The sequence below is a fragment of the Narcine bancroftii genome, chromosome 13 (assembly GCF_036971445.1).
Source record: "Narcine bancroftii isolate sNarBan1 chromosome 13, sNarBan1.hap1, whole genome shotgun sequence".
NCBI lineage: Eukaryota > Metazoa > Chordata > Chondrichthyes > Torpediniformes > Narcinidae > Narcine > Narcine bancroftii.
In genome coordinates, this window is record NC_091481.1 from 18,357,140 (window position 1) to 18,645,497 (window position 288,358).

The window sequence follows — 288,358 nt, forward strand, 5'->3', positions numbered from 1 at the left end:
ACTAACTTTGGAGTTCTTTGAAGCAGTAACAGGAGTGGAATTAGTGGATCAGAGCTGCTGTAACAGTAGCGCTGGTGCAGACCTGGGGGGAGAGTAGATCAACTCTGCTTCGTAGGGTCCAACCACCCAGTCTTAATGCTGATGGCCCTATGCAGGCTTCAAATGGCCTGATAAAGGAGCCTGTGCTGGGCAGTGTACTGTGAGGGGTTGCAGACTTCGGGGGAGCAGCAAATTGGCACAGGGCACCAAAATTAGGAGAGAGCACCTTTGCTGAGAATGAGAAGCTTGTTTACCAGGATGGTAAACACAGCAGCAGAGCCCCCCTCGGGCACACAGGCTGCAGGAGACTGGCTCATGGGAACAATGTATAGAGAGGGTGCTGAAGAATTGAAAAGCCTTGGACTTATTGATTGTATTGGAGGTTTAGATTGCCAATGGGTTGAACTGGAGAGTGAAGCTGCAAATTCAGACGCTCAGTAACTGTGTGGCACTCTTCAGTTTCTCTTTCTCCAATTGTTAGGGGGGCCGCGAATGTTCACAGTGATTGACTCTGCCTTATGGCCTTATGTATATTACATTTTTAACAGCGCTACTGTTACATTTTTACCAGCCCAGAGGACCCCAAAACCCAGCAGCAATAGAAATTTCACCAAGACAAATGGTTACTTAAACAAAAGTTGCTTTTAATTTTCTTTAAACATAAAAACAGGATCAAACTTTAACTTATTACTATTAACTTAACCCCCCCACCCCCTTCTAATTCTAAGCGCATGTGTATGTGATGTGTATTGTTCAGGAAAGTTCTTTGCTTTAATAGTCCAATCATTCACTTCTCGAAGTTCACCAGTATCAGGTAATTCTTATACTGTGTACAGAATTTAACATGTATGAATCTTCATCAGCTCTGGTGCTTAAAGGTAAATGGTTACCGCTCAGGAAAGTTCTTGTTGGTTTCAGAGAGATATTTGTTGCTCGTTGGACGCAGACAAACAGTCACCAGTGTCTTGCCAAAGAAACTTGCCCCATCATGGGTTTTCCAAATGATAACCTCTTTTTTCCAGGTCACCACAGAATTCCTCTTGCTTCCCTTATTTAAGGAGAAAAACTAGCTAGCCATCTCCTCTTGCAAGGACAACAAAGGTTTTCAACAGGCTGAACTCAGAACCCGTCTTTAAAATGGGGTTTTCAACAAGCCTGCCATGTTGCAGCCTCAAAAGCTACTGTGGGACTTTTCTCTCTCCTTGTATAAACCAAACCTCCTCCTAAGGCTCTAAACCCATGCCTCTGGGTGTGGACATTATCATTTGCACCTGCTTTTGAAATTTTTTCCATTGCTTTTAATGTCTGGCTACAGCAAAGTTCTTGCATTGTAAATAATGTTTTGTTACTCTGTGAAGTGACCTACACTGAACCCCTGCATTCTCTTTTAAATACATATTTATATAAAAAAATCTGTAACACCTGACAATAAAAGGGACCACAAAAAGTATGGAAAATCTCCAAGGGAGAAGGCTGGGTGGTGTGAGGAAACTGCATGAGGCCTAACTTTGTCACTAAATTTGTTCCAATGCCAGAAGACAGGAATGATGTTATGAACATGTAGGATTCTGTGAAGGACTACAAGTTAAACGAATGGCCAAAGATTTGGCAAATGAAGTATGTGAGAAAATGTGAACTCTATTTTGGCAAGGGGAAAAGTTTTATCTAAATGTTGAGAAGGATGCAAAGGAATTTGAGTGATACTGCACAATTTTCACAAAGTTAGTATGGAGGGACAGTACTGTGTAAATACATACAATGAGGCTGTGTTTTAGTTAGAAGGAGCAATTAAATGCTGTATTGGTCTTGTATAAATACTTTGGAAACTGTTCAGAGATTTAATAGAATATATGGAATGGTGGGTTGATTTAAAAAAAAGTACTGTAGAAATTTAATATCCTAACTGCTTTAGACCTCCATCCAGAAAACCTGGGTGGCACGATTGGTGTAATGCCTTTACAGTGCCAGTGATCGGGACTGGACTGAAGAACAAATCCCACAGAGTAAGGAGTTTGTACATTCTCCCCACATATGCATGGGTTTTCTCCAAGGGCTCTGGTTTCCTCCCACTGTTCGGAACTTATCGGAAGTGTAGGTTAATGGGTGGGATGTATTCGGGGGGCCAAAATGGTCAGTTATTGTGATGAATGTCTAAATTAAAAACTCCCAACACCAGATAATTGGGTAAAATTCCTGTCAATACTCCCATTTAACTATTATACAGTGGGGGGGGGGGGGGGAATGTTTCCAGTAAACTGTTTAAAGGGAGTTTGAGAAATCATGGAATGTAGGAAACAACCAGGTGAGCTTTAAAGGAATGCAAGAACAGGGGTCCCAGTGAACAAAACGTGGGAATTATGACTGAGAATGAGATGCACAAATAGTTGGTGGTGGATTAGTTTTACTGTACAGGATTGGGTGAGCAGCAACTTGTTAACATAAATTTAAAGAGAATCAAGAGTTATTAATGTGTAAATTTCAAACTGGTATTACTGGATTAGTCTGTTAAAGGATTGTGTCCTAATATCAAGAGAATTCTAAGCTTTACAAAATGTATCCCAAATCCAAAAGCTCATCTGTACAACAATTCTAAAACAAGTCCTTTAATTAACTTTGCATTTTAAAATGTGTAGGTTAAAACTCTTCTAGCTGAAAGGTTATTTGAATATTGTAATATGAATCGATGGTTTTCGTTGTTACTCAAGAACTAAGCGTACCAGCTGTCCACCTGAGGTCTGTGTGAGAAAGGGGAGTGCTACTTTCAATGCATTTTCCACCACAGTAATCCTAGTTCATCCAGAAGGCATATTTTAGTGACAAGTCTTGCTGTATGTCTATTTACTTGAATTCAAGATACAAGTCACATTTTTATCTGTAAGATGTTTTAATGTCGTTTGTTCAACAAGGGGTTTTGAAGCTGAAGCCCACATTTTTTTTTAAAAGGGCACCCTGCACTCTATTTGATAATTTAAAATTCAGTTCTTCAAAAGGTTTAATTTTTTGCCTTGTGTCAGCGCTCCCTCTGGTGGCCTGATTCAGACTGAAGAATCTGCAATTCCAATTGTTTTCATTTGCAAATGTTTTTAAAAAAAAATGAATTGGAGAAATATTAAAGCTCTCTTTTTCCTCTTTAAATGGATGCAATAGTTAGAATGTACAACAGTTACAGAGTGGTACTATGAAACATACATAATCTTAACTATTTCATCTTATTTTATACATCCCAATGGCAAAACAAGTCTCAAGAAATAAAGGATAACCTCTAAAGGTACAATTGAAAACCAAAATCAGCAAGATTTTGATGGAGTCTTCTTGTTGGTAACGCTGTAGATTTTTAAAAGCGGGTCCTTTTGACAACAGTGCACGAATCACACCTGAAGATGAGAAAAAAAGTGATACAAGTGCTTCTGAGGCAAGTGAATTTTATAGATGGGGTCTTTCATGGATTTGCTTATGGGAAGAGGGACCAAAGAACTAATGTATGATTGCATTTAGAATATCTTGAAATAAACACTACATAAACCAATCAAATTGAAGTCACAAAAGGTCCAGACTTAAAACATTGACCATTCCTCTCCATGGATTCTCTGATCTGCTGAGTTCATCCAGCAACTCTTTGCTTGTTTAACATTTCAGAAGCTACAGGTATTGTTTCTCTCCATTACATGATCTGCTCAGCCTAGCTTTAGTAGGACTGCATATACCCAGCATTGATAAATAACACTGGTGATCATGAAAATCACCTTAAAAGTTTCCTATTATGTATTTTTTTGGAAAAAAAGATAAAATATTGACAGGAAATTACAAAATAGACCATCTACTGGGATATTGGCCACAAAGCAAGCTGTTTTGGTCAGTCAATACATGCCTGGGCATGCACTCAGTGCAGGTGATAATGCAGATGTGGCCTTCCACCACAGGATTAAAAATAAAAGAAGCTCGCATATACAGAAACTATGCTCTTAATGATAGCATTTATCATCTTCAGGAAGATTCAATACAGCAGAAATGTCTCGTCAATGCCACAACAGCTGTCACGTGAGTAGACGCTTAATGCTAAATTCAATAAAAGTTAGTTTCTTCAATTTCCTATGCAAAACTGATACTATCTTTGCATTCAGCTTGAAGCGGTCAATAATAAATTCCCCAATTATTTTTTTCAGGAAGCAAACATTTCAAAAGAAATTTGTCTAGTGAATCAGTGGCATTAATAGTCTTCTGAGACTTTCTCCATTTATTTCCATGCTGCTCTTTCCTCTATTTTTCAACAAATATTCATTTTGGAGTGAGAGGACAAAACCCAGAAGCTCAACAATGGGGGTTGGAGACTGGAGAAATTGAGCCATCTTCAATTGTGCGACTCAGAAATCAAAGAATGTCCCCAGTTAACACTATTGTGGCCAGTTAAATAGTTCTGAGTTTCTATCCAAGCATATCAATGGATTTTCTGTCTGCCTGTGTGTGTGCATTTACTTTGTTTACTCTTGTTATTTTCACTTTAATCTGTATTTGTTCTTTCACTAGGATGCTCACAGATGCAGCTTACTATTAGCAGGCCAGATAGCATCTGTGAGTAGAAATTGTCAAAGTTTTAGCTCAGGATCCTTTAATCGTGGTGAGAGAAATGGACTGGATGTCAATCCATCGGACCATAAGAGTGGCAGAGAGGATCACTGGAGTCTTTCTTCACTCCCTCCCCCAATCAATATGATCTTCCAGGATCATTGTCTGAAGAGGATGCACAAAATCATTGAGGAACCCTTCCACCCTACACAGCATCCTTCAGTTGCTCCTGTCGGGAAAGAGATCCAGGAGCATCAGCCACCACCACCAGGCTGAGGAACACACATACATATTTATCCTGCATATGTATTGCTTGTTTGAGAACACTGTTTTATTGGATTGTACTTGACTTCAGGTGTTGGGTGGGGAGAATTAGTTTAAAAAAAAGTAGGTGAAGAGATGGAAATAATGCAAAGCAAGGATTAACTGAGATTAGGAAAAAAAATCAATCAAGTGTCGTGGGAGTGTGGAACGAGCTGCCAGCTGAGATGATGAATGTGGGCTCAATTTTAATGAATTTGGAGAGGTATGGAGGGCTATGGACTTGGAGCAGGACAGTGGGACTAGGAAAAAATGGTTCAGCACAGAAGGGCTGAAGGGGCCTGTTTCTATGGTTCTAACAGCAATGGCTGTTGAGGATAGACATTTGTGTGGGAATGGTAAAGGGAACTGAAATTGTTTGCTATTCTGAGTTCAAGTTTAGAACCACCAAGCACAGATGTCTGGTCTCATCAAAGTAAAAAGCCAACACCCAATACACAAGGTTGAATGATGTCCATGTAAAGCTGTGCCTCACCTGGAAAGTCTGTTTGTCTCCCTGCACAGAGATGACAGGGTAGATGTTGGGACAAGTTTTGTAGTTGTAATTTCAGCAGATATCCTTAAATGGGTGAATGGTGAGAGAATCCATAAAGTGGATAGGTAGGGAAAGGTGTAGTTTATAGTACTGAAATCAGTGGGAGACCCGGAGGAAAGTGGGGACCAGAAGGATGTGGTTTATTCATGGCAGAAGAGGGGATCCATGTTTATTAAAGGGGACATCCTGGAAAAAGGGAGATAAATTTAGAGAAGGGTTTATTTCCTTTCAAGAGACAGTAAGAGGTATAATCCAGGAAGTTGTGGGAATCAAGTTTGTATTGGATATCTATGGATAGTTTGTTTCCTGAAAAGGTTTAGCTGAATTGTTAGCTCAATTTAAATGGCAATATAGGAACAAACTTACTGTCAGAGATAGAAGTTCACTTGGGAGATTGCAACCAGTATATGCATCATTTGAAATGCAATATTCCAGAAGTGCAGCCCAGCATGGATCCTGTAATGATTTACATATTTTTAAAACAGCTTTAATCTTTATGATTGCCATAATAGCATCAAGGGAGTACTAGTTAATTTAAATGATATTTACTCTTTCATTAATGTCAGTTTAAAAAATGCCTAGGTCAATTTTCATTCAACTATTTTAGGATCAATGACATGCATGTAACATTAATACTACTATTACACCATGTTGTGCAGATGTGCATTAAAACAAAATCAAAATTCATTCTACCCACCTTGAGGAGAACATGAGGATTCCCAACCAAGATCAGTAATGCTTTAGCTCTGGTGATTGCCACATTAAATCTTTTTGGGTTGGAAAGAAATCCTAAAACATTACGCACATCTTCATACAGATTTTCTTCATTGGATCGTACCTTGGCAACAAGTAAATTTTTTGCAAAATTTATCAAAAAGGCAATCCAATAGAAAAAAAACCATAAATGCAATATACTTATTTGATCTGATCTACTTTCAATATCCTCTCCAAGAACAAAGTGAAATAGGTTACTGTGTAAAAAGTAATCCTGCAAAGCAATGAAATATGGGAGGTTGATCCACCTCTACTGAGCATGTATAAACCATTACCTATATCTCCATACAACCAGAACTCATCTGCCCACCTCACCCCAAATAAATCCAGCATTTATTTTGATCTATAAGAGTAGACATAAGGACCGCAATTTCAATATTGCTTCAATGTTCAGTACTTCAAGAACATTATCTTGTTATTCAAACTTATAAAGATGCAGATTTATCTGTGACCTGCAAATTCGGTTATATAATTTGAATATGATTGAACAAGAGATAGCAGAGGAACTAAATGAGTATTTTTCATTAGTCTTCACTGAGGAAGACAATAGCCACATACCTGATAGTCACAGAGAATAGAATTAAGTACAGTCAAGTTTACTAATGAGATGGTGATAGTAAGCTAAATAGACTAAAGATAGATGTCTCCTGCACTGGATGAGGTGCACCCATGGGTTCAGAAGGAGGCAGCTTTGGAGATCGTGGAGGGATTGGAAATTATTTTCCAAAAAATCAATAGACTCTGGCATGGTTCCAGAGGACTGGAAGGACGCAAATGTAGATCTAGTGTTTAAGAAAGGAGGGAGGCAGAAATAAGGTAATTATAGGCCTTATGGTCTGACGTCAGTAGTTGGAAAGTTATTGGAGTCGATCCTCAAGGATGATGTTATGAAATACCTCGAGGAGCATGACATGATCAGTCCAAGCCATGGGGCTTCACGAAGGGAAGATCCTGCCTGACCAACCTATTGGAATTTTTTGAGGTAATTTCAAGAAGGATGGATAAGGGAGAGGCTGTGAATGTTGTGTATTTGGATTTTCAAAAGGCCTTCAATAAGGTGCCGCATAATAGGCTGCTTAATAAGATGAGAGCACGTGGAATTACAGGAAAAGGACTAGATTGGGTGGAACATTGGCTGATAGGCAGAAAGCAAAAGATGGGAATAAAGGGATCCTGTTCTGGTTGGTTGCCAGTTATTAGTGGTGTTCCACAGGGGTCTGTGTTGAATATTGATGGTTTAGATTATGGATTGAATGGTTTTGTGGCCAAGATAGGTAGTGGAGTACAAAGTGATGAAGAAACCAAAAGAGATTTGGTCAGCTTAGGAGAGTGGGCAAAGAAATGGCAGATGAGCTATAATGCTGAGAAATGTACATTTTGGAAGAGGAAATAAACAGGCAGATTATTATTTGGATGGGGAGAAAATTCAAAACTTGGAAGTAAAAAGGGACTTAGGGGTCCTTATGCAGGATAACCTAAAGGTTAACCACCAGGTTGGATCAGCAGTAAAAAAAGTGAATGCTATATTGACATTCATTTCAAGAGGAAGAGTGTATAAGAGTAAAGAGGTGTTGATGAGGCTCTATGGGGCACTGGTGAGACCTCATTTGGAGTACTGCGTGCAGTTTCAGGCCCTTTACCTTAATGGGATGTAATGATGTTGGACAGAGTACAGAGAAGATTTACCAGGATGATTCCTGGAATGCAAGGAGTAATATTTGAGGTACATTTAGTGGCTCTTGGACTGTATTCACTGGAGTATAGAAGAATGAGAGGGGATCTCAGAATCATATCGAATGCTGAAAGGATTGGACAGAGTAGATGTGAAGAAGATATTTCCCTTGGTGGGCAAATCCAGGACAAGACGACACAGTCTTAGAATTAGAATAGAGAAGAGGAGAAATTTCTTTAGCCACTGGGTTGTGGAATTCATTGCCACATAGAGCTGTGAAGGAGCAATAACTGGTGGGGGGAGGGGGGTAAGTTTGAAAAGGAAATTCGTAGGTATTCAGTTAGTCAGGGTATCAAGGGATTATCGGGGGAAGACCAGAATTTGGAACCAATTGGAAGAATGGTTTAGACTCACTGGGCCGAATGGCCTACCTCTGTTCCTTTATCTTGCAAACAGTAATGTACCATATTGAAACATTGCACCACTATTACACTAATCACAATGCAAAATCTGAAAGTACAGGTTATACAGTTTAATTTTAGTAGAGTTGCAAAAGAGAGACTGTTTCCAGATTAAGATTGAATGTTATTGAATCGTCAACACGGATTAAAGATGCTTCAATGGCAATATCTTAAATCAGTGGAACTTACTGTTGACACAATTATAACCATTTTCTCCTGGCCTTGAAATTCTTCAACAGATCCAACCTTTATGTCCTCAAGGTTAACACTTCGGAGGAGAACTCTGATTTTTTGTACCTGTGTCCATAAAATAAAGTTATACAGGGGCTTCATTCCCTGTATTCCCCAGGACTGGGGAATTTAAGATTTTCATTCTGTGTTGTGCATCTTGCTCACAATCAGCATTAGGTCTGGTTATTTGCCCTTGTAAGCTTTCCTATGTATTTTTGTAAGAAATTACCACCTGTTTGTTTTCAACCTTTATCTTAACAAAACTTTAATAGTAAAACATTATTAACAGGTAAAACAAACATCAAAGGTTAATTGCAATGTAGATCCTTTCATGTGGGTGTAAGCAAAAGATGAATTAATGAAGTCACACTAGTGCAGAAAAGATATCAATTTTTAGGATGTACCTGCTTTTGGTAGGGTGTAATGATCCCAATGTCACAAGGTTGTACTGGGCTCGTGCAAAGTTTTGCTAGCAGACAGCAATAACGCACAACCTGAACTGCTTCTTTAGGGTTGAACCATGATGGATTATTAGCTTCCCTCATTTCGTCTCCCTGAAATGTAAGCATTCAATTATAATTAGCAATAAAAAAAGTGGAATCTGATACTTGAATGTAATGAAATGTCATACATCCTTTCCTGAAACAGTTGTACAGTATGGAAGAGCATTGCAAGGAAATGCAATAGATTTTTGATATCCCTAAGAGTATTTCTTGTATAATTCCATGCAGCTTTGTGTATTTCACAACACAAATACAGTGACAAGGTAGTGAGTAAAATCAACTTCTCACAAGTTACTTTCTTGACACCATTACTGAGAAAGATTTGGGTGGTTAGAAATTCATTATTCCATTTACGTATGGAGTTTTCACCATAATTACAAAGTGAAATTGGCAACAACTTCTGGTACCCATGCATGTACTCTTTCACACTGAATTCTAAAAATTCACTGTTGATGATATCAAGCTGCTTCAGAGCATGTGGTGTTGTCATTTTTCTTGAGGCCAAACAGCACAATCTGATGCAAGGTTTAAGACAATTTATTTAAAATGTTCAAACCCATAGTAAGAACAAAATACACTGCCTTGTTTCATGCATTAAAACTCTTATGCCTTCATAATTTTAAAATATGTGGGATGTAACACTTTTCATTCAGTCTAAAATTTTCTCTGCCTTTTGGGCAATTTCAATGCCTCATGAATGAGGCCAGGATGACAGAGGAGGAGTATTTTGAAAAGTGCAGAGCCAATAAAACACAAAAGTACTGGAGAAACTGAGCAGGTCCCGCCACTTCCATAGGTGGTGATGTTATATAACCAACGTTTCAGGCCCGAGCCCTTTGTTAAAGCAGGCAGGCACCTGAATAAGAGGGGAAGAAGAGGTGGCAAGGGAGGAGCATAGGCCTTAGGTGGACAGGAGAGGAAGCCTGAGAATTGATCAGGAATGCTCTGTGAATGCAGAGCTGGAGACGACAGAGAAGGGAGGGAGAGACGGAGGGTCTAACAGAAACCAAAGTCAAGGTTAAAAGCTCCATAACCATTGCCTTGAAGAACATTTTAAAGACTCTCGGCAATTGGAGAGTAAACAGTTCCTCTCTACTCCATCCAAACTATGATAGATTGTACAATGCCCCTGAATAAACTCATTATATTGTTTTGCTTTTAAAAAAATATCTTTATTAATTTTGATATAGCATGTACATAGAAAACAATTATGATGTGCAAAATATGAATGATATGACAAATTAGGTAACAGAAAAACTATATAACAATCATAAACCAAACTTGCATCTTTTTCCACGTACAGCGTGATTCTAAACCCTATGCCCTAACCAAAGGTGTATGACTGAAGAAAATATGTACTTCATTCATGAAGTAAAATGGAAAATATTAAGATTTGAAAATAATATTATGTCTATAGGTTATGAATGGTCCCCACAGCATTCGAAACCTTGTATTTGAATCACATCTTTTCTAAATTTAAGCAGGACATAATGTCCTTCAACCATTGAGCATGAATGGATCGGGCAGCATCTTTCCATCTAAACAATAGTACTCATGTAGCCAGGAGAGATGCAAAAGATAAAGTACAACATTTAATTGGAGTTAAGAGGATTATCTTCTCCAGTTGCACCAAAATGAACAACCAGAGGATTAGGTTCCAAATTTACATTTAAAATGAAAGAGAGTTTTAAATACTGACAGCAAAGAAATGTATAGCAGTAACATGGAAAACTGAGAATTTGGTAAAAATAGATGGAATATTGAAATGCAAAATTGTATATCTTTAGAAAAAATTACATAGTTTAAGGAATTGAATTGGAAACTTTTTATGAATAGAAGTCCATCCACGTCCTCCACTTTGCCCATCCCTCTCAGTTCGTAATTAGAAAAAAATCAATGAATATTATATATGTTAATAAAATTATACATGTAGAAGTAGGTGTTCTTTCTTTTCCTTTTTTTCACTCTTTTGCGGGAGAGGGGGTTGGGGAGAAAAATTAAAAATTTATTGTATCATTTTCTGGTTTATTATTGAATTTATACTTTGTATTGATACAAATGATAAATAAAATTTTCAAAAAAAGTTTTAAATACCTCCCTCCAGTATTTTTCAAGACTAGGGCATGTCCAAAATGTATGAATTAAAGAAGCCTCTTCTCTCTTACATTTATCACAGCAAGGATTTACGAATGAATAGATAATTTAACTTTAGACGTATGAACCCAATGAACAACTTTAAATTGTAATAAACAATGTCAGGGTCATAATGATGCATTATTAACTATCTTAAAAATTAGATCCCAACCTTCTTCTGTCAATGTAAATTTAAATCTTGTTCCCAGGCATTTTTAACGAGAAGGGTATGTCTCAGACCCACCAACCTATCATAAATAATAAGATATTAAACCTGTGCAAAAATATTGTAGCCTAAATAAAACAACAATATTTGCTTCAGGTGGCCAAGTAAAATTCTGAGATTTAAGAAAATGTCTGATTTGCAGATATCTGAAAAAAATGAGTAGAATATTTGGTAAATTGAACTTTCCAGAAAGCTGTTCAAATGACGGAAAATTGTTATCAATGAAAAGATCCATAAAATAAAATCTGATCCAAAATTGAATTTTTCTAAAATGACGTATATTAAAGTAAGAATAATGATTTTAAATAAAACCTGTTTAAATAAAACCTGTTTGTTCTTCAGATGGTAAAATATTCTCCAATCATCTGGCCAAAATTTTAGCCAGAATTTTTACATCTACATTTAATAAAAAAATTGGCCTGAAAGAGGAGCATTCAGTTGGATCTTAAATGGAAAATTGCAATAAGAGAAGTACAAGTTTCCATTAAATGTTGGCTGGAGATTTCCTTGTCTGAACGAGTTCGATAACACCAAACTTAAATGAGGTGAAAGTAGATGAGAAAAAAATTTGGAAAAACTCCACAAGGAACCCATCGGGTCCTGGGGCTCTTCCCAAGTGTAGTGAAGAAATAGCAGCAACTGTTTCCTCATCTGATATAGGCACATCTAGTCTCATTTGTTCATCCAGAGAAAGCCTGGGAATATTTAGACAATCCAGAAAATTTTCCATCGAATCATTAATGTTTGTAAATTCAGAGTTGTACAGCTGAGAAAAGAATTTTCTGAATGTGTCATTTATCTCAGAATGATCTGTAGTAATCTTTATAATTTGCCACTTGGCTGGAAAACCTTTCAGATTGTTAGCCAAGAGCTTGCCTGATATATCACTATGCATGTAGAACTGATTCCTACTCCTTAACAATTGGTTTTCAATTGGATACATTGAAATAAGATCAAATTTAGCTTGAAGTTCAACACGCTTTTTATATAACTCAAGATTTTTGGTTTCAGCATATTGTTGGTCAATTTGTTCAATTTGATTAATTAATTCTAATCTCTTTAGTGGCCATTCTTTTTAAATTCACAATTTAAGAAATCATTTTCCCCCTCAGATAAGCTTTCGTAGTATCCCAAGCAATCAGACTCAAAGTTTCTGATGAATTGTTTGTGTCAAAGGAAAAGGTTACCTGCTTCTCCATTAAAATGTCAATGTCTTTTTGTATGAGGAAAAATTGTAAAAGCTATAACACAACAGGGGCATGATCTGATATTAGTATAGTTTGATTAACTACAGGATTGGTTGATTATCAATAAGAAAGTAAACTATTCACAAATATGTTGGATGAACGTGTGAAAAGAAGGAATACTCACTACAGTTTGTTTAAAGAAAATGCCATGTCAGAAATGCCATAATCTGATAGAAAAGAATTAATGAATAAAGTGTATTTATTCATTATAGCAGGTTTAAGAATGATCAAAAGCAGGGTCTAACCAACTATTTAAGTATTAGAGAGTATAAATTCAGATCCGATATTAAAAAAAAGTTCACAAAAATCTCATCATCTGCATTATGGACATAAATATTAGCTAAAACTACTATTTTATTATTTAATTTCTCTGAGATAATAATATATCGACCATTTATATCTGATATGACTTTGTGATGGACAAAAGGAATACTTTGATCAATAAGAATCGAACCCTACCTGTCCCCCTGGCTTTAGCCTGGAAGGAGAAGTGAAAGTGTTGCCCCTTCCACTTTATCATAAGGAGGGAATTATCAGAACTATCAATGTGTTTCTTGTAAAAATATAATAGTTGCATTAAGCTGTTTCAATATGTGAAAATACCTTATTTCTTTTAATCAGATGATTCATACCTTTTATCCAGCCATCAGATGGCAGCCTTACAGTAAAAATGAGAAATGGGTGATCTGATGTAAAAATTCATTATACTAACTGTGGGGTACACCACCGGCCTACTGCAGGGGGCAACCTTTGTACCTCCAGGAGTGTAAGGGAACAGGACAACACCTGGTCGGCTGTCAATCAGTCAGCCTGAATGAATCAAGCCCCACCTGGTCGGGTGTCAATCACCCTCCGGGTTATAAGCATGCGCCGGCCTCCCGAGGCCTCACTCAGAGTCGCTGCAGCCACAGCCAGCCTGGCTCTGTGGAAGTCTTTGTGGATTAAAGCCTGTTGTACAGTGTTTACCTGATGTATGTCTGATTCTGTCTAACAGCACACCTCACTAACAAAGTACAAACATAACAACCTTGAAAAAAAAATTTGCCCTTCCTTCCTGAACCAGAAAGCTGCAAAAGAAATTGCAACAAACTTAACCAACCATAACATTTCATTCCCAATTAATTCTTCCTGCTGGATTGTTGACATAAACTTCATTGCTGCAAATGTAAATGTGAGCTACCCTTCCAGACAATGATTAATTCTATTATGGGTACCAATGAAACAATAACTAGTTGAAAATTTCTCATGAATTTTTCCCCATAAAGATTAATAATTCAATATCTTTAATAAAAGAAAGACACCAAGGTAATATTGAACTAATATCACTAAAAGAGAAAAAAATATGTATGCCCAAGTATTCTTCTCATATTAATTCAGAGTTAATAATAGAAAGAAAAAGCCTGTTATAAGGAGCCAATGGTGTTTGTAAGTAAAATCCTGCAATTGCAGGGTCTGTGCCCAACATTGCAGTGCCTGTGCTCAGCAATGGTCATGAGTCAGAACTCTGGGGAGCAGCGGACTGGTGCAGGGCACCAAAAACAGGGTGAACATCCCCAATTGAGAAGGAGAAAAAGAGATGGCTCTATAGGATAGTAACCACAGCAGCAGACCAGCAAGGGGTTGAAGGACACACATAACCTGTCAGGAGTCCTGCACAGGTTCTGGGCTACTGGAGACTGGCTCATAGGAATCAGGTATCAGAACCGGGATTCGAGAGGATACTGTGGGCAAGAAGGGGTCTCGAAGGGCCTCAGTTACTGAAAGCTTCCTGATCATGTCAGAGGTTTAGATCTGGAGTTCCCAATGAATTGAACAGGAATCTGTGCAACTGCAAAGGGCACAGTGGTGCTGAAGGCGAATCCATGGACTCAGTGACTCTGAAGGGACTCTCTTTTGCTACTCTTTCTCCTGTTGTCAGGGGTGCCAATTTCATGGTGACTCTTTGTTTCCTTTATACCAGACAAAAGTTGAAGTATATCATGTATGTTACTTTTTAAAAATGTATTATTACGTGACAATAAAAGGAACCTTGATCCTCCATTAAGGGAACTAATTTTGCACACGATACTGCAGACGTGGTCTCCCTGATGACCGAGATAAATGAAACATTATATTCTTACTTTTGTAGGATGCAAGATTAATACTGAACCTATGAAAAATATTTTCATTAAATCTATTAAAATAAAAGTGGCAACTAAAATATTTCAATTATAAAAGGTTTAAAATCTTTGGAAATGTATCATGCTCAACCACATACCCGGAGTGCATGAAAAATGATTGGAAATCCTTTCTTGGGTAATTTTTCCCAGTTACAAAATGTATTGGCCACAGACTGATCCATAGACATCTTTAGTTCATTATGATAGAACAGTTTAGATGGCAGATGAAGCAATGATGAATGTGACCGATAGTTGTTGACCAGTTTTGTCACCTAAAAATAAACATTACATTTCAATCACAAGTTTGAATACATGTACAGTTTTCTGTACACTTCATCTGTCTTAGTCCACCTTACCAAGGTATTTCCAAATCATACTAAACTAAATTAAAACCAGTCTATGAATTGTTTTTTCACTCCCAAGTAGTACTAATCAAAACAATTTTCTCTTACTCATTGCAATTAATGGGCATTCAAAATTATTGGTAGAATTATGTGCTGATAATGAAAGGCAAATTACTTCACTGACATTCAGATGTGCTTTGAACTTGAAAGGTACTGGGGTAGATTTTATATTAATCTAAAGACCTGGTGGGTGGGTCTACAGGTCAACATCTCCAAGGATCTGTCCTTGAGCCTCACTTTGATACAGTCAGAAAGAAGGCTTGCCAGCAGCTATACTTTGTGAGGTATCTGAGGAGATTCAGTAGGTCACCGAGAGCATTCTAGCTGGATGCATCACTGCCTGGTATTGAGGCGCCAACTCTCAGGACGAGAATAAACTCCAGAGGGTTGTTGACTTGGCCTGCGACATCACAGGCACCAGACTTCACTCCATCGAGGACATCTACACAAGGCTGTCTTTAAGAAAAAAAAGCAGCCTCTATCCTCAAAGACCCCCACCGCCCAGGCCATGCCATCTTCACTTTGTATCCAACCATCGGGAAGAAGGTACAGGAGCCTCAAGACGAGCACTCAATGGCTCAAGGACAGCTTGTAAGATCTTTATAAAATGAATGTTTGCACTATGATCCTGTCACAAAACACTGAATTTCATGACTTGTTCGTGACAATAAGTTCTGATTCCAACTTTTGCACTGGTGCTGGTTTCTGCCCTCCTGAAAGCTCTGAAGAAGGCAAAGGAACTTAAAGGAATGGGGGATAAGTAAAAAGACAATTATTGATGTGTGACATGACTGGAAATGAACAGGACTCTTGACTTTATGGTCAAAAGAGGTTTCAACATAATTTCACCAGAAATCTGTTGCATGTACTACAGCTGCCAAGTAGAAATAATGTCAGAGTATATACAGAGATCTTGGTAAAGCTTGGATTCTCTAGTTCCTCAACCAAGAGGATTTTGCTTTTATAAATAGCTTCAAGTTACTGCTCTACAATCTAATATTGTTTTACATGAAATAAATACATTTTAAATTTCTGATTCCTTTTGTACCTTTCTTTTCACCCCTCGGGTTCTGTCTGCAATTAGCTGTGAAAACTGATAGTCAAAACAAATTAATTACTGTCCAAACCTGCTCAAAACAAAACAGAAGATAAAGCCCATAGACACGAGCCAATTACAACAACGAAGGTCTAATTTCTCCCCATTCAAAGAATACAAAATTATAAATGTGCCTCCATTTGCATGTCAAGAAACTAAATAGAGTCCTGCAACCAAATGACCAACAGAAAAATAGCACTAATCTGGTCCACAATGCAGATAAGTGATAGGGTAAAGTCTTTGGTTTGTGGCCCTGAATGCATTTGGGATTGGTAACCGGACCCATGGCTACACTGCCACTGTAGCCTGTGTAAAACAGACTTAAAGAATGGGTTACTGAATTAGAGGTATAGTTAGTTCCTTAATAGTTTAAGCTATTAACTTCACTATTTGAAACTGTAATGGCCTCACTGAATGATCCCTCCGGGATATCCTCTCCAAATATGGCCATCAAGTTCTCCAGCGTGACTTCCCTGTTCTTCTGCATTCCCTTCTGCCACATCTATTCAACCCTGAAACAAAGCTATCAATCCTTGCTTTCCCTCAGTCATATTTTCATGACTGCAACAACACAATTCTAACCTCAGTAAAACTCTTGGTTCTGGTACCGCTGGGTATTGGTAGATGCCAGATAAGTGAATTTGCCGGTTGCTTGAGATTGCATGTTGCGTGGATTGGCAAATGGTGAACTTAAATCGAAACATTCGTATTTTTACCCATTTCTTTTCTGTGATTTTTTTTGCCCGATGCTTGAGGCTGCCAGTCGCTTAAATTTTTGAGGCTGCCAGACGGTTGAATTCTGGACCACAGGGGTTTTATTGTACTGTACAAAATGGCAAATGCAAACCTATTGCCAGTAAATCAACATCTAAACTCACCAAAAGTGGATTGTAGGATCCAAATGCACAGAAGGCATCATCTCTGGAATACAAAGACTGGGTCATTAGTCTCTCCAAAAATGAAATAGACAGACCATAGGTTGTTGCAATTCTAGACTTTATAATCGGTCCCAGCTGCATTGGATCTCCAGCAAGCACAATCTGTTGGTTTAATAAATAATTACACAGTTAATTATTGTTCCAATTTAGAGAAGTTGTTCTTCATTTATCTCTTATTCCTGTACACTGAAGACATTAACAATCACAGAATATAAATACTACCTTCTTTTGAAGTCTCACATTCTCTCTAATGAAATTGAAAGTTCAGAATGAGTCCATGGAAAATATTTAATGGACAATCCTGTTAACCATCTTTATTGCCAACTCTCAAAAGATCTCCTACCGGACAAAATATTCCATGAAATGTGAAGAGCAAAGCTACCAAGTTTGTAGGTTTATCAAAAAAAATCTCAAATTTAAATACTGCAGTAAATCAATTTTGAATATTAATTCAAATTACAAATCTTATGCTCAGTCCTACTCCATTTACTGCAGCACTAGCTTTTACAATAATTTTGGCTATACCCAGTGGATTTTTCAATTCACTGATAGGTGAACAAACTGAACTGTTATAGATTTTGCTTAAGAAAGCAGGGTATACGAGAAAATGAAAAAATGTCCCTGATAATGATTCTACAGTAAAGCCCTCAGTATCCAGCACCTATGGGGATTGGTGGATGCCGAATAAGTGATTTTTCTGCTTGCTTAAGATTGAGTGTTGCTTGATTGGCAAACTAATGGTAAGGTTCGCCAATTTAAAATTTCTATATTTTTCACCTATTCATTTTCTGTGATTTTTTTTTGCCAGTTGCTTAAATTCCGGATAATAGGGGTTTTATTGTATTGCAATCAGCACGATTTGTTCATTTTTTGAAATCAATCAAAACTGAGGAACTTGGAAAACTTTTCACCTGGTATTTTCATAGGACGTGGACTTCCGACAGAACTAAATATAAATTCTGCACAATACAAAAACACTACGGATGCTGGAACTCAAAAACAAGGAGAGCAAATACTCAGCAAATAATATTCAGCAAATAATCAGGAATCATTGGTAGAGAGAAAAACAACCTTTCAGCTTTTACAGAATGTATTTTTTTCTCAAGTTCACAATTTCAGTTAATCAGATGAAGATTTTCAGTGGGAGCAAGAGTCGAATTATACTCAAGAGATGTGTCAAGTGAGTGAAGAGCCTATGTTACCACCAAAGGAACAATAATGTTCTGTCCAAACCAAACCCAATCTAGCTTATTGGTTATCATGCCATACCTGTCCATCTTTCTCAGATACCAGCAACAATGGGATGAGACATTCAGGTTCACTAGCTTGACCAGCTTCATCCACAAAAACATGAGTAAAGTGTCCAGTCCTTCAAGGAATTGTGAAAGCAAAAGTATATAATCAGCCACTTTCGGAGGAAAATTTCATTTTTATAATCACGAATCATACAAAAAAAACCTCCACTAAAAACACAGAAGTGCTGAAGGTTTCACAGCATCCATAGGAGGCGAAGATATATTACCGACGTTTTGTGTCTGAGCCCTTCCTCAATGTACAAGTAAAAAGCAGGTAGGCGCCTATATTAAAAGGCAGGTGAAAAGGGAGGAGTACAGACCAACAGACAAGAGGTGATAATTAAGTATGATAAGAGGACAGGAGCAGAGAGGTGATAATTGATCAGAGGATAGGCTGTTTTTTGGCTCAGTGAAAGGAGACAGAGGGAAGAGGAGAGGGAGAGGCAGAGCTAAAGGAAAGGAGACATAGTGAAAGATGGGGGTGGATGCTAACAGAAACCAGAGAGGTTAGTGTACCCAGAAGGAATATGAAGTGTTCCTCCTCTAATTTGCAGGTTGTCTCAGTCTGACAGTGCACAAGACCATGGACAGAATGTTGGGAAGGGAACCGGGACATTCCCATTATTCTTCCCCCTCTCATTCTTTCTTTTCACCAGTCTGAGGAACAGCTTCAGCCTGAAAAGTCTCTTATGGAGACTATATGACCTGCTGAGCTCCTCCAGCATTTCTGTACTTTTATTATAATCAAGGTATCTGCGGACTTTCATGTTTCAATTAACCTGAACTGCTACATGTCACCAAGTGATGATTTTTAAACATTGAACATTCTTTTGTCCTTGATTATCTTTCTATTCTTTTACACTATATTAAAATAAACTAAGCTTCTTAAGTGAAATGAATTTTAACAAATATTTTAAGAAAAAAAATGAGAAATATAGCACAACTTTGATTATCTGAAAACAAATTTGGCAAAATCCTCATTTATCTGATTTAAAAAAAACATTTTGGATAAATGAGGATATCCGAAACAAATCAGAAATTCCCATTTGTCCAATTTTTTTTTCCCGGAGCCGAAATGACCGTACAGATTAAAAAAAAATTCACTCGACATGAAATTAGAACAAAGATCATCCTTGTTTCGGATAACTCCCTCCCTTCTCCCTTTCCACTCCTTTACCTTCCCCTATTGACTTTTCTCACCAACTCTCCCTCTCAAGCTGCATGCCACTGTCTCCCAGCTGCAAGTGGTCAGAAAATCCCTTGACCCAGCATCATCAAGGAAAGCAGGTTCCTAGACAGGAGCGCAGACATCGGGGTCCCAGTCAGGAGTGGGGCCTCGGTGGGGAGCTGTCAGTGAACGGCAATTTTTTGGTGAGAATTAAACATTATTTTAATGCTTAAAAAGCATTCCCTTGTTGTTTGTTCTTGTTTACAAGTAATTTCTGTTGCTACTGGACTGTTTTTAAAAAAAAAACTGACCAGTTATCTGAAAGAACCATTAACGTAGGCCTGGTCCAGAACATTTGGGATAATCGGAATTGTACTGTACTAAGCACAAGCCTAAACTCAATCTCTTCAAATAATTATCACACTTTTGGATGTTTCCCCTAAGCGCACTTGGTAAAATTTTCAAGGCCTAGTCAATATGGGGGGGGGGAGAAACAAGAAAAAGTGGATGATAGTTTAGAGGACAAATTACAGTGAATTTTTTAAGCCCACAAACCAGGCTGACCAATTACACCCAAATGACTGTATCCCCAGTACTTTTTGAACAGTGGCACCCAGAGGAAACCCAGGCAGACACAGGAAGAATGTACAAACTCCTTGGACTGTGTTGGATTCGAACCCCTGTTGCTCGCACTGTGCTTGCCATGTCACTCAAATATCACAAAATATTTCATTGTACCTCAATCCAATTTGAAAGAACAACCCAGCTGTGCTACAGGTGCTTATAATTATCCTGCAGCGTGAGGCATCCCAGAGATCTTCTCCATCTTTACTGTAGAGCTGCACAATTTCAGGAATATACTGGAAAGCAAATAAATGGGTTAGATTACAAAATTATCATTTCTGTTCTTATCACAGGTTATTTATGGCTAGAAATGGGATGTAATCAAACAGCGTTAAAGCCAAACATACTAAAAGTTTTTTCTGTACTTTTTATGCTACAGAAAATATTAAAATCTTTATTTTCTATGCAAATATGTCTTCACTGAGGATTACCCTAATCATACTATTTTAAGAGGATGTGAATGCATAATCCAAGAAAGAAAATGATGAATTAATATTAGAATGAGTAAACAGATTGATTTTGAAAACAAAATATTCCAACAGAATCTTGAAAAACGCAAAAAGCAAAACAGGAGGTGTGGGAATGAAAAAACCATATCAAAACAATACCATGAAAAGTTTTTTTTTAACCAAATAATGAAACAAATCAGACAGCCGCACCCTTATCCAAACACTTACCATCAAATGGGCAATTTGTTCACTAACAAATACAGCTCAGTTAATCTTAACAATTCAGATCAATAATAAACGGGCTGAAATATACAAGTTTTCTTCACTAATTGGCACCTTCTCCAAAGATAGTCACATTCCTGACACACAACTCCCCTGAGATAGGAAAATGTCTGACTTTAGCTAAAAATGTTGCTCCAAGTTTTAAATACAGGAATACTGAACTTTTATAATTCCAGAAGAAAATCTATTTTGTTAGCTTTAAAAAAAAGCACACACACATACATTTACTAAATGTATGATCCTGGTACCAAAACAAGTTACAGTAAAACTATGGAAAGATAAAACTATATTCAGAAATGTCTTTTGAAGAAGAGAATTTCAAGCTCAAGAGACCAACAAATTTCGGAGGATGACCACAATTTCCAAGGCCACTCCCTTCCTTTCATACTGTGGAGTGGCAGCCCCATTAATTTCATCATTTATTTGTTCACACTGATTTCCTTCAGTTTCGTTCTCTCACTGGCCCTTGGGTTCCCTACCAATTCTGGAATGCTCTCTGTATACTGCTTTGTGAAGGCATAACAAAAATGTGTCAATTGTTCTGTTTTGCTTGCATTCTAATTATTTTCCATTTCTTATTGAAGAGGACGTACAGTGATCATCATTTAATATCTCCTGGTCGTTCCTGCTAGCCCCACAAGAGTGGAGGTTTGTGTCTATCAGGTCAGCTATTCAGCTCCTGCAATGATTCCATCCTTTAATAGTTAAGTTTCTGAAAAAAAAGAGACTCAAATATCCCTGCAGGCCAAATCCACAATCAACAGTTCCCTGTAGTATTTTAAGTCAAGATGGCAAATGAGTGATCCAGAACCAATGGCCCAACTCCTGCAGCCAAACAAAATGCAAGCATGGGAAAGCTCAATAAATCACTACTGCTCTGGCTTGGGTTCACTAATATTTGTACATTGTACATTGTTACTGTATGTGCACCATGGGCTGGATAGGCGCTGTTTTGACAGGTCTGTGTACTTATTCCGCTTCTGTTCACACTACTGACCAATGACTGCATCACCAGATCCCACTCCAACAGTGTCATCAAGTTTGCAGATGTCACGACAGCAGTTGGCTTCAACAGCAACAACGATGAGTTGCTCTACAGAGGTGGTAAGTCTTGTAAAATGTCTCAACATGGACAAGATGAAGGAGATGATTGTGGGCTTCAGGAGGACCAGGAACAACATCCTTACACTACACATCAATAACTCTGTAGTAGAGAGAATGGAGAACACCAAGTTCCATGGAGTTCACTTTAACTTGTGACCTATTCTGGTCACTCAACATCTCCTGTCTGGAAGATGTGACAATGACTCTACTACTCGAGAAGATGGAAGCAGGCAAGGCTACCGGTCACCATTATATCAACATTCTACAGCAGCTCTATTGAGAGCATTCTGGCCTGCCGCATCAGTTGCTGAAGAGAAATGGATTGGAGATCAATCCACAGGACCATACGAGCAGATCAATGGAGTCTCCCTCTCTCCTCTACATCCCACCTCCCCCCCCTCACTGACATGATCTACCTGGATCATTGTCTGAAGAGGGCTCTCAAAAATCACGAGGACCTTCCACCCTGAAAATAGTATCTTTCAGCTGCTCATGCAGGAAAGAGATCCAGGAGGATCAGAGCCAGCTCCACTAGTCTGAGGAACAGCTTCTTCCCACAAGCTGAACAACTAAAGGAACTGCTCACACTAACCATCCGAGACTCTCATATTCTTGAAGCACTATTTATTTATTTGTATAAATGAATTCTTGTCCTGCATATGTATTGTTTGTCTATATGTGTATTATGTCTGGTTGTATGTCTGTGTGTTTTGCACTGAGTACTGGAGAATGCTGTATTGTCAGCTTGTATAATCAGATGACAATAAACTTGACTACAATGGGACGATTATACTCTTGAACTTGAATGCAGAAAGGCAATGTTTTAATGAGATTCTGAAAGCTGTATCCCAGTAAAGTCTCATCACAAGCATGTGAACGACTTTGAGAGGAAGATGTTGAGAATACTGAATATCCAGATGTAATGTCATAGGAATAATCATTACACAGAACACAAAATTAGGATTCAAGTGTCACAGTAGACATGTGATCAAAAAGAGAAAAGGAAGGCCAAAGTGAGGATGTGAAAGGAACACCTGTATTTGCATTGTTTTTTCACACCGTCTCTTTCAGGATATCCACAAACACTTTACAGAAAATCTTAAAAGTCTAGCCATTCAGGTAATGTAGGAACTGTGGCAGCCAACTTCCACCAAGCATGCTCTCAAAACCAGCATGATAAACAAGTAGAGCATACAGGAAGATCTGAACACAGGGCTGTGCAAGCAACTGGAAAGGAGATCCCTTTGTTAACAAATCCCAAGGCTAGCTACATCTTGGTCTTTTTTGACTAGAATGCTTCTGACCATGGTGGTTTCCTTCTATCCTGGCAGCGCAACATTTTTCTCAGACTAACTGATCATACCTCTTCAGGTCTGCAGGTGGCATTAACTCTCACCATGTCTCCTTGCTTCAACAAACTGCTTTCGTGCAGCCGTAAACACAACAGGTCAGCAGCACTGTTGGACGGAGCAGTCGCCAAAATCCGACTGTCTGGCAAAGTGAAATAGATCTAAAAATAAAACCAATGCCAGGATTAAACACTGCTCAAGACAAAAAAAAAATGTCAAGTCATGAAAGGTAGCCTTCTGGCACAGGCTTGTGAAGCAAAATCCTGCAACTGCATGAAACCTGCCTGCCTTAGAGATGACCATTTGGAACTCTAGGCAGGTGGATGATTCCACCATTCAACAACCAGCCATGTCATGACAGTGCAACACAGTCGCTATTTCACCATATGGCCAGACATTGAGTGGCAGGGACATACTGACAGATGATAAACCACTTTCACCTGTAACATGTGTACAGGTCAAGATCTTTTCCATAGATGGAAAAAAAAATCACCCTGCACTGATGCAGGCAAAAACGAGACCACCACATTAAGCAAAGGGAAAAGTTCCATTCTCTGGAATGGTGTGATGATTAAGTTCAAATATAGACAACAACTCCCTTCACTGGATTCAAAAGGCTGTGATAAGAAAATGCAATCTTAAAATGCACTAACATACAAGATATCAAATACCTGCAAAATAGCTTCAAGGATGGTTACAGTTTTCCCAGTGCCAGGGGGGCCAAACACAATGTACGGCGTTGGTCTGCACTCTCCACGGACAATATGTATGACTGCAGACCTTTGATGCTCATTCAGCTGTAAATTGTAAAAGTTGCATTCTTTCTGGTTGGATGGTTCACCTTGAAGATCTTTTCTTGCTGTTTTATTGTGGAAATGATAAGGAAAGTAAGCTTTTTAACAGTCTAGCATATTTAAATGTTAAAATACTGCAGCATAATTCTAAAACATGATGCAGTAGAAATCATTAAAACAGAAATGACAAGATTCAAGACAAGCCTTGCAGGATGTTGGTTTGATCGAAACAATCCTGATGCTGATTGCCTGAGTTGATCTCAGAGAAACCTTATTATGTGACTAAAATGCGGATTATCCCAAGGATTTAGAAAGTGTCTCTGCAAACACTTGTGTCTGATGTGATTCAACAGTTGGGGCATGGAAAGGGAAAGACACAATTCTGCCAAAATACTTCAGGAAAAAGGAGGAAATTGCTTGTTGCAAGTTGCAATTTAGAAAAACTATCTCAGACATCACATTTCTAAATTGGGCTTAACCATGAATTGTAGCAACTGTAGCATAGCAAGTTACAAAGGTATGCATCCTATGGAGGTTGGATCTCTGACTCAGGACCCAAATGCAACTGAGTAAATCAACCCAAAAATATTTATACTGTATATATTTATTTGAATGACATCTTTATGTATATTTACAATTATTATTTGGTGTGTATTGTAGGTGTAGGCATGTGCATCATGGTCTGAAGAAAGCAGTTTCGTCTGGTTATCTGTATGGTCAGATGATAAACTCGAATTTGATTGTGTGCGAGTTTTGACACCATCAGGTCTACATTCTGATGAAACATGTGGGTTCTGGCTGGGTCAGGAGGATTTGTTTAACATTACTGCATATTAATAGTAAAATAATAATGTCAGACATGCAGTGAAAGTTGTGTATGGTTGAGGAAAAATTACGAGTTCAGATTGACTATAGTTGGGTCAATTTACTTTCCCATTCAAAGTGATCCATCTCGCCATAGAAAGCAAGGATTGAATTTTTAGAAAATTGGAATATGTGATGTGCACTCAGCTCAACCAATTTGTGCAGAAATAGCTGATCTGTTAGGCACAACCATTATGACAGTTGATCCTTCCTTACCATCTGTGTCTCCAGTATACTTCCTCGAGTTACCTTTACCAGTACAGGAATCAGTTAACTCTGCAATTGTATCCTTCCCCTGAAAGAGTATTGGAACAAAACGATAATATCTAGCAATTTGACATTTAATACAAATTAATTCTTGTATCATAAATGCTAAATCAACAATATGGTAACTTACGCTTGTTAAACTTCACTTCCAAAATGCCATCCCCTTGCAATCAAGCAGCCAAGTCTGACATGGACTACTCTAAATAGTAGTTTATTAGGCTACCAATGAATGGCCAGATGGCTTCCATTGTTTTAGAAGTCTGGAATTCTATCTGCCTTTATTCTCATATGAAAGGATAGAAGTAGTAAAAACACAAATGATGCAGGAACTCAGCAGGTCTTGCAGCATCCATAAAAGAAAAAGATTTTTAATAAACATTTTGGCCTGAGGCCTTCTTTAAGCTACGAGTAAAAAGCAGGCAGGCGTCCTAATTAAATGGCTGAGGAGAAGGAAAGAAAGGACAGCGGGCAAAGCACAGACCAACAGGCAAAAGGTTATGGATTGGAGGATAGGAGAGAAAAGTTGAATTGAAAGAGGGATGGGATGACTTTGTGAAATCAGAGCTGGAAGAAAGAAGACACAAGGAAAAGGAAAAAGAGAGAGCAAGAGGAAAGGAGAAATAGGGATTGATGGGGAAGGGGGCCTATGGAAGTCAAACAAGTTGATGTTGATGCCATCTCATTGGGAAGTGCCCAGATGGAATATGAGGTGTTGTTCCTCCAATTTGCAGGTGGTCCAGCAGACCCTGGACATACATGTTGACGAGGGAATGGGGTAGGGAATTGAAATGAGTTGCCAATGGGAGGTCCCAGCTACTGCAGCAGAAAGAGCAAAGGTGCTCAATGAAGTGATCTCCCAGTCTGCGTCCAGTTTCTCCAATGTGGAGGAGACCACAACAGGAGCATTGGATGGGACCTTAATTATTTATTTGAGATCTATAGCTTTAAAAATGGGATCACTGAAGTACATTTAATTGCACAGGGTAATTATATTACAGATTTTATAACTTGCAAATTGACTTGCCAAAGATCAATCTTATCAAATTAAATATCTTGGTATACAAGATTTTGGAAGGCATTCCCATGATGAATTGTAGAACATTCTTGGGACAACAATTGTCAGAGTCCAACTTTATTGCAATTCAAAAGTCCTGAAGTTGTCTCAAATTTAGACACATCTCTCTACAAATCTGTGGATAACCACAAGGTTGGGCCAGCTCACCAGAGCTACACACTGCTAGGAATACACATGTTAAAATAATTCACTATTTCCTCAAATATTATCTCTTTTCATTTTATATTTTAAAATCACTTATATAATCATTATCTGGTTTTTAGTCAGGTACAAATCCTCGTTGTGAAAAATGCAAAATCGGTGATGATTCTCTAATTCATATGCTCCAGTTGGAAAAATATTGGAGAGTTTTTCCAAACATTATCGGTGATTCTTGATTTAAAATTAAAACCAAATCCCTTAGTTGCTGTTTGTAACTGGAGGTTTTACTAACTCCAATTAAAGGCCACATTTCATCTTTTACTTCGTTGCTGGCCAGATGTGCTATTTTGATTAAGTGGGAAGATAATACCCCACCTATTCATGCACAATGGCATGAATTTGGAAAAAATTAGATAAGCAATTAATGATTCAAACATTAGAATGCAAATGTTATGGGGCCTGTTCATGGATTATTAACATAATCTCCAGGTTCAGTGTTAATACAGAATTTTGACACGGAGTTGTCCCATTTCAAAGTGAACTACTTTGTTTCAACCACTTTAACTTTCAACCTTGTTTGGGGTTAGGAGTTTAGAAAATTTAAATGTATTAAATTTATTTTGTCAATTCTTTATTATTATGGCTGAGCTTCAGGAAATCATACATAAGATTTTTCTTGCAGTGCTTTTCTTTGTCTTTTTTTTGTCGCACATTCCATAATTGTATTGTTCAAACTTATTACTAATGAAAATCTATAAAAGTATTTTAAAAAGATAATCATTTTCCATTTTACCTAAAAAAATTGTATCAACCAAAATAATTGAGCAACTAGTTACTTGAAACTGATAACAAGTTAGTCTGGGTTTCTCAATGAGCCAATTTAGTAGTAACTTTTTGTTTAAACAATTTCAACTCACATTTCCCCAAATAGCAAGGGAATTAAAATTTGAAATTTAAAAAGTAATTTTTTAAGATGTTCAACCCAAAGGTCAAACTCTAGGGCATCCTGCACAAGGAGTCCCAAGACCTTCTGAACTTTGAATTCTCTCTCCATCTAAATAACAGTCCACCGGTCTACCTCTTTCACCAAAGTGCATGACTGCACACCCTCCAACATTGCACCCCATTCACTACCTCCCTGTCTACTCTCCCCGCAACCTCTCCACGTCCCTAGCACTACTTACTCCACCATCCACCTTGGTATCATCTGCAATTTTAGCCACATTTAAAAAAAAAAGAAAAATTTGTGACCATGCCAGAGTTAAATTCAAATATTTCAGCATACCTCTCAACACACATTTTTCCTCATCTATACGTGTGATAAAAGTGTGATTTTATTTCTTACATTCTTGGCCTGGTTTGGCGACCTGAAGCACTTTTCCCCTTTTCTCATGACCTGATGTATGTCATTCCATGTAGTAACAGTCAGTGGAGATTTGGCCAAAACCTTGTCTGGAAACAAAACTGGGGTTGGGATGGATAAAAAGGAATGGCTGATTATTGACTGGATCAAAGAAATACAAAATAATTCAAAGCTATCTGATTCTGTTTGTTCATTACAAAGTTATATCAGTCTTCCATAGGAAAGTTTTTGGTGAACCTCATAAGATGCTATCATGAAGCTCAGTGGCACCCTAATTGAAAAGAACAACTCCATTACCAGGAGACTCAACACAAGAATTACTGTCTGAAATACCTGCTCACTCATCTTTAAGCCAAACATCATATCAATTTTCTTTTCTGCAAAAATTGTATTTTGTGAGAACTCAACTGCATTACTCAACCAGGTTGGAAAAAAAAATTCAACATACAAAAGACAGGTACAATAGTTCAGTCGAAACAAGTGTGTTATGTCTAAACAAGGGAAACTACAAGGGGATGAGGAAGGAATTAGCCAGGTAGACTGGGAACACAGGCTATATGGAGGGACGGTTGAGGAACTGTGGAAGACTTTCAAAGAGATTTAATCATGGTGCTCAACGAAAGTATATTCCAGTTAAAAGCAAGGACAGCAAGAGTAGGGGTAACTAGGGAGATAAAGGAAGGCATCAAACTAAAAGCTTGAGCATTCAAAGTAGCCAAGAGCAGTGGGAAACCAGAAGATTGGAAAACCTTTAAAAAGCAGCAAAGAACCACTAAGCAATAAAGAAAGGAAGATTGACTATGAGAAAATATTAGCACAAAATCTAAAAATGGACAGCAAAATTTTTTTTTATTATATAAAGTGCAAAAGGGTGGTTAAAGTGACCCTTTACAAGATGAGAAGGGAGAACTGATATTGGATAATGAGGAAGTGGTGAACTTTGAATGACTATTTTCAAACAGTCATTTGAATTATTTAAAAAAAAAATAGACCACACTTATTGACTTCATTTTGCTTTAAAACTGCTCATTTTGATAAATAAAGCATGCTGTATTTGCTAATGAATAAACTATCAAAATATTCCTACTCATCACTTTTTTGTTCCCCATAAATTTTAATTTAAAAAGTATTGCTCGAGAATCTGGACCAACCCAATCCCCATCCCCAAGCAGTCAGGATTTTTGGACTTCTACTGTAGATGATCAGACAATTGTCAACAACAATTGCATGGACTATATATACCTCTCTTTTTCATGCCTTTAACCTCTGAAGTCTCCCCATAACATTCAAAATGAATGTCTCAACATGATTGTTAAATTTTAATATAATGAGTGTTGCAAACCACAAAAATGTTAATATCTACAATATTTCATTTAAAAGATATTACTTCATGTGCTAATCAAACATTTTTCCTCAGTGCTAAGATTTGTTAGGCCAAAGTCCACCCACAAATAATGTTAATTTTTCTATTTCTGTGTCCATTCACAAATACATAATCATACATTTCCTATTTTAATGTATTATTTTACATAACAGACCACTTAAAACATCATACTCAGATCAATAAATGTATTAAATTTATTGTCATCTAAATGCACAAGTACAACCTGATGAAACAGCGTTCTCCGGTCCCTGTTGCAATTTAGATTACAATCTAATTACCATGCACTGGATATTCTACTTCCATTAAATAACCTGAGAAAACAGCATTCTCTTGTCCTCTGTGCAAAACATTCAGATACACAACCAGACATGTAGACATATGCAGGACAAAGTATTCTATCTATAAAAATAAATATTGTTTGTACAAATGAGAGTCTCAAATGGTTAGTGTGAACAGTTCCTTTGGTCATTCAGCAGTATCACTGCCCTTGGGAAGAAGCTGTTCCTCAGCCTGGTGGTGCTGGTTCTGATACTCCTGTATCTCTTCCCCGACAGGAGCATCTGAAAAATGCTGTGTGCAGGGTAGAAGGGGTCCTTCATTTTGCATGCCCTTTGCAGACGATCTCGGTAGATGGGCTGGAGGGAGACTCCAGTGATTCTTTCTGCCACTCTTCTGGTCCTGTGGCTTGACTTCAATCCATTTCTCTGCAGCAACCATACCACACTGTGATGCAGCTGGCCAGGACACTCTTGACAGAGCTCCTAAAAAAGGTTGACATAATGGTGGCTGGTAGCCTTGCCTTGTTTAATCTTCTCAGGAAGTGCAATCACGGTTGTCCCCTTCCTGACAAGTAAGGAGACATTGAATGTCCACGATAGGTCACTACTTAAGTGAACTCCAAGGAACTTGGTGCACTCCACTACAGAGTTGTTGATGTGTAGTGGAGGGTGGTCATTCCTGGTCCTCTTGAACTCCACGATCATCTCCTTTGTCTTGTCCATGATGAAACTCGGGATGCTATTCATTCAATTTCATGAGATTTTCCACTTCTGGGAATCAGAATGTGAAGGCAGAGATTAGGGTAGAAGGACAAAAGCATGATGCCAGTGCCCCATGATGTTAAGGAAGGACAGGCAGGGGGGAAAAATAAAAATAGCCAGTTCGAGGGTTTGAAATTATCTATTTCAACACGAGGAGTATTAGGAATAAAGTGGGGGGGGGGAATGAACTTAGAGCATGGATCAATACATGAATCTATCTTGTCGTGGCTGTTGCTGTAACTTGACTGGAGGAAGGGCAAGATTGGCTGATGCAAGTACATGGGTTTAGATGTTTTAAAAAAAATAGGATGGGAGGTAGAATGGGGAGTGGGGAGTGGGGGGAGTAGTATTACTGTTAAGGGATAGTATCATCGCTATAGAAAGGGAGGACACTGAAGAGGGAGTGTCCACTGAGTCAGTGTGGGTGGAAGTCTGAAATAGGAGGGGAGCTATCACTGTGCTGGGAGTAGTCTATAGGCTCTCAAATAGCCCTTGGGACCCCGAGGAGCAGATAAGCAGGTATATTTTTGGAATGGTGCAGGAAATACAGGGTTGGAATTAAGGGTGATTTCAATTTCCCTAATATTGACTGGCACCTACCAGCTGCAAATCGGATAGATGGGGCTGAATTTGTCGGGTGTATACAAGAAGAATTCCTGACACAGTAATGTGGACTAGAGGAGATGCCATATTGGATCAGGTTCTGATCATACTGGTCAGATGGCAGACTTCTCATTGGAGGAGCATTTTGGTGAGTGACCACAACTCTCTTAGCTCCAACATAGCTATGGAAAAGGATATCAACAGTCAAACTGGGAAAGTGCTTAACCGTGTAAGGGTTAATTATGAAGCGATGAGGCAGGAACTAGCGAGAATAAAATGGAAACAGATGCTGCCTTGTGAGAGTTTACCTTGGATAGGGTTCTCCTCACCTCGGACACAGTTACGCAGGGGACCCATTCATCAAGGACACAGAGCATTCTTTGGTGTCATGCTGTTCTTCCCATAAAACTGTGCGTAGCTGGTGTTCATTCTGTCCGGAAGGGAGGTGTCATTGTCCTTAATTCGCAAGGTTGATTTGTGATCCCTTAGGGTCTCAATTCCTTGCCACGTGCCTCATGTCACCTGTGTCGCACAGCTGTCTGTGGATCTTCTGTGCTTACCCATGCTTTGTCTTCAAGATTGCATGCACGAGTTCAGCCCTGGCTGATCTAAGTGCCATCCTACACACTGTCCTGAAGGCAGCAGCACGAGCTCTGAGAAGGGCTCGGATCTCTGCATCCAACCTTTATATAATTTTACAATAAATTGAAACTCAAATGTCATTATCACTCATTAATACTAGAGGCAGGAAAAACCAACATTACATTTTTTTGGCATTTGCTAGAAAACTTATCCAATCACTGGAGTTAGAAGTCATAATACCTGCTTCACCAAGACAAAGAGCTTGCTCCACAGCAAAGTGACATCTCCGGGCTGAAACTCTGAAATGAAAAATTAATGAAGATTATTGGTCAGACAGATTAATTCAGGGAAGTACTAAATATTTCAGTTTCTATCTACATTTACAGTAGATTTTGCAGAATGCACTTTGGCTTTACCTGTTATAGGTAAACTCCACATCCAAAGGTTCTCCTTCATAGATCTGTTGAAATTCTGAATTAACCTTCAGCATGACTTCATCGTCATACACCTATAACAAGAGATTTGGATGGGGGTGAGGAGCACAGACAGTTTTTATTATGAAGTACAAAAATACTTTATCGCTACATTGAACCCAGGGAAAACAATTTTATAGAATACTGGAGAACTAGGTGCGTGGAATTACAAGACCTCAAATCCAATTCTCAAGTTGAATTAACCTGCTTTGATTAAACACTGATGCAAGTTCAGTGTCCTCTCAGTTCAGGATAGCTATAATAGAGGGGCGACTGGCGAGATCATGTGCATCATTTCCAAGGTCTTGTCTTGGCCTATGGAACTGCAACAAGGCAATGTAGCAGTTTGGGAAGTCTATCCATGGCAGGACTTGTATCATGAAAGATAGGGCTCTGGGGTGCTGGTAGAATATGGGGACTTTGGGGTACAAGTAAATTTCTTCCTGAAAGCAATGAATTGTGAAGGAAGCATTTTGGCATGCTTGCCGTGACCATTTGGGGCACTGAGTAAAGTGGTTGAGACTTAAAGTTACAGCTGGAGAAGATATTGGCAAGGCCACATTTGGAATACAGTGCGCAGTTCTGGTTATCTAGCTATAAAGAAAGATGCCATTAAACTGGATAGAGTGCAAAAAAAAAAACACCACAAAGATGTTACAGGGAGTGAGATGAGGTGAGACTCAATAGGCTGTGTGATAGTACAGATTCTATCACCAATGTGTATATGTACAGATGGTAGTGTAGGATGACTGTGATTGGCTGAGAGCGTAGCCACACCTACTGGCAGGTCTTAAAGGATTGCTCCTAGCCAGACCAGGTCATTCTGGACTAGTCGACCTACTTGTGATATGGTCCAGTCTTTTAGTTAATAAAAGCCTTGGTTTGGATCAACAAGTCTTTAGTTCTTTCGACGCGCATTACAAACTGGGATTTATTTCCAATAGTAGAGGAGTCTAAAACTAGAGGGAGTAGATTTAGAGTGAGGCGAGAAAGATTTAAAATGGACCTGACAATATTAAATGAGCTACTGCTGAAAGCAATAGCGGTGGGGACAATCACATTTTAAATATACTTGGACAGGTACGTGGATAGGAATTAAGTGCAAGCAAGTGGCACAAGGGCAGCAGGGCAACTTGGTTCGCATGTAAATGTTGGGACGAAGAGCCATTTTCCATGCTGTATAGTTCAATGATTCAATATACATGTGGTACAAATGTTGCATGTGGTTTTGCAAACCCAAAAGGTCCCTTTCCACAGATGCTGCCTGTTTCACCAAGTTTAAAAAAAAATGTCTCACAGCTGCAGTTTAAAAAAAAAATTAATTTGCAGGTATCCTTGAGAGTCCATATCTGACTGGTATGCACCAAAACTGTGTTTCCACCTGCAAATTGGAGGGGCAGCACTTGATTTTCTGTCTGGGCACTCTCCAAATGGATGGCATTAACATCGACTTCTCCAGTTTCTGCTAAACTATTCTCCATTCTCCCTCCCTTCCCTTCTTTCCCTTAGCTCTCCACCCTCTTGCCTCTCTATTCACAGAGCCATCCCTTATACACCTCTTACCTCCTGCTCCTCCCCTCCCACCCAACCATTTGTTATATATCTTTATTATACAAAGTACACCATTTGACCTGCTGAGTTTCTCTAAGCATTGAGTTTTTACTGAATTACTACAAGGCTACTCAAAAATCATTGTCGTCAGTTAAGCGTGCAGTTCTGACGCCCATCGACCTTGGTTACAATACCGCAATACAGCACTTCAGTTTCTGCGCAATAACGATTCTTCAGTAATATTCGATCACCTATGTAGAACAAATACATTCTTAGAGTGCTTCAATATAACCAAATGGACAAATACTTTAAAATCTCTGACATCTGGCACCTATGGGGTTCTGATAGATGCCCAGTAAGTGTATTTTCTGGTTGCTTAACACTTACTCTTACAATACCTAATTAATACACCAGCGTTAAGAATAAACAGTTTGAAAGAGAAAAAATGGGCAGCACGACTAGCGCAATGCTGTTACAGCAGGCAGCGACCGGGATTTAAATCCTGCACCGTCAGTAAGGGGTTTGTAGGTTCTCCCCATGTCTGCGTGGGTTTCCTCTGGGTACCCTTCAAAATGTACCTGGGTTGTAGGTCAATTGGGCGTAATTGGGCAGCACAGACTTATGAGCTGTATGTCTAAATTTATACTATATTTACAGTGAATAAGCTTCATTTGCAGGAATATATAAACATTAAAGCATTTTACTTTATTTTCGGTCACATCCCTTGAAAACATTGAATGTCACTACATCTGTCGGTTCCTCCCCTCCACAGAGCCACCCGAACGACAAAGAATAATATTATGGATAATTAACTCCCCCCATTCCCCATGTTTACAGAGAAATCCTCTGCCCAGGTGACTCTTACTAAGCAGGGATAAGGAGACACTTCAACAGTCACCCCAATGGTGAACAACATCAAACATTTCTTCATTCTGGGCAACACCATTGTTGTTTCACACAACTTTATTCAAAAAGCTGTGATGAGCAAACCACGACTAGGCTCTCTACTGGTGGAATATTTGCTCCCAAAAGTTTGTGTAACTTCAGAGAACATTTACTTTCACAATTTTAATGTTATGTATTTTTTTACTTTTTATTTTATTCTTATTTATTTTTATTTTAAATATATATTTTGTTTGATTTTTTTTGCCAGTTACTTGAATTCCAGATACTAAGGGTTTTAATGTACTGCATTAAAAAAAATCTAATTATGACCCCCAGATAATTCACGTGAATAATAGGTGGAGTTTCTAAACAATGCTGGCATTTCCATCATTCAGGATGCTTGGGAGTCCTGCAAAACTGTGTGTAACCACAAACCTCAGTTTTCTCAGAGGTCTGAGTTACTCATGATCGTTCACCAGTGGCAAGAATATCAACTTTCTTCAGAGCCACAGCACCTGCCTGCTTGATCTTGCATTGTTTCAGCTACTCCATTTAGTTCAATGGAGAGGAACAGTTGTGATGGAAGAGCACATACTTGTGAATTATAATCTGCATGTTCAAAGTTCCAGCACTCAGTTTTACCGATTTCCAGGGCTGGTTTTATAGCCAAACACCAGCTGGTTTGTATTGTACTTTACCATGGACCCAGTCCAGAGTATATATTATGAAAGGTTAAAAATGGCTGGACTCAAAAAATTAATATTTTTAAATGTTAATGTCATTAACAGACTGAAATAGTATAAAAAAAGTTTTTCTGAATATTGGGGACACTTGAGAATGGTTTTGACATCACGCTGAGATTTAGCTTTGAAGGTCGTCAAATTGGAAGGGGTTGACATTGATGGTTTCAGTGATGCACAAGACTGAACCAATTAGTTTAGAAACTGCTTCTCCTGCCTGCTGGGTCATTGAGTGAGGACTTGACTTGGCTGATCTTTGGCTTCAATTTCTATATTACTGTCTAATAACCCTTCATCTTAGGGAAGAATGACCAACTTACCAATAAATAAAGATGGTCTTCTTTCAGCCAATCCTGCCATTTGCAGAATGAGGAAGTCATCATACTTTTTTAAAACTGCAGCTGTCATATCAAATTCTCTCATTTCCTGCTCAGCATTAATTTCTTCAAGCCACACAAGAGCTGAAAAATTATCCTTATAGTTCAACATGTTCAAAGGCTAAAAAGATTTGAATAACAAATTGTCACTTTAAACAAGGGATATTTATTTTTCTTTAAAATCCATAAAAATAAGCAAGTGTTAACTAACCTCAGCGAGACTTGGCTGTATTGCGAGGATATCAGCATCTTTATCAAAGCATTTCTTCAACTGCTCAGGTATGGGATATTGTGGAAGGAAGTTTGGTACGTGTCTCCTCAGAAGCCTAGGCAGAACAGGCACAATATTTTAAAAAAAAGGAAGGATTAAATTCTGATTCCTGACCATCATACTTCCCTGTGGTCAATTGCCTATCCCTTCGTGAAGAGCGATATGGTAGACAGGAGCTGTTCCTGTCATCTTAAAAAACACACACACATATATATATATATATATAAAAAAATATATATATATATATTTATATATACACACACATACACACACAGTAAAATCCCTGGCATCCAGAATTCAAGTAACTGGCAAAAACAAATATTGAGGAAATAAATAAATCAAAATAAATAATAATAATTAAACATTTAAATAAAAGTTTATAATTGTAAAAGTAAATGTTCTCCGAAGCAATGCACAATTCCTTGGTTAAGGTGGGTGCAAACATTTAGCCGGCAGAGGACTCAGGTCGTATCCCACCTGCAGTTGTGGTTTGAATAAAGTTGTTTGAATAAAATGGTGTCGCCCAGGACGAAGAGCTGGCCAATGCCACTGGCCATTGGGGTGACTTCCCTAAGTGTTTCCTGTCCCTGCCTAATAAGTCTTTATGAGTATATTATTAAGCATGTTAAAAAGTTTTATCTGTAAACTTGGGGGTTAATTATGACAGCGGCGCAGTTACTGCAACACTGTTACAATACCACCGACTGGGGTTTGAATTTAAATTTTGTTAGTTACAAGAATTACCTGATTAAAGTGAACTTTACATAATTAAGGGACTACAATACTTGACAGTTTGCAGTGTCTTTTGTCTTTTAAGTTATTTATTCTTAATGCAGGTGTATTAGTTAAGGATTTGAAGAGCATGTCTCAGGCAACTGGAAAATTCGCATATCCAGCATCCACAATCCCCGAGGGGGAAAGAGATCAAAGATTTTACTGTTATTCAACTGGCATTCTCCATTTAAAAATTGCTTGAAGACTCTCGCAAACTTCTGCTCTCACAACCAAGACAGTTAAAAAAATGAACGTTTTAACTCAGTCAAAATTAAAATCCCCACAAAAAAAAAATTCAAATTACATTTTCTAAATACTTGAATTAGCTTAAACTAATGCTGCACTGCAATTCTTGCAAACTTTACATCAAACTCTAGTTCCAGCAGATGACAACTTGCTGCTTGTTACATAGCCAGTTCTGTTCAGTCCTTCTCCAAATCAACTATTATTACCTTTCAGTGGTCAACATCTTCGTTACTGGTAGTCCTAGAATACCTTATCACTGTTGTTTCCTGGATAATTTCCCAGTGACACTTGCTCTACTGGTCAGGCTCAGAACAAAGTCCAGCATTTGGCAGAGACCATGATCAAGTTCTGAATAAATGAGAGATTCTTTGCCTTTACCATTGATAAAACTATTCCAGTCTATATAATTGTTACTAGGTCTTTGCATTTCTGTACAATTTTCCTGAAATTTTCTTCATTGCCCTTCCTACTAGTGGTGATCTTACCATAATCTCAATAGTGTAACTAAATCTCAATTATTTCCCAACTCGAAACAGATCGGCCTTGCATCATTCCAGGTCATTTCCTCCAAAGCTCTGATGCTTTCCTTTATCCAAACTGCTACTCTTATTTCTTTTCCGTTTCTTCCTGAACGAGGTGAGTCCCAATGATTTTTGGAACTGGTTTTAAATCTTTCACTCTGCAACATTAGTTCTCAAGTTTCTAGACAAGGGAATTAATATATGTCAAGTCTACTATTTTTTATTGCCTCCAATTCTACAAGCCCACTAAGTGCCAGAGGCTACAAGCCCTCCCTAACCAATCTCTCCAGAATCAACCTTAAAAGCTGACACAAGGTCAAACTTGGCAGATTATTCCATATATGGTAGATCATTTAAAAACATTTACGTCACCTTTTAGGATTTTGGACGTGTATTATTGTTGCTATTGTTTCTTTTTGATTCACTTGGGAGAATCTGTGTTTTATGGGATTATATTGTGACGCTGGGGCAAGGAGAGTTTCCTCATCATTGATCACGTCCACCACCAAGTAGCGACCAATCACAAACTTGTCAAAATAAAGTAGAAGAAGATCTCTGCAACGACCAGGATTCCTGTATTTTTTTTTAAAAAAACCACAAAATTAGAATCTGCTGGAAAAAAAGAGACTAATTTGTTTTAGGGGGAGGGGGGAAACACAATTTTCATGTTAAATTTTGAAAAACGAATGTTGTACCGAGTAGCTACAAAGGTAATTTTAACCTCATTGAAAGTTCATGCCTAGGAAATATGCACTTCCAATAAATACAAAAATCATTATTCATTTGGTGTGCAAAAAGCAACAAATTATATCCAGGATCAAAAATTGAGATTCATTTCATAGCACAGAAAAAAACACTGTGTGCCAATATTTTTGCTCGCATCCAATACAGTATTGTTTACGAATTAAAATTTGCATTTGCTATGTTTAAGGTTTAAGCTTTAAGGTTACAGGCACACATATCAAAACTCTTTTCAGCGATACATTATTTTCACTTACTTTGCTTCACATGTTAGGTTTATGCAGACTTTTTCACCAGCAGGAATTTGCTGTGGTCCTTCACCCATTTCTGTATCTGTATTAATATGCAGTCTTATCTTTTCAACAGCACTGCTAGATCCTGGACAACTTGCTCGGTTTCCCATACTTGGCGGCAGGTTCTTCAGCCGATTACCCCCAGCACTTTCTGAACTATGTGCAAGATCTTGATCTGAAGTTATCTCACAAGGTGTTGGTTCACGTGTGTAATCTTTCGTTACAAAGGGGGATTTTGAACCAGTCTGAACTGTTGTACTGGAAACAGGAGAACCAATGTCTTTAGACAATGACTGGAATCTAGTTATGTTACAGCTGGAAACCACTTCCACAAGGCTCTGTTGTTGCTGGATTACACTTTCGGAGGACGAAGTTGCTGGAACCATTCGGGGTGATTCAAAAGAGAACTGACTTGCTCTTTCCCATCCTGCCAATGAATAGCGCAGAAGGGTCTGAGTTTCATTTCCTTTGTTCCTAAAAATCAAAGCACAGATAAAGAAAGCTGAATAAATAAAATTAAATGTGTTTCACCATCAAGTTTAAATTTATTGTCCGAGTACATACACAACATCACATGCAACTCTAAGATTCTTTTAATTTTAATGTTAAAGAAACCATCAATGAGGAATCAATAGCTTTCAGATTCCAGAATCACAGTATTTTTTTTAAATAAAAAAACCCACCCAACTGTTAGTCATCCGGATGAGTCAGGTTCTTCCTTCTTGACCCTTGTCTTACTTCCCCTTAAACATTCTTAAATTTTCTTCCAACAGAAGACTCTATCCCTGGCTCCTGGGATAGAGTGGTAATGAAGTTAGCAGAGCTGCAGCGGCCGCTGTCTGTGTGCAATTTGCACATCTTCCACGACGATGCAGGTTTATATATTAAAATATCCTTTACTCTGAGATCAGAATCTCAGGATGGTTGATGAGAATGAAATGGGATTAATGTAAATGTGTGCTTGGTAGATGGAATGGTTGTGTTGGACTGAAGGGTCTGTTTCTTGCTTTCTCACTTTGGGACTCTGACCAAAGATAATTTAATATTAATGTAATTATCTACAAGCTATGTAGCATCATGACTCGAATGGATCAAAGATACAAACTTACTCAATCCACATCATCAAGACCTTCCTCTCTCCATATTTCATGGTACCAAAGTCAAAATTATTTGTTACTTCCAATCCTCCTTTGTTAGAGAATAATTCCAAATCAATTTGTTCAGGGTTTTTGTTGTTTATTGAGGGCACTGAAAAACTGAGAGAGACAACAGTACATTTTAAGAATTGGGATTTGCAATTTTCAATGGTATACTTTTGCAGTATCTGAACTACACTGAACTTGTTACTCTCATCAGATTCAGATGTATTGCCAGAGTTCATACATCACATCACATACAACCTTGAGATTCTTTTTTCCTGTAGGCCCGGCACAATTACCATTAATTGGTAGTACAAAAATTAAACTGAACACAGCATAAACATGTAAACAAACAGAACTGTAAAAAAAATGTAAACAAACTGACTGCAATACAGAGAGAACAAAAAGAAAAAAAAATCAATGAAGTGCACAAGTAAAGGTCCTTAAATGAGTCTCTGATTGCATTTGTCATTGAGGAGTTGGGTGGTGTAGGGGTAGCAGTTGTTCCTGAACCTGGGGGTGGGAGTCTTGTGGCACCTAGACCTCTTCCCTGATGGCAGTAGCAAGAACAGAACATGTGCTGGGTGGTGAGGGTCTTTTGATGACTGCTGCTGCTCTCCAATGGCAGCGTTCCCTGAAGATGTTCTCAACAGTGGGGAGGGTTTTGCCTGTGATATCCTGGATTGTGTCCACTACTTTCTGAAGGGCCTTACACTCAGAATATTGGTGTTCCTATACCAGACTGTGATGTAACCGGTCAGCATGTTTTACATCACCCCTCTGTATAAATTTGCCAGGGTTTCTGATGTCATACCAAACCTTCTGAGGAAGTAGCGGCACAGACGTGCTTTTTACATGGTGCCAATGGTGTGTTGGGTCCAGGAAAGATCCTCCAAATACTCAACTCAATTTAAAATAGAGATTAAACTTGCTTACTAAACATTAGAATAATTAAACAGAAACTAGATCCTTGGATTTACATGGGGGAATTAAACATATTGTTTTCTGTTTTTTTCCCGATTCAATGTGTTAATTACAGGTTAATTCTACATTTGATTCAGCTCACTACCAGGTACAGTTAAAAATGGGAGGTCTTTAAGTACTGCCAGTTCACCAAATCTTATGCTGCATGGTACATTTTCTTCTTTTGGTTATCCTCTTTCATGACTGTTGATTCTGAAATGTAGGGGGGGAAAAAAAGAAATCAAATACATATTTTAAAACATTTGAAGATTTAGGACTAAAGTTATAGCTCTCTAGAATTCTGTTTCAAGATCTGCTTTCATTCCAGTGTGTAGCTTATCCAAGCCTCTTGATCAGAGATATATTCAATTAATTTTTTTTCTTATGCACTTATTTTACCAGATAAAATAGGAAAAGAATGGTTAGATCTGAAATGTGTCTACTGGAGCCTTTTTCCTGCAGCTTTCCAGGCAAACGAAAGTGCACATCGAATGAGAGGTTGTTGTTAGCACACCATTCAGCCAAATTTTCAATACATCTTCTGTGTGCTGACTTATCACCTCTTTTTACACAGCCCACTTCTGTGTTATCGTAGCTAATTTGTAGATGGCATTGTTGCTGCACCAAGCCACACAGTCATAGGTGTGAAATGAGAAAAGCAGGGGTCTAAGTATGCAGCCCTGTGATTCTCCTGTATTTATGGAGTCTGCAGGTGCAGAAATCCAGAATCCAGTTACACTGTGGGGTATTGAGGTCCAGGTCTTGGAGTTTGCTGATCAGTTCTGAGGGTGATGATGGTGTTAAATGCTGAAATGTAGTCAATAATGGGCAATGAGTGGTCTCCGAATAAGGTATTTGTGAATTGATGATATCAAAGAGAAGATCCTTTGATCTGTGCTCAAGACTTCTGTCGTGCTGAGTGGCATTTATAATGTACAAAAAAATTCAGGACATGTGGCAAACAAACCACACAAGACATCACTACTGTCAACCTAATGTTCTTGTTTTATTGACAGATAAGTGTTATAGTTTAATTATTGACAGAAATTAGATTAAAAAATTACAATGGCTCTGTCACCACATTTTACAAACAGTTTAGGGAAATATCATTCACATTGGGGTTGATTACGATAGGAAGCACCAGTTTCAATTTCCCTATGGGTAAGAATCCAAAAGGGAAGAGCTCCAAAACATGCACAAATCTGACAATGCACACTCTATGCACATTTAAAAATGCCAACATTTCCTCCCCACCTCCCAATCAAATTTCTAGACAAAATAGGCTAGCTTTAGTTTTAAAAACAGCAAATCCTAACTCACAATGACTATATACTTTAAAAGGCACGATGGTAAAAGTCACTAAAAAAATGTCCCAACAAATAGATGAATGAAGTGGTACCCAAATGCACAATACCTTAAAATGGGCCATTAATGGACAGATAAGAGGGCTGAGAGGGCTACATACAAGTTGATCCAAAAAAAATCCATTAAATTTTAAATACTATCTACGTGCAAGTTATTCAGTCCAACTTAAAACTGGCATGAACATTATACTCACCTCTCTTTCTCTTCAGGTGCAATACATAAAGCTCTCCACTGGTATAAAGACTGACTACTCTCAACAATCACAAGATTGACCACATCATCCTTCCTTGGAATGTAATTGGGTGGTAACTGGAGAGACTCAAGAGTGAAGAATATGACGTCATCCACTACACCACTTCCATGAAGCATTCGAGTTATTGGCACCTTAACACAAATAGGAAAAAGGTTGAATGTTTAATAAATACAGGAAAGTTGCAAAATTAGGGAGAATTTATTTTTGGACCATACTCAATAATAAGCATTACAAGAGAACATTTTAAATCTGCACAAAATATAGTCATCCACATTCAAGTTGATCTGCAACTTTACTCAGACACAAATCCAACAGAAAATACTTCCAATTACGCATTTGGAGAACCACATACAGCTCTGACCACTAATTCATAAAGGATGCAGAGGCCTGAAAGGAGACCAAATAAGATTCGAAGCTAATGCCAGACATCAATTGCTTGCATGGGTGTTCACCACTGATCAGAGCACGAACCAGCATAATTTTACAAATTCTGCGACGACAGTATCAGTTCAACCACTGGATACCTTGCAGTATTCACTTCTAGACTTCGCCAAAAGTCAGAAACAGGATGGAATCTTGTCAGTTTGCTTGGATCAGTGCAGCTCCATCTACACTCAAAAAGCCTGACACCATCTCGATCAAAACAATCTGCCTGTCCAGCATTTCTTCCACCACGGCCACATCGTACCAACATTACACACTAATGACAAAATACTTTACAGCCATTTGTATCAGCCACCGTCAATGCTTCCACCATAAGAGGAGGAGGAGTAGGGTTTGGTGAAATCAAGGGAGAAAAGCACATGGGACCACCACTTGCGTTCCCATCCAAGTCATACATCATCAAGATATGGAAATTATTGGTGTTCTTTCTTTGCCAAAGGGTCGAAGCCCTTTAAATACCAACACTGATGGGAATACCTTCACTGGTACTTTAGGAAAGCGGCAATTGTAGGTTAACTGGTGTATTTGAAGGACACGTGGTCCGGATGGGCCCTATTACTCTGCCTTATGCCTACATTAAATTTTAATAATTCTTCTTTTTCAGTGCATATGATCTCTTTACACCAGCCTTATAGATGGTGCACACCAGAGTATAGAAATGTGTTACACAAAACATTTTCCCACTCTGACATTAGGGAGAAGGTACAAGGCAGGTGATGTTCCAACTGGAGATAAATTTTGTGAGTTATTTCTTTGCCAGGGAAAGGGTGCAAGTCGATCTGATAATTGAAAGGGTAAATTATGCAATTTAAAAAAGATGGGATAAAAGAAGAATATTTCTGATGTCTGTTGCCAGTAAGTTTATTATTATGGTAAAGAAGTTGTGGTATAGGAGCAGACTTTGGCATTTGCAAACAGAATCACCATAGATAAACAAAAAAGAACAACATTTGTATGCTTTAATTGCTTTAATGGGGAAGAAAGTCATTCAAGGATGTGAATGGCAAATATTCTTTGTTCAACTGTTATCAAATGAACTTAATTTTAAATTTAAAAAGTACAAACACTTTACTTTATCTACTCTTTTATATCGAAGTGGCTTCACACAGGAAGCTTGACTTTTCCAAGTTGTCTGTTCAATGAAATATTGTGCTTGAATCCAGTCTCCTACAAAGGGCTGGAAACCTGCAAAACAGTATCAGAATTTCTTCAGATTGCTACATACAAAAAAAGTCAGGAAGACGAGGATTTAGAGATGCAAAAATGATTTAATGAGCATTAATTGATGCTTCTAACATTTAGCAATTTCATCACCATTAAAAAACAAAAATGCTTACAGAACTGTGGAATCAGTAAAGACGCAGAAATGCTGGAGGAACTCAGCAAGTCTTCCAGCATCCATACATAATCGATATTTACCCATACCCTTCGAGGTATGGGTAAAAGCAGACAGGCACCCAAATTAAAAGGCTGGGGAGAAGGAAAGAAAGGGCAGTGGAAGTAGAAACCAATAGGCAAAAGTGTTAATTGGATGTGGATAGGACAAGAGAGATAAAAGGTGCTCCTGTTGTGGTCTCCTCTTCATTGGAGAGGCTGGATGCAAACTGGGAGATGGCCTCATTGAGCACCTTGGCTGTCTGCCACATAGCGGGGATCTCCCAATGGCTACCCATTTCAATTCCTTGCCGACATGTCTGGTCAAGATCTCATGCACTGCCAGACTGAGACCACCTGCAAATTGAAAGAAATCTCATGCAGAGATGTTGACCCTAACATAGTTGTAAACAGCTCATTTTTGTGCGGTGCTTGGACCTGGCTGGTTGAGTTCAGCAAGACAGATTGCTTGGAAGTTAAGTTGTAGCTGTGATTGGAGTCAAGGACACTAACAGTGGTTTATGATGAGTTTTTCTTACGATCGAAGGATTCAATAAAAAAAATTGTAGTCAAGGTCTAGATGCAGTTTGCAAACGTTTTGATTAATTGATGTAATCATAATTTTTGTAAAAGCTGGTTTGTCTCTCGGCATAAAAATTAGTGCTTCGAGAGGTAGATTTTAGTTCTGGTGGCAGTGAAGGTTGCTACAGACACTATATCATGTTAATAAACCCATGACAATCTCATATTCCAGCTGAGTACTTTTCAACAGATGGCATTAGAATCTACTCCAATTTCCATTAACCCCCCCCCATCATTCTTGCAGCCTTCTTTCCTCTAGCTTTGTCTCTCGCTCTTCTCTTTTCCCCAGCTCTACATTCACAGGAACTCCTGCCAATCAATTCTCACCTTTCGTCTCTCCTGTCCAATCCATATCCAATAAACACCTTTTGTCCCTCCCCTTGCTCCCTTTCCTTTGACCCAGCCTTTTAATTCTTGCACTTGTCTGCTTTTTGCTCATACCTTGAAGAAGGGCTTAGGCCTGAAACATTGGTTATACATCTTTAGCTCCTACATACACTGCAAGACTAGCTGAGCTCCTCCAGGATTTCTGTGTTTTTACTACACTTACAGCAGACATTCTTGTTTCACTAGAGAATCAGTCAACAGTCCAGAGAAGGCAAAACATTTCCCAGCTGTTCATATCTCGAGTTCCAAATCTTGAATCACAAGTCCAACTGCCAAAGTAGGACAAAGCTGTTACACAATGATCTGCCGGTGTTAAACCGGAAGGTCTGCAGAAGCTGTAATTGTCATGCAATACACTAAAGGGCTGGAGAAACTCAGCAGATCACATAGCATCGAAAGGACACAAAAGGGAATCAAGGTTTTGGGCTTAAGCCCTTCTTCAAGGTATGAGCGAAATAAAAATAAAAAGGTGGGTTGAGGTGGCTCTGGGTTAGCTTGTGTTTGATACTTTATTTCTAGCAAGTGTCACATTTGAAAAGGTATTACAGGATGAGTACCCCGTATCTGAAATGCTTAGGACCAGACATTTTTTTGGAACAATGGAACTAAGCAGTACAGTAGCATCAGCAGAATACCTTTATCATTGATTAAATAATAACAAACAACGGAAAGCTTTTTGAGAGCCGACATGATGCTACAAGGAAAAAGTTCACATGATGTTCAGTTCTTAACAAAAAACTTGAACTCTGCTTTCAAAAGATGACAAATGCAGCACTCAACAGTAGAAATTCTCAATGGATTTTTCAAATGTTTCCTCCAGTGTCGCTTGCCTCATTAACAATGGTTTTTGTCTTTTGCTGCCACCGGCCCCCGGCACCTCCCCAGCGTTGGTCCCTGCCTCTGCGCAGGAGCCTGAGGTGACTTTGGTGTGGATGGCACTGCACCCAATGTTGAGAATGGAGTTGCCGTCTCCGGCTACAGCTGAAGACTTGGATCCAGCTCTGTTTGGCATTTTCCTGGCTCGAAGCAAAGATTTTGTTTTGTACCACAGAACTCTGTTGTTACCAAACTGGCACCAACAGAGTGCCAGAACCCACATGGGCGAATTTTGTTTCAACTTGTGATGTCATGTTGGCGTTAAAAATGGTTTTTGGATCTTCGGATAAGGGGTACTCAACCTGTACCATTGTTGCAGATGTTTCTCAACCAAACAAAAATGTTAGCACAGCATTATTCCACATAAGTATTTTTCCAGCAAACATGGAGCATGTTTTGCTATGTTCCTTTGAAATCAAAGCTTACCAGAAAAATACCGGAGATTTTTTTTTACAACAGCAATCCATAAATATTGACAATCACCCATCAGTTACTGGATAAAATTTGGGCCTTCAGTACATTTGCCTTTTCACCAAGATATGCAGTGAACCTCAAATAATGCAGCTGTCTTAAGAGAATCTGCTACTCCGTGTGTGGTATTTTATTAAAATAACATATTGTACATTTACCTTCACAGACATTATCCATTGTAAAATGAGTGGTTTCATTAATATAGCCACCATCATTGTTACATGAGGTTATCATGCCTATCAGGCTGTGAGTCTTCATTTGGTCAGAAGAATCTGAATAGACTGTACAACTGCCACCTTCATCCCAATGATCAGTTTCTAGCTGCACCTGCAATTAAAAGTGTAACTGGAGACATATTCGATTTTGCAAAAAAAAAAGTTAATTGTTTTAGGAACAAACAATTAAGGTAACAGTTTCACAGAGCAATTCCAATCCTTGTTACGAACACTAATAATTTGCACAGGTGATGATACATTTTTAAAAGACCATGCAAGAATTTAGAACTCCATTTCATTTTTAGTCATTGCTTTTTGAATGTTATAACATTCATAGCAATTCTAGATTTTCATGTCAAACTGAAGTAAATTTCATAATAATCAATAAAAAAATAAGAATCCTGGAAATTATCTGGGGAAGACAGAAATAATTTGTATTTTAAACAAAAATGCCAGCTAATGCATTTCCTTTCTAGAACGAATGAAGGGAAAACTTTCATGCTTTGTAAAGCTACACTGAAGTACTGCAAAAGTTATAAGAATAGACTACAAGGCACCAGAAAAGTTGCATCCAGGATAACAATCTCCAAATTCTTCCTCACTCTGAACATGACCAAAGAATCATATCTTCATGGGAAGAGATTAGACTTTTCCATTACCAACCATGGGCACATCTTAATTGGAAGGACAGACTCACCAAAGCAATGATATAGTGCAAAGGAGTGGCCTTGGGAACTTTTAATATTGATTCCAGGCTCAATTAAGTCTCATAGCATCAGGCCTCGCTGACTGCCAAAAAGCACGACATCAGGTGATGAATCCTCCATGCTGAACACAACATTGGAGAAGCACCAGAGGTACTGACCATACACTAGATAGGGGATTTCAAAGTTTTCACCAAGCCATTTTACAAAACTGGCTGGCTCAGACCAAAAAGACCCCTCTGCCAGACTGAGCTCATAACTAAAGTTGAGAGAACCAACCAGATAAAACCTCACCCTCTCTGAACTAGGGGAATAGTCTCAAGATTCAGGGGCACAGATTCAAGATAAAAAAAATAAGGAGGAACTGCTTCTCCCTGGGAGTAGTGAACCTGTAAAATTCCCTGCCCAAGGAAGCAATGAATTTAAGACAGACACAAGGGTTATGGGGAACAAGCAGGTAAGTGGAGCGGAATCCACAGTCTTATTGAATGGTGGAGCAGGCTTGGTGGGCCAGATAGCCACCTCCAATTCGTTAATGTTTGTGCTAGAACTGCAGAGTCCTTGAGGAGACAGAATCCTATCTTTACACTGTTAACATGTGCAGCATTACTTTGCATTAAATAAGATCAAAACAGTACACCCATTTCCAACCAGACAGTATCAATATTGACCTCCAATTTCCATCAACTCCTCCCACATGACCCCCCACCTTTTATTTCAGGGGTCTGCCTGATTTTTGACATTCCTGAAGGGAATGAAGCTTGGGTCTGAAAGGTCGACTGCCTTTTACATCCCATGGATGTCACATGTGGTGCTGAATTTCTCCAGCACTTTGAATACTGTGCATCCATGTTAGCCACTGACATTCCCCGTTCCCTGTATTACCTCCAGACGGACAGTTAAATGCCCCATCACTAAAAACAAAACAGAAAATATTGCAAAGACTAAGTTGGGTAGCACCTCTGATGGCAGAAGCAGCCAAATGATTCAGATTGATGCCTCATATTGGAAACATGATAAACTTGGATATCAATTGAACGCATTAAAAGGAAAGCCTTTTTTATTAGAAGGAAATGGTGATCCTTCTATAAGAAAATATTTCCTAGAAAGTCTCTAAACTTCGCTGACATGACTTATTTCTACACATTCCATTAGTAATCCAGTAATTAAAAGCCAAACAGGGAAAGTAAATAACTTTAGAACTTCTAAACTCTGCACTTTAAGAATTCCATTTTATCATAACAGAATAACAGATCATCTAGATCACTTCCTACCTTAATTGCCTTCCAACCGCCACAAGGCTCATTCTTTTGGGCCAATACATTCACCTTCTGGCCGATTTGCAAAGGCACACCTCCCAGCACGTCATTCGATGTGAAATAGATGGAATCATCAATCAAACCATACTTCCCACAAGACCTGGTCACCGTACCTCCAAGTACATTTTTGTGTTCTGCACAATCTATAAGACAATCCTTCAGAAGTTACTTACTTTTCCAGCAACCATTTGATTAAAATGTAAAATATGATTTCTTTTGTATTGAATAGAAGAAAACTATAAAATAAAAATCCAATGTTCATGTCCAAACTTCAGTTATCGATCTGATCCAAGAGTGCTCAACTCTATCAGGTATGCATAAGACTGCTGTGTTACCCTCATTATTGAATAACACGCTCAAGACTAATGTATTTGGTGCGAAAGGCTGCAGACTGGGATTGCAGGCAGTGTCTAGGGAAGGTAAAGATATATTACCAACGTTTCGGGCCTGAGCTCTTCTAACAAGGTATGAGAAAGATCAGACAGGTACCTGAATAAAAGAAGTAGCAGAGGGAGGAGTAGAGACCAGCAGACAAAAGGTAATGTACCTTCAAAAAATTACATTTGTCTTCAAACTGAAATGTTAACCCTATTTATCTTTCCACAGATACTGCCTGACATTTCTGATTTTCCATTTTTATTTTGTAAAAGCATTGAATATGGCAGAAATTTAAAAGAAAATTCATATTTGAAGAATTCATAAAAACATATTCCAAATCTGACATATTTTGTGAATAGAGTAACAGATTTTAGGAGAATGGCATTACTCTGAACTTACACTATTATTTCAGCCCAATCCAGAGTAAAATGTCCCATTTCTTCTATCTGGTCTATGCACCATTATAATTCTACTCACTTATTTAAAAATAATAAAAATTGATGTTTTCCTCTCTAATTTTTGCACCAATAAAATTTGTATTTTTAAAAAAATCTAAAGAATTGACATTTTTCTTTCCAAGAACGCGTGCTGAAAACCAACAGAAAATAATGAGCTATTCTGCCTGTTGTCCATGACCCACACGGCATTTATGGAAATGTCCACAAGCAACAGTAAGTAGTTATATTTTTATGTTGCTACTATTATTAACACAACTCTTAGAAATTCAAAGGGAAGTTTTACCTACCTTATTGTTATCTTTAGTCCAACAACAACTAGATTCCAATAATAGTGATATCCTCACATACTTACCCAACTTCATTCAAGGCACGTTCCACCTTCAATCAAGGCAAATTCCACCTTCAATCACAAGGACATTGTTTAAAATCCAGTACCTGCTTCATATTTATCCTGCTCCAAGTCATCATCATCATCTTTTCTCCACAGGAAGGTGGCAGCTTTCAGAAGAAGCGAGAACATTGCAGTATTTCCTCGCTATGTCAACGTTTGTTAGAAAGCATGAATGCTGAGGGGGGATAAAAAGTCTGGTGGGATGAGCATTCATGGAAAAGGAAGACAGTCATAAAGTTCTACACATGCAGACAACCTCAGGTATCTGTACAAGAAAAGTTCAGATCATACATTCTCAACCCTTTTGTTTTGGCTATGGCTCCCTTAGGATACTGCTCAAAGTTTATGGGCCCCCTACCCTGTGAAGCAGTGTCAAGTTTAGTTGGTTTCTTCCATACTTCTCTCTTATCAACTGCATAAAAAGATTAAAAAAAAAATTTCAGTCCATGCACCCCCACCCTTAAATGTGCTGTGGCTCCCATGTGTGTGTGGGTGGGGTATGTTGACCCCCCATTGAGAATGGCTGCTTTACATCAAATGCTATCCATGTCCTTCTCAATTAATCAAGCAACAGGAATTAAGGACGTTAGTTCAGTCATTTTTAAGGACGTTAGTTTCCTTATTTTTGCTGTTTAATAAACACCGAGATTTACAACAGCAAGTGAAAAACAAAACCAATGAATATCAATATTTTAAAGAATATTTATCAACAACAAATTGACAGCCTCACCAAGCAATTTTGAATACTGCTGCTCAGTATTTAAAATCAGGAGGATGCGGTTTCTATGCCACTTTAGCTTTATTCCACATGAAGTTTTTGTTTTGCATTAAAGTTAAATTCCAGAGTAGGAAACTCATTTCTTTTGTTATTTATTATGTTGCACTTAGAAATCTCAGTGTCAAAGATGCAACTTCGAGTTTTGCTTTAACAAATTAATTAATTCTAAACTGGAAACACTTTTGACAAATAGGTCAAAAAGGATCAATAACACTTAATGGAAAATCAGAATATTAGACAGGGGATTACCCAAATCTTCAAGCCTCAAGTTACAACTACAAGTAGAAGAATTGGCAGAATGTGGAATTCCAATGACAAAGCTGTAGGGAGAGAGGCCACAGACCAAAACAGAGTTAACATCAAGGATGGATGTGAATTAATCACATGTCATGATTGTGAACTTGGAGAAACGAAAAACAGATTAGTGACCGGAACTACATGGATGCTGGCTCGAAGCAAGCTGTAAACACTAGTCCAGGCGTAACAGTTAAAGTAAACTCAAATTATAATCAGAATGATTACTTTGCAGGAAAAGACAAATTCTTACCCATGCATACAATAAAATGTTTTTTTAAAAACATTGATACAGAAAAAAATATGTTGTATTTAATACTCCAAAATGCCTGCAACTCGTGTAAGAGAATCCTGTTCTTTGTTCCAACCCCAAGATCATTCATCAGTTACACCTCCCAGAGGACAGGAAAATGGTGTTCCACAAGATTAATTACTAGGTTACCAACAGTTTAAAAATAGTTCAGGATCATGTAATCATGAAAATTATTGAGTAATTAATGTAATAAGAGTCAGAATGAGATACTCGCCACCTATGGCAGGGATTGCAGGCCATTACATCCTACAGGGCAAAGCCAAACATTATAAATAGCTGTAATGCATCACTACCTCCAGAGCGGTTTATGGTTGGTTTGAAAGGAGAATTCAACAGTACCAATGAGAATCCCTGAAGAAGGTGATAACCCTGCGAGGCCAATGTCTGAATATCCTTCAGGAAGGTGAGTTCTCGCAAGGCATCAGGCCCCTATGGTGTATCTGCCAGGACACTGAAAACCTGTGCCAACCAACTAGCTGAAGTGTTCAAGGAGATTTTCAATCTCTCATTGCTGAAGTCAAAGGTTCCTACCTGCTTTGAAAGGGTATCAATTATATCAGTGCCCAAGAGCAGAGCAAACTGGCTCAACAACGGTCATCCTGCAGCTCTAACATCTATTGTGATGAAATACTTTGAGAAGTTGGTCATGCTAAGAACTTGTACCCAAGTAAAGACCTCGACCCATTGCAATTCACCTAATGTCATAATCACTCCACAGCAGATTAATTCTCATTGGCTCTTCACTCAGCCCTGGATCACCTAGACATGTACACCAAATTACTTTTCAGTACTACAGCTCAGCTTTCAACATCATCTTACCATCAGTACTGGTCAACAAGCTTCAAAACCTGGGTCTTTTCACTTCCCTCTGCAACTGGATCCTTGACTTCCTCAATGGAAGACTGGAGTCAGTATCATGAACATAGGCACGCCTCAAGAATACGTGCTTATCCCACTGCTCTACACCCATGACTCGACACCACGGTCATCAGCAGAATCACAGATAGCAATGAGGAAGTGTACGGAAGTGAGATAGATCAGGTGGTTGAGTGCGTCATATCATCTTTGCACTCAACTTTAGCAAAACTAAGGAAATGATTATGGATTTCAGGAGGAGAACATAAGCCAGTCCTCACCGAGGGGTCAGCAGTGGAAAGAGTTAAGAACTTAATCCTTGGGTGTCAGCATCTCTGAAGATCTATCCTGGGGCCTCCAGGTGGATGTGATCACGAAGAAGGCTCGCCAGCAGCTACACTTCCTGGCGAGTTTGAGGAGGTTTGGCACCAAAGACTTCTGCGGATTTCTACAGGTGTGCTGTGGAGAGCATTCTGACTGGTATGGAGGTGCCAATGCACAGGGCATGAAAAGAGCACAGAGGGCCGTGAACTCAGCCAGCGCCATCGAGGACACCAGCCTTTCACTCCCAATCTGCGACACTGACAAGAGGCAGCGTCTCAAGAAAGCAACCCCTATGCTCAACAACCCTCACCCCCCCCCCCCCCAGGCTATGCCTTGCCATCGGGAAGGAGGTAGAGGAGCCTGAAGAACACTTCTTCCCCTCTGCCATCAAGTGTTCTGAATGGGCAATGAACTGCAGCACACCCAAGTTCTCCTTTAAAGAATAAATACATTAGTTCAAAGAGAAATGTAATTTCTTGCATTTATGATGTTGCCACCACAATGAATGTGACACATGCTCATGACAAGAAATTTTGATGCATCAGCAATGCTTTCAAATACTTTAAATAGCAACAATAGGATCAAAACGTATCCATTGAAGCACAATCTTCATCTGCTTTAATCCACCATTTATAACACTTAAAGGCAGGGATTACGTTTTGCAAACGTGCCCCAGGCCAAGTTTCGAGTTGAAGACGAGGAGACCACGAGCACGTCACCCACACACCTCACGGCAACGAGGGGGGAAGAGGGGCGACTCGTGCTGGCAACGGGGAGGGGTGGAAAGTGAACGCTCAACACGCCATACGTTTGATGCCGGAGAAGGACTGGCCGCTCCGCTCCTCCGGTGGCCACCCGCTTGCCCTCGTGCACGGCCCGTGACGTCACCCAGGGCGAGAGGCGGCGCGTCAGGGCCGGGAGGGCACGCTGAGCTGTCGGTGTTGTGGGTGCGAGGGAGGCGGTAAAGCGCAGGCGGGATATGGGTGGGAGAGCAGGGGAAGGGTGAGGCTCCTTTCACACTGCAACCAGGGAGACGGTGTGGTGCACTCGCCTTTCCTACTGCACCCTGATTTACCATCTGAGTGCAGTTTTCATCTGTCCAACAGTTTGTTAATTTGTCATTTTATACCCAATACAGTGAGAAGGGTTCTTCTTGAAGCAGTAGAACAGATGAACTCCAGCCATATAGAAAAGAAGAAGAGCACAATTACAGAAAGTCGAGTTATTGAAACAAAAAAGATCCATTTGTCCCAAGCATGGTTGATGGGTCCAAATCTAATTTGGATTTGCTTTAATCATTCTGGACTTCATCACGAACAAATGCCTTCCATTCTTCCAATTCACGGCATAAATTGGAAGAACCGCAAGGTGGGCAGGTTTAACTCATAATATTTTCCTCTGTTGACACGTTGAGCAATTTACCTCTGAGTGGTGGTAATAAAAAGAGCAAAGCACAAAAGTCTGCAGATGCCTTGATTGAAGTAAAATCACAATACAGAGAAACTCAACAGATCAAACCGCATACTTTAAGTAGCAAAGATAAAGATACATAGACCAATGTTTCGTGCTTGAGCCCTTCATCGAGGTATGACAAGGAAGGGCACAAGCCCAAAATGCCAGCTATGCCATATAAGAAATGCTGTTTGACCTGCTGAGTTTCTCCAGCATTGTGTGTTTTTATAACAAAAAGAGTAATGCACCAGGCAAAATTCATTGATTTCAATCAGAGGCCAATCCACAGGACCATAAGAGTGGCAGAGAGCATCACTGGAATCACCTCCCCCCCCCCCCCCCCCCCCACCTTGAATCCATGACACAAAAATCTAGTTTGCCCAGCTTTGAAAAGGCCAGATCGAAACCAGAAAATGACAAGAACCTGGGAGCAAATAATTTATTTGTGAATCCACAATCTCATTTTTCACATCAAGGAAGAGAAGGATAGACTGGGGGACCTAAAAGATGTCAGAATTAAGACAATGTTCAAGGGGACAAATCTGACTATGGTAAATGAATGGAAGGTCACAACTTGAATCCATCTCAACTGATTCCTCCCAAGGGCCAAAGATCTATTCCCTGAATTGTAGTGTTGATGCTGTCCATCCAGAGGGAGAGTGGACGTGATCTCAATTGCATGTTTATACAAACAACTAAACTCTAGTTTGTATTGCACCCAGACCACTCCAATTTGTGTGACATCCAGTTTTCTCCTAGAAAATGCCCTGGTCTTGAAATGTACCTATTGCTCCATTCATTTCTGCCTGCCAACCATTGACTCCAACATAATTTCCAGATCCCTTCCAGTTCATTGAAATTATCCCTCCTCAAATATTTTTATTCTAGGTTTCTCTTCATCCTTCTCATGTGTGCTAAACTGGCCAACATTGTGATTATCATTTCCCAATTGTCCTTCACCATGACATTTGCTACTTGACTAGGTTTAGGGCCCCTTGTGGTTGGATCTAATAACTGGTCTCCTTTTGTGCTGCAATATATATTTTATGATCCATTTCAAGTGTTCCTGTTGTAATCAAGGCGATTCCGAAGAAGTGCATTGAAAGGAAGCACCTTCATACTTGTTTTGTCTTGGTACAAATTCTCAAAACACTATTTGTTGTTCTGGAAGACTATTTAGCCCTGGATTGCTTTTCAAAAATACAAGTGCTTCTCTTGCAACATTCAAGAGAACATCGGGTAATAAAATTTACAAAATAGTTGAGCATTTCTGAAGTAATCCATGCTTTTGTCTTTCCCTGTGGTCATTAATCACCAAATGTCCAACAAAGATGTGCCTCACACGTTCATACATTTTGCAGTTAAAGCAACAGGATAGCTCAACTGTAGTAACATTTTTTTTCAGACATTTTGAGCATATATAAAATGTGAAGACACACATACACTTTAGCGATAAGACTTTAACCAATTGTCTGTTTTCATTCAATGTTAAATATATGTATGAATTAAGTTTTGAACAAGTAAATTAACTTCAGTGAAGATCCTGTTCTGGGCTTTCAACCTCATTTAAATTCAGGATGCACTCCTCTCTTCTGGCACTAATTCACTGTTTCTGAACTGCAGCTTTGTTAGTGACTTGAATAGATTATGGCCAGAGCCAAACTTGATGCGCAAACTTTTCAAAAGAAGCTCACTGCACTGTAAAATCTTCTGGAGCACTTCGCATGAGCACAACACATTGCTGCATAACACTGAAGTTGCTGTTACTTGCAGTTTTACTCATCAAAACGCTCGTGAGTTTACCTTTGAACAAATACTTATTTTCTTCTCAGGAGCCTTCCCCGTGCCTTTGACTAATGTCTTTTTGTTTTTGCGAAAAGGAAAATGAACAAGGAAAATAATAATAAAGAGGACTTTGGCTATGATAAAATGTCTACATTAGAACAAGGAAAACAGGACAATGGAAGTTACACCACGGATTTTCAATCCAGTGATCTTCAGCTGGACAGAACATGTCATACTTGTTTTCATCACAAAGGATGGATCTACAGTCTGATAAGTGGGGTAAATGTACCTATATAAATTTTTATGTGAAATAAAACTACTCTGAGGAAACAAATGTGTATGAACTGAAAGCAATGGCCATATGCAAATTTGATAGTTTATATATAAAATTTACCAAGAATGTTTTGGCATAGGAGGTGGAAATTATAAGTTGGGTTTTTTTTGTTTCAAATGTTAGAAAAAGATAATTAGATGAAGCAATAACATTCACAATCAGACAATTAACAATTACTACAGGAGAAAGAAAGTCAAAGCATGGAGAAAAAAGATCTTGCTCAAAGTATTTTATAATATAATTGTTTTATTGAGAATTTGGAAGCTATGTGTTCCAGGATGTTTCATATTGCTTCTCACTGGGCAGAGAATAGTTCAGAGGCTGTGAAATTATTGTTACTGTAAAGTTCTGCTGCATCAGGTAAACATTACATTTCCAATGATGTTACAGAGTTGCCTGCTGATAATTACTGGCTTCTCAGTTTATCTGGGAAACGTATTTCCTGATGAAATGGACTACTTGCGTTGTGCAGCAGGTTCCGTAAGCACCTTTTCACTGTGATCACTCTTATTAGAGTTTTAAATTAATTCTACATTGTTGAAAACATAATTTAGCTGAGAATGACATTGTAAAAATATTTGACTTTTTGTAAGCTATGTATAAACTTGAACTTGCTAGTCAGTCAAAATAACTATTTCTGAAATTATTTATTGATATTAATTGCAAAATAATGAATATTAATTCTGCGATATTAAAAACATGATCAGAATTTCTTCACTTGGTTTAATGTCAAAGTAAACCACAGAATAAATTCCAAGCAAAGTTTATCTTTTGCCTTTCCTGAACCTGTCTTATCTCCAATTTCACAAAAGCCAATCTCCATTAGAATTTTTACATTGCTTCCTCTTGCCTTTCTTATAAGTTTTCTGGGGGCGACTGCCAACTTTTGCCAATTCAAAAACGTTGACTCAGTGGATTTGGTTCAGGAGTGTTCCAGATTCATTTCAATTCAACCTTTTCAGATTGCAGAGCATGTGAGGGAGGGTGGGGGGGGGGGGGGGGGAGGGGGGGGGGGGAGGGGGGGGAAAGAGAGAGAGCACAAAGGGGTTTTTTTTTGCTCTATCCACTTTATCCTGAAACCCAGAGTTTGTATGAAATATATAGGTTAACAATTTGTATTCAAACTGATCCCAACGAACAGGAACCCAAATATTTTTCCATCTAAGTAGCTTTTTTTGGGAGAGGTATTTATTGCGCATACGATAATCGTTTGAGCACTTGTTTTCCTTCTTTTGAAACTATAATTTTAATTGTTATTTTCTTTCCCAGTGCATTCCTGCAGCAGTGGTCAGCTTTGCAACAGCCAAGAGAAGAGTTAATGCTGTAGGTACATTATTACAAGTTAAATTTTGATCTTTATAGTCATATTCGTTAAAGAATAAAATGACAACAATTAAATGAATTTTTTTCTTAGTTACCACACCTCCAGCTTCTCTTTATCTCTACGTTCACTATCACGACCACATGTGTGATTTGGTATGGGTGCAAGCTGCTCCTCCATCCAGCTTCATTAAATGTAAGTAACCTTGTAACTGCATTCACTCTTTATCATGTTTTATTTTTGTTTAAAATAACAATGAAGTGACTAACAAGAACATGCCAATATTATTTGATCAAGAGTTAAACCAACAAAGGTTCATACCCTTTCTTTTAGGGTCTAGTGGTCCCCTCCTGTGAATATAAAAATCTTTCTTTTATTGCCTTTGTTTTTCACTCTTAATTTGTAACATGCAGCCAACTAGGACAAAGCCAGTTTCTATTGACCTCTTTAATTTCAGTTGAAAAAAAAATAGAAAAATATCACCTTGACTTGTTGGAATCTGTCGAGTGAACATTGGGTAGGGAGTCCAGGATTTTTAAGTAGCAACAGTAAAGAAATGAGGATATATTTCCAACGTCATTACATAATAATCTGACAGGAAACTGGTATATAATTTCCCCACTTCCTTTTATGCCTTGCCTGTCTTCTTTCTTTTTCTTTGGCTTGGCTTCGCGGACGAAGATTTATGGAGGGGGGTAAAAGTCCACGTCAGCTGCAGGCTCGTTAGTGGCTGACAAGTCCGATGCGGGACAGGCAGACACGGTTGCAGCGGTTGCAGGGGAAAATTGGGTGTTGGGTTTTTCCTCCTTTGCCTTTTGTCAGTGAGGTGGGCTCTGCGGTCTTCTTCAAAGGAGGTTGCTGCCCGCCAAACTGTGAGGCGCCAAGATGCACGGTTTGAGGCGTGATCAGCCCACTGGCGGTGGTCAATGTGGCAGGCACCAAGAGATTTCTTTAGGCAGTCCTTGTACCTTTTCTTTGGTGCACCTCTGTCACGGTGGCCAGTGGAGAGCTCGCCATATGACACGATCTTGGGAAGGCGATGGTCCTCCATTCTGGAGACGTGACCCATCCAGCGCAGCTGGATCTTCAGCAGCGTGGACTCGATGCTGTCGACCTCTGCCATCTCGAGTACTTCGACGTTAGGGGTGTAAGCGCTCCAATGGATGTTGAGGATGGAGCGGAGACAACGCTGGTGGAAGCGTTCTAGGAGCCGTAGGTGGTGCCGGTAGAGGACCCATGATTCGGAGCCGAACAGGAGTGTGGGTATGACAACGGCTCTGTATACGCTTATCTTTGTGAGGTTTTTCAGTTGGTTGTTTTTCCAGACTCTTTTGTGTAGTCTTCCAAAGGTGCTATTTGCCTTGGCGAGTCTGTTGTCTATCTCATTGTCGATCCTTGCATCTGATGAAATGGTGCAGCCGAGATAGGTAAACTGGTTGACCGTTTTGAGTTTTGTGTGCCCGATGGAGATGTGGGGGGGCTGGTAATCATGGTGGGGAGCTGGCTGATGGAGGACCTCAGTTTTCTTCAGGCTGACTTCCAGGCCTGTCTAAGTGCCTCTTAAATGTAGTGAGTGTATCCGATCCCACTACCTCCTCTGGCAGTGAGTTCCAGACATCAACTACTCTCTGTAAAAAAAATAACGCCCTCAGAGACCCTTTCAAACTTCTTGTTCTCACCTTTAACCGTTCCCCTCTTATTTTTTGATATCCCTACCACAGGAATGAAAGAAAGTTAACTGGTGGTGGAAGGAGAGAATGGGTAGAGTGAAGGACTGATGCTAATCAACTGGTCTGCCTTGACCTAGATATTTAAAATTTTTTTTTAGACCTACAGCCCATGAGCCCGTGCCGCCGAATTACATGCAATTAACCTACAACCCCTGGTACACTTTGGAGGAAACTGGAGCCCCAGGGAAAACTCACGGAGACTTGAGGAGAATGTACAAACTCCTTACAGTCAGTGTGGGATTTGAACCCCAGTCCTGATCGCTGGCGCTGTAACACCATTGCAGTAACTGCTACGCTAATGATTAGCAGACCTTCGTAAGTTTTGATGGGGCTGCTCTTATTCAAGCTTTAGAGAAAAGTCATCAATCTCCTGATTTGTGTGTTATGGGTGGTGGTACATGAAGGATTCATTCTGCATTTGGTTAGATTTGTGCTTATAAGAGCAGTTTCTCAGATATATTTCAGATTTATTGTCAAAGTACATTCATGACATCACATACAACCCTGAGATTCTTTGTCCTGCAAGTGAGGCAGAATTTCCACTTATTGGTAGTGCACAAAAATTTACACAATGTACATGGAAACAAATAATGAAATGTAAACAAACTGTGCAGTCCAGAGAGGATAAAAAAGGTTAGGACTTTATTCCTTGAGGGGAGATTTGATAGAGATTTAGAAAATGAATAGGGATATAGACAGTGTAAATGGAAATAGGCTCTTTCTATTTAGATTAGGAGAGAGAAATATGAGAGGACGTGTCTTTAAGGTTAAAGGTGAAAGGTTTAGGGGGAACATTAGGAGGAATTTCTTCACTCAGGTAGTGGTGGGAGTGTGGAACGAGCTGCCATCTGACATGGTAAATGCGAGCTCAATCTTAAGTTTTAAGAATAAAATGGATAGATAGATGGGAGAAGTCTGGAAGGTTATGGATTGGGTGTAGGTCAATGGGACTAGCAAAATAATATTTCGGCACAGACTAGAAGGGCCAATTAGCCTGTTTTCTGTGCTGTAGTGTTCTATGGTTATATAACATAGAGCAACAATGTACCATCTTTTGAGAAATGCATTGAAATGTTTCAGAATGAAGTTAGTTCAAATGAATCCTTTTTGGAAAACCCATTGGTGAAGATAGGCTGTAACATTTCAACTTCGAACTAATAGATGAGGCCACCACACAGTTGTGACACACGGAGAATAGGCTATTCCACTAGGACAACGTCTATTTATTTATTTTTACCTCCTGCCTGTGGGACTGTCCTCCTGCCCTTCCACCTCACCATTTCATTCAGGTGCCTGCCCACATTTTGCTCATACTTTGATGAGAGGCTCAAGCCTGAAACATGTGTATGTTAATCTTTGCTATATAAAACAGACAGTTTGATCTGCTGAGTTTCTCCAGCATTGTGTTATCTTCAAAATGTGTGCACAGGGGAATGCATTGTTCTGGTCACTGCTATACCCTCTATTCCCCCTTAGCAGTGTCTTGTTGCATTTGGTGGATTGGTAAAGGAATTTCTAAAGACTCCAGGTTTGACTGATACTTATATAATGCATGAATTAGTCTTAAAATATCACAATTAATGTTTAATTAACATACACTGCTCTTGAGATGTTTCAGTCAAGTAATTGTATGCATTTATTTTTATTGTATGAGGTTCTTCAGTTCACACAATTAGCTTCTTGTGTTCACAAGTTTTTTTTTCAGTTTTAGGGACAGTAGCTTTCTGAGGCAGCTCCATCAAATTTGTATGTCCATGGTTGTTATTGCAGTAGGATATTCTACCATCTGAAAATGCAGACTTTGTTGAACCTCAATAAAACCCAGACCTTCAAATTCAAGGCACTTCTTGAAATTATAATTAAAAATATAAGAGCAAATTATTGATAATCCTCAAGATCTAAAAAGTGTATACTAAAATATCTGGTTCTTTTGTGTGAGTGAGATGCTTAATACAGAGAGTTGATACAGTTGCAAGACTTTGGAGGATGAGGGGTGCTCTCAGAGAGGTAAACAAAATCATAAGATTGGGTGAACTCCATGGTATTGTAAGGTTTAGTAAAAGTTTTAGAATTTAGACATACAGCACTGTAACAGGCCCTTCAGCCCATGAGCTTGTGCTGTCCAATTACACCCAATTGACCTACACCCCTGGTACTTGAATGGTGGGAGGAAACTGGAGCATCCAGAGGAAACCCATGCAGACACTGCGAGAACGTACAAACTCCTTACAGACAGCGTGGGATTCGAAACCCAATTCCGGTCGCTGCTAAGCTAACCATGCCGCCCTTTAATTTGAAATTCCTGGTCAACAAACTAAAGGATTTACACAGAGTTAAAATAATAACTGAAACAGGTTGTTACTTGAATTTGTTAATATTGTTTGCATAATTTACCATTTATTTTCTTTCACAGATAAACTTTAACTTGGTTTTGCTTGTACTTTTGGAAATTCTCATGGCAAGTAAAGTCATCTTGTCAGCAAGATCTGATACCAGGTGCTGTAAGAAACAAAAAGTAAGTATTTCAATATTTATATTTTTAAAGCACTGCACGTTTTTGTGGTAGCAGCAATTTTCAATTTAAGAATAATATTGAATTACAATTAGTGCACTATTTTTCGAGTTGATAAAGTGAATTAACACAAACTATTTCAGAAATTTCTTTTATTGTCAAATTAGATACTGTTATTATACTATTTTATGTCAAGTTTCTAAGATTTGATTTTCTTTTTAGTTGTTATTCTAATTTTATAATAGTTAATATCTTATAAAATATATCTGCAGGCGTTGTCATACAATGAAACCGCTTTCTTTTGCCACATAAAATTCCCATCTCGTGCTATGAAGTCCTATTCGGTAAGTGGATAATACTAAAAATCGAAAAAGCTCAAAAACAGCATTTTGCTAATTATAAATTTTGGAAAATCTAATCATCCGATTAATTGGGGTCATGTATCACCTGCTGGCTCTTCAAATAGTTTGTCACAAATGTACTTTTGTTCACCTTTGGCATGTTGATGATATTAACAGCAGTGAGTAAATGGTACTTGCTTGTAGGCTGAATTCTTAAAGTTGAGAAATAACCTTTCTAGTAACTCTGTTATAGGAAGGATGTCATGCAACACAGGAAAGAAGAGCTTGAGTTACAAACAGTGATTGGATAGGCTGGGACCTTTTACCCCTGGAGTACTATAAGAAGGTCAGGGCTGCCCTTATGTATGTTTCTAAAGCCATGAGGACCATGGATCAGGTCACAATCATTGCCCTAGAGCAAGACTGTCTGAATGTAGAGGGCATAGATTTAAGCTGAGAGGGAAAAGATTTTGAACAGGTATCTGAGGGCAACTTTTTCACACAGAGGCTGGTTGGTATCGAAACAAGCTGTTAGAGGATGTGGTAGAAATGGATATAATTGTGATGTTTTTAAAACGTATGGATGGGGAGGAATTAGAGGGATGAGGGCTAAATGCAGGGAACTTATCTGGCATGGACAAGTTAGATTGAAAGGCCAGTTTCCATGCTGTACATTTCTATGATTGTTTTAAACGGCTGGAATAAATAATGTTGTTCTTTGGCTTGGCTTCGCGGACGAAGATTGATGGAGGAGTATGTCCACGTCTGCTGCAGGCTCGTTGGTGACTGACAAGTCCGATGCGGGGCAGGCAGGCACGGTTGAATAAATAATGTATTGGCTATGTAAACTATATCAATATTTTTTTCTGCAGGCGGTTGAAGTAATTGTGGCAATTTCTGCAGTGTTTGCTGGAATTATTGCTCTAAACATGGGTGCCCTGGTTCCTGGACCTTATCTCTCTGTGACATTCTTTTGGATTTTGGCTGCAGTAAGTCAATTTGAAGTTTACTAGTGTTCTCAATTTTGTATGATTAACAATAAAACATTACCACAAAATCTGGAATGGTGGGGGGGGGGGGGGGGGGGGAATCGTTTTTGTACCTGTGGGTCCAAAACTTTCTTTCCTATCCTGTAAGCTACAAAAGTTCTTTCCAATTCAGATGCTTTTTTGGTGGGAATGAAATCATAAACATATCTGTTAACTAAACGATAGAAGGTTGATTATTCTGGAATATTTGTATGTTTGTCAAAATGGGGTTCAATCAGGAAAACCACCAAGTGTGTATGGAGCAGTCAACATTTGTGATGAGCCAAGAGCTTTCACTCAGGCAGTGTTGCAAGTTCTAGGAGACTCCAAGGTCTACATCTGAGTGGTGTTTTCAGGAAAATTCAATCAGGATCTGGTGTACTGTTCACAGTGTTCTTGATATCATTGCTTCTTCCAGTGTTTTCCCGGTGCTATTGCAAGCCATGTTACAGCAGAATACCCTTCCAAGTTCATGGTAAGTAGGTGACACACAATGCATTGTTTTGGATCAGTAGCTTCACATTCATCATGACATTTCTCTTAGAAATATGGTACTTCACCTGTATTAATGGGCTGTCCAGCATCATAAATGATCCTGTTAAACAAGTGGAACCCCAATGGCTGATGGGCTTCAAATTTAGGTGCAGTGCGCAGGTTTGAATAGTGAGCTCTGAAGTGCAGACCTTGCAAAAAGCAGCTTACTGGCAAACACTGGAAGCCAGGACTTTTTGAACACCTGTTGGAGTGACGAAAGAGAACAATCAGGGTGGGGTGACAGGGTGGGAAGGAGAATGGCCTCTGGACTTCTCTTGGAAATGGAAGCAAGACCACAGGTGGCTGGAATCCAGACCTCTCTTGGAGTTCTGCAGTGAATTGTTAACTCTGTCATCTGAGAAATCTCGCTGCCAACCACATTGAGCTTCTCCGTTCATTTCATTGGAGAGAAATAACTTCAAGCCCAGGTTTCAGCAATTTTAATTTCATGAATTTATTGCTTTATTTCTTGATAATTGTTGCAGACTTAAAACTGGGTGATTTAAAACTGGGTGGCTGCGCCAATGTGTTGGGTCTAGGCTCAGACAAAGTTGTAAAATGCAAGATGCAGGGAATAGAGAGTTTGGGCAGTTCAATCCTTCAGCGTCATTGTGTTTGGAAGTCAAATCACCAAAAAGAAATCTAATTAACATTAATAACTTTTGAGCACATTGAACTTTTGAACTTCATTGGTGGATTAGAAAAAGTCCTTTGGAGAATTAACTAGGCTCAGATTCCAGGTATAAATTTAGCATTGAAATTCACTGTCCTTCAGCATACTTTAAATGTGTCACGAGATCTGTATATATTAGTTTCCTTACTTCAATCAGACTTCTGAGCTCTTTGGAAGATTACCTTGAGTTCTCCGGTTTTGAAATTAAAAAAAATTCACAAAAGATGCAATTTGATTTTAAACAACTGGTAGTATATCTGGCTATATTATTTTATCTGATATTTTATAGAACCTGTTTCCAAATATGGTAAATGCCACAAACGTTGATATATGAAACTCCATTTTTTTTTCAACTTGGAGATTCTGTAGTTTCTGATCATCACTGGATATTTGAATGATAAATCACAATTTCACTGTAGTTCTCTACGCTGTAAATAGTCTATAATCCACATCAAGTTTGCTTATACTATTGAACTTGTTTCTTGATAATGAGTATATGCAAAAGAATATATTGTCTGTGCCCTCTAATTGTAATAGGTATTTGTTTTGTTTGTTTAGATAGAGGTCTTAATTGCTATAAGCAGTATCACCACTCCAATGTTATTTACTGCCTCTGGCTATCTATCCTTCAGTATTATGAAGTTCATTAACATCTTTCGTCAAAGTTCAACAAATTTGCTTGTAAGTATGCTAGAAGTTGGGAAAAATATTCTTATTATTGTTTTTCTTTCATTCATTTTATTTATTCCAGTCCACGTATCTAAGTGTTAAATTAGTAATTGTTATGTAGTTACATTCAATTTTGGATAATGTTCTCTAATTAGCATATTGAAAATACATAATTGAACTGAGGATAGTTAAGATATCTAGTAAGCTCCTGATACCTCCGTGGGACAATTCCCTTTCACATTTTTAAGAGGAGTTGATTTTCCAATTTGCTTTGGGGCCTAAATTGAGAGAGCTGTATCATCCATGTGTTTATTTTACAACTCTCCAGATTTATCACTTGCATTTGCTGATTTTACATTCCAATCTGAAAATAAATAATTGTTACTCTTTCTCCATCTTAAAATTCCCTCTAAGCTGATTTTCTCCAACTCTGTTCTTGCAGCAGTCATATGATATTCTGGTTTTTGTTGTGATACTTCTGTTGCTCGTTCAGTCCAGTCTTATGCTTGCCACATTTGTCCACTGCGTGAGCTACAAGATGCAGCTTAAATATTATGAGTCAACATGGAATATAGCAGACCTTGAGAAGGACAGCTGCAAGGCTGTTGAGGCAAGTATAAAAACATATGAATGAATTCAAAATAATGCAAAGACAAGAGGAGCAAGTTAATCATACTGCAGCTTATTTCCCCCAGATATTTGAAGATCGTTTGCTTCCGGCACTTCTTGTCTGAACTTCTGATTAGGAAATCTGTTAATATGATATGACTCATTATATTGAATAAAAGCTGAAATAAAAAAATATTTTTGCTTTTTAATAAAATTACTCGTAAATGAATCTTGTCAAACTATCAATCAATAAAACTGCAGTTGCTGGAAATCTGAAAAAGAGATAGAACTGATAGAAATAGCAGATCATGTGGAGTGTCTCTTCATCGTGAGAGGTCATCATCCTGAGCAATTATTTCCCCCTGCCTGAGCTTCTGAGTATTTCCAGCGTTTCTTTTTTTTTCAGGCAGATTATTGGTTTCTCAATGCTATTATTGTTTCATTTTTTTTGGTGTTGAAATAATTATATTTCTCATCTAGATACCCAAATCTGCCACAAAGGACTTTGACAAAGATAAGGCATGGAAAGCAGTCATGGTTCAGATGGTGCAGTAGCAACAAGATGTCCCTTCAAAGTGTAACGTTAGCAATCGACATGCAATTAAAAAAAAATCTATTGGTCATTTCTGAGTGTGACATCATCCAATGTGAAAGCTTTAGGTAAACTTTGTAAATAATATAATTATTTGCTCAATTAATATAGAATTTCTGTATTAGACTGACATTAATATGTGGATCTGCAGTGAAAAACTAGTTTTACTTGAGTAAACTGTAAATTAACATTTGCTATGATATTGTGCTAATTTGCTGTGACTGATTCTTATATAGATTCATTTTGTACTGGAATAACTGCAAAATACATACCAATGATGCACTCTATTTTTGTTTAATGGTGGAAGAAGAAGTACTGTAATTAAGACTTGACACATCAGTACAAATCAGCAAAACAATGTTCAGTATTAATTGACATCTGTCCAAAATGCTACCCATGTCCATCATAGTTTGCAAATTTGCAATCTGCTTCACTTAAAGAACATGTCAAGGTATTTAGTTAAGCATTAACAGTCCTAAAAATATAACATTCTGAAAAGTCAACTTTGGAGGATTTGTTTGAGTTCTCAAACAAGCTGAGAATCTCTACATCAGGTTCTGTAAAAATATTTTCATGAGCGCCAGCTTGTTCAAAACCTATTATAAGAAGACAAAAGTAGAAATGTTTGGGAGATTTCAATCTTGACATGGTTGGATGAGATATAAACAAAAAGCTTGTATTTCATGAACCACACATCTCTCTCAGCCTGTTCTCATCAATGGTATAGACATCAACTCTTTACACATTTCTTTGGGACAAAGAAGACAAATTCACCAATGTGTAACAGTTATTTGTCATTAAACAGCTCAACCATGTATCGAGGATCATGCGCTGACATGGAGTCCTTCACCTTCCTGGGGTTGAGTGTTCTCATCTTTTAGGTCTTTCCAGAATTAACCCAATTTCCTGTTACCTTTGATGTTGTAATAACAAATGATTTCTCTGCTGAGGCCCAAGATGTAATTGGAAATGTGTTGAAGTGGAGACCTGTTGTGTGAGGATCAAGTTCATCAGGTCCGAGAAGCAACAAGTCTCGACATAGATCGTAACAGAAGTCTTCATTTGCTGACGAGAGAAATTCGCCACCGGGAATCTCACACACACTCATCCACTCAGACAAGGTGCATGCAGTGCTGCCACATCAGACACAACAAACCACTCTAAATAGTGTAGAGAAAACATGTGGTAACAGTACCCACCACCCTTAAATCTACTGCAGGAACAGCACAAAGATTAAATGGAAAGAAGAAACACAGTAAAACAATGGTTTGCTAGTGTGCACCACAAGAGCCCAGCCTCCATTACTGGCACACATCTTGATATCAACTCTCCAGTTTGGTCTCTAGCTTGTGACTTGGAGTGGAGCTCGGGTTTGTTCCTCAGGGTAAAAAGACCCAGTTGCTCTATGTTTTATACCCCCTCTACTGGTTAGTAGGGTCTGCCCAGGCAGGCGATTAACAAAGCCAATGGCAACGTGTGTGTGTGTTTTTTCTTAAAGAGGCCAATTACAATGTTAGTGCACAGCATGGGTGGTCTTGACCTTGATTGACAGATGTGGCGCCTTCTGATCAAGTTTCTGCCAGGGAGGCCACATGATCCTCCACAGTGCAAACCTTTGGTCGATATCTCAATACAGACAGCTGGTCACTATCTCGCGGAGACTATGGGCCTTAGTGAAGCTAAGAGGATATTACTAAAGCTTGTTAATGACACCATTCAGTTTCTATCCACTGTGCGAGGTCCCTATCTCTAATGGTAAGAACACTGCCTCGTGATGGAGTGATGTCTGGTGTCCGTGATGTTGCAGGCCAGGTTAGCAATCCTCTGGTGTTTTTTCTTGTCCTGAGATTTGGCACCTCTGTACCAGATAGTGATGTAACCAACCAGAATGCTCTCTATGGTACACCTGCAGAAGTTTTCAAGTGTCTTTGGTGACATACCGAATCTCCTCAAACACATCACAAGGTATAGCCGCTGGCTAGCCTTCGTCATGATTGCTTCAACATGGAGGCTCCAGGACAGATTCTCAGAGATGTTGACATGCAGGTATCTTGACCCTCTCCACTACTGATGCCTCAGTGAGATCTTGATCATGTCCTCCTGACTTCTATCTGAATCATCGCTTTGGTTTTGCTGAAATTGAGTGGAAGGTTGTTTGTGCGACATCACTCAATAGCCTGATCTATCTCCCTCCTGTATGCTTCCTCATTGCCGTTTGTGATTTTGTCAACAACCGTGGTGTCATCAAGTAAATTTGTAGATAGCATTGGAATTGTGCCTGGCCACACAATCTTGGGTGTACAGTGAGTAGAGCAGTGGGCTAAGCATACGTCCTGTATTGATAGTTTGCATGGAGGAGGCATTGTTTCCAATTTGTACTGACTGTGGTCTTCCGATGACGAAGTCAATGATGCAGTTGCAGAGGGGGAGTGCAGAGGCCTAGGGTTTGGAGCTTCTTGACCATCACTGAGGGAATAATGGTGTTGAAGGCTGAAGTGTAGTTTATGAAGTGCAGCTATACGTATAAGTTGCTGTTTCTGAGATGATTCAGAGGTGAGTGGAGAGCCAGCAATATTGCATCTGCAGTGGAGCAGTTGTGATGACAGGCGAACTTTGCTTAGGCATGAGTTAATTCTGGCCATAACCAATATCTCCAAGCAATTCATCACAGGAGATGTTAGTGCTACTGGGCAATAGTTGTTGAAGCAGCTCACTCAGGTCTTCTTAGGCACTGGGATGATTGATGCCCTTTTGGATCAGGTGGGAAACTCTGACTGCAGCAATGAGAGGTTGAAAATGTCTGTGAACCCTCTGGCTAGATGGTTGGCACATATTTTCAGTACCCTGCCAGGTACACTGTCAGGGCTTGCGAGGGTTCACCCTCATGAATGATGTCCTGACGTCAGCCTCAGAGACAGATATCACAGGGACCTCGGCCTTTGCAGGGATTCTCGTAGCCACTATTAGGTTCTCCTTCTCAAAGTGGGCATACAAGGATTTCAGATCTTTGGGCAGTGAAGAAAAAACAAACAAAAACACTACTACCATCGATTGAGTCCAAAGTCAGACAGCCCAATTTGTAAAAAATACATATGGAAGAGAAGCAAGTGTTACAAGGCTCTTGGATTCATTAGTGGAGCTTAGACAGACGTGAAGCACATCGCCTGACCTGTTTTTACAAAATGCTAAACTGCCAGCTTGATGTAGATGACCAATTCTATATTGAACCCAAGCCTGCTAGGCGCAGACAGGGGCACGCAATCCAATTTGTAGTGCTATCTTCCAAGACAGATGTGTACAGTAATTCATTATTTCCCCGTACAATTAAAGCACTGGAAGAATCTTCACCCTACTGTACTCACACAACTAGATCCAATTAAATTTAAGACATCTCTTCTTCAAAAATCTCCTTAAGCACACCCTCCCCCATCTCCCGTTTAAATTCTGTATGGAATATTTCGAAGGATCAAAAACCAAGAACCAATCACAGCCATCTATAGTGTTCACCCTCACTTTGTAGGCTGTAATGGCCTCTACTCCCTGCCATTGCTGGCCTGTATTTGTTTCTGTCTCTAGCTTCTTCCAAAATTGCCACTTTGTTTCAGAAATGGCCTTCCGCAGATTGTACCTGGACAGCATTAAATGGCAGGGTGTGAATCTTCTGATTCATCCAAGGCTTCTGGTTGGGGAACACCTGGTACGTGCATGTGGGCACACATTCATCCACACAGGTCTTGATGAAGTTGGTGACACATGTTGCGTATTCATTCAAGTCTAAGGATGAGCTTGAATATGTTTCAGTCCACTGATTTAAAGCAGTCTTGCAGATGCTCTTCCATCTCCCTCCCTGTCCTCATGACTGGTGCAGTGCTCCTCAATCTCTGCTTGTAAGCCGGGAGTAAAAGTACAGCCAGGTGATCAGACTTGCCGAATTGCAGTCGCGGTATCGCTCAGTAGGCGTCTTTCATAGTGGTGTAGCAGTAGTCAAGTGTGTCGGCTCCTCTGGTCTCATAGGTGACGTATTGAATGGCAGGGCAAGACTGAATGGCCCGGTGACCTAATTTCCTGTGTTTTTTTGTGTTGGATTGAAAGGATTTTTAATCAGATCTGGAATTCACTACCTATAGTGGTGGAGGAAACCGTACAAATCAGAGTCTTCAATAGGGAGTTGGATAGGCAATTAAGAGAGAATAATTTGCAGAGTTACAGAGGAAGATCTGGACAGTGGGACTGTCAGGATTGCTCTATTAGGAAATGTCCAAGTGTTGATTGGTCAAATAACCTCCACTATGCTGAAACAGCTCCAAAACTCTATGTCATATATCTCCTCTGAAAGTCTTCTCCCTTCCAAGTGGTTGAATTTTTGGAGCAATGTTTGCATTCATCTGTTTAGTTTTGGGATGTTAAAATTAAGCCATATTATTCTACTGACGCAAAAGAGTAAGATCTTGCAATGCTTTCAGTACCCATAATAGTTGGCAGAAATGTAAGGTGATAGAGGGCAAGTTAAAAGTATGGGGCATGTCACTCATGAAATTAGGCCTTCATGTCAAGCACTAGCAAGGAAAATAACTTAAGTATTTTGGGGCAAGTTTCTTTCCTTTATTTTCATTATTCAGATCCACATGATTTAACAATGGAATATTTAAAATTAAGACCGGGAACTTCACTATGTCAAGGTTTGCAGTTGTGAACCCTCAACCGGCCACAGTGTGGCAATGCACAACTATGCACCTGAATTCAAATAAGAAAATTCAACGAATATTTATCCTTCATTAGAAATATTCAGAAGTGTATGTTGATCTGCTGTGAGTATCAAAAGATTAGCTTAATGGAATAATAGTTTACATTCTCAAAGTGTACCTGTGAATAAATTCGAAGTGAATTCTGCTATATTTGGCCTGATACATGATAAACTGTTCAAATCAATGATGTCAAGAACCTTTTGTACTAGAAGTTCATGGATCAGCATTTATGAACATCCCTCATGACTGCAAACACATGTTACAAGAAATATAACAACCCGAGCAAGTCAGACAAGATAAACTCCCATGATTCCTCTAATTCTGATGCCAGAATTTGCTCCCCATTTTTCAAACAAATTCTTTATTGTGCTACCATAACGCTGGATCCTGAAGAATGCATTTTCCACCACAGAGGTTACCTACATTTAACAGAATAACACCATCAATTTTTTTTTTACCAGCAGAAGTAGGTGCAGAAGCCCCAAGCAATCTGACTTTTCTGTATTTCAGAAAAGGTACAACTTTATGGGAGCATGATTTGGATTGTGATGCAAAGTTGTTACCTACCTGACTGGGAATCTTTAACAAAATAAAAGAATAAAATTGGTTTTTCATGTCATTTTTCTAATAAACGTAAATGAAATAAGGGTCAGCCAGTTGGATTGGATTGGAAATGGGGCACATTCTTATGCTGCTCATGGAATGGGTAGGGGGGAATAAAAAAATAACAAAGTGGACAATTAACCTCATAGTGAAATTATAGTTCTAGCTGCAGTGTGTGGTGACACGACCACCAGCCTACTGCAGGGGGAGATCTCTGTACCTAAACTAAGGGCTGACTCCACCTGGCCGGCTGTCAATCAGCTGATCTGAATATAGACCTGAGCTGGCCCCACCTGAGCCAGTCACGCGGGAGCCACCGAAGCATGAACCGATGTTCAGATTTATACCTGAATAAGCCTGTTGTACAGTCTTTCGAGTTTTGTGCTTGCTTGCTGTTACCTCAGTGCACCACACCGTGTCAGAAGCATCTTGCCACTTATAAAAGGTTGCGTCATTTGCTGAGTGTCGCCTGAGACTCGGTGAAGGAGCATGATCCAGATGAGTCAAGGTTCTTTAAGAGGGGAGCAGTTGCATCCAGCAAAGGAACTCAGCTCTATCAAGGAACTTCTTTCCCTTGTGCATTACAAAGCTAAAAGGGGCGAGAGAATTCCAAAAGACTGATAGCCCTATGAGAGAAGAAATTCCTCCTTATCTTAGCCTTACCACAGTTCAAAATTTTATCTCCCAGGAAAAGCATTGTCTCACGTTCCACACTGTAAGTTGCCTGATATACAGTATGTTCCAATTATATCAGATCTTCATATTCTTCTAAACTCCAGAGTAGGCACTCCATTTCCTCAATGGATAACCTTAATTAGGGTTATTCTCTTGTGTGGATCCTGCGACATTGATGAAATTGTTAGTGGGTATAATAATGGGTTCGTGTTTGTTGGGATCAGCTTCTATCCTCAATGTGGAATAATAGGTTCATGCAGGATCAAATAATAGCTAGAAATCCATTTGACTCTTCTCTATTGGGGAATGTAGGTCAATACATTCAGAAATCTATGCAGCTTTGTTTGCTTTGATCACCAATTATGTAAAAGGTCTAATGCACATTAGTCCTTTGAATGACATGGTGTTAATATCTTCATACTATTTCATTAGTCTGTGACCATGATAAACTTTCTTTTTCAGACTTCAAGGTCTGCCATTCTCAAGCTTTTTTGGCTATGGTCCCCTTCGAACTCTGCTCACATTTTATGGCCCTGTGAAGCAGTCGCTTAGTTGGTTTCTTCTGTACCAATTACATAAAAACCTTCCAGATCGATTTTGTATATTTTATTAGCAAGGAAAAGGATGGATGCTTTTACCCACATTTACACAATACAGACTGTACCATGTCAAACAGATGGGAAAATTTTATTTAAGAATTTTACAAAATATTACAAAAAAAGTACGATACAAATAGTTGGAGCTGATTAAAAGAAGAGTTGTCCTTTTTTTTAATGTTTTTTTTTAAAAAAAAGGGATATTAAATAATGAGGATGTTAGTTTAAGATGAAGTGAGAGTTGGGGGAGAGAACTGGATAGGCACTATTTCCTGAAAGTCATCTGCTACGTGTGAGTTATCTCACACCCATTTTTTTTTGGGAGTTACCGCATTGCGCAGTTTAGACGGGAGGGGGTATTTTTAACCTCCTACCCATTTTTTTTTTCGTTTTTTTTTGTATTGTTAGATTAAAGAGTGAAGGGTTTTTTTTTGTTTAAATATTAAAAAAAGCATAAGAAAGTATTTGATTGTTTAAAAAACTAAAAATTGATGTGGTTTTTTTTGTAAAGTTTATTCAGTGGATAAGGAATATCTGAAATTTAAATGTGAATGGGATGGATAAGTTTTTTTAAATATTTTTTCTTTAACTTTAAGGTGAAAGGAGTGGTAATTCTGGTGTATATTATTTTGCTATTTTAGTTATAGATCGAAGGGAATAATGGTGAAAGTTATAAATTGAATTGTACAATTCTTAATGAGGCTTGAATTTTGTTTGTGGTTTATGCTCCATTTGTTGAAGATATAGATTTCGTTGTAGATGTGTTTTTATTATTTGGATATCTGAATTTTAACGTAATGATTGGGGATATTTAAATGTGGTATTGGAGCTTTTATTGGATAACTTTCTTTCTTTGGCTTGGCTTCGCGGACGAAGATTTATGGAGGGGGTAAAAAGTCCACGTCAGCTGCAGGCTCGTTTGTGGCTGACAAGTCCGATGCGGGACAGGCAGACACGATTGCAGCGGTTGCAGGGGAAAATTGGTTGGTTGGGGTTGGGTGTTGGGTTTTTCCTCCTTTGCCTTTTGTCAGTGAGGTGGGCTCTGCGGTCTTCTTCAAAGGAGGTTGCTGCCCGCCAAACTGTGAGGCGCCAAGATGCACGGTTTGAGGCGTTATCAGCCACTGGCGGTGGTCAATGGGGCAGGCTCCAAGAGATTTCTTTAGGCAGTCCTTGTACCTTTTCTTTGGTGCACCTCTGTCACGGTGGCCAGTGGAGAGCTCGCCATATAACACGATCTTGGGAAGGCGATGGTCCTCCATTCTGGAGACATGACCCACCCAGCGCAGCTGGATCTTCAGCAGCATAGACTCGATGCTGTCGACCTCTGCCATCTCGAGTACCTCGACGTTAGGGGTGTGAGCGCTCCAATGGATGTTGAGGATGGAGCGGAGACAACGCTGGTGGAAGCGTTCTAGGAGCCGTAGGTGGTGCCAGTAGAGGACCCATGATTCGGAGCCGAACAGGAGTGTGGGTATGACAACGGCTCTGTATACGCTTATCTTTGTGAGGTTTTTATTGGATAACTATTCAAGAGTAAAAGGGAAAAATGGTGGAAGTGTACTAAAATTGAATTGTACAATGCTTAATGAGGTTTGAATTTTGTTTTAAGATGGTGGTTTATGTGACTAATATGATGATAGATGTGAAGTTAGTTGATATTTGGTGAAGGTTTATCTCTATAGAGAAAGTTTTTTTTTCATCTTTATTTTTTCATGCTACAATTTTTTTTAAGAATTGATTATTGTTTAAGAATTTTTGATAGATAATGTTACTAACTTTACTAATTTTTTATATTAAGTTTGAGTTAAATATATGTTTCATCTTAACTCCGTTTGTTAAATATATGCATTTAAGTTTGATTTAAATATGTTTTTTAAGTCTGATATCTTAGTATTAATTACTTTTTTTTGTTAGTATTTTAATCGGTTATGTTTTTTTTTGTAAGTGGGTTTTTTTCTCACATATATTATTAACTTTATTAATTCTTCACTCTTTATTTTGGGGGGAAAGGGGGGTTAGACTAATTTGAGTTGGGTTATTAATGTGTAATAATTATTGGGGAGGGTATAGTTTATTTAGATTACTGATATTGTATTGTAATTTTATTATTTTATTCTTAATTTTTAAAAATGTAATCCTATATGTTATTCATGTTATAAAATCTTAAATAAAGTTTAAGAAAAATTAAAAAAAGACATGCACACATATTTTCAAGCAACTTACAGTATATGCAGTACATATATAAAAATAAATAAATATTGTTAAATAATAGTAGTGTCTTGGAGGGATTGTAAGTGGAGTTCATCAGTCATTCAACAGTCCCTCTGATCAAGGGAGGAAGCTGTTTCTCAGCCTGGTGTTTCGGGCTCTGATACTTCTGTATCTCTTTCCCGATGGCAGTAGCTGGAAGATGCTGTGTGCGGGGTGGTAGGGGGTCCTTAATGATTTTGCGAGCCCTCTTCCGACAACGATCCTGGTAGAATACATCAATGGAGGGAGAGACCCCAGCGTTCCTCTCTCCCACTCTTATAGTCCTGTGGACTGAGCTCTGATCCACTGTCTACAGCAATCATATATAGCCAGCCAGATGCTCTCAATACACCTCCTCTTATTCTTCATCAGAGCTGGGGGAAGTCAGAGACCAGCTTGCCCGAAAGAAAGAGATGTATTGGCTTCATCTGTAACAAAAGCTACAGACCTACCCATTGGCATATCAATGTGTTTCATTGGTTTTCTTTGAAGGATTCAATTGGAAATGTTCCATTTCATGGGGACATTCAATTGTTTCCTGCTAAAATAACCAGGCTGTGATTCGTTTGATGTCATCTTTTCATGAAAGCTCTTATTGTAGTCTGCTTAGAAGGTGGAAAGAATGATGCTGTGTGTCCAGGTTATATGCTACATGCCCTTTAAAACATATTAGCAGTTTGAAAACAGCATTTGGTACACGGCTGCACCGCCTGAGGTCAATGGCAGGCATAATTAACAAATATTTTCACTAATCCCAATCAAAAAGCCAGAGGTCATACACAATGATAACATAAAAGACAACAAAATGACATGTCAGAGATAAGCTGGAATATGTACTGATAGGCATGATGATCAGAATCAGATTTTATTTACATGTCACGCAATTCGTTGATTTGCGGCAACATCACAATGCAAACGTTTATATAAACCACCTTAAAAAATAAATAAAAATAGTGCAAGATAAAGAAAAACTTAAAGTAAGCCAGTGTCTGTGGTTCATTGTTCATTCAGGAATCTGATGGCAGAGGGGAGGAAGTTGTCCTTGTGCCACTGGGTGCTTGTCTTCAGGCTCCTGCACCTCTTTCCTGATGGCAGCAGTGAGAAGAGAGCATGGCTTGGGAGGTGGTGGTCCTTGAGAATAGAGCCTGTTTTCTTGAACTACCGTCTCCTGTAGATGTCGTCAATGGAGTGGAGACTGATGTCTGTAATGGTGCTGGCTTAGTTCACAACTCTCTATAGATTTTTCTTGTCCTGTGCATTGGCACCTCTGTACAGGACAGCGATTCAATCAGACAAAATGCTCTCCATGGTACATTGGTGGAAATTTGCAAGAGACTTTGGTCAAATTTTCTCAAAAAAGTACAGCTGCTGGTGAGCCTTCTTCATGATTAGATTGATGTGAAGGCCCCGCAGAGATGTTGACACCCAGGAACTTGAAGTTCTTAACCCTTTCCACTCCTGTCCCATCGATGAGAACTGATTGGCGTTCTCCTGACTTGAAATCCACAATCATCTCCTTGGTTTTGCTAACGTTAAGTGCAAGGTTTTTGTTGAACTACCACTCAACGAGCTGATCCATCTCCTTCCTTCCTGTATGCTTCCTCATTGCTGTCTATGATTCTGCCAACAACTGTGGTGTCATCGGCGAACTTGGAATTGTGCGTAGCCACCCAGTCATGGGTGCAGAGTGAGTAGAGCAGTGGGCCAAGCACAGATCTAAGAAAGGATCCACTCAGATCCAGAGAAGGTTTTGCATGTGAAATGGCTGACCCAAAAAAAAGGTAATTCTTAACCCAAAGCAGTGTGGAACATTTACTATGTTGTTGGTATGGAAGAGGAACAGAGGGCTCTGAAGATCTGGGGCAGAAGAGAAGATGAGGAGGCAAATCTTTCATGATTTTGGTGTCAGAACTGATTTATGTGTTGTGTTAAAAAGTGACAAAATGATTTTTGGAAGAGGCTACTGTTTATTTCAGACTTGACAAAATCAAATGAGATAACTGTGGAAACATACGCCAGGTGATTTGCCTTCAGTGTGTTCATCACACCCCCGTGCCTTAACTTTGAATGACATTTGAAACTTTTTATTTCACATTTTTGAGTAGGTTCTTGAGAGGCAGACATTACAGTATTAGTTCTTGAGGGTAATGAGGATATAATGTAAAACCATATAACCTGAGTGAACTTCATTTGAGAGCATACAAATATTTTTGTCAATGTCCTTTTAAAATTTGCGTTAGCAAGGTAGAAAACAGGATGTGTTTTGAATAGTTCTTGGTATTGTTGACAAAATCAATTGCCTGCAGGAAAGGAACTTAACCAGGTGGCTCAGTATCTTGAATCATTGATACAGCAAGTTAACAGCAAGGAGAAGGCTCTGCTTGAGTTGTTGCAAAAAAAAAGGCATACATAATAAATCGACATAGGTGTGCAATGATTCATTTCCAGGAAAAACTATTGGAATGCGAACAAGCTGCTCACCTCAAGGCCAGGACACCAGATTAATCATGGCTAAAGATCAAAACTGAAGTACTTGATGTTTAAAAAGTAATAAAGTTGAAAGAACGGTGCAAGAACTTTGTGAAGCTTTGACCTTGTTATCCATATTTCCCAGGTTTCCTTCCTGAATATAGTCCTCTTTCAGTATTACAAGGGTGGATACTGGAGTTAGATGAGGAGAATCCATAAGAACTCATCTCTTTATAAAATGTACACAGGACCATTTCTCTAGCTACCCAGTTGGAGGTTTCTATGTGTAGAATCCTGGGTTCATTAATTTCCTCCAAAGGTTAGTCTCCCTGAAAATAAACCACTCAATACAAGTCTGACATACTTACTGAGATGAGGAGGAGGAGGATTGTTTGGTGTCAGCTGTCCAGATTGTTGATATTGCTACACTACAGAATGGGAGGCTTTGCTGCTGCCTTCCCCGCACCTCCTTCCTCACCACCATTTGGGGCCCCAACAGTCCTTCCAACCTTTTGTTTGTTGGTCTAGACTCCTGGCTAGCCCATTCTTCCCCCTTTCTCGCCTAGTCTTTATTCAGACGCCTGCCTGCTTTTTGCTTATACCTTGAAGAGGGGCTCAGACTTGAAACGTCAGTCATATATCTTTACCTTCTATGGACGCTGTGGCACCAGCTGTGTTCCTCCAGTATTTGCTGTGTGTTTTTTCTGTAGATGGTTTGTTTCTTGCTGTTGATTAAGTTATTGTTTGTGCAATACTATTTCATTCTTGTCCCTATTAGGCAAACATAGAATTTGAGATATAGTATATAATTATTTTAATACTGTACACATAATTAGTGGGGCATGATTGGGAGAAATCAGTGATGAGACTGATGTTTCTCCAATGTCATCACTACTGAGACTTTTACTGCTCCACATCTATTGCAACAAACTGATGGAACATGATTGGAATTATTAGACAAAATGATCATTAGTTTATCATGTGAACAAAATAACAGTAAATGGAAGTCTTTCTGGCTTTTATTGTCAGCAGTTCCTTCATTTCCTGCTACTTGCAGCTGATCTGAATCCCTAATTAATTGCACTGGGGTAAAGAAAAGCAACACCGTGGGGTATCCTGTTTCTGAACATAACAGGCTGTTCCCTTCCAATGGAAAGCCCAAGAATAAGGCAATCCAGGCATGAGGAAAAATGTCAAATGTTTACATTATCACAGATAATATAAAGGATGAAAAGAATATTTCTTGCAACAGACATGAATCTAAACGTCTTTATCTGTTATTTTTAATAGGATCATAAACATATTTACTTTGTCTTAAAATAGTGATGACAGATTATCAGTAAAACGTGTGAAACATTCATCCCATGTTGTTATAAACAGTAATTTGTAGCCTCAAGTGATATCATGCAATCTAACTGCTGGAAAAAAATAATTTCAATGGTTCAACACATGAATGTTCCTTTTTTGATCATAATGTACAGGGATGCAATGCCGCCAAAGCTCACTGGTGCGCCGCTTCCGGCACCTCATGGGGCCGCTCCCGGCATTTTTGGTAAATTGCTATCTTAAGTCTGTTCACTACTTTGTCAAATTACTTCCAGGATGAATTTACTAAACTGGATGTTCATTCTTGAGAAGTAGTGAGTGTGCATTTGCTTTACTGAACTTAAAAGCAACTTAAATCCAACTCCGTTGCCTTCGGATGATTTAAGACTTATTTGCGGTAAAATCAGTGATCTGCAATCCTGCAAGTGATCAGTCAAATCCAAACATTGGAGAACATCAGATAGAAAAGGTGGAAACTGGGGAAATAATTGAAGCCTGCCAGTGAGATAGGGTTCTATAAAACCCCAATCATCTGATGTTGGGAAATCCCTACAGTTCAGATTGGGTTCACTGGCTCCTGATCTTCCTTTCACTCCTGGGTACCTCATTTAAATTCACCATTTAAATTCAACTGGACCCAAGTTCCATGTTCCCTTTCAGGGAAAATCTGCAGGAGCTGTGATCGTAGTTTAATACACAAAAGCGCTGGTGAAACTCGGGAGGTCACTAAGAATGCTGCGTGGCTTGCTGCGTTTCTCCAGCACCTTTTGCGTATTAAATTAAAATCCCCTCTCATGCTATTTGGTTCTCTTGAATACTTTTTAAAAAATGAATAAAAAGTATATTGAAGTATCAATTGCAGTAACATTGAGTGGTGTGGAAAACCCACTGCTCTGCACCACAGAAGTTGCAATTGTGCTAGATCAACTTGTATGTGGTTTGATCACCTTTTCAGTAGATGCAATATAAAGATTGTAACGTTCCACTTGCAATTCTAGCTTCAAGTTAGATGTCAAATCAAAAATAACCAACAATTAACCATGCCACCTGAACCCTAATGTAAAATCAATTCTTGTCGAGCATTGAAATGAATGGCAGGACTATATTTGGAGAGTGAAATGACGAATAATAATGTTAAAAAAAAATCAGAGGATGGTGAACTTTGCCAGGGTATGCAGGCTTGATGAAAGAACCCTCAAATAAATGGAATAAAACAGGCTATCACCAGCTCGGTGGCTATCTGTCCTATTATTGCATTTCATATATAACTCAACTCCAATGTCTCTGCTCTCTGTTTCAAACTTTATATACTACATAGTGTTTGAATTAAAAAGTTGCATAAAAGAATCACAGTTTATATTGTTGGATTATCATTCTGGATAGATGCAAAGATATCTGATGACCTTTTATACAAATAACAAACTAGCTATGTCGGCTTTGAGCTAACCTTTGTGGTATGACTGTAACATGTTTTAATCTGAAGAGGAAGAGGAGAAAAAGCCAACAAGATCGTCAAGTATGCTGCAATCTCAGGGCTTCTGGCATACATAACCAGACACTTAATACCCACCTCTGACCCACTGCCACATGCCATTCTGTACCTCCTAACTCTGCTAATGTACTATACATAACCAGACACTTTATATCCAGCCCTGACACATTTACCACTGTCACCTTCCCCCAATAACATTACCTTCCTTTCCCATATATGTAATGCGCTGGGAGAGGGAACAATATCTCAGAAAAATACTGGGACAGTAAGGAAAATTTCCACAATAGCCCCAGCAAATTTAAACCAGTTCAGAAGTTCAGAAAGACCATGATGGTAAATGTTGGCAAAATTAACAAACTTGTTTAAGCCTGTTATGAATATAGAAACAATGAATCATAGTTGTTATGTTGGAGTCTTTACTAAAAGCCTTCACAGAATGACTTCCTTTTGTTTGGACATGTTCATAAAATATTCTCTACAATCAATTTGTGGGAAAGTAAAAGATTTTTTTCGAAAAACTGCAGATACAACTAATTCTGGAATATCAACGTATGAACCAAGAGATAAATTATTGGAGAATTTTTTGATATTTTCAGAGATAATGGAGTACTGCTTATGAATGCCAATGTAATGGAGAAAGGAGGCTGAGTGGGACTGAGTGTGGAAATGGACTCAACAGTCACTTCAAGTTATTTGTTCCCAATACTCTTGTCTATTTCTCAGTGAAGTCTAGACCTACTTGTTAAAAGATGCCTCTGACTGGACTTCATTGCACCCTTTGTTATTTGGAGGTAATCCCAAATTCTACTTGCCAAACCTGCACCAATTCTCAAACTGCTGGAGGAAGCCAACGGGTCAAGAAGCATATGTTGAACGATGATCGACCATTCCTTTTATCTCCGCAGATGCTGATCGACCTGCTGAGATCCACGACATTTGTTTTTGCTCCAGATTCCATCATCTGCACTCTCTTGGTGTCTTATTCACTCATCGCTCCTGAACTTGCTGGTCTACATTGGCTCCTAGTAAAGCTGTTCAGTAATTGAAAAATTCTTCCTCCTTGTTTCCAGATCTGTTAAAAGCCTTGAACCCTTATCCTCTGCGATTGCCTGCAAACCTCTTAAACTGCAGTTCGCGCAACCATGTTCCAGCGCCAGCGACCTGGGTCCGAATCCGGTCCTGCCAGTAAGGCGTTTGTACCTTCTACCCATGTCTGCGTGGGTGTCCTCTGAGAGCTCCTGGTTTCCTCCCATCCTTCAAAAATGTACGAGGTTGTAGATTATTTGGGGGTAATTGGGCAGCACGGGTTTGTTACCATGCTGTATGTCTAAAAAAAAATTGCCAAATATCTGTGGACCTCCAATTATTTACTAGGGGAGATTATGGCAGAAGCTGAAAATTCAAGACAAGAACCACGTAAAATGCCAGTAATATTCTGCAGATCAGGTAGGGTCAACAAGAGGAAGAATTAAAGCAGACAAGGGGGGTCATTAAACTGAATAACTGACCCTATTTCTCTCTCCAGGAATGTTGCTAAACCTTTTGAGTGTATTTTTTTTATTAAACTCTGTTGTTGGTTTCTTAATCATCTCTGAATGGTTATGCTTTCAGCCTGTCTAAACTCCAGAGTTCCTTTCTAATCCTCTCCACCACTCAAATTACTTCTCTTTCCTGTTTTAAAATTCTCCCAGTCTTTTGAATTTGATTTTGGAGCCATGTTATGTGGCATTCTGTCAAATGTTGTTTGATAATTTTCTGTACTGAGCCTTGGCATGTTTTGCTATTGTTAGATGTGTGTGGCATATGAATATGTTATTTTCGTGGCTGAAATAACCACCAATGAAGCAAATGCTTATGGTGGCTGTGAAAGGAAAAATAGAGATCAAGGAAATGTTGAGGTGTCGAGTTAGGGTGCGGAAAAAGAGGCTCTGAAACATGCAGAAGGCTTCTGGAAAATATGAATTCTCTTTTCCTCTTCTAAATAATATATTTCTGCCCTGCATTCAGACATCAAGCAGGATTTTTAGACTGCAGGCACATAACGGCACAATCAACGAAATTTGCCATTATACAGGCAGTCTAAAAAGGAAAATGGAGGAATTTTTAGTCGATTCCTGCACCGCGAGTTATCCTGCAGGACCTACTACTTTTTGGGGGAAGCCTCCAGTCTAAATCGCACCGCAAAACTCATGAATTCAACGTCCAGCTGATGACTCAGGCCACGTTGCTCCACGTAAAATCCCCGGGACTAACGCTCACAGGAACTTAAGGGGTGCAGTGTAAACGACCACAAGGTGAGTAATTACGCTAATTTATGTTAAAATTTTTCCAACATGCTGTCTAAAAAAACACTAAGGATGATGATACTAGATGGGGCAGTCTTTTCAAACTGGATGCCTCATTGTTTCTTCTCCCACATGCTGGAGAATAATTTTCAAGCTTGCAGCAGGATATCCAAGGACCATAAAGATTCTGCTGCAATAGAAACAATTCATCTGGAAGCGTCTTCCTCCTGGAGCATTTCAAAAGAGAATGTATCCTGCTGTAAGAGTTACATTCCTGATTTAAATCTCCATTTGATGAGCCTGTCCTAACCTTTTGATATTGCTCACTGAGGCACTCATCCGTGAACATGAAGTTGGGAAATCCTGGACCAAGCTCACTGCCCACCCATCCAAAATCTGAAGGCTGAACAAAAAAAAACCATCCATTGCATTGATAGATTTCCATTCCATTTTTGACCTGCACTCTTTTTATGGTTTGTGATGCACTGTCATGACAGTAGGCAGATACAAGATTCAAAGACTGAACAACAGGCTTTATTCAGTTTAAAGTCTCTGCTGTAGCTAGCTATGCTCTTCTCCTGAGTGATTGACCTCGAGAGGGGCCGGATGTGGCTTATATCCCATGTGGGGCCGGGCAGGTGTTGTCTGTCCTCCAGTGCTCTTCCTGCAGGTGCAGTTGTTGCCCCCTGCAGTAGGCTATGGTGTATCACCACAAGGTTAGGCATGGTTCCTTCCAATTAACACCATCCTGGTCTTTCTTAGTTGCACAACAAGTTTGAGCAGGCATCTTTTGTTTTAGGGTATGGACCGGCCCAATCACAGTTTTATTTATTTATTGGCTCCACTATTGTTGCACCCTGACATCCAGTGAAATCATACTTTTGAGAGTGGTGTGGAGGCTAGTGTAGTGAAGAAACGGAGGGTTTTAAGACCTTCCTGATGTGATATGGAGGTGAACAGAGACGGGACAATCCTTGTGAAGATGAGACAGAGGCACAGGGAATTGGAAGTTGGTAAAATTGTGCAAAGCATTTGAGGCATCCAGATGTAGATGTGAAGGACTGTCCAAGTAAATCTGAGATCAGGGTGGGACTTAATAGCAAATTTATAAAATTGACATTTTTTTCACGGGTGCAGGGAGCAGCCTCAATGCAGTCATCATTTGCAATGTGTGTCGAAAATCATATTTTTCCCTTTTATGGTTTAGAATGACGGTTTCTGAACTTTAATTCCTCTGCATGAATTTGGGAAGGACAGCTCAGTGGTCCAGCAAGGCAACATAGGAATGAATGTTTCCATCCTTCGAATTTTGATCCAGATCCTACTTGGATGGTTCTTGGATGCCAGTGATGTGAGGTTCTGCTATAACTCTAATAGACTGTATAAACTTGGTCCAGAGAGTAATCACTGGACAAGGTGTATCAGGGGTGCAGGAATCTGCTTGACTGTGAACACAAGTCAACTTTCCAGGAGAAGAGAGGTAGAAACAAAATATTTAGTTGAGATAATGTGAAACTAGTTCCCAAAGAGCTGCCAGCTCCTTTTTCGCCATGTACTGCTTTTTCAGATGGATATGACTTAAAATTGTTTTTTTTAGTCAAAATTAACACATTTAATTTTTGTCAATATTGAAAGAAATATACTGATTTTAAACTGCATGAATAGAAACATTGGTAATGAACTGATTTGGATCTAACATTGGTCAGCTTCACAGATTCAACAACTTGGGTTGATCCTGGCCTTGATTGTTGTCTGTGTGGTATGTGCACATCCTCCCTATGACTGTATGGGTTTTTTTTGTCGCATTCTTCGGTTTCCTCCCACATCTCATCGACACACCGGCAAGTTAATTGGTTACTGTAAATTACCTGCCGGTATTACGAAATGGCAAAGGAATCAAAGGATGGGCATGTGAAAGAGAATAAATTGGAGAGAGGGATGGGACCAATGGGATTGTTGCCCTGGGACCTGATGTGGGCCAAATAACTTCCTTCTGTACTGAAAATACAGCAAGCAAGTACGCCTTAAATCGAGTATTACCTTAACATTGCTTATGTGATGCTTGTCACTGAGTGAGTTCGTCATTTTGGAAGAGTTTGCTTTGGAATTTTATAGTTAAAATCAATCTTGGTCACAAATGCAAGAAAAAAATCACGGAGGTGAAAGCAGATGAATTTTGAATCACCAGGAATAACAATCCAATTGGGAAAATTGTGTTGCAGATAGCAGATTGGCTCGGTGTCCATCTGGAACACTGGGAGAACTACTTACATATTTCTCTTGCAAAATCGCTCATGTCGGCTAATTGTCCTTAAAATGCTTAGGACTCAAACTTCAGGATAGGGGAGCTTTAATCAGTTTTTGACCAGCAGGGGTATTCAAATGCAAAGGAAAGTTTCCACGCCAATCAAGTTGACCAATTTCAAGTTGACCAGGTGACATTCCCTTTGCCTGGTTTTCTCAAATCAAAGGCTAATTCAAGCTTTCTTCCCTATGTTACTATCATTGAACATCAAGGATAGGAATTTTGTGCTGAAGATGGTCCAATACTTGACATAGTTGAAGGATGGAGTAAAACACGAAAGTCTGCAGGTAAGCGAGATTAAAGTAAAAACACAATGCTGGAGAAACTCATCAGGTCAAACAGTGATAAAGGTATTTTGTTCATAGCTTGATAAAGGGCTCAAGCCCAAAATATTGTTTATGTATTTTTATCTTTACTAAAGGAAGTACACTGTTTGACCTGCTGAGTTACTGTTTTTTTTTTCACTTGAAGGTCACGTTTCTTGCCACCTTTTACCTAATGCCTGAATATTACATTTTTTTATGTATGACTATGTGATAATAAAAGGAATCTTGACCCTTGAAGGTAAGGAAGCCATACTTCTGAGCAGAGGACATTACTTGAGCAGAAGGCCTCATTTTGAGAACAGTTCTACTCTGCTGTGACTATCTCCTAGATTTCTTAGTTTCTTCCTGAGTGCCAATCAGTAGCAAATTTTATAAATTAAATTTTTATAACTTTTTATGAATTACATTTTTTATAAATTTAAATTAAATTTTATTAATTTAGAAAGTACAGGCCATGCGGCTCATGAGTCCATGCTGCCAAATTTACACCCAATTAACCTAAAAATCTTGTACTTTTTGAACGGTGGGAGGAAACCAGAGCCCTGAGGGAAAACCCATGCAGACATGGGGAGAATGTTCAAACTCCTTACAGATAACGTGGGATTTGAACCCCAGTCCCAATCACTGGTGTTGTAAAGGCATTGTGCTAAACACTATGCCCTTTGAGTTGAATTAATAACTTGCACAGCTAACTTTGATGGGGCAAGAGCTCACCCAAATAGTTGGCAAACACTAGAAAGCATTGTTCCCTTGCAATACTTGTTGGACTCAGCATCTCCTTCATTGCCCTGATCTGGTTTACGACCAATTGACCCATGTAGGAAGCTTCATCTATTTGATTGCTTCTTCAGCCTCAATTGCCTCTCTATGCATTAACTTACATGCTAACAACTGTCCTTGTTTCTTGGTGGGTTAGAGTGTGTTAGTAATGAATTCTCCGAGGTCTCATTTGAGGGCTCATGATCTGATCCAATTCTCCCCCTTTTTGACCAATGTGATAAAATAATAATAGTTTTACTTTTGTATGCTCTGGTTTGGGGTGGCACAGTTGGTGGTTAGCACAACACCCTTACAGCACCAGCCATTGGGACCGGGGTTCGAATCTCATGCTGTCTGTAAGGAGTTTGCATGCTCTCCCTTGTCTGCGTGGGCTTCAGTTTCCTACCACTGTTCTAAGTGTACTTGGGGTGTAAGTTAATTCGATCTAAATTGGGCGGCTCGGACTCGTGGGCTAAAATGGCTTGTTACCATGCTGTATGTCTAAATTTAAAAAAAATCTTTTTTAAAATCTGTCATAGTCAGCTCTAATATGAAATCTTTCTTCCATCCATTCTGTTCTTTAGGCAAGTTACTTATCTGGAGATCCAACCTTTTCGATGGCTTTATTTGCTTCATCAAGCACCCTCTTATTTGAATCACATTGCACTTTGTCCCTCTCTACCTTGCTCTGTCAATCTGCATTGGAAGAGGTCAAACCAAGTAATCAGCATTCCCATTAAAACACAATGTCTAAATTTTGTCATTTATTCAACCAGCTCCTCTGACAACCAGCTCCTCTGTATAAAGTTCTGAAAATAATTTGTAATTCAAACTATTAACAAGGATACATTGAAATACAGGATAAATTAATGGTATCAGGATAACATTAAATACTGTGGCTTTTTTCGTAGATCAAAATAATTTCTGGAACTTTGTGCAGATGGAAGTTGGTGACTTGCTACAACTCTCAATGTGGCACAGCCTTAAAACAGCTTCCACTAAGGTCTCAATCCCTTAAAACAGCTATCATAATTCTTAATCATAACATATGACACATATGTGACACATTTTGCATCAATATAAGATTTCAATGACCAACTAACCTGCTGGAAGTGGATTAGGGGCCACTTTCTCTCAAATTTTCATTGAAGTCGAAAGTAGGTAGGTTGGGGTTAAGTACAGAAATGTTTTAAAATTTCACATTTTAGCTGACAACCTTCTCATTTTTGTGGTTAAAATTTTCATAATTGCCTTTACCCACTGAAACTTCCTGCAGGTGACAGTGAAATTACCACACATTGCAGATTGCACTTCAAAGGATTAGGTGTTAGCTTATGGTAAAGAATTAATGTGGAAATGGAAGTAAAATCGTGTGGAAGTGCTCACTACAACCTACCTAAACATGGTTATTGCAAAGCCTAGACTTATCTCACAACTGTAAATCACTCCAACACTGCTGTTGAAGAGCCACGCTGCATTTGGTGGATAATCTGAGTAGAGTTTAGGGACTTCTCTAGGGCTGGTGGAAGCCTGTCCAATCAGAAAATGACTAGAATATTTTGGAAAAGCCAAACAAAATTTGCAATCTGAAAACATGCCATTTTAAAAATTTTTTGATGAATTTTAAATTCATTTTAGTGTTCAACAGAGGTTTGGGGGATTTATGTCTGAAGGAGATGCTAAGGACATTGTACATGTGCTTAATGGGCCTTTAGCTGTTTGCGAGCCCTCCACCAAACTGAAAGCCATTGGCCTGATATCAACTGTGATCATAAACATAGCATGCATGTTTTAGAGGTAATACTTTAATGGATTAATGCAGCCCCCATCATGAAGGTGAAGTTTTCAATAATGATTAGCAATATTGAGGAAAGAAGGTGTGAAAGAGCAATCGCTGCTCATTGCTAAGGGACTTCTAATGTCCCCCATTAGAAGTGGGTGGCATCAGGAAGATCTGGATTATTAAACCAGCTGTAAAGTCAAAGCTTGCATGGTCCCATCCATTGTTCTGTCTGAACCTGTGGGTAAAATGGAGGATACCTTGTCAACATTCTGGACAGTTTGAGTATTGTTGGCTTAACTAAACTTGGATTTCTGCATGAACTGAGGGTTGGATGGTAATGCATCTGCTCCATACCATTGCTGGACATGTTGTTGATTCCAGGAATGGAGAAGTACCATCCTCAGGGAAAGGTTTTTTAAATCTGGCCCTCACTTTTACACCAGAAGGGACTGGTATACATTACAATGGGGCGATTGATCATGTGGAAAAAAGCAAGCACAGCTTGAATTGGTTTATTTTACATAGCCAGAAGCATTAAATATTTAGGCACGGCATAAAGAGCTCGCAACAGCCTACAAGCTGTCAATAGGCTATTTCATGTCTGGCCTCCTCCTACTGGAGCAGATAGAAAACTAAGAATTTACCTTTCAGAGAGCAGCCCTAAAAGGCTGCTCCAGCGTCCCATTCATATCCAGAGGCACCTCATAATGCCCTCCGGAGCTGATGGAGGCAGGGCAACTAGTGCCATAGTGCCACGTCATAAATACGTGACAGAACAATGGCCGTCTTCCCTACCATAATCCCCCCACGCAGCTGGAACTGTTCTGGGAACCACAGAGTGGTTCCTGCTGCGTGAGGGATTATGGGTAGGGAAGATGGCCATTGCTCTGCCGTGTTTTGAGGCACAGAGAGTGGCCCCGCTGGCCTTCACTGCCCCGCCTGTCCCTGTTTCCCCGCCAGTCCCTGCTGTCCCACCGGTCCCTGCTGCCCCAACAGTCCCTGCTGCCCCTGATGGTCCATGCTGCCCCAACGGCTCCTACCCACCGCCCCTGCCTTGGAGGGAGAGTGGTGAGTGGGGAGATGGGTCATGTGCTGATGACATCATCAGCCCACAACTAACCAGCCACTTGTAGCAGGTGTGCATTCAGGTCAGGCAGCAGACCGCAGTGCTCCGCCGATTATCCTTCCTGGAGAAGGGCTGGAATCGGCACCTCGGAGCTAGGCACGTTGCATTCAGGAAGGTAGATCTTTAGCCGTAAGGGCGAAGAACCTTTGTCTTTACAAATGAGTGTTTGGTCTACATTGAAGTGCCTAATGACTGTTGGGGAGGTTTAGGGATTGAGACCTTAGTGGAAGCTGTTTGAGGCTGTCTTGCAGATCAGACCTGCTCGTGGACTGGAAGGGTCTGTTACCATGCTGTATGTCTAAATTTAAATAAAAAACCTCATTATCAATACCATTCCTTCATTTACTTTTCTTTTTTACCTATTTATTTTCCATGATTTTTTGGACAGTTGCTTGAATTCCGGATAACAGGGGTTTTTACTATAATTTGCAACATATTTTCTTTTGTCTCTGGCAGTGTCTCTTGGTCTAGAGTTTGTAGCAGCACTGATTTAACACAGCTGACAAACAAATAAAGAATAAGCTTACTAGTTCCTTTCCAGTTGATTTTCTTTTTATTATTCACTAAATACAACATTGAATTCTTCAACTCCCCAAACATCACCCAGCTAAACTCCTCTGACCTTCTCCATAGGCCCGCTGCCACAAGGGTGATCCTGACACTCTCATTCTCCTTCCGATGAGGTGCTGTCCCGTGACCGCGACAGTGCCTCTCCCCTCCAACCCCTCCCCGCCCCCAGCCTCAATCACAAAAGTCCTTGGGTGGCATCGTAAGACCCGAAAGGGACTATTGTAAATGGGCTGAAGTGGTTTGCGAACAGCATCCTGCCAGAGGAACACAAGAGTACAATGTTGTAAATTATTCAGGACATACACCGCAAGTGATTCACTCTCCTCCAGACGAAGGAAGTACAGTAATGACATGCATAGGAAATTAAATTTGACCGTGGGCACTTAAAGTGGACGCATATTATACACTTACCTTTATTTGTGTGTTCACTTAATGAGCCGTGATTGGAAGAGCCTGGAGGCATTCCCTCTTATTGTGCACTGTCCTGCGTCTCTTTGTCTAATAGTTTGTTCCATGCCACCAATCACCGTTTGAAAGCCTTTCCCTCACAGTGCCACCAATATCATCCACAGCTCTCTCAACTACCCTAATGTATTTATAATTGGTTCTTAATGTTCTAAGATGTTGGCCATTATTTACCAGGTTTGAGGAGATTTAAAGGGCACTTGGATTGGTACATGGATAAGAAAAGTTTAGAAAGATATGGGCTGAATGTAGCCAAGTGGGACTAGCTCAGGGAGACAATTTGGGCGGCATAGACATTACTCAAGGTCAGGTCTCTGCGAAGCAGCATCTCTCTGCTGCTGTCAAAGAAAGAATGTGGCATGGTGAGTGTAGGGGGCAGCATGGATAGCGTAGGGATGGCACGGTTAGAGTAGCAGTCAGCTGTTGTGCCACCAGTGACCTGGGTTCAGATCTGGCGCTGACTGTAATGAGTTTGTATGTTCTCCACGCATCTCCATGGGTTTCCTCCGGGTTCTCCAGTTTCCTTTCACTCTTCAAATTATATGGGGTTGTAGGTCATTTAATTGGGCAGCTATTGGGCATGGGTCATGGGCCGAAAGCGTCTGTTTCCATGCTGTGAGTCTAGCTTTTAAACATTTAAAATTTAATGTATTTTGACATGTAGTAGGTTTCTGACTTATCAATAGACATTCTGCAGATTGACTGGTCCTTGGAGGTAACTGTGCCAAAGATTGAGCACTTCCTACGGAATGATCTGTTTACCTGGATGACAGGAGGAGCCATATAATTATATGATCAATAAAAGATTAAGGATTTTTAAAAAATTTCCACAACTAAATACTTGCTGTTTCTCATCATTTTAAATCTGTGCATCAATTAAAATGCAGTAGTTGGTCTCATCAGCGGCATGATGAGTCACATGACCGAGAAGAGGTGGAAAGCCTTATGAAATGGTGCGAGAGTTACAACCACGAGGACCAGGAACAATCACCCTCCATTACACATCAACAACTCTGCAGCAGCGAGAGTGGAGAGCACCAAGTTCCTTGGAGTTAACAAGTTGTGATCTATTGTGGGTACACAACATCCCCTCAATTGTCAGGAAGATGCAACAGCTACTGCACTTCCTGAGTGAAGAGGGCAAGTCTACGCATCACCAATATGGTGACCTTCTAGAGGAGCTCTATCGAGAGCATCCTGGCCAGCTGCATCACAGTGCGGTACGGTTGTTGCAGAGAACTAGATCAGAGGTCAATCCACAGGACCATAAGTGTGGCAGAAAGGATCACTGGAGACTCCCTCTCCCCCAGTGGATGTGATCTACCTGGATCATTGACTGAAGAGGGTGCACAAAATCACTGAAGACCCCTTCCATCCTGCACACAGCTTCTTTCAGCTGCTCCTGTTGTGGAAGAGATATGGGAGTATTAGAGCCAGCACCACCAGGCTGAGGAACAGCTTCTTGGTAGGGGCAGTTAGACTGCTGAACAAACAAGGCAACTGCTCACACTAACCATACGAGACTCTCAACTGTACAAAGCATTATCTATTTATTTGTTTGTTTATTCTTATAGATATAATATTTGTCCTGCATATGTATTATTTGTCTGTATGTGTGTTACGTCAGGTTCTGTGTCTGCGTGTTTTTGCAATGAGGACCGGAGAACGCTTTTTTGTCGGGTTGTCCTTGTAAAATCAGATGACGATAAACTTGACTTGACTAGAGGCAGAAATGTTACTGAGAAAACAGCTAAAATTGGGCACAATCCAAGTCTTAATAATTCCATTAAAAAATGTCTCCAACTCTGTCATTGAAACATGCTTGTTTTAAAATTCAGATAAATTTGACTGCATAGTTAAAAATGCCAGCTGGTTCACACCACAAAGAGGTGTAAGGATGGACTTCACAAGCCTGATTTGTCTTATCACAAGATCATGGTGGAACTCATTGCAACCTCAACCTTGCATTCCCATGGTAACCTTTCAGTCTCTTTCTGTCTGTGCCGAGATTGTGCTTCCAATTCCCTTAGACAAAGAGATTCCTCGACCTTCTGCAAGAAAAATAGCAACTCAACTCTGTTTCAAACTTGTACGATTAAACAGTGACTCCTAGTTCATGATTATCCAACAAGAGAAACAACATGACCTATCACTTTTACCTTTGGTTAGGGGAGAAGTCTTAGTGCTTTTAAAATAATGATATGGTCCATCTGAGGAGACAGGGGAAGTTCTACTTACATATTAGCTTCATGGACCACCTAACGAGCTGCCAAACAAAACAAATGGCTCGCAAGAAACACTGCTGGAAGAATTAACGTCAGCCAATGACTTGATTAGGCTTTTGGATTTGGCCATTAGCTCATTAGAAATGTCTTTTGAACATCTTCAAAGGGTTGAAACACTACCAACTTGAGTAAAATTCACACCGAGGATCTGTCTTTACCCCAGCTTTAAATTTTAAATTTAAAAATTTTCAATTTAAAAACACAGCATGGTAACAGGCCATTTCGGCCCATGAGTCCGTGCTGCCCAATTTACACCGCATTAACCTCCACCCCCGGTACGTTTTAAACGGTGGGAGGAAACCGGATCCCCCGGAGAAAACCCACACAGACTCAGGGCGAACATACAGACAGCGCGAGGCTTGAACCCTGGACCAGATCCCTGGCGCTGTCACAGTGCTGCACAAGCGGCCATGCCAACCGTTCTCTAGACAGTTCCAACAAAGAAGTTACATAGACAATGTAACGTGTCTGTTTTTGGCAATCCAATCAAAAGTCCAGTGTAAAGCTGTATTTTTTGATGATTTAATTTTGACTCACTGTATTATTTCCAGGAATGGTGTCTAAATAGAACAACTCATTCTCTTCAAGCGAGCATCCTGCACAGAATTACATCATATCTCTGTCACATTCTTCATCTATAAAGCACATTCTGATTAGAATCCACATTAACTCTGTAGCAGCTTCAGCAGCTTAAATTCCACGTATCCTATGGTTATACTGTGCTATCAATGCGTATCTTTTGATTATCAATGAGTACGGCCTTTTCATACATAGTTTAATATTTTCTATATGATTTGGTCACAAAATGAATGTGTTTCATGTGTTTGTTTTTAGACAGGTTTGCGTGGCAGCTCATGATTTTGCTTTAGGCCGGATCACACTCACATGAAAAAGAATCACACGATCACTGTGGAGAATCTGCTGAGTTTGGTGCTTTTCAGAATATTTGCAGTTAAATTTTTGAACATTAGGATACAAAGAATATTTTCTACAACTTTATACAGTACCATTTGGTGCTCATTGTTCTTGTGCTTTGGTCTTTCTCGTACTCAGCTCATCAAGTTCACGCCAGCTCTCGGACCAATGTTGTCAATCACTTATTTCCCTCTAACCGATACTTTCTCCTATGCCCATCAACTCCAGCTGGAGGACAGAGTAGTTCAGGCCTTTCTTGTGGGGCTGGAATAGAATCAAATAATTTTGAGCTGAGAAAGGAAGGCAAAATGCGTTCAACTTTCTACTTCTTTGGTCTCGATCCTCAGCACGTCTCTGCTGGTCTGACAGGAATTACTTCCACTTCCTCCTCAGGAAGCCAGGTAAAAATTGCAGACGAGTCTCAGCCACGTCACAAAGACTCAGAGGCAAAGGTTGAAAGAAAATCAACCTGTGGTGATATGGCTGGCCCGCCCTTCAGGGTCTCCCTGCCTTAGTTCCTCCCTTGATCCTACCCATGTGACCCCAGGCCATAAAGGTCGAGTCCCCTCTCCTTCCCACTCATTTTCCTAGCCTTGACTTGGGCCAGCAGTCTCTTGCTCAATAAAGCATATCATTCCCCTCAGTCTTTGTCTGTGTCATTATTGGGGCTACCGATAGTGCCCAACCCAACCATTAGCTCTCGATGATTGTTTTTGGAGCAAGTCCACACCTAACACATCTTGAGCTATTTTAACTGTTTTCATACCTAGCCTGTGGTATCTAAGGCTGAAATTACCACAAGATGCTGTAATATTTCAAGATATTCGTTGGTAAATCACTGTATAATGTACCTTTTTATAACCTCTGCTTTTGTTGTTAAGGAGGATTGAAATATTTGTACATAGTAAGTAAAATGAAGTACTCGAGATGGCAGAGGTCGACAGCATCGAGTCCACGCTGCTGAAGATCCAGCTGCGCTGGGTGGGTCACGTCTCCAGAATGGAGGACCATCGCCTTCCCAAGATCGTGTTATATGGCGAGCTCTCCACTGGCCACCGTTTCAGAGGTGCACCAAAGAAGAGGTACAAGGACTGCACATTGACCACCGCCAGTGGGCTGATATCGCCTCAAACCGTGCATCTTGGCGCCTCACAGTTCGGCGGGCAGCAACCTCCTTTGAAGAAGACCGCAGAGCCCACCTCACTGACAAAAGGCAAAGGAGGAAAAACCCAACACCCAACCCCAATCAACCAATTTTCCCCTGCAACCGCTGCAACCGTGTCTGCCTGTCCCGCATCGGACTTGTCAGCCACCTATGAGCCTGCAGCTGACATGGACATTTACCCCCTCCAAAAATCTTCGTCCGCGAAGCCAAGCCAAAGAAGAAAGAAGTAAAATGACATATGCTGCAATGTTAATACCAGGCTTCCTTTTGTGTATAAAATTTAATATTTTATAATTTTCTTGTTAAGCTGTATAATGTTCCAAAAGTGATTATCTACTTGATTAGAAGTGAAAGGAAGGATTAATAACTTTTGTGGTTGATTTCATTGGGTTGAGTGCTTGTCAGAATCTTGTGCTGCAAGGTTTTCAAGATTCAATGTTCAAAATTCTTCTATTACAGATGTTCTTCTTATGTCATAAAATTGCATGTCGTCTACCATAAGGCAGACAAAGTTTCACCATCAGCAGAAATTGCCCGACACCCCTTACAGTCAGAGAAAGAGAAGTGAAGGAGAGTCCCTTCAGAGTCACTGGGTGTGTGAGTGGATTCGCCTCCAGCACTCCCACTGCCTCTGTGGCCGCACGGACTTCGGTTCAAGCCATCAGCAACCCAAGCTCCAGATCTAAACCTCGATAGTAGTGAATTGTTCATTGGTTATTATTACACAAAGAGGCACTCAAAGAGCCAAACCAGTCTTCAAATATTTGAGCCAAATGTCCAATGGATTGTTTATGAAATTTCTTTTGACACAGTAGTTGATTTGGAATTAATTACGTTTAGGGAGGAGGAAGCAAGATTAAATAGTGCCTTCAAAAAGAATTGGACAAACACTTGGAGCATTTTTAAGTCTATGGGGGAAGAGCAAAGGAATGTGATTGGATCTATAAGGAACAGGCACAAAATCAATGTCCTCCATTTGTACTGTAACTATTTTGTAATTTTAATCTGGATAAGTCGAAAAAATATTGAAACAATACCTTTGCAATCCTTTCATCTAGCTCATGTTTTATCCCCATTGCCCTTCTGAATTTGTATGAAGAATATTTACCAAAGCAAATCTGAGGTTTAGTGTGGAGTTTGCAAAGGCTGTGATTCTGCTTTATTGGTTCATTCAGCAGTGCTTTGCCATCATAATCTTGCTGTCACACAGAGATGTAGACCATTCATTTGGAAGAAGGCTTTCCTTTGACCTGTTCAGGCAGTACAGAAATCATCCAGGATAAAGCTACAACATGGCATTCATAAGTCTATATGGATGTTGGCCACTAATGGAGATCTTCAAATAAGGCAGTATTTCAGAAATAAGACTCAGATATAAGCCATAACAAATGCAGAATGCTACAAGATAAACCAATAAGTCCATGTGAAATTACAATGAAAGGTCAGCAAATGAACAAAATGCCAGCAATTGAAGTGAATACTGAAATAGCTGAAAAAAAACACAATGATGTTTTACAAGAGAAGATACATCATAAGTAACCTTTTGCAATCAAATTCCTGGTATTCTGTGGGAGGGTTATCATTAGCCCCTTTTCCACAGGCATCCAGTAATTGACTGTGCAGTGTCCCAGGACAGGAAGCCCTTTGTGCCATTTCCACTGGGCCATCCTTAACTGGGACACTAATTGAAACAGCTGACTTTCTGCTGTCCCTTTTCCACTGGTTATATCAGCACGCCGGCATCAACAAATGGCGGGGATATGAGTAGGGGTGGAGATGGTTAATTCCCGGCATGAAATGACGGCATTTGACGCTGGCATTCGGACATTGTTCCTTTTCCACTGGACCCTGTCCCAGTAAATTCCCAGTTAATTCCTGAGACAGGTTATTGTAACAGTTAAAGGGAATATTTCATCATCACCTTCTCGGAAACAACTCAGGATGAGCAATAAATTATGACTTTGTCTGTGGCACATTATACTCAAAACTCTCTCTTTTAAAGAGGCAAAACTTATAAGCAGAAATGTGAATCATAATGATGCATTGGTTACCTACAAATAATTAGGAAATTCCCTTTTCACTTCCTGACATAAGAATTCATTCTTTATTTGAAGGCATCATCTTTCTCATATCACAAACAGGTAACAAAAGTAGATCAAAAATCAAGATAGGTCTTTTTTTTGAAACAGCTCAATAATGAAGACGGTTTCTACAAATGTTTTATTGATCCAATTCAATGTGGTAGGTTTGTAACTGGTAACAAAATTGTTTAAGGACCAAATTAATTATCTGGTTCAGCAGTTAAGTTACTTCCACTGTGGTTCTTCGCACTTCCTGCTGATCTTCCAGTAAGCTTATCGCTTAAATTCAGGACTCTGGCCTTTGTTGTGGATTCTGTGTCACTAGATGTTGGGATGGCTCAGGTGTGGATGGCAGGAATTTGCTCAAAATCTCTTCAATTTCCTTATCTACAGAAGTTGGAAGTGCACTGGACGTCAGCATATCTGACTTTCTACATTGCCTCTGAACTCACCAGTGTGTTCAGTGGTGGCTTGGATCAGTCTGAGCTGAAGAACCAGGTGTACCCTTCATCCAGTCCCACTCACAATACACTAGCCATTACAGCTACTGGTGTGCATGCAAGAACTGACCACTGACATTTGAATAGAGTTACCAACATCACTAAAGAAAAAATAAGGCACAAAAAGTAGTGGACATCACAGTCAAAACCTTCCCCACCATTGAAAACATCTACAGGGAGAGCAGAAGCAATCATTCTATCGACACCACCCAGCACCTGCTCTGTGCTGCTACCATCAGGAAAGAGATATAGGTGCCACAAGGCTCACACCACCAGGTTCAGGAATACCTGCTACCCATCCAGCATCAGACTCTTCAACGACCAACTCAATCAGGGACTCATTTAAGGATTCTTATTTTTGCACATCATTGTTTTTTGTCTCTGTATTCTTTAAAAAACTTGGACACACAGCACTGTAACGGGCCCATTTACACCCCATTAACCTACACCCCCGGTACGTTTTTGAATAGAGCAGAAAGCTGGAGCTCTTGGAGAAAACCCGTGCAGAAATAGACAGAAAATGGTGGAAATTCTCAGTGGGTCACTTAGCATCATGAAGAGAGAAAGCAAATTAGTGTTTGGGGTGATGACGTTTCGTGAACTCTTTTTAATCTCGTTTTTCTCTTTGCCTTGCTGCCCACATGATCACTTTGATGGGGCATGGTCAATTTATCTCAACGTGCACCTTTCATTTCTCCTAATTGAGTTAACCTCTTTTGGTTATTTTTCTTTCATTTGCCCGCATTTCACAGAAATAACAATATGTCTCTTGACATTCACTAAGAGTAGATCAGATAACAGAAGAAATTGGAATGCGGGGCTCTGAATTCCCCAGCCCTTCTAAGAACTTTGTGAACTTGGCAACTCTCCTGGTGATTCAGAATTGGAATGCACGGAGGTGCTGTGGAATTGAGAAATTTAATTTTAGAGCAAGCGGAATTTTGATCCAAGCCTTCTAGGCGGAGAAAATTAAGTTTTCCAGATCATTCTGATGAACTTTATGTCTTTAGGTTTTAGTCATGGTTGAAAAGGAAAAAAGGGGTTTTGAATGGAGCTTGCTCAATATTTATTTCACTTTTTAAATTCAATCTTTTTCCTTTTGGACCTGAATTAGGTATTGAAATTACTATTTCCTCTTCACTTCTTAGTTCTTTTTCTGCACTATTCATGAAGAGGTTTTGATTTCCTTGTTTAAGAGATACTGCTTTTTTGGGTTCTCTTTTGATGATGCTGTGTTAAAGAGGATTTTTGACCAAGATATAAATCAAAATCTATTGAATGATTGTGATAATATGTGATAAAACATTCACTCCTTGCTTGTACTTTGTGAGTCTACTCACGACTGTTGATTTAACTGATCTTTGCTATCACATTTAGGTGCTTGGGAGTCACTATCTCAGAGGATCTTTCCTGGACCCACAACACAAATGGCATTGTGAAGAAAGCATGTCAAGCCAGGGAGTTGACAGTAGAGGGGAAGGATTGTCAAGTTGCTGGTAAAAGTTGGCGAGGGGGAGATTAAATAAATGCTTCGCTCAGAGAATTGATGGGATATTGTAGAATAACTTGTGAAAATGTATTTCTATAACTAATTTTCTATTGGTATTGGACAGGTAGAGAAAAATAAGGATGAAGGAGTAGCATTCAGTATTTAAACAGTAAGAACATGCCTGAATGACCTAGAGCAGTGGTTCCCAACCTTTTTTTAATGCCCCGCACCCCTAAAAAATGTTAATATGTTCTCACACCCCTTAAAGTAATAACTTATTTATGAATAAAGGTGAAGGTGACCAAAACAAATTTGTATAATCAATTTTTAATAATATATAAACAAAAAAGAAACATATGGAAAAGAAAAAATATGACAACAAATTAAAAGTTGGAAAAACCCTACAAAAAAGTTAAATTTTCATCCATGCATGAAATTTCTTTAAAAAAATTTAAAGAACTAATGTTCAAATGTTCATAAAGCCAATTTAAATTTAATGACTCTTTTGTTCCTGTTTATTGCTTAAGAGTTTTTCAAAACGTGGCACTTTGTTGCTGATAGCCGTCCGCGCGTTTGCCTGCGCACCCAAGTGATTTCTAGATTTTGTCTTGATTGACAAAAGGGCACTAAATCCAGACTCGCATCAGTACGTCGTCGCGAATGGGATGAGCACAGTTAGTGCTTGGAAACATGTCCATTGCCGAACACCAATATTGTTCCAAAGTTTTGCTTTCAAACTGCATTTCAAGAACACGATTTGTGCGCAGTTCAATAAGATCTTCCTTCAGTTCTTCATCATCTGACATATTATCCAAATTGAAGGAGTTTGGATTTATCTATCTATCTATTTATTTATTTATTTTAAAAAAATTTTAAAAAAATGGAACGCTTCACGAATTTGCGTGTCATCCTTGTGCAGGGGCCATGCTAATCTTCTCTGTATCATTCCAATTTTAGTATATGTGCTGCCGAAGCGAGCACGGAGTATGGATTTATAAAAAAAACTAAATGTTATCTCGCACCCCCTGGAATGCTATCTCGCACCCCTGGTTGGGAAACCCTGTCCTACAGTATATATGTTCTCACCTCAGCCTTCTCAACTCTAGGGAATAGAGACCTAGGCTATCTGACCCTCCCTAAAGTTCAACCCCTCAAGTCCAACCTGTACCTTGGTGAATATATTCTCCACCCCTTCCAGCTTATTGATATCCTTCCTATGGCTAGGTGACCAGAATTGCATACGGTACTCTTAAGTGTGGTCTCATTAACGCCTCGTGCAGTTGTATCATGCTCTCCCAATTATTGTATTCAATACCCTTCCCTGTGAAGCATTCAAAATACCAACCTATTCACTTCAGTCGCTTCTTTCACAGAACTATGCACCTGTGGCACTTGGCCTTTCTGTTTGATAACATTCTCCTCATCATTTACTGTGTTAGTCCTACCCTGGTATGACTTATTAAATTGCAACACCTTGCACATGGAAAGTAATCAAATATCACTCTGGAACATTCTTCCAGCTTCATGTCTATATTACTCATTGGACAATATTGTTCATCCCATTGCATGGAAAAACTGTTATATAGGCAGTCCCTGGGCTGAAGACGTCTGATTTGCGAATGACCCATAGTTACGAGCAGGAAAGCTGGCCGGAAGTAAAATGGCATCAACTACTGGTTTGAGCATGGTTGAGTCTAATTTAAATTAAATTATTTTTTCTTAAAACAGACACCAATCTGAGGCAGTGTTTGCAAAATCCCACTTCTTCAGAATTTGATTATTTTGTTTCAACTGAATATTAATCAAATTGCAAATACAAATGCAAAGCAGCTGGCGGGTGAGGGGGATGAGTGGCCCAGCAGAGTGCAGGGAGGGAGGGAGGGGGAAAGGGAGGAAGGGCGGAGCTAGCAAGCGAGCGAGGGAGGGAGGGGGTGGGTCTGAATGAGCAAGCGAGAGGGAGGGAGGGAAAGAGGGGGAAGAGAGTGGGAGGGAGGGAGGGAAAGAGGGGGAAGAGAGGGAGGGAGGGAGTAAGTGAGAGGGGAGGGTGAGTGAGCAACCAAGGGGGGCGTGAATGAGAGTGGGGGGAATGAGCAAATGAGGGGGGAGCGAGTGGGTGGGAGGGAAGGGGACTGAGCTAGAGGGGGAGGGGTAGTGATTGAGGGGGAGCAAGCAAGGGGGGAACAAGTGGGAGAAGGAGCAGGGGGGAGCGAGAGGGGAGAGAGTGAGTGAGAGGGAGGGAGGGAGGGAGAGGGAGGGGGAAACATAAAAACCACAGAGAGTCAGCATAAGCCTTTCCCACTTTCATTTTACCTACAATGCATAAAACGGGTTAGGCCAAACAAAGAAGGGAGTGATAGTTAATACTTCAGGACCTTATGACTGTATGTAGTTACCTTCATTATTTCATTCAGCACTGTATTACATTCATTATTTCATTCAGCACTGTTTAAGATGTTTTAGTGTATTGGGAAGTGTGTTATATGTATATAAAGGTAAAATATATATTATATATACTATGACAAACATTTGACTGACGCTATAATGTACCTGATCTAACTTGCATACAAATCCGAATTAATGACAGACTGAAGTAATGAACTAATTTTTAACCCGGGGACTCCCTGTATCCAATGCAGTTCTCATTTTCAGATTTTTCATTCAAATCTTTTTGAAGAAGTTCACAGTTCCATTTCCAACTTACCTTTGTGGTAACTTCCACAAGTGAAGGTCCAGTCAGTAAAACTAAAGAAGGAGTTAAATTTCGCTGACTTTTGTAAAACTAAAAGTGCTCTCCTGTTTGGCCCCATGCCTATTCTAATATAATCTGGGGCATTCCCTGTTGTCTTTTCCTCTTGACATTTATGGTTTGGCATCAATCCATGCGGTGGTAACATTTTTAATGTCTCATTTAAATAGAGGAACATTAGCCGTCTAATCACTATATATTTTCTCTTAAATGTCCAATGTGATATGAATTGGTTCAACAAATGGATTCCAACTAGACAAAAAGATTGTACCATATCAACATTAAAAAATGCAAATACAGGAAGTTTGAAATAAAATTATGAGGTGCTGGAAAATCTCAGCAGATAAGTGGTAAGGAACACAGTGAATCTTTCAGATCACAGACCCTTTGCCAGATTACAGTCCCTTTAAGCATGCAAACATAATCCACACAAGGGGCAATTATAAATGGCAATAATTTTCAATGACAAACGATAAGGAAATGTGGTTAACTATGATTTGGATAATTTAATGCATGGCCAGAAACGTGAATGCTCCCAGAACAATGTTTCACATCCATATCATGCATCATTTAAAGCTTATGTGTATAAATATTTAACAGCCAGCAACATTCAGTTAATTAAAAAATAACATGAAAAGGTTTTGGTTAAGATTGAACCAAAATAATCACCGAGGCAATAAACAGCACAAAACAGCCAAACTTCCATGTATTCAATCCCATCTGGAAAATAGTACTACAGTATAAAACAGAGGTGCTTTGGAATTTGTATTAACTATGGATCTTTCCTCATTCAGCTTCAATGACTCTGCAATAATTCTTGAACAATTGCAAATTATACATAGAGCTTGACGTGATTTCACTTTAGTCTCTGGCATAGACAATTTGGTCTCTGGTTCTTTGTCAAAAAACCAGGGGCAGTGCTTAATTTGTAAGAGATTTGACATATATAATCTAATTTACATAAAGGCATGCTAGAAGTGCACATAATTCATAAAGTAATTCCTGCGACGGAGCTTTTTCTTACAGACCCACGGGCATATAAGACCTACCAACCCCCTCCCCAATTTTAGCATGCTTACGGGTAAGCATTTAATGTTATTGAAATATGTAGCTACAATATAGTAGAAAAAAAACATGGTCAAAACAAGCAACTAGGACAACAGGAAAAATCTGTTTAATAATAATACTGCAGTAATTTACAAGAGAGAACAAAAGCAGCCGAGCTAGGGCAGAAAACCTCATAAAAACAAACCGCCGCTATCAGTCCCCGCGCTGGCCCCGCTGCCCTGCTCTCTCCCAGTGGTCCGCTGATGGTCCAGTGCTGGTCACACTGCCCCACTCAATTACAGTAACTTTGCGTTTATGAAAGATGGGGAGTACATTGAGATCCTTGGACTGATTTTGGATACATTTTCCTTGCAAATAGCTATTCAGCCTGAAGTATAAGAGGACAGCTGGAGACAGGTCTGAAGTCATGTGTGATGCTGAACGGTAGGCATGTATTAAAGATAAAAGTTCCACTATTGTCATGTAATGCTACATTTAGAATGTAACATACATGAAATCTTTAACTTTGTCTGCCGTAAGGGTTCCAACTTTGTCAAGTGCCCCTCAATAGTGCAATGTTGTTACAGCACCAGAGACCCAGGTTAGAATCCAGCACTGTCTCTAAGTAGTTTGTACCTTCTCCCCGTGTATGTGTGGGTTTCCTCTAGGTGCTCCGGTTTCCTCCCACCATTCAAAAATGTACCGGGTTTGTAGATTAATTGGGGGTAATTAGGCTGCACGGGCATGTAGGCTGAAAGGGTCCGTTACTGTGCTGTGTATCAAAGTTAAAAAAAGATACACACACGCATGCACACACACACACACACACACACACACACACACACACACACACACACACACACACACACACACACACACACACACACACAACTAATTGTCCCTGCACAGCTCAAAAATGGGTTTATTGGTAAATAATGTTTGGATGGTTCGTGTCTCGTGTGGTCTTCCTCTTGAGGTCCTATCGGTAGACTATTACCTAAATGGAGAAATATTGCAGGTGATTGAAGTGTCGTTGGAGCTACGTGTTCTTGTGTATGAATTGCAAAATGTTAGTAGACAGGTGCAGTAAGTGATTTAGAAGGAAATTCACACCTTAGCCTTTATTGCAAGTTTTGAAATGGGGAAGTATTGCCCCAATTCAACAATGGGTACAGGTGAGGCCGCACCTAGAAAATTGTGTCTAGTTTTGGCCCTATTATTTAAGGATGGACAGATTTGGTTTTGAAGTTTCCCACAGAGGTTCAGTTGGTTAAATCTCATCACGAGCAACAAAAGAAATTAGATTTTTTTTAACATTTACTTGAATTTTTATTTTAGCCGTAATAGGCCCTAACCCTAAGGGCCCATGCCGCCCAATTTACACCCATTTCACCTGCACCCCCGGTATGTGTTTGAAGGGTGGGAGAAAACCCACGCGGACACGGGGAAAACATACAAACTCCTTACAGACAGCGTGGGATTCCAACCCAGGTCCGGTCCCGATCGCTGGCGCTGTAAATGCTAACCGTGCTGCCCTTCCCTCCCTGTATTTTAGAAGAATGATGGGGCGATAGTATTGGAAGATGCAACAGGCTGAAGGCAGGACAGGTAGATCATGAGATGTTTCCATGGGTGGGAGAATCTCAAGCATGGGGTCTGGATACAATAGGAGGGGGCAGATGTGCAGGAACCTTTTCTTGATTCTCCGACCCAAACTGTTTTGTTAAATAGGGGTACTTAAAAGGAAGTACATAGATTTTTTTAACAATAGCCTGAGAGGGAGATACCTAAGAGGGAGAAAAAAACCCCACAAATCCTAAGACGTTGATAGTGTTTACGACTGAGAGAATGCTAGTCAGTAAAATCTAATGCACTCGTTGGGCGTGCAGTATATCATTTCTATGCAGTGTAAAGCAAGGCTGTCAATAAAACTACACATCAATGCATGAGAAGAATTGCGCGAGAACGCTCAAGCTCCCGACTTGTGGGCGCTGATAACATGGCAAAGACAGAGCTAATTTCTTCATACCCGCGTCAGGTGCCAATTTGAAACGATCATATAAATCTCACTGTTGCAACTTTTATTTTCCAAGAAATCATGCGTTTTATAAACTGCGGGGGGGTCGGTTTAAGGATACAGTCATTGATTGAACCAGGACATTCAGAGGGCGGAGCTGGGACTCGGGCTTGCAGCCTTATGTGGGGTGGAGCTGAGTCAGTCCTGGGACAGGGGCAAGTCGCACTGCTTTGAGGACTTGGGCTGCCACGCTCGGATACTACACCAAGATTTACAGAGGGGTGGGCTTCTTTTTTTTTTGTTGTGGCAGCACATAGGATTGGAAGTGTCAGACAAAATGAGCAGTTGGACAAGCACTCGTCTGAATTACCTCTTGACTTTGGGTTTGCTCATAGCTGGTTGTCAAGCCATTGAATACATCGCCAAATGTGGACTCAGGTGCTCGCAGGTAAAGTTGGTAATTTCATGATCTTACAAGTTGACAGGAACTTGTACGTTTTAAACTTTTAATGACTTTTACTGTTTGTAGATTTATTCTGCCATGCCCATCTCCATAAGTTTTTTCCTCTCTCTCCCTCCCTTGACAAAATCTGATAAACTGGGGTCAGTTCACTTGACGGGACGGATGCTGTTAAGGGAAACCTTTTCTACTATTTCCAAATTTGGATTGAAGCCGAATGCACGGTGGAGCCATCTGCACCTTAGGGCATTTAAAAAAAAATTCATTCATTCATTTTTCCTTTGTAGTGGAAGTTGTAAAACAGGGGTCAGGAATGTTTCTCACTCGATGCGAAGGTGGAGATGCCAGATCGTGGTTTTTGTCCGGGAGGTTGTGGAAAGCCGATGGACATGTTGCAATTAATGACGTTTTTACATGAGTGAGAAGGTTTGGAGGGCGTCTGGTTTATCCCTTGGGGATTCAGGACAGAGGGTTTCCCCTACAACTCAATAATTTTGCTCCAGCTGTATGTACAAAGATATGCAATTACAAGCATTGAATGGGTTATTTCAAATAGAGCACTGATCGGTGCTGAAACTGAGAATGGCAAAATACACCCATTAACACTGAGAGGCAAAATACACCCATCAACACTGAGAGGCAAAATACACCCATTAACACAGAGAGAGGCAAAATACACCCATCAACACTGAGAGAGGCAAAATAGACCTATCAACACTGAGAGGCAAAATAGACCCATCTACACTGAGAGGCAAAATACACCCATCAACACTGAGAATGGCAAAATACACCCATTAACTCTGAGAGAGGCAAAATACATCCATTAACACTGAGAGGCAAAATACACCCATTAACACTGAGAGAGGCAAAATACATCCATCAACACTGAGAGGCAAAATACATCCATCAACACTGAGAGAGGCAAAATAGACCCATCAACACTGAGAGGCAAAATAGACCCATCTACACTGAGAATGGCAAAATACACTCGCTAACACTGAGAAAGGCAAATTAGACCCATCAACACTGAGAGGCAAAATACACCCATCTACACTGAGAGGCAAAATACACCCATCAACACTGAGAGGCAAAATACACCCATCAACACTGAGAGGCAAAATACACCCATCTACACTGAGAATGGCAAAATACACCCACTAACACTGAGAGAGGCAAAATACACCCATCAACACTGAGAGGCAAAATACACCCATCAACACTGAGAGGCAAAATACATCACTCAACATGTCTCCCTGTGTGAACACAATGAACACGGGATAGGGGTCATTTTCATCCCGTGTATTACTTGCCGAGGTAGGTAGTATCAGAACCGATGTGTTTCAACCCGGCTTTTCTTGGTTCAGGGTGAATGATCCAACCTAGCTTTAAACATGGGTTATTCACACACCAATTAAGTGGGATCTCTGTGTAAAAAGGGCATTATAGACTGCACTCATGGTAGTCACAGGTAAGGTATGCAATAATTTAAGAAGTTTCTTTTCATTAATGTTTAGATGGTTTGAAGCAATAAAACAATCAGATAAATATGACAGGCTAAAAAAAAAATCCATTTTGATTCCTTCATCAAACAACGCCTCACTTTCCCTAATTTAATCTAGATTTGCGGAGTGTCTGCTGAGACAAAGAATACATTGGAAAACCTGAAAGGTGCTGCACATGAGGCCTTCTAACAAGATGGGAGCCCATGGAATTACATGAAAGATACTCACAAGGATAGAACATGGGCTGGAAACAGTGGGAATGAAGGGATCCTATTCTGGATGGCAACCAGTTACAAGTGTGTTATGTAGGAGTTGGTGTTGGGGCCATTTCTTTTCATGTTGTAGGTAACTGATTTGAATTGCAAAATGTGTTTTTGAGGCTACATTTGCAGATGATGTGAAGATAGGTGGAAGGGCAGGGAGTGATGAGGATTACAAGAGGCTGCAGAGAGACTTGGACAAGAAGAATAAAATACAATGTTGAAAATTGTATGCTCATGCCCATAAAATGGAAAATTATTATTTGGATGGGGAGAAAGTTCAAATTCAGAGGTGCAAAGGGACATGGAAATCCTAAAGTTAACCTCCAGGTTGAGTCGATGGTCTAGGAGGCGAATCTAATGTTCAAATTCATAACTACAGGAATAGGATACAAGAGCAGAGATGTGAAGATGGGGCGAGTGAGAATTCACTTGGAGCATAGGGTACTGTTTTGGGCACTTCATTTAAGAAAGGATGTGCTGGGATTGGAGATGGTCAGAGAGGATTCACAAGAATGATTCCGAGAATGAATGGATTGGCATATGAGGACCATTTAATGACCATACTCCTTGGTGTGCAGAAGAATGAGAGGGGACCTCATAGAAGCATTTTGAATCTTGATTGGGCAGAATAGATGTGGCAGTTATTTCCCATAGTAGGGGAGTCTAGGACAAGAGGGCACGACTTCAGGATTGAAAGGTGCCTTTTTAAAACAGAGATGTGGAGGAATTTCTTTAGTCAGAGTGTAGTGAACCTCTGGGATTTGCTAACGCGGGCGGCTGTGAAGGCCAAGTCATTAGGAGCATGTAAGGCAGAGATTGATAGGTATCTGAAGAGTCAGGGGTTATGGGGGAGGATAAGGGAGTAGGGTTGAGTGGGAGAATGAATCAGCTCATGATGGAATGGCAGAGTGGATGATATACCAAATGGTCTACGGCTCCCAATGAAGAGGCCAAGTGGCAAGTGAAAGGAAAACTACCTGTCCTTCGGAAGTGTTGTCTAGCAGCCTTCAAGTTGCCTTGACCATTTCAGTCGTGCCTTTCAATATATATCAACTAGGATTGAGGAGGTCTTCTCCATACTTCAGCTTGTGTGCTGCAAGGCTGGACACGCAACATAATCTCTTTGGACATTGGAGGAAGAAGACGAGGTGGCATAGTCCAACACTGTTAAAGTGCCGATAACTAACGTTTGAATCTGGCACTGCCTGTAAGGAGTTTGTATATTCTCCCCGTGCTCGGGTTGCAAAATGCATCTGGTGTAAGAGGACAACCAATTCAAGGCTCTTTGCTTGTGGTTCTCTTTTTACCTTGCTTTTTGTGGAATTAATTCAAGATGAAACTAGCACTTTAAGATGCTACTAAGGAATAGGATGTGTCAAAATAAAATACAGTAATCAATGGCAAACTTAGAAAGAATCCCTCCCAATCTATTTTTCTCGCTACTTGCATGTGTCCGAGTTCGACTTTGATCAGAACACTACATGAAACATTTCCATTTATCTTTTATTTCACTTTTACTCTTTTATCAAAATGCATGTCTGTGAATTTACAGACCCTTGAATTAATGCAGGGAAATACCCAAGGAAATGTTCACCTTGAAATACATAGATGGACCTATTGTGTTAAACACATAAACATTGCAGAAACTCTCTAATTTATAGTTTTTGTTCTTTCAGGGTCTCCAATGCAAAAGCAAAAACATTACTTTTAGTGAGTATCATTTTAAAAAACATCCATTAAAATTTCTTTCTCCTACCCCCACCACCCCCCAACCCCGGCTCTGCATTGAAATGGGCCGCTGCTTATTCCTGTGTAACAGTACTGTGCATGTTGTTATTTTGTAGGTAATCATTATAGCAGGTGTCGCAAGCAGCCATCATCCATGCCCTCAAAAATTTTGGAGGACCTCAACATATTCACAGTGTTGAAATGCATAAAAGAAAAGCAATGTTCCATGTTTCTGAATGTAAAGGGGACCTTAACACTTAATGGTATTTACTTGATTATTTTGGTTCAAATTATGCTGTTATTGGAATGAATGTGTGTGCACAGAAAAATCTGAAAGTATATGGGGAATATTTTCCATCTATGTATAATCTTTGCAAAAGCAAATCAGCATGTTTCTTGTCATGCATTTATCCCTACAGGTGTCTTCATATCAATGTAATTAGACAGTATATATTGGCATTATTTTAGTCTGTAGTACCCTTGTCAGCCTAGCCTGGTGATGTGTGTCAGTGGCTAATTTTATGCACATGATTCACTATATCTTTGAGAAAGTACTCTTTTTTTAGAAAAGATGCTGTAGTTTCCACTCTTTTCACTTTTATATAGATCCTGCTTTCTAAGTAAAATGACTTTCTTTGATGAACAAAATCTATTGATGGTGAGGAATGGGTCCTGCCCTGCTCATTTGCATGACCGTGTTGTAAGTAAATACCCTGAAATGCTGCATTTGCAAGTCATGGAGTCAGGCACCTTGGCAGCATTAAGGTGGACAAATCCCTAGGGCTCGACCAAGGGCATCATTGGTCCTGATGGGAAGTGGGAAGAATTTACAGATGCCCTTGCAGAGATATTTGCATTATCTTTGGCCACAGGTGGAGGGAGGGTAGCTAGTGTTGTACCATTTTTACAGAAGGGCAGCAAGGGGCAGCCAGGGAGGCTGGTGAGCTGACGTTAGTTGTGGAAAGGTTGCTGGAGGAGACTCTGAGGAAGAGAAGCGACCAGCATTTGGAAAGGCGACGACCAATTGGAGGTAGTCAGATTGGGATGTGGAAACAGTTCAGAAAAGGATTTGAACCCCTTTGTGATGAAGTAATGCATTTTACAAACTGTATTATATGATTTCTTGTGATTTATCTTCAATAAAATTCAAAGGTAATGTAATTAGAATATTTGTGTGAATACATTTTGACAATCCACAAACTCAAGTGGCTGAAATCAATGGGCCAAGTAATTTTTGATGCAGATTCATATCGTACTTTCCCAGCATTCTTCATAGGTGGAGTGGGTTATAGTAAGAGTTATACATTTACACCACATAAAAAAAGGAAACAAAATGCAGGGGGAGCTCATATGGCCCTGATCTTCACTTTGAATAGATCTACTTTCTGTCCCGTACTCCCACGTGAGCTTTGTGAAGATGAAACTTTTCACTTGCTGCTTAAGCAGAGATTTCTTGATGTTACAGTCTCATCTGTACAACACGCCTGGCCAATAAGAGGTGCTAGCGGAAGCCATAAGGAAAGGTATTTGGGGAATTGGGTAAAGAGGAAATGTTTCATTTTGTTCAACTTTGGACATGTCTTTGTGTCCTGAGGATTCTTGCATTTGGCTGTTGAAAAGAATAAAAGTTAAATGAAAACATTTCAGTGTTACCTGATTGTCTTGTGGAGCTTAATGAGGTTGTGGACTGGATAATCTGGAAAGGTAAATTCACCCTCATCAGAATGCAATGAATATATATGATATTTTAAATCTCATAAGTACATATGTTCATTATTATACAAAGCCAAAGCTAACTTTGAAGAGAATGCCACGTTCTCTTGATTTCCATGGCTGGTCTGTAATTTTCCTTTGTTCTTGTGTTCTAGAACATATCCGTGGTGTGGAGATATGCTCTGCTTCAGTGGACACTTTGCAATGTTTAACAGTGAAATTCAATAAGTATCAAAAGTTTATTACACAACCTGTAAGTTTGAATCTCTTTGTTAAATTCTTAAGTGAGATACAGTAGCATTCACATGGCAGATTCTGCTATAAAACTGCAAGCTCCATTAAATATTCCTGCAGTTTTACATATAGAGTTTCATTTGTTGCTAGATGAAAGAAGGAATAGATAACTGAAACGGGGCCACTGGGACATTGGAATAATGGGGCAAACAGTAGCCCAGATTTAACCGGTTTAAGTTAGAACTGGTGACACTTAGCTACTTTAATGCCTATAATATTGGGACCTACAAGTGTATGGTCAAATTGCAAAATCATAAATGCATTTGGCAGGAGAGGCTTCTGTGTCTGTCAAGACACTGTTGCTGGAGTTCATCTGGAGGCCATTGCAGAATCAGCTCTTGTGACCTGGCTTCTGTTAAGCATGTTATGGGATCTGTAACTTCATTGATGTGAATGAGGGTTGCAAAACTGCAGAGACAAAAGTTATGGGGAAATTAGGTTCCTTTCTTAAATGATTTTATTATCATTGCATTTATTTCTGTTATTGTTTGCTTTTATTTAAAAATATATTTTAATTTTTCAAATGATATTAGCTGACCCCTTTTGTAACAATCGTCAATGCATCTGATCCCTTCTGGCACCAGGTGTCCAGGATTTTATTACCCCAAAGTCAAGGGTATTAACTTATTCTGGGTCAAGGGTGCTTTGGGGGATATCCAGAAAATCAGGTAATTTTAAACCCCCCCCCCCCCCCCCAAGTTGTAGTCCCTTGTCTACTTTTCCATGGAGATTGTAGCCACTTTTGTCATTTGAGCAGTTGAGAAACAAATATGATCTGTTTAACAGAATATTCTTCTGCTATCTGCAAATAAGATCTTTCTGAAAAGAAAAATTGGGACAAGCTATGACACTATCTGAATGTAGCGACATGGAGATTCTAATTCAAAAGGGGAATGAGTGTAAATTTATCTTTAAGATGTATTACATATTCCAGAGTTAGGGCCAGGTCAAGGGAGAGATGGGAGTCAACAATCAATGAAAAGTGGTGGCCAGACCTGTGTCTGGACAGTGTGATGGGGGTCGTCAACGCCAGATACTTCAGCTGTACTTCATGCCACAAAAATTACACAAATCAAAGCCAGAAATTTCAGAGATGTGCTTTAGGTGTGATGTGGATATCGTAACTTTTGTCCATTACACCTGGCGAGACCCTTCTGAGAAGACCTGGGGGACATTACTGAAAAAAAATTACAAAAGTGGATTTTCCACAGGATCCAGAGTTGTACCTCCTGGGGGATATTGGAGATGTACAGTTTAGACTGACCAAGCGCCAAATTTCATTTGTAAACATCACCTTGGCGGTAGCCAGGAAGTGTATAATGGTTTCGTGGAAGTCTGACTCCCAACTAAATACCACATGATGGAATATGGAAATGCAGAGTTGCATTCCCCCGGAGAAAATCCCTTATAAATTAAGGAAGAAACATGACACATTTCTTGGAGTGTAGCAACCTTATTTGAACTATATTGGCACTCAGATGGATTAATCCACCCTTTCTAGAAATAAATACAATAATAATCAGTCTCCAGTTGGAAAGGGAATGTAACTAATGAAACAGGATATGGCACAGATGACCTGCCTTTTTCTTTTCAGTTCTTTTCTTTCTTTTTCTCTATTTAGGTTTTTGTAGAGGTTGATGGCCCCATTGAAGTCTGTATTAACATAAATTACTTGATAGTATATTAAATTTTATGTGGGAGGGTGGGGGGATGGAGGAGGGGATAAATACTAATTGTATATATCCAGGAATGTGGGAAAGATTGAATGGTTTGTTAAGTTTTGAGAGTCTATGAAAATCATAAATAAAATATTTAAAAAAATCAATTTTTAATAGTATTTGTAATGTCAGAGACATTTAGATGTTTTAACAGCTGCCACAGTTGGAGTAGAACTTGCTGTCAAATCTTTCAGAGGTGATTGGGTGGATGGGGTTTCTTTATAGCAATGTTGAAAGCCCTGCCAGTTCAGAGACTATACTGCTCTACTTGAAAAAGACACTCTCTGCAATCTTCTGAGAAGTTTATGTGAGGGTGTGTGCTGGCAACATCTGACAATGCACAGGTATTTATTGAACACAAACAGGAGAATCAATGTATAACAAGCTGGAGTAGGCAACTAGATCTGGGTTACAGGAAGGATGAATTAGGTTGGGCGAAAGCCAAAATTCAGATGAAAAATGGAAGACAAAAGGAGGAATTAAGTTATGAAAAAAAGCAAAATGTTTTAAAGAAAGCTCTAAGATCTTTTCAAAATTTGACACCTGAAGGAACGAGAGTCTATATTTATCATTCACTTTATTTTTTGGGTTGGCATAGGCCCTCAAATATTACTCTACCATGTCTAATCCGGCATTTACCATTACATATCTTTCAGAGCTCTGACTGCATATCAAATGCTCAATGGCTCTGCCAAACTCTCTTTGGAATTTTCTGCTGAAAATTATTTTTTCTTCCTTCTGGGAAACCTGGCTCCCACTGTTGTATTTGGTCTTGCATTTCTGTCTGCCCTCTCCGCAGACAGAAGAGGTAGAGTTCCACTGGCCCTTGCCTTTCACCCCACTCACCTCTGCATTCAGTGTGTCATCTTTTGCTACTTGCAACTTCTCGTACCCCCCCTCCCCACCTTTCTGCTCTCCAGAGGCGCTACTGTCTGTAACCTCTAACCCACTCGTCCCCTCCCACCAGAAATTCATATCCCCTAACATTTTCCCCTCTAGTCCAAACATTGCCTGGGACAGGCATAATGAGTATTTTTTGTGCGATAATAAATTGATCCAAATTTGCACTGTTTGGAACATCCTGAACATATTTAGATCCAGCTCTATACAAAAACATAATCAGCTGAATTACATAACCAAAGATGGAGCAGTACCAAAAAAAAACCATGGCTTTACGCCAAAAATCATAAGATGGGATCTGACTTCATTTGTTTACTAAAATTGCACTATCATTTTCCCTGTGGTAAAATTTAGAGATTCGTCTGGAGTTCTTGGTTTGATTTTGATACGAAGATCTAATTACCACATGTTTGGAAAATTAACATCCCAAAACATAGCATTGACATTGAGCTTTGGAAAGAGGGCTAATTATGAAGGTTTAAGCCTTCTGACAGATTTTGTGGTACACTTTTACAGATGAATGAATCATTGCACATTTCAACAACAACTTTAGATGTTGATAAATGCCATTGCTAAATGAGGCTTGGATTTTTGCATGTCAACAGTTCAAATTGCAGAATAACTTTTCTGCATTGAAATTCTTTACAGTATACTTTCATTAGTCATGTCATTGTTTATTATGAGGAAGCTCACCAAATGCCAATTTGGCACTGTTAAAAGTTGTTGGATTAAATTCCTGTGTTCTATTATTTGAAAGAAGGTAATCCCAAGTTATTTACAAGTTAAAAAAAATCCTGAAGAGAATTTGGTGACATTGCCTCAGTGAAAGATCTGCTATTTGAAGATTTCCCTGCTTCTTTTTATTCTTAATCATTTGTAGCCTTGCAGAATATTTTATGAGCAGACTCTGCAACAAAGAGGCATTCAGTGGAAGTTGTGCTGAGGGGTCTGTAGAGTAGACAGCAGACCCTTGGGTCATGGGGAGTGAGAGGACGTGGAATGTACAAGACAAAATGTGCAAAAATTGGAGAACTTTGCAAATGACAAAAATGGAAATAGAAATGGTGACATTTGAAAATATACATTGGAATTCTCGTCAGACGGGGAAAATAAAATAATGTTTGAATGCTATTGGCACATTCCCATCTACAACAAACCCTTCGATACAGGGTTGACAATCACTTGGTCTCCTGTTTAATGTTTGTTCATCATTCAGTGATCAGACAGCAGATGAGGATCAATGCAGACCACTCTTCCTGGGCTATTGAAAGAACTTACCAATTAGTTTTGTTGTATTTAAGAGCATGTAAAAGGTGCAATTTCATTTGACACCTAATAGGCAGAACCTTCCAGACCACGGCAACCTGTTTAGCTGCAGGCTTGAAATATTGGTTACCCTTTACTTCCTATAGATGTTGCGTGACCTGCTGAGTTTCTCCAGTACTTCTGTGTAATGCTTCCCTATCCTTTGTTATTTACTAGGCTTTGGTTTTGTGTTTCTAATTCAACCACCAGTTGAAATATTTTTCCCTCATTTAGACCACAAGACCATAAGATACAGGAGCAGAATTAGGCCATTCTGTCCATCGAATCTACTCCACCATTTCATCATAAGCTGATCTATTCTCCCACTCAGCCCCTTCTCCCTATAATCTTTGATACGCTGACTATTCAGATATCTATCAATCTCTGTCTTAAATACACCCAATGAGCTGGCCTCCATAGCACCTACAAGAGCAAATTCTGGAGGTTCTCCTCTCTCTGACTAAAGAAAATCCTTCGCATCTCTGTTTTAAACAGGCGTCCTTCAATCCTGAATTTGTGCCCTCTTGTCCTCAGCTCCCATATCATGGGAAGCAACTTTGCCATGTCTACTCTCTCCAGCCCTTTCAACATTCGAAATGCTTCCATGACGCCCTCCCTCATTCTTCTGAATTCCAAGGGGTAAGGTCTAATAGCCGTCAAACATTCAAAGTTTTGAATTAAATTTCCCTTTAATCTTTCTGAGTTTTTCTAGCGATTTGAAGACTCCCATCTATATTCTCATTTCATTGAGCTTTTATTTTTGCATTAATGATGCCCAACTTCAAGATTAACAGAGATTTATAGATGTTTCGAAAAGCTACCTTACTTTTTATCTATCCCCTCTAGTGTGGATTTTTAATTTACTTAAGAAATTGTCCTGCTGGCTTTAAACCAATTAGTTTGAGGGAAATTAAAGTAACAATGACAGAAGGCTCTCAGTATAATTGTGCCACATTCTTTTATTTTACAATCTATTTTAACATGAATGCTCTAAAATATAGTTCCAGCCTAATATTTATATTCTTACTGCCATCACAGGGGTAATTGATATATTTTTGGGGGAACCATGTATTATTAATAGAAAAAAATGTCTAACATGTGTTGAGGGAAATATTAGGGGCAATTTCTTCTCACAGAGAGGTAGGAATATGAACAAGTTGCCAACTGAAGTGGAGAATGCCAGCTCAATTTTAGCATTTAAGAAAAATCTGGACGGGAGGAGTAACATGGATGGGAAGAGTAAGGAGGGATATGGAATGGGTGGTTGTGAGTGGGAATAGGCACAATATTGGTTTGGTACGGTATAGTAAGGCTGAGGGGCCTGTTTTCGGAGCTGTAATATTTTATGGTTCTGTTTCTGTCTTGGAAATTTGACTTAAATCATGAACATTCAAACATGTCTTGTGTAACATTAAATCAGCGTTCATTTTGTTACATTTTTATTGGAATCGATAAATAATTGATAAATATGTTGCAGTTGGGCGGCATGGATGGCGAAGCAGTTAGCGCAACGCCATTACAGTGCCAGTGACCGGGACCGATGTTCGAATCCCGCACTGTCTGTGAGGAGTTTATATGTTCTCCTTGTGCCTGTGTGGGTTTTCCCTGGGGTCTTTAGTTTCCTCCCACCATTCAAAACATACTGGGGGTGTAGGTCATTTGGGTATAATTGGGCAGCATGGACTCGTGGGCTGAAAGGGCCTATTAGTGTGCTGTATGTCTAAATTAAAAAAAATAATTTGTTGTGTTCAAGTTCACAGCAATGTGGAAATAGTTGATGGAGAATAAAAAAGGTTGAATTATATTACATTGTGGAGATTATCTTTGACTTCCCTTAAAAGCAAAATATTAAAGAATAATTTATTTGGAGATATTGAAAGATTAAAGGATTTAATTGCCAAGATTTCCAGAAACTATCTATCTTAATGGAGAATTGAGACCAAGGAGACATAACCTTAAAATTTTATAGTTTGATCATTTAATATTAATATCAGAAAGTGATTTTTACAGAAGAGGAATCTGGATCCACCTCCCTGAAAGCTGCTTGACTTGGTCAATTGAAAAATTGTATTTTCTTACTAAACAAGGGTCTTGAGGGATGTGTTGGGAGGTAAGTAAAAGTAGTTAATTGTTGATTAAAGAGAGCCTTGATAAGTGGCTGACAACCATATGGTTGGGTGGCTACCCCCTTCTCTCTTTTCCCCTCCAACGATCTTCCAGTCATGACAATTGACTGATAATCTAGATCTGAGAATGTCTAATTTAATCTTGGCAAATAATCTGCTTCATAAAGTTTAAAAAAATTCCAGTCTAAGTTTTAAACCAACAAAAAGTTGTAATTTCCTTGCTCTCTCTCTCTCTCTCTCTCTCTCTCTCTCTCTCTCTCTCTCTCTTTCTCTCTCTCTGGTCTCCTTGGAACTTTTACTATACGCAGGTTAAAACAAACTCAGAATTGTGTTTTCATGAATGTTTGAACCCAGTGTTGTCTGTAAAGAGTTTATACATTTACCCTGTTTCTGCGTGGGTTTCCTCCCACCCTTCAAAAACTCAAGGAGGTTGTAGATAATTTGGGTAGCACAAGCATGTGGGCCAGAAGGGCCTGTTTCTGTGCTGTTTGTCTAAATTTAAAACATTTAAATTTAATTTAATTTTCATCATTACCTGTAACATTTGTAATTCTTTCACTGCAGGTGCTAATTGAATATAATTGCTTCAAAACCTCGATAGCTGAATATAATTCTGTGATGATTAAAACAATCCCTCACTATTGTGATGTCCTTCTAATGCAAGAGCACAGAGGGGAAGGTAAAAATACATGTGGTTCTCTGCACTCTTTAATGCTGCACTGAATTATTTCTGATGTGATTGTTTTTTTTACTGCATTAATGATGTGAAAATTGCAGAACATGTATGGTTTATGGCATTACTAGTTGAATTTTGTACAAATTAATATTTAAAGTGTCTTTAAAATTAAACTGTAAAAGCATCAACGGTGAATATTTCAAAAAGCATAATCCCAGGAGTTATTGATAACATAGTGTTAAAGAAATAAATTAATTTATATTTTAGATGTGTTATTTTCACTTCAGGAAACTATCTGGAATTTGAAGAAGCAGGGACAGAGTCCTGGAGTAGTACATCAGGGAGATTGGCCATTCAGCCCCACTCACCAAGGGGCCACTTCCCTCCAAACCATTGCCATCCAGGGATCTGTACAAATACAGTTTGAACCTTGTAATTGTATCCACCACCTGCTGCTTTCTCTAGTGGCTGGTTGTGATCGTACAGATTCTATCACCAAGGTGTATATGTACAGATGGTCGTGTAGGATGACTGTGATTGGCTGAGAGTGTCGCCACACCTACTGGCAGGTCTTCAAGGATTGCTCCTAGCCAGGCCAGGTCATTCTGGACTGGTCGACCTACTTGTGATACGCTCCAGTCTTTTAGTTAATAAAAGCCTTGATTTGGATCAACAAGTCTTTGGTTCTTTCGACGCACATTACACTGGTTCCACATACTGTTTGGAAAAACTTACCCATCAGGTCACTTTAAAATACCGCCCCTCTCATGCCTCACCAGTGCTTTCGAGTTTTGGGACAAAAAAATGATCACCTTTCACATTATCTATGTGAAGTTTGAAGGAAAACTACAAGTGTTCAGTTTTTAAAATTTCACACCAATTAAGAAGGCTCCACAGCTGATGGCAGTTTAATAACAGCCATCAAGATCTTCCCCTCAGAAATAAAACCGGTGTGGGAGACAGTGGATTGATGTGCCGTGGCGGGGTCTGTGGGAGGGCTAGATAGGAGGAGGTGTCCGAGAGCTGCCATCTGGCCAAACAGGTCTTGTTTTTTCACGGTCATCCCCTCAGCATGGATAATGTTCCTGAGCCTCCTATTATTCAACCTCCAAAATAAAAATAATAATTTCTTTAGACCAGCCTGTTTGGGGAGAAAAAATACTGGAAAATTATTTTGCTTTCAGTCTTTTAACAACAGGAGTTCAGATTCTCATCCTGCCGTTCAGCTCCTTCTAATTTAAGAGAAACTCCAGACCTCTTCAGTCCTGCGCTGTTCTCCTGCACCCCATCTCTCACCTAATCCCATCGCATCCATACGTCTCTCAACCATGGGATCTTAAAATGTTCCCGGTAACCAACCACTCCAGCACCTTGCTGCCTGCTCCCTTGATGGATAACCTCTGTCCACCTGGCATTCAAACCTTGCCCCACTAGTCAGTTATAAACATTGGAAATTAAATGAATCCCAGAAGTTGAGATGAGATGAGATGAGAGAGAGAGAGAGAGAGAGAGAGAGAGAGAGAGAGAGAGAGAGAGAGTGAAAGAGAGAGAGAGAGTGAATGAGAGAGAGAGAGAGAGAGAGAGAGAGAAAGAGAGAGAGAGAGAGAGAGAGAGAGAGAGAAAGAGAGAGAGAGAGCAAGGAAATTACAACTTTTTGTTGGTGCATTTAAAACTTTTTAAACTGCATTTTTGAGTGGAAAAAAAAGCATTGATTTAAATTTTATAGTTGTACCTAAATTCTTGTGATTAACTGATATTTTCTCTGATTTTAGATTGTACAGATAAAGATGTTGGACAAAATATCCCATCTTGCAGAGGTCTCGTAATGATCTACTACCTATTACTAGTCTAATACTATAATACCATTCTAAAATTTAAGTTGTGCTTGGATTTTTAATTACTTTATTTAATTTCTGATGTCGCTCTGTTATATTCATTTTCACAAAGAGTTGATGGGGAATACCGTGATTATAGACGTGTAATAGTCAAATTTTGTGGACCAATTATTAGGATAGAATTTAGGAGTTGACGATTACATGCATACTACTTTTGAATGTGGTAAGTACCTGCATTGTTCGGGGCATCGGCAGCTCAGATGGGCAGGCGGCCAGGACCGGGTGGTAAAAGTCTGCGTTTGGGATGTCGGGAGCTCGGATGAGAGGGCGGTCGGGCCTAGGTGAGAGTCCTTGTCCGGGGAATTGTGAGCTCCAGTGGCCGGGTGGCCGGGTCCTGGGTGAGAGTCCACGGTCAGGGTGTCGGGAGTTCAGATGGACGGGTGGCAAGAGTCCCTGGTCGGGGCTTTTAGAGTTCCTGTGGGTAGATGCTGGGTCCTGGGCGAGAGATGGAGGTCGGGGTGTCAGGAGCTTGGATGGGAAGGCAGCTGGGGGTAAAAATGGGGGGGGGGAAGAGGGGGGGGAGTCAACCTTTACGTGCAGTTTATGGAAAATAACCGATTTTGGGGCCAAAAATAGGGGGTTGACTTTTACACAGTATCGACTATTACAGCTTGTATACGCTATGTACTTTGGTCTCTGTTATCAAGCATATAGTTTTGGTGGGGATTTTGATTTTGTTTTCATCTGCTTCCCTGTGCAGAGAAATACATGGTTGTGGGTTGGTGCCTCATAATATTGGTATGCTTGGCATTTAAGTATGGGTCAAGGTACGCAGTTAAGGATAAAAATAAATATTGAACTGAGAGGTGGCAAAGAATGATAAAACACATAAATATGAAAACGTTAATCTCTCAAAAATCACTTTTCATAAGTATGAATTATATTTTTAAAGCTGTATATTGTTCATCGAAGATAATTTTCTGTTAACTTTAATTTTCTTCACAAGACTAGAAAGAGCTGTTGATACAGAAATGATTTGGCATTTCAGATATAAATAACAATTTAATTATCATTACCTTGTACTTTATTTCAGTTGGTAAATTGGACTATGATATAGACAAAAGCACGAAGAGATTATCAGTCCGCGTTTATGATTTCCTTGAAAATTATGCCTACCATGTGCGTTTATGCCTCAAATGGTTTGTGTGCGAAGATTTGGGAACCAGTTCATTGGTAATTGTTTGCTGTCTTACTTCAAAATAAATTCCATTTCTCATGAAAAGATGGGATACAAAGTGTCTAGGCAGACTGATTTGGAGGTTTATGCAGAGTGGGGGGATCTCCAACCCAGGGCTACCTGCTTTCATTCTGAGCATGAGGGATATTTGCAGTTTGTTTCCATGATTAGCTTGTAAGATGGATAATGTCGTCTGGTCCTTCTAGTTTTAGAATTAGCAGAGCCATGTTGTCAGTAGGTTAGGTAATTGAGAACCTCCAATATCAAAAATCCCAGTCAACTAATACCTGAAACAGAAAAAAGCATCGGGAGCAGGCATTGGCCAAAAGACCCCTTGAGCTCCCTGTTTGGTTCAATAAAATCATTACGGATTGGCTGATTCTATCTGAGTTACAGAATTATAAACTCTGAATAACCAGCTACAAATTCCAGTGAGGCCTTACTAATGTATTAAAGGGGGGGTGGGGGGGGATTTTTTTTTTCTTCTTCTGGGAAGCCCTCGAAATCTGCCTTAACCCTTTTGCTTGCATAGATGGAAGCAGCCAGAACCTCTGGCAGATAGATCATGGATGAATCTCAACACATCCAGGTTCATCACCAGGATTTCTCCAGGGTCACCAATTTCATGGGTATACTTTTCTTTCAGCTGTTGATAATTTATAATTATTGTGAAATTACTAAAAAAAACCCATATTTTCTTTTGCAGATTGCGATAGGTGACCCCAAAAATGTCACTTTGCCATACTCTCAGTTGTTGCCCTGCCTCTGCATTGAGGTAGGACTGCTGTTATGGTGTGCTTATCTGAAAACTGTTTTGTGTGAAGAATTGAAAGTGCTAAATAAACTGCTTACTGCATGAGATGGAATTTGAATCTTAAAAATGTCACCCCAAAACCAGGGGTCATTTTATATGCCAAGTCGAAAATCCAAACCTTAATATCCCGTGGTTTAGAGTGTCCACAATTGCAACGGAGAACAGCATAAAACACGTATAACTCCTACAGTCCTACCACTAAATATTTTTCTATTGAAACTTAAGCTTGGGAAGCTGTATTAATAGTAATGTTATATTAAAACAATAAAAATGTATTATAAACCTGACTGGCATACCTTAAAATAACAGTACAGCAAACAAAACTAACAGTCACCATTTGCAACAGCCTGACGAACAGTAAACAATTAGTCAGGGTCCCAGGGAGCTTTCTGCTCACACTGCCTGATCAAGTCAATCACAACCACCAGGCACCGGTACTTTTAAACTTTCAAAGACATGGTTTCTAGGAAAGCCTCAAGTTTCTAATATAATATAGATAAGTAAATCAGTCAATCAGTTTCAAATAAATGGTAAAATTATACTCTTTTACTCCTGTAAAAGAACCAATGCCTAAGTGACGTCACAAATGTTTATGTTACACCAGCTGATGCATATTATGGTAGGTAATTGGGAGTATTTTGACATTACTTGAAATGAATTGGCTAAATTTTAGATAACCGAGACTGTGTTGTTTAGTAGTGTGCTTAACAGCATTATTCCACTGGCCAGTGGGATGGTTGGTAAAGGATTATTGGGCAGTAAGCTCTCAGCAGAAGTGCCAGATGGGGTAGTCTTACACAGCAAGTGTAGCTCAAATCCTACATTTTAAATGGAAATTCTGGTGGTCGTCTTGTACACTGGCATATGTACAATAATGGCATAGAGTGCGCTGAAACTATAAACATAATCAAATATATTCACTATTCGAATTTGTTGAAAGGATTCAGAAAATTTATTTTCATTTTTCCCTTAATTTAATTTTGTGTTGAACAATTTTACCAGTTACTGGTAAAATAGTACTATCAAAATTTGTACGTTGTCTAAAATCCTCGTTTGTGGGAACTTCCAGGCACCAACAGGCACTTAACTTTGTGAAGGAGGAACAGAGGAGGTATAAGCTTTCCATTTCTAACCCCCATGCCTCAACTTACCATTCCCTCATTGTTGACCCATGCATAAATATCCTGATCTGAAAAAGTGAGACTCTGCATTGTGAGTTGTAATTTCACTTTATGGGTGAACCAAAAAAAAGGCTCTGTCCATACAATAGCTGAAAAATCTTTGACAGCTGGGCAAAGGCATGCCCACAATATTTACTGGCTATTAAACTAACAGAACCTTGGAATGCTTCTGAGATTCAAGAGTATTCAAAAATGTTTTAAAATTAAAATTATTATTAAAAAAACATGATCATTAAAATACTTTAAGCCGTTTTTTAAACATAGAAAACATTGAGACAAACTAACAATTAAAAAAAAATCATTCATGCCTTTCTCTATTATACATGTGTCTCTTCATTCAAAGAGTTTCTCACTGGTGTGTGTGTTCAGTTGAACGGTTCACCTTCCACCCCTAGAATCCATGACCACTCTCCTTAGGTTTCCTTCTATTGCAGCTTTGTTTTCCATTGTTAATTAGTCATAGGGTCATTCAGTATGGAGCAGGCCCTTCGACCCAACTTGTCAAGGCTGACCAAAATGGTCTACCCACACTTATTCTGCCTGTTTATAGCCCATATCCCTCTAAACCTATCCAATCTATGTTTCTCTTTAACCTTTTCCTTAAACTTTCCAATAGCCCAGTCCAGACACTCACCAGCATAACACAAATTATTTTGTGTTTTCTTTTCCTTTTGAGAACTTTGAATAGTGTTATAGTTACAATTCTGTTATATTTCTAGGGCTGGTCAGCACTTCCAGATGCTAGGAGAAGCCAACTTTGTCCATTTACAAACTGTAAGTCACAGGCACATATTAAAGTTATAGTTTCTTTGTGTTTTTTTTAATTCAAACAGTGCAGGGGCAAAATTGGACATGGGTGGTAATTAAGACCAACACCATCAATTAAATGGAAATGGTCCCATTGGAAATGAATGACTACCCATGTCTGATAGGCAAATTTTGCTCATTCATCAATTAGTTCTGACTTAGAGTCTTGACAAATATTAAGGTTCTTCAATATTTTCTTTGTATCTTAACAAAAGTTCTGGATGGAGAAAGCTTTCTGCTGGTGGCTTGTGCCCACATACCAATGCAACCTGATCAGACTTAACAGGGAGTTTAAAATAACAGGGAGTTTTAATATGGATGAGAAGAAGATGGAGGGTTATGGGCATTGTGCAGGGAGGTGGGACTAGAGAGGGGTGTTTGGTTCGGTGCGGACTAGAAGGGCCTAATGGCCTGTTTCCGTGCTGTAAATTGTTATGTTATGTTATGTTAGACAGGCCCATCCAAAACAACTTTCATCTATATTTTCTGTGATCTTTCATAATGGTTCACAATCCAATTTGTTAACATTAACCTTGCTCTACCTTTTAATCTTCCAAGATAAAAATTATTGCTATCGTTAGCTGGTGTGCAATGAATTTTTATCACATATTATATCAAAGCCAAAGATAAAGATTAGGAATGATTAAAATCATTGTGAATTAAATGATCTAGTTTCCTTTAAATTTTATGACAATATTTATTTCCTCTGTGATGGGAATGTAAAACTATCTCGGATATAGTGCCTTTCTGGGGAAAAAAAATGATGAGTGGGAGTAATGCACACACAAAATTTTGACAACTTTTTCTTCAACCCTATGTCCAATAACTCATCTCAGATACAGAGGAACTCTGGAATGGCTTGACGTACAATCACAATTTGCAGGAGTTGTCATGGAAGTCATCCTGTCCCATTGATGTTGATGTCAACCTCTGCTGGATGAGTGAAAGCAATGAGGATTGCACTGATCTTCAGGACTCCTTCCACAAAGGACAGCACAAGGTAAAGGCTTAAAATTAGAAAGTAAATACAATGCAATGAAAAGATAATGGCAAATCTCCCAATGATTTCCTCTTGCATCTATTTGGGATGGTCAAGCCCAAAATGTCGGTTCTGTATCTTTGCCTTTGCGTCTCCTAACTTCTCTAGCATTTTGTGTTTCTACTGTTTGGTAGGGTAGAAAAGAGGAACTTGAATGTATTGGTGGATCTGCTGGTAACTGGAGGACAGATATTTGAGAATAATTTCAAAGGGAAGAATTATTCAGCTTTAAAAAGAAAGATGATGAACGTAACACTGTCAGGAGAGAATCTGGACTGGTGAGGCAGTAGCATTATGTGCGATGCTGCCATACTGCCTTGGTCATCACTGTCCAGCTTTGTAGTTTTGAAGTAATGTGACTAAAATGAAATCATTGTTTTCAAAGTAGGAATCATCCCCTGAAATGATCCAAAAAGTGTATGTGGCATCAGACAAAATGTCTTCCCCATTTCAGAATTTCTTTTCAACGTGTTGCTTTCCTTGTGGCCCTTTGCAATAACCACCTCCTGAATTATAATCCATTTTCATCGTAGAGTCACAATTATAGCTTGTACAGCGCACCAATGGCCACTTAAGCCCACCAAGTCTGCACCTGACATCAAGCATTCATTTACACGGACCCAATTTTAATCTCCTCATGTTGCTGTCAACTCTTCCTACATTCTGCCATTCAGATACACACTGGGAGGCAATACAGTGTCCGATGGACTGACCAACCCTTTGGGATGTGGGGCTAAATAGAGGGCGCCGGAGGAAACCCATATAATTTTGGGGAGAACAGCAAACATCAGAAGGCAAAATTAAACCAGCTGGAGCACCATGCACCTGCGTTGGAGGGAAGGAGATAAAGTTGCAGTGATAGAGAGGAAGGGTTCAGTTTCCACTGTGATTATCTGTAGAATGGCAAATAACACTGCCTCTGTGGCGCACACAAGAATGGAACTTTTCACGTGATGAACAATTTGAGATCCTAAAAGCATTCATTGCTGCAAAAGTAGTTACTGGACCTAGACATTGAATGAGTAAAGGCCAATTTAAGATTCATGTTAGGAACTGTTCCTTCTATAAAAAAAGGAATTAATACGTGGAATTAACGATGGAGTAAAATTCTGATAAATCATTGCATACTCCAATTTTGGAAATTTATATTCATTCTGAAGGGATGAACAAAGATGAGTTGTATCAATTTCCTTATCGAGAGCTTATTTTTTTTTGTACTTTTTTTTGGAAACAATCAAAAGTTAATTCTTGTAAGTAACAATGGCTTCAATTTCTTTGTTGAATAGGTCACATATTCACGTATAGAACCACATCCAAAGCTATGCGTAAAGGTAAAGCGTTTTCCATACGTTCATCTTAGCTTCCAATCAAAATGCCAGCTGCTTTTCTTTTCTAACATGCCCAGCCAGAGAAGGCTTGCTTACATGTTGTTGTTCTTTCTGCCACTGGATTTTCAAGATCTGTCAACTAAGTGTAGGGGTTGGATTAAATTTGAGGTTTTATTGCATTTTTAAATGATTATGATCTGCTTTCTCAACATCTACAGAGATGAGAATAAACTAACAGATAGTTTAATTGCCTTTTAAAAGTGAAAGTAATCTTAACTCTTCTTGAATGCTGGTTTAAGCTCCCTTTGTCCCATTGGTGCAAATGTAAAAATATGTGTCCTGCAAATGTTTGCCATCTTTTTATTTAACATATGCATGTAATCCTAATCCATGTGTGTAATATTTTAAACATTTTCCAGTTTACCTCAGACAAAGGTTTTTGGGTCAGATGTCCTTTTGCTTCTGGATATTTACCAGGTAAATTTACATTTGAAGACAACTTTATTCAGATTTATTGTCAGAGTACATGCATGACATCACATATAACCCTGAGATTTTTTTTTCTGCAGTCGAGGCAGAATTGCCACTTATTGGTAATGCAAAAAAAAACTGTACACAGCGAATACAAGTAAACAAATAAAGAACTGTAAACAGATAATGAATGTAAACCAGTGGTTCTCTATCTTTTTCTTTCCACTCACATAACATTTTAAGTAATCCCTACGTCATCGGTGCTCTGTGATTAGTAAGGGATTGCTTAAGGTGGTATATGAGTGGGAAGGGAAGGTTGAGAACCACTGCTCTAGGCCCAATTGTTACTGAAATATTTTGCTTGAGAAAAATTGTCATTGGCCCATTTCCTTTGGATGTTGTGAAACCGTGCACATAACGTGTCAATCAGGTACGATTAAAACAGTGGTTTTTTTCTTTCCAACCACATACCATGTTGGAAAACTACCCATAATTAGTTGGTTCCTTAGACCTGAAACAAGGGAATGTGTATGTTGTGGACCATATTATGCAAAAGGAGACTGATGAATAAATGAAAAGGACCCATGATGTCCCAAGGCCGAATGTGCAGTCATTAATCAATTACTGTGGCTGATTCGAGTAAGAAAAAGATGGGATTGTTCAAATGGCATGACTGTCACATGACTTCTGTGACCATAATTTTGTAAAACGCTAATAGATCCAAAAACTTAAGGCGTGAGCTTGTTTATATGGAAGACTCTCATGTTATGAGAGCTTTCTTTTCATTGTTAATGATCACCATTAGGCGTCTTTCATTCTCCTTTTATTTGCTAGGTGGAACACCCTTTTAGCAAACTGGTGGTTGTAACTTCTTTTTTGGAACATGTTTAGTGTTGATGACCAGTGTAGAGTACACCTTTGTTCAAGAGCTGCAGTAAAATGAAGCAGCTTGCAAGGAAAGGAGGCATGGTATGTGAGTTGGGGGGGGGGGGGAAGGCTGAGAACCACTGGTTTACTGAAGCATTACCATGCAGAATGGTATCATTCAATCCATTGCATCCACACCGTGTCATGCATGAGAAAATCTGTTCCGTTTAAAGTGTATGCAAATGAGGCTTAACTCAGCCAGGCGTGAGAGCGTAATTGGGTGCCAATGAATTTTCAGCTTCTCCCCAGGTTTTTATTTACCTTGACTTCAATGAGAGCAATCTTTTGCCCTTGGCTTATTTATGCTATCCCACCTTCTCAATGTCCACCACAAAGTAGAGACTCAAGAGACTGTAGCCAGAAAAGAAGGATTACCTAGTTAACTAACAATGCATGATTTGTTTTGGTCACATATGAGGTGAAGTTTGGCTCAAATCCATGTATATAATTTTCATAATCACTCTCGCACAATCGTAACTCATTAATAACTGGTTATTTACAGCGTGGAACATGAGTACTGCTGGGCAACTGGACAACCTGCAGCTGACTTTTGTGACTCAAGGCAAGGCAGAATTCAAGACGGCTCTTTGCAATAGAACTGGACCCAACAAGTGTGAACCAATAAAGGAGCTGATCATTACTGCAAGAACAGTGAGTTGACGTTGACCTGTAATGTCTCTAAGTGTAGTAGATGGAATATCTTGAAAAACTTTAAATCGCATCTAATTGTAAACTTCAGAAAAAGTTAAGGTTTAAAGACCTTAAGGAGGCATAATTACAGATTAGATGCCGAAATGTTTGTACTAGTGAGAGACTCTCGAACAAAGGGACATGGTTACAAGGAAGGGTTAGTCATTTAAAGCAGGTACATAGGAGGTTCTTCTTGCAGAAGGCAATGAATCTCTGGAATTCTGTACCACAGAGGGGTTGTCAAGGCTAAACCTTTGGAGATATTTCAAGCATAAGATGGTTACTTTTTGGGGTCTTGATGAACTGGTACAAAGGAGGAAATAAGGACTGGGACAGATCAACCATGACAATGTTCGGTGGCAGGGCAGGCTTGTGAGTCAGACCAACTCCTATTAGTGGCAAATCTGTTCTTAATTTTTTTTTGTAGCATAAAAAGTGGACAAGCAAATTAGAAATGTTAGGAATCAGAGTTTGGATAATAGATTGGCACAATGTCTCCTCAGATGTGTGAATGATTTGACAGCATATCACATAGTCTATAGAGATGAGAAAGGAATTTGATAGATTAAGCAAAGGAACAGAATTTGACAAATGGAATTTAAGAAATTACGGTGGAGTTAAACGGTTTCTCTTGGTTGGGGAGTTTGGTATTAAAAACACCTCAGCACTGACATTAGAAATACTTTTCTACGGAGAGGCTGGTTGGAGTTTGTAGTCTTCTCGCCGCTCCTCATGCTTGGTCACAAGTTAATATTACAGTTGGGAATTTTGTTCTACAGAGGTACTCAAGAATTTGAAGTAAAACATGTGTCACAGATCAGACATGATGCCATTTGAATGGAGGATCACGCTTCAGTGACTGAATGACTTCTGCTCTGCCTGTGGGAGGATAGAAATGTAATCTACTAGTCAATAGAATTGTGTCACAGAATAGGAAGCTTATAACAATCTAAATGTATTTAATACTTTCAAGGAAAAGAAAGCTGCCTAAAAATCATATTCTACTTTATTTCAATACCTCGCAAATGATAACGGCTGACGCAAAATGACTTTTGCCAAGGACCATTTCTGCAGGGATTGCAGTGCTCATTTTTTTTTAGGTGCCAGAGGTCACCAAAAACAGCAAGAAGGAGGTGCCAGAGCTGCTCCCTGAGGTGCCAGAGCAGCAGTCCGGTGAGCTCTGGCAGCACTGCATCCCTGCTTTTTTGGTCAGCTTTATGTCCCTTTGGAAACATATCTATGTCCTCCCCAGCTTACCGAGTGCTGGTGCGGCTGACGTGATTTCAGCATCAGACTTGCAGCAAGTTGTGTCATTCATTTTTGCTGGAGCACTGCACTAGAAATTAGACCGCATTATCCTTGGATAGTTAGGCCTTCTCAGTGCAGTGGTGGATGAATATTCCATCGAAGTTAACTGCATAGTTCAACCTTTTTGGCACCTCATCACCACCTTCCATAACAATTCCTCCAACCCATTACAAACTGACCCTCTCACCCCATCCTGAGGCTTAGACTCTTGGCGCCTGACGAAGGCCTCGATTTACAATACCTCCCCCGCCCTCTTCCCTCAACCACCGAGTTGATCACCAGCCCCTTTGCCAAGCACCTAAACAGGTGCATTCTGCCAGCCCTCCACTCCCTGATTTCTCTCCTGGGCAGCACCTTTTAAAATGCCTGGGCCTCAGACATAATGGAGATCGATAGCAACAGCACCCCTGGGCTCATTAGAATCTCAAGGCCACTGCATATTGCTCTCTTGTTATTGGGTGTATATTGGCAAATAAGAAGAATTGAAATAGCTTAAGATGTACTCATTTATTTTATGTTTTAATTTTTGGATCAAATAGTAATACACCTTGTTTCATTCCAGATGGGTGTGTATTCTGCAGTTTTCAACTTTCCTTCTGAACAATGTGACAGTGACATTTGTGTGCAGGTACGTAAATTCTTTCTTGAGGCAAACCTGCATCAGTTTATTTTTCCTCTAATTCTTGGTCCAGTCAAGTACTGGAAATAATTGTGATTTTTTGATCCCTTAGTCATGCCTAAGATAAGTCAGGGGGTGTGGCAGATTAGTCTCACGTTTCTTCCTCTTTGTACAATATGACCTTTTCCACACAGGCATCGGGGAGGGGGGGATTGTGAGGTTGGAATCCAGAGCAGGAAAAACAAGTATTTTGTTTATTTTCGGGAGTATAGTGACCTCGGGTAAGGGTGAATTGAAAGTGACTGGGCAAGTTAATGTGGTTCTGGGTAAAAACATAAAAACGTTTGAGGAACACAGTAGGCTTTACAGCATCCAGCCGAGGTAAAGATATATTGCTAATGTTTCAGGCCCGAGCTCTTCAAGGTATGAGTTAAAAAGCATACAGGCATCTGAATAAAAGAAATGGCAATGGCAGGAATACAGACTGATGGACAAAAGATGTTAATTGGATATGGAGAAGAGGCCAGGAGAGAAGATTGATTGGGGGAAGGAGGAGAGTTTGGTTCTATGAATTCAGAGCTGGTGTAAAGGAGACAGAGAGAAAAGGGAAGAGAGAAAGACAGAGCTTCACATGCTCTCCTTCACTTTAACAACTTCCAGTTCCCTGAAGTCAATTGCCTCATCTTTACCGTAGACATCCCATCACTATATACCTGCATCCCCCGCACTGAAGGCCTCAAAGACCTTTGTTTCTTTCTCGACAATAGACCCAACTGGTACCTCTCCACCCTCAACGTCCTCCGGCTAGCAGAACATGTCCTCACCCTCAAAAACATATCCTTTGACTCATCTGACTTTTGCCAAGTCAAAGGGGTATCCCGTCGCCATGGGTACCCACATGGGCCCAGCTATGACTGCCTTTTTGTTGACTTTGTAGAGCAATTCATGCTACAAGCCAACACAGGTTACCCCCCTCAACTCTTCCTCCGCTTCATTGACGACTACTTTAGTGCTGCCTCATGCATGCCTGATGAGCTCGTCAACTTGCATGTCTGATGAGCTCGTCAACTTTATCCACTATGCCGCCAACTTCCACCCAGATCAGCAACTCTGTCCCCTTTCTTGATCTCTCTGTTTCCATCTCTGGAGACAAACTCTTGACAGGTATGTTCTACAAATACATCTACTCCCACAGGTATCTGGACTACCCCTTTTCACAACCTGTACCATGTAAGGATTCCATTCCTTCCTCTCAATTCTTCCATCTCTGTCGCATCTGCTCCCAGGACAAGGTCTTCCATGCCAGATCATCAGAGATGTTCTCCTTCTTCAAACAAAATAGCTTCCCCTCTTCCACCATCAACTCGGCCCTCACTCACATATCCTCCATTACTCTGGCCCCCTCTGCTCCAACGTGCAACAAGGACAGGATCCCCCTTGTTCTCTCCTACTACCCTACCAGTCTCCGCATCCAAAATATCAACCTCCACTGTTTCCTACCACATGACTCCACCACCAGACACATCTTACCGTTTCCTCCATGACTCCCCCATTCACTCCTTCTCACCAATCACCCCCATGGCAACTACCCCTGTGACCACAGGACATGCTCCACTTATGCCCACTCCTCCTCCCTCACCACCATTTAGGGCCCTAGTCCTTCCAGGTCAAGCAACACTTCACTTGTAAATCTAAAGGGGTCATCTACTGCATCCAGTGCTCTCATTGTGGTCTCCTGACTGGGCCCAGACTGGGAAATCGCTTCGTTGAGCACCTCAGCTCTGTCTGCTGCAAGAGCTGGGATCTCCCAGGGGCCCACCCACTTCAATTCCCCACTCCATTCATTTGCTGACATGTCTGGCCATGATCACATGAACTGCCAGAATGAGACCACCTGCAAATTGGTGGAACTATCCTTCATTTTCTGTCTGTACACCCTCCAACCAGATGGCATTAACATCGTCTTCTCCAGTTCCATTAGCCCCTGCCCTCCTCCCCCAACTATCCCTATGTCTCCTTTCCTGTATCTCTGTCTCTCTCTCTCTTCCCTGTTCACTCTGCATCCTTTGCATTCACAGAGCCTACCACCCCCTCCCCGCCCCATCCAACACCTCCTATCAATTCTCATCCTTCCTCTCTCCTAGGCTCTTCTCCATATCCAATTAACACTTTTGTCCATTGGTCTGTACTCTTTCCCCCTGCCCTTTCTTTTATACAGACACCTGCCTGCTTTTTACCTATAACTTAAAGAAGGGGTCATGCCCGAAACATTGGTAATATATCTTTAATTCCAATGGACGTTATTGAGTTCCTCCAGCATTTGTGTTTTTACTACAATCACTGCGTCTGAAGACTTTCATGTTTCACGACACAGTTCTAGGCTTTATCAATAGAGAATAGAGGTATGAAAGCTGGTGCATTTCAGCCAGAGTATTGCATACAATTCAAGCTGCCTCATGGACTTTGGGGGGAACTCAGGAGGGTGAAGAGATTGACAAGAATATTTCCTTGGATAAGAGATTACAGTTTTGAAGAGAGATTGGAGAGTCTGGGATGGTTTCCCTTGGAGGGGAGAGCTGATAAAATAATATAAAATGGGGTATGGATAGTGGGAGATTGTTGCTGCTGCTGGGATGACGAGGAAACAACTCGAGGCAGACTGTATGGTGGAGATGGGTTCCACTGTGGCCTTACTGAAGGAATTGGATGATCACCCAGTGAGAATGGAGTGTATCTCTACCAGATAAGCTCTTCTGTGTGTAAATGGTCTCCCTGTGTAACTGTTCTTCAACCAGAGCTGTGCGTAAATCAGGTTGCCCTAACTTTATTGAAAAGTAATAATGATTTAATCATTGATTATGCAAATCTGAATGATTTTTTTCATGGCAGGGATGGCGGACAGATATAGAATATTCAGTTCGGATACAGATCTGTGACATGATATGCAGTAAGTAGGCGGCTTTTTATTTCAAAAGAGCGAAATTGGTTACCAGTGAAGAAATATGATTGAAATAACTTGGAAACAATAATAACTCTTAATGATATTTATAACAATATTCATACTTCCTGTAATCTGAACCCTTATTAATAATAATCATAATAAATCTCTTTAGTGTTAGAATGGAATAATAACCAACATTAGGAATCTTCATCCTCACCTTATTAACTCTAGTGATGTGATACATTGACTAAATTTGCATTTCAGCCAATGGGGTGAAGTCAAATTTGGTGCTTCTGACCTCATCAAAACCATGGCAAGTCTTCTTGGATAAGGATCATTAGCTAATGAGTAGGTTGCCCTCCCACAGACATATTGAGGACACGGAACCAGGACTTCGCAAAACCAAAACTACAAAAGACTTTTAACTAGGCAAAAAATCTATGAAGAAGGCAGGCACGGCACCAATGTAGGTCATGGTAGAGAATAGATCAAAGTATGTTGCGGTATGTGACTGAACGCCTACTTCTGGTGGTTAATATGTGCAGTTTTGGTCTCTTTACTTGAGAAAGGATAGGCTGGCCTTGAAATGATTCAGAGGAGGTTCATCAGATTGATTATCCTTCAATCAGTAACGTGGGACTGTAGTCATTGGAGTTTAGAAGGATGTGGGGATCTTACAGAAACATATAAAATTACAAAAGGTATAGATGGGATTCTTTCGACTTGCACGTGAGACTAACAGGGGTGACCAAACGTGCTTAACAGAAGAGCCATGTACAATAAACTTTCGATGTTTGAGAGCCTCAAGACATGAAAAAAATATGACATATGGGTAATCCCCGACTTGCAACCTATGTCCATCCACGCATACGACCGAAAAGTTTAAAAAAATATAAAATTTACACAGATTATGTTGTATTTGATAAACGATAATGGATACAGGGCATCTAAGAGCCAAAATGTGCGTATTTACCTTGTTAGGCTGGGCTTAGCCATCTTGGTTTCTGTGCACATGCGAGAGTCTTCGGTTGGCGCATGCGCGGTGAGTTCGTGCATTGAGATTTGGTTGGCACATAAGCGAGAGTTAAGGGCTTAAATTCAATATTGTTGCATTTGTTTCAATTATCAAAAAGTGCACATGTTGTAAATACGTATAATAGTTGAATTTTGTGAACCAATTTTTAGGGTGAAATTTAGGGGGTTGACAATTGCATGTATACTTTTGACTTGTAAGTACAGTACAACTCCGATGATCCGAAATGGTCAGGATTGGGCCCATTTCGGATAAATGGTTTTTTTGGGAGATCTGGCCATTTTCAAAAACAGCAAATCACTTGTAAAACAACAACAAACAAGGGAAGGCTTTTTGTTTAAAATTGCCTTAAAAATGCTTAAAATGTTTAATTCTCACCAAAAAAAAAAATACTGGCCACCGCCAATCACCGACATTTCCCCATTGAAGCTCTGCTCGTGCCTGAGGGTCCTGTTACTGCCCAGGAGCATAAGGTCCCCGTTGGGAGCCCGAGGTCTGCTGCTGCCACCCCCAGGAACCCTATGTCGCTGGTCAGTTCGGCTCCAAAAAATTTTCTTAAAAATTAGAATTTCGGATTTGTTTCGGATATCCTTGTTCATCTAAAGTTTTAAAAAAATATTCGGATAACTGAGGATTTCAGAGAATCTGATTTTGGATAATCAGAATTATACTGTACCTGTCGTTCAGGGTGTCGGGAGCTTGGGAGAAGGTCGGTTTTTGGGACATTAGGAGCTCAGATGGGCAGGAGTCCGGGGCCAAAAATGGGGGATTGACTTTACCTTGTATTGACTTTTACATGTGTAGATAAGGTATATATCCCAAATATTTTCCTTTACAAGCCACGGCCGCTAACACTACTATTGTGAGCACCGGCTTGTACAATTCCTGTCTCAGCCAGCATATTTCTGAGAACTGCACATTATACGTTGAAGAGCCGCATGTGGTTCGTGAGCTGTGGTTTGCAATAGAACTAGGGGAGATTCAGGGGAGGAGATTTCATTCAGAGATAAGGAGGAACTCCCAGAAAATATTGTTATGTGTGGAATTCTCTGACTTTCGAAGCAGTAGAGACTGACTCAATGAGTGCTTTTAAGACACAGATGAGAGATTATTGAAGAATAAAGGAAATAAAGGCAATGGTGGTTAAGTGGAGCTGAAGTCTAATAAATTGATTATTGAAGGACAGAGAAGGCTCAATGGGCCATAAGGTTACTCCTCCTATTCTGCTCTTGTGAAATCTATGTAGATCATCTTAGATAACAAAACGTGTTAGGTTGCGGCAAAGAAGACTAATGTGGGCTGTGGCAGAAAGCAGCACGAGCATAGGTTGTGACAAGTAACGAGACTTATGTAGGTCATGGTAGAGATCCAAATATTTTTAAAAATTGAATGCACGAGGAGAGGAAAATTTTCATCGTCTCCTGCACAGGCCCCATTACCACCTTTGTCAAGGCTGGTCCTGGTAAGTGGGGAAAATGGAGGAAATTGCAATGGGATCCACCTGCCCCTACTCTATTGGTAACTCTGCACAGGATGTCACCAGGCTGTGACAGGGTTCCATTTCTGAGAACCGTTTATGTAGCAGATGTATATAACCAACACTCTGGGCTTGAGTCCTTCATCAAGGTATGAACAAAATGTCGGCAGGTGCCCAAACAGAATGGTGGGGGGGTGGGGAGAGGGGCAGGGGGCCGAGCATAGTGCCAAAGGTAGGAGGAAATAGATGGATAGGGAGGGAAGGCAGTCCAGAAATTGTCGGTCAGTTGGAAATGAACAAGATTGCAGAGAGAGCTGTGATTGCAGAGTGAGTGGGGAGAGCAGCCCCTGAGCTGGCTCCATTGACTTGGTGAGAGAGCAAATGAGTCTGCTCAGTGCTACCATGTGGTGGGGAAATGCAGAAATGCCCTGTTCCCGTCCACACCAAATGCCCTGTTCCTGTCCACACCAAATGCCTACATCCCTGCAGCAATCGACAAATCTATCCTTCTAGTGGCCCAAATGCTCATTCATATGCACAGGGTATTCACAAGTCAGGACAGTATTAGGGATGTACAAAAGGTAAATGGAGTTTGCCGCAATATGTCCTCCTGTATGTTTCATACATATTTGTACACGTGACCTAAAATTGAATTCTTTTCTATTATAGAAGAAAACTTCACCAGGGCTTCTCCACAATTTCTCTGGCCGATGGCAATCACTGCAATTTTGTTGATTATGGTGACCCTGGTGATCATAACTGGATACATACTATTCACAGGTGAAAAATGAATACAAGTGTCAATGCCTATAGCTGTAATACATACTTCATCTACAAACTGGCACATTTTGCATAGATCAAAGTATTTTGGAGATAAATAGCAGATATAATTTATCTCCGGTTTATTCTTCCTGAGGTCTCCAGTTTCCATGGCAATACATTTTTGTTTGTTTATCATTTTAAGGTTTCTATTGGAATTCACAGACAAGCCACTAAAATGGCGACACCATTCTTCCACACTTGAAACCCAAAGGTCCCTAATATCCTTGCTGTACAATTCAGTATTTGCCTCCCTCTCAGACATTTAAATTGAGCCTGGAGTCTACGATCATCTGGCAGTGTTTTTTGGAGTTTGGTTACTTGTTTCCTTCTGAACAGGTCCTCACAATAAGCAGGGACAGGCATCTTGCTTTTGGGTTGTGTTCAGAGTGCTAATTTTACCCTGTTTTCTGCAGAAGATTTTGACCTTTTATCAGCTTAGTTGCGGCATAGAAATCGAGGGGCTTGTGATGACCTGGTGGAGTAGAGGGAACAGCTGAGGTAAAATGCCAGTGGTAGCAGTACTGGGTTAATGATCGAGCAGGCCTAGTTGCCTTTAAAATCTACCAGAGACCCCATTGGTGACATAAGAGCCCATGGAGCTTTCAGGGCATCGGGCTGAAATGTGCAGCTGACAGTTTCCACCCAAGGCTGCAACATGTAGGGGCGAGTATGAATCTATGACCTTGACAAGAATAATTCCATTCATTTTGGTAAGGCAAGCCTTGGTGTTGCCTGATGGGGGATCATCCAAAGTTAGCAAATTGCCCGACTTCAGAATGTTTAACCTCTCCGGTAATAAGATCAGGCCCTCAATGGACTCGACCTTTTCTAGTTATACATTGGAATATATTTTGCTGATTGACATACCAAGAAACCAACTCTGCATCATTGACCTTTGGTATTACCCTACTTCAGAAGACACTTGTTCCCTTACTAACTTGTCAATTTATTTGATTGTTTGCATGCAATAAGGGTATTTTAGCACTTATCAATGACTGAAAATTGGCAATATGGAACTTTTGTCTTATTCTATTCATAAAGTCTTAGAATAATTTAATTGCCTTTCTGAGACCATTCACAGACCAAGAAAGAGCGATTGAGACTAATTTAGCTATTTAGGTCTCTTTAGATGACATTGTAGTTTTTGGTGCTCAAATAATGAAATTAGAGCAAAAGTCATTGGAACAATGCCATGAACCACCAGTCTAGTATCAACCTTTGGCACAAATTGAAGAGTCTATTCATAATAACTTTCAATGAGTTGGGGAAGGGTGGGGATCGAAGAAAGGAAGTACATATTCAATGAAAAGAAAATTAATAATAATTTGCATAGTTTGATAATGGTGCATTTCAGAACGGGTTCCTGGAAAACGACTAATATTTTCCTGATAAAACACTTGAAATGTAAAACCACTTTGTCACAGCACAGCTCTAGGTTTGCTTGAATAGAATGGAAAGTCTAATCAGTCTGGCCCCTATTAATCTTTGTAGGGTGAGATTTGGCAAATGCGAGGTTGAGGCTATGGGTAGGAAACCTTACTCCAAAGCAACGTAAACATAAAGTTAATAGATTCAACTGTTCAGAAGGGTTACAAGTTGAACATCAGCTTGCGTGATAAAAGCTGAATGGTCTTGCGTGCACATTTAAAAACAAATGTAAGTGTATTCATCACTCAAGTTCTTTGTTCATGTTGCTAAACCTTTGTACAGCACCTCAGAAGCCTTACCGGAAAGTGTTCCTGCATTCAAGCCAATTCTCCACAAGGTAGAAAATCTTTTATAATGAATAACTGAAGCATTAAAATAAAACTGTTCTTGTCATTCATTGATGCCTGAAGATGTTTGTGAAGTAGATGTGTGAGGGTGGCATTGTTCAAGTCTCACATTAGTTAGCATGCAAACTATTATCAAGGGTGTTTGACCAATAGGAATATTTGGAAATGCAACTTTTGCTGTGAACCTCAATTTTATTTTTTTTATGCAGACTAACTGGTCCAAGGAATCCTCATACACTCAAGGCATTATCATTTTTTGATTAATTTAAAGAAAACAAATGATTACATTTACAATGCTGCAACAGATAGTTGAACATTGTCGACACTGTGGTTAAGTGAAAAAACACACAAATGCCTGGTGAAACTCAGTAGGTCAAACAGTGCCTTTGTGTAGCAAAGGTGAAGATGTTTCGGGCTGGAGCCCTTCTTTGAACGTTGTCAGTAATTTGAAGGACAGAGACTTTCAATAGTTGGTTTGCTCACATTGGCACTGTTGTGGCTTGTTTTTTTATTTGTCCAGGTGGTTATTAAAACCCACAGGCAGGTGCAACTTCACCAAAATTGGGTCTGATTTTAAAAAAGTATTTTTACTCCCATATTTCCACTCAACCTTATTTTCATTTCGGCAAACACGAGATTTTCAATGAACCAACACAAATGCCACAATTTGATTTAATAAAAAATAAACTTCGATATAGTTGTACAATTTGATTAATGCACTTGTAAGTTGATTAGTTCCAGTATATTAGTAATTCCACGTTAAATTACTCAAAGCATATAAAGATGTTCCAATTTGCTGAGAATAAGAACAATACAGTATGTGCAAACCTTTCCCAAACTTTGCCAACTGAAATTGAACCCAACTCTAGCAGAATTTTTGGTACTCCTCAAAGATTTGTAAGTGATCAGAAATTTCCAGTGAAGATGAATGGATGAATTCACCCTGGGGACATGCCTTGTTTTTGAACTGATGCATGTTGGAATCTGTGCCAATACTGCACCTTAATTTTCATTTGAAATGGTGTTCTGATTTGTACTGCATTGGGCGGGTGGGGGGGGGGGGGAGGCGGGAAACAAGCAGCTCACTCTAGCTGAAACTCCAGATCACAATCTGTATTACGCTATTTACATTTTTGCTGAAGGTTTTTAAATTATTTTTTTCAGCATGGATGCGGAAGTGAAAGGGATTTCTCGCTTTTGAAAGATTTACCACCCACTTTGAGCTAAACAAAGAAGTTTATGATGTGAAATGAGCATGAAGGTTCAACTGTGTGGGGGGAAAAATGTTTTGGATTACCAGATGTCCTGATGTCTGTTTTACTGGAAGGTGACCATGAGTATAAATGTAGCAAGTGTCGGATGATGAAAGATTTCTGAAGGGAAACCAGTTTAGTTAAGAAAGGTGGAAGCATTAATTGGTTTCACTCCTCAAAATTATACTGTTACATTCTTGATTAAAAATAAATCATTTCAGCCATAATGTGTGTGAACAAAACTATATATAACTATTTAACTCAAATATTTTGTGTCAAATATATGTAGAATACAAACAAGGAAATAAAAGTTATTTTTGTACCATTGGTTAATATTTATTTTGGTGCCTGGCTGATGAATGAGTTTTTCTCTTTTAGCGCATTTACTTCCACCCCTATTGATCAGATCGTGACAGGTTTCCATACAGAATGATTGAGTTGCTCCAAATCTGTTTAATCCACGCAAGAGACGAGTTTCAGAAGTTCTAAAGAGAATGAATTACACTTTCCTCTCTGAGAACCTATATTTGGACATGCGACAAATTACAGAAACCAGTGATTCTGTTAGCTACCTAGGGTCATAGTAGGATGTTAATTCGATTACTGTTGTTTGTGCAGAAGACTTGATTTGGGATTTTACGAAATGACCAAAAAATCCTTATTCTGTGCAGTAATACCTTTAGTGTAATCCAAATGTAACTTTCGCTCAAGCCTCCCTTAGTGTGTATGTTTCAAAAAACTTTTAGTTCTCGCAAAGCATACAGAGGTATCACCTGCTTCTATTGTTGCGATATCTTTTCTTGTGGAAAGGGACCAAAATTGCATGCAATATTCCAATTGTGGCCTCAGCAACTTACTGTACAATGCCAACAACCTAGGGAAGGGATGCGAATATCAGATGGCTCACATTCTCAGCCAGAGTATGTGAACTTTGGCTGAGAATGGTCCATAATTATTATAAAATTTACAGTGTATATGAGCATGAATTATCATCTACAGATTAAATGAAAAGTGAACCAAAGAAAACCTTTAAAGTTGCATTGATGTCTTAGTCAGCTCTGCGTGGGATTTAAATAATTTCACACACATTTTTGCAAATCTGTTATATTAGCTATATTTAGGGATTTTCCCAGTAGAAAGGAAGTTAGCTTGCTACCAGGAAGTAATTTGTGGTTTTCTGTAACAACGATTGGAAATATCTGGTATTACCTTTCAATTTTCTTCGCACTCAGATAGAAAATGCTGTAATGTAAAAATAACTTTAATCACTGGCATCAAAATCATCTAGCCTTGCTGAGGTTTCTGCTTTCTTTGTGCTTATCCAGTTGAACAATTGGTTTAACAAAAGGTGATCAAAGACAACATGTGGTGGTGATAGTGTATGAGCGGAAGGGTAGGGAGTTGGTGGATCATGCATTTCCACTGAAATTGTGCAGGAGTAGCACAGGTACAAATTTCTCCCTTAGTTTTCCTCACCTCCACATTCAGGATAAAAAAAAAACTCCAGGGGGTTGTGTAGTGCGCGTCGAAAGAACCAAAGACGTTGATCCAAACCAAGGCTTTTACTAACTAAAAGACTGGAGCATATCACAAGTAGGTCGACCAGTCCAGAATGACCTGGCCTGGCTAGGAGCAATCCTTTAAGACTTGCCAGTAGGTGTGGCTACACTCTCAGCCAATCACAGTCATCCTACACTACCATCTGTACATATACACATTGGTGATAGAATCTGTACTATCACAGGTTGTTAACTTGCCCTGTGATATTGCGGACACCAGTCTGCACTCCTTCGAGGACACTTACGAGAGTCTGTGTCTTAAGAAAGTAGCCTCTCCCTGCAAAGTTCCCCTACCACCCAGGCCATGCCCTCTTCACTCTGCTACCACTCTGCCCGAAGACAAGCACTCAGCAGCACAAGGACAGATTCCTGCATGAACAATGAACCACAGACATTGCCTGACTTTGACATTTTTTTAACACTATTTTTAAAAATGCATTTTGTAAGGTGGTTTACATGAATGTTTGCTCCGTGACACTGCCGCAAAGCAACAAATTTCATGACATGTTCATGATAATAAATTCTAATTCTGATATATCTGGATCCCTGAAATTTTAGTGGAAGATTTTGGGGACGCTGATTTTTTCTTGATTTGTAATTTCAGATTAAAAATGTAAGATAGCATTGACTCTCAAAATAGGAGTGTAAATGCATTGCCTACATTCCAAAATATACTTTGTCCAGCATTGAATATATTGCCCACAGATCCTCAAAATTTTTTTCCTATAACCAGCCATTTTTTTTTTAGCTGTTCACTGGATGTAGGCATCTCTAGTAGGTTCAGCAATCAATCCTCATTCCCAGTTGCCCCATAAAATGTGTTCCCTTTGTTGCGCTATCAATTAGATCCGACAGACCAGAAGTCACGATTAACAGGCTTTAATCACTATAAACTTACAGTCATATCTTACTTGCTGTTGGCCTGATTCCACGGCAGTACTGAGGGAGGGGATTGGGCAATACCACCTTTTTATTAGGAATTCTGGAGGGGGGGAGAGGTTACAGTATCAGGGGTGGGCCAACCAGTATAATGACTGCAATACAGTGCTCACCATACCCTTTGTCTTGCGTTATGCCTTGAAGGTAAAACCACACTCTTGTCCATCACAGACTTTATGGATTCACACACACAGAACAGACTCGAGTGTGGACAGAGGGTGACCTGAAAGGTTCTGCTGACCTTTTGTTCTGATGGGCAGAAATGGAGATTTTTTTCTTAAGGTGCTATCAATAAACCTTTTGTGAGTTGTGCTGTTATTTTCCCCAAAAATATACATTATTCAGAATAAATTATTTACAAAAGGAAAACTGTTCAAAGTCGCTGCCCACTGTTACATTCATTTCTATTTACATTATTGCCATGATACGCTATCAATAACATTAAAAGACTGGAGTTACTAGATTACAGGCTTTTATTACCTTAAGACTTGATACATGCTCCTGTTGCTGGCCTGATTCCAGGATTTGTACTGAGGGAGGGACTCAGATGACTCAGATGTAATCGCCTATACTGGGGAATTCAAGGAGGAGGAGTTACAGGGAGGAGGTGGACCAGCCATACCCAGAGATTCAGTACCAATGGCATAACAGTATCACATCGGTATCACCGCATGCTACCATTGTAGCACCCTGTTTTTACTTCTCCCCCCCCCGTTACTTGAGGGGCTTCTCCTTGGTCTCAGCCCCTCAATGCTCAGTAAGAGAAGGAGTCTAGATTGTGGTCCTTCCCCACAATAACCTCCCATTGGTTGTGCCAAGCCTCAGTTAGTCCATCAGTATGTACTCCTGCAGCCTGGAATAAACCAGTTGAAAACATTCCCTCACTAATATTTCCATGCGCTGAAAGACCAACAGGTTTCGGGAAGATCAAAGGGCATCTTTCCCCGAGTTGATGGTCTTCCAGCAGTTCTGGATGTCTGACTATGTGTGTCCTTGGGAACAGCCTGTGGATCAGCGAGTCAAAGTCCCAGTGACATGGTTGCTTTTGAAAATGCATATTAGGTGTAAGCTTGTAGCTGGAATTTTGGAATCAAGTTTTGATGGAGCTAATGCACACTGCAGTAAGTCACAGTGAGAACAGGGATTACAGTGCCTTAATTGTTTTACCAGGTTATGAGGTGTATAACTGGTCTGCTTGCGAAAAAATACTCTATCATGCATCTTTGTCCATGAGGCAATATGCTTGATTATGAACTCAATGTTGCTTTGTCACCACTGAACAATCTAAGTTTCATCTGAAATTGTGCCAGTGGCACTAATGGAGTGAGTTTACTGAAGAGGTATGGTGGAGATTAATCACACCTAATGGTATCTGTTGTTGAGCAATATCCATTCTGATACTTCCTGACATAAATTGAAACTCCAATGTTCAGAAAAGGGCTGTCTCTTGGCAGTTGCAGGAGGAGAAGATATACAGCCTGCTGCATTGTCCTTTTAGCTGCCATTTAAGAAGCCAGAATAAAACACGAACGTCTCACATGAACCCCAAAGTAAAATTCTATGAACGGGCAAACATTTCCAGTGTTTTCGCTGGGCAGAACCAGTAGGCAGGGCTGCCCACTGTCCCCAGCGTTGTTTATACTAGCTATTGAACCGCAAGCAGAAGCGATTTGATGGGACCCAGATATAAAGGGTTGAAAGTGGATTAGGAGGAACATAAAATCAATTTATTCACTGATGATGTGTTAGTATTTTTGACTGACCCAGGTGCGGGGTGGGGGTTTGTTGGCCAAGCCTTGGACCACACTGGAGAATTATGGCAAGAATTCTGGGTTTAAGATAAATCTGGACAAGTGAAATTATGCCCTAGACAAAGGAAGATTACAGACAATACCAACAAGGGGGTCAATTTAAATGGCTGCAAGAGGGCGTTAAATATTTGGGGATAAACATGGATAAGGATCTATGCAATTATCTCCCTTTGCTCTGGAAAACTGAGGAGGATCGACATTGTTTAACGGGTTTAATGTATCATATAGATTGAACTTTGAATAAATGGGGAGGGGGGGTGAGGGAGGGAGGGAAGGGAGGGGGAAAAAGGGGAGAAAGTGACACTGTATATATTCAAGAGAAAAATGTCTGTATGTATTTTGGTCAGTATGGTTCATAGTGTGAAAAATAAAAAAATTTAAAAAAAAGAAAACTGAGGAGGATCTAAGTAGATGGGGTACCTTGTCCATAACTTTGGTGGGAAGGTTAAATTTATTAAAATGAAAGTGATGCCAAGATTACATTATCTGTTTCAGTCCTTGTGCACTCTATTGCCCCAGGGCTTCTTTAAGCAGATGTGTCAAAAAAGTTTTTGTGAAACGGTAAGGTGGCCAGAATCTCCATAGAAAAGTTGACTTGGGATTATAAATAGGGAGGTCTGAGATTGCCAGTTTAAAAAAAATACTATTGTGTTTTTGAAGGAGGTGGTACCATGATCTCAATCTCTTAGTGAAACCTTTCTCCATGTTCGCCACTGACTACACCAAGATCAGCAGGGAAGAGGCCCAAGTGGGAGTACATAAAATTATTTTTCCATGACATGTTGCACCTCACAAATTTTTTATGCTTGAAGTAGACTTAAAATATGACAGGAAATCACAAAAATAGGTTATATCTAAAAAAATGGTATGTGATAGGAAAATTTTATGGTGATTGTTCAGTGGCCTAAAATCCATAAAAATACACCAGAAGTGTTCAGAAAGCAAAATCGTGGCTGTCCATTGTAATGATGAATGTAGAGGAGAGGGAGAGACTTGGCAGATACATATTCATTTGGAATAAAAACATTGACATTTGAATAAAAAAGGATAATTAAAAATGTTCATACATTAGAATGTGGAAAAGGCCAGTCTTTCGTGCTTATTTCTGATTACACTTGAGAAGGTGAACTGCATACCTTCTGCTGAAGGTTCTCACTCTGTCTGATGGATAGAGTGCACCAGGACTTGAACGACGAATTATTGGCACTAACTTTTTCTGGCTAAAGGTTACCCGCGACGATGAGAGCAACATGCCATGTTGTCATTCCCTTGTGACCAAAGCCCTTATCTTGCTTGATGACAGAGGTCATGAGCTTCGGAGATGTTTTCAGTCTCCCTTGGTGAGTAACTTTGTTGAAGGTGTTTATTGCAGCCATTATTTGCCAGTGGTGAATGGAATCAATACTATTACAGGTTGTACCTCTTTAATCCAGTAACATTGCCATTGCTGGACCACAGAAAACAGAAATTGACCCCTAAGGGAACCCCCTATTTAAACTTAAAGGTAGGACAAAGCTTAAAACAGGAAATAATAATGTGGGGCAGCATGGTTAGTGGTTAGTGCAACGCATTTATAGCACCAGCGATCGGGACCAGGGTTCGAGTCCAGCACTGTCTATAGAAGGAGTTTGTACTAACGGCGGCAGATTCAAATGTGCCATGGAAGTTGCTGGACCACAGAGTGCCGTATAAGAGAGAAGCAACCTGTATCAGGGTGTGGATGAGGTGCCAATTAAGTGACTATTTTACCAGATAACGCTGAGCTTCTTGAAAGATTTGGAGTTGAACTCATTCAGAGAAGCGTTTAGGAAATAGAAGAAAGCTTGTGGGATGTCAGGAAGTCAGACATTTGCTGCAAGGCACACTGCCACAGTGTTTATGTGGTTGATTTAACTGAGTTCCTGGTCAACGGCAGCCTTCAAGCTGTCAGTGATTTAGGACAATAGTAATATTGGATCAGTGGTTAGATTCACTCCTGCTGGGGATGGTTTTTGTCTTGAACAATGGTATGCAGAGCAGTATATATGTTCACCAATCTTTCAAGATGTTAGGACACATTGAAAGGTGGTTCGTAAGTAAGACACTGGTTTCTTTTTCAACAGATGCGATTTGGTGGCTGAGAACTTGTAGTATTTTCTCCTTTTGTTTCAGATCCCAACATCTGGTTTATTTATCCTCCAGAATTGTTTTCTGCACCCTCAAGGCTTTATGAATGGAGGAACGATGTACAAAGTAAAAGCTAATGCTGAACCCGTTATAGAATATTGCTTAGGCATCAGCTTGAATTTGTGCATAGTTCTTGTATGTCAAAATCTTGCACTAAGAAGAAACTCATCAGAATGATGTTCGGGATTAAGGACTCAATTAACTTCAGAAATTCTTCTTTCCTGAATAAACAGCGTTAAGAAGTATTCTGACGAAATGTTAAAAACCACGAAGCTGCAGGATCAGTCAAAGGACACTATCTAGCGATACAAATACTGGTTCACCAAAGGACTCAGATCCAAGGGCTCTTCACAGGTGGCCGACCAGTCTGGAATGATCCGACCTGGCTAGGGACACAACCCTTTAAGGCCCAGACAGTAGGTGTGGCTAAGCTCTCAGCCAATCGCTGTAAGCACAGTCATTACACTCTAGATACTGTAACTATATACATTGGTAATAGGTCTGTACTATCACACAAGGGGATTGGGAAAAAAAAATATAAGCTGCATTATGAAAATAATTTACAATTCAGGCAGTCCCCAGGTTACGAAAGAAGTACGTCTTTAAGTCAAATTTAAGACAGAATGTTTCCATGGGGTTGTCAAGAAAATCAAGCAGTGTCAATTATCAACAAATGGCCTTTAGGTGGACAAAGCACGATTAATGAAAACATCTGGGGGTAAAAATGGTCTTAATATTTATTGCTTTAAATAATTCCTGCAAAATAATCTCTGGGAATAATCCTGGGATTACTGGGGTGATTTCCAGATTGACACGGTCCTTTTGTATGAATGAATGCCACCTGATTATACCTATTGTCAGTTAGCTTCAGCACATGATAAACCAGGCATTGATTTTGCCTCATAACTATACTTCTTTATTAATCATAATTTGTACAAACAGTTCAAAGATTAATAGTTTCAAACTGAACCCATTAACTTCAGCTACACAACTCATTTAGTTGTACAAGCTTTTAAGTTTAGTTTCATCACTCCCAAAACTCACTACCTATACTCAGATATTATACTTTCTGGATGAACTTGGCCAAGTAGCTAAGTCAGGGTCCTCTGCTGTAATGATCATTCCTGCCAATCATCATGTTAGTCAGTTTTTCGTCCATTGCTTTACCTATCTCCTGGCCATAGCTTTGTATGTCTTATAGCCATTACTTGTATGCACTTATTTCTTTTAATTCCTTCAAATGTCGGTGGCTTAGCTACCTGGTTTCCATTTATCAGTTAAAAATAATGTCTGCAGAGGCTGTGGTTGATTGTAATACATACACATGCTGGAGAAACTCAGCAGGTCATGCAGCCTCCATAGGAAGTAAAGGGTAACCAACGTTTCAGGCCTGACCTCTTTGTCAAGTTATATGGCTTGAGGAAGGGCCCAGGCCTAAAATGTTGGTTACCCTTTACTTTCTATGGATGCAGAGTTAACTACTGAGTTTCTCCAGCATGTTTGTCTCCTTCATTTATCAGAATGCATGTTAATGTTACAATTTACCTGGTGCAGAGGGTCTCAAGGTTAATGGGATTGTTCCTAGTCAAAAACAAAACTTCCTCAATATCTTTCCTACAACAACTTGGCCCAGACCACGCTGGATATGGTCTGCTGCCCAAACTCATCAACTGTGTGACCTGTCCACTCACCTGTTTGATGCTCAGAGGTCTGGTCGCGCTGACTTTCCACACCCGAGAGGCACCTGCAAAGAGAAACAGGCTCCTTAATTTTGAGATGATGTTCGGTCTTCAGACTCCACATCCACTACACCCAATGACCTTTGACAACTGCTGCTATCAAAGACTTTTGGAATTGTTTATAAATGCTTCTGTTTTAGGTACTTAACTGCTGCAAAATAAATTTTAAATTTAATTAAAAAAAATTTAGACATACCGTATGGTAACAGGCCATTTCAGCCCATGAGTCTGCACCGCCCAATTTACACCCAATTATCCGACACCCCTGGTATGCTTTGAAGGGTGGGAGGAAGCCGGAGCCCCCAGGGAAAACCCACAAAGACATAGGGAGAATGTACAAACTCCTTGCAGGCAACGCAGGATTCAAACCCAAGTTCTGATTGCTGGCGCTGTAAAGACAATGTGCTAACCGCTACGCCAAATGTGAGCTTTACGTATTTAAGCAAAATTTTCTTCAAAAACATATATTAGGTGCAATTAAAAGACTTTAAAATGTAGGCAAGTAATCAAAGACAATTTTCCTTCACTGATGATCTGACTCATGAAGCCAGCCCACCCTAATGGAAAACTGAGGTTCCAGATGGGAACTGCAACTGCTCCTTTGCTCAGCATGTCAGTGCTCTACTTGTGAACTATTGATGTCCAACCTCTAACCTTGAGCTTGTCTCTCTTCTTTACATTTGTCCCTGCGTGCAGAGATGTTCAACCTGCTCTGAGCCACAGACTGTGGATAGCTGGCTGAATTCACCAGATGAAGTAAGACTTATCAAAGCCAAGCCATCCCTCCAATGCTGGAAACACCTCAGCCAGATTGTCCTTTTCTTCTGTAACATCATATGAGAATCTACTGACATGAAACCATCATGTTCCTATTGCAGTAATTTTTTTGACACATTTACTGCATGTGGAGTGACATTTCTGTTTCCAATAAAATTGTGTATCTGGGATACACCCACATCTTTATTTTTAACTTGCTTTAAAACATGTGTAAGCTTTTGAATAAGTGAGCGGCAATGGTGTCATTTGGTTATTTCAGTTCACGTACATAAAGACAGGTTGAATGCCTGATCTCACCCGTCCAGTGGTAAGATCACATAGGTTTCTGCACATTTGTATCCCATGTTGTCCAATCTGGTCTTAGTTTCAGTGGGTTTAAGCTTCCTCAATAGAAGTATTGTCTCCTTATTTCAGTTCCCTTTTAATCCTTTTTATCTGTCTTTTTATGTGTTCATTTTGACTTTCGCTTCGTGAATTGTGGTTAAAAATAGTTTGATTAATTCCTGATATCACAGCTCATGGTCTGGCTTCCTACTATTTGAAAGAACGTGGTGGATATTTCATTTGCTGTTTTTCCATTACCACAGCTTGTTGAGGACTATAATTTTTGGCTGAAGATGATTAAGATACTTGTCTTATTAGCCTTAGCACAGAGTATAATGCAAAGGTCTTGCTAAACCTGTGTAAAGCATTAGTTAATGTGTATTTAAATAGAGTGTATTGTGCATTTCCAATCACCACACTTGGGAAAGGATGTGACAGAACCAGGGAGAATAAAAAGGTTTACAAGGAAGGTGCCAGGAATAAAATATTTTGTTGAGAGGACAGACTGTTTAAATGGGGTATTTCTTTGCTGCAAAGTAGCTACAAAATTATGATGGATTTAAGATGAGCAGGAAAGATCCATGTTGCTTAGCAGAGAGAGAAATAACTTGAATGGATATAATTACATTAATGAGTAAAAGATTAGAAGGGAGTTGAGGATATAATAAATTGTAGAAGGGGTGAAGTTATCACTGCCAGGAGTGGTGAAGGCAGAAAATTTTGTCACGTTTAAAAGATACCTGGATGAGCTGTGGACTGAGAGGAGGGGACTGGGACTCATGTGCAAGTGGGGGGTTTTATATTCTTGTGCATCTAATGGATTCTCTTCCTTTGGCTCATTTGTGCCAAACAGGTTTGTGGCCTGTTATTAATTTTGCAGTTGCTTGCGCCAGTGGGTGTGTTGGTTTGGGAGAAGAGGTTGGAAAGGTGGGGGTGAGTGAGGCCACTTTAACGGCTAACATAGGATCTTGGATACAAAGCAATTTATGGCAAGTCAGTCTAGCATTGGGCATTGCACAAGGATAGTTGAGGTAGCGGCTGTGTCACCAAGTATCTACAAACAAATGCCTGGCAGATGGATGGATGAAGAAATTCAGACTGCAGAACAATCACTAGAAGGCATTAACTGAAACAGGAAATAAAAATACATGTTGGCTACACTTCAATAATGAATTGGCATAAAATCCAGTAACCACACAATTTAAAAAGAAATCTTTGTGGATTAATAGCCCAAACCTGACATCCTCATCTAGGTTGTCAGGTGACATTTGTCCTGTGTGTCATTGTGTTAATAGATAGTGCAAAAGTTAGGAGTAATTTATCCATCAGGTTTTTACATGACCCATTGTTATGCTCTTTAGGCACTGGTCAGATTTTGTAATAACAACACTAAAGGGCTTTGCAATCATAAGGAATGTGGAGCCACCATTAGGGCAGTAACTTCGCTTCATTTGTATCCCTTGATACAACTATCCTTTTAAAAAACAAATAACAATCAGATTTCCTGCAACGCGGGAAATACTTGGCATTGAATGATCGAGAATTTATTCGTTTGCAATGATTTTTCCCGGTTTTCATCCTAAAAATGATACTGACTGAATATTTCCTTGCGATTAATCTCCAGCAAATTATACATTATGTGCATTAGTTTCATGGTTGCACCTGCACTTGATTGCATTCTGAAACTCGTAAAACCATCGAGTTAGCTAAGTACAGTAAAATTCCTGGTATCCAGCACCTACGGGGATTGCTAGATGCTGGATAAGTATATTTCCCAGTTGCTTGATACTTTTACAATGCCCAGCTAAATCACCTTTATTAAGACAAAAATACTTTACTGTACTTACACTGAACAAACTTCATTTTCATGAATATATGAACCTAAAGCATTTTTACCTTTATTTTCATTCAGATTCTTTGAAAACATTTAGCCATCGCTGCATCTGCAGGTTCCCCCTTCCCCCCACCCCCTCCATGGAACCACCCGAAAGATGAATTTAACATTATAGATAATTAACCCTCCTTCCCACAAGTTTACAGATTAAATCTTACTAATATACTTAATAAAATACCAACAAAAATAAAGACTCTTACTAAGCAGGGATCAACCAGCTCTTCATTCTGGGCGACGCCATTGCTGTTTCACACAACTTTATTCAAACAGCTGCTAAGAGCAAAGCACAACCAGGGGCCTTCGCTGGCTGAATATTTGCTCCCATCTTCACCAAAGGTTTATGTGTTATTTCAGAGAGCATTTACTTTTACAATTTTAAACAAATGTATTTTTACTTATTGTTTTATTTTAATTTTTAAAGTTTATTTTCTTTCTTTTGCCTGACTGCCAGTTCATTAAATTCCAGGAAATTTTTTTACATGATCCATTTTAAAAGGTTACTTGAATGAAAGGACTATTTTCTCTTGTATTTATATCATTATCATATATTCCTTGCAAGAACAATTGGTGAAGAGGGGAGAAAATGCTCTTCTTCACATGAATAACTATGGCTAAAAAAGATGTCTTTCAGATTTGACTCCATACACTTCCCTGAACAGATCTTCCTCCAAGAATAGATTCTCCAATTATATTTTTTCTAGCATCAGTTTAAATTAATGCTGCTTCATTCTGTTTCCATTTATTCTCAGGCTGTGGCTAATGTTTAGTACCATTCTTGGTGGTCCTGAGAGATGTGGGATGGGATCTTTTCTTGGCCGGAGAGGGAGCTCACATTATGGTAAAATAGAAAATACTTGTAGTTCACTATAACTGATGACACTCCCAATGGAAGTTAAGAATCAACCACATTGGTTACAGGTAGGAGTCACACAAGAAGCAGATTAAGGGCAAGCAATTTCCAATCCAAAAGGATGTTAGTGGGATTTTTATGATAATCCAACAATTTATTGATTATTTTTACAAACAACATTTTTTTTTACATATCACTATATTTTAAAAATGCCTTAAAATTCTCAAACAGTTATCGTGGGATTTGAACGTGTTCCTCAGGATTATTGCTTTGCATTTTGTGCAGAACGCTGGGTTTCACGAACAGATTTTTGCTGCCAGTGACCATTTCCTGGCGTGCTGACCTTAACAGTATTTCATATGACCAAGTATTCAATGTTGATTGATGCTGTGGATATTTTGCTCTGGAGCAGGAAATGGAGCTCAAATTTGACGTAGGTTTTGTACAGGAAACCAATCCTTCAATCCTTGTATAGTAAACTCCTCTTCCAATTGAGATTTTTACAAATCGAAATGTTGAACTGAACAACTAGTGATATCAATCCACATTTCAAACAGGTCAGTTTATGATACTCTTTGAATGCCCTTTGGCACTAGTTTTATTCCAGGGTTTCTTTGCATCGGGGAAAAATGCAGAGAAATTTTCATTGCATTTACTTGGAAGGGTGTAAGGGGGTCAAATTATAGGAAATAAATATAATTCACCCCAGCAAGAAAAGGTGCTGCATTGTTTACATGAAGATTCTAGTAAAAATTAATCTTTCATTTTAAAACTCCAGAGCAAGAAATATGTTTGAGTCATTAATGAAAGAATTGTCAACCCTTCATCTGTACATGACTCTTCCATAGAGGAAATCAACATGGTCTCCTGTGCGTTGAAGAGACCAATGCAGACAGGTGGGATCATTTTGTGGAGCACCAATGATCCAAGATGTAGGAGTAGAATTAGGCCATGCAGCCCACAGTGTCTGTCCTACCATACAAATCAAGGCTGATACATAAATTCAACATCCTATCCACCTTCTGATCTACTGGTCTGTGGCCTCTTGTGCTCTTGCCATTTTAATTGCTCATTCCACCTCACTCTGATTTATCAGTCTGCGACTTCCTGAGCTGTCACAGTGAGGCCCAATGCAAGCTTGTGGAGGAGCAACTATCTTCTATTGAGGTATGCTGTTGTTTTCTGGTCTCCTAAACAAGAAATTTAATTTTCCAGGGTCCCCATGTTCTGTGGGTGGATTGGTGAGTTGTGGCATGCAGAAGGAGCCAGACTATATTGTTGGAGCTGGAGCATCTCACTTGATTGCTCTTGTTTGTTTGCATATACAACATCCCTTGAAGCATGTCCATCACTGGAGATGGTGGAATCCAGACCCTGCGGAAGTTTGGAGCTAACTTGTTGCTCAACTTATTCATGATTCTTTAACATCGTTCATAGCCTTTCTGATTGCTTGTACAGTGCACAGGAATTTACTTAGTACAGAACAACCTTCTTTTGTTGGTTCTTGAGAGTCATGATCCAAAATGTTGACAGATCATTTCTCTCTATGGATGCTGATTGACCTGCCTGTGTTGTTCCTGTTTCTCATTGTTTGCTCAAGATTCCAGCGTCTGCAGTGCTTATGTTCCTCTCACCTTCTTTTGAATCCTGATTCATTAAGCAGCAGGATAGTTTGGGCCTACTCTCAGACGAGCTGGACTCATCCTGTCTCCTTATGGCCAGAGTCTAAGCAGATAAGAGCCCCTCCTCTGTCCTAACCTCCAAAATTTGTCAGCATTATTCTCTGAGCTGGTTGGATCCATAATAGCCTGTTCATCTTCACTGCCCGGAAAGGTTCCTTTCTTGGGTATGAAATGCTAAACAGAACAAGAATTGGGTTCTGGAGGAGGGAGAGAAAAATTATGTGCATATGTTGCTTCTACGTCAGAAGGTATTGAAGGACGAGGGAGATGGGCTGAAATAGGAGGATCAATTACCACAGAGGCTATGACGAAGAGCCCTGCCTGAACCTCCTGCTGAAGTTGTCCTCCTCCATTCCCTTCCCATCATTGGATAATTCACCATCTTCCCAGAGTGCATTGGTGAATATCTTGGAGTGACAGAGTTAGGATAATTGAATGACTGTGTGAATTGAGCTTTGATCTGTGTGTGAAGCTTGCCATGACACTACATTTTTGAAGATGTGATAAGTGAGTAGGAGATTCTGACCTATGGGCTGCCAATAGATGGGTGCTGGTGAACAGACAAACAGGCGATTGGATAATGTAAAATATGAAAGTCTGTAAACACCACGATTGAAGTCAAAACACAAAGCTGGGGAAACTGAACAGGTTAAACTGTAAATGGCAGAGATAAAGATACAGACTCATTTTGTCCACACCTTGATGAAGGGCTAAAGCTCATAATGTTGGTTTTGTATCTTTATCTTTGCTATACACTGTTTGACCCGCTGAGTTCCCCCAGCTTTGTGTTTTTACTTAAATGGATAAGGTTGGTAACAGACCTGGTATGATGGACCATTTGAAATTAAACTCACTTACTTTGATCGATTGTGTTTAATTATTATACTTCTTTCTCCACTCCAGATTTTGGGAATAAAAGCAAAAACAACTGTGGTTTCTTTATTTGACTGTCCTCAAACACAGCCCACCCTCCCACTTATAGATACAGTTCATTCTTTTCCATCAATGCCTTCAGTGCATTATCAGAAGTTATCATAGCTAACATCAGGAGCTGCCGACCATTCAGAAGTGAGAATGCTGAGCAACCAAAGGAACAGCTCACACTAACCATCTGAGGCTCCCATATTCATGAAATGATATTTATTTATTTGTATAAATGAATATTCTTCTCCGTGGATTGTCACCTTGTGGTGGTCCTGAGATCCCTCTTGGTAGGGCTACCCATGATGGTAAGGTCAAGGGTGACGTCTGTCTTGGGTAAACTTATACCTCTCATTTTGTTCATTTTAGATTGGTCACAGTGTTTGAGCTACCGAAAGAAAATAGACACACACACCGAGAGTAGTTCAGTTTATACAAATGTTTATTACTAATTCAAAAGCTGATTTCACACTACAATATGCAAGCCCTTCCCAACTATACTTATCAACGCTTGGACTGGTCCCAACTGCCGAAGCGAGGCAACGACTGCACACTTGTAGTAGGTTGTCAGGGCGCTGGTAGCAGCTTCTCTACCTCCCTCGACCGGGACGTTGCTTGGACTCTGGCTGTTCTTCCTTCTTGACAAGGGGTGTTCCCACCCCTTGGAGAGTCTAAACTTCAGCAGCAGGACCACAGGCTTATATACCCCAAAAACAATTAATCATGCGCCTACTCCTTCTAACATTTGTTAGTCAAAATCAAAGCTGAACATACTATTCTACAATTTAGAAGATTAATTATTATGGAACCAGGATGTTATGATTTCCTGGTTTATCTCGTAGATACAAAGACTTATTAAAACTTCTCGAGCAAGACAGGTTGTGACCAATTCGTCAATTTCAGAGTGTTGCATTTGACAACTGCTTTCCCTGGGCCTCACAGTGGAATTCCATTTCAAAGTGTATCTTCAGATAAATCCCCATGGCTGAGTTTAATTACATCTGCTAGTTCTGAAAGTAAGGTGACCTGCGTGTGGACCCAGTGTCGTCAGTTCCACATAAGCAAAAAGCATCTGGGCACATGGTTTTAATCCTCCATTACAAGGTCCCAGACCAAAAAAAAAACAATCCAACCAAGACCTCAACAATGGAACAGGCGGCCGAAGTTACTTCAAACTTAACGGCTGTGAAGGCAGCAACAAATCCATCAGCTCCAGTCGTTGTGGTTTTCATGCTATTGGAATGAGTTAGTTTATTTGTGAAGTATTGTGTGCTTCTTGGAGTGCCACATCAAGTACGTGTTGAACAAATACACGCACAGGTATCTTCACTTTGTGGAAAATGGAACAAAGTCCATTATTCTTGACCTCAAGGGATAGCCACATTGATGAAAATGAATGCGTCCTGCAAGGGAGTGAGTGTTGTCTGCATGTTTTGTACTGAGACCGGAGAACACTGTTTCGTTTTGTATAATCAGATGACAATAAACTTGACTTGACTTGATAGGGGAACCCCACAAATCCACACAGTCAACGAGTGCTGCCTATGTACAATAACCTTGTGGATCAGGAGGCAATGTGAATGTACAATGCAACAAATAGCACAAAATAATCAAGTGTCACTTACCCATTTCCTAATCAGTCAATTTAACCCTCATTTTCTTTCTCCGATTTGTATTTTGTCTCAAGGTCACTTTTCTTGCAAATGTGAAGAACCTTAAATTGGGCACAAATTTTTCCATGTCATTGCCAGAATTTACAGAACTCAAACTCACTTCCTGATGATATCTCAACACCAATTCTGGTAATGTTCCAAATTACATCTCCGTTTGTTCTGCTTTACTATTTAGCAGGAACAAAGATAACAATAGTTGTTCCAGGTGAAATTGGCATATTTATTGCAAAGCCAGGAGCATGAATCACACGTGATTTTATTTTCTTTAATATTTTCAGAGTTTAAAAAAAAAACCAATACAGTTATGCGTCCGCTCAGAAATCCCGATCGGCAAACGGGACGTCGTGGATGTATCTCCAGTAATTACACTTTCTCAATTCGCTCAGAGATCCTCTCAGTCGCAGCCACTGTTTGTCATTACTGCAAAATGCTTCTTTTTTTTTTGAATATTTTATTTTAAGTTTTAAGAAAACACAGAATACAGGACTCAATTAATACAACAATAATACACAAAATATAAAATCATATAAACTAAAATAAAAAGGAGAGTCCATCTTCTCCCAGAGCCCCCCTTCACTGATTCAAAAGAAAAGGGAACAGACGGCAGGGAATAGAGGGAGATAAAAAAGAAAGAGGAAATAAAAAGCAACAGGAGCAACATCTCAGAGTCACATCATTTTAAAAGTATTACATTTCTAATAAAGAGTATACTAATTGACAAATTTCAAAATAAATTATACAATTTGGGCATTTAAACCATCTAAATAAGGTTGCCAAATTTCTCAGACTTTAAGTAATCTTCTCAAAGGGACTTCAGCATTGCATCTCCACGTTCCAACGATCAATGTGAAGTAGGGAATCGGATTTCCATGTTACTGCAAAATGCTTCTTGTCACGTACACTGACAGAACTGCTGCCACAAGACTGAAGAACGCCAGGCATCTAGCAGAAATATTGCTGAAAATGAGCCCGGGTCCATTTCTCCAGGCACCATGTTCCAGTACAAAATTAATGATGCTCGAAGCTGTGGCCTAGCAGGTGTAAATGTGCTGCAACAATGCTTCTAATGCAGGAATACCAAATGCTGCTGTCATGGGATTAATTACCCTGGCACTCATGCCACTTCTAATCACCTGTCATTAGTATATTATATGGTGTTTTCACAACGACCAAATCACAAAGCGTCCTATTTCACAGAACGTATCATAGACAGAAATGGCACATGACTGTATACTGTAAGTCTGATTATATTTCAAGTTTGCATTGAATGGATTTGGATAATACAACAGCTTGCAGGCATTGGCAAGGTCCAAATTTTTATTGGAAGCTCCCATCACGGCTGTCCTTAATTGTCATTGAATTGTGTTGTCTTGAACGAGGTGGTTAACCACAATAATCCTCATCTATTGTTGATTTAACATTGGTCTTAGTGAATGTGGCCATGAATTTGCAGCCAATGCTGCAAATTAGGAACCATAGAAAGGAAACCAATGGGAAGTACTTGTCCCTTTAATGTAAAGGAATTTTATTGGTAAAGGTTAAAAAAAAGGTAAAGGTTCTGTTATTGTCATGTAATACTACACTTAGAATGTAACATACATGAAATTTTTTAACTTATGTCCTCCGTAAGGCAGACAGAGAGTCGCCACTTTGTCCAGCGCCCCTCACAGAAACCTACAGCACCTGGTGTTCCTAGGCAGTCTCCCTTCCAAGTACTAACCAGGTCTGAGCCTGCGCAGCTTCCGGACATTAAATTGGAAAGAGATCTGTTTGAAAGAAAAATTGTGCTGTTTAATTGCTTTGATTGGAAGTATTATAAGTAAATGCAGCTGAGATCCTAATGGTCGCAGCATGACTGGGAAGGTAAGCCAGGGTCTTGTTTATCTGCTCAAGGGTTTTCCAGAAACAACCCTCCCATCTTCCCTTTAGACCTTCTTGTATCTCCCTCCTGTAATGATATAGATGGGGCCCAATAGTCCACTGAGTCCATCCCACTTTGCAGGGTTGCAGTCCCCAGATATCCCATTCCCAGTCTTATTTTCGATCCTCTGCAATTTAGACTCTCTTACATATGATCATTAATTGTTTTTCCTTACACTATGGGATAGCTTTCAGTAGCTAAACAACCTACCATGGATGAAATTGGGGCACCTGGAGGAAACAATATAGTTATGGAGAGGACATGCAGTATTGATGCAGAGGTCAAGATCAAACCTGGGTCCTTAGAGCTTTGTGGCTGCAGGAACAATAGCTCTGGCACAATAATGGAGCAATACTGAATCTAGCAGCTAAACATTTTTAAAGAGGTGGTAACTGATGCCTATTAACTTGCTCTAGATTTCTTGTAACGTGACTGTGGTGAAGGAGGCAAATGCAAATTCATTACCTAAAGAGGCGGGATGTGATATTGAGAGGTACTCTAAGGCACAAGTGTGACCTCATTTGAGAAAGGATGTGCTGACATTGGAGGGGTTTCAAAGGAGGTTCACTGGGATGATTCCAATAATGAAAGGGTTATCATATGAGGAGCATTTGACAGCTCTTAGCCTGTATTTGTTGGAATGGGGGAGGGGGAGCTCAATGAAACATTATGAATGTTGAAAGGCATGGACAGAGTAGATGTAGAAAGGTTGTTTCCCATGGTGGGAAAGTTTAGGCCAAGAGGGCACAACCTCAGGATTGAAGGATGTCTTCTTAGTACAGAGATGCGTAGGAATTTCTTCAGCCAGAGGGTGGTAAATCTGTGGAAATTGGCAGAGATTGATCGGTTTAGCCAGGGTATCAAAGGTTATGGGGAGAAGGCCGGGCAGTGGGGCTGAGTGGTAAAATGGATCAGGTCAGGATTGAATGGCGGGGAAGAAATGACGACCTGAATAGCCTATTTCTGCTCTCATGTCTTATGGCCTTTTGGTCTCATGAAGGCTAATAGATTGTTTCAGGTGACACCTGTTCCAATTGACAGCACATTGCTATGCTTCCAATGTGAGGACCAATCTCCACCCAGGAAGAATGGAATTCATTACTCTTTCTTGGAGAAGTGAGTAGCAGGCTAAGTGGGAAATTAGGTTTGTTTAGATATCCCCACAGTTCAGGGAAATGCAGACTGCATGGCTTGATAGGGCTTGCTTTGGATTACCAGCCTGAGACTGGACAGGTAATAAAGCTGATGAGAGTCTCCTATAGAACATCTTCTTCTGGCGATCCATCCCATAGAATGATGATGTGTCCTTTCAGTCAGTTTGTAGGGTTTGGTATAAGGGTATCCCACTCCTCAGAAATGAATGGCATGTGTGTGAATCAATTTAGGTGAGTAGGGGGTTGTACAGGTTCAGACCCACCCTCTCAACATCCCCTCCCGGATCCAGCAGCTCGGTGAGGTCCAAGACGGCTGGGGGAAGCTCTGTTGCAGTGAGTGGCGAGACCAAGCTTCGATGCAAGGGTTGGGCTTTCCGCGCTTCACGGCACGTGCTTACTAGTGGCCGTTGACCCTACGAGAGGGTTCGTCCGCCCTTTGACAGGAATGTTTTTCATCCTGCAGGGTGTCGAGCTACCCTCTTCTTCACAACGCAAGCTTGGTGGGGGAGCTGGTTTAATCGCCGACCACACGACAGGTAGTACTGGGTTACATGGTACCAGTAACACTCAGATGAGTGAAATAGGATTATATAGAGGTGAGGAATTAAGAAATGGCAGAAAAGAAACAAATATTTTGTGTTTGAGTTCACAAAAGAGGGTACAGAAAACCCCTCTGAAATTATGGAGAAAATTGCAAACAAGAAACCAAATGAAATTGGAAATGATAAACAATTAGCACTGGAGAAACGCCGGAGTAACTTAGCCGGTCTTGCAGTGTCCATTGGAGGTAAAGGTGTATTACTGACATTTTGGGCCTAAGTGCTCTCCCATCCTTTCCCCATCCTTTAGTTCAGATGCCTCTGATTTTTCACTCGTACCATGAGGAAGGCCTGAAACGCTGGTAACATATCTTTACCTCCTATGAAAGCTGCGAGACTGGCAGAGTTCCCCCAGCACTACTGTGATTTGACTGCAATCACTGCATTTCAAATGATGGGAGGAAACCGGAGCCCCCACCCCCACTCCCCTGGAAGGAAACCAACTCAGGCACGGGGAGAACGCACAAATTCTTTACAGGCAACACGGGATTCAAACACCGGCCCCAGTCACTGGCGCTGTAACAAACCGCTATGCCAACCCTTCACCTTACCAAGCCCGTGCTACCCATCAACCTCCTATTTACATTAATCCTATATCATTCCCAGGTTTTCACTCTCCACTATTCTCATTAACTTTCCTTATTCTGGGGGCAATTTACAAACCTGCACATCTTTGGGGTGTGAGAGGAAACCTGAGCACCCAGAGGAAACCAAGCCATCACAGGGAGAATGTGCAAACTCCAGACAGAAAGGGTGCAGTCAGGACTGGATGTGAGGCAGCACCCTGGTACCTGAGCTACTCTACTGGATCAAGTTTCTGGCGCATTTGACACCGGCCAAGACATTTTCCAATATAGGTTCAAGTGGTGCTTTGTGAGGACCATGACAGATTTCAAAGTGGTCACAATCTTCCCATAATCTATGATGCTGAGCTACTGGAACCATGTAACCCAGTGTTACTTGCTGCATGGTCGGGTGGTCAGCGACTAAACTGGCTCTCCCACCAGGCTTGCCTGGGACAGACGGTGGCTAAAATCCCTGCAGGATGAAAAACAAGACCCTTCAAAGGGTGGGTGAACCCTCTCGTAGGGTCAATGGACATTTAGAAAACACAGGCTGTGAAGCGTGGAAACAGCATCCCTGGCATCGAAGCTCGGTCTGGCCATTCACTGCGACGGAGCTTCCCCCAGTCATCTTGGACCTCACTGTTCTGCTGGATCTGGGAGGGAATGTCGAGGGGATGGGTCTGGACCTGTGCAATCCCCTACTCACCTCAATCCATTCCCACACATGCCGTTTATTTCTGAGGAATGGGGTATCCTCGTACTAAACTACTGAAAGGACCCATCATCATCCTATGGGATGGACATCAGAAGAAGAAGAAACTGAATTCCAACCTTGCACACTTATTATTGTACACACCACATGCCAGATGCTCGCCACGATCTTCCCCCAGTGTAGTGTTTTGATTGAGAAAAGAAGTATCAAGATTAATAGGAGAGAAGACCACGATGGATAGATAAAGGAATTGAACCAGGCTGAGTAGAATTCTAAGAGATGAGTTTGGTGGGGGAGAGAAGACCAAGGAGATGAAAGATTGGTGGATATGGAGAAGCAGCAGGCGGTTAGTCCATCACAAGGAAGTCAAAGCAAATTTCAGGGCGAGGGCAGGAGGGGACAGTTGTGGGCTCACAGAGAAGGTGGAATTCACCAGGAATAAGTTCAAAGAGGGACCTGGAGTTGGGTATCCGGTGAAAAGCGGATTCAATATTTGAGGCTGAAATGGAGAACTGCAGTCAATCAACATCACATGATCTGTGAACAAACAGCCATGCTGACAAACTGGTTTTAGATAAATTTTACACATGCGGCCAGGAAATTGTACTACAGCAGTAGAAATTCTAGAACATTTTCATTTTAGTTCTCTGTGCAGAACCTGCAAACAATAAAACTAGGTCAGAGTAATTTAAAATAAATTCCGTGAGCAAGTTACATTGACAAGAAGTTCATGCATTTCTACACAATTGTTCATCAAACCTGCAACACTTCAATTAATGTGAACAATACATATTCCTAGTTTTAGTTCTCATTTTGCTTTCAAGATCATTGACACTTAAAATTAAAGGAGAAGCTGAGTTTTTAAAGGAAAGAGGTACAGGAGGATCCGAGCCTGCACCACCAGGCTGAGGAGCAGCTTCTTCCCATGGGCAGGGAGAATGCTGAACGACCAAAGGAACTGCTCACACTAACCATCCGAGACGCTCATATTCACGAAGCAATATTTAATTATTTATTTGTATATACAAATCCTGCATACGTATTGCTTGCCTGTATGTGTGTTTTGTCTGGTTGTGTGTCTCTGTGTTTTGCACTGAGGACCGGCTGCTTCGCCGGGTTGCACTTGTGTCATCAGATGACAATAGACTTGACTTGAAAAGTCTGTTCTACATGTTTGGGGTGTATGGAACTGTCGAAGAAGCATTGCCATTGAGTCAGCCGTGACTGCCGATATCTGGAGAGAGTTGGAGTTACAGGACCTCTGTGTATTTTTATGGGCAAACAGTGTCACTGCATTTTGCACAGTTTTGGCTTGGCAGCAGGAGTCATTTGTAGTGCACTTTGATCAGAAATGAGAAAGCCACACCTCAAGGTAGTAATCAGACAATGCTTAAGTCAATGCGACTACAATGACGGGTCCATTCAAAAATAAAACTTCCAATGTTCCCAACAACTGTCTGCAAACTTAAAAAAAATTGTTAGCGTCACGTTGAGAGGAACGCTGTTACAGGGTTACCTGTAAGGAGTTTGTACATTCTCCACACATCTGCGTGGGTTTCATCTGGGGGGCTCCGGTTTCCTCCCACCCTTCAAAATGTAAGGTGGGGTGTAGATTAATTGGGTGTAATTGGGCAGCATGGGCTTGTGGGCCGGAAGGGCCTGTTACCGTGCTGCATGTCTGAATTTAAAATTAAATTAAAAATTTAGTTAAGACTTTGAGTTGGCCTCTTTTCCAAGCAATTTACAGTTTCATCAGCTTTCAGGTTTTGGGAAGAGGAGTTTGTTTCTTTGATATTGCACAAATATAAGGAGCCAAAGAAGATATTATTGAACAAATTTGAGGGTACAGTACGAGAGGGTAATGGACCAATGACTGGTTAGCGGACAGCAAACTGCTGGGAGCCTTTGGCACTTCCTTCACCATTGGATAATAACTCTTTTATAGAGTTGTTAGATGGAAAATTAGGAGGGTTAATTGAGGTTTGGGCATTTGAAATGGGATTCTAGGAACTCCTATTTCTGGCACCGTGCTGCTGTGTGACTGATCCAATAAGATTTTCACAGCAGAAGGGGTTGGACCTCCAACCACAGGTGATGAGAGACATCTAAGATATTGATCCACTGGGCATGTTAGGAAACTCCAGGGAGGAGGGATGAAACCTAGGCAACTGGCTTAATCATCTCATGGTTGGTCTCCATCTGTGCGGCTCATGATCCCTTGTTATTTCTTTGGACAACTTTTCAGATAAAGTTGTTTTACTCCAATATTCTCTGTGGAAAATGATTATCATTAAGCTTAATACAATGCCACAGTGATAAGAATGATACACTCCAAAGGAGAGAATAGATGGATACACCGTTTTGGCAAAATGTAAATATCTGCCAATATCTTCCTTCCAAGTGAAGTAGCGATTGACTTGCATTTTCTTCCAATTTAGTTGATTGCATTTAATGCTCATGATGTGGTTCCCTCTGCATTAATGAAACAAAATAAAGATTGTTTGGTCTGTAAGGGCTTGAATTTCCAGCCCCCTGTCACTTTAATTCTTTGCCCTATTCCCACTTGGAACCCCCTGTCATTGACCTCCAAAGTAAGTACAATAAAACCCCTTGTATCTTGAATTCAAGAAATCGGCAGCCTCAAGCAACTGGCAAAAATAAAATTGAGGAAAATAATGTAAGTTTAAAATTGTAAATGTTCTCTGAAGCAACGCATAAACCTTCAGTGAAGATGGAAGCAAATATTTACCCTGCGGGGTGACTCGGTCATGCCTTGCTCATAGCAGCTTTTTGAATAAAGTTGTCTGAGGCAGCAATAATGTCGCCCAGATGAAGAGCTGGTTGATGCCGCTCACCTTACAGAGACTTACTTAAAGTGTCTCCTTATCCCTATTTAGTAAGACTCACCCTGGTCAGAGGCTTTATCTGTAAACTTGGGGGCGGAGGGATTATTTATCTATTGTGTTATTGTTTGTCTTTTGGGTGGCTCCGTGGAGGGGGAGGAACCTGCAGATGCAGCGACGGTTAAATGTTTTCAATGAATGTGACAATACATTTAAAATTTATACTGCATAATAACAGGTCCTTTCAGCCTGTACTGTCCAAATAGACCCAATTGATCTACAACCCCTGGTACATTTTTGAATGGTGGGAAGACCCACCATGGGAAAACCCATGCAGACACTGGGAGAACATACAAAATCCTTATAAAGTCCACACAGGATTCGAACCCATGTCCCAGTCACTGGCTCTGTAAGAGTGTTGTGCTAACCGCTAAGAAAAAGATTTATAAACCTTCCCTAATCACTACTTAAACAGTAGGCTCTTTCAGGTGGCCAGAATACCCCGATGTAAAGCCGCATATTCTACCCCGATGCAGCTGTCGGGAGGCCACCTGAAAGAGCAGGAGGCACCTCTGAGGTGCACTTTCTAACCCTCCTCTGGGAGGGATAATCGCCCGAGCTGGAGTCCCCCTAGGCACCTAAATGCAGCCGCCTAAAAATGGCTGCTAAGGGATGGGCTGATGACAATCAGCCGGTGACCCAACTCCCCGTGCCTGACAGCCTCCATCCCTGTGCCTGACAGCCCCATCCCACTGCCTGACAGTCCCCCTCCCCACTGTCTGACAGCTCCCCAGTGCGGGACATCAGAGCTGGGGCGGCCGGCGGAGGATGTCGGGGCAGGGGTGACCAATGAGGGATGTCCTATGCCAGCAGCCCCTGCCCCCAAGTCCCGCGCCTTCTGCCCCAGCCTTTATGTCCCACGCCGGCCGCCCCTGCCCTGACATTCTGCACACCGGCTGCCCCTGCCCTGTAGTCCTGCGCCGGCCGCCCCCGTCCCGACATCCCAAAGGGACAGGAGCTGGAGTGCGCTCCGAGGTGCCTCTCCTGCAGCTGAACCTTTCAGGTGGGACAATGCAGTGCTTTCAGGGCTGCCACCTAAATGACAGGTCTGCATCTGCTTCTGCAGGTGCTTTCTTGGCGGAGAATGCACCTGAAAGCGGCTATCGATAGGAAACCCCTTTGAAATCAATGGAGACATACAGGATGTGTCAGCTCTGGCCATCATTAAGGTGAATGGTCAGTTACAAAGTGCATCTGACTCCACAGCTCAGCAACTTAGAGATACGTGGAGTCAACAGTGCATCAACGGTGGAGAAGGCAGTCAGGCAGGCACTATTTCTATGTTCCAGGAAATACATTCCAGGCCCTATTGAGGATTTTGTGGAAAGTGATTATACAGAGCCATCAGCTGGACGAATAGTGTAATTACACATTAACAGGTTGAAAGAAGAGCTTTCACAGAGTTGTTCGAGGAAGGCAACGTGGTTGTAGAGTCGAGTCTGGGTCGTACAGCTTGAGAGCAGCATGGGTTACAGATGAGGGAGGAGGGCAATGAGAGAGAATCCCACAGAACTCACTTTAGAGAGCAAAGGCGAACTTCTTCAGGGTAGAATCAGAAGTTTTTTATTGTCATGAACAAGTCATGGAATTCAGTGTTTTGAGGCAAACATTCATATTATAACCATCTTACAACATTGCTATAAATAAAAAAAATTAAAAATACTAGTGCATGAAAAGTAAGGCAGTGTCTGGTTCATTGATTATTTGGGAATCTAATGACAGCGGGGAAGAAGCTGTCCTTGTGCCACTGAGTGCTCGTCTTTAGGCTCCTGTACCTTTTCTCTGATCGTAACAGAGTGAAGAGGGCATGGCCTGGGTGGTGGGGTATTTGAGGATAGAGGCTGCTTTTTTTAAAATCCTTGAGTAGACTGTTTTTCTCCGTGCTCAAGAATCCTTAAGAATCCTCTCCATTTGTTTGCACACCACTGACTTAAGACTCACCTGGCTATACTTCCCAGGATTCTCCCTATTACCATTTTTAAAAAAAGGAAACCACATTTGCCATTCTCCAATCCTCTGAAACCTATCCTGTTGCCAAGAAGGACTCAAAAACCATCTCTTCCCTCTCTTCCTACACCAAGCTTGGGTATATCGCGTCCGACCCTGGGGACTTATTAATCAATGTTTTTAAGAAGATCCAATACTTCCTCTTCCTTAATCTCAGTGTCGTCCAGCACACAAGCCTGTTCTATTCTGACCTCACCCTGATAAAGATCTTTCTCTCCTGTGGATATTGAAGTGAAGCGGTCATTTAGGACCTCCCCAACCACCAGGCACATTGCCTCCTCTATCCTTAAGTGGTCCTACCTTCATTCTAATCATCCTTCTGTTCACCACTTATGCATAGAACACCTTGGGGATTCTCCTTAATCCTACTTGCCAAGGCCTTCTCATGCCCCCTTCGAGCTCTCCTAAGTCCTTTCTTAAATTCCTTCCTGGCTACCATATTCTTCTCATGAGTCCTTCCTATTTCCTGCTTCCTATATCTAATGTCTGCTTTCTTCTTCCTCTTGGCCAGATACCTCACCTGTTTCATCAACCACGGTCCCCTTTTCCTACCATCTTTTCCCTATCCTATGGGACAAACTCATCCTGAACCCAGCACGTGGTCCCTAAATTTCCTCCACATTAATTCTGTGCTTTCATCCTTGAACATCGGTTTCCAATTTACTCTCACTGGTTCCAGCCAAACCCCATTGTAATTATCCCTTTCCCATTTTGGAAGTTTTAGGTCAGACACAAATATATCTGTCCACCATTTCACACCCCTGCATGCATCTTAGAGGGGTGAAGCAAATTATGCATTCAGATGGGATTCTCCCACACCCCAGACATGGTACCATGAGCAAAGCTTCCAGGACAAAATACAGATTGTTTTCTGAAAGTAAAAATTCAATCTGATGTGATAAGTACATACCATTGACCAAAACCAACAAGGTTTCACTTTCAATGGGAACAAAGTTTGGGCCATTGAGAGGTACTACGGGGAGCTCACACCTCAGGTACTACAGTATGGGGAGTTCGCACCTCAGGTACTACAGTATGGGGAGGTCATACCTCAGGTACAAGGTATGGGGAGCTCGCATCTTAGGTACTAGGTACGGGGAGCTCACACCTCAGGTACTAGGTATGGGGAGCTCACACCTCAGGTACTAGGTACAGGGAGCTCACACCTCAGGTACTACAGTATGGGGAGTTCACACCTCAGGTTCTACTGTTTGGGGAATTCGCACCTCAGGATCTTTCTTCAATCTGTCTTTGTATCAAGTGACATGAAAGATAATTTTGACTTTGTGTTTTAGTGCAAATAAGCAATCATGAATTTAATTAACTACTATCATGTGAGCACTTTTGCACAAAATGAAAACAACTGTGCATTGGAAGCAGACTCTTGCACTTTCAGTTGTTACTGTCGATTACTGATCATCGAGGAACTGTTGCTTTCTGAGATGAGTAGCTCTCCCTCTTTTTTGTAAAATTACTCTTCATCACCAATACCACTGGAGTAGAACACGAAAATCTGCAGACAGCATGGTGGAAGTAAAAACACAAAGCAAGGGCTCAAGCCTGAAACTTTGGTTATGTATTTTTACCTTGGCTATATAAAGGACACCTCTTGACCTGCTGAGTTTCTCCTGCTTTGTGTTTTAACCAATACCACCGGAGTTGTTTCCAAGGAGATTAAAATAAATGTTACCACTAGATGGCTCTAAAGAACCAAGGTTCCCTGAATTAATGGCCTCCCTCTCTTTGCCGATGCAAGCTTCTCACATTTAATTTAAAAAGTGTGACCTTGACATTCAATTTGACCGGCAGATGTTTGACCTTGTGCTGAGGAAAGAAGAAATATTTTATTTTACGAGCTGACAGTTTAATTAAAAAGAAGAATGTCTTTCTTTCAGTTCTTTCTGATAACTTTACATTTATCAAAGTCTCCCTTTCTCAGTGGATATCTTTTGTATAAAGATTTCTATAATTGCATTTTGGATTGGATTTTTATTCTTTCACATGTCAATGGGAATATAAACACTTGAAAAAAAACCAAGAGGATGATTTACTTCATAGTAAACGGATAATAGGTCTTTTATTCAGTTTCTCGTCTGGCTTTATGCTCATTTTTCTCTTTTGAGAGCAGGTACAGTAAAATAATTTTTTTTCACCAAAAATAGACTTTATTCAAAATAAATTATTTACCAAAGGTAAATCGTTCAAAGTCTGTTAAATTTAGACATAAGCATGATAACATGCCCTTTCAGCCCACAAGCCCTTGCTGGCCAATGCCGGGATGCTTTGAAGGGTGAGAGGAACTGGAACACCTGGAAGAAACCCTCGCAGACACGAGGAGAACATACAAACTTGTTATGGACAGTGTGGGTTTCGAACCCACGTCGCTGGCACTGTTAACAGCTTCATTCTAACTGCTACAATAACAGTGCAGCCTTACGTTCATATCTGTACGTTCCTGTCGCTGTGCATTGTAATATTAAATTCTATTTACACCATTTGTGGTACCTTGTTGCTTCTCCCCCACCCCCCACCATGGTTTGAGGGGCTCCCTCTCGGTCTCAGCCTCTCAGTGCCTGGTAATTGGAGGGCTCTAGACTGTGTTCTTTCTCCACAGTGCCCTCTTGTTGTAGGGCATTCAGGTTTGAAAGTAGAAATAAAAGCAGCCATGGACTTTGAGCTTACTCCACCATTTCCATCCCCATATCCTTTGATCTCTATAACATCTTGAATAACTGAGCCTCCTGAGGTCTCAGCAGAAGAGAATTCCAAACATTTGCAACTTTTTGAATGAAGACATTTCTCCTCAGTTCACTTCAAAATGGTCTGCTCTTTAGTTAGTGTCTGTGACCATTAGTTTTCAATTCCTGAGCCAAGTGAAACTTCCTACTTGCATCTAACCTGCTGAGCCCCTGAAAACTTTGTCACTTATCATTCTTGTAAACGATAAAGAATAGAATTCTGGTCTACTCAGTTTCCCCTGCCATCTCAGGAACCAATTATATGAAAATTCACTATCGCAATTAAATCTTTTTTTGTAGGTAAAGAAACTAAAATTGTAAACAATTCTCCTGTTCACACAACACCAAGACCCCATATACTTTTCAAATACAAATAGAAAATTCAGAAGTTATACAAAGTTTTCTGAAAAAGAAAGTAGAGATTATTCGCTTGGATTTCTCATCAGTGTTCATTGACAGCCTTCAACACTATTATTCTGTCAGACCACAGTCAATATGAATCGGAAACAATGTCTCCTCACAGCACAGGGGCACCTCAAAGATGCGTGCTTAGCCCACTGCTCCACTCACTGTACACCCAGGCACAATTCCAGTGCTTCCAGATGACACCACAGTTGTCAGCAGAATGACAGATGCCAATGAGGAAGCGTACAGGAGTTAGATAGATCAGCTAGGCGAGTGGTGTCACACCAACAACCTTGCACTCAACTAAAGCCAAGGAGATGATTGTGGACTTTAGGAGGAAGTTGGAGAACGTGACAATAGTGGAAAGGGTTAAGAACTTCAAATTTCTGGGTGTCAACATCTTTGAGGATCTGTCCTGGAGCCTGCATATCGATGCAATCATGAAGCAGACTCGCCAGCGGCTATACCTTGTGAGGAGTTTGAGGAGATTCGGTATGTCATTGAAGACTCTCAAAAACTTCTACAGGTGTGCTGTGAAGAGCATCTTGGCTGGTATGGAGGCACCAATGCTCAGGACAAGAAAATACTCCAGAGGGTTGTTAACTCGACCTGTGACATCACAGGCACCATACATCACTCTATCGAGGACATCTGCAAGAGGTGGTGTCTTAAAAAAGCAGCCTCTATCCTCAAGGACCTCCACCACCCAGGCCATGCTTTCTTCACTCTGCTACCATCAGGAAAAAGGTACAGGAGCCTGAAGATGATTACCCAGAGGCACAAGGACAGCTTCTTCACCACTGCTATCAGATTACTGAATAGTCAGTGAACCAAAGACACTGCCTTATTTTGACTTTTCATGCACTATTTAAAATTTATTTTTATAACATGGTTTACATGAATGTTTGCTACCATAAAACAACAAATTTCGTGACTTGTTCATGACTAAATTTTGATTCTGATTCTGAATAAAGCTTATCTCATTTGTTTCCCCCTTTTGTTTTTGATTCCATGGTAACTATAGTACAGCCTCTCCCCTACTTACGACCTTTGCAACTTACAACCATCCGTACATACAACCAAAAAATCTATATAAATAAAAAAAGAAGAAAATATATATGTAAATATAAAAATTATGCTTGGTCGTACGTCCACCAGTGCTAACGGTTGCGTACGTATGATAGTTACCATCAGATGATATCCTGGCATTGTGTACATCACAGCATCTCTCTCAGTTCTCACTCTTGGTTGCCATTTGGTAAGCGCACGTTATGTATGTAACATATGTCCGACTTGCAGTAAACATTGTGACGGACTCCACACACCCCTGAAGAAAACTGTTCTCCCTTCTGCCATCAGTAGGAGGTACCGTAGCACTCAGGCCCTTACGTCCAGATTCTCCCCCCCAAAGCTTTCTGGTTCCTGAATTCCCAAGAAATACGTGGATAGTGTACCATGGACTTTTAATGTATATGCCTTTATATTTAAACTTATACTTTTGTAAATCTGCTCTGTGGTCCTGGAGAAAAGCTATCTCGTCTTTACTGTGCGAGCATGGTATGAACGGCAAATAAAGGTGAATTGACTTGTGTCCATTTCATGATCTGACAAATCGGTCAGAACAGAACTCGGACATGTAATCGGGGAATTGCTGTATATACCACTTCGGTTTCTCTTCAGTGTTTGCAATTTGACTTTGCTTGAAATTGTATTTTTTTAAAATCACCCTTACAATACCTTGAAGAATAAAAGTGATTGGCAGGAAAGTCTGATAATGATTTGGAAGGATTTCTGAGGAACCAACAGTATAAAAATAGAACGGTAGAAAATAACTTCAATTTCCAGTCTAGACGTGGCATATAAATAGTAGCTTTTGTGTGAACAAAAAACGTTGAATTTTCATGCTCGGCTGGTGTGGCTCTGTTTTTATGCATTTAATTTGGCACATCAAGTTGCAAATTAAAAAGTACAATTTGAAAATTGAAACCTGTTTAAATGATTATTGCTTTCACATAGAGTACTGCAAAGTTCCCAGGTACTTCCCTGAAGTCGAGTCAGACAAAAAGATGGCATAGACAGGGATGGATTTTTGGAAAGTTATGCAAATTTAGGAGAGTGGGGATTAAAGCCACCAGCACAGGCCTCACTCCTCCATTGTGGCAGAGGAGTGACCAGAATCTGGAGTACAGAGAACTCGGAGGGAGGTGGAGGAAACGGAGAAGTGAAAGATCACAAAGGGGTGATCATTTTTAAACCAGAGCAAAGACCAAATGACCAAGTCAGATATGGTTAGAAGGGGGTTAGAGGGTAGTGAAGCAGGGGCCCTGAACCTGTGTGCTTATAAAGCATTTTCCAGGTCAGATTATTAATCCAGTGTCACTTGTGCATGAAGGATACACTGTTATTGTGGCTACTGGGCGTACACAATGGTGGCAAAGGACAACTGCTTAGCACTGTTTGTACATAATTCTAGTGTACATTTTCTTCTAGGTATGAACCTGTCTGCATTAGAGAATACTTTGTTCACCCTCTGAGATGCCAAATGTCTTTAATCAGCCGCCTAATTCCAACTGCAGTCTGCCTCTCTGATCCCTGCCATCTCCTGTGCACTCCACAGCACCTACCCCTGATCGTCACACCTGTTCTGAGGAACATGAGACATGCTAACTCACAGCACTGCTGAACTCTGTCACTTTTCCAGTCGTTCGTTCAATACCCACTTTAAAACAAATTCGTTCTTCGATACATCTTTATTATCTTCAGGTACATTTCTCACTGTGAATACCTTGTCAACATGGACACCCCTTATATTAATTGTTCTTCCTCCATTTTTGTGTGCCATGATTGCTATTCGGTCGACACACTCATCTTTTCACTTTGTCTGAATTGCCTTTCTTTATGTCTTCCTATTCAGTTTGGAGTCAACAATAAGTTCCCCAATGCTATCCTTTAAATTGAGTGGCACCAACCAAAAGCACGGTAGCTGTCTTCAACATGTCAACCTATCTGCTGGAATGTTACTTACATTAGAATGTAGCCTGTTGCATGCCACTTCACCAAGAAGTTTGGAAGTTTGCTGATTTGATGATTCATTACGCTGGACAACAGATTTTTTCAAAATGTTTTCTTCCTGAAAAACATTGGGGTTTATGATAGACAACTTCAAGCTGAACATAAAGATAATTCAGATTTGCTGCATCAAATAGGAAGTTGGAGAAACATGAACTTTTCTTGAATTTAGCATGTTTAATTGCATATTGATGCTGACGAACTGCATTAGATCAACTGAGCGAAAAACGTTTTGTTGCTGATTTTCGTTTGTACTCGGCATCTGATGCCTCTCATATCAGTGTCCAACAATAGTTGGCCTTGATATCGCTTTTCCATGGTCACAAAATTCTGGTGAAATCTTTCACCATGTTTGTCATTGACCACACCAAGATCAGTAGGGAAGAAGTCCAAGTGCGAATGCAGAAAATGAATTTTCAATGACATGCTGCACTTTATAGTTTTGTCTGCTAGAAGTAGACATAAAGTATGACAGCAAATCACAACAATTGGTTAAATCTAAAAAAAATGCTACATTTTAAGGTGATTTTTGTGATCAGTAGCCCAAAATCCATAAAATACACCCAAAAGTGTTCAGGAAGCAAAATCTTCATTGTCTAATGATCAAACTGGAACAACTTTCCTGGAAAAATACATCTCTTATTTGCAATGTGAAAGATGGGGTGACGAGGAGGTTTTAAGAGTCAGGCAAGAGGAGCAGCAACCAAAACTTCAAAAGGTTTATTCAGAAGATAAATTTTATTTGCTTCTGTTTAAAACACACGACACAAAGACGATTGCCATCTTCCAAATCTGGAGGAATGTTGCATGATTCCTGGAATAAGATTTGAACTCTATTATATTCTCAGAGTTCTTCTGCCTTCTCAGGACAGTGTCAACTTTTTCTTTAATATATGAAATGATTAGCACCATGCTTCAGACGAGCTAAGCCATGTCTGGCTGTGCAGGAACATGCTTGGATCGTTTAAATTTGTAGCTGTGGAAATGATTAAGAACCTCTTCAAAAATCACACCTTGATGAAGGGCTCAAGTCCGTAACGCTGGTGACGTATCTTTACCTTTGTTACATAAAGGCACTGTTTGACCTGCTGAGTTTCTCCAGCATTTTTGTTTTTAACCACGGTGTCAACAGAATCCTGTTTGACCTCAAAAATGTGGTGATAATCCTCAACATTGCTCATGGTGATAAAGTCATTCAGGTTGTGTCGACAATGGTCTGTGCCTTGCTGAATCTTGCTTATTGTGGAAATGGACAATTTTTGATGATAATTTGATATTGTGTATTATGGTGAGGTACCAATGATCGTACTCATCCACATCTTGAGGGAAGTATGAGAGCAACAAATTAACATTGAGTTCTGTCTGTATCAAAAACCTGTCAATTTTTAGCAGCCATGTGTTCTGACAGTCTCACCTGCCTTGAATTCAGATGCAAATCGGAGTTGCCTGTTTGCCGTCTGATTTCATAGTTCGGATAACTTTGTATTCACCTACTCTTCAACGAATAAGGAATGGGTTGAGGTTCGCAAAAAATGATTTAACATAAAGGCATATTTAACGCGCATGGATTCAGAATACATCACTCTAATAGAGTTTTAGGCTTCTAAGCCGATCCTTGCCCAATAAAATCAGTTGCTGAGTGCAGTTATCCGATCAAATGGGAATTAGTAGGTTGTTACGGCTGCGGGGAAGACAGAAGGTGGGAAAATGGAACTGATGGAATTACTCTTTTAGGAGCTGGCAATGGACTTGATGAATTAATTGGAGTCGTAGAGAGATACAGCATCGTAACAGGCTCTTTGGGTCATCTCTGACCATCAATCGCTCATTTATTTCATTTTTTATTCCCGCCATATTCTCCTCAACACTCCCCGTATTCTACCATTCACCTGCCCAAGAGGGATACATTTAAAGTGGCCAATTAACCCACTAACCTGCACGTCACAGAGATGCGGGAGGAACCAGAACTCCCGGAAGAAATCCACATGGTTACAGGGAGAAACCCTGAAATTCCACACAGATAGCAGCCGAGGATGGGATCGAACCCAGATCTCTGGCTCTGCGATGCTTTTACAGTTCCTCTCAGAGTTTCTGTATTGTGATGGTCCAATTTGGCAATAATGGCATTAAAAATAATCTTTGACAGATATATCTGCATATTTCCTTTTCAGATTGGCAGAAGGCATGACTTACACCATAGCACATAACAGCAATTAATTCTGATGCTACACAGCTTCCAGGTCCCAGCTTCAAATCTGACATTGGACAATGTTTTAGTAAAGTTTGCATCATCTGCGTGTTTCTTCCCGGATGCTCCATTTTCCTTCCATATCCCAAAGATAAGCAATCGATTAATTGGCTACTGTAAATCACCTTTAGTGTAGGCAAATGGTGAAAATGTCAGTAGTGAAAGAGGATCAGTTGTTTGTGGAGGTTTGGTATGATACTGAAAACCCTCTATAGATGTATGGTGGAAAATGTGATGACTGGTTGAATCAAGGTCTGGCATGGGGATACCAATTCCTCTGAGCATAAAGGCCAGCGAAAGATAGTAGACACTTTTCTCCCCACCATCGGGAATATCTACAGGGAACACTGCCATTGGAGAGCAGCAGCAATCATCAAGGATCCACACCACGCAGCACACGCTCTGTTCTCGCTGCTATCATCAGGAAAGAGATGGAGGTGCCACAAGACTCGCACTGCCAGGTTCAGGAACAGCAGCCTCTCTTTCACCTTCAGACTTCTCAACAACAAACTCAATCGGGAACTTGTTTAAGGACTCTTACTTTTGCACTTCACTGATTTTTTTTTTCTATCTCCTTATTGCACAGTCAGTTTGTTTACATTTCTTTATTAGTTTACATGTGTATGATGCCAAATATGCCATTTTCTTTACACTGCCAGTAAGTTGCAATTGTCTCATCTGTAGGAAAAGAATATCAGGGTTGTAGGTGATGTCATGTATGTACTCTTTGACAATTAATTTGAAATCTGTAGGGCCACAAGGTCTGATGGAACATTCTGCTGAGACCTGGCATGATTGACTGTGCTGAATCGGTCTCCAAGTTGCTGACTATTGTATCTGTTACTTTCAGAATTTGACAAAAGTAGAGCTTCACATTTGAGTTGGCTGGCAAGTTTGTTAACGGAATTGAAATGGCAGTGAGGAAAGATTTTAATCCACTGGCTGGCACAATGTGATGGTGGCCTCTACTCAAAGGCAGTGGAGAAAGTGTGGGCATTGCAATGGTGGAAGTGCTGTGAAATCCTCTTATTGATGGAATAGTAGCCACTTGCCATGGAAATGTTCCTTTCTGGAATGATCAAGTGCGTTGCAAGCCAGTGGAAAAGGCAATGTCGATGTGCAAATCCAAACACAGAACAATTCAGATCAATGCCACTGCGTCATACCTAAACGTTCATGAAAAACACAACCCTGAGAAGGCTCAGGTATATACATTGAAACCAGTGCAAACATTGCAGATTTTACCTTTTATGGCATCGAGACCATGTGCGGTAATGATTGGAAGCAAAAGGAATTTACAGCCGGTTTTTGTGGATTGACACCTCTACAGAAAAGTGTACATATGATGAGATGCTCTTTCTACCTTGCAGCTTAGACTGGATCCTTTCATTATTTAAACCACAAACTAATAAATCTCACATCACAAAGACTAAAAAAAAAATCTCCAAAATTGCTGTACTTTGATAGATCTTTCATTGCACAATGTGACCTCATTGCATCTCCCGTTTTTTTGATGGCTTGGACTGAATTTATAGCCCTGAATCTTCTCAAATGGCTTTAGGTTAAATTACTGCTTCATCTTCTGTATAACCCCCGATGAAAACTAATATCTGGCTTTCCATAGAGCTACCAGGCTAGTAAATGTGAGCTGCGTTTCAGAACCAATTTCTATCAGTAAAATTGGTTTCTTCTGCTTTCTCACTTCAATATTCAGTGCTGGCATATTCAGAATAAAATCTTCTGCCTCAATTCAGAAAGGCCATTTTCATCCTTTCTACGTAAGTAGCAAATGATGCTTTCCGTCTTTTCCTTTTTTTCTTCTTTTTCTCTTTATCAGTAGAAGAGATCACTCTAATACGATAAATTACCGCACGTACATTGTATTCCAGAATGGAGGACCATCGCCTTCCCAAGATCGTGTTATATGGCGAGCTCTCCACTGGCCACCGTGACAGAGGTGCACCAAAGAAAAGGTACAAGGACTGCCTAAAGAAATCTCTTGGTGCCTGCCACATTGACCACCGCCAGTGGGCTGATATCGCCTCAAACCGTGCATCTTGGCGCCTCACAGTTTGGCGGGCAGCAACCTCCTTTGAAGAAGACCGCAGAGCCCACCTCACTGACAAAAGGCAAAGGAGGAAAAACCCAACACCCAACCCCAACCCACCAATTTTCCCCTGCAGCCGCTGCAACCATGTCTGCCTGTCCCGCAACGGACTTGTCAGCCACAAACGAGCCTGCAGCTGACGTGGACTTTTGCCCCCTCCATAAATCTTCTTCCGCGAAGCAAAGCCAAAGAAAGAATTGTAATATGAGATGGAGTTTTCCTCAGGGGATTTCCATCGCATCCGAGCTTTGTATAGAAGACAATGTATACGCTAATCTATGATTCATATTCCATATTGTATTGTATAAAGTTGTGTGGTTAATATGCAATATTTTTCTCTTCCAAATCAATCAAAAATATCTTAAAAAGAAAGAAAAACAGTATCTTTTCATCCAGTTTCTCAATTCATGACCTCGTGACTGGTTTCTGAATGGAAGTGATGTAGTTTGAATCTGTTCCCATTCATCCTTCAGGTTTGTTGCAGGAAAAATATAACATTGCAGCAGGAAAGATTGAGCAAAGCAGCACTGCCTTATTTGACGATGGTCTGCATTGAAATTGGATCTGTGGTGAGTTTGTTGATGGAGATCAAAGAATGGATCATAACACAATTGATGTCTTATAGGTTGCTCAACTACTACTGACAGGTTATTCGAGTATTTTTATCTTTCTGTCCAGGAAATGTAAATCGTTAGCTAAAATGATATTTAACATTATTTTACCACCTATTTGACCACAGAGCAGCGATCGTAATGTCAAGAACATTGAAGCGTACCTCAGAGAAGTCATATTGTAAGTAGAACTGGTGGCAAGTAATGAAATATTGAAAGCTAATTCCATAGGAAATTAGACAGTGTCCAACTCTGGCGTAGGCTATAGCTGTGCATGGTGCACCTGTACTTAATCAATTTAATCCACTGGGGATGGTTTCATCTCTCAGAGGAAGGTAAAAACAAAAGGACATAGAGATACTAGATGCAAGTGAGAAACCTACACAAGGATATTTCAATGCACAATGCGACCACAATGCTTCTCCCATTTTCTGACTTTATAGCTCTACACACTCTTAAATGGCTTTGGTTTAAATTAACGCTTCATCTTCTGAATAACCCTGATGAAAGCTAATATCTGGATTTCCATAGAGCTTTCCATAGAATGTTATAACTTTAAGGCATTATTAGAAAGTTGAGGGTTCTTTCCTCCTGAAAAGAGGAGTGACATGATAGAGATCTTAGAAATTCTGAAAGGACATGCAAGGAAACTATAGTTCCAGAGGAGTGCTACACTTAAGTTAAGGGTCATAAAAATGAGATATTGTTAAAAGAATAAAACACAAGAGTCTGCAGACACCATGATTGAAGCACAAACCCAATGCTGGAGAAACTCAGCAGGTTAAAACAGTGTACTTTAAGTTGCAAAGATAAAGATACATAACCAATGTCTCGGGCTTGAGCCCTTCATCAAGGTATGGAACAAAATATGGGGAGGCGGCCGAACAAAATGCTGGGGTGGGGTGGGGGAGGGTGAGGAGAACAGTCCCAAAGGTAGGAGGGGAGAGGTGGATCAGGGAGGGAGGGCACACCAGCAAGCAGGGGGAAGGCTCTGTGAATGGAGAGGGAAGGAGGATGGAGAGCTGGAGGGATAAAAAGAAGACAAAGGGAAAGGGAAGGAAGGGAGAACGGAGAGCGGGCTGGCAGAAACCAGAGAAGTTGATGTTAATGCCATCCAGTTGCCGAGGGCCCATTTTAGGACTCGGAATGGTTGGACCCCAATCTACAGTATCTTAAGTGAAAGCTAGGTATGTACGTTGGAGGGAACGATATAAAAGCTTGTGCTGGTGAAGTTTAGCTGAAGTAGATTGGAAGCTGGTGTGGAATATAATTAGAAGGCAGAATTGTCCGGCCCCGTGCTGAAAGGGTAATTGTTTGCAAACAGCCCAAATCTTTTCTTTCCCGTTTTGTAAAGGGTAATTAGACATTTGCTGTTAATGAATGGAACAGATTAATTTATTCATCTAAAAATTACGAACATGGCCCCTCTTTCTTTACCTGAATCCGAGTTTCAATCCAAAAAATCTGCACTGGCAAACTGCAAAGCATACCTGACTTTTAGTTGTCTATTAAATTAATTACAAGAGTTGCAATTATCAGCTTTGTTAATTAACTGATTTTTTTTTTCCCACAATAAATCTTGAGGTGGAGATTCCGGAGGAGAAAATGGAAACAACAAGGGACGCCCAACTGCTGTAGCACCCAATCCGGTGAAGTAGTAGATGCCAAAGTCTCACTCCTAGAGGAACGCAACGCCTTCTACGCCCGATTTGACGACAGTAACAGTAAAGAATCATCCCCCCCACCCCCGCGTCCCCTGATGTATCTGAGGATGACGTGCGTGCTGCCTTCAGGAGAGTGAATCTGAGGAAAGAATCTGGCCTGGATGACGTGGCTGGCTGAGTAAAGGCATCCCCCGCTTTTCGAAAGTTCGTTTTATGTCACTTCGTTTCTACGAAAGACCTGCATTAGTACCTGTACTTGCTCCCGAAATAAATCTGAAGAGGATTTTTGCTTTTACGAAAAAAAGTGAAGAGCGAAAATAGCGGTCAGCGTTCATTTTGTAGTGAGCCATTGTAGAGGCAGCGTGCACCCCGAGCAGCGAGAGTGGCGCCGCCCAATTCTGGTCAGTGAATCCACACTGAACATGTATCATTTCTACTTTATATAGGCTGCGTATTTACCATATGTTAGTGATATTTTAGGCTTTATCTGTTATTTAGTAGGTTTTTTTTCAGTCTGTGGAAGCTCAAAAATTTTTTCCATATAAATTAATGGTAATCGCTTCTTTGCTTTATGCCATTTTGGCTTATGAAAAGTTTTATAGGAATGCTCTACTTTCTTGGAGCAGGAAAAACCTGTATTAAAAATCTGTGCTGACCAACTTACCAATGTATTCACGGATATCTTCAAAATCTCACTCCAGCAGGGCATGGTACCCACCTGTTTCAAACTGGTGTGAATCATAACGGTGCCCAAGAAGAATGTGGTGACCCGCCTCAATGACTATTGACCAGTAGCACTTGTATCAACAGTAATGAAGTGTTTTGAAAGGCTGGTGATGAAGCGTATCAGCTCCTGTCTGAGCAGTGACATGGATACGTTCCATTTAGCCTATTGTAGCAACAGGTCTATGGCAGATCTCATCTTACTGGCTCTACACAAAGTCCTGGAACACCTGGACAGCAAAGATGCATACATCAGGGTGCTCTTTATTGATGACAGTTAATCATCCCCTCAAAATTGATCAGCAAACTCTGGGACCTGCAAGTTAACACCCCACTGTGTAATTGGATCATTGATTTCCTCACCTCCAGACCACAATCAATGAAGATAGGTAAGAACTTCTTCACAATCTTCATGAGTTCCGGAGCTCCACAGGAGAGCCTCCTGCTCTCCTCATTTTACACCTACGACTGTGTAGCTCGGTACAATAATAACACCATCTACAAATTTGCTGACAATGCCACAGTAGTGGGTTGTATAAAGGGGATGAGTCAGCCTACAGGATGGAGATTGAAAATTTGGCTAAATGGTCCACCAACAACAACCTTACACTCAATGTCAGCAAAACTAAGGAGTTGATTGTTGACTTCAGGAAAGGAAAACCAGAGGTGTACAATCCAGTGATCATTGGGGGATTAGAGGTGGAGAAGGTGAACAAATTTAAGTTCTTGGGAGTCACTATCTCAGAGGATCTTTCCTGGACCCAACACACCAATGGGATCATGAAGAAAGCACGTCAGTGCCTCTACTTCCTCAGGAATTTGTGGAGGTTTAGTGCAACACCAGAAACCCTGGCGAATTTTTACAGAGGTGTGGTGGGAAGTGTGCTGACCGGCAGCATCAGGGTCTGGTTTGGGGGCACCAATACCCTTGAGTGTAAAGCCCTTCAAAAGGAAGTGGACACACCCCAGGACATCACAGGCAAAACCCTCCACACTATTGAGTATATCTGCAGGGAACGCTGCCGTTGGAGAGGAGCAGCAGCAATCATCAAAGACCCACACCACCCAGCACAGGGTCTGTTCTCACTGCTGCCATCAGGAAAGAGGTACAGGTGCCACAAGACTTGCTCAGGAACCGCTGCTACCCCTTCTCAATGACAACAATAAACTCAATCACAGACTCATTTAAGGACTCTTACTTGTGCACTTTATTGATTTTCTTTTTTATTCTCTGAGTATCACACAGTCAGTTTGTTTACATTTGTTATCTGTTTACAGTTCTTTACTTGTTTATTTGTATACGCTATGTACAGTTTTTTTTTGCACTACCAGTGAGTGGTAATTATGCCTCTCCTGCGGCTTGTTTGTAATGTCATGTATGTACTCTGACAATAAATTTGAAATCTGAAGATATGTGTATATAGGAATATCAAAACAAATTCTCATACAGTTATGAAAATGGAAGTTCATATGTATATATCACAAAAACCTAATTTATGATTACAATTTATTTAACCGATGATTCAAATAAAAATCATTAACTCTGTATTTTCTGCTTTTAACTGGAGAAAATACAATTGCAACAATGCATCCACATTATAAACTCACAGCACTTGAATAATAATGTACTTAAAGGATGATTAATTTTGTGAGTTGATTAAAGGGATTTGAGGGGATGAGACACAAATGTACTCTAATCATTCAACACATTGGCTGATGTGATTATGATCTTGGCCATCTGGGGAGAACCAAACCATGTATTATTGAGATGTCTGGACTTTGAATATGTCTTCGTTAACAAGCAAAGACCCATGAGATGAGCTAGAAGTCAGGAAAATTATTATTTTTTTGCCTGAGAGAGTAATAGAAAAGCAATGGCCTGTCCATAAATTTGACCTTATACAATTGCCACATCCACTGCCACAAAGACGACACAGAAGTTCATTTCCTTCACTTCCAACTGGTTCCATTGGCAATTGTTTCCAATTATCTCACCATTCATCAAGACCAAATTACGAAAGGCAAGAATTAGAAAGATATTAACCTTGGATGGATGAAAAAGACCATAAGACAAAGGAGCAGAAATAGCCCATCCGCTCTGCCCTGCCATTCAATTATGGGCTGATCCATTTTCCCACTCAGCCCAGCCCTCTCCCTATAACCTTTGATGCCCTGGTTAAACAAGGATCTATCAACCTCTGCTTAAATACGCCCAGTGACTTGGCCTCCCAACCACCTGCGGCAACAAATTCCACAGATTTGCCCCCTTCTGGCTGAAGAAATTCCTATGCCTCTCTGCTCTAAGTGGACGCCCTTCAATCCTGAAGTTATGCCTTTTGTCTTAGACTCTCCCATCATGGGAAACAACCTTTTGACATTCAAAATGAACCCCTCCCCATTCTCCTTTTTTTAAATTATTCACTAGACACAACATTGCATTCTTCAACTTCCCAAACACCACCCCGCTAAACTCCTCCCCGCTAAACTCCTCTGACCTTTGCATGAGCTCACTGACACACGGGTGACCCTGACGCTCTCACTCTCCTCCTCCTGTATCTGAGATTCGTCACCCATATACTGATGCTTAACACACCCGCGCGTCGCATTGCTCACATCATCAGTGGCAGACGGCACCTCTCCTGACGAAGCTAAGTACGCAACCATGACATGCATGTGGAACACCGCAGTGGTTCTCAACCTTTTTTCTCACTCACACTCCTTAACTAATCTCTTCCTAATCACATCACCTGTGACATCCTATGCCATAGATGCTCTGCAGTTAGTAAGGGATTAGTTAAGGTGGTATGTGAGTGGAAAGAAAAAGGGTGAGAACCACAGCCATATTGCCTTCACTGGTCAGGACATAGAATATAAGAGTTGGAATGTTGTTTTAACTTTACAAAACACTCATTAGGCTGCATTTAGAATACTGTGTGCAGAGAGACTTGGGGGGGGGGTCCTCAAGAACACAGTTTTCTCAAAATGGCAATTCAGGTCAATTGGGTTGTGAAGAAGGCATTTAACGGCACTGATTCACCACAGATTACAAACAAATAAAGTTTACACTACTCGTTTCTTTCATCACACCATAAAGTTGACTTTCTTTTCTTATTCACGAGTTAACACATTAGTGTTAGTGCAATGCCTTTACATCTCCAGTGATCGGGCCCAGAGTTTGAATCCCATGCTGTCCGTAAGGAGTTTGTATGTTCTGCACGTGTCTGCGTGGATTTTCCCCGGGGGCTCCGGTTTCCTCCCACCATTTGAAACAATCCAGTGGTTGCAGGTTAATTGTGGGGCATGGACTTATGGGTTGAAGTGGCCCTGTTACCGTGCTGTATGTCTAAATGTAAAATTTAAATTAAAAAAAAATTCTAGTCAGCACGCTATTGGAAGGACATAATTGCACTGGAAATAGTGCAGAGATTCTTCAGGACATTAGGTGGATTGGAGGGGTTTAGTTATGGGGAGGGATCTGATAAGCTGTGAAGAAGACTGAGGGGTGACTTGAAAGAAGGATATAAAATATGAGAAGATGGCCAACATTTTTTTTCTCTCAGTAGGGATACCAAGAATGAGGACATATCAGGTTCAGGTGAGAAGAAGGAATTTAAAAAGATATCTGAGGGCTAACTTTTTCTCTCCCCCACAAAAGGTTGCTGATATCTGGAATGTGCTGGAAGAGGTGATGGAATAAGATACACGTTTCATTAAATAAGAAAGGTGTAGAACAGAATGGTCATAATGAGGGTAAATGGGAGAATTGTAGATGGGCAAAAAGGTCAGATGGACAACTGGGCCAGAGTTGCCTGAATCTATGATTCCACGTCTCCACGATCTCTCGCGAAAAAAAAAGGTAATGTAAGTGATTATAATAAAGCACGATGAAGGTTTCAATTTCCTCCAGATAAAGAGAGTAATTTTTATGGTGTCACCTGCATATCGTGCATGCGCTTGACATTTTTAGTATTACAGCTCAATGTTATACTGTCTATTCACAACCCACTGCATTGAATTAGAGCAGCTTCTGGTCGCACCGATTAAAGGAATAGACAAAAACCTTGTGCAGTTGTTTCTACAAGAAGCAGTAACTACACTAACATTAGATAATTGGAATAATCGGTTACTCACCCTTGATTTTTTTTTCTAATTGGATTTGTGGTGACCTTACGGGCAAAATGTTCCAATTATGACTTCCAGAAGGTTGAACAGCTAATCCAAAATGCCAACTGATACATTTTAATTAGAAAAAATAGAAGGTGTGTAGCTTCACATTAAAAATCTGCTTTTAGATCATTAGCCTTTTACTATATATCTGATGAAATTATATTTTGTTAAAATACCTCAGGGATATTTTGGATGCATCTTGCAATCCATTTCTGTTCTAAGCAAAAACTTTACAAAAATATTCCATTGGATGATAGTCAGCTTCCGAAGAATGAACTGGAATGATTTTGTGCTTTTGAGAAAGGACTCTTCACAGTACATTTATTTTTTTTGAAAAAAAGCAATGAAAGTGAATAAAAAACTGTGACTGTTGGAATTCTGAAATAAAAGCAGAGAACAGAACAAGTTCTACTGAAAGGACATGTTATGAGTTGTTACCTCTTTCCACAAGTGTTTCCTGACCTGCTGAGTATCGCCAGCATTTTCTCTTTTGATGTCAGAGCTCAATTAGGCAGGTTGATTTCCAAATTAAAAGTTTTACTTTCAAGTTTAGAAGCGGACGGTCGGGTTTGCTGGTCAGTATTAATGTGATTTGATTAGGTCGCTGGAACAACCAAAGTACATATCTATCTTTAGTGATAAGTGGTAATCCATCTTCTCCTTCATTTTAAAGATTTGTTTTAAATAAGAATGAAAGTGACGATCAGTCTTTAACAAGGAGTGAAGCACACAAGCCTGCATGTGCAATGATCGGAGTAAAACACACACAGAAATGCTGTGACGTCATGTATTTACTCTGACAATAAATCTGTTAAAGCTCTTTACTAGCACTTGCTGCAGAAAAATGGATTGAAGGTCAATTTGACGCAGAGAAATGGAGCGGAGGTCAATCCACAGGACCATAAGAGTGGCAGAGAGAAGCATTGGAGTCTCCCAACACCCCCCTCCCCCCAACCCCATTGATGTGATCTACTGGGAATGTTGACTGAAGAAGGCGGGCAAAATCATTGAGGACCTCTATCACCCTGCTCACAGCATCTTTCAATTACTCTCCTTCGGAAAGAGACACAGGAGGATCAGAACCAACACCACCAGCTTCTTCCCACGGGCAGTGAGAATGCTGAACGACCAAAGGAACTGCTCACATTAACATCCAAGATTCTCATAGTCAGCAAGCAATATTTATTTATTTGTACAGGAAATACTTGTCCTGCATATGTATTTTTTTTGTCTGTATGTGGTTGTGCGTCTGTGTATTTTGCGCCAAGGTCTGGAGAATGTTATTTCACTGGGTTGTATTGACAATCTTCTTCAGCATGATGCTGAACCAAGCCATGAAAGACCCCAACAATGAAGACGCTGTTTACATCCGGTACCGCACGGATGGCAGTCTCTTCAATCTGAGGCGCCTGCAAGCTCACACCAAGACACAAGAGAAACTTGTCCGTGAACTACTCTTTGCAGACGATGCCACTTTAGTTGCCCATTCAGAGCCAGCTCTTCAGCGCTTGACGTCCTGCTTTGCGGAAACTGCCAAAATGTTTGGCCTGGAAGTCAGCCTAAAGAAAACTGAGGTCCTCCATCAGCCAGCTCCCCACCATGATTACCAGCCCCCCCACATCTCCATCGGGCACACAAAACTCAAAACGGTCAACCAGTTTACCTATCTCGGCTGCACCATTTCATCAGATGCAAGGATCGACAATGAGATAGACAACAGACTCGCCAAGGCAAATAGCGCCTTTGGAAGACTACACAAAAGAGTCTGGAAAAACAACCAACTGAAAAACCTCACAAAGATAAGCGTATACAGAGCCGTTGTCATACCCACACTCCTGTTCGGCTCCGAATCATGGGTCCTCTACCGGCACCACCTACGGCTCCTAGAACGCTTCCACCAGCGTTGTCTCCGCTCCATCCTCAACATCCATTGGAGCGCTTACATCCCTAACGTCGAAGTACTCGAGATGGCAGAGGTTGACAGCATCGAGTCCACGCTGCTGAAGATCCAGCTGCGCTGGATGGGTCACGTCTCCAGAATGGAGGACCATCGCCTTCCCAAGATCGTGTTATATGGCGAGCTCTCCACTGGCCACCGTGACAGAGGTGCACCAAAGAAAAGGTACAAGGACTGCCTAAAGAAATCTCTTGGTGCCTGCCTCATTGACCACCGCCAGTGGGCTGATATCGCCTCAAACCGTGCATCTTGGCGCCTCACAGTTTGGCGGGCAGCAACCTCCTTTGAAGAAGACCGCAGAGCCTACCTCACTGACAAAAGGCAAAGGAGGAAAAACCCAACACCCAACCCCAACCAACCAATTTTCCCCTGCAACCGCTGCAATCGTGTCTGCCTGTCCCGCATCGGACTTGTCAGCCACAAACGAGCCTGCAGCTGACGTGGACTTTTTACCCCCTCCATAAATCTTCGTCCGCGAAGCCAAGCCAAAGAAAGATTGACAATGAACTTGACTTGTTGAACATTTGGAATCACTTGCAATTATGATGTTGCCCAGTAGATGGTGCTTTCTGCTTTAACAAATACAATTAAGGTTTCCTTCAGGGGATTTCTCACAGATTGATGGACTGAAAATGGTTCAGACAGATTAAGTTCTTGTGCACTAGGCAAGACCAGTCATCCATGTATTTCCTCTTTCTCTATAATTTAATAGGAAAGTGTCATTTCTTCTGTCAGAAAAGATACAGGAAACTCTGCAGTCCAGCAAGTAATCCTGATGTTCAGACTTGCTTGCTCTTGTTGCTTCAAAGATCAGGATTATCCCTTTCAGTGGCCCCGGGCATCCCCTGCAGGAATCCACCTTAAATTTCTCCATACCAAGAATACAGTACCAAAGTCCAGTCCCGTCAATTTAGTGTTGTAGTGTCATAAAGTCTTGCATTTGGACAGAGCTATGTACCCCACTACATATATGCTGACCAGTGGGTACCCTTTCATATTAATCCCATCTTCCAGCCCTTGGCCTGGAGCCCTCTATGCCTGGGTGATTCTGGTACTTGATCAGATAGTTTTTAAATGCCACCATAGACTCTGTTTTCATCATTCTTTCAGGCAGTTAATTCCAGATACTCACTGCTGCCTGGATGAAAATAGTCCCATTCAAATCCTCACTAAATCAAGTCAGGTCAAGTTTATTATCACCTGACGAAGCAGTGTTCTCTGGTCCTCAGTGCAAAACACGCAGACACACAGCCAGACACAGCACACACATACTGACGAACAATGCGTGTGCAGGACAAGTATTCATAAATAGATTTTGTTTAGTGACTATGAGAGTCTCGGATGGTTAGTGCGCGCAGTTCTTTTAGTCGTTTAGCATTCTCATTGCACTTGGGAAGAAGCCGTTTCTCAGCTCTGATACTCCTGAGTCTCTTTGTCGATGGATGTGTGCAGGATGGAAGGGTCCTCAATGATTTTTCTTGCCCTCTTCCTTGTTGGTAGAATCTCTTACTCGAAATCTGTATCCTCCAGTTTCATCTGCTTTATTTTTGCTTACAGCATCATCCCAGCCTCACATTACTTTCTGCCTAAGGAGCAACACAAGGCCTTTTAATACTGTAAAACCAAAGTTATTGCAGCAACTGTAAATGAAAAAAAATCCTGCAGATGTTGCAAATCTGAAGTAAAAACAGGAAATTTTGGAAACCCTTGTTTAGTAAAGCTACCTCTGTAGAAAGAGAAACAGGTCAGAGTATTGCTAGCATTTTCTGTTTTCTTAATACAAAAGGAATTATTTAAATTTCAGATTTATTGTCAGAGTACACACATGACATCTCATACAACCCTCAGATTCTTTTTCCTGCGGGCAAGGCAGAATTACCAATCATTGATAGAGTAAAAAACTGTACTCAAGAAGATACATACTCATGCAACTATATAAAAAATGTAAACGAACTGACTGTGAAATAAAAAACAATAATGTGCAAAGTAAGAGCCCTTAAATGAGTCCCTGATTGAGTTTGTTGTTGGGGAGTCTGATGATGAAGGGGGAGCAGCTGTTCCTGAACCTGGTGGTGCGAGCCTGGGTAGCACCTAGACCTCTTTCCTGATGGTAGTAGCGAGAACAGAACCAGAGCTGGCTGGTGTGGATCCTTGTTGATTACTGCTGCTCTCCGATGGCAGCGTTGCCTGTAGATGTTCTCGACAGTGGGGAGGGTTTTACTTGTGATGGCCTGGGCTGTGTCCACTACCTTTTGCAGGGCTTTCTTCTCAGGGGTATTGGTGTCCCCCAATTATTTGGACACGAGTTAAGTTTTAGAATGGTTCTGAAAGTGGACAGAGGGGTAGGTTTTGTGTTGTAATTCCAGAACGACGAATATCAACATTAATTTAGTCAATTAAGTTGGAATGATTGGAAATATGACATCAATGCATTAACCAATGTGTTTTCAAATGGTGGAAAGCAAAATGTCACGCGTTTAGTGCCATTGGTTGTTTTAATAATTTGAGAAACAAATTTCTCCAGGTCATTGCACCTAATTTGAGAATCTGAAATCAATCCCTTCAGGAGTCCATGAGTTTCTCCCTTCGCCTAGTGCCAGTTCCATTTGCTAATCTTGGTCTTGGATTTTTTCCAATCTCTTAAGTGGACTCCTGCAATGTTGAACATTTGGTCTGTTAAATGAGAGTTTAAATCAGGGCTCTAGTTGCTAGACGATATTTAAAAAGGTCGACTTGGAGAAGGAGGTTCCCTTATTGTCCTGGTCAATGTTTGCATTTCAAACCCATCACCAAAAGATAGACTGACCAATCATATGGTGTTTGCAGGAGCTTGTCATGGGTGATACAGCACCATTTTGAGAGACATTAAGGGTGGAATGCAATGCTATTGAAACACTACTTTGCCTGGTTGCATATGTATAGTCAGGTGATAATGAACTTGATATAGATTTAAAAAAAAAATCTTACTTCGAATATTGTTCAGTGAAACGGACCTGGAATACCTTAGCAAGTGTGAGAAGTTTTATGTAAGCCACCTGCAGTAAAATCACCTGCAAATGTTTCCACTCTCTTAGAACCATAGAAAATTACAGCACAGAAAACAGTCCTTCTAGTCTGCTCCAAACTATTATTCTGCCCTAGTCCCACTGACCTGCACCCAGTCCGTAGTCCTGCATACCTATCCCATCCATGTATCTGTTCAAATTTTTGTTATATGTTTAAATCAAGCCCACATTCACCACTTTAGCTGATAGCTCACTCTATTCTCCCACCACTCTGTGTGAAGAAGTTTCCCCTTTCACCCTTAACCCATGACCTCTGGTTTGTATTTCCCCAACCCTCAGTGTTAATTAAAAAAAAGCTACTCGTATTTACTCATAATTTTATTTAACTCTATCAAATCTCCCTTCATTCTTCAATGCTCTAGGGAAAAAAAATCCTAACCTGTTTAATCTTTCCCTGTAACTCAACTCCTGAAGTCCTGGCAACATCTCGCTGCAATCTTTCAATCTTATTCATACCTTTCCTGTAGTTAGGTGACCAAATCTGCACACAATATTCCAAATTTAGCCTCACCAATGTCTTACACAACTTTAGCATAATATACCAACTCCTCTACTCTAATTTATGGCCAATATGCCAAAAGCTCTCTTCACAACCCTATCAGCCTGTTCTATCTCACTTCTCTGTGCCCTCCCATTTACTATAGATGTCCCTCCTTCATTTGTCCTTCCAAAATGAAGCACCTCATACCTGTCTGCATTAAATTCCACCTGCCATTTTTCAGCCCATTTTTTCCGAGCTGGTCCAGATCCTTTTGTAAGCTTCGAAAGCTTTCCTCGCTGTCCACAATGCCTCCAATCTGCTCCCAGTCTGTCTCTCTCTCTCTCTCTCTCCCCCCCCACCATTTCCCCCTACTTTCTTCATGTTCAGGACTGCCAATCAAAAATGTCAAAAGACCTGATAAAGTCTGTCAGATATTGTCGTGAAAGAAAAGAGACATCACTGAAAAAAAAAAACTAATCTCTTTCTTATCCTGCTTTAAATTAGGAAAATGCTACTCACACTGGGTCAATTACAGGCAAAGCGCAATGCTGTCAGCTGCATTACTTCTGACAAGGTTCTGCATATTTTTACAGCAGGTTGTGGGAGCCAAATATATCTGTGAACAATTAGATATGGTTCTAATACTTCATGAATTCATTATTGCATGAAATGCAATACTTATGTGCGATACTTGCGCACCTGGAATAAAACGACATGAAGTGGTGTGAAGTTAACGGTGGCACACTGAGTGAGCAGATCCCGGCACAGGGGCCATTTGAATCAGCCATGTGCCACACTGGTTCTATCAGTACAGCATGAACATAATCTTTTTGACAATGACCCAACCGACCTACCCACAATACAATACCGCACTGGCTGTCTGTCTATTGACCTTTATCTGCAGGAGGAAGATTAATTGTCAAATGTGCTCTAATTTGTGAAAACAGTTCCGCTTAAAAGATATTACAGCCCTTTGTTTCTCGCTGATTAAAATTCAAATTTTATCACATTATTCTAACAAAATAAGCTTACAGAGGCAGTAAGCACATCCAACAAGAACACTGTAAAATAGTGTCGAGACATGAGAGTTAATTGATCCACAACATCCTCTTAAGCTGCTGCCGTCGTTGATTCAATCAGGGAAAGTGCCTCACAAACGGATTTAATTCCAGGTCAGGCTGAAAGTGTTAGAGTCCTAAAAAAAAGTACTGTAATTGAAAATATCACAGTGGATTTGTACTTTAGCATCTCTTCATATTCCAGTCAAAGCTATTTCATGGATAGGACTTTTCTCCTTACAAGAAGGAAATTCTTGATGCGTGAAAGGTGATGAAGCATTACTGATTGAATCCACGTAGGCTGTGCTCAAATGTTTGATTTGTGTGTAGTTCTGTGTGTAAATCAGATCTCTAATATTGAATTTTGTCCAGCCTTAACAATGACTTCAAAACAAATAATTGCGATTAATATCTGTTCTTTAACACGTTTAAGGGACATGGGCGGCGGCAGCAGGATTGCATTGATTGCCCATCCGTGGATCTCCCCGACAGAGCAGTGGCCTTCTGGAACTTGTGCTCCTTTGATATTGGGAATTTCAGGATTTTGAAACAATGACAGTGAGCTGATTGATAACGTATGTCTCTAGGTCACAATGATAGAACATGGAACTTATCAGCACAGGACGGATGCTTTGGCCCACGGTCTGGTGCCGACCCCAATAACTGCCTAGAATTTCTCAAAGGCATGATCTGCATTTTTATCAATTCCATGCACCCATCTAATAGTCTCTTATAAGATCCTATTGTACCTGCCTTCACCATCATCGTTGGCAGCTCATTCCATGCCCCCACCACTCTCTGTGTGAAAAACATACCTCTTACATCCCTCCCTGTACTTACTTCCAAGCACCTTAAAACTATGCCCCCTTCTGTTAGCTATTTCAGCTCTGGGGAAAAAAAAGCCTCTGGCTGTCCTCACAATTAATGCCTCTCCTCATCTTATACACCTCCATCAAGTCACCCCCCATTCTCCAGGAGAAAAGACCAAGTTCTCACCAGCATTCCTTGAGGAAGGGTTCAGGTCTGAAACATTGGTAATATATTGTTACCTCCTATGGACGTTGTGAGTCCGCCTGAGTTCCTCCAGCATTTACAGTGTCTGCAAACTTTCACGTTTCACTCATAAGGCATGTTCTCCAGTCCAGACAGCATTGTTGTAAATCTCTTCTGTACTCTCTCCAATGCATCCACATCCTTCCAGTAGTTTGGTGACCAGAAATGAACACAATATTCCAAATTGGGTGGGGTTTTGTATAGCTGTAAGGCCAACACACCATAGGCATTCTTAATACTGTCAACCTATGCATCAACTTTGAGTGTCCCAAGATCTCTCAGTCCATCTACACTGTTTGGCTGAATACATCAGTGGAGAGAGGTGAGGGATAATTCATTGTTGATTTGGTTGAAGCTAGTCTGCATCTCTTTAAACGGGATATACTTAGAAGATACTGGAAGTGATTTTCTAAATGACTGTAATTATGGCCCAGGAAACTTTGAAGACTTTGAAAAGCTTGGTGGCCTGCAAAATCCAAAGGCTTTTTGATGTGCATCAGAGGCCTTCACAGGGGAGGTGGGAAGTAGGAGCATGTACCTGCTCCAGGAATGATCGTATCCAGATATTCATGCAGGTTGGTGTCAGGATCCTAGTTCCCAGAACCTGGGTTCATGGTCACAAGAAGTGCAATGGTTTGACACATATCCTACCCAAATGCAGGACGAGCCTCAAACACTGTTCCACTTTCCCTTTCAATAATCCAGCAATCAGGAATCATATCCAATACATTAGAAGTCTGAAAATGTGGACTGCTTGGGAATTGGGTCAGCCCGGACTGCCAGATTTTACGGATTCTGGGGCAGTACATTTAAAATTCAAATTTAAGGAGAAATTCAGCCTCACTGCTTGTGGATGGAACACTTATAGCTTCTAACACACTGCTTGACACTTCTTGTGTTTTATTTTAAATACTTTTGTATATTACCTTGCTTACGACTTTGTAATTTCTTTGGGATAAGATTATTCTGCACCATATGTGCGTGCATGACATCTTGAAGACTGAAGCTATGGTTCTGTTAATAACCCGTTTCCACAGACTTTTCTGCAGTAGACTTTGTTTATATCATAAATTCTAGCCTTTCAGATATCATATGTTTCCATTAGAACAGTATTGCTCACACCACATTCTAAATTATTTCAAGTTTGTCACCCACTTTCAATGTGTTCTCCGTTCTCTTCAAACTGCAGTTTATCTACTTTCCCCGGTCATTCGGGGGCCTTGCCATTCTGCGTGGGCGATCAGGTCTCTCCATCCGTCGTGATCTCTGACTCTGAGTTTTAGTTGTTGCCTCCCGTTCTCCTTCTGTGAAGGCTCCTTCTTTGAGCTGAGACCGTGGTTGATGTTGAGTTCATGATTATACAAGGGGGAAAAAATACTGAAGCGGTTCCCCGTTCACTTCTTCAGTTGCAGTGTCCAAACCATTCACCATCTGCAATCCATGGCATCATGTGACACCGATTGGGAGGCTAAACAGGCAATCCACCTTGCCCAAGGGTGATCTGTAGGCTATCGGACGGAAGGAATGCCTTACACCTCCCTTTGCTGAGCAACTGAGCAGCACTGACACCAATGCTCTACTTTAGGATCCATTATTATGGGTTTGTAAATATATATGGTTGCTCCTGTGCATATGTGGTGCGAATGCACACAGAAGTCCGATAAATTTTAAAAGTTTGAGAGTTTTTGAAAAGTCTGAATCTTGGTGGCCCAGATTTCTGGCATCTGGATTTTTTGGATATTGCATATTCCACTGCATCCTCATACCTTTGGCTCTGCTCAAGCCAGTGTCTCATACTTCACCCTGCCATGACTCAGGTTACTAAAATCCACCATGGGACGTGGCTGCCTAATGCCAAGTCTAGAATTGGTTAACATTATCCACCAAAGAGCCCGCCTGCTCTGTTATTTATTAACATCACTGATGGCCAATTTGATCTTGACCTTAACTCCTTCTTCCTGCCTATCATCCATACCCCTTGACTCTCTGCAGTGTAATAATCATTTCTGTCCTTGCCACTGCCCTGCCCCCACCCCCCCACCCCACCCCCTTCCAGCTGCCATTACATGCAGGTTTATAATAGAGTTGTGTCAGTGCTCAGGGATCAGTGCCTGAGTGAACTGAAGACTGGATATCTGTCCCAAGGTTTCACCCTGTTTAGTAAATTAAGCCAACTGATCTGAATTGACTATTAACAATATAACGTCTTAACCCAATTCTTCTTCTTCTTTGGCTTGGCTTCACGGACGAAGATTTATGGAGGGGGTAAAAGTCCACGTCAGCTGCAGGCTCGTTTGTGGCTGACAAGTCCGATGCGGGACAGGCAGACACGGTTGCAGCGGCTGCAGGGGAAAATTGGTGGGTTGGGGTTGGGTGTTGGGTTTTTCCTCCTTTGCCTTTTGTCAGTGAGGTGGGCTCTGCGGTCTTCTTCAAAGGAGGTTGCTGCCCGCCAAACTGTGAGGTGCCAAGATGCACAGTTTGAGGCGATATCCCAATTAACCCCACTATAAGCAACTATAACAAATACACAAATATCACATCTTCATAAACAGCATGTAAAAAAAAATCCAGACCATTACAGTATGTGCCCAATATTCAAAAAGAGAAAAATCCCCCCCAAAATACCCAGGTCAGTCAGCGAAGTAAGTCAGTCCGAAAACACACTCCACAAAATTCAATCTTAAAGCTTAATGTCCAAATTCACTTCCCACAACTGAATAACAAAAGGATGTTGTATTGAACGCTGGAGAGAGAAATGACTGTTGTTGCATTGACGCAAGCTTATGTATCCTTTTTCAAGACCTCCTCAGATAACTTTCCTCGGTTCTCAAATTGTGGTTTATAACCCTTCATTATCTTTTGAGCCATGTGCCTTTCACACAGCTCTCTTGGTTGGTCTCTGCTGCTCCACTGCTGTTCTGAATGTTCCATTCTCTCTCTGTTTGCACAGCTCAAACCAGCTGCACCTCAAGTCACATAGAGTTCCCAGAAGATTTCCATCCTTTATCATAACAGTCCACAGTCCAAAAGGTCAGTCCGCAGTCCATAACATTATATATAACTGCTGGATTAGAGAAGAAGAGGAGAAAAATCAAAGGTCTTATTGGAGAACTTCTCTTTTGTCATCTACTGCATCCAGTGCTTCCATTGTGGTCTCCTTACATCGGGGAGACTGGATGCAGGTTGGGAGATGGCCTTGTATGAGCTCCTCATCTCTGTCCACCATAATATCGGGGATCTCCCACTGGCCACCCATTTCAATTCACTGCCTCATTCCTTTGCTGACTTGACTGTCCATGGTCTCATGACCACCAGACTGAGACCACCCGCAAATTGAAGGACAACGCCTCCTATTTTGTCTGGGCACCCTCCAACCGGATGGCATTAACATAAATTTCTCTGGTTTCTACTGCCAACGCCCCCCCCCCCATATGTCTCCTTTCTTGTAGCTCTACCTCTTTCTCTCTCTTCCCTCTTGATTCTTTACATCAAATCTGCATTCACAGAGCCAAACCTCTCTCTCCCCCCCCCCTATTAATTCTCACCTTTTCTTTCTCCAGGCATTTTGTCTGTTGATTCCACCCCCCTCCTGATTTTTCCATACCTTGAAGATGGGCTCAGATCCGAAACGTCAGTAATCTATCTTGCCTCCTATGGATGCTGCGAGACCTGCTGAGTTCCTCCGGCATTTCTGCCTCAATTTCGGCTTCTGCAGACTTTCGTGCTTCACTTCACAGTGAATTTTAAAAAAAATATTCTAAAGACGTGAGTATTGCCAGAATATCGTTTTCAAGAAAATGGTGATGAGTCACCTTCTTCAATGGTTTGCTTTCGATTGCCCTTCACTCAGCCATGAAAAACATGGCAGCTTCTGGGCACGCCTACATACATCATTGCTGAACCCAGTTTGCCAATGGCTGTTTAAGGTTAGAACAGACAGTTCCTTCCAGGATGGTGCTACAAACATCTGCAACATATCCCAAATCTATGTGTCAGTTCCACATCTTTGTATTAGTGCTTGTGAGAGAGAGGGAGAGATATTTGTAGAATTACTCAGGAGAAGGATGAATAATTCATCATTTAATTGGTTATATCAATTGACTGTAAATTACTGAGAACACTTAACACATTCATGTGAAGTACCTCCCTCTGCTATTTTACGAGAGATTTAGTTGAGGCTTTAATGCATCTGCCAAAACAGCAAAGATAGGAATTTGATACGAGCATGTTTTATATTTTAACATCTCACTCTTTTGAGGTTTTTTAAATTTAAATAATTTAGTCTTATATAGAGGATGATTGTAAAAGTGTCTTAAAGAGTGTTTCGGTTTAACATTTTTCTGCATTATAGATTACATATCAGTGGAGAGAGCACGTTAGTTGAAGCATACACCCTGCAGATCAAGTTGATATATGTCATTAAAAAAAAGTTACTTGTGAATAGAATGACCACCATACCCAAAGTCAGGCTGTATTCAGCAGCTAGGCAATCCCCTTCCACACTCCTGATTCGACAGTAGTTTGGCAGGCGTGGATGGTTGGCACTAGAGAAGGTCCCAATGATCTGCCAGTTCCTCTCTGTCCCTCAATGGGCATGAGTTCTCACAAACAGTCTGGCAAACAGAAGAGGGAATAATCCCAGTTAAACACTTGGCAATCATGACCTGCAGATGATCTTCAACCTTGATTCTATTCTAGTATGACTTGCGTGACGACCATCCCCTTTTTGCAGATGCTGCTAATGTGCGAGCACGTTCAGTGGGAATAATGTGATTTTACACTTATCGGCGTTCAGACAGCACTTCATGAGGAGACCAGAGTGGGTGTATTTAAGAGATCGACAGGTATTTGATTAGTGAGGGCATCAAGAGCAATGGGAGTGGGGCTGGGTGGGAGGATGGATCAGCTCATGATAGAATGGTCTACTTCTGCTCCTATATCTTGCGATCTTGTGATCTTCCATGTTGGCCTCACTCACCTCAGAGTCTGGAGTGGAAGCAAATCAATCTCAATCCCAAGGGATACTTTAAGAAAAGAGACTGTAGCACTCTCTCCATCTTTATGTTATCAGTTTATAGAAGGATACTATGATGGTCTGATAATTTTCACATCATTCAAATTTCTCGACATATGAATTGCAGGACAGCATTTTTTTTGTAAGGAAGAACCCTTAACGCACACATGCTGAGTCTTCGAGGAGAAACTATGGATGCTGGAACGTGGAGCAAAAACTACTCTGCTCAAGGAAGTCTGTGGAATTAGTGGGAGACAAGGAATCGTCAGTGTTTCGGGTGAGAATTCTGAATCGGGACACTTCATGCACTGGAGAGTTTTATCACTACCAGCTCTATTGGCCAGGATGGGTGCCATGATTTAGCGCGTCTTTCCAGATGCCAGGGCATTTCTAAGTCCTGATCCTTTATTTAACCCTCTGCATGGTGTCACATTAGAACTCTCTCAGCTTTCCCAGTATCTTCCAGCAGCCCTAATGTGACCTTTAGTGGCCAAATGCAAAAATCCAGAGGCTATAGATTTATGAGTTTACAAAATCAATTTTCCACATGTTTGGCCTTTATGTTTTACTCATGAAAAAAATCTATAGATAATTTCTTTTGGAATATGTCCATAGTTTGAAAGACGAACGGAGATCAGGTTTCATCTACCATTTTCAGTCATGAATGAAATTCACATGTATTGTGTCTGTGCCCTTTAAACTGTTTAATGCTCATATTTTTCACAGCAAAGTTTAATTAAGGTGAAAGGTCATTGGCCATGGAAAGGGCTGTTACTCTGTGACTTTAGTCCTGCCTATATTAAGTCCAAGAGAAAAAAAATCAATAGAAATGTTTATCTCTTAAATCTTAGTGGTAGGATTGTTACAAGGACACTTCCTGCGTTAAAGGTTGAAGGATGAAAATTTGAGGCAGTAAAAAGGTACCGGTAATTCATGATTTGAATGGAATAAAAAGGGCAAGAAATATTCTTTACAAATTTAGCATTCCCAAAAGCATCCATGAAAAAATACATAATTATTCAACAAAACACCATTTTGCTCTTCAAAATGTATTATTCTGCTTCATTTAAATTTGGAATGCCAAATGATGCACCTAACATTTTGAAATTTTAAAAAAAAATCCTTAAAACTAGAAGATTATTCCAAGGTATTAAAGGGAAGCATAAATGTGTGAACACAGTGTAAATGCTTAGAGAAATCAATATGCTGGATTTTGGAGTAGAATTTATAGCTGAGTTGGCATCTGTGGTCACTTCAAAATGCAACCCAAATCAACTCTGGGACTTTTAAACATTTGTAGAACAGACATATGGAACTTGCTCTTTGTGCCTGCCCTCAGTACAGCCTTCTCCAGTGCAAGCATGCTGCAATAAACAGCCATGAGTTTAATCTATTTATCAATTACAGTAAATATCTTTGCTATCTGGAATTCAAGCAACCAGCAAAAATAAAAATTAAGGACATTATTCAATTGAAATAAATAAAAATTTAGATAAAAAGTTTAAGATTGTGAAGTAAATTTTCGCCGAAGCAACACACAAACCCTGGGTGAAGATGGGAGCAAACATTCGGTCAGCAGAGCACCCTGGTTGTACCCTGCCCGCAACAACTGTTTGAACAAAGTTTGAATAAAGTTGTGTTTGAATAATATGGCGTCGCCCAGGATGAAGAGCCGGCCGAGGCCGCTCCCAAAGTGTCTCTCTATTCTTGCCTAGTAAAAGTCTTTATCTTTAAGTTTTAGTATATTATTAAGTATATTAGTAAGGCTTTATCTGTAAACTTGGGGGAGGGTGATTAATTATGAGAGTGGCACAGTTGTTACAGTGCTGGCGACTGGGGTTCAAATTTAAATTTTGTAAGTCATGGGAATTACCTGATTAAAGTGAACTTTACATAATTAAGGACCACAATATTAATTTTTTTTTCAAATTACTTCACATTTTGCACGATCCTTTGTCTTTTAAACTGTTTAATCTTAACATAGGTGTATTAGTTAGATATTGTAAGAGTGCGTTTCAGGCAATTGGAAAAATTTGCATATCTGGCATCCACAGTCCCTGTAGGTGTCGGATACCAGGGATCTTACTGCACATAACATCCTGAAAATTTCACAGTCAATAACCTAAGGCCTATGTCAGATTTTAACCACTGCCTGTTTCAAAAACTATGCAGCCTGAGAGAAAACTAACTTGAATTATGAGTACAGTTCATCCTTGGATTAAGAACAACCAATTTATGGAGATGCCAACATGCAACATCATAATATTGTTAAATTCAAAAGTATACGGTTAACGTAGCAGTTGGCATGACTCTATTAAAGTGCTAGCGACGTGGATTCTCATTCTCCCTGTGACCTGTGGATTTCCTCTGGGTTCACCAAATTCTTCTCACTATGGAGTTTGTAGGTTAATTGGTCACATGGGCTTGTGGGCCAGAAGGGCCTGTTACCCTCCTGCATCTCTAAATTAAATTAAAACAGATACATATTCTTTTAAGAGGTAGAACTGATTTCATCACTTCGCTATTAGTAGCTGTTCTTTCTTATCAGTCATGTGCTGATGAATACCATTCATTGCAATACTGTGGAGGTATGGTTACCATATCAAAAGATTTTCGTGGATTTTCCGGTCCAATGTATGACTTTTGTGAAATCAGAACTCATTTGCTACCTATTTCTTCACATGGGTGCTTCAGAAGTTAAGGATTTTAAAATTTTAATGATTTAAAGCATTTATCATTTGAATGTTTCATTCCTTATTTAGAGGCCTTTGTAGCATCTTCTGATCTTTTGAGTATCTTCGACATTTTCTTTTTTATTTCTTAAAGGTTCTGATGTCTTCAGACAACATCATTACCATCTCCTCATAAGAGATGGTCAAAAATGTTGGGTATTTGTATTTATTTTCTCCTTTTGTAACTTCTTATTCACTCCTCCATGAGCCCTGTGTAAAAAGGTATCTAATTTGGCCCTTCAACTGGTTTGCAGTTATTAATTAACAACCAAACTTTACATCCTACATTTAAGGACTAATACTTCAATTCAGACAACTATATTTTTGTTAATGTGAACATATTAACAAACAAATAAATGAATGAATGACTAAATAAACAGACAATAAATGGAATTTGTATAATTTCTATGCCTTCCCAATGGGGAATTGACTACTTCATGTCATTAATTCACGATCAGATCGCAAAGTTCCTGAGCTCAGGAGACTGTAAGGGATGTTTAGCTATTAAATATAGGACATAGAAAAGTACAGCACACGGACAGGCCCTTCAGAAGTCTTCACCGAAGATAACGGTGGGTTAGATTTCCTGTCACACTTGGTGGCTAACAGCAGCAGTTGAAAATGCAGTCTGGATATTGCATGGAAAACCATGTTTCGTTTCGTTGCAATGTCACCATCCAGTTAAATAAACAATCAATAATCATTTTCCAGACGTCGTGAATTTGATTGGCCACGTTCAAAGCTGTGAGTGCTTGTGGAATCCAATCCCAGGACGAATCGTGCCTTCAGCCAAGCAGGATTTAGAAGAGGAAAGAGTGAAGCTCTTTCATTCATCATCCAGGAGGCAGGAAGAAAACCAACCTATTTATTTTCTTGTTGCCTTTCAGTGGACATGCACTTAAGCAAAGCTTCCCTGGACTGTTCATCTTCAGTTTTCGTAATCCAGTTTTGAAACAAAAGCATGGATGCCATTTGACCTTTTTTTTTAAAAAGAACATTTGATTGCCCACAAAACTTAATTAACATAATAACACATTGAGGAAAAAAAGTGTCCTCTGTTGTCTAGGTTAAACATCTAATATAGGAGCAGCTCCATGTTGTGTTTTATTTCCAAATTGCTTCTTCACTGAAGTCAATTAAACCAATTTTCCAGTGCTGGGTATAATGCACAGGCACTACCATACTGAACATTTAATACAGGTGCTCAAGGACAAATATAATCTCCATTTGTTCCATTTCATTTATAAGATGCATTTCTGAGATTATAGTGCAGACATAGGTTAATGCTTGTGGATATATATATATATATATATATATATATATATATATATGTATATATATATATATATATATTTATTTATCCCAGGCAGGACTGATCCCCACATTAATAGATATGTGCAGAAATTCTGTCAAGTTGAATAAAATATGGAACATAGCTTCTCATCTTCTTTTCTGGATCTTCGCTACTTTTAAAAAAAGCACATCTTTTACATTTTCAACACTGGCTTTGCTTGATAACAACTGATGTAACAACATAGGTTGAGAGGTTAATAGTTTAGAGAGCCAGCAAACAATTATTTCAAGGAGTGCAATTAAAATTAAAACTATAATCTTGGAGGAACTCAGCAGGATTATAGAGCAAAGATAAAGATATATAACCATCGTTTAGGCTTGAGCCCCTTCATCAAGGTATAAACAAATTGTAGGCAGGTGCCCGTACAAAGTGGTGGTGGTGGTGGGGGGGCCGGGTGGGGGGAAAGCACAGGCAGGAGGTAATAGGTAGGTAAGGGAGAGAGGGGGCTGCAAGTTCCTGCAGCTCATGAGCTCCAAGAGAGCAGCAGGGCAGGCCTCGCATGCAATGAGAAACAGTGCAAGTTTTGAGTCTAGGTTCACATCATGGGAGGAAGATGTTTCAGTGAGAAGGAAGGAGTGGATGGCAGATGGACAATTTTGTTTTTATTCTTTCGTCAGTGAATTTCACCAGAAATTCTGACATTTATTGCCCATCTCTAGCCGGCCCTTAAATGTGGAGACATCAGTTGCATTGGTGGGTCCAAAGTCACACAAAAGAAAAGTGCAGAATTAGTCCAGGTCTCAAGCTATTCCCCCAGTCCCTTAACCAGTACCAAATGTTCAGGACTTTAGGTTGAGCTAAACTCCAGTCTACTCTTAGATAATGATAGAACTGACATTTCATGAGGAATGGAGTGGACAAAGCTGTGGAAGGGGCATCCAGGGTTGCATTGCACATCTCCAAATTCTTCCACACATTACTGCATCAAATTCACTGAAGGCCAAGACAGAAAATAGCAGAACTCCACATAAAGTCCAGAATTTTGCTTTGACAGTTTACACTTTACACCTGTGATTGTGTGGCTCAGTACGACAATTACACCCTCTACAAATTTGCCGACGATACCACGGTAGTGGGCTGTATAAAGGAAGGGGATGAGTCAGCGTACAGGATGGAGATTGTAAACTTGGCTGAATGGTGCACCAACAACAACCTTGAACCTCACCAAAACTAAGGAGCTCATTGTTGACTTCAGGAAAGCCAGAGGTATACAATCCAGTGATCAGAGGTGGAGAGGATAAGCTAATTTTAAGTTATTGGGAGTCACCATCTTGGAAGATCTTTCCTGCATACAACACAGCAATGGCATTGTGAAGAAAGCACATCAGTGTCTCTATTTCCTCAGGAGTTTGCAGAGGTTTGACATGACACCAGAAACCTTGATAAATTTCTGCAGATGTGTGGTGGAAAGTGTGCTGTCCGGCTGCATCATGGTCTTGTTTGGGAACACTAATACCATTGAGCATTTAAGCCCTTTAAAAGGTAGTGGACACAGCCCAGGACATCACAGGCAAAACTCTCCCCAGTATTGAGTACATCTACAGGGAAGGCCGCCGTCGGAGGACAGCAGCAGCCATCATCAAGGATCCACACCATCCAGCACGTGCTCTGTTATCTCTGCTGCCATCAGGAAAGAGGTATCGGTGCCGCAAGACTCGCACCATCAGGTTCAGGAACAGCTGCTACCCCTCCACCACCGGACTCCTCAACAACAAACTCAATCAGGATTCTTACTTGTGGCCTTCATTGCTTTTCTTTTTGTTCTCCGTGTTGCACAGTTTGTTTGTATTTGCTGTCTGCAGTTCTTTGTTTACTTTTAAAAAAATGTACAACCAATTAAACGTAATTCTTGCACGTCCTCAGGAAACAGGAATGTCAGGGCTGTATGCGATGTCATGTCTGTACTCTGACAATAAATCTGAAAATCTAAAACCTATCAGAAGCTGGAGTAATATTCTAATTTAAATCTTAGTCATGTCTGTGTTTCTGATTACCTTAACTATTTTAATTATACAAGCCACCAGCACAAAGCTACTTGGAAGCCATTTCCTCTTCCTCATTAATATCATGGATGAGATGAGATGAGCAACTCAAATCTTGACCATCTGTTTCACTTCCATATGTTAAACTCCAATCGAATGGGCATCAGGCCATTTCACTCTCCTTGATAAGTACCATACTTATCACGGTCATTGCTAACTATGTTTCATGCTCAGAGAGCAGCAGGATAGCACTTCATAAACTATGGCAGGAACATACAGCCTGGATTATTTAAAGAAAGCAAAGTTCTTTCTTCTTTTATGTTAATTTTAAATGAGTTTTGAGAATTTCAGAATGGAATTGGCTGCAAACAACCCATGACATATTTACACAAGGAAAGTTGAATTATAAAAGCCCATTTCAGTCCAGGTCATACTTTTATTGCTTGTTTGGTTCGCTCATCTTCTACCTTTTCTTTATTTTGCACCAAAATCTCCTTGTTTAGTATTCATAAGAACATCAGGCAATAAGTCAGAGGAGCAGAAATAGGCCATTCACCCCATTGAGTCAGCTCCATGAGCCGATCCACTTCCCCACTCAGCTCCATTGTCTGACCCTCTCCCCAGAACCTTTTTGATGCCCTGGCTAATCAAGACCCTATCAAGCTCCGACTTAAATACACCCAATGACCTGGCCTCCATGACTACCTGTGGCAACAAATTCCACGGATTTACCAACTTCTGGCTGAAGAAATTCCTCCGCATCTCGATTCCAAGCGGACCCCTTCAATCCAGAAGTTGTGCCTCTTGTCCTAGACTCTCCCACCTTTCTACATATACTTTGTCCATCTCTTTTCAACATTTGAAATGTTTCAATGTGATTTCTCTCCCCCCCCACCTCATTTTTCTAAATTACAATGAGTACAGGTCAAGAACTGTCAAACCCTCCTCAGCCAATAACCCTTTCACTCCCAGAATCATCCTTGTGAACCTCACCAGCATCAGCACATCCTTTCTTAAATGAAGAGCCCAAAAACTGATCACATTATTGCAAATGAGGTTTCACCAGTGCCGAATAAAGCATCAACATCACATCCCTTTCCTTTTGCAATTCGTGTCCCTGCATTCAAACCTGAAATTTATTTTACCTACTTAACTTCCTCATTGTCATATTCTGAGCAGAATAATGTGCTGGTCCTGTGAATAGCACATGCTACAATGCATCTAATGCACCAATCAGATTTTAAGACTTACAATCACAACCCATTGTCGGACTTAATAGGGTCCAATGGTGTGACTTTAGTTTTCTTCCTGAGCAGACGTTTGCTCCAAGTGTTAATATCATTGAGGAATGTCTGGCGGGAAGATACTGACACTGAAAGGTAAGGATGCCAGATTCCCTCCCATGAAGTACATGAATGGAATACACAGCAGTTTCCACATCACTCTTGTTTATGTGGTTATTTCAGAATTCCTGTACGTCTTCATCAAGACTGAAAGCACACGCTCCCACCCACCTCCAGGACCTCTCCCTGACATCACCATCATTAACTGCTCTCCAATCCTGGCAATAATGCTCTTCCTCCGAACGGACCATTGCCTTCTGCCACACTGCACTCTACTGAACATCCCAACAATTCATGCTCTGCTTTCCCTACCCAGCCTCGAGGTGTGTTGATCCATGAGGCCCACTTCCAGGGGACAAACATGTGTGGTGTGGATTTAAACCTCCTCGTCACTCCAAGAAACCCGAGTTCCTGACCATCATTTCCCCCTCCTTTCCAAATTTCCACCCCAACATCAATGTTTCAAGATGATTCCCCCCATCAGAATTGGGTCAACTTTCTAAGTTTAGTTAATTTACAAACAATAACAGAGTTAAAACAAAGTGGACAAAAAGCAAAGACAAAGATGAGAGATTGGCTGAAGAACAAGGGATTATGGTGCAAATGGGGACAGTTTACAGCTAAGTATAGCCATGGAAGGCAAGGCCCAGGTACTTGCACATAGTGAACACATGTTTCCAGAAGAGTTGGATATTTTTCTTTAGTCGGACAAGTCACTCTAGCAGTGATATTCAAAGTTATGAAGAGCCAATCAAGATAAACTGTTCTCCTGGCAAAGGGGAGAAGGTTAAGGGAGCAGGGGGTAGGGGGCTGTTACGCCTGAAGGAGAAAAACTCAGGAAACAAAAAGCAAGCACGGATATAAAAGTTATTTCCTTTTACATGGCATTTGTCGATAACATCTGAGAGAGTGGCTGCAGCAAATATAATTATATGGTTTAGAAGTAGGAACTGTCTCATTCATGTGGATATGGACATGCTTAGAGTCCCTTCATGCAGAAGGGTCCCAAAGGAAGCTTGAAAGATTTCAGGGTGACGAGGGAACATGGGGGACTGTGGGCAGATGCAGACCAGGCAGGGAGTGCAGGGTCCGTCTCTGGCACCAAGAGATTTCCTCTTTCAGATAGCTCCTCAGGAACACCTAACCAGATCCAGGAGCACGGCGGGAGAGAAGATGTTGAAAGCAATGGCTTTAGAGGGCAGAACAGTGGCCGTCCAGGGTGGCATATTGTCTTTCTGGCATTGGGGTCAAGGTGATTCACAGCAGGACAGGTGGAGAATGCAAATGTGTGAAGCAGAGGGGTCAAGATATTCCTGTGTGTGAATCAGAAAAGGTTAGCTATCACATGCAGCAAGTGGAGAAGAAAACAAGTTAAAAATTGTTGGAGTTGGAGATAGAAATCAAAGTATTGATATAATTGTTCAATGTGCTGGTGAGGCCATACCTGGAATACTGAGTAAAATTTGGCCCGCTTATTTAAGAAAGCCCAAAAAAGATTCACCTGGCCATTTCCTGGAATGAGAAGGTTTTCCTGTCATGAGGTAAAATGATTCTATGCAATTTAGAGGTAATCTTACTGAAACACTTGACATCTTACGGAGATATAGCAAGGTAAATGATTAAACAAATGAGCATGGTTTAAGGATTAGAGACTGGTTATTTCAGGATCAGGGGACTTATCTACCTTCAGACCACTGGTTTTCAACCTTTTTCTTTCCACTCACAAACCACCTTAAGTATTCCCTATGCCAAAGGTCCTCTGTGATTAGTAAGGGATTGCTTAAGGTGGTATGTGAGTGGAAATAAAAGGTTGAAAACCATCTTTTTAATCGTACCTCATTGACTCGTTATGTGCATGGGTTCATAACTCCAAAGGAAATGAGCCAATGACAATTTTTCTCAAGCAAAATATTTCAGTAACAATTGGGTCTAGAGCAGTGGTTCTCAACCTTTTGTTTCTCCACTCACATCCCACCTTAAGCAATCCCTTACAAATCACAGAGCACCGATGGCATAAGGATCACTTAAAGTGGGATGTGAGTAGAAAGAAAAAGTTTGTAAACCACTCTTTTGAGCGACTAGTTTGCATCAATGTCCTCACTTCTCCTTGGCACATTCATCATGTCCTCCACAGTGAAGACTTTCAGAAAATAATCGTTAAAGGGCTCGGCTATTTCTGCACTATACAATATTAATTCCCCCTTCTCATCTTCTAAGGGTGACTTCACTTTAGTCACCTCGTTTGTCTTTCTTGGTTTATTGTCTGTGCCTCTGCTATAATATTAAATTGGTGGCCTATGGACAACTTCCACTAGTGATTTTCTTTCCCCCCCCCCCTCCCCCTAACTATTCCTAATCTCTATCCAGCACCCTACTGTCTCTCACTAATGCCTGATGACATCCTAGAAAAGCATTTGGGACCACCAATACAAGAAGCATAAAATGTTTGCATGTAGGCACAGGAAATAATTAGGAAGGCTAATTATTACAAGGGGTCTAGAATATCAAAATGGAGAAATTTTGTGTAGCTTTGCATGGGGTTGGTGAGACACTGTGAACACCCTTGATCTCTGTTCAGTAGGGCAGGTTTATCTTCATTGAGACAGTGGGGAGAAGGTTCACTGGCTGAAGAACTGAATTGCAAGAAGAACTCAAAGAGTCAGGCCACATCTGTGGAGGAAAATGCAGGAGAGATAAAATGGACTCTCCATTTCCCTTCTCAGATATCACATGATCCAGCATCTTTTCTGCTCCAGATGCTGCCATCTACAGGTTCACAGGGTTGATTCCTGTTACGCGAAGATTGGAATATGAGGAACCATTGGACAGATTGGTCTTATTGGAGTATAGAAGAATGAAAAGTGATGATATTGAAACATGAGATACTGAAGGAGATTGACTAGGTGGGTCATTGTTAAGAATATGGCGTTGGATATCTTAGCAAAGATTACAGTGAATTTCTTCTCCTAGAGCAGGGGTGGCCAACCTACGGCCCTCAGGCCGACTATGGCTCGTTGCCGATTTTCAAGTGACTTGTTATTAAAAAAAGACAACATTGCCTCTGGTGCGGACCCACGGAGAGTGGGAAGCGAAGTCTCAGCGCTCCCCTGTGGGGTCCAAACTCCTAGTCCGACTGCTGTTGGCTCTGTACAGGCTTTAAACAGCTAGTTAAATGAGCCAACGGAGGGTGAAAGTTGCCATATCTAATATTGTTCGACCCATGGCTTCTTATATTTTTTCCATATGTGGCCCACAATCAAAAAATTTTGGCCATCTCTGTCCTAGAGCTGAAAACTCTGCAGTTCTCTGCTGTAGAAGCAGAGTTATTGAATATATTATTAGTATTAAGAGTAAAATATATACACACACACACACACACACATATATATATATATGATAAAAATTATATAATACAATGATTGCATAGATAGATAGAATCTGATATAATGTATAGATAGATAGATAGAACAAGTCCAGAACTGACAGGCATTTAAACTGGAAGAGACTTAGAGAGTATGGGAAGAGAATAGGATAGTGAAGATGAGGCTGAGATTGGATAAATTTACTGAATGGTGGAAGTAACTCAAGAGACCAATTGACCAACTCTTGCTCCTGTTTCCCATGATATTCCATTAGCTCTCACACTTGGAACATTGGCTGAAATGTTTCACTGACACATCGACAGCATCTCCTGGCCCTTGTCAAAATCGCCTCAAGGAATCACAATAAAAATGCAAGTGTCTTTATTTTCCAAAGATACCTTAGGTGCTTATTTAATATCTGTTTTTATTGTAAAAGAAAAGGATTGCACCTTTCCACCAGTGCAAAAAGCTCCACAACTAAGGCTCTCCGTAGGATGCTTAGTTACCATGGCAACAAACCAGACACAGCAGCCAATATTTAATGAATATTTTAAAAAATTGGCGATCCTGGTGGAGATCTGAAATAAAAAGAGTAAATGCTGGAGAAACTCAGTAAGTCCGACAACATCTGTGGCAAGGGGAACATTTAATGCTTCATGTTTGAGACCTTTCTTGAGAACTGCTTTTTTAAAATTTTTGAGAAGCCAATTTGCAAACAACAATGTCCTGTAACAGCATCACCAGAAAACCTGCTTTGCAGTCATGGTTGAAAGTTGTATAGTTTCTTGTACACAAGGGGCTTGATTTAACATATTGAACGTGCCATAACCCACAGCTTTCTAACTCCACAATGATGAAGCGACAGCTGATATCTTTTTTAGGTTCACAATGAATGAATTTGCTTTTAGGGGAAAAGGCAGCAAGGGCTGGTCCATGATCCGTTTAACCTGAAGTCAGTAATTCCAAATTCTGCAATGATCCCGAATCTAGGTACAGTAAAACCCCTGGTATCCGGCCTCGATGGGGATTGGTAGATACCAGGTAAGTGAATTTTCCAGTTGTTTGAGATTGTGTGTTGCTTGATTGGCAAACTGAAGGTGAGCCATGCCAATTTTAAGCTTCCATAGCTTTTACCTGTTTATTTTCCAAGATTTCTTTTTGCTGGTTGCTTCAGACTGCCGATTGCTCAAATCCCAGATTACAGAAGTTTTACTATAATTGACCAGATGGGATATTTGGGCTTGTACCACATAGTAGTTCCATTCCATCACAGAAAAAGGCAACTCAGCCTAACCAGTCCATGATTCATTTATGCCTCGACTCATCCATCTATCAGTATAGCCTTCTGTTCCCTTCTCCCCCTCCTATGCTTGTCCCCCTTAGATATATCTATAGTATTTCTTCAACCATTCCTCGTGGTGATAATTCCAATGTGTCAACACTGCGTAAAGAAGCTTTTTCTGATTTTTTTGGTTGTATTTCCTTTAATGGGCTGATACTTGTCCACCAACACTCCCATTCCATTGGGATATTGGGTCTGTGGTTAAGGGAGAAGAAATCATTCACAGCTTAATCTTGGGAGCTTCATTAAAAAAGCCATCAGTCATTATCTGGATTCTGCACACCAGGAGGACCGAATTATCAAGTGTATCTTGTGGTCTTAACTCTGGTTAACTTTTGTCGTGGTGTATGTGCTTTTAAGCTGTGTTGACCTTAGTAATGAAACACTTGGCAGGAAAAGGAATTCAATCGGCTCTAAATAAGTTTTCTATTCTGATTATGTTTTTCTTTCTGTAAGAGGAATGGGCAGAGGGGAAAATGAATGAAAAATATCTCTGTGAAAGAAGGATATGGACACTGGCCTAATTTTTGTATCAAAAGACCTGGATCTTTAGCAGGCAGATATGTTGGCTACTGAACTCTAGGTTCCTTTGCAAAACCTGTGGCTGCCTTGTCGGAAGTGTGAAGGTTATGTCAGTAACTCCACATCCACGAATTATTTTTACCTCAGTGTTGTCCTGTCGTGATATCTCCAGCTGCATAAGTGATAATCTTTTAAGATTTTTTTTAAATGAAACTGAATGGAAACTAAAAATCTGTTTCAGGACTCTTCAAATAAATGGATCACCCCCAATGGCTTACAATAAAAAAAAATAAATCAGGCTTTCAATTTGCATTGTTGTTTTTGGTTTAGGAAACTCACAATGTTGAGGATGTGTGTGGCACAACTCCCCATCTTCAGATTCAAGCAGATTTAAAGAAACATCATCTTTAGGAAAGGAAGGTTTTATAAGATGGTGTTAATAAGAACAAAGGAGGTTGTAATTTAATGATGAGAAAAACTTAAGAACATTTCAATGATATTTGTGCACCATCTATAAATGGAATATTTCAGAACACGTCCATTTGTATTTTTGAGCTTTGTCAGTTATTGATACAGATCATTGTTAATAATAATGGAAGAAGCCAGACACAATACATCTGCAGTACACGCTCTCCTCTTTTTTATTTATATCTCTCTCTCTATATATATATCTCTCTATATATATATCTCTATATATATAGAGATATATATATAGAGATATATATATTTATATTTATCTCTCTCTCTATATATATATATCTCTATATATATATATATATATATCTCTATATATATATATATATATATCTCTATATATATATATCTCTATATATATATATATATATCTCTATATATATATATATATCTCTATATATATATATATATATCTCTATATATATATATCTCTATATATATATATATATATCTCTATATATATATATCTCTATATATATATATATATATATATATATATCTCTATATATATATATATATACATACACACACACACACACACAGCCTGGCTCTTCTTGTCTCCAGACAGGAATTCCAGACAGAGTCATTCATCAACAATAGTATACTCTGTCTCATTTTATTAGCTTTTGGATTTTATCACCTAGAAGGAAAAATTGTGTGACTGTTAGATGCCTTTGTGTTCACCTTGCATTCCATGTTATGATAGGTCAAAATTAAGGAGTAAACTCTGGGTACAGGAGAAAAATTACAAAGGATTATCACAACCTCAAAGGCTGGGCAATTTTTAAACTTTATTGGAAATTGATTTTTATTTGCTCTTTGAAGCCCCAACAAAATATGACAAGGGGACGTTTAGTTCTTGAGCAGGTAGGACATTTGAATGAAATACATGGAAGTAATTTTTCTTCAAATGATGCAAACATTCTTTTTGTCATTTGGAAAACTTACAAATTTGCTGGTAGGAGTGAAATGTCATCCTTGGTGAGATGTACTAAAGAGCACTTGTGCCCCAAATTTCTACTTTGGTTCCTATTTCTGGGCACTGTTGGGGTTTTGGAGGTTGCAGTACCTATCCTTTGAAAATTAAGGCTGGTGTAGTTTGTGTTACTTTCATTGGGATTGTGTGGGAAGTGTATTCACTTTACCAGCCTAAAGTAATAATGCTTTCATTTATTTCTCTCTGAAGTGATTGATAATGAGAGACATTAAAGGTTACATTGAAAACTATGAAAATAGTGGATGCTATTTGACCCAAATGATTTAGGTTTGTCTGTGATTTTGTGACCTCCCATGCCTGAGCTTCTGAAAGATCCCTTTTTAATTACATGTTTGGTGCTCTGGATAGAATTATTGTTGCATTAAAAGTTATCAAACGCTTACAACAAATGGACTCATTTGGTATGAGGAAGGAGAAAAGCAGCGATTTATCTCAAAATCTAAAAATAATTGTAATGTGTTTGAGCAATTATTATAAAGGAAGAAAGCATACAAATGACCTGTTTTGTTTACCCTGCCTCTCCCAGCGTTGAATACAAACAGGAAAAGTTGGAAGCGAAGATTTACATTTATTGAGGAGACACCTACTGTACTTCAAGAGTTCTCAAATATCTGGCAGCAGTATAAAATTATTAATATGGAATGCCATGAACTTTCTATTCACCACGTTGGGAGGTGATTGATTGGCACTTAGATAACAGAGGTGTAGAGCTACATTCTTATCTCCCTTTGAACAAGTATCTCAGTGTTGGCTTGCTGTAGGTTGCACTTCTCCTCAATGCAGCAGAAGCAAGTTTTCAGTGCTTGATGGCCCATTGACTAGTGCCGTCCTGCATATTACCTAATATTTTACATATGTTAACGATGACAGTAAAATCCATACTTTCATTTGCCCTTAATGTTAATTATGTGCAGCTTGCAATAAAATAACCCTATCATTCCAAAAGATTTGAACCAAGAAATAATAAGTAAATGTTATTTGAGAAGATGACTTACAATTAAGGAGGGAGTGAAACACAAAAGGCTGCTGATGCAGAGATTGTGATTTAAAAAAAAACATGCCAAAATGCTGGAGGAACTCAACCTGTTTTTTCAGCGACGATAGGAGGAAAAACCCAACACCCAACCCCAACCAACCAATTTTCCCTTGCAACCGCTGCAATCGTGTCTGCCTGTCCCGCATCGGACTTGTCAGCCACAAACGAGCCTGCAGCTGACGTGGACTTTTTACCCCCTCCATAAATCTTCGTCCGCGAAGCCAAGCCAAAGAAAGAAAGAAGAGGAGACAAAGATATATTGCCGATATTTGGGGCCTGGGCCGCCCTTCAAGCATTTCAAAGGTGACTCAGTGAACTGTAGAAAACAAATTTAACAATATACACACATCTTGAAAGATTTAATTGTTTTGTTCTTGCAAATCAAATGGTGAGATGTATTTTGATGTTGTCAAACAGATATTAAAGGGGTAGGTTTCTTATTAATAGCTTGCACATGGTGACAGGATCTGTGGTTATAAATGCTTTCTTGTCTGGAAGAATGATTCCTTTTGTAATTCATATATAGTTTCAAGATGCCTTTTCTCTCTTTGCTGAAATGACATTCAAAGTGTGAAATCTAGATGGCAATTGTATATTTAATTGCTCTTGAAGAATATTATTGTCAACTCGTAGCTTACTGTACAAATATCTTGCTGAATGAGAATAAAGTTCTTGCTTTCTGCACTTATGGGGTGAACGCTAGAGGACAGAACTTCAATAGTATTAAAAATATTTTAATCATGGACGGAGTTATCTTTCACCATTTCGACATATTTTAGCTGTTAGTAAAATAGTGCACAATTTTGAAATGTTCTGTAAACACTTCATACTTGAACACCTATCAGAATATCCATTTAAGGAGTTCAAAATATATGGTAATGTGTCTTAGAATACCCAAGTTATTTTTACAGGGATAATAACAAATTTGCAGGACATAAAACTTAATTTAGGATGCAGTTTTAAAAAAAAAGGATTATTGCAGAAATAAAAACCTTCCTCCCTCTTCAATGTTCTCTATCATGCCACACAAAAATCTTTCTGCCACATATAAAGTCATCAGTTAAAGATAAGTGAGGGTGGATGCTCGATAAATCTTTAGACCCCAAATTATACTAAAAGAACATAAAACTCCAAGGCTTTCGCTGTATGTCCAAAGAAAAAAAAAATGGAGGTAAAAAGTTGAAACTAATTTATTGTCCTGCCTTAAGATAAAAAGATCTTTTCTTGCTTCCCAAGATGAAGGTAACTGTTCTGGATGTAGCTGAAATTATTGAGATGACTTCACCAAATACTATAAAAACAGGTTGAGTTCTAACATGAATAAATTAACTATTTTCAAAGCATGCTTTGCATTTTTTTGTTGCTGGCATAAGAATACAAATTAAGAGCAGACTAATTTTGAGACCAAAGGAATGGATTGATCAAGGCAGGAGATCAATATCAGAATGGCTGTGGGAAAAAGGGGCTGAGGAAATAATTATATGAGCAAGATCAGATTTATTGTCAGAGTACATATATGACATCGCATACAACCCTGAGATTCTTTATCCTGTGGGCAATATGTACTTATTGGTACATATTAAAAAACTGTACACAATGTAGACATGTAAACAAAGAAATGTAAATAAACTGACTGTACAATACAGAGAAAATCAACGCGTGTGCGTGTTCTCTCCATTTATGTAATTCCACTGATTCAGCTCAATACTTATGAACAAAATAGGGCATGCAGAGAATCCCCGATGACAGATCATCAAGCTGAGGTGTTAACCATTTCTCTCCTTCCACAGATTCTGCCTGACCCATTGATTTCCAGCATCCTCTTTATCGGTTTCAATACTGTTGAATGCAATGGTTACACAATTGGATAGCATCATCATTTGGTAAAGTTAGTCAGTACTTTTTCCATAAATGCTTGAATACATTGTGATCAAAAATAGAGGTATCTGTGCGATTATGTCTCAAATTGACAATATTCTTCAAAAGATCTAGGCTACAATCTGTTAACACTAGCAATATCTTGCTTTTCTCCTACCAGATGCGACCATTGGTTCCTGCAGGTTGGGAAACATTTCTTTCTCTTTGTATCTTAATGGAAGAATTCCCTATCGATCAGCTCTCATCTGTATTGAATAATTTGTTTCATGCACAAGACCGGGTCAATCAAATATTTCTGAGCTGCCTACTGTGAAAATGCGTCAGTAGGCTTGATGTCAATGGGGAAGCCAAATCAGTTTCTCTCTACAAAATCTCGAGAGATAAGCCCCAATCTGCTTGTTGTAAGAGATGTATAATTCATATTTCCAACAATAAGCCTATATTGGCAGAAACAACCCAGAGATTTATGCCTTTAAATTTGGTGTTCACATCAACACTGGTAGGATCAGTCTCTTTCCCTCCCTTCACATTGTGTAAGTGTGGACTTCTGTTTAAAGTTTATACACAGAAAAATTGAGCTTCTTGCATGATTTGGGAAGTTTTCAGGAGTGGTTGGTTCCAATTAAATGCTGATTTAATGCCTAATTGGTCTTCAACACTCTATTCAACCTGGCACAACCGAATAAATGCTTCACCACAGGAAAGAGCTATGCCAGAGCTATTTGAAGAGATCATTGACTAATTGTGGGTTAGTTTATTTAATGTCTATTGATTATAGCTACTGGCTGACACCTTCCAGGTTTCCTTAGAACTGGTAAAGTCCATAGGGAATGCTGCTCCATTTGCTGTGAGACTTCAACCATGTGCAGACCAGTTGCTCAGGTGCATTAAAAGGCAATCCCCTTTGAGTTCAGCACGAGGAAGAGTATGAGGAGAAGCAGAACAAGTCGCAAGGAAGATTCTCTAGTTTCCCTTGTCTATGCATGTCTATGCGAGTGGGAGTTAACTATGGCAAATTGCTTCTGATATGCAAATGTAGAACCTGGGGGAGAGTGGAGCAGAGAATTGATAGGAAGGAGGGCCAAATAAAGTATGATTAGTGTTGGGTGGGTGTTTGATTATTGGCTCAGACTCAGTGGGGTGAAGGGCTTGTTTCCATGATTGTATGATTCTATAACACTATCAATTATATGGTCATTTAACCAGATAAAAATAACATTTTCATTCTGATTGCTAATGCTACTTTTATTCACCATCGATTGACAATTGGATTCAGGATGCAAACTATGTTTCCACTATTCCTTCTTGTTGTGTTCAATAGGTTCGATGGATTCAGAGAATAAAGGCTGGACAGAAACAGTGGGCTTTATTTATGCACAGGGGAATTCACAAAAGAGCACACACTCACACAGACTAATGTACATTGAACACAGGCAATGGTATACCCAGAAACAAGGGCTTAACTTCTTCAGCACCCACCACCCACAGGCATGGTATACCCAGAAAGAAGGGTTTTACTTCTTCAGCACCCATCACCCACAGGCATGATATACCCAGAAATGAGGGTTTAACTTCTTCAGTATCCACCATCATATATCATACAACTAATGAGTACATACACATGAACCTGATCTTCAGTGTCACCACTGCTTGGGATCTGGGATGGGTCCATAAAGTTGGTCCTTCAGAGCTGCCCATTGCTCACAGCAATTTTCACAACTAACAAACATATACACAGCAATAATACACAAATATCTACATATCGATTGCTTAAAAACTGTGAAACATTCTCAACTCCCAATTGGAAATGCAAGAGTTAAACACCCAGTACCATCAATTATCTCTCGCAGGCACAACATGCTAACAAACAGTAAATTAATTACAAGTACATCAAATGAACCTGGTCTCCAGCATCACCCAAGGCTCAGGATCTGAGATAGGGCCATTGCATTTGGCCTTCCTGAGCTCCTCATGGCTTGCAACTTGGAGTTCAGAGATAGTCTCCATACAGCAGCAGCAAACAAAGAGAAAGAGAAGGAGAGCGAGAGAGCAGAGCCCGTACGTACTTGGCTTTATCAATGCAAGACCAGTCCACATTACCTGCAAGGACCAATTGTGTATCAGGTTCACCTGTGGGCAGATCTAGCCTTTGATTGGCTGGTGAGGTAACTTCAACAAGGCTCCAGCCAGAGAGGCCACATGACCCTCCATAATCCATACTACACCCTGGAATGTTGTGGTAGTTTTATTTAAGTCAAAATTTCACACAGAGTACCAAAGTAACCCAGCCAATATTTATAAAATTTCAATAATTTGAATTATGGTCAAAAGCTATTATGGTGTGCTGTTTCATGATTAACCATGTCGATGATGACCTTGCACATTGAGTAGTCACTAATCATGCCCCACTCTCTTTCCCTGTACATCCTTGCCTAATGGTTGACCATTCATTATGTTCATGTATTTCTATCCTGCCTGAGTCCTGGTTCTAAAGATAGAGTGAAATCTACCAAGTTACAGATGTCAGCATTATTGCCACCTTGTCACATACTGATGGGAATGGTTCTGTGATACAGAGTGCTGGCAGTTCCTCCATGTAGAAAACATTCACAAGTTTTATTATCATTCCTTGGTGAAGTGAAATTTAAAAGCATCTGACAGGTGATATATGCTGGTTTTAATAGAAATACTTCAAACATACGAATTGCCATACTCAATTAAATTTGCAATCATACAATATATTCAATCAGCCTTTTTCAGAATGTATGAATCTTGGCTATAGGAATGGGTAATTCAGTCCTTCATATTTATTTATTTATTGCTCATCTTTTACCTCCGCTCCATATTCCTGCACTGAACATCAGAAATAGGAACAGGAACAGGACCCCCCCACCACCCCCCCCCCCCCCCCCCCGCCAACATTAAGCCTGGTCTGCCATTCAATGAAATCATGGCTGATCTGATGATCGGCTCATCTCCACATATAGTTTTCCCCATATCCCTTGATTTCCTTACCATGTAAAAATATATCCAACCTGGTCTTAAACATATTTACAGTGGTAGCCTCAACTGCTTCAATGGGCATCGAGTTCCACAGATTCACCACCCTCTGGTTAAAAGAAGTTTCTCCTCATCACTGTCCTAAATCTAATTGCTCTGAATTTTAATACTTCACCCCAGCTCTATACATCCTTATCTCCTGTATAAGTTATTACGTACACAACAGCAGCGATATTAGCCCAGACAGTGTTATATTTAAAAATAATATTAATTAACAATTATATAACACCTACCCCAATTTAACCAAGTTATCTAAACTTAAAATTTATCTGCAATTATCTTATTTAAACTTTACGCGCAAATATATGTGTGAGTGTGTGGGGAATACCCCAAGCCACTACAGCTCAAGGCACAATTCTGGAAAGGCAGTTCAAAGTTCAAAATTCAGAAATTGGGTGATGACACATGGGTTTGAGATTGATGCGACTCGCAGGCTTTAGATGATCGAGGCCCGCAGGCCTTAGCTTAATGGTGAGACACGCAGGCTTTAAATGGTTGAGGCACACAGACCTTAGATGAATGGTGAATGTGGTGCTACCACTATGTGTATCGATATATGTATGCACTCCATGAGCTGGCCCGCCCCCTAAACCTTTGACTCCTCCCTCCCAGATTGTGGTGATATGTAATTATACCATTAGGTCACCAGGGGTCACCCCAGTGACCTTGTATATAAAGCAGTCCAGAACTACAGTCAAGCCTTCCAGGTTCGTCTTGGAGAGAGACAGGACCTCTTAGTGTACATATTAGTTTATTAAATTATACTCACACTGTTGGTGTGGTTATTGTCAGTACACAAATATCCCCATGAAGACTGTTACGCCCAAACCCCTCCCTCAGTATCTGCCTTGGAACCAGGTCAGCAACTTTCAAACTGTGCTGACACCTTAAGATGATTAAAGCCTATTAATTATGATTCTCTGTCTGATTGTGGTTGATGAGTACAATTTAATCACCTTCATTTTAGACAATGGACAAGGTAGTACGGCTGGATAGATTAGACAATGACCCAAGGATCCGGAGTCTTTGACTAAATTCGACCAGTGGGTACACTGCCTCAACACATTCATGAGGTGCTACGACGTGAAGAAGACAAGAGAGAAGTGCTCTTCGTTGAGGTCGGCCACTGGGTTTTCCAAGTGATAAGAGACACTGCTACTTACTCTGAAGTGATCGAGTTCCTGCAGGAGCAGTTTGGGGCCTCGATGAACATCATGTATGCATGATTCCTCCTGGGCAGCCGAAAACAAGCGCCAGGTGAATCGATTTATGAATATATGCGGGCACTGTGGCAGCTGGGGTGAGCCTGGGACTGCCAAGAAGTCTCTGTCCACTTAAAAGGTCTAATACGGGACACACGAGTAGCTGGGTTTAGCACTGACTGCATCAGACCCTGCAGGAAGTAGTGGACTTGTCGAAAATCACTGGAGACAGTGCAGCAAAGCACCAAGGCATTCTCTTCAGGTAATACGGCCACTGCGTGGAGAACATGGGTACTGCCATCTTGGGAAGCGGGGTCCTACGCCATTGCTATCGAGCACCAGAAGTGCTACTTAAAGAGCTGCCCACCCAAAGTACCACGTGCTCTACTTGCAGGAAGAAAAGGCACTACGCAAAAGTGTGTAGGTCCCAACCTTCCCCCAGCAGCCATACGTGTGGCTGACAGATGTCGCCATCTTGCACAGCCCCACTTCTGTCCTCCGGTGGCCAGTGACGAATTGACGGGACCCTGGGGATGGCAAGCCAGGGCAGCACCATTTCCCGTGACATGGGACAGCTCCACATGTGTGACATGGGGTGGCCATCTTGGCGAGCGCACCCAAACCAACACAGTAGCGACTTGGACAGTGACCCTAACAAACTGTTAACACCGAGAGCTTCATCCACCTGGGTACTGGACAGCAATCCTGACACAATGCAAAGTCTCCTTGGCCTACCAGTCCCGCTCAGCCGAGATCAGCAGCTGCTTCACCGTGACACTGAACAGGAACTTTAAACTCCTGGTCAAGCAGCACCTCTGCGCACCGGTCATATTGGGACTGGGTTTCCAATGTCAGCTACAGAGCGTCTGCATGCAGTTCAACGACCCCAAGTTCTGCAACACCAACCAGCCGACCCCCCCCTTGAACACAACCTGTGGCCTCTCCACTCTCCTGGTCCCACCACTGCCCTGTTGGAGAACCTCGGCCCCGATTGCAAGCCAGTAGCCTCTAGGAGCAGATGGTACAGCCCCAGGGGCAGAGCCTTCATTAAAGCAGAGGTCAAATTACATCATGGGGAGCTCAATTTGTGAAGGTAAAGAGCAGAGAGAAACCACACATTGTCATTGACAACTGTTAGATCATAAACCACTTCATCCTGCTGGATGCCTACCCACTTCCCCGTATTGCCGACATGGTCAATGAGATCTCCCAGATCTGGGTTTTCCCAACCACTGACCTCAAGTTGGCTTACCACCAGCTACCAATCCAGCTGGAGGATAGCCCTTACACTGCCTTAGAGGGGGATGGCCACCTCTACCAATTCCTCCACGCCCCTTTCAGAGTCACCACCAGGGTCTGTTTTCCAGGAGATGGATCGCATAGTTGATGACTATAGACTCAAGGCCGCATTCCTCTACCTGGACAATGTGACTAGCTGCAGCCATGACCAGCAGGACCATGACGCCAACCTTCACAAGTTTCTCCAGGAAGCCAAAAGCCTCAATCTGACCTATAGCCAAAATAAGTGCATCTTTAGGATTTAAGGCTGGCCATCCTAGGCTACGTGGTGGAGAATGGTGTCATTGGGCCAGACCCAGACTGCATGTGTCCCCTGTTGGAACTCCCATTACCCCACACCCTCAAGGTCCTGAAAAGGTGTTTGGGCCTTTTCTTATTATGCCCAATGGGTCACCAATTATGTGGACAAAGCACGTCTCCTGGTGAAATGGACCACTTTTCTCCCTTGGCAGAAGCCCAAACAGTGTTCACATGCATCAAGGGCGACATCGTCAAGGTGGCAATGCATGCTGGAGATGAATCCATCCCCATCCAGGTGGGGAGAGATGCGTCTGACTTCGCCCTGGCCGCCACGCTCAACCAGGTGGGCAGACCCACGGCATTCTTTTCTAGAACCCTCCAGGGCACCAAGCTCCAGCACTCAGCCATTGAGAAAGAGGCCCAAGCCATAGTGGAAGCTGTGCACTATTGGAGGCACTGCCTGGCCGGAAAACCATTCACCCTGCTGACTGACCAACGTGCAGTCGTTTTTATGCTTAACAACAAACAGTGGGAAAAAGTTAAGAGCGACATGATCCTGAGGAGGTGAATTGAGCTACCTACCTACAACTATTAGATATTGTACCAGCCCAGGAAGCTCAACGAGCCTCCCAACGCACTGCTCCTGTGGGACATGAGCCAACATGCAACTGGATCACCTCCAAGTTCTCCATGTCCACCTCAGTCATCCAGAGTCACCAGGCTCTACCACTTTGTTAGAGCCCGCAACCTCCCCTACCTGGTTGAAGACATCAGGGAGTTGACAGGCAACTGCCCGGTCTGCGGCAAGTTCAAATCCCAGTTCTACTGACCAGACAAAACCCACCTTATCAAAGCCACCCACCCCTTCGAGCAGCTGAGCATGGACTTTAAGGGACCCCTCCCGTCCACAACAGGAATGTGCACTCCCGCTTCTGCTTTGCTATCCCCTGCACGGATACGGCCACGGCTATAAAGGTACTATGCGGCATCTTTGCTCTGTTCAGGTACTGCTGCTAATATCCATAGCAACCGGGGGTAGTTCTTTATGAGTGAGGAGCTGAGCCAGTACCTGTTGGCCAAGGGCATAACCACAAGCAGGACCAGGGGCTATAACCCCAGGGGGAAAATGGGCAGGTAGAGGGAAAACTCCACCATTTGGAGGACAGTTCTCAGCCCTTAAATCAAAAGGACTATCCATCTCCTGGTAGAAAGACACCCTCCCCAACATGCTCCATGCCACCAGGTCCTTTCTCTGTACAGCCACGAATGCAACACCACATGAAAAGCTCTTTTCCTTCCCCAGGAAGTCGGCATCGGGAACTACTCAACCGTCCTGGCTGACGAACCCTGGGCCGCTGCTGCTCCGAAGGCACATCAGACACCACAAAACTGACCTTCTGGTTGAAAAGGTCCACCTCCTCCATGCTAACCCCCAGTATGCCTACGTGGAGTATCAGGATGGTCAGCAGGACACCGTCTCCATCTGGGACCTGCTGCATGCAGGAGACCCCTTGACTGACCAATCTCCTCTCCCGGTAACCCTGACCAACCAGCCCCACTATTAGTGGCTGATTTCATGCCCGGAACTCCAGCTGACCCAAACACACCCTCAGCCATCGCCTGTTGCACAAGACACCACCCGGGATCTGACAGCTGTGCCACAGCAGACCCTGTGACAGTCGTAGCGACAGACAAGACCTCCAGACAGGCTGAACCTGTAAGGGACTTTGGAACTGCAACACCAAACCACACCACCCCACCCTGCTGGACTTTGTTTAAAAAGGAGGGGTGAATGTGGAGCTACCAGATGTATTCATGTGCTGTATGGGCTGGCCCGCCCCCTGAACCTGTGACTCATTCCTCTCAGATATCCCTATAAAGGCTGTCACGCCCAAACCCCTCCCTCAGTACCTGCCTTGGAACCGGGCCAGCAATGTGCAAGCCGTGCAGACACTTTAAGGTGATCAAAGCCTATTAATCAAGATTCTCTTCCCGATTGTGGTTGATTGGCAGTGTAGTGAGTAACGCAGGCCTTGGATAACATTAGCAGCTCCTGAAGTGGATGAAAGAGACCGGGGTGTGGGGGTGACAGAAGATTGATTACTCACGACATTCTAGCTGAGGCGCTTCAGAGAAATGTCCTTTGAAGATGAGTGCCTTTTTCAGCAATTAGAACTCTTCGCGTGGGTCAGTAGAAGGGTCTCTCGTTCCTCGATATGTAAAAGGCAAAACTCTGGCCGTGCGGTCTATGCCCACACAGTGAGGCCGAGTGGGCTTCAGTCCCACAGAGCAGGTTGGAGATGACCCTCTTCTGCTACTTCCTTTTAAAATGGCATCTTGAACCAAATGTATTCGGGTTTTGTTTTAAAAAAAGATGCTGGTCACATGGTCTTTGCACCTGGGCTTTGGAGACACTGCCTTGCCTTCATGTCAAATGTATCCATTTAAGAACTTGATAATCAAAGCTGCTGGTTTCACAAAGTCACCTCAAATCCTGCAGGCAGATTGTTAAACCTGTTCTCTTAAAGGGACAGTCCTATACAATAAAATGAACTGAAAAACGGTGGGGACGTCACAAAGTGTTTTATGCGGCACCTTATCAAATGCTTTCTGGAAATCCAGGTAAGCAACTTCCATCTGTTCCCCTTCATTTACTACACACATTATATCCTCAAATAACTCAAACAGTACTTGCTTTTGCTGAATCCTTGTTGCATCTGCCTGATGTATCCATTTTACTCCAGATGCCTCACTTTAATTATAGCTTCAAGCATTTTCTGAACCACAGATGTTAAACTAACTGGTCTATTTTTGCTTTTTGCCAACATCCTTATTTGAATTCTGTTGTGACATCCTCTGTCTTCCAATCCACCCTGCCCTCCTTCCTCTTGGTTTCTTTCGTGTTCAGAAACCTATTAATGTCTAATCTGAATGAACACAATAACGCAGCCTGGGTAGATCTATCCAAAGGTTTCTTTCCTTACTCTCTTTCTAAAGAAATTACTTAAAAGCTGACCTTGTTCTCAAGTTGTGCTCCACAGTTCTCGAATCCCCAGCTAGGGGAAATGGCTGCCCTGCCTCTTAGAATATTCTGGGTGAAAACTTCTCTCATTCTTTTAAGCTCTAGATACCCACATGCAACCCTTCAACCTGGGACAAGAGCAGTGAATCTTTCCTGTCCTCTCCCTTAATGATGAGTGCACAATTCTTTTGATAAAAAGATCAAGGCTGCACACAAAGTAGAAGATTAAATATTTTAAATCAGCTTGTTTTATATTAAAATTCTAGAAAATGTTTATCATAGAATGGAGAAATAGAATAGTTGCAAATATACAGTAAAATCCCCAGTATTGGGCATCAATGAAAAAAAGGTAGATGCCGGAAAAGAGAATTTTCTGGTTGCTTGAGATTGTGTGTTGCGTGATTGGTAAACTAACCTCTAGGCTTGTTAATTTTAAACTTCTATATGTTTTTATTTTGTGATTTTTATTTTTGCTGGTGCTTGAGACTACCAGTTGCTTGAATTCCAGGTAACAGGGGTTTTACTGTAATTTTTTTTCAGGTCCAGTTTTACCAAATAATTATAGTCTGTTAAACTTCAGCTTTGTTTCATTCAACAACTTCTTTATAACGAGGATAGTTAATAAGTAGGTGAAGCTCGTTCTGGTTCAGTGACTTCATATGATTTTACCTATTGGATCTTCAACTGTGTTCCCATATGGGACCAGAGCATCACTAGCCCCTTTCACACTTGCATCCCAGTAAATCGGCTGTTCGGTGTCCTGGGATAGGAATGGGGGTTTGACCTTTCAAACTAGGCCATTCCTAACTGGGACACTGAATGCTTTCACACTTGTAAAGGTTTAACCCCAGTGTTTGGTCTGTTCTACCTTTAATCGGAAGTGCCTGGAATGCAATTGCTCGTTTCACATTTGCCGGATCTCAACGCCGGCGGTCGAGGCCGGCAATCCTCAGCGTGAGGTGAAGTCATCTGATGCCAGTGTGGAGCAGATTTTGCTTTCACACTTTAAAGGCAGATTGGTGCTCGATTCCTGGGATCACTGGCAACTGGTGCTACTGACTGCATCCTGGGATTTCCACTTTTAGTCAAAGGAAGATTTCAGGAGTGCTGGCAATTTCACAATGCAATGACCAGCAATGCTAATTGCTTTCAAAGTAATGTGTACAGGCTGATAAATTAGCAAGGATTGAGTTGGAAGAAATGATAATGCTTATCGATGGGGTAATCTTGCATGGGAGTTTGTACAAGCATGAATATTGCAGGACATTACTACAATTCCAAAAGGAAGAAAAAGCCATTGCATCTGGATGTAGAATAGATTGAAGTTAAACACTGCAATTGAGAAAAATATAATTGGAAGTGAAAATCTTTCACTTTTCATCACTCCTGATGATTTAGTATATCATGTATGAAGTAATAATATTAATGGATCTCACGTTATGCCGGATCATGGAGCCAGGCATGGTGAGTACAGGGTCTGGAAAATACATTTAAGCAGGCAATGGCAATTATTGAAGTTGACTTTTAATTATAAATCTCACAAATAAATGTTTGGCTCAGGCTGCTGTTGAACTGATCACTCATTTCTTCCATATATGGTTTTATGATCGAATTCCCCATTCATTATAACCATTGCTTTCACACAATCACATCCTTGTAGTCCAATTTAAAATTCTGTAGTAAATCATTTCACTAAGAGACAGCAGTGAATGCAGCAGAGTAAATTGGCGAGCCACTCAACTGACAGGGTAACAGTGTATTTATTTTGTGGCTAGCGACCTTGATATTTCTTTCTCTTTACTTTGTGCCTTCATTGTCAAGATCAGTAATTGTGAGAACTGGCTGACAGACAGCAGACAAAAGGTGGAATGGAACATGGTGAACACAAGGCCACAGGCAGGCTAAACCGAAAGGTGAAAATCTTCTGCAAAAATTAAGTCTTCTCGGGTGTTTTGTCATCAGGCATTTGTATCTCGTCAACTAGAAAGGGCGCACGGGCTCGAATTTCTATGGAGTTTTCCGTTAGTTTGGTGCAATTACACCAGAAGTGAACCCTAAGAGCTTTTGTGTCGGTTTAGGACATCCTCTTTCCCCCCCCCCCCCGCCCCAGGATTTCTGCTACAGATGCAGCAGAAATTTCAGGGAACATACCGAATGAGAACACATCATCATCCATCAATTATCTGCTGTTACTTTAGAAAGGTATCACTGGCAACTGGTGCTACTGACTGCATCCTGGGATTTCCACATTTAGTCAAAGGAAGATTTCAGGAGTGCTGGCAATTTCACAATGCAATGACTAGCAATGTTAATTGCTTTCAAAGTAATGTGTACAGGCTGATAAATTAGCAAGGAGTGAGTTTATATGATCATTGTACATTTTACTTGTTCATTTGGAGTCCAGTAGAAGTGGTGTCCACAGCTTTGAGCGGCTGGGGGAGGTAAAATTTTCCAGAGACCAGGCCTGGTCTGGCCTGTTAGTGCAAAGGCCCAGAAGCCAGAGAAAATTTGATTTGTCGCCTCAACAACTTCTACCGATGCACCGTGGAAAGCATCCTGGCAGGGTGCATCACTTGGTCAATTGCTCCGCCCAAGATCACAGGAAAAACTGTAGAGGGTCAGCCCCTCACACAAATCTCCCTCCCCTCTACCGACTCCATCCGTCCTCCCTGCTGCCTTGGAATAGCAGTCAATGTGCTGAAAGACTTATTCCACCACGACCAAACTCTTTTCACCTTGCTCCAGTGGAGAACATACACGAGTGTGAGATCATGCCCCATCAGATTCAAGGACAGTTTATTTCCTGCCATTGTCAGACTCCTCGTGTGAATACAATAATATTTGATTTGCTGTTGCTACTGGTCTGTTTTTTTTTTAAAAATGACCAGTTCTCTGGGGAAATTTAAAAAAAAATCTGACAGAGGCCAGGTCCCGACTATTTTGGATATTTGGAGTTGTACTGTATTTCTGCAAAATGACAGGAGAAGACAGTGGAGTGAAAACTTTGTATTAATTAATGGATTTATTGGTGAGGAATGTTGCATTGATGTGAAAGAGTTGCCTTTGTCCTCTGCTGGTACATGTTGTCCATCAGTTGAAATGTCATTTAATTTAAAAAAAATACACAGTTACAGCGTTCCAGGAAATTATTGCCATTTTGCCAGAACACATACTGTGTAAATTCTGATATCTTACCTACTAAACCTCTGGTAAATTTCCTGCAACACCTGCAGTCTAAAGTTAACTGCAGATATTCCATGAACAATGGGCCAAAGAATGGCATGTATCGATCACGTGCATTTCAAGTCCTGCCTCTTTAATTACCAGTATGCTTCTAAACTCGTGTAAGGAAATGGAGATTTCGTGTTTTGGTCAATTGTGTGTGAACAACCAATTCAGAGACGTCAGACATTCTTCAGTCTGGTAAAATCTCGCAAAATCTAAAAAAGACATAACTGTCAGTCAAGACATTACAAATGACTGTGTCAGCAAACAGCACTTTAAAATAAAATCAGTCCTTGATCTTGGGTCATATGTAACCACCAGTCCCAAGTGAGCCACTGATTAAAAAATCTTATTTCAAGTAAGTATTTTATATCTCAGTTCAAAGGTTTTCTGTGAGTTCAATATGAATACAACGGGTTGTCTAACAATGCCTGAATTTGCAACACAGGTTTGAGTAATATGAATACTTTTTTCCTCCAGTGCACATGATAAATAACCATGGCATTTTGGACTTCTAGCAACAGTTTAAAAAAAAATCCTGATACCAGTTTTACAGTTCGAATAGATCATAAACTCAGTGAGTTTTGACATTCTACATTTAACTTGTTAATGGATCACCATAGTCCATTAATTTAAAATGGCACCATCAGCTTTCTGGATTCTCTTGATCTCCAACCTATCACAAACATTTCCCTATTTTTTTTTTTAAAAACAACTCTCCTTTTCTCCAACTGAAAACACCCCTTCTTTCTCATTTTCCCCAGTTCTGGTCTATCTCAAACATTAACTCCCTCCACAGATGCTTCTTGATCATTTCCAGCAATTTTTGTTCCGGCTTCTGACATCTACAGTTTTTTTTGCCTTTAGACTTGTAGATTCAGAGAGGTATACAGCAAAAAAAATGAGGAAAAATGCAAATGTAGAGCTCGAGAGGTGAAGTACTGGCCAGGAATGAACAAAGACATAAGCTAAACCACTGCTTCATGCAAAATATGCCTTACCTATAGACAAAAGGAGCTGTACTTCAAAATTGTTGTAAATTTGTTTGACTGTAATGGGAAGAGTCATATAGTAGTAACAGACTATTTTTCCAATTACCCAGAGGTAACAACACTGCAGTCAACATCTAGTAAGGCAGTTATCATTTTCCTGAAAAGTGTGATTGCAAGGCATGGAGTCCCTTGTGAAATAGTATCAGTCTAACCCTAACCCTAATGTGCCCACAATGTTTGAGCAATGAATTTGAGTCCTTTGCCAATACATGGGGGTTTCAGTATGCAACCTCAAGACCACATCATCCAAAGTCTAATGGAATACCAGAGAGTTCTGTCAAGGTGGTGAAGACCCTCATGAAGAAAGCACATGATGGATTAGAGGATTTCCACAGAAGTCTAATGATTTGCCGAAGTGCACCACTACAGAATGGCCTTTCGCCAGCCCAAATGCTGATGGGTCGATACATACATAACCAACTTTCCAATGCATGAAAAACTGTTGACGCCCAAAGAGCACACAAGGTCAAACAGGAAGAGAAAGCAAAACAGGAACAGTATCATGACAAGACTGAAAAGCCTTCCACTCCTGAAACCTGGAGTTCCAGTGAGAATCCAAGATCACAATTCTGGCACATGGGCCTTGCCAGAATATATGCAAGAGGAAATAGATCCACATTCTCCACAGGTCCAGACAGAGGGAGGGACACCTCTGAGAAGGAAATTAATGGATCTACGACCACTAACTCCAACCTATAGTCATGACCATCACCTATTAGTATGCAAAATGGTTTAGCACAGGAAGAAAAGGAACATGTGGTTCAGAGTTCATAAAACACATAGCAGCCCAAAATGGACTATTAAACCACTTCAGAGACTGATCGAAGTGGAAAGAAATCAGCCACAGAATATAAATACTTTTCTTTTGTACACATAGTATTGTGTTTGTGTTTTTTTTAAAAAAGGGGAAAAGTTGTTATTATGCATACAAGAACTACATTTCCCAGCATGCAATGTGCACTGTTGAGCAGAACCCAGAAGCGGCATATGACAGGTGGTCACTGGAAGTCAGTTGAAGCAGTTCAAGGAAAATAAAGTCGATTAAGTGTTAAATGCATACAAAGTTGTTCTTCTTGAAAGAAGATAACAGTCCGATCACATCTATGCCAATCTTTTTGTCCATTTACACTAATCCTATCTGCCTGCATAAGATCCATGACCTACCATGCCTTACCCATTTAAGTACCAGTCCCAAATATCTCTTCAATGTTTACTACCTTCTAGTAGGGTGTTCCAGTTATCAGTTATGCCCTAGGTAAATAACCTCAAGTCCCCTTGTCTCTTTAAATATATCCCCTCTTATTTTTGTTAACCCTGCCACTGGAAAACATTTTGACAATCAACTGTAGAGGTTAGCACACCTCTACAGCACTAATGATCAGGACTGGGGCTCGAATCCCACGCGGCCTGTAAGCTCTCCTCATGTCTGCGTGGGTTTTCCCACGAGTGGCTCCAGTTTCCTTCCATTATTTGAAATGTACCGGGAGATAGGTTAATTGGGCAGCATGGACTCGTGAGCTGAAATGGCCTGTTACCTTGCTGTATGTCTGAATTTAAAAATAATTATAAATGCCTCTTCAGGTCTATCAGGTCACCTCTCAATGCTGATCTCAGCAGGATACCAGAGGCCACAAACTTCCAATCAGAAAATTATCTTTGCATCACTAACCATTACCTCCTTTCATCAAGCCAATTTTGGATCTAGAGTAAAGCATTGGCCACTGGGAGATCCATCACTGATGCAGACAGATCAAAAGTGAAGCAATCTCCAAAGCTGCATCTAATCTTTCTGATGTAGAGAAGGCCACAACAGGAGCACCAAATGCAATAGATGACTCTAATAGTTTCATAGGTGGTGAAGATTCACTTGGAAGGATCTGTTTGGGGCCCCAAATATTGGTGAGGAAGGAGGAGTGGGTGGAAGTCTGGTGGTTTTATTAGAATTTTGAATCTACAGTTATCCTGTTGTTCATAATTCAAGCAATTGGCAAATAGCAGAAAAGAAATAGATTAAAAGATACAGAAGTTTAAAATTGACAGGCCTCACCAATCACAAAAGACAGTCTCAAGAAACCAGAAAATTCACAGGCAGTATCTCCCAATCCTCATATGTGTTGAATACCAGGGGTTTGACTGCAATTCGCCAGTTTGCCTTGGATGTGTCTTAACTTTCTTAGTCAATCTACCATGCTGGGCTCTGTGAAATACCTTAATAAAGCATATGGTAATAATGTCCACAACCCTGCTTTCATCATCCTCCTTTGCTACCTCTTCAAAATTTCTGTCAAACTAATGAGGCAGGATCTTGTCCATACAATGCCACATTGACTACCCCCAATCAACCTCAGGCTTTACAAATGTACACAACTCCCAACTATTAAGAATTTCTCCAATAATTTTCCTACCAATGACGTGATTTACTGCCCGTGAGCAGTGGTTTTCAAACTGCCCCCTAAACTCACATTCCACCTTAAGCTATCCAATGCCACAAGTGTTCTGTGATTAGTAAGGGATTGCTAAAGTGGTGCATGAGTGGAAGGAAAGATATTGAAAACTAATGTTGCAATCATACCTAATTGACTTATCATGTGGAGCTTCATTACTCCAAAGGAAATGGGCCAATGACAATTTTTCTCAAGCAAAATATTTTAATAACAATTGGGTCTAGTGCAGTGGTTCTCAACCTTCCCATTCCCATTCCCACACCACCTTAGGTAATCCCTTACCAATCACAGAGCATTGATGGCCATAGGAATTGCTTAAGGTGGAATGGGAGTCGAACACTACCATTTTTGTTAACTACACAAGCCATTCTCCAGTCTTGTGGCATTTTACCTGTGGTCAACAGTGATGCATAATGCTGTTGTTAATGGAAACCACAGAGACATTTTAATCATAATTCTAAAGCCTTTACAGGCATGAGGAAGAGCAAAGTCTAAGTGCATAAAGTCATTTTAAGAAATTAAAAAAAAAACTAATTAGTTGCAAATTTCCTACTCACTGATGCATGAACTGTTGGGAACTCCACTCAATAGGACCAACTCCCTAGACTGCTGAATGGAATTGAAGTGAAATTAATACCACTCTGTGTCACAAGATCACTTTATCTCTATTACTTAATCAGCTTTCTGCTGATCTGATCTTTTCAACTCCAACTGCCTGAGTCACCTGACTAATTGGCAGGTGCAGCCTTCAGATTAAATCCCTGTTGAAGTCCTGCTGCAAAGTCTTCAGGGGAATGCTCAGCCAGCAACCTTTGGCAAGAGAAGCAATGCAGGTGAAAATTCTATTCCCATCAGTGGAACTTTTGATTCTTTCATGAGTTTTGCAAGGTAACTCCTTGATTTACTTTGTTGTTACTGCTGCTGCCTGGAGGGCAAAATTAGAAGGGATTTCTCTTTATCTTGTATGCAATAGTGCAATTGAGAAATGGTGTGAGCCTTGGTGAATGAAACCCAACAGGAAGATCAAATGTTGAGTATCTCATCACCTTAAACTGCTCCATACAACTCTTATCCAATGTGCAATTAATAATGAATGTGTGGAGATCCCTTCATCTGTAAAGTCAAATGTAAATGATAATTTTATTCAGGTCAACGAGAGGCTGTAAGTTTTGCTTTTGTCAAGCTTGAAGTTTTTAATCCCGAAGCTAGGAATCCCCTGAGCTTTCTGAAGGGGAACGTTTTCATTATTAATTTGTTGCCATTTAGAGAATTCAAGCTCTAGCTTATGAAAAAATTCTTACAGGCTGATCAGGAAACTGAGGAGCCTAGAATTTTTTTTTTCTCTCTGTGTCAACAGCAATTGTATGTTCTACTAAAACCAAATTGGGTTGCTGCAATGTCATGAAGCTAGCCAAAGATGCCTTTAAGAAAGAGTTATGGTGCTTTCCACCAAGGAACGTGCGCTAAAGCGAGACTTGTGTTGTTCCTGAGGGTATTGCATTCCTTTCAATTGCTGTCAATGAGATGCAAGTATAATGGAGGATTTAGACCAGCTTATGCAAGAAGGGATGCAGTTGCATTAGAAGATATAATCTAAATTCCACCATGAGGCCCAGGATGCCTAAGAATTAGTTTCTTCTTTCTTTGGCTTGGCTTCGCAGACGAAGATTTATGGAGGGGGTAAAAGTCCACGTCAGCTGCAGGCAGACACAGTTGCAGCGGTTGCAGGGAAAATTGGTTGGTTGGGGTTGGGTGTTGGGTTTTTCCTCCTTTGTCTTTTGTCAGTGAGGTGGGCTCTGCGGTCTTCTTCAAAGGAGGTTGCTGCCCGCCAAACTGTGAGGCGCCAAGATGCACGGTTTGAGGCAATATCAGCCCACTGGCGGTGGCCAATGTGGTAGGCACCAAGAGATTTCTTTAGGCAGTCCTTGTACCTCTTCTTTGGTGCACCTCTGTCACGGTGGCCAGTGGAGAGCTCGCCATATAACACGATCTTGGGAAGGCGATGGTCCTCCATTCTGGAGACGTTACCCACCCAGCGCAGCTGGATCTTCAGCAGCGTGGACTCGATGCTGTCGGCCTCTGCCATCTCGAGTACTTCGATGTTAGGGATGAAGTCGCTCCAATGAATTTTGAGGATGGAGCGGAGACAACGCTGGTGGAAGCGTTCTAGGAGCCGTAGGTGATGCCGGTAGAGGACCCATGATTCGGAGCCGAACAGGAGTGTGGGTATGACAACGGCTCTGTATACACTAATCTTTGTGAGGTTTTTCAGTTGGTTGTTTTTCCAGACTCTTTTGTGTAGTCTTCCCAAGGCGCTATTTGCCTTGGAGAATTAGTAAATGCATCTAAATTCCACCATGGGGCCCAGGGATGCATATGAATCTCAGTAGACATAATCTAATTTACACCATGAGGCCCAGAGATGCAGTTGCCTTTTGTTGGTCGCAGACTGTCAGGAGACCTTGAAGATAATTAAGTCATTTATTCAAAGAGATAAGCTATGAGTAAACAATTTTTTGGGTAATATAAACCACTGCTCAAGTGGAGACTCTCTGAGGGGTGGAAATGTCTCTCAGCAAGCAGAAGAACTTCTAGAGTCCAGCTAACGGGGAGGTGGAGAAGCTGCTACCGGCGCCCCGACAACCGACTACAAGTGTGCGGTCGTTGCCTCGCTTCGGCAGTCGGGACCAGTTCAGGCGTTGATGACTATAATTGGGAAGGGCTTGCATATTGTAGTTTGAAATCAGCTTTTGAATTTGAATTAAACATTTGTATCAGCTGAACTGCTCTCGGTGTGGGTTGTCTATTTTCTTTTGGTAGCTCAAACACTGTGACTAATCTAAAATGAACAAAGTGAGAGGTACAAGTTTACCCAGGACAGCAAGCCATGATCCGAGGGGAGTCGGCTCTTAAAGAGGAAGCATATTCCTCATGAGATGGCACAGGGTGGGATATTAATGCAAAGGAGAAGATTATTTACTTAGGCCATAATTGATAACTGGACTGCACTACTAGAAGGTGGTAATCAATCATTATATTGAAGAGCTATTTGGACAGGTACTTCAATGGGTAAGCATGGTAGGTCATGGATCTTGAGCAGGCAAATAAGATTAGTGTAAATTGACTGAAACATTGGCATAGGTGTGATCGGACTGTTGTGCTTGTTCTTTCAAGAAGAACAATTTTGTATGTGTTTAACACTTAACTGACTATTTTCCTTGAGCTGCCTCAATTGAATCAAACTGAATCGACCTCTGGTGCTGTGTGTGTGGATTGCACAAGCTTCCACCAAAGAAACCTGTGGGTTGGTAGTTATTTGGCCACTACAACTTGCCTCTAGTGTGTCAGGGAGAGGTAACATCTAAGGAGGAGGTGAGGAGAATAAAATGTGTTCACGTAGGGTGAGTGTGAATTGGTGGCTGATACCATGGATTCAGTGGTCTGAAAGAGTGCTGTATCTCTGATGTCATGCCTGTGACAATAATCACACCATGACCAGGCTTGAGTGAAGCTTTCCCATTGGTGACTGCCTTTGCTCACTCCCAGGACACTGATTTAGAAACCCACCATTAAATAAGGAATCCTTAAAGTAAATCTGTTTTCCCATCCTCGTCCAAATGCACCCTACCACCAAATTGGCCTCAACCTCTTTAGGTGCAAGGCCTTATCCTTCAGTCCTTCTGACCACCTCTCATTATCACATCCTCCACCAATCTGCTAGTTTCCTAATGGTGCTTCCCAGCTCTAACATCCAAAGCGTGCATTCAGGTATGTTAATCCTCCACTATAAAATATCCTTGGTGTATAAGTGAACAGTGGAACCTGAGGGCAGTGGATGGGGGCTGCTCAGAGTATATATTGACAAAAATTAGTGGGGGGCAGGCTTAGTCTGTGATCCAGTATAGCGTTATCATAAAGAGATATGGAAACTGGGTAATGTGACCCACCAGGGAGGCGGAGCATGGCTGTGCTGTGAATGTCATTGCAAAATGGCTAGCTTCATCAAATTGATTTTATTTTTATTTTGTGTGCTAATCTTACTGAGGAATAAACATTTATTTTCAAATTCACTTTTTGAAAGGTGGACCTATCAATCAGGCCAAACATTTGTTGTTCATTCTTAAATGCACTTGAAAATGAAGTGCCAAGCTGCCTTCAGGAATTGCTGCAGCACTTCTGCTGAATGTACTCTGTGTATTGTGGGAAGTTTTAGGACTTAGCAATGATGAAAAAAAAAATTATAATACACTTCCAAAAGAGCAGGTAGGATGCAGGAAGAGGGATCTTGCTGATGGCGATGCTCTCCTGCCTCTGCTACACTTGTCCTCTTTAGTGTTGGAGATGGAATGGGAGATGCAGTGCATTTTGTACATTGTACCCAGTGCAGCCTTGAACTTGGCTTTTCCTATTGTGTGTTCATTTAGTCCACTGACAGAGAAGGAACACTGGATATGGTTGCTTTAAGTCCCACTATTCACGTGAATACAAGTTGATGCGAATCAGTTTTGATTAACGTGTGAAGAGTAGACTGTGCCTGAGAGAAATAATGTGCATGAACTCAAGGAGATCTGAAGGAAAAGCTGAATTTTTGTGTAATCTTTCGATGAAGTGCAGGTCTACACTTGACAATCCTTCCTTGATGCTAAGGATTGCACTGTGAATAGTAAATAGTGAACTTCCTGACAAGCTATTAAAAGAACAAGTTCTATAGTTGAGGTCAATTAGTTTAGATGATGGCAACTAAGATTTAGTGGCTCTTCAGTGAAAAGAGAAAATTGAACATGAAATGAAATAGAAACCATTGACAAATAAATGAGATATAAAGCTTTATTGCAACTGTTACAACAACCAGGTGAAGGCTGTGTTAAATTACTGTTTCTGCAGATGGTGAAAAACATCTAGCCACGAATTTAAAGGTGATGTGTTGCCATTAATTTTTAGAGTGGTGATCATCTAGGCTTTAAGTGCTGGCAATGCATGACTCTATGGGAAATCCAAATATGGAAGAGTTTGGTCTAGTTGATAGCTGAACAATTGTAGCTAAAACAATACTTGACTCCTCAGTGACATCTGCTTTGCATTTGTTGGCTTGTAACCATTTGTCAGAGGGAATTCAGTGGTGAGTTTAAAAATAATAATGATAATGGCATTACTTTAAAAAAAAATCCCTGGGAAATGAGAGCTAAATATGGTAAGGCACAGAATGTACGAGTTTCTCTGCGGAGGTGTATGGTGGGAAAGTAATTGACAAAGTGAAATGTGGCTATAATTGAAAAAGCAAAAGGATCTGAGCTATTTTTCCTTAGAAAACAGTGTTGTCATTGCAAAATGGTGTTTTGTAACCTCCTTCAGCTCTGCAAAGCTTGAAAACCTTTCTGCTCCTGTTTTCCTGGCCCTTTATACCCCCCTACACTTCAGCAAATAGCTCTCAGCCTCATACTGCTCAGCAAGTGGAATTCCACCCTTATTACTTACCCATCCCTTCAATCTTCTTGGCATGAAGATGATCAAGTGTCTGATTGGTGCATTTCTGAGTGTGTGAATTAGTTTGATTTATCATACCAATTTAAAGTCTTTGATAGAGATCTTCTCATTTTTCAAATAATTGATCAATGGCAGACAATTATTTTTCTCTGAACATTCCTAAAAATGGGAATTAAATGGGGAACAAATAATATCCCAGACTTGAGGCTTTATTTTATGGGATAAGGAGGAAAAAGATGAGTAGATTTAACATCCTTTTCTCAAGAGTTTTAAATGAGTAACTATTGGTATTTGCATGAATATATCCAGACAATATTTAACATTTTATAGGATTAGAGTATTCCACTTAAACTCATAGGTTGTGTTTGAATTGCATTAACGTGGACCTGCCTTGGCAGAGAATGGCATGTATTTAAAAGACCAAAACACTCAATGATACCAGGGAATATAACTGAAGATATGTCCGATACCAGTTAATATTCCCTGGTGGTCATCCTCCATTATTGTAATTAAGGCAACTGACCATACTAACTATGAGAGAGGATCAATCTAACCAATGAATTCACCCATCGTTATTGAATGAAGATCTACCGGGACCAATGCCTGAAGAGGGCACACAAAATCAGTGAACTGGTGCGGACTTGAAAGGCCAACATGGCCTGTTTCCGCTCTGTAAATGGTTATATGGTTACTACATGTATAAAAGCACACAGTCGTCACCAGTATGATCTGGACCTGTATAACCAAAACAGGTTAAACATTAATGCAGCCCCTTAACCAGTCAAACTAAATACTGATGAATGAACAGGGAAACCTAACTGAGGTTATGTCTATTCTGACAGTGAGTTAATTGTCAAAACAGATGAGAAAAACAAAAAAGATCTGAAGATCTGAGTTGCGAATGAGATAAGAGACAGAAAAAAGTATTTTCTTAAAATTTCTCTGTGATAGTACAGGATACCATCACCAATGTATATATTTGTATACATTTACATATAGGACTGGGTACATTGCACTGGGTACGATGTACAAAGTGATTGGCTGAGAGCCGTAGCCACGCCTACTGGCAGGTCATAAAGGGCAGCTCCTAACCAGACCAAGGTCAGTCTGGACTGGTTGACCTCTATGTAATACGCTCCAGTCTTTTGCTAATAAAAGCCTTGGTTTGAGTCAACAAGTCTTTGAGTCATTCTCATAATTTTAAATGTAGTGGAGAGAATAGAGAGCACCAAATTCCTTGGTGTCCACTCAACTAGTGACCTATTGTGGACACACATCTCCTTACTTTCAGGAAGGCTCCATAGTGACTGCACTTTCTGAGAAGACTGAACTGGGAAAGGCTACTGGTCACCATCGTGTTAACCTTCTACAGGACCTCTACTGGGATTGTCCTGGCTGGCTGCATCACAGAGTGGCACAGTGGCTGTAGAGAAATGGATTGGAGATCAATCCACAGGATCGTAAGAGTGGCACAGAGGATCACTGGACTCTCCCTCCTCCCCATCAATGTCATCAAGATTCAATTTATTGTCATTGTAATAAAACAGTCTCCTATTTCATGAAGTTCCCTTTTGCCTGCTGGAAGGCAAACTTATTTGCCACTGCAGAAATTGCCTATGCACCTTTTACATTTTCAGTCAGAGAAAGAGAAGCAAAAGAGTCACTTCCCCCGCCCCCCCCCCCCACCCCGAGTCACCAAGTGCCTATAGATTTTCCCCCAGGACTTCTGAAGCCTCCACAGCCACACAGAGTCCAGTCCAAACTATTGGCAACCCGACTTCCAGATCCGAACCCCCGATATGGTCAAGGATCTTTCAGTGCCCTTGGCACCTCCTCGCATTCCGGTTCTGGTACCTTGTACCCCTCTGGCCAGTTCGAGCCAGTCTCTAGCAGTCCACAGCCTGGCGCAAGTTTCCCGACAGCAGTCTGCATCCCGGCTGTTCAAAACCTATGCGGAGCTGATGGCAGTCAACTAGATGGCTGGACCCTACGGGAGCGCTGCATCTCCGCTCCCTTGCTCCCCACGGATCCAGACCAATGCTGCTGCTACAGCGGTTCTGGCAGTGCTGACATTTTTACAGCCAGGATTGTTGTCTGACTATCTTCCATTATAGTTGCCTGTTGAGTCTGGAATTCCTTTATTTATGACTCACTCCATAAATGATCGATGACAAAGTTGATTAGAGTTTTTCAACGGTTTATATACCTTATGTGGATTATTACTTTTCAACTTTTTAAAAAAACTTTATTTAAAGATTTTATCACATGAATAAAACAGAAAAAATTATATTTAAAGAAAAATGAAAAATAAAGTAATTATTACAACACAACATTAATAACCTAACTTAGATTAGTCTAACCTCCCCATATATATGGCCACTAAAAAAATTTATATATAACAAAAAAACACCCCCCCCAAATTAAAGAGTGAAGAATTAATGAAGTTTATATATATATATTAGAAATTCACAGACAAACAAAAAGAAAAATAACAAGTAAAAATACTAATAAAAAAGTTATCAAATCTAAACTATCACACAAACATATTTAAGTCAAACTTAATTACATATACTTAACAAATAGAGTCCTATCTTAAATTGAAAAGAATATCTTTTCCATAATTAAACAAGACTTCATCTCTAAATACCACCTATCTAAGATTAGTATATTTCTATCTTTCCAAATAAGCACTCTACATTTTTGACCACCACTAAGGCTAAATAAATACAAGAAATCTAATAATCAATTAAACCTAAATCAATTAATGATTGCATTTTCCCTAATAAAAATATATTGGGATCTAATACAACATAGATATTATATAAACTATTAAAAATAGATTGAATACTATTCCAAAACTGTTGCAATCAATCACAAATCCAAACAGTATGTGTTTAAAAAAAAAGCAAGTTAATTATTATATAATGGCTTAATTACTCTTAAATACTTGTCCAATAAAGGCTCCAAAACCACATTTAAATCTCCCCCAATCATCACATTAGAATTTACTTATCCAAATAATAAAGACATATCCACGACAAAAGCTATATCCTTAACATTTGGAGCATAAACATCAAGCAAAGTCCAAGCCTCGTTAAAGATTGTACAGTTCAGTTTTAATAATCTTCCACCATCTTTCTCTTCATTCTGTAACTGAAATAGTAGACTCTTGTACGTCAAAATTGCCACTCCTTTTGCCTTTGAATTAAATGGGGGGAAAAAAAAAACTTATCCAATCTATTCATGTTTAAGTTTCACATGTTCCTTATCTGTTAATTAAGTTTCTGGGGGAAAAAAAACATCAACTTTTAATTTTTTTAAGTAAACAAGTATTTTCTTACATTTAATAAGATTATTTAAACCTTGGACATTAAAAAAAAACAAACTTTAGTTTAGACCTTTCTTACAACACCACAACAAAAAAAGAAAAAAAACACCAAAAAAAGAAAAAAAAATACCCCCTTCCTTTATCCCCTCTTAAAACTACAACAAAAAAAAAGAAAATTATTTAAAAAAAAAAAAATAATAAAAAGAAACTTCACTCCTTAATCCAAAAATTAATAAAAAAAACCAGTAAGAGGTTGCTACCTCCTCCTGTCTAAACCGCACAATGCGGTAACTCCCACAAAATATTGGGTGTGAGATAACTCACACGTAGCTGAAGACTTCTGGAAAATAATGCCCACTCAGTTCCCTCTCCTAACTCCCATTTCACATTAAACTATCATCATTATTTAAATCTTCTCGAGGGGGAAAAAAATTTTTTTAATCAGCTTTGTCACTCTGACCACCATTGCTTCCATTTCTTCTTAAAATTCTATTCCCATCTTGTATCTCTACTCTCTTTGGAGACCGTGGAGGACTACGTCGTTCCTGGAATTGCATGGTTGGTAACAGTTGAACAAAGTCCATAGCTTCTTTAGGGTTATCAAAAAATTTTGGCTGACATCCATCCTGGAAAATCTTCAATACTGCAGGGTATCTAAATGTTGCTTTATACCCTTTTTTCCATAACAGTTCTTTCACAAGATTAAATTCATGTAGTTGAGACATAACTTCTTGACTCAAATCTGGGTTTTAAAAAAAAACGATTGTTCTGGACCATCAAAGGAGATCTACTTTGTTGCGCATTTCTAATAGCCACACGTAAAATTGTCTCTCTATCATGATAGTTTAAACAACGAACCAGAACAGGTCTTGGATTCTGTCCTGAAAAAGGCTTTCTTCTCAAAGCTCTGAGTACGTTCCAATATCAAACCCTCCGGGAACTTATCTTGTCCTAACACTTGTGGAATCCATTCGGTAAAAAAATTTTCTTGGATCTGGTCCTTCTATATTTTCTGGCAAACCAACAATTTTTACGTTATTCCGTCTAGACTGATTCTCCAAATAGTCAATCTTTTTCGCTAAATTTTTATTCTGGATTTGTAAAGTTTCAATTGTTTTATTTACATCTTGTATTTGATTTTGTACCTCAACTATACCTTGGTCACAAACATCAAGTCTTTCATTCATTTCAAGCTTAAAAGCTCCATAATCAACCATCTGTTGAGTATTAATATCCACTAAGGTATTAAGCTTAGTATTAACTTGAACCAAAAATTTACCTATCTCTTTAATTGAAGAAGATAACTTAAATTCAAGATTCTTAATAAACATATCAACTGGAATAGATTCAGGCAAAATAGGATCCTGCTGTTTCTGAATAACCAAAGGATCTTCTTTTCCTTCCTTTAGTTTAACTGCTTTTCCTGCAGTCTGACTCCGTGTAGAAACCCCTGCCACAACCTCCTCAGCAATATCAGAAGACTGACAGTCAGGGTTATCCTTAACCCATATTACATTAAAAGCCTTCATTACATCAAGGTCTGTTGAAGTCTTCATAACTGGTGGTGCATTTCGCAGCGCCACCGCTACATCAATCGATGGACGTCTCTTTAAAGTCGGGTCTTCAGCTGGCGGCGTCCCAGCTGTTTCAAGTGTCAAAAGTTCAGTGACAGCGCTCATAGCGGGCGTTGATTGAAATACACGCGTCCGGCTAGCCCTTTGTTCCAAAGGCTGCCGGGCGCCATTTTTAAAGAGCCCTACCAGTACAGAGCGGAGCTCCTTTGCCAAATCCTGCACTTCTCCTCTTGGATCCATTCCACGCTGAGTCCTGGCTTCTTGTAAACAGGTAGGCTCAGATAACTTCGGAAAATGTAATTTCTTAGCGATCTGTTGCCGTTTTCTTTTACTTTTTTTTTTAAACAATTGTACCATTAGAAGCTAGTTCAACACCTCTAACTATTTATAAATTTTTTAGTAAGTTTTAACGGGCACTTGTAGACAAAACAATAACAAAGAGTCAGGAGGGGACTGAAAGGGACGTCTATTCCTTACGCCATCTTGCCACGCCCCCCACTTTTCAACTTTGATACATGATGCTTAATACATTACATAAAACATGATTGATGTGGTCAATGGAGTTTTCAGGTCTAACTCTAGTCTCTACATTCTCTCTGCATCTTCTCAGAATAAAGAACAATTCAAAACTGGCTTTCTTATCTCAAAAACTCACAGAAAAAGACCTTGGTTTCGCAGACTACATTCAAAGGAATGCAAAATAAACAGCAGACTGCTCCATTACTGGCAGCCCTGGCTCTGCAAGTGATTTTCACTCCTACAGGGTGCGCAAGATCATTGTCCTCTTCTACTCTGAATGCAACATCTTTCAGCTGCTCCCATTAGGAAATGGATACAGGAGGATCAGAGCCAGCACCACCAGGTCGAGAAACAGCTTCGCCACAGGCAGTGAGGATGCTGAACGACCGAAGGGACTGCTCACAATAACCATCTGAGACTCTCAAATTTACAAATCAATATTTATTATTTATTTGCATGTATGAATACAGTACTTGTTCTGTATATGTATTGTTTGTCTGTATGTGTGTTATGTCTTGTTGTCTGCATGTTTTGCACCAAGAACTGGAGAACGTTGTTTCATTGGGTTGTACTTGTGCAATTCGGCTCCGAATCATGGGTCCTCTACCGGCACCACCTACGGCTCCTAGAACGCTTCCACCAGCGTTGTCTCCGCTCCATCCTCAACATCCATTGGAGCGCTTACACCCCTAACGTCAAAGTACTCGAGATGGCAGAGGTCGACAGCATCGAGTCCACACTTATGAAGATCCAGCTGCGCTGGATGGGTCACGTCTCCAGAATGGAGGACCATCGCCTTCCCAAGATCGTGTTATATGGCGAGCTCTCCACTGGCCACCGTGACAGAGGTGCACCAAAGAAAAGGTACAAGGACTGCCTAAAGAAATCTCTTGGTGCCTGCCACATTGAGCACCGCCAGTGGGCTGATAACGCCTCAAACCGTGCATCTTGGCGCCTCACAGTTTGGCGGGCAGCAACCTCCTTTGAAGAAGACCGCAGAGCCCACCTCACTGACAAAAGGCAAAGGAGGAAAAACCCAACACCCAACCCCAACCAACCAATTTTCCCTTGCAACCGCTGCAATCGTGTCTGCCTGTCCCGCATCGGACTTGTCAGCCACAAACGAGCCTGCAGCTGACGTGGAATTTTTACCCCCTCCATAAATCTTCGTCCGCGAAGCCAAGCCAAAGAAGAAAGAAAAAGACTTGTGCAATCAAATGATACATGAAAATATGAAGAAATGAGACTGCATAATGATAAACTTGATTTTTCAGTGCATATATAATACGAAATATGCCTTTAAAGTGGCCCAGAAAGCTGAATAGGTACAGCTGGACATTTTCGGGTGACAATAGTGTGGCAGAACTCTTCACATTGGTGCATTGTCTCAGTGAGATATTGCATGACTTCTGGCTATGTAAAGCATCTCTGGCATTGACTGAAGAATTGCAAATTTAATTGGTCACTGGAAGCTCCTGTTCAAATTAACAACAGGAAATGTTGCAGCATCACCTGTTTGTTTTGCTGAGAAAAATTGTCCAAATTGGATTTATTGAAATAATTTGGCATGAAACTCAAATATTGAGCCCATTTTTTAAATTGCTATTAATTTTGAGTTTAAAAAATTTCATATCAGTAGAATGCAGAATATTATTGTTTGCCAAGGATAGCAATTATTAAGCCTTGTCAAATGGTTCATGGAATAACATTTGTTTTCGTCCCTCATTCCCTGAAAGGATTCGCTCAAAGCAGTTTATTACTTTTGAGTAGTTCAGCAGCAAGTCAATGTACCAAAAGCTCTGCTGCAACTACACGAGGCTGGATCGCCAAACACCACTCAGATCTATTCTGTGGGAGGCAGGATAACCGTTATGCTCCCTTGCATATCGCCCTTCAAATCATATCACCATTCTGAATTGGACTGAACAGTTGACTTATTTTTGCTGGTTTAAATTCCTGGAAGGCAGAGGGAATATCTTCATCACAGCAGTGCTCTGACAACCTTCTGCATGAAACCAAATCAAATTAAAATATTTCTAACTACTGATAATGCATCTGCTTCGTGGACTTTCCTTTAAATTTGACGTCACAATACAAAGTACAATGAGTCAAAAGGCACCATTTCCGAGGGGAAGTGCCGGCATTCAGTTTTTCCCAAGCATGCTTATCCTGGTTATCGGAAACCTGTTGTTCGTTCAGGAAGAGTTGTCTGAAAAGTGCCTGACACTCTGGTTCACGGCTCGAGTTTTATGGAGGATTCCCCAGCATGATGACAGGTGATTTGCATCTGTGATTGAACGTCGGTCATGTCTGGCACAGGTCTGGAATCCCCTTTCACTTGTTGGGGGATCCTGGACTTGGAGGAAGGGATGATTAAGGCAATTTCTATTTTAATGTTTTGATCTTTCATTAGTCTCAATTTGGCTTTATAAAATTAATCATTAATTATTCACATCAATTTTGATGGTTTTTACATTTCTGAACACTGGCTTTGGCAAGAGATGGCGTTCCTCTCCCAGACTGATCACCTATCAAAAGCCACTTGGGCTTGCATTTTGAGGCTAGGACTTGAGGCTTGGTTGGCATTGAAACCTTGCCTGGGATGGACAGTGAACTTGTCTGGTCCCTCCATCTGACGCAGGTGAACTGGAAAAGAAAATGGGGAGTCGGGCTAAATTGTAATCTTTGCCATGAGAACAAGAATTGGGAATTATGAAATTATCACTGTCTTTTGAGTGGTTCTTCCATAGTAAAATTAAACAGCAGAAAACGTAACTGACATGTAGCTTCAGCACCAAAAGAAAACCTGTACTTTTAATGTTCACTGCTGTGCACTTGATGCTTCAGAGAGGTGATTTTTATATTGTTAGGTATTGTTTATAGAAGAATTCAAACTAAATAAAAAAAAAAAAAAAAAAAATACTGATACAGTCTAACATTGCAAAATAATAATTAAAGCTACAAAGCTATGTGATCCAGTTGATGTTATTATAGAAGTCCAGGTCTCTAAAAATAATATATTTGGTATTGAAGCCAAAGATAGAAAAGTGGTCTTCCATTGGTATTTAGTTTTTAAAGAATTAAATGGGTGTTTGGTTTTGATCAACTTGATGAAGCGATAAATAAAATGATCACAGTTTAAGGCTTTTGTTGCATAATCTGGAACGTGGAAATCAGATTGATATCAATGAATTTAAACTTTACAAATTTAAAGGTAAATATACTTCTCCAGAAGTCTAGGTGTTGTTTTTTTTTGCCAGCAGGAGTGTTTCTGAACCAATATAAATTTTAGTGATCCAGGAAATTCCTGCCTACTAATTTGCAGAGAAAAGGGGGAAGCAAGTGCAATACTTTCCCTGCTGACTTCAGTTGAAATAAAGTAAATAATCATCAACACACAAAATAATAATCCAGGAGCAAGACTCTTGGCATTATTTATCTATTTACATGGTCACTAAAATTTCAATGTTGCATATTGACATATTTTCATTCCACTAAATCAGCATTCTGGAAAATGTTACTGCAGAACAGGTGACAAGAACATAATTTAATCTTTTAAATGGTGACATTTCATGAAATAAAAATCATAATCATTCTCCACAGATGTTGAATTACCGGCTGAGTATTTCTAATATTTGCTGTTTTATTTCAGGTTTCTAGCATCTGCAGTGTTTTATTTTAAACTATACAGCTTATTGGCTTTTTTTTTAACCCAAAGGATTCTGACATCACAATTAATATGCTATTCATTTGTCATGTCATTCACTGTCTTAAGAAATGGGTTCTGGTAAAATTTTCCTCCCATATGCAAAAGACTCCACTGGAGACATCGACTTTGAAGTGGCAAAGCCCACAATTACAGATTGAGATTAAACCTTTGAAGAAGTAAAAAGGATTGCAGATACTGTAATGAAATATGGGTGATAGAATCACTTCAGTTGCCTTGAAAATCCTGCCATTGATTGAACTATTGCTTCTTATTCCCATGCATTTCACAGACTTCAGATTTATTTCACATTTATTGTTGGACGACATACATAACATCACATACAACCCTGAGATTCATTTTCCTGCGAGTAAGGCAGAATTACCAATTACTGTTGGCACTAAAAAAAACTAGACACAATGTACACATGCAAACAAATTTTTTTAATAAAAGGAAAACCAACTGTGCAATGCAGAGGGCTTAAAAAAGCAATAAGGAATAAGAGTCCTTAAGTGAGTCCCTGATTGAGTGTTGTTGGAGTCTGATGGTGGAGGGTAGCAGCTGTTCCTGAACTAGGCGGTGCAAGTCTTGTGGTACCTGTATCTCTTTCCTGATTGCAGCAGCGAGGACAGAGCGAGTGATGTGTGGTGTGAATCTTTAATGATTACTGCTGCACTCCAATGGCAGCGTTCCCTGTAGATATTCTTGAATGGTGGGAGGGTTTTGCCTGTGATGTCCTGGGCTGTGTCCACTACCTTTTGGAGGGATTTACACTCATGTGAGTCAGTGTCCCTATACCAGACCATGATGCAGCTGGTCAGCACACTTTCCACCACACATCTGTAGAAATTTGTCAAGGTTTCCAATGTCATACTAAACCCCCACAAACTCCCGAGGAAGTAGAGGTGCTGACGTGCTTTCTTCATGATGCCATTAGTATGTTGGATCCAAGAAAGAACCTCCGATATAGTGACTCACCCTTTGCATCTCTCATCCCCAATGATCACTGAATCGTGCAACTCTGGTTTTCCCTCCCTTGAAGTCAACAATCATCTCCTTGGTGACGTTGTGGTTGGTGCATCATTCATCCAAGTTTTCAATCACCCTCCTGTAGCTGACTCATTGTCCCTTTATTATACAACCCATGACAGTGGTGTCATCAGCGAAATTGTAGATGGTGTTGCTATAACCAAGCCAAACAGTCAGACAATCTGCACAACAATGTTCTTTATATTTCCTCTCTCTGGTTCTGTGGTCTTTCTTGGCTTCAGGAAATATTTCAGGGATGATTTCATTCAGGTCTTCCTGAGAGCATCTTGGGAGAGGCAACATTAGGCACCTGCTATTGCTGAATTTGATAGATAGGAACAAACACAGAAGCCAAAGTAATTATTTAGCCTCCCTCAAGCTCTATCAGGAAAATTGACATTCGTTCTGTAACTTTAAAAATATCAGAAATTTGTGTATCCGTGGAGCAAATTATTAATTGCTCTCCGGAGTATATTCAGACAGTGCATTATGAAACCAATTTATTAGCAATCACTAAAATATTTTTGGCATTGTTTTATCATCCTGGTTCTGAACATCTGAGTTCTCCTCTGTGGAAAGAATGATGTGGATATTAGAGCCATGATTCTTTTCTTTGGCTTGGCTTCGCGGACAATGATTTATGGAGGGGTAAATGTCCATGTCAGCTGCAGGCTCGTTTGTGGCTGACAAGTCCGATGCGGGACAGGCAGGTGCGGTTGCAGGGGAAAATTGGTTGGTTGGGGCTAGGTGCTGGGTTTTTCCTCCTCTGTCTTTTGTCAGTGAGGTGGGCTCTGCGGTCTTCTTCAAAGGAGGTTGCTGCCCGCCGAACTGTGAGGCGCCAAGATGCACGGTTTGAGGCGATACACTCTGTTTATTATTCCTCCTCTAATAGCCTTCACAAAAAAAACTTGCTTTTGGTTTTCTGTCCTGTTATCTTTTTGTATAGTTTCCTGCAAGGGGTGGGGCGGGGGGTGGGGGGGGAACCTTGGGATTTTGTCTGGTCAAAAGGAGGATGTAAATTTGTTATTATCATTGTTCATTGGATTAATTTGTTGAATCTTTAATGGGCTTGAAAGATTAGCTGCATGCCTGCCCCCTCAAATTGCATGGAAGACTGTTACATGCACAATAGACACTCTTCCATGCCACATAATTCAGCTATTGCTTCTGTGCCAGTTTGGCAGAAAGACCATGATGATAAAAGCATGATTAGTAATGGTTTAAAAAAAAAAAAAAAAATCAACACTTTTAAATCTTTCCTCATTCTTCTTGTTCCTTTTCCTCTTTGCATACTCCTGAGATTTCCCTGTGGGAATGGAAAAACCTACCTTGAGAACATGTCATCAGGTGAGAACTTGGTTGGCTTGGTCTTTTGAAGCCAAGTTCTAACCTCCAAGGAGAAGTGTAACCAAAGGGCTTGTGAATCGTTTTTCCCACCAGCAGAAACCGACAGCTTTTTAATGCAGGTATGAGCAGCTGGCTCCCTTTCTCTTCCTGTCTGACAGAGCAGGGAGAGCAAAACCAAGCTAAGAGGATATGCGGCCCACTTGGGCTGCCTCTTTTAGTTATGCCGAGGTGTCCCTCAGGGAGATTGGGAGGCAGGCTGTGGGAAATCTCATAATGCAAAGGAATTGTAGTCAAGAGTTTTAATGATGGAAATTGGGAGCAATGAGGTGCCAGAAAGGTGCTGGACTGGCGCCCTGGTGATCTCCGGCAACACTGCACCCCTGCCTGCAATTGAGATGTTGTTTCTCCCCATGGGCTCCAGTTTCCTCCCACCATTTGAAATGCACTGGGGCTGTATGTTAATTGGGCAGCATGGACTCGTGGGCCGAAATGGCCTGTTAAGTCTAAACTGAAAAAAAAAATTAATGTTAAAACTGCCATTGATTTGTAAGTTGATAAATCACTGTCAATCAATCTCTTCTGTCCAAAAATTAAATATGTAAAGTTTGGAATTCTTTTGGATTCTGAACTTTTGCCAGAATTTTAAAAACCTTGTTTCTTTTTCCCAACTTTAATGCTTAGATTTTACATGCCACCATGGTTAAATCTTTATCTTTGCATCTGAATTCCTTCATTTTAATTTAATTTCCTTCTCTTGTTTATGGATAATAGTGTACCACATTAGAATCAGAATCTACCATGAACATTTCACAAAATTTATTATTTTGTAAAATTGGTGCAAGAAAATTTAAAAGACAAAATTAGGTTCATTGTTCATTCAGGAATTGGACGGCAAAGGGCAAGAAGCTGTCCCTTGTGCCACTGAGTGCTTGTCTTCAGGCTGCTCTACCTTTGCCCCAAAGAAGACTGCGTAAGTGCCTGGATGGTGGCGGTGGGGGGGGATCCTTGAGGATAGAAGCTGCTTTAAGACGCCGCCTCTTGTAGATGTCCTGGATGGAGTGAAGATGGGTGCTTGTGATGTCACAGGCTGAGCTAACAACGCTCTGGAGTTGTTTTTGTCCTGAGCGTTGGTGCCTCCGTACCAGACAGTGATGCAACCCACCAGAATGCTCTCCACAGTACGCCTGAAGTTTTCAAGAACCTTCAGTGACGTACCAAATCTCCTCAAACTCTGCACAAGTTATAGCTGGTGGCGAGCCACCTTCAGGATTGCATCAACGTAGAGGCTCTAGATAATGACACCCAAGAATTTGAAGTTCTTGACCCTCTTCACTACTGACCCCTCAATGAGGACCGGTTTGTGTTCTCCTGATAGCATTTTTAAAAAAAAAATAAAATGCTAAAATTATAAAGGCAGGGGAAAATTCAGTATTCAAATACTACAGATTTTATGCTTTATCCAGTTAATACAAAAGTAATATGACATTCCATCAAATATTTTGATAATCCTTTAGTCATTGATTTCAAAATGGTGTGCACTGAGTGCCATGCATGTTGGGAGAATGGTTTCAAGCTGAAGTCAATGTTCTCACTCTGGTATTAACTGGTGTTCATTCTATCAGTACAGTCATTTCAGGATTGGGATACAAGGAGAAAAGATATCACATGCTGTGAGAGGAATCACTGGTTCAAGGTCACCTGAAAGACTATTGGCAATGCTTTTGCTCTTTACAACGTCGTCACAAATTTTGTAATTTGGACTCAAAGATTCCAGTCAGGTCTTGTGTGGGTCTAAAGTTGGATATCCAATTAGTTTATATATATATAAAAAAAAAGTCAATCCAGCTGTGCATGGAATAATGGGATCACTTCATTAGAGAAGCAGGCCAGTAAATCCACACCAGCTCTCTATCAAGAGAATTGGGCTATATCATTTCCCATTACCTTGAACTTGTTTCCTCTCGGGTGCCTAACTGGTTCTCTGCTTGAAATCCTTAATTGAAGTTATTACTCACTATGAAGCACTGGTGGACTTGCAGCCAGAGGTCTTCATTGATCTAGTGACTGCAATTGAATCCCACCACAACACCCAAATAATTTAAAAGCAGTAATTAAATAAACTTATAATTTAGATAAAAAAATAAACTTAACTAACAGCAACTATTTCACCAATATTCTTCATGGGAGGAAATTGGCCATTCTTATTCATGGTCCTTGACCCAACAATGTGGTGGACACTTGTTTCTTTCTACCTTCTGGGACAATTCAGTACATCAATAATTCTGGCTGTGCTCAGGACTTGACTTAAGATTCTGAAGGGCATAGAAAGCCAGCACCTTTTTCCCGGGAAGACAGGAGCAAATACCAAAGAACATCTGTTTTAAGGTGAGTGGAGAAAAGTTCAGGGTAGATGTCAGAGGAAGGTCTTTTACACAGACAATGATGGGTGCCTGGAATGCAATGCCAGGGGTGGTGGTGGAGGCAGTGCAATAGCGACATTTAAAAGACTCTTAGATAGGGACATGACTTTAAGAAAAAGATTATCGATGTGAGGTAAGGAAGGTTTAGATTGAGTAGATTTATATAGGTTTTGTAGTGTGAATGTGGAGGGTCATGTGACCTCTCCATTTAGAACCTGGTTGGATGTGGAGGATCATGTGACCTCTCCATTTAGAACCTGGTTGGATGTGGAGGGTCATGTGGTCTCTCTGGCTGGATCCTAGTCTGAAGTAATCTCACCCGCCTGTGATGCTGTTGTGTGATTGACCCTTGCACCTGACATGTGTTTGGTACCCCAGGAGCCAACCAATGGTTAGATCTGCCCACAGGGGAGGTGGACAAATGATTGGTCCTTGCATGTCATGTGGATAGTCCCTGTATTGAAAAATCCGAGGACGTGGGGTCTTTCTCTCCTCTTTTGCTGCTGTCTCGAGACCATCACTGAAGTCCAGGCTGCCAGCCACTGGAGGGCCAATTGTGATGGGCTTGTCCCAGATCCCAAGCCATGGTTGATGCTGGAGTACTTGTTTCATTGGATATACTTGTTAGTTGTAATTAGTGTGCTGTGCCTGTGGGTGTATGGGCATTGTGTTTAGTCCTTGCATTCCCAATCTGGCGTTAAGAATTTTTTTTTGCACCCAATATGTATTGTGTATTATTCTAGGTTAGTCTGTGAGTGTGTTCCGTTTTGTGAGTTCCCCTCTTCGGATTCTATTTGAACCCGTCAAACCTATTCTGAACATAAAAGGTTGGCACAACATTGTTCCATGCACTATTTGAGAAATTCTACTTCTGATCATGACTCATCTTAGTACAGTTGACATTTCCAGGTGTCCAGTCAGTATATACAATAAAAGTCCTAAATTCTGGACTGTTCAGGGGTTGAGTTAGTCCGGATTTTCAGATTTTCTGGATTCTTGGGCAATACTTTGAAAATTCAAATGTAAGGAGAATAAAGAAGAGCAGAATAGGTAAATGATGATAGTTTATTAATGAATTTTCTTTCATATAAAATACAAAATAACCAAAGAAAAATTATTTGTTCATTTCCATGACTTCTCTGCATCTTTGGCCCTTGCACATATGCACACGCATTTGTGTGCACAAAAGCATGCTAAATTTTAAGTGTGAGAGTTTTCGAGAAGTCCAGATTCTTGGGTAGTCTAGATTTCTGGTATTTTTTAACTTTTACTGTAATGACATCACACATTGCTAGGTTCTCCGTCACTAGCATAAATTAGAGGTTTGGTCTGCAACCTAAAACCTATATTGAATAGTCACCAAAAAAAATTAACAGAGGAGCATATTATGTAAGGGTCATAGAGATGTGCCAAAGAATGTGCTTAAAAAGTGGTATCCGTGTCTTGCAATTACTGTTCACCAGGCTCAGCTTTTAATGGTCTGTGTGATGGAACTGATTCAGTTGTGGATCCTTCACTGTTTGCACCCTTTATATTGAAAAGATATCGGAGGCCACAATATGGCCTACAACCTGCAGAGGGGATAGGTTGGGTTTAGGGTGCTGCTAAGGTTTGAGTAGGGCTGTCCCTTCCTCTCTGTTTTCCCTCATCTCCAGATGGCCTTGTATGTTGGTGTTCTGTTATTGCTCCAGGGAGAGATTTTTAAATACTGACTTAAGATTAGCAATCATGATGGTCTACAAGTTGTTCTTGACGGAGAACTAAGTTCTCTTCTTAAAATGATTTTATGCAAAATATTATGGTATTTCCTTAAATGCTCAATTTCACTGCACAATGAAGGTTTTGCTTTCCTAATACTTTTGGGTAGATTTTATGGATTTTGGGTTGCTGATCAAGAAAGTCACTTTAAAATTTTCCTATCACTTATCATTTAAAAAAAAAACACTATCTATTTTTGTGATTTCCTGCCCTACTTAAAGTCTACTTCAAGCTTACAAAAGCATGAAATGCAAGATGCCAACCATTGGAGGGCCAATTGTGATGGGCTTGTCCCAGATCCCAAGCCATGGTTGATGCTGGAGTACTTGTTTCATTGGATATACTTGTTAATTGTAATTAATTTAGTGTGCTGTGCCTGTGGGTGTATGGGCATTGTGTTTAGTGCTTGCATTCCCAATCTGCTGTTGAGAATGTTGTTTTTGGACATGGATTTGCATTTGGACTTCTTCCCTGTTGATCTTGGTGCAATCAGTGATGAACATGGTGAAAGGTTTCACCAGGACATTACTACCATGGAAAGTGGTAATTGGGGCAATTGGAATCCATCAATGCTGGCTGACTATTGTTGGACACTGATGCGAGAGGCATCAAATGATGAGAATAAATGAAAATTGGTGGCAAAACATTTTTAGGTCAGTTGAACTAACAATATGTCAGGATCATTATGTGATTCAAATAAATTCAATAAAATGTTAATGTTTCTATAACTTCCTGCATAATACTGCAATTCTGAAATTAAACTTGTGTTCATCTTGAAGATGTCTATCATAATCCCCAATACATTTCCAGGAAGAAAACCTTTTGGGGGTCGGGGGGGGGGGGAGGAGAGGGGAGTTGTCCAATGTTTTTAGCGGAAATACGATTGGCTGTTAGCCCCAGTGTGACATACTGGTATGCTTGTGCACCAGAAGAGGGTGGAATTCAATTTTTAGGCACAAAACTCTCAAATTAGCCAGCCACTTAAATTAATGAGTTGGAAAATCACAGCACAGCAAGTCCAAACTTCTGTTCAGTGCTCCTGGCAAGAGAGGCTCCTTACCAAAAGCAAAATGTTTGATCAAAATCCAGTGAGACACATTAGAACAAACAATAATCATTAATATTTTGATAAACACAGAAAATAAAATTTCAGACAAAACCATTTGAATGTCTACCCATGGCAATTGAACAAAATCCTGGATAGTTTCTGATAAGGGAGGGATGGAACAGTTCACGCAATGCTGTAACCGTGCCAGAGATCGAATCTTGGGTTCGAATCACGTGCTGTCTGTCAGGAGTTTGTACGTTCTCACCGTGCCTCTGTGGGTTTTTTCCTGGGGACTTCAGCTTCCTCCCGCCATTCAAAATGTACTGGAGGGTTGTTGGTCAATTGGGTGTAACTGGGCAGCACAAGCTCATGGGCCAAATGGGCCTGTTACTGTGCTGTATGTCTAAAATAAAATTAAGTCTAAGAGATTTAGCCAAGATCTTCTCACTGTTGTGTCAATCTGCTACAGAGTCACTTGCATACAGATATTACTTACAATCCAGAATAATTTACTTAAGCAAAACAAATCTAAAATACACAAATTAAATGCTTCAAGTTGCTAGGATAGTTTGAGTGGAGACAGGGTTCTGTGCTACAGTATAGATTTAGTTTCTTCGTCACTGAAAGTGTTCATTCATTCCATAATTACTTCCACATGCACTATGCAGTTTTGATGCCGGTTCTGGGCCTTGTTTTGATGTGAAATTCTCATGATTATGAAAGCTTTATATTGCAGTGTAATGGGGCCAAGATTTTATTTTTGAAGTTTGTTTCCCAAGTGATGAGTTGTTTCGATATTTTCGATTGTATAAGTAGAGTTTTGGCAGTAAGACAACTACAGTACTGTTAATGAACATAATTGGTTAATAATTGAAAAGTCTGATAATTATTAAAAAAAAATGTATAATGTTGAATGTACTTTGGACAATTTAAAGTGGATTTTAATTGCTTACAAAATAATATTAATAGAACATTATCAGTCAGGTAGAAAACAATGGAATGATTTACATCAGTGTAATTTTTGGGGGAAAAAAATAGTGCTGAATTGTGCAGTGAACTGCCAAGAGTCTCACGTGAAACTGGTGTATTCCAAGAGGTGTTGGTGCCAGGGAGAAGATTGATCCTAATGCTTTCTCATTAACATATCTGAGCAGAATCAAAACAGGATGAAGCTGAATGATTATTTCATCCGAAACTAGCAAATTAAAACATGTCAAGGTGCAAGGTGACATTGACTTATTCACCTTTGTGCATTGCATTAGTAACTATTTTCTGGATGGCCCCGCTCCTCGACGTTACTGTCCCAGTGGCTGTATCGTGGCTGGCGAAAGACTGCTGTCTTTCAGTGGAAAAGACTGGAGATGGCCCTGATGGAAAACCTTGAGTAACCTGGGCTTTAAAATGTCTGGGCTTGGAGTGCAGATTCTTGGCTTGAGCAGCAGTGTCTGGTTGATTGACAGAGTAGCAATAGGAAAGTCATGAATGTTCTCCTCCTGAGAGAGGAGACCAGATTTATAATCCACAGATGTACTATAATTGGTTGGAAGATAGATTGCCAATGTGTTGAGCTTCTCCAAAACTGGTGCCCATTGCTGTGAAGAGAGCAACATTGGAACAGGAAGGGCTTGTGCGACAGGAGTTTTGCCATCAAATGGAGCATCAGGAAGTTCTACGTTCTGCCTCTGTGGCTTCTACCTCTGCTGCTTCACCTGTATCATCATTATTATTTGGACAGGTATGCTGATGGAGGTATTCCCTACAGCCATGCTGGCAAGTGTAGGTTCCAAGATCAGTGCAAAGGTCAATAATAGGTTAGTTTTGGCAAGTAAATCCCACCATTTAACTAACCCCCAAATTATTACTGAGCACTGGTCTCTGGTCAAACTGAGCATTGGTTTGTCTTCTACTTTTCATATTGAAGTTCTTGTATATCCATGGTTAGGATAACGCTGTTACAGCGCCAGTGATTGGGACTGAGCTTTGAATCCTGCGCTGTCTGTAAGGAGTTTGTACATTCTTCCTATTTCTGCATAGGTTTCCCCGGGGACTCTGGTTTCCTCCCACCATTGAAAAACATATCGGAGGTTGTGGGTTCATTAGGTGCAATTGGGTGGCAGAGGCTGATGAGGCCTGTTACTGTGCTGTATATATAAAAAAAAAATAAAAAAAAAATATTATGGTAAGAGCTGGAAAGAAGGGTGTTTCACAAGGTTGAGTTTACTGAAACTGCTGCATTTGGGGTCATGAGGACATGGCTCTAGTTATTGGTCAACACATCCATCTTCTCTAACTTTCTTTATGTTTGTAGTAAAGGGTTAATGCATGTAGAGATCTGTAATAATCATAGAATATAAAAGTTGAGACATCATGTTGCAGGTGCAAAAACCATTGATCAGGCTACATTTTGGGTATTGTGTACAGTTGTGGATGGATGTGGTTGCTTTAGAAAGAGTACAGAAGAGAGATACCAGAATGTTGTCTGGAATGGAGGACAGTAGTTACAAGGAGAAATTAGGTAGGCCAAGTTTACAAACATACATTAATAAAGTAGGAGGCTGAGGGGTTATCTTATTAAGGTATACAAAATTGAGGAGTATTGATAGATTGTCAGAATATTTTTCCCATAGTGAACTAGAGGGCTTGTGTTTAAGGTGAGAGAGGACACACTTGAAGAGCTGGGAGGTAAGTTTTTACAGAAGGTGACGATTAAGTGGGATGAGTTGCCTGAAGAGGTGGTCAAGGCAGTAACAATTTAAAAAGGCGTTGGGACAGGAAGGGAGAAGAAGGGTATGGATCAAATGGGATTAGCATATTATGGTCTGAATGAATGAGTCCACTCCATTGAGGACAACTACAAGAGGCGTTGCCTCTATCCTCAAGGACCCCCCCCCCCCACAAACCATACCCTCTTCATCCTGCTACTATCAGGAAGGAGGTACAGAAGCCTGAAGATGAAATGATACAAAAAACAGCTTCTTCCCCTCTGCCATCTGATTTCTGAATGGACAATGAACCACAGGCACTATCTCACTTTCTATTCTATTTGATTTATTTAAAAATAAAGTAATTTGTAGCAATATTTGCACCTTTGATGCTGCAGCAAACTATGAATTTTGTGATCTTGTGCATGACAATAAAATCTGATTCTGAGTTGGGTTGATCAGCCTGTTTCTGTGCAGTCCAATTCTGCAGGCCTTAATGATATGCAGTCATCACTAATATCAGAAATGACTACTATATATATTTTTATGGTTTAAAATGAAAATACGGAAGCAGAGGTCACTCTTGTTGCATAAATGGAACTAGTTTCGTTTCGCGGAGAATTAAATCTAACACTGATTCCGTTGCTGAGTTGGGTTATTTGCTTACACAACAAATTTTTTTTTCTATGAGCAAAAGAAGGTAATAGCTTTTTGTGATTTCTGAGAGCAATAACCTTTTTTTAAAAATTGGCCTTTTGGTTTCACCTGACAGAAACTATTTCCAATATCAGCAGGTTAATGAGCAAACACATAATCTTCATTTCCTACAGGACCACACAATGCTGAGTAACACAGAGTAAAAAGAATCAAACCAAGCTATTCCATGATATAAAAGATACTTTTTTTTAAAAAAAAAAAGCTTATTTCTGAATTTGATATGATCTATATTTTTTTATATTTATGTTCATAGCACTCACTTTACAAGATTGTAAAGGTTGTGATTGATGTAATGCACTGTTTTTAATATTTAGCATTTTAAGTGAGAGTTGCAATATTTTCAGAACAATTTTGCAGTTAGTCAGCAATTTCCTCAATTGCATGTCTTGATCACGCGCACTCTTACACAGAGATTAGCATTGTTTTCTTAGATTTGCAAGGTGTTAACAATCACAGACTGCTCATTTGTAGAGAATATTGTTCGAGAAGGCTTATTGGTAATTATGCTCGTGTTCCCTCCGTGAATTTGCAATGTTTGAAGCAGGCATGGCAATAATCAGTATGTTACACTGATTAAGAGTTTAGGGCTCCCTTTTCATTTGAGTGGGACTGTCACTTTAAGCTGCAGCTCTGCAAGCTTTGGAGATTGACTGTGGGCTGACAGGTTGGGGACAGCATGTACTCAAATTCGCTACTCCTGAAAGGAAGTGTGCCAGGGTCACGGGTGCAGAGACCATGTGACCACTATATTAAAGATACAGTGCACTGTTTGATCAGGGGCCATTTTAAGGAAGCAGCACAAAGGAGCAGCAGCTCTGAGGAATACTGTGCTGAAGTGGCTTTGTGTGGCCAAGGAAAGGTCACTTCTGAAGGGAAATCATTTACAACCCATTGTGACGGTCATCTCAGCCACAAAAGGGTTCTGGAAGCTTTTTGAAAGCCACTCACTTCATTTTCCCCCTACAAAAGGGGAGTTTTGACTATTGCTCATCTGAAAGGACACTTCTTTAGAAGCAACTCAGCAAGGATTTCATGAGTGTACAACAGTCTGTCACTCTGGTCTCTCCCTCCTCATTCATAAATACTACTTTGCATCAATTTAAGAGTCTGTGTGTCAACACTGGATTTCTGAGACTGAATGTGGAACTGATGTTCCAGAATTGAGCCTAAGCTGTAATGGCTTGAGGTATTTTTGTTCACTCTCGATAAGGTGTTGTTGGTCGTTACTAATAAAAATGTTATTTTTAAATATAACACTGTCTTGGCTAATTTCTATTGCTGCTGTCTGAGTACATAACAAAATATTGGTAGGTTAAATGCAATGATCCTACAATTATTTGGTGGTTTGTGTCTTCCAAATTACTTCTCCAAAACAAAATGACTCACTTGCATGGTATCCCATCTTCCATCTGGGAATGAGGCTGCAGGTTTTTCTCTGATCTCATTCATCCTGACTTGGGAGTATATTCGTGCCACTGGGTCAAGAAGGTAGGTCACCACTCTCTTCACAGGAGTACTTAGCTTGTGTAGTAGATGGTGATTTTGATGGTGACCCCCATTGTCCAAAAGAGATTTTAAAAATAAAAAGCTTCCCATAGATCAGTATGATAAGTACCAAAGGAATTTGACCTTGATTTAAAGAACCGTACCACTGATCTTCTCCCAGATATGGCAAGCAAATTTTCTTGGACTATAGCATGGTTGGGAGAATAGGGTGTGCGCAGAGCTTGATCCATTGTTGATGGAGGAAAGAGGAAAAGAATGGCTCTCATCAGGAAGTCGGGTCCACAGAAGGTGTTCCCTTTTCTGAACTGAAGAATGTGTGATATGCTTGCAACTTAAAGGAAATCACTCGAAGATTGCCACAATTGTCCCTTGAAAATAAAGTGGGATCACATTGTCAGTAACAGCTAAGGTGATTCTAACCATGACTAACATTATATTCTCTCTTCCTGGATAGCTGAAAATGGGGACTATAAACTATGTCGTTGAAATTTGGCATGACCTGTCATCACTGCTTGATCAGGCTGCAGTTTTTATGAATCTGAAATAATATTATCTCATGGACAAAGTTGTATCACAGGGGAAAAGTAGTGACTAAGAAATCCCTACTTATAGCTTGGAAGTCGGAAGAGATTGTGGTCGAAATTGTTAAAACCAGTCCGTCCAACATATTCTGGCCATTGCAGTAATAGATGCAATTTTCTTCAGGCATTTGCATCACTTCATGGTTAGATGCTAATGCCTCCACTTGTGAGCCATCTTGACCTATAAGGAAGGAAGTGGTGTGTCATCGCTGCAATATGTTCAGCTGATATGCTTGTTACGTATGAGGAGCTAGCAAGTGTGGAGGTTTTGATATGTGTGCATGAGGTTTGCAACTGGGTAGATTGGGACCAATGAACCAAGGGGCTGAGGTTGTGAATGAATGTGAGGTGTGATGAATCAGTGTTTGAGTCCAAGAGTCCGTGCTGGAATGTGATAGATCAAAAGTTACTTGCTGACCTTGGATGGTTGAGTAATTGAAACATTTAACCATATAACCACTTACAGCACAGAACAGGCCAGTTCGGCCCTACTAGTCCATGCCACAGCAAATCCCCACCCTCCTAGTCCCACTGACCAGCACCCGGTCCATACCCCTCTAGTCCCCTCCTATCCATGTAACGATCCAGTCTTTCCTTAAATGTAACCAATGATCCCGCCTCGACCATATTTTGTCCAAATACTGAGGAGCAGATCCTGGCCTTGGCTTCCCTTCTGACCAGATGGCTGAAGGGTTTCCTAGCTATTAGAACTATAGCACATCTCTTGCCTGATTTCTCCCATATTGTGCCTTCATGATTTTCCAGGTCAGATTTACTCCCTGTACAACAATGAGCAGCTGTTCCAGCCTCAGAGAACCTATTCATTAAGAGGTGCAGGCCTGCCCTAACTAGGGCAAGTTTGCTTTAATTGATGCTGGTCATTTCATGATGTTGGTTCCCTGCTGCTGTGCACAGCCAATCAACAACATGGTAGAATTGGCTGGACAAGTGAAATCAATTAGATGAGCTGATAGCAGGCAGTTGGCCTGCTGCCTCAATTCAAAATCAACAGGGGTGAAATAATCATGCATCTACTCTCTGCAGCCATTTTTTTGCTTTTGGAGGTTACCAAATTTAACTCCCTCTTGATGTCGTCAATTCACGGGCTGAATATTGGCCAGCACATCCAGCTTTTCAACCAAATCTGCAAAGGTAATCATAACATAGAATGCATCTATTTGTATGAACTTAAGAGTGTTCTTTCAGAAGTGTCCAGACTAGTGTTTCTCCTGTAAATAACAAGGGGATTTATCTTGAGTATCTGTGGGCCACTTTATAGTTTATTCTTGGCTTTCAAAAAGCCTGATATTTCTAATTACAAATCAATATCTAGTTGATCAACAGTGCATGCCAGCTTTTTATTGCTACCATATGGCAATGGCAGCTGGGCTATTTACAAAGCAATTACATTGGAAGTAAATATGACTGTTGCTTAGCCATGGGCAAATGATGACTGGGGCAATGGAGCTCACCAGGGACTAGCTCTGAAATGCTTGCCATTTTAAAATGCATCTATATTGGTGGGATGCCACAATATATCTGACATAATATGTCAAAAGCATTTAGTCACATGATCATTTTTACTTTGAGGATTTTCATGATTGGTTAACTGGGAATTGTCTCTGAACTTTAAAATTGAATTTATTTTTAGTTGTTAATTTATTAAAGGGTGTACAACATTGGGAGAATTATTTGTCGCATCAGATGCACCAAGGAAACAGCTACACGTGCATGAATTCGGACCAATGCATCACTTGAGCAGTTTAAAATCAATAATATTTGATTTCTAGTATTGTTTCATGATTATAACACAGGCAAAATGTTCAGTCAGTAAGGTCATTAAATGTTTTAAAATAAATTTTATTCGCAATAAATTATTTACAAAAAAAATGGACTTTTCACATCCTTTGTGTCCTATCCACACATGACCATGAATGGAAATTGTTATATTCATTCTCTATTGAGCACCATTGTACAACAGCTAAACTGTGGCAGCTTGTGGTTGCTCCCAGTGATCTAATTTCTCTCAGCATGAACTAGAGTACTAGGTGCAATTGCTTCAGTAATCCACATTACTTCTTTAAAGGATGCTTTTTTTTTTATAAAATACATTCAACTGAATCTTGGGGGTTAAAATTACCAAAACATTTCAAGATCTGTATATATTTAACTTCCTTTGATAGATTATGTGAAATAATCTCTTTCTAAATGGTCTCCATTGACTTTATCTCTACTAGGTCGTATTAATGCTATTTATGATAAATTACTATTTATTTCAAGCGGTTCCAGTTTTATTCCAAAATCCTTGATCATATTGATGCTAAAATATTTTTTATTTGGAATAAAAAGAATGCCAGATTGAGTAAATTCCAAATTAAAGTAAAATGCTGGTTATGGCTTTACCTTATCTTAGACTATTATTGGGCTGTTCCCATCTGCTATGTTATTTTCTGATCTACTCTTCTGATAAATTTGAATACCCTTTTATTGGGTAGATTTGGAATTGAATTCCATGCTGAGGTATTCAGTAGCCTCTTTATTTGGAGCAGCTCTTCCTTTTAAACTTTCCAAGATTAGTAGGCATACCTTCAACCCAATTCTTAAACACTATGGATTTGGTCTCAATTTTGGAAGTTCTTTGACTTGAAAATTTTTATTTTATCTAGTACCTTTTCTCTTGATTATTAAACCATCTATTATTGATCAAGCCTCCTCTTTTTGGAAAGTTAAAGGAATCTACTTTTTGAGATTTGTTTATAGATGGTCTTTTAAACCATTATCTAATAAAAAATAATGTAACATTTTTTTAAGATACTTCCAAATTAGACATTTTCTGAATACTTAACTGTCTAATTTTCCAACATCATATCAACTGGAGTTAGTCTATATTTTTTCAATTTGAACCCTTCTCCTAAGGGTTTAAAAGGTGACATTTATAATGTTATTAAGATTGCAATAAAATTCTAATGACAAAATTAAAAGGGCCCAGGAAGAGAAACTTCAGTTACATCTTCCAGAGAAATCATGGGAGAAGATTTTTGAATTGGTTAATTCCTCTTCAATATGCGCTCATCATTCTTTGATTCAGTTTAAAGTGGTGCATTGGGTTCATGTGTCATAAAGACAAATTGGTCTGAATTTTTTCTAACATTAATCCTATTTGTGATAGATGTAAATCAGAAGTGGCTTCTCTAACACACATGTTTTGGTCATGCCCTATGTTGAAGTGTTGGATAGATATTTTGTTCCCTCCTCCACACATCAGCCTTTTCTATATTGTTGGCTGGAAGAGCTATCTTATTTAAATGGAAAGATTCTAATCCACCTATTTTGACTCAATGGTTTTCTCAAATTATGTCATGTTTAAGTTTAGAGAAAGTTAGGAGTCATAAGTTTGGTACCTCTGTTAAATTTGAAGAGACTTGGCGACCTTTTAATTATTTTACCTTCCAGACTATATTTAATTTTATTTCTTTTCTATTTGTTGAAGACCAAACAATTAACTTTTAATTCTCAGGATAGGCTGCCTATATATATATATATATATATATAATATATTTTACCCCCTCCATAAATATTCGTCCGCGAAGCCAAGCCAAAGAAAGAAAAAAAAGAATATATATAAAAATTAGATTAAGTGGGGTTTTATATATTTTTCTTTTTTGAAGATTTCTATTTGAGGAAATGAGAACATGTTTGTTAATCGTGGTGTAATGCAATATGTAACATATGATGTCATATAGTGACTTTTTACCATTGATTAATACATGAGAATATGAGGACATATTTACCTATAATAATAATATTCATAAAGATTGAAAAGCTAAATATTTTAGCTTATAAGAATAGATTCAAAATGCATCTGAATATTTGCAAATGCCATGAAAACCATGGTATTCTTAAATTTTTGATCTAGTTACTGAAATGCTATAGATGTAGGTTGAAACAAATGAATCCAAGGCAGGTTAAGTTGCATATTAGATATTTTAAAATGTACATTGCACGATGTATGTAACATCTTGGCTGGATAGAAAAAGGATGGTGTGTTAGGTCAGGGTTGGAGCACTGCTATTTTGCAAGGGCCTTTTCTAAATTGCATTAGAAAAAGACTTGATGCTGTACTGGTGTGGGGAAATTTGCTGATCTCTGGGCAGCCACTTGAGCCCCCTGGGTTTTCTACTCTGAGGCTTGAAGATACCTTGAGTCTGCTCTGCTACAGAACTTGAAAATAGCCACGAATGAAGATTTTAAATCTGTCAAAACACACGGAATGGGAGCTGCACAGAGTCCTGAATTTGGTGGATCAGTCTCCCCTCCAATCAATTCCAACTTGGTGAGGCTAATGTAAGAGGATGTTTAGTGGCTCTTGGACTATATTCACTGGAGTTAGAACAATGAGAGGGGATCTCATAGAAACATTTTGGACAGAATAGATGTGAATAAGATGTTTCCTTGGTGGGTGAATCCAGGACAAGAAGGCACAGTCTTAGAATTAGAAGGTACCCATTTAAAACGGAGAGGAGAAGAAATTTCTTTAGCCAGAGGGTCATGGAATTCATTCCCACATACAGCTGTGGAGGCTGGATAATTGGGGGACTTTAAGGAGGAGATTGATAGGTATCTAATTAGTCAGGGTATGAAGGGATATGGGGAAAAGACTGGATGTGAGAAAGGTTTAGCTCTGAGGATTTGCGGAGCTGACTTGATGGAATGAATGGCCTACTTTTTTTTAAATCTTGTGATCTGGTCAGGATCATTGAGGTAATATGGAGATAATATGTCTTCAGAGCAAAGTCATTGAGCATCTTGGTGAAACCGTTTTGGAAGGGCCAGATAGATTTCTTTGAACTTGGCCCTTGTGTGTGACTCGTGTGGCAGGCAGGAAAGGCTAATGAGAGTTAATTTCAGTTTTTGCTGGACTTCAGTTTCTTGCATTAATATACTGACAATTTCTTTCTTTGCTGTGTAGTGTTTATGCTTGTATGACTGAAATGTGGCTGATGTTATAAATGGAAACATTCATCTAGAAATTGCTTTACTACCTTTTAATGGGGTCACTCTAACACTGCTTTTCAATGGAGGTTGAGTGATCCATTCTTGATTTTATGTTCATAATGGACAATCATTTTAATAAGTTGAATGGCTCCTGTAAACAAACAATAATAAAACTGTAAATGTATTAATTATAAAACAGTTTATAATTTATTAAGATGACCTGATGAAGGATTTCATATTATGAAGGGGTTAACCAGCATAGTCCTAAAGAAAAATAGGGGCTACATATTCTGTTGAATTGTGAAACATTGTGTCCTCTACAAGTAAATCTAAAATGCAGTCCACTCTCATACAATCAAATTGAGTGCACGCAGTGAATGCCATTTTGTTTAGCCACCATTTTGTTTGGGTGCCTACTGACATTTTGTTCATACCTTGATGAAAGGCTTGAGCCTGAAACATTGGTTATGTATCTTTATCTTTGCTACATAAACTGTATTGTTTGATCTGCATTTCTCCAGTGTTGTTACCATTATCCTGCTCTTCCCAATCCCTCTATCTTCAGCTCTCCACCTCCTTCCCTCTCCCCCCCTTTTTGCTGGTGTGCCCTCCTTCCTTTATTCACCTATTAGTTCCTGCAAATGGGACTGTGCTCAGTTTTGTTAATACTTTAATAAAGGGCTAAAGCCTGAAACATGGGTTATGTATCTTTATCTTTACCTCAGTTTAATCTGCTGAGTTTCTTCAGTGTGTTTTTACTTCAGTGTCTGTAGACTTTCATGTTTTACTCCAGAAAACTTGTGCATATGCCTGTGCATATCACATCCACCAACAGTTTCAGTCATGACAAACAATGTGCACTATATGACTTCTGTGAAGTCCTGCTGAAGCAGGCCTTGACTGGGCAGCAGAGGCCAAAGGAGAATGGGTGCTAGGCAGTTCAAAGCATTATTGGATTGGCTTTTGCTCCCATTGTCTTGCCAAATATTCTCTCTCCCCACTGACACCCCCCCTTCCCAATCTGCCACAAACTCACTGATATCTTTCATCAGCCCTCCACTCCCCCTCTCTCCACTTGTGTGTACAGCCTATGTCCTGGAGTTTGGTTCAATTGCATATCCATCCATCAACTTCCCTCATCCCACTAATCATGTGATTGTTTTGTTCTCCTTAACACTCCACTTTATCCATTAATATGTCTGATAGCCTTTCACCACTGCCCTAGTGGACCTTTAAAATTGCCTGAGGTCCATTGCACCTGCTTCTGATTTGCTTATTCTCCGACAGCCTTAACTATGTGTAATTTACCAACTGCACACTCCACCTGGCCTGTCTGTGTAGGCTCCCCATCAGCAATCTGGATTCTTCTGCTTGCTCCACCAATCTAGAACTACCATGGATGTTTAAAGCTTATCCTTTTGGGGCCAATTAACTGGGGCTTGTGCACAAAAGGATTTGGCTGCTGGGGAGACATTGCACATAATTGTTGCAAGCCTTCAACTCAATGCCATGACAGCATTCCTTGAGGGGCAGAAGGATTCCTACACTCAGGGCAGGGGGCCTAAAACACTGCTTGTAGATAATTTTCTACCAAGGAGATTTTAGACAATTGGATTTGCCTTCATAATATCCTAGATGGATGCACGAGAGATCATGAAGTGAACTTTTAAACAGGCACGAGTCTGTCAGACCAGTTGGTTGCTCCCATGCTATAAATGTTGGGTAATACAATATTTGGGATAAAAGTGATATTAAGATTGCTTGTTGACTCAAAGTATCCCATTGTTTTTGTTATTAACATTTAGTAAGATTGGTAATAATCTGGAGCAATGCTGCCTAACTTCAATTTGTATAACATCAAATCCATTGATGTATCAATTTAGGATGGAAAAATATCTAATCAAATCACTATATAAAGTAAATAAAAGTAACACATAACAATGCTTTCGTGGTTACCTTGAGAGTGTGGATTGTGGAGGAGACAGCTTTGCTTTTGCATAAAATGAAAGATTTTTCTCCAAATCTCCTTGATAACATGGTATCTATTATATTGTTATCTTAAATGACAAATGATGAATGCTTTACTGCCAGACATTTCTGAAAACTGCCATTAAGTGGTCAAAAATAATAATATAAAATGCCCTTGTGAAGTTTAGACACAAACACTTTGCAACTAACAAATGCAATATTTGTCATTTGTAATTTCAGCCCACATTCTCTGGTTATGCTTTCCGGTAGATTTCAAGGTTGGGTATATTGTTGACTTGAAAAAGTTGGTGTGATGAATGCAGATTTTGATTTTTTTATCATGTGTTAATTTTCCTTTGTTTCTTGAACAAAACTCACATTATTAGCAACAACTTTAAGGTGATATACAGTTGAAGTATGGAAATTATCCTGAATCATTGAGCAAATAAAGATCTTTTGATTTTTTTTTCTTTAACCAACCAAAGAACTTAAAACATTTTGACAAATAAACACAGTTTGTTAAACACATATGGATTCAATGAACCATCCTATTAAAATCAATTTTTCCATTGAACAAAAGCCAAGTAGATTTTGTTCTGGTGAAGACAAATAATAGTTTTGTAAGACAAAGCAAAAACCAAGATGAATTGGAGACCTTTGAACTTGGCCCTTGTTTATGACTCATTTTTGGCAGGCAGAAAAGGGTAATGAGTGTTAATTTCAGGTTTTGGTGGACTGCAGTTTCTCGCATTAATATACTGACAATTTCTTTCTTTGCTGTGTAGTGTTTATGCTTAATCTTGCATGACTGAAATGTGGCTGATGTTATAAATGGAAACAGTCATCTAGAAATTAATTTGCTACCTTTTTAATGGGGTTACTCTACACTGCTTTTGAGTGGAGGATGAGTGTGATGACCACAGAGTGATATTGTTAGTTTTCTCTGTATAACGTTGTGATTTTTATATTCTGAGCGGTGTAATCTATTGAGCTGTGCATGAGTAATCTCTGTAGCAAGCTCTTAAAGAAATGCACCATATTGTAAGCAGCTCTTTCCCATCTCCAGGTAATGTTGCTACTAAATTAAGAGATGCCATAAATACTGTAATATCCCATTATCCATTCAATCAACTGTAAACCCAAACAACTGGCAAACCCCCCACCTCCCCCAAAGGAAATAAGTTTAAAAAAAAAGTCAAATAAATAAGACTGGGCAGATCGACCCCCATGGGGGGGGGGGCACTGAAACTTTGCAGGTTTGCCCCGCTGAGTCACCAAGGCGCTTCAATACATTCTATTCACTGTCACCACTTGCATGGAGATGTGTCGGGTTGCGCTGAGGGTCTGACTGGGGGGACACCAGGATGAAGAGCTGGTTGATGCCATTCACAGCTGGGGCGACTCTCCCAAAGTGTGCCCCTATCCTTGCCTAGTAAGAGTCTTCATTTTATTTAGTATTGGGTGTATATAACCATATAACCACTTACAGCACAGAACAGGCCAGTTCGGCCCTATTAGTCCATGCCGTAACAAATCCCCACCCTCCTAGTCCCACTGACCAGCATCCGGTCCATACCCCTCCAATCCTCTCCTATCCATGTAACTATCTGGTCTTTCCTTAAATGTAACCAATGATCCCACCTCGACCACGTCTGTCAGAAGCTCATTCCACATCCCCACCACCCTTTGTGTAAAGAAATTTCCCCTCATGTTCCCCTTATAATTTTCCCCTCATGTTCCCCTTATAATTTTCCCCTTTCAATCTTAAACCATGCTCTAGTTTGAATCTCCCCCACTCTTAATTGAAAAAGCCTATCCACGTTTACTGTCTGTCCCTTTTAAAATCTTAAACACCTTTATCAAGTCCCCTCTCAATCTTCTATGCTCCAGAGAAAAAAACCCCAGTCTGCACAACCTTTCCCTGTATCTCAGACCCTGAAATCCTGTCAACATTCTCGTGAACCTTCTCTGCACTCTCTCTATTTTGTTCATATCTTTCCTATAATTTGGTGACCAAAACTGTACACAGTGCTCCAAATTTTGCCTCACCAATGCCTTGTACAATTTCATCATATTAGTAAGGCTTTGTCTGTAAACTTGGGGAAGGAGGTTAATTATGATGGCGGCAGGTTAGTGTATAGGCTATAGCACACTTTCAGCATCTGGGGTTCCAATGAAATTAAAAATTTGTAAGTTATGGGAATTACTTGATTAATTGAACTTTATATAATTAAAGACGACAATACTGATTTTTTTCAAATTACATTTTGCACTCTTTGTTTTTTAAGTGGTATATCCTTAATCTTGGAGTAATAGTTAGGAAAAGAACATTACAGGACAGAAACAGGCCCTTTCGTTTGTGCCAAACTATTTTTCTGCCTCGTCCCACTGATCTGCACCCAGCCCATAGCCATCCATTCCCCCCCCGCCCCCATCCATCTATATGTCCAAATTCTTCTTAAATGCTAAAATTGAGTCTGCATTCACCACTTCAGTTGGCAGCTCATCCCACACACTCACCACTCTCTGTATGAAGAAGTTCTTCCTAATGTTCCCCCAAAACCTTTCCCCTTTCACCCTTAACCCATGTCCTCAGATTGTATCTCGCTTACCTATATTTACTCAGTCTATTCCCCTCATAATTTTAAATACCTCTATGCTCCAGGGAAAGAGTTCCTGAAGTCTGGGCAACATCCTAGTAATTCTTCTCTGTACTCTTTCAATCTTAGTAATAGACATTAACTGCACACATTACTCCAAATATGGCCTCACCAATGGCTTGTACATCTTTGCCATAACATCCCAATTCATTTCTGGATGCTTTGATTTATGAAACCCAATCTGCCATCTTTTTACAACCCTATTTATTTATGACGTTAATTTCAGAGAACTATGTATCTGTATTCCCAGATCCCTGTTCTACTGCACTCCTCAGTGCCCTACCACTTACCAAGCATGTCCTTTCATCGTTTGTCCTTCCAAAATGCAAGATCTCACAAATGTTTGCATAAAAGCCCATTGTTAGAGTGGGTGACAAATTTTTTCCCTGTGGATTGTGGATCTCCTTCACTGTTCAATGATTCTTTGTCTCAAACAATAATAAAGCAGGATGGTTGGCTGGAACTGAGATAATGGACTTTCTGCCAGTGTAGTGGGCTCAGCGTGCTTACTGTTGGGATTTGTGCAGAGCTATGTGTCTGCGCAGAACTGCTAGTGACGTGAATGTCAACTGATTGCACCTCGGCTTTTTCATTTATACCTAGCTATCAGTCATGCTAATTGTTCAAAGCCTGCAAGAGAAGAACAATATTGCCTGAAGCAAAACTGAATGAAAGACTGCATTAATACAGGAGAATATCTGTTTCCACATCTCAGTCTGGTGTTTTGTTCAGTGACATTGACTTCAAAGCCTGCATTTCTATTTTTGGAAATGGACCTTCTTCATTTTCAATGCAAAGGTGACTTTCATGCTCCAATTATATAACAATCCCAAAGAACTCTAGATATAATAAACTTGTAGAATGGCATAGATAAAGTAGATAGTCACTGTGTTCTTTCAAGGGTAAGGGAGTCTAAGAGTATAGATATACTGTAGGTTTAATGTGAGGGAAAATATTTAAAGGAGATCTGAGATGCAAATATTTCAGAGGTCTGTTGACATGGTTGAAGCAAGAACTATCAGAGAATTTGGACAGGCACACAGATAGGAAGGGTACAGAAGGATTATGGACAAGTGGCAGGCAACATGGGACATGTGTAGATAGGCTCCTCAATTTGCATAGGCATGTTAGCCATGAGGGCCTGTTTTCGTACTCTGTGGGTCCATAACTCTGACTATAGATAACCCTGTGACTAAATAAAAACCTGTCCAATTTTAACTCTATGTGAACTAATAGTGAGAAAATTATGTGGACTCTGTAGGGATGCATGCTTGACACTTTAGCAATTTTCCAAATGGTTCTTGCATTTCCAGTGCATGAATTCTCCATGTTATTCTGGAGCTCGGTTGCTAATACACTCTTTTAAACATATGTGGGTGGCATACATTTAGCACCAAGAAAGCCCTCATTCCCGATGCTATAATTTCTGGAGTATCATCAGGTTACAGAAAGTGTGATGCGGCATCGGCTAAAGGATATTTTGCTGATAAATTCTGCACAAACTAGTTGCTATCAGACATGGATGCATTTGTTAAAATTTCCCCAAGTTAATGATAGGCAGCATCAATCTCGTGGTGGAGCAAGTAGGAGGAAGGAGTGAAATCCTAACCTCAGGAGGTCAATGAACTTTGCACTTCTGGGCAAAATGTCTTGACCCATGAAGAGTACTGACCCACAGTCTAGCATAAGTGTGCAGTGTACTAGCTAGGGCTCCCCCCTCCTTTTTGCATGCTCCTCCAATTATTTTGTTTGAATAGATCTTGAGGTACATCCATTAACATGAAAGCCCAAGAAACAGCCATGACCACATGATAATGTAGTCAAAGGTTGTTCCTGATCTGATATTTGCACAGGACAGTCGACTGAGGTACTGCTCCATGATGTATTGAGCAGGGTCTTGGTCAAAGGAGAATTTCTTTGGGAAATATTGGCAGTAGTTGAGGAAGTCCTCTGTTTTCAGTAGTTGCTGTGAATTCTTTGTTCATTTACAGAGGCAGATGGAGTCTTGTTTTATTTTAATTTTAAAGAAATAGAAGCTTCCCAGTGTTGAAATGGCTAACATGGGGGGAATAGTTTTGAGGTGCCCAGGAGTAGGTACAGGGGGGATGCAAGAGATGTATTTTTCCATAGAGAGTGGTGGGTGCATGGCAGCAATGGTGGTGGAGACAGGGACAATATGATCTTTTAAGAGACCATTGCAGAGTACCTGGAACTGAGAAAAAAGAAAGGTTGTGCAGGAAAGAAATTCAAGCTAGTTATTAGTTGGTTATCAGGTTGACTCAACACTATGGGCTAAAGGGCCTGTGCTATAGATTCTTGTTCTTCGATACAAGACAGTAGAAAACCTTTCAGCCTATGAAACCCAATTAACTAACCAACCCTGCATGTTTCAGAGGTTGGGAGGTAACTGGAGCACCCAGAGAAAATGCATACAGGTCACAAGCTCCTTACAGACTGAGCTGGATTTGGACCTGGGTTGCACTAACTGCTACTCTAACTGGCCAGACCAATTGAAGATTTGTTCTCTTGTTGGTACAGGCCTCGTGTTATAACAAATCTGTTGGTTTTCACAATGAGTTTAAACATCTCAGAGAGGATCTGAGACCATATCTTTCTCATTTTGGAAGAACTCTGTACTATGAGTTACTTGGTGTTTTTGCAATCTGACCTAGAACTCTCCAGATTGATTAATCTTTTGAATTTAAAGGTGTATTATGAACTAACTTGTCTGGTGTCCAGTGGATTACTCAGGCCTAGAAATGAGCAAGAAAGCAATTTTTTTCTTGTAAGTTGATGTTTGGAATGAGGATATCTACTGTACTCTTAGTTTTTCTAAAAACTCCAAAGGGGTCTCTCTCTATAATCCAAAGGCGGAAAATTGATGAGATTCGTCATTTCCTATCTGCTGTCGAGGCACTAAATATTTGGGTGGACGTGCCCAAGTACTTGTAGTCAACTCGAACCACAAAAAGGAACTGAAAATCTGTGCACTTTTTCTGAAGGAGACCAGTGGCATCAACCAGTTAAATAAATATATCAGAGCAAAAGAATCTAGTGAGACATCATTGACACAGCTTTTATGCCAACTCGGAAGTGGTTTACAATAATTTTTTTTTAATGGTTATGGTGGACACTGAAAACATTAATCTACACTTAGCTAAAGTTCATTGTTTCAGCATTTTTGACCAAGGTGAAAACTGGATATTTTGACAAACTTGGAGATTCCAAGATGTAACTTAGATCAGGGAAATGCTAAGGTAAAAATGAAAAGATTTTAAAGTAAAATGGCTCACAAAGTATCTGCTCTGGAAAGTTGGAATATATGGAATCCTAGGAGAGATAGCAGAATGGATAGAAAATTGGCATCATGGTAGAGAGCAGAGGGTGATGGCTAAAGGTTGTTTTCCAGACTGGAGGATTCTCACTAGTGGTGTGCCACAGGGTTTGGTGCTGGGCCTATTGCTGTTTGTCATCCATATCAGTGGTATAAATAACAATGTACAGACACGATTAGGAAACTTGCAGATGAGGTGTCTGGTAGTGAAGATGGTTGCCAAAAATTGTAGAAGGATCTTGATCAGTTGGACAGATGGGCAGAGGAATGTTTGATAGTGCAACACCTCACATTTCTTTGTATTAAATTCTATGAAGTCTAACAGGGATGGGGACCAACACTGTGAATGACAGGAATTTGGGGAGTGTTTTAGAGCAGCAAGATTTAGGAGTATAGACGACACAAAGATTGGAGGCATTGTGGACAGTGAGGAAGGTTTTCAAAGTTTGCAGAGGGATTTGGACCAGCTGGAAAAATGGCCTGAAAGTTGGCAGATGGAATTTAATGGAGACAAGTGTGAGGTGTTGCAATTTGGAAGGACACACCAAGAAGACATGCACGGTAAATGGAGAGCGGTAGAACAGAGGGAATGCAGATACATAATTCCATGAATGTGGTGTCATAAGTAGATAGGGTTATAAATTGAGCTTTCAGATATTTTGGTCAGCTTGGGCAAGTTGGAACAAAGGTCCTGCTTCCACCCTGTATGACTTTATCTTGGACACAATTGTACAAATTTTTTCCAAAAGGTTTGCTTCCTGAAAAAAATTGGGGATTATGATATACAACTTCAAGCTGAACACAAAGATAATTTCAGATTTGCTGTATCACAAACTAACTTGGAAAAACATTAACTTTTATTGCTGACACTGTGTGGTTCAACTGACATACAAAGAATGTTGTAAAACCCAAAAAGCATGGAAATAAATGTAAACATCAGAACAATAATGTGAGCAACACTGGATATAACAACTTGTATTTTATAAATTTGCCAAAACAACTTGTCAAATCCTGGAGTTAATTTGAATAAGCCCCAAAAGCACATGTGGGGATTTCAGTTATGATTAACCTTTTCCTGAATAGGATTGTCACTCGATTATAGAGTGCAACTTGATTTTCCGGAATCCTATCTGCGGTCGATGCTACTCACGGTATTTGCACTTGCATACACCAGCAAGGAACATGGATTCACAACAGTATAGGGCTACTTAACAACATAAGAAATCAAAGCAGAGTCCATTTGTCCTCTTGTGTTGGTTCTGACAATTGATGAGATCTTGGCTAATTTCAATGTCACCTTGCAGCTCTTAAAGTATAAAAAGAAGTGTGTATATTAGAGGCTAAAATATGGAAGGTGTTGCTTGCAGTCAGTCAGCGTGTGTGAAGAAGACAAGGTATTGCTGTCATCTTGCTGGAGGCTGAATTGTGCAAGTCAGCTTTGCTTTGGAGGATTACTTTGATCATTTATAGAAGATTGGGAGTACCATTGAATATTTTGGCAGTGTGGAGCCTGCATGGATGGGTTGGGCTGAAGAGCCTGTTTCTGTGCTGTGTAATGCCATAATTCTGTGACTCTAAGCACCAACCCAGTGGAGCCCCAATGGTAACATTTTCCAGTTGCAAAAGAATCAATCATCACTTTGCTTCCAATTTTTGACCCAATTTGCCACTCTTTCAAATTTCTTTGGGTTTTACTTTTTGATGACGCACGTCAACTACATAAAATTCACTGGGCTCATTCTTATTCCTCATTATTGTTGCACTACCGATTAACCACATTAGACTGAGAGTTGTGATTAATAGGCTTTAATCACCATAAAACATCAGCACGTCTCGCATGTTGTTGGCCTGATTCCAAGGCAGGTACTGAGGAAGGGGTTTGGGTGCAACGGCCTGTATGGGGATTCTGAGGGGAGGAGTCACAGGTCAAGCCCATACAGACAGTGCTAATACCTAGGCAGTGGTTCCACCACAGTTACATTATCAGAATAACTGAATTAAATGAATTACTGGAAAACAAAACACTTCAAATGCTGGAGATCTGAAATTAAAGTGATTGTTAGGCAGTCTCTATTGAGAGAGAGGAGAGCATTAAAATTGCAGATTGGATAAGAGGTCAGACATAACCTTACATTAATTTAAAAACAAGCTGGTGAAACTCACCAGGTCAAATGGGGTACTTTATGTAGCAAAAATAAAGATACAAAAACCAATGTTTCAGGCTTGAGCCCTTCATCAAGTCCACCGTTTGACGTGCAGAGTTTCTCCAGCATTGTATTCTTACTTAAACAGCGGTGTCTGCAGATTTTTGTTTTATCTTGCATTAATTTATCCTGGCAGTTCTTGATTGATCTGCATCTTTCTTGCATGAAGATTTATACACTTGGTTCAAATTTCTTCCAATGACTTATACATGACAAGTTTAGCCAGCCCACTCATATTTTCTCAGGTTATTTCTTCCTTTCATATCAAACAATGATGGAAACACATTCTAATTGTCTGACACCACTCTTGTAGAAGTGGATGTCTGAAAAAGAAGTATTCAATAAGCTCCTAACTGGGCAACTGATTTCTTTTTTGTGCACATCATGTTGGGAAATATTGGTCAAGATTAATGTTGCATTTGGCAAGATTCCTGAAACAATTTGAGAGTACAATGAAGTAATTATTTCCAAGCATTTAAAATGATATATTAATGTTTTGAGGACTTGTATAATAGACTGCTCCAAGTATATTATACTTGCAATACTCAAGTGAAATGTCAAACTAGATTACTTGGACATGTCTCTGAAGTTGAAAGACATGACCTTCAAATTGTCTCAGAATTTCTGAAGGTTTTCAGCACTCTGTTTTCCATTCAGATTTTAATCGTCTCTGATTTTGGGGCTTTACTAAACAATGAAAGGAAAAGGAACAGGATTAGGATTGTTGACTTTTTAATTTTATACTTCGACCTACAGCACAACAACGGGCCCTTCCGGCCCATGAGCCTGTTCCTCCCAAATACACTAATTAACCTACAAACCCCGTACGATTTTGAAGGATGGGAGGAAACCCACACGGACGCAGGGAGAACTTACAAATTCCTATGGACAGGCCAAGATTCGAATCCAAGTCCCTGGTGCTGTAATAGCATTACGCCACGCTAACAATGAAAAATAAATTGAGGATTATAAGGAATTAATTCTTTAACAGTGCGCTTGTGTGTCTGATCAGAATTTTCCCCAAGCACACTTCAATCATTGCATTGCGCATTTCCACTTCTGGGGTTTCTATCTGCACTCTGAACGGGAAACTTTCTCTATCAACACTGGGAAACCTATCAGCAGATTTTTCCCAAACTTCCATGAAGAGGCTATGATGGCAAGGATGCACATTGATTACTGAAACAAGGACAATTTCAGTTTTGATGCCTCTAGGAGAAAGCTTTGCGACTCAAAACCAGTTCAGTTGCTTTGAAACCAATAGGTAAAATCTTGCATTTTCCACTATATTTCTTTCCTGAAAACAACGTACAGATTATGTGCTGCATAACACATGCACAATAATGGAGCACTTGTGAGCTTTCTGGGTCACCAGGAATTTCAAATTGCAAAATACAGTTTTGGTCATCAAATTATAGGAAAGATATAAACAAAATAGAGAGTGCAGAGAAGGTTCACGAGAATGTTGACAGGATTTCAGGGTCTGAGTTACAGGGAAAGGTTGTGCAGACTGGGGCTTTTTTCTCTGGAGCGTAGAAGATTGAGAGGGGACTTGATAGAGGTGTTTAAGATTTTAAAAGGGGCAGACAGAGTAAATGTGGATAGGCTTTTTCAATTAAGAAAGGGGGAGATTCAAACTAGAGGACATGGTTTAAGATTGAAGGGGGAAATTTATAAGGGGAACATGAGGGGAAATTTCTTTACGCAGAGGGTGGTGGGGATGTGGAATGAGCTTCCGGCAGACGTGGTCGAGGCGGGATCATTGGTTTAAGGAAAGACTGGATCGTTACATGGATAGGAGGGGACTAGAGGGGTATGGACTAGGTGCTGGTCAGTGGGACTAGGAGGGTGGGGATTTGTTACGGCATGGACTAGTAGGGCCGAACTGGCCTGTTCTGTGCCGTAAGTGGTTATATGGTTTGTTTGCAGAAGTTCAGTTTGGGGGAATGTATCTGGTGAAATGCATTGTTATATGCTCTCCATTATATTAGCCCACTATGCCACCTATCAGTGTGGTGCTGGAACTGTTTCCTTGATTGCAAATGGACTTGTATAGCTCAACAACATTAACAGTTCTCGGATAATGTTCATAGCTATTGCACAACAAAACGAAACATTGCAAGGTATATTCCAGGGATGTCATCAGGCCCATTAAAGATGTGCAGGGAAGATGACTGACAGATTTAAAGTAGTATGGGAGAAAAGCTAATAAGGAAAGGAAATTTCATGATTAATTATACTTTGTTTGGATTGAAATATCAGATTGCTACATTCCTATACTGGTTATATCAGATGATTACACATTGATGGTTCCAGATCAGTTGCTTTGAAACCAATAGGTAAAATCTTGCATTTTACACTGTATTTCTTTCTGAATTCAATTAACATCTTTATATTAAGAAAAGTCCTAAAATCTGGACTACTTGTAGATTGGGTCTGTCCGGATTTTCAGATATTCCAGATTCTCTGGCAGTACTTGTAAAATTCAAATTTAAGGAGAATAAACTGGTAAATCTTTATAGTTCATTAATGAAACTTTGTTTTTAAAAAAAAACAAAGTATTTATATAAAAAAAAACTCATAAATATTTTTTCTAACATTTCCCGGACTTCCGTGTGGTCGCTTGTGTACGTGTGGGGCGCTTATGCACACATGCACACAAAAGCCGATGATTTTCATGAAATCCGGGTGGTCCAGATTTCAGCTGAGATTTTTTGAGAAGTCTGCTTTTTGGGTGTTCTGGATTTCTGGCATCTGGATGTTTGGACTTTTACAGTGCACCCTGGAATAACCTGCCAGATACATTGCACAATGCACACAAGCATCAAAATTCCTACTTGTTGCAGATATTCATAAAGGAATAAAATGCCACATGAGTATACATAAAATAAAAATAAAGATAATAAATATAAAAGGTAGATAATAGATATATATTTACCATAGTGCAAGAAAAAAGGGCTGTTACGATCACTGAGATGTGGATGAAAATATGATTCCTAGTTTTCTTCTCTGGTTGAATGGAATGTCCATCTCCCAGTCTTGGCTGAATTTAGCTGGTTTAAAAACTTGCATTTTCCTGTCATGTTTCATAAATGGTCATGATGTTCCTTTGGAATATACCAAGGTCTTATCCATTTTGCTATTTGAATCTTAGCTTTTGGAGTCTCCATCTGCAGTTATAACTGTACATTCTTTCCATTCTCTGTTGTTCGCAAAATCAGTGGACAGCTTTACAAAAGTTTACGTGAAATTTCAATAACCATGTCTTGATTTTTTTTTTAAGAGGCCTTGCATTTCTTAATATAACCATTAAGATTGTGGCAAAATGTTAAATGAATAAATTTGGAACTAATGGCAGAAATTGTGTCAGTTACATATAAGACACCTGGATGTTAAATATACATTTGGACTTGGAACAGTTGGCAAAGCAGATGGTCTTTCCAGTAAGTCTGTTTGCCTTGCAATGATCTTTCTCCACATTACAATGGAATGAGTCTGTTGGAATTGCAATTATTATATGAATGTTTCAGACATCTGTTCAGTAAGTGAGCCATTGTGGTTACACATAATGTATTAACAGTATTCCATGACTATTCACCTTCAACATCACATTTTGTAATTAACTATCAATATTCATTATGCTAATTTTACTTAATTAAATATTGATCTAAATGTAAAACCGTACAGTGATTGTTTGATGTAGTCGTTTGGATATCAGTGCTAAAATTTTACTGTTTTTCAAATTAAATTCCTAAAAGTTGAACTGAAGGATGTTCTTTTCTACACCCCCCCCCACCACCACCACCCACAACTGTACAGCTAGAACCTTTGCCCCTTCATCTTCAAATTGGCTGAATGTCTCGTGGTATAGTGTCGAGATACCAACTCAAAGGAGTTGGTAGTCTTTTGGACAAGAGGGGAGGTACTGGTAGTGCCCACTCTCCAATCCATATCAATGGCACTAAAGTGGAGATGGTAGGTAGCTTTAAGTCCTTGGTGTGACAGTCAAGAAACTGTACAGAACATCTACTTTTTAAGGAGACGAAGGAAGTTCAGCATGTCCCCCTTATCACTTAACAGTTTCTACAGGTGCACCATTGAAAACCTACATGCTGGCTGCATCAGAGTATAGTATGGGAGCTGATTTGCACAAGATCAGAAGAAGGTGTTGACTGTAGCTCACAACGTCACGTAAACCTCTCTCACTTCCATGGACTCCATGTGCCTCTTCCACTGACTAGGAAAGGGAGCAAACATATTGAATGACCCATCATGCCCCAGACACCTCTCCTTCCACTGAGGAGAAGGTTCAAGAGAGCAAAATCCTGCACAGATAGCCTAAAGGACTTTTTTTTCCCCCTGCAGTCATCAGACTCCTGATTCAACCATGCTATGTACTAGCTGATCTTCACACTGTAACACTACTCAGTAACTCTGTTCTTGCTCTTTGACTTTTTAAGCCTGCATTCATGTTAGAATTGACTTGCTAGACTGCTAGCCGACGAACCTTTCTCACTGCGCCAGGTATAATGTGATGACAAGCTTGAACAGAGGTTTTGCAAAGGGTCCAACAAGGAGAACTAATTGTTGATATTGTAAAATATGCCCACTTTTCATCAAGAAGGAAATACTGGTGCCCAGTAATCAACAGGCCACTCCTACAAATTGCTTCATACCAGTAGAACAAGTTGGTGAGTTTCCCAAAACAGTACTGTGTGAAGCACTGAGCTCCAGTAACATGGATCAACTTTGGCAGCAAGTACAATCCCCAACTCAGGGGTCCAGATCTTGTAGGGATGGCCTTCCTTTAATTTAAGTTTGGTGGTTCAGCATCAGTGTGTTATGATTTTCTGTTTTGAGAATATTTCAAGCAGTTGAAACAGACTTAATGGAGGGGGGGGGGAGAAAGGGGGGTGGGGGTTGGTGGAAAGAGGAGTTTGACATCTCTTTAACTCCACTGGGGATTTTGTGACCACTGTGGGGTTGTAGGATTGAAGACCAATACAGATAGAGTGAAAGAATTCAGTATGGGTGTTTGGGATCCTGTGTACAAATAGGTAAAATAACATTCCAAGTGTGAAAGTAGGAGATTAGCTACCAAGATATTGGAATAACTGAATGTGAAAGTGGCAGAGGAATGAAAAAATTTCAACACAAGATGTGCTGAGGGAAGTGAATAATGGTACAGACGTGAAAATAGATGACAGAGGAGGTGTACAATATAGGAGGAGAAACTTGGAAGATTAGAAGTTTCAGGGTAAGCCTGAAAGGATATTTGGCTTGGAATGTAGGGTGAATGGATCTGGCAGCAGCATTAACAGCGTGTTCAGTAGGTCCTCTCTTAACATTGTTGATACGTTTTTGAAAAGTGCTTCTTCAAGTGAAACAATGTTAAACATCAGTTCAATGACTAAAAACAAGAGTTAACTTCCTACGTTTTATTTCTGGCCACAAAACATCACCAAACTTTTAAATAATTACCCCAAACACTTCTAATATTTAATATGGAAATATATGTGTGCTACATAGACATTTAGGAAAGATTAATGAAAGCAAATAAAAATTATTTCATTAATTTTGGTGAATCAGTAGTCCCTTTCACACTTGCCAGTGATCGCAGGAATTGAATGCCAATCGACCTTTAAAGTGGCAAGTGTGAAAGCAAAATTTGCTCAATGCTGACGTCAGATGATGTCATCTCGCGCTGAGGATTGCTGGCCTGGACCCCTAGTACAATCCCTGGCATCTGTAGACGCCGGCATTGAGATCCAGCAAGTGTGAAATGCCCAGCAACATTGTAGGCACTTCCTATTAAAGGTAGAACACGGGATAAACCCTTGCAAGTGTGAAAGCATTCAGTGTCCCGGTTAGGAGTGGTCTAGTGTGAATGGCCAAACCCACATTCCTATCCCAGGACACTGAATGGCCAGTTTACTGGGATGCCAGTGTGAAAGGGCTAGTGAGTGACACTGGTTATAGTGATGGTGGCTGAGAAGCAGCTCAGTCATCACCGCTGCTACTGCTGTTTAAGTTTGCATTTTTATGATGTCCAGACATTACTGTTGTGAGGAAAAAAATTGCAGATTTATTTGTATTAAAATACCAGTCACCAGCTCTGAGCTGGGGCCAGAGAGAAAAACCACATTCCAAACAAACCAATTAACACCCATCATCTGCTTATGCAAAGCTATCTGAATTAACTAGTATAGCCATTTCCTGGGTTCCTGGGTAAAGAAATATTCAAGTAGCCTCACAGATGCTATAATAGCTGATAACACACCACACGAGTGCTAAATGGCTAGTTCCATTCAGTTGAACTATCAACAGGCAAGCCCATTCATAAAAATCTTCCTGCGCAAATACAGTTGTGCAGGTTTCCCAACCTGTCATTTGATTTGAATTGTCAAAAGCTGTAGAATGCACCCAGTGACTAACTGTGCTAGCCCAGCCCTGATTTTAATATTGCTTCTGCCCAGAAGTTTCACTCTCCATTGTTAACTTTCGTGAATTGATATTAATGTGAAACCATCTATATGCATATCTTAATTAAAGACCAAATATCAGGCTGTCAGAGATTGGATGCCAATGTATATTGGGAATAACTCTTCCAGACTACTGTTAATTTTGTGTGCAAGAAGGATATCTTTTAATTATGATTTGTACATGTGAATAAATGATTGACATCAAAATATTTCCTTGCCTTTAGAAGGGAATGATACCATATGTAAAAATCTAAGCTTGTAACAATGTTCAAAGAGATGTCCATCTAATTTGTATGCAAGAATATGCCTTAAATATTGTGCTGTTTTCATTTTGACCTTTGAATGAGATTCTGGTATTAACCAGGGTAGCACTGGCTACCTGACATTAATACTACTCATTCCTGCTAGCGTAATTGTAATAAAGGAATTTGTATTGCACTATGGTTCTTGTACTTGTCTTGCTAACTTGACAGGGGGGTCAAACTATCACAAGGGTGGGAGTGTTGTAGGAAATTCCGGAGGGACCTGGTGCTCCCTCAGGTTAGAGTGGAGTGATGAGTGGTGTTGATGGTCATGGTGCTGCGGCGGCTTGAACTTCTTGATTAGCTGGGTTTTTTTAAAAAAACATGCCTAATGTTTGTTTCCAATGTAACATTTTTTTGTGGCCGCAGGTAGCAGAGGTGCACAGTGCACTTTTAGCCCGCATTGCAACAGGGGTAAATCGAGGAATAAACATTTTAAAAGTAAAAATTTATAAGAGGCAGCTCCTTCCAGCATTCGATTCAAATCCAAACAATAACCAAGTGTGGTTCTGTATATTATTTATCCTTTTTCTCATCAACATTATAATGAAACATTGTTGAATGAAACATGATTCAAGGACTTACTGCAGTTGCTTTAAGTTGACATTAGGGACTTCTGCTAGTTTGTATTTTAATTGGGATATTTTAATAGTGGCTTCGGGTTGTTTGATAGTCTTCAAAGCCACTGCTATGTCCAGGTTGTGTTTTGTGTACACAGCAGAACAAGCAGTAGGACTCTGCTTTTAACACCATGTTTAGGCTGAATCTGTTTTGGAAAAGCTAATGCATTACAAGGGCAGATACAATATAGTTTATACCCTATAATAATTTCTGCACTGGAAGTGCACAGTTGATACAAGACATTGAGATTGATTTGATGCACTCAGCTTCCATTTGAAATTGTGGTGTGATTGTGAGCTTAACATGACAGATGTGTGCAAAACCTGAAGCAGTTGGAACTGCCCAGTTGGGTTTAACTGTGACCTTTTGGCCTGATATGTCAAGAGTTGAAATTCATTGACATCAAATCAGTTTGAATTATTCATTTCTGCAATCGAGAAGGAGAGGTATTTCACTGATGGTACCATTTTTTTAAAAAAGTATGTATGAATTATTTAGATGAGTAGTCTAATCTATCTCTGAAATATTAATTCTTTCTTGGCATTTAGTGCATTCCAATAAAATTGGTATTTGCCAAAAGCTATCATATTTTCACACCATTGTTAAAGAGTGCAGATTTAAAAAAAAATCATTAAGACATAAAATGGAGAAAAGCATTCGCTTGAGCAGAACTGAATTGCAGAAATGAATACAATCGTCAGCCAATATTCTTGCACAGGTTCAGTGCTGTTAAGTTTCCCTTTGCATGGAAGGATTTATCACGAATAAATGCCCTCGTGTGTGGCAGATTGAAGTCACAGCTTGAGCCATAAGGAAATCGATATTTCTGGTGTTTGCGACCTCTGCCCAGTTCTACTCGTAAAGTCTTGCTCACAGTAAGCGTACCTGGGAACTCTTCACATTTACCCACACCAGCGAGGTAAATGGAATTTATTGTTGATGTAGCCGGAGCTTGTGGTCTGAAGGTTACAAGGTCAGTGAAAGGCAAAGCTTTCTGGTTGCTCCTTCTTTTCACTCATTTTCCACTCTTGGCTTCAAGAGGATGATATTCCAGGTATATTTCTGTTGATTTTAAAGGCCTTTCAATAACTAACATTATTTTTGCTGTGAGTATTGAAGTTTTTTAAATCTGTGGAGTTTCCACAATTGTTCTCATTCAAAACTGCATATATTTTAAGAGAAGTCACTGGAAAATTTCCTTGAATAAGGAGGTTGCAAAAATGCACCTCCCCTCCGAGCTAAAGGGACATAGAAATCGATCGGAGAGATTCTGCTTTTGGTTCAGTTGTGTTTTGTGGGAATACGATCAAGCCGGCATTTTCCAAAACGCTGCAGTTCATAATTGCGTGAAAACAATTCACCTTCCAGTCAGGAAGAAGGCAGCCCTCCTGCATTTAAAAAAAAAAATTAAAACTGCAATTAGGATGAAAATTATATTTATATAAAAAAAAAAATAATATTTAGCCAAAAGTGAATGAACATCGCTGACCTTATCCAGTTCCTATTTTAATTTCTTCTCCATTGCCACCTCAATTTTTTTTCCTTGCAGTGCTATCATTATTTGACAAATAATCTCTCGTGTCTTGTATCTCACTGCTGATCTCTCCATTTCCTGTAATAATTTCTTTTCCTGCTTTTATTTGTTTTGAAACTGTTAAGTCAATTTTGCTTCTTCAGAATTGATATGTGACATTAACTCTGTTTCTCTAAAACTTTGTTGGATTTTCTGGTTTTATTCAGTCAAGATCTTAAAGTTGTTGAGAGATACAAAATTGAAACTGGCCTGTTGACCCATTGATTCTGCATCAGCAACAAAGTTTAACACTAACCTTGCATCAATCCTATTTTTTAACTATTTCCCGATTTCTCCTGAACCACCCCCCCCTCCCGTTCTATTTCTAGCTTGCACAACAAGCAATTTAACCCACCAACCTGCATATCTTTGGAACGTGGGAGGAAACTAGAGCAAATGGAGGAAACCCAAACAGTCACAGGGAGAATGCGTAAACTTCACACAGACGCACTCGTTGTCGGATTGACCCAGTTCTCTGGCACTGTGACATAATGCCTCTACTCCTGTACCCTTGTGCCACCATTGTCTCTTCTTGGAAAGTTCCTTCAGATTGAGCATGAATTGGATGGCTCTCAGATGACTGATGAAGCCAATGTGGAACCCACATAATCTTTGCCAGGCTTTGGATATTTGTGGGGTGGCATGCTTCTTCTGACGTTTATGATGGACTCAAACCTCTCAAAATCTTGAACACTCCTCCTCCACTTTGAGTGGACATTGGCCAAGAATTCAGAGAAGCCAGTGAGGATGTAGCCTTTTCTCAAGAAAGCTTTGAGCATATTCTTGATGCTTCTAACTCTCATTATGATCATCTCCCATGCTCACAATCGAGTGTTCATTGCAGGGTAGGTGAATGACATGGCCTTCCCAACAGATTGTAACTAGAACCTCATTGCTGGGGTTGTTGGCTTGGGAAAGAACACTGATGTTCGTTTAAATCCTTCCAGGGAGTTTAGAGAATTTTGTGGCACTGCAATACACTGTTGATTGCATCATTTTAATCTCCTTTGTGTCCAATTCCAGTGAAATAAGATTTTGCATTGAGCCCATACAGTAGCAATGCACTTATGGAAGAACATAACAATGAATTAACTTGCAGTCAGGAAAAGTTAATAAAATGTTGGTTCTAAAAGTCTTTTTCTTCCTTCTGTTTGGAAATTCTGTGTAAGTCTTGAAACAAACTTTTGAGTGGTATCTGTCGCATCACCATTCTGAACTTGGTATGTGATATCCAAATTGATATCAAGGTACAAGGACTGCTTAAATAAATCTCTTGGTGCCTGCCACATTGACCACCACCAGTGAGCTGATATCACCTCCAACCGTGCATCTTGGCACCTCACAGTTCGGCAGGCAGCAACCTCCTTTGAAGAAGACCGTAGAGCCCACCTCACTGACAAAAGACAAAGGAGGAAAAACCCAACACCCACCTCAACTAACCAATTTTCCCTTGCAACCACTGCAACTGTGCCTGCCTGTCCCGCATCGGACTTGTCAGTCACCAACGAGCCTGCAGCAGACGTGGACATACCCCTCCATAAATCTTCCTTCGCGAAGCCAAGCCAAAGATATCCAGGAAATTTTTGGAAGGTGAAATGACTTGAATTTGATGTTGATTGTAAGCATTAAAATGTATTGCATAAGGATAGAACTTTAAATCTTAAAATTGTTACGTGTCACAAGTCAGCAAAGGAATTAACAAATGTAATTTTCCAATGAATATTTAAAAAAAAACCTATATTTTTCTCCTGAATTAATTAGAAATGCTGAACTTTATTGCATGGTACTTCAATTTTACACATTTTATTGGAGACCATTTTATTTTGGAGCAAGTCATTTAATTCCAGACACAGGAAAAATAAATAATTTTTTGTGCTATGGTGGGCTCCTAGTATTAGTATGCAAAATATAACTTTCTATGGTTATGCCATATGTTTTCACTTTGAATAAAAATGGTTCCTTTGATATGCAGTTCATGACAGAATTTGGAATGAACAATTCTACCAATACACAGAAGCTCAAATTGCAACATTTGTGTAAAGCAATCTTAAAAAATTATGGGCAATTATCTTCCAGCACTTGTGTCCTTTCATATGAACCTACTAAATATTCAATCAGTTACAAAACCAGATGACAGCTAAACTGAATGTAAATAAGGATGGATGAAAATGAAGGTGAAATTCTTCAGTCAAGCACTAGTGCTGGATTACTGCAATCAGGCACTTATCATTTCAAAAGGCAGACAGTCCAATCAATTTTGGTAACAAAAATAATATAGAGTAAGTCAAAATTGAATATTTACAAAAAAAATGTTTTCCCAGCATAATACTTGGATCACCCACAATATTTATTAAGGCATGCATGTGTCTATTATTAGTCATTTCATGAGTACATAGCACAGTTTTAAAAGAAATTGCACAATTTCACCTATAGTGTGTAGTGGACAGTGAGGAAGGATCTTCAGAGGGATCTGAACCAGCTGGAGAAAACAGCAGATGGAATTTAATGCAGACAAGCGAGGTGTTGCGTTTTGGAAGGACAAGCCAAGGTAGGACAAACGCAGTAAATGGTCAGGCACTGAGGTGTGCGGTAGAACAGAGGGATCTGGTAAGACAGATACATAATTTTCTAAAAGTGGTGTCACAGGTAAATGGGATCATAAAGTGAGCTTTTTGCTCATAAGCATTCATAAATCAAAGCATTGAGTGTAGGAGTTGGGATTCTTTGCTAAAGTAGTATAAAACATTGGCGAGGCCAAATTTGGGGTAGCGTGCAGTTTTGGTCCCCTAACAGCTGGGAAGAGATCAATAAAATTGAAAGAGAGCAAAGAACATTTATTAGGATGTTGTTGAGACTTCAGGAACTGAGTTACAGGGAAAGATTAAGTGGGTTAGGACTTCATTCCCTGGAGCGTATAAGAGTGAGGGGAGATTTGATTGAAATGTTCAAAATTACGATGGGTATCAATAGAGTAAAAGCAAGTAGGATTTTTTTTTATACGGCAGGTAGGTGAGATACCAAGCAAAAGACCTGGTTCAGGGTGAAAGTGAAGAAATTTAGTGGAACAGTGAGGAGTATTTCCTCACACAGGGAGTGGTGGATGTATGACATGAACTGCTTAAGACTGAAAAAAAATAAATTGGAGAGGTGCATGGATGGGAGGGGTTTGGAGGGTGCAGGGTCAGTGAGGCAAGAAAGAATAATAGTTTGGCACAGACTAGAAGGGCTGAAGGGCCTGGTTATTTTTGTGCTGTAATGTTCTATGCTTCTGTAACTGAATAGAGTAAATCCTTCTGTTTATCTGTCAAATAGCTCTGTGGAAAAATCATCAAAATGACACATTACCTACTTAAAATTCAAGGAGCTCTTCCAGAGTTTTAAATGTCTAGATTTTAATGCTGGACAGCTAGGGTTGGCTGTTTGAGTTTCATTTCCAGGCAATGACATTTTAAATTGCTCCTTTCATTGGCCAAGTTGTGGAAATTTTGGCTTGATTTTAACGTGGCATATTGCACTCCACTGGGGAAGAGTGTGAGGGGTGGAATTATGGAGCAGGATTCATGGCTGCTTAAAACCTTTTGTGCCATCCTGTCTGAAGGCAATTTGCATTGGAGATGTGCTGGGGAGAGTACTAAGTAAGGTAAAACATTCTGAGAGTTCAAAACCATTGTGATTAGTCTTGAAATCAAACTGCAAACTGAGATTGTGGTGGATGCTGTTTGCCCCTGACATTTAAGGGACAAAGAGACTTTTCAATGAGATGTACTCAAAGTGTGCCCGTGTTTATTTGTCCAAGTTAAATCTGGTGATTTAAAGGATTAAACAAAAGGTCACTCTTGCTGAAGAAACCTTTATTTTCTGAGGTGAACATGTGGAGGGCAAATTCAAGAACATTGAATCCAAACTTTTACTACTAAGCGTTGTGCATGTTAACAAAGCCCACATGATCTTTGCTCAACGCCCTCTGTCAATTTTTTTGGGACTTGGCCTCTGATTCTGGGGATGGGACGAAGCAGAAGTTGAGGTCTGCAGCAACATGACACGTTGAGCATTTTTCTGTTGCCATGGATGCATTCCATGTCGATTTATTTTTAAAGAACTTGAAACTAGGTTTATTAATGAATCATGAGTTATTAAACATGATTCACATGAAGGTATATGGAGCTGCTGGTTCTGGAGTTGAGAATTGAAGACCAGGCCTAAATTTTATTGTTCACTAAATGCCCTTTCCATTCTCTCTTCTACTTGGTGCCAACATCCCTTTCATCTTTTAGCCTTTATTTCTTTACACTCTGACTCCCTTCTCCTAACACCCTTTCTGTTTCTCCTTTTTTTCAGTCCCCTCTTAGTTCTTCACATTACCAATTTCCCTCCCCATTACCAATTTTCCCTGCATCTTAAAATGTGTTTCTTTTGGAATATTTTTGAATTTTGAACAAGGGTCACTGACCTGAAACATTAACTTTGTTACTCAGTCAAGCATGGTCTGGTGAACACTCCCAGGACTTTGAGTTTCAGATTTGCAGCATCTGCATTATTTTGCTATAAATCTTAGAGAGACAGAGAGGGATGTCTAAGATTGGAGTCTGAGGATATCAAGGGAGATGGACTTCCTGAGTGTTTCATGAGTTGGGGACATGGAGGGCCTCCTGGGAGTAGGGCCATTTTCTGTTCAAGTTGATGGCTGAGTGAGATGCTTCCATTAATTGGAAATTTGGAGGCAAAGACTGACTAACCAGCCAACGATTCTCCTAGTTTCCTGGGTGAGGTCTGAGGTTCTTGTCTAAACTGTAGGCTATGGACAGTGCTGTTTTTGGGAACAGCCTCTGACTGCAATTGCTTGGCCTCTCCTGGCAGATCTCCCATTGTCAATCTCAGAGGCCAAACAATTGCAGTCACAGGCATGGTCTCACTCAGAGCGAGCTGAGGAGTGGACGGGCATGGGGTGGTGGGTTGGAGCAGGAAATCTGAAAGGCAAAAGATGAATGAAGGAGCCATGAAGAAAAGAAGTGAATGAAAAGAGATGGAGCTGGGGTGGGAGAGGGGTGCTAAATGATTGGGGAGATTGAGAGAGGCTGGTAGGGGAAGGGGAACAGGCTGAGGGAGGATGGCCAAAAGGAGGGAAGGAGATTGTGTCCATTAACATATGTAGGTGTGAATGGCATACCTTCTTGCTATTGGATGCAGGTCCTTGATCTCTCACATCTGGACAGGAGCTGGTAGTGGAACAGCCACCTCAACATTAAAAGACCATAATCTAGGTATCATCCCCACTCATCCTCAACCTCCAGGGACTTCCTAGGAAAGAGGTAATGTTCTCAAAAATAGGGTTGTTTCAGGTGGTAATTGTTTTGGAAAGTAGAAGAGAGGGAGAGATGGAGTACAGAAAGAGAGGGTGAAGACACAGGAAAGAGAAAGTGAAGGGAAGAGAGAAAGACTGAAGAAGAGGGAAGAGGAATAAAGAGTTTGAGGGGAAGGAAAGAAGGGGAGGGGAGCAAGAATAAGAAAAGGGAGAGAAAGTGTATGGAGGAGGAGTGTATGAAAGAGAAGAGAGCAATGAAGGATGGAAAGGGGTTGAATACTACTTTTTCTAATAGTGCATTTGAAATACATACTCAATTCGTGTGTATGCTCACTAATCCTTTGGAAGGCATCTTAGTTGAAGGAGAGATGACAGCTTCATAATTGCAATCCAGGAGATCAAACTGAAACAAGCCCAGAGAGATCTCTAAAGATTGTTGCTTCAAAGTTCACGGAAGGAGGTGACCAAAGCTGTGACACCCGACCACATCTCATACATTCCGTTTAGTGCCTTTGAACATTGGCTTCCTTTCTTTTCCAGCTCTGAAGGCAGGACATCAACCTGAAACATTAACTTTCTTTTTCTCTCCACCTGACCTGCTGAATGTTTCCAGCATTTTCTGGTTTGGTTCCTCAAGATGTTCAATGAATTTTTTTAAAAAAAGTCTAGGAAATTAAGCAGAGTGATCTCTTGATGGTGCATTTCCCCAGAGCTTCTGTGGCCCAGAATGAGATCTCCATAGCCAGGAATTGAATTAATCATCCCTGATTCCTTAAGGTGATGTAGTGACCTTTGCTGCTCTATCTTTCACCTTCTAGTAAACTTCCATTCACACCATTATTGTTTTTCACTACATAAACTACGTTGCATGGCATTGTGCTGCTTGGTGGATGCAGTTTATTCATATTGTCCCCCTCTTTTGATGTGGAATAAAGGACCTTGGAAAATGTTGTCAAGATCTGCAATAAACATGCAGAATCATCGAGAGTTGGACTTCTTCAAGATTACCTCATGAATATCTTGTAGCGCAAGTCATAGACTGGGTTTGGGTGGTGGCAGGGCAGGGGAGTGTGGGAGTTGTTGGAGAAGAACTTCATGTATTTTCTCCCTCAACTGTTGTATCCCTCTCCTAGTTGGAATGAAGAAGTTAATGTGTAGTCATGCATACATGTTTCACATAGCGGTTAGCACAACGCTATTAAACAGCTCGCCACCTGGGTTTGAATGTACTGTTGTCTGCAAAGAATTTGTATGTTGCCTTGTACGTTGTCTCCATGGGTTTCATGTTTCCTCCCACCCTTCAAATTGTACAGGGGTTGGAGGTCAATTGGGGCATTTGGGCCCAAATGAAAATATGAAAATAAACCAATTCCACTGTTCATGTACATTTGCTTGGCCTTAAACATTCTCATTGCTTTGAATTATGTGCCTGGTATTTTTTTCGCAATTATCCAGTATAGTGCAAACAAACAGGGCAGTTTTGTCTGTTTCGGTTGCAAGGGCAAGTTATAACAAAAAAAAAGCACTGATGATCTCATTAATACACTAGTGTAATGAAAAGTCTAAATGCTACTCGTGTCACCCATTGCAACCTAAAAGGGGCCCAAGCCATTGGGTGTACTGGCCATTCCTTGGTGAGAGGCCATAACTGAGCTCAGTGGTCTCTTTGATGAGGTAAAATTGTCTCAGATAGTTGTGGACTCTGTACTGATACTCCCTCATTGAAAAACTCTCCAGCTTGGTGCACCTTCCTCACTGTTTCATCTTCTGCTTTGTTGAAACAGGCAGCCATAACAGACCATCTGTATCCAGATTATGCCTGCTTGTGCAGAAAAGAGCATTATCGTTTTCAATCAGAGAAAGTGCCTTCAGCACAGAACAAAGTGCTCAGCAGTCCAGCAGATGTCAAAAATACAAAAATGGGAACTATCGCGTAATTAGTATATGCAGCCTTTTTAGCATCTGCAAGGGTGCCTTTATGGCTGTTAGGATCAGGTCCTGCTCTGTGTATTGGGCTGTGTGGATCTGACTTCAAATTGGAGTGAAGTCTGAGTGCACACCGAACGATGCGTTTGCTCTTCCATCCTGAGTGTTCTTCAGCTGGCCCACCATCAGTTCTTGGTGCTCGATCATTTCTGAACTTTTGAGTAGAAGCAGAGTTCTGAGGTTGTAGGTCATGCTGGAACTATTCCAAGTAAGTGTGGAGGTAACTAGAATTTGATGGTACAAACTGAAAGTTCTGTGAAGTGCAACAGATGGTGCTAATCATGATCCTTGAGGCCCCAGCAAGACTTTATGGTGAGAACATCTCCTAATCCTCTAACCACATGAAGCACACCTTCCGCAAAGCAATGATGTGTTCAATTATTACTCCAATTCACGATTAATTTTTGCAATACTGGAACTCTACTTTTGCACATTCTAAGTTTACTATGAACTTTACATCTTTTCTCCTCTCTATTTTCATTTGATTCCTCTCAGCCATCCTTCTCTACTCCCTAACCGCCTTCATTTGCTTTCCCCTTCTCCATAATGAATGGATAGGATTAAGTTCTTCCCTTTCCATTCACAGAGCCATCTCCCCTCCCTCCCTTGACCACCTATTGCCTATGTTCCTCCCCCTGACCCTCTCTTTTTCCACCCCCCCATTTTATTGAGGTGTCTGCTTACATTTTGTTCATACTTTGTCAAAGGGCTCAAGTCCGAAACATTGGTAATATATCTTTGCCTGCTGTGAATGCTGCGAGACCTATTGAGTCCCTCTGGCATTATCACAGTGTCTGCAGTCTTTTATGTCTCACTTCAAATTAATTTACATAGACTATTATCAGAGTCTATTCACTAATCTATGTGGCTATCTGCATCCACCAGAGTCAGGTGGCTATTAATGTCCTGGTTTTCTCAATGTATCTCTCATTAAAATTCTTTATGGTTATTCGTGATGCAATCTTGTGCAATGAAAGTACATCAGTACCTTTACTTCCTCAGGAGTTTGTGGAACACTGGCAAATTTCTATAGAGGTGTGGTGGAATGTGTGCTGACCAGCTGCATCACGGTCTGGAAACACCAATAGCCTAGTGGACGTAGCCCAGGACATCACAGGCAAAAACCCTCCCCACGAATGTGCACCTCCACAGGGAATGCTTCTGTTGGAGACCCTCACCACCCATCACATGCTCTGTTCTCACTGCTGTCATCAGGAAAGAGGTAGAGGTGCCACAAGACTCGCACCAGCAGGTTCAGAAACAGCTGCTACCCCTCCACCATCAGACTCCTCAATGACAACTCAATCAGGGACCCATTTACTTGTGCACTTTATTGATTTTCTTTTTGTTCCCTCTGGTATTGCACAGTCAGTTTGTTTATGGTTTTGTTTACATTTTACACCATGTCCAGTTTATTTTTTGGACTACCAATGAGTGGCAATTCAGTCATGGCTGCAGGAGAAAGGAAATATTGGGTTGTATATGATGTCATATATGCATTCTGACAAGAACTCTGATAAATGTATGAGATGCATACTGTATGTAAAATAAATAAATTTAAAAAATTGATAAATAGAAAATAAAGGAGCCAAAAATAACAAGTCTGCATTCAAAAATATAACTGGTGGAAAAAAAATGACATGCCATTATGAATCTAGACAGATGAGGCTAAATTTACATCTTGCCCATTCAATGTCAATGTGTGATTTTCAGGCATCTATTATTTTGGGTCAAACTGTTATAATCTGGTGCTCCCACTAGCATTCTTTGACAGAACTGGTGTGAAATCTGTTCACTACGTACAGC

General features: G+C 40.1%; 3 protein-coding genes, 1 long non-coding RNA gene and 1 other non-coding gene across 11 annotated transcripts; 2 read left to right on the forward strand and 3 right to left on the reverse strand.

Annotated features, from left to right (window-relative positions):
• Positions 1-2,919: 2,919 nt before the first annotated feature.
• Positions 2,920-53,314, reverse strand: mov10l1 (Mov10 like RNA helicase 1). 6 transcript variants are annotated; one of them, XM_069909416.1, is made up of 27 exons: positions 53,250-53,314; positions 49,922-50,052; positions 48,606-48,793; positions 46,571-46,739; positions 43,795-43,907; positions 42,219-42,409; positions 39,668-39,814; positions 38,523-39,032; positions 37,897-38,097; positions 35,924-36,038; positions 35,656-35,833; positions 33,891-33,961; positions 32,103-32,194; positions 31,927-31,985; positions 28,060-28,178; positions 25,448-25,526; positions 24,245-24,432; positions 23,621-23,734; positions 20,504-20,625; positions 18,572-18,671; positions 17,243-17,404; positions 14,963-15,136; positions 9,001-9,150; positions 8,555-8,662; positions 6,156-6,296; positions 5,825-5,914; positions 2,920-3,413 (listed from the first exon to the last, which is right to left on the reverse strand). In XM_069909416.1, the coding sequence occupies exons 2-27, from the start codon at positions 50,004-50,006 to the stop codon at positions 3,408-3,410; spliced, it is 3,672 nt and encodes a 1,223-aa protein (XP_069765517.1). In that variant the 5' UTR covers positions 50,007-50,052; positions 53,250-53,314; the 3' UTR covers positions 2,920-3,407. The 6 variants fall into 6 exon arrangements, with proteins under 6 accessions (XP_069765517.1, XP_069765515.1, XP_069765516.1 ...); XM_069909414.1 differs by having other exon boundaries at positions 23,588-23,734; XM_069909415.1 differs by having other exon boundaries at positions 23,588-23,734; positions 53,098-53,307.
• Positions 53,315-55,777: 2,463 nt separating this feature from the next.
• On the forward strand, positions 55,778-65,984 carry mlc1 (modulator of VRAC current 1). Its single transcript, XM_069907706.1, has 11 exons — positions 55,778-55,957; positions 56,403-56,492; positions 57,282-57,335; positions 57,427-57,528; positions 61,477-61,578; positions 61,848-61,919; positions 62,789-62,905; positions 63,363-63,419; positions 64,710-64,832; positions 65,263-65,430; positions 65,910-65,984. Exons 1-11 carry the CDS (start codon positions 55,778-55,780, stop codon positions 65,982-65,984), a joined length of 1,140 nt encoding a protein of 379 aa, XP_069763807.1.
• Positions 65,985-99,105: 33,121 nt separating this feature from the next.
• Positions 99,106-99,212, reverse strand: LOC138749102 (U6 spliceosomal RNA). Its single transcript, XR_011348415.1, has one exon. It is a non-coding gene; the product is annotated as a U6 spliceosomal RNA (small nuclear RNA).
• A 5,027-nt stretch (positions 99,213-104,239) lies between these two features.
• LOC138748914 (interleukin-17 receptor E-like protein) lies at positions 104,240-138,605 on the forward strand. Its single transcript, XM_069909836.1, has 18 exons — positions 104,240-104,489; positions 107,943-107,976; positions 108,111-108,257; positions 109,863-109,960; positions 116,615-116,729; positions 118,499-118,543; positions 119,655-119,794; positions 120,505-120,573; positions 122,513-122,567; positions 123,437-123,600; positions 124,926-124,970; positions 125,387-125,444; positions 126,868-127,016; positions 128,926-128,991; positions 131,872-131,929; positions 135,103-135,213; positions 136,966-137,020; positions 138,195-138,605. The coding sequence occupies exons 1-18, from the start codon at positions 104,379-104,381 to the stop codon at positions 138,229-138,231; spliced, it is 1,557 nt and encodes a 518-aa protein (XP_069765937.1). The 5' UTR covers positions 104,240-104,378; the 3' UTR covers positions 138,232-138,605.
• A 2,662-nt stretch (positions 138,606-141,267) lies between these two features.
• On the reverse strand, positions 141,268-219,973 carry LOC138748626 (uncharacterized). 2 transcript variants are annotated; one of them, XR_011348191.1, is made up of 4 exons: positions 219,772-219,973; positions 194,285-194,439; positions 146,450-146,502; positions 141,268-141,347 (listed from the first exon to the last, which is right to left on the reverse strand). It is a non-coding gene; the product is annotated as an uncharacterized lncRNA (long non-coding RNA). The 2 variants fall into 2 exon arrangements; XR_011348190.1 differs by having other exon boundaries at positions 141,268-141,352.
• Between the last annotated feature and the right edge of the window lie 68,385 nt (positions 219,974-288,358).

Coding starts and splice junctions, on each gene's coding strand:
- mov10l1 (XM_069909414.1), bottom strand. CDS start 50,006: ATGTTCTCGCTTCTTCTGAAAGCTGCCACCTTCCTGTGGAGAAAAGAT. Junction 38,098..38,522: donor AACCTAACATGTGAAGCAAA/GTAAGTGAAAAT, acceptor AAAAAAATACAG/GAATCCTGGTCGTTGCAGAG. Junction 17,405..18,571: donor TATCTGAGAAAGATGGACAG/GTATGGCATGAT, acceptor TTAAACCAACAG/ATTGTGCTTGCTGGAGATCC.
- mlc1 (XM_069907706.1), top strand. CDS start 55,778: ATGAACAAGGAAAATAATAATAAAGAGGACTTTGGCTATGATAAAATG. Junction 55,958..56,402: donor TCTACAGTCTGATAAGTGGG/GTAAATGTACCT, acceptor ATGATGTTACAG/AGTTGCCTGCTGATAATTAC. Junction 57,529..61,476: donor TCCATCCAGCTTCATTAAAT/GTAAGTAACCTT, acceptor TTTCTTTCACAG/ATAAACTTTAACTTGGTTTT.
- LOC138748914 (XM_069909836.1), top strand. CDS start 104,379: ATGAGCAGTTGGACAAGCACTCGTCTGAATTACCTCTTGACTTTGGGT. Junction 119,795..120,504: donor ATTTGGGAACCAGTTCATTG/GTAATTGTTTGC, acceptor TTTCTTTTGCAG/ATTGCGATAGGTGACCCCAA. Junction 122,568..123,436: donor ACTTTGTCCATTTACAAACT/GTAAGTCACAGG, acceptor AACTCATCTCAG/ATACAGAGGAACTCTGGAAT.